General features: G+C 41.0%; 1 protein-coding gene and 1 long non-coding RNA gene across 4 annotated transcripts; one reads left to right on the top strand and one right to left on the bottom strand.

The window, feature by feature from the left end:
* Positions 1–60,166: 60,166 nt before the first annotated feature.
* LOC134360297 (uncharacterized) lies at positions 60,167–158,429 on the bottom strand. The gene is made up of 4 exons (XR_010021310.1): positions 158,209–158,429; positions 156,171–156,400; positions 73,423–73,523; positions 60,167–60,535 (listed from the first exon to the last, which is right to left on the bottom strand). It is a non-coding gene; the product is annotated as an uncharacterized LOC134360297 (long non-coding RNA).
* Positions 158,430–158,577: 148 nt separating this feature from the next.
* Positions 158,578–181,322, top strand: gata5 (GATA binding protein 5). 3 transcript variants are annotated; one of them, XM_063041235.1, is made up of 7 exons: positions 158,578–158,823; positions 159,570–160,296; positions 164,860–165,026; positions 166,065–166,190; positions 174,059–174,146; positions 178,660–178,784; positions 179,667–181,322. In XM_063041235.1, the coding sequence occupies exons 2-7, from the start codon at positions 159,774–159,776 to the stop codon at positions 179,673–179,675; spliced, it is 1,038 nt and encodes a 345-aa protein (XP_062897305.1). In that variant the 5' UTR covers positions 158,578–158,823; positions 159,570–159,773; the 3' UTR covers positions 179,676–181,322. The 3 variants fall into 3 exon arrangements, with proteins under 3 accessions (XP_062897305.1, XP_062897303.1, XP_062897304.1); XM_063041233.1 differs by having other exon boundaries at positions 179,576–181,322; XM_063041234.1 differs by lacking the exon at positions 158,578–158,823 and adding an exon at positions 159,097–159,477 and having other exon boundaries at positions 179,576–181,322.
* Positions 181,323–288,358: the final 107,036 nt, after the last annotated feature.

Raw genomic sequence — 288,358 nt, 5'->3', positions numbered from 1 at the left:
TCTCAGCCCCATCTTCTGCCTTCTCATTCCTTCATGCTATGTCCAATCAAGAATATATCAACCTCTGCCTTAAATATACATAAAGACTTGGCCTCCACAGCTGCCTGTGGCAACAAATTCCACAGACTCACCACTCTCTGGCTAAAGAAATTCCTCCTTATCTCCATTCTAAAAGGATGCCTCTCTATTCTGAGGCTGTGTTCTCTCGTCCTAGACACTCTCATCTTAGGAAATATCCTCTCCCACATCTACTCTATCAAGGCCTTTCACCATTCAATAGGTTTCAATGAGGTCGCCCCGCATTCTTCTGAATTCCAGTGAATACAGGCCCAGAGCTATCAAATGCTCTTCAGCTAATCAAAACTGGAATAATTTGATTCTAAATGATTGAAAGCTTCAAGTTCCCATGATTGTACATCATCAATATCTTGTCCTAGTCCAACTGTGTAGATGCCAAAGCCAAAAGAGCTCACCAACACCTCTGCTTCCTCAGGAGAATAATGAAATACGGCATGTCTTCTATGACCCTCACTATTTTTCATCAATACATAGAAAACATCCTATCCAAATGCATCATAACTTGGTATGGCAACTGCTTTGCCCATGAAACAGCAGAGAGTTGTGGACAAAGCTCAGCACATCACTAAAACTAACCTCTCCTCCATGGACTCTGGCTACACTTCTCGCTGCCTCAGTAGAGCAGCCAAAATAATCAAAAATCTCATCCACCCTAGACATTCTTTCTTCTCCTTCACTGGGCAATAGATACAAAAGGACAAACTACACACTCTAGGACAGCTTCTATCCCTCTGCTAAGGACTATTGAATGATTCCCTTGTATGATAAGATGGATTCCTGACCTCACGATCTACCTTGTTGTGACCTTGCACCTTATTGTCTATCTGCACTGTACTTTCTCTGAAATGGGGCTCACAGAGAGGAATGCAAAATTATACCTCCTGAGGTTTATTAGGCATTTGGAGAATTTTGAGGGAAAATAAAATAAATGTAAGAGGAACATCCTAAATATCTGAAGGTGAAAACACTTTCCAAAGACGTGCTTGGCTGTGTTATTGCATAACCTGTCTTGTGGTGTAGTCACAGAAGGATACTGTTATCTGATCTAGTCATGCTGGTTCATCACACCTCTGCTTTAATGGGTCAGCTTTGGTTAAAAGAACTGCCAATGTTTTGTACACTGCTTCTTTGAAGATTCCACCAGCAGTTCCCCAAATGCAAGACTTCAGTGAAAATGAGAAACGAGGATAAATGAAGGTTGAGATCACCACAGTCTAAGCAATTTGTTGAATGCAGTCAGTGAGTCAATTCTCACACTAATTAGTAGGAGTGGGTGTAGGTGGTGGAAGCAAACATATTTTGTAACTGGTAGCGCCATACAGGCGACTTCAATTACAACAGTTTCACCAAATGTTTGTAATTGCTAAAGTAAACAGTTTTGCTGTGACAGATCCACGATAACAGCTCTAAGAGATTGCAAAAGGTTAGAGCTTTATTATACATGTGAAAACCCCATTCAATTCCAGTTCAAAGTCTGAGAGTAATCAGGTTGTCTGGCGATGCTAACTGTCAGTTATTTTTCTGGAAACGGTAGCATGTGACATGGTCTAGTGTGGTTAAACCAGGTCTTTCTGTGAAATTTTCCATGAACGTTTGCTTAAGATTAAATGAATGTAGGTTTGGGGCATGGGTTATTTTCATGGTGACAGAACAGGGTCAATTTATCAACTGCTCTCTAGAGAGTGCACTTGGGTAAAGTGTCAATGAGCAGAAAGATTGAACAATAAGTACCCACAGACAGAGAACCCCAAATCCTTGAAATAAATATCAAAAGCACAATAGATTCTGCAACTGCTGGAAATCCAAAACAACACGCCCAAAATGCTGAAGGAACTCAGCAGGTCAGACAACATTTATGGAAATGCTTGAACAGTCAGCATTTCAGGCTGAGACCCTTCATTTGGACTAGAAAGGAAGAAAGAAGAAGCCAGAATAAGAAGGTGGAGGAAGGTGAATGATTGCAAGCTAGAAGGTGATAGGTGAAGCCGGGTGGGCGAGTGATGAAGTAAGAAGCTAGAAGGTGATAGGTGAAGCCGGGTGGGCGAGTGATGAAGTAAGAAGCTAGAAGGTGATAGGTGAAGCCGGGTGGGCGAGTGATGAAGTAAGAAGCTAGAAGGTGATAGGTGAAGCCGGGTGGGCGAGTGATGAAGTAAGAAGCTAGAAGGTGATAGGTGAAGCCGGGTGGGCGAGTGATGAAGTAAGAAGCTAGGAGGTGATAGGTGGAAAAGTTAAAGGGCTGGAGAAGAAAGAATCTGATAGGAGAGGTCAATGGAGAAAAGGAAGGAAGAGGAGCACCTATTCAAACCAAGTTTCAGATAAAAAGATTACTCACTCAAAGGCATCCATTTTTTTGTTTGTTTCGTAATCTCCATTCTTTAATGTACTTATAAACCATCCTACATAAAGATTAAAGATAAGCTTTTATTTCTCACCTGTATACCTAAACGTGCAGTGAAATGCATTATTTGCAGCAAATCAAATTGATAAGGATTGTGCTAACAGCCTGCAAATGTCACGATGCTTCCAGCATAGGATGCCCACAGCTAACCAGCCTTACCGTACTGTATGTCTTTGAAAGTTGGGAGGAAACCAGAGTACCCAAAGGTAACCCACGCAGTCACAGGAAGAAGAGACAAACTCCTTGCGGACCACAGCGGGTAAAGAACCCAGATCCTATACCTGGTGCTGCAAAGTGATCGCACCATTGATATTTGCAACACACACAAAATGCTGGAGGAACTCAGCAGGCCAGGCAGCATGTATGGAAGAAAGTACAGTCGGCGTTTCAGGCTGAAACCCTTCGGTAGGACTGGAAAAAAAAAGCTGAGGAATAGATTTGAAAGCTGGGGGGAGGGGAGAGAAAAACGCCAGGTGATAGATGAAGGGATGAAGCAAAGAGCCAGGAAGTTGATTGCTGAAAGAGACAGAAGGTCATGGAATAAAGGAAAAAAAGGGCGGGAGGAGCACCAGAGGGAGACGATAGGCGGGCAAGGAGATAACATGAGAGAGAGACAAAGGGATGGGAAATGGTAAAGGAGTGGGGGAGGCATGACTGGAAGTTTGAGAAATCGATGTTCATTCCATCAGGTTGGAGGCTACCCAAATGGAATATAAGGCTATTAGGCTCTCTGGTTTCTTGCTCTATTCCCCGCCTTTTTAACAAGTTTTGCCGCATGGCAGATTTGTTCATCCACAGATTTGGATCAATGGTGAGGTCCTACTTCAGCAAATGGGGAATTAATTCAATTAAATAATATGGATTACAAACCAAGTATCAATAAAAATGACCATGGTTGTTGTAGAAATCCATCTAGTTTATAAATGGTCATTAGGGAAGGAAATCGATCACTTTATTTATCCGATCCAAAGTTCAAGTTAAATTTATCATCAGAGTACATATATGTCACCATATACAACCCTGAGATTTGTTTTCTTGCGGGCATTCACAGTAAATCCAAGAAACATATCAGAATCAATGAAAGACTGCATTCAACAGGATGGACAAATAACGAATGTGCAAAAGACAACAGACTGTACAAAAACAAAAGAGAAAGAAGAAATAATAATAATAAATAATTCAGCATTAATTATCAGGAACGTAAGATGAAGAGTCCTTGAAAGTGAATCCATAGCTTGTGGGAACAGTTCAGTGATGGGGCAAGTGAAGTTATTCCCACTGATTGAGGGTTAATAACTGTTTCTGAACCTGGTGGTGTGGGTCCTGAGACTTCTGTACCTTCTTCCTGATGGCAGCAGCAAAAAGACAGCATGGCCTGGGTGGGGGGAGTTCCAGATGATGAATGCTACTTTCTTGCAACAATACTCACTGGTGGGGAGGGCTTTACCTGTGATGTACTCAGCGAACCCATTACATTATGTAAGGTTTTCTACTCAAGGGCATTGGTGTTTCTATACTAGGCTGTGATGTAACTAGCCAGTAATTCTGCACTGACTGAAAGAAAGGCATCTAAAAGAAGACATACAAAATGCTGGAAGAACTCAGCAGGTTAGGCAGCATCTAAGGAGAGGAATAAAGAGTCGATGTCTCTGGCCGAGATCCTTCATCAGCCTGAAATATTGACTCCTTATTCCTCTCCATAGATACTGCTTGACCAGCTGAGTTCCTCCAGCAGTGTTACTCTGGAGTTTCAGCATCTGCATAATCTCTTGTGTTCAAAAAAATCCTCTGTTAATTTTTTTTTAAATAGTGTATCCCTAGGCTAATTAACTACTTTGGCAACATTAAAAACATCTTCTGGTATTCTTATCATTGATCCAAAATGCCTTTAATACTTAATGAATTGCATTTTGTTAATTTTTATTCATTTAATGATTTGCCCTACTATTGCTTCCTTTTTAACTAATTTGTAAATCTATCTCAGACAATTCGGTACAGAGTAGATGGGCCGAAAGGCCTTTTTCTGGGCTGTACTTTTCTATGACTATGACTCAATGAAAATTCACATCCCATGCCTCAAAAATGGATTTTATTTAAGTTTAAAGCCATGGTTTGATACTATGTCAGAAATTCTAAAAGACATGATCACCCTGAATAACCGAAGTTATTCTCCCAATGCTGAATTAGGAATTAAATGTTCCTGAACTGGGTCCTCAAAATTATTACAAACTGCCTTAATTATATCCTATGGTTATCTTCATCAAGCATTGCATAATCTATTTAAGATTAAAATTCTTCATAAGTATTGCATTTCCCTTTTTAATTGCCCCTTTAATATCTTGATTTCACTCTATTCTATGCATTAATTACAGTCAGAGGGCCAATGCTTTCTACTACTTGGTATAGTATTTCTCATCTTGGCCCGTAATGAGTTCATATCATCACTTAGCTGGAGATTTGATCTTTCCCCTCTGCAGCCTTTATCTCATTCTTTATTATCAGGACCACCCCTGTTCCAAGACCATTTTTGCTTTCTTTATTCAGGACATGTAACCTGGAATATTCAGCTCACAGCTGTAGTCATCCTAGAGCCATGTGTCTTTAATAGCTATCTAATCAAACCCACTTATCTCTATTTTTGCAACTGTATCATCTATCTTATCAAACACCTTATTTTCCCACCAAGTGCTCTTAGCGGTTAATACCCCAATACTTTTGTTGGATTCTATCCAGTCACAATGACACAATCTTCATAATTTGACCTCTTTGGACTTCCTGAACCCCCTCTCTCTTTTAGCTTGAAGCCCCATCTACCACTCAGGAATTAAATTTGTTAGGATAATGGGACTAAGCCTTATTTAAATGATCCAGTATTTTGTGGCAGCAGCAACGTACTATACAGCTAAATAAAAATCCAAGTTAATACCCACAAGAAAGATGATTTGAAATGTGCATATCCATTTCTCCATTGTCCATAATTTATTGTGCACTATATTGCATGCAAGAATAGCTGTAGTCTACTAACTTTTGCCAGTCTGACCTATTCTAATATAGACTCTATTTTTCCCTGCAAATTCTTGTAATATAAAGGAAGTGGTTTATAACTCAGTCATGAAAAACATAAGACCTCATCCTTAACGAATGTCCATGTTACTATAACAATTCCTTGGTCTATGTGCATGCATTGCTCATTAAGTCACTGAGGTAACTTGTCAGGTGAACAGCCGTTTCAGATTTTAATATTCCTTTAACAATAACAATTAGTTTATTAATGTACTGCAACCATCCACTTTATCAGCAGCTCAAATTTGTGTGATGATTCATCAAATATCACAGGATTGATTTATCCTGTTTTAATTTTTATTCTGGAAGTCCAAAAGAACGTTCAGTGCTAATAGTGTTAAATCGGAATATTCCCAGCCAGAAAAACTTTGCTGAAGTCTTGATGTTCTGTGCCAACTGTTAGCCATAAATGGGCTTAAATATTAGAAATACCAATTGTTTTAAGTACCATTTTATGCAATATGTGTGTGTGTGTTTTTTAAGTGGACAGATAACCAAAGATAACCAAAGAACTGATTATTGACTACAGGAGGAAGAAGCTGGAGATCCATGAGCCAGTTCTCATTAGGGATCAGAGATGGAGAGGGTCAGTAACTATAAATACCTTGGCATTACCATATCAGAGGATCTGCCCTGGGACCAGCTCCTAAATGTCATTACAAAGATGGCAACTATCAGGCTCCTGAACCAGTGTGGATAACTTCACTACCGCAATGCCAAACTACCTCCACAACCTTCAGATTCACTTTCAAGGACTCTACAACTTATGCTCTCAGTATTATTTTTTAAATTATTTGCACATTGGTTGTTTGATAGTCTTTGATAAATTGTATTTATTTCTTTATTTTCATGTAAATGCCAGGAAGAAGATGAATCTCATACGTATCTTTATAATAAATTTACTTTGAATATTCTCTTTGAGGTAGTATTCAGACAAGATGGAATTAGTGAATTAATGTTGTCTTGTCAGATGCTATTGCAGCTTGAATGAAAGAAATAATTAATAAAGTAGTAAAATCCTTGCAAAAATGTGTAGAACAATTTATTATAAAAGTAATGTTGATTTTCTTAACAAGGTTAAAGAAATCATATGGAATAATATTAACTGAAACATACATTTTGAAATCACATTATTTAAGTTCAAGTTGTGCCTATTGCTTAATATATTATTAAGCAATAATAATATATTTGTCACACGTACATCAAAACATATAGTCAAATGCATTGTTGAGTGAACAACCAACACGGTCTGAAGATATGCTGGGGCAGCCCTCAAGTGTTGCCATGCTTCCGGCACCAACATAGTATTGCCATAACTTACTAACTCTTTGGAATGTGAGAGGAAATCAGAGCACCCAGAAGAAACCCACATGTTTACAGTGGAATAAATTCCAAGTGTCAAGTGCAATTTTCAAAAAGTCTTACAAGATATGAGTTCTTTCACCCCATCGTGCCATCAAATACTTGCACAACCCAGCTCTTCTCTTGCAATCTTGGTAATGTGTCCATTTCAGTTATATATCTGATTTCATTTTACATCTATTCTCATCATGCTAGTAATTGAAGAAAATTTTTCTTTATTTACTCTAGAAAGTTCCTTCCAAATTATTGACACCTCTATCAACTGTTGTCTTGGCATCTTTGATCCAAGAATAGTCTTTGCCATACAACTAATCTGAATATTTGCAACATACTTCTATATCAGAAAACCAAAATGACCTGCAATTCAACAATTTTCCTTTTGAAGAGGGAAATTCCTTCATGGAAGCCATTCTTTTCTAAAACCTTTGGAATTCTCTACTCTTGAGATCGCTGAATGATTAAATTGATGAGTATTCTCCAGATCAATAGATTCTTGGGCTCTCAACAAGTCAATGATATAGGGATAGACTGCTGTCAAATTTCACTCTGATGTTACTGATTATTTAAAGAAAAGATGACTAATTCTGCTCTGGGAAAATTTGTCCAAATATGGTACAAATGCATATTTCATCCCAAATCAATTAACTTTCTCCAGAAGCAAATTATCTACTATGTACGTGCATGAGTCATAGAAGCTAGAATGTAAAATACTGTTGCCGCAAGAAAAGAAAAGTAAAAGAATAAGCAGGTCAATGTGTCCACCAGTAAGGGGTGCTGTTTGTCTCTATTTCCACACAGGCTCTTCAAAACTCAGAAGGTAAATAAAGCAGTGAATGAATTGGTTGTGCAGTCCCTGAAGTCATGATTAGCTTTAAGCTTGTCTTGGTGATGATGTTTTATATAGCAGTGTGACCTGCTTACAAATTCCAATCATAAAGCTGTGTTATTTAGGGAATGGTTTGCACTAGCTCTTAAAGTGAGGGAGCAATAAAACCAGCCATGTATCAGAGGTCACAGTATATCAGAGATCTCTGTTGCTGCACATTATTCTACTTGCTGTTATTACTAGGTGACTTTAGATGACTATGTTTGACTTTGAAATTTTTTCTAAACTATTCGTGTCAAAAGTTTTGTGGTGTTATTCAAAAAAAAACTGGGTATTCAGTAAGTTGAAAAATTGATTGGCCTGGAAAATGTGGTTGTAATAGTGACATAACTATCAGCAGTCCTTGTCATTACCCTGTGAATTGCCGCGATTTCTGGCAACCACATGTGCAAGGTTAAATGCAAAAGTCATTGCCGGTAATCTCCTTCTGCTGCATACACTGTTGTAGTGTACTCCAAGAAAATCGTCATCAAGTCAATGGCTTGACATGAAATTTAATTTTTTTATGATGATTGATCTCTTTGGTTCAGAAAAGTTGTCTTGATAGAACAGAGTGCTATTGTGCTGGATATTCACTTTCTAGGGCCTGAAAGGTTTATTGCTAAACTCAGCTTTCTAGCACCAGCAGCATGATACTTCCAAAGGATCAGAGTTGTTTTTGACTAAGTTAAACTTCTAACTTGGGTGGCTTGGTGGAGATATGTCTCTACCAAAGGAGGTGCAAGGCACTCCTTCCTGTAGCACCTACTTAGCCCCCCGATCAATGTCACATGAAGCTATGGGAGCAACTGGTGCATATCGCAAATCCTAGTTATGCAACCACTGACGCCAAGCAGACATTCTCTGAAGTATATTAATAATGGCTGGGTTCACCCATCTTGTAAAGACACTGCTCAGAGGTGCCCAGAACAATGGCAAGCCACTTCTGTAGAAAAATTTGCCAAGAACAATAATGGTCATGGGTAGACCATGATCACTCACATCAATACAACATGGCACATGTTGATGATGAAACTTCTAACCAATATTTTTTGATCAGCTTCTTGTTGTAAACAAATATCAGTCTTTAGTTTTTAATGTAAATTGCAAGCAGCAATCAGTTTGAAATTAAAAGTGTAGCTTTGCAAATAACATTGCTTACAGAGCACCAGCTGCTTGTCCACAGCAGGGACTGGCTGCTCAAGATATGTGGTTTGCAAAGTGAAGTGACCATGAGGATTCCGGGCTGCATTTAGCCAAATGCAAGGCAATGGGATTATATCACTTAGCACATCAAACATGGTCACAGGCATAGTGGATCTATCAATGTTTGGGATATTTGTGTAGTGAGAGAGTCAGCCCTCAGCATTAATTTTAGGTGTCTGTGATCTCTGTCCCCAGAAGCTTTTAGACCATGTGTGTGAATTCCTTTGGCACAGCACAGGTATCTGAAAACATCACAGGCAAATAGTGTCAATGAGTTTTGGAGGAGAGGAGGTGGAGACAGAGAGAAGCGAGTGTCTGTGTGTGTGTGTGTGTGTGTGTGTGTGTGTGTGTGTGTGTTTGTGTGTGTGTGTGTGTGTGTGTGTGTGTGTGAGAGAGAGAGAGAGGAGAAATCTTTTGCTTGGTTTGTGTGGATTGAGGACAAGGGGTGTAGAAAGGACAAGGAAGAATATTTCCCAAGGAGGTGTTGGATTGCGTAGCAGGAGAAAGAGTTCAAAAGAAGCAAGCTTGGCAATCGGGACATTTTACGTGCCATAATCCCCAAGGAGACATTGGATTGTGCATAATTAGGCACTTGGCAAGGGCCAATAGAAAGAAGTTAGGTTTAAGCGAAGCAACCATTATGTGAGTGGCCATCAGGGGTTGGTTCATAGAGGCTTCAGTGAGGAGAGGCGAAGGCTGAAAGTAGATTTGTTGTTAATTTTGCTTTCTTTCGTTCTTGTTGTACAGTTAGAGCAGTCGGGATACCAGGTTGGATAGATGAATGCTCCTCTCATGGGATGTGGGAAGGCAGGAAGACCTCCAGTGTCTCTGACAACTACACCTGCAAGAAGTGCATCCAGCTGCAGCTTCTTTCAGACCACGTTAAGGAATCGAAGCTGGGACTGAATGAACTCCAGATCATTCAGCAGGCTGAGGGGTTGATTGACAGGACATACAGGGAGGCAGTTACATCCAAGGTGCAAAACACAGGTAACGGGGTGACCATCAGTAGGGAAAAAGGGGACAGGTAGACAGTGCAAAGTTCCCTGTGACCACTTCCCCCATCCCCCAACAACAGGTATACTATTTTGGATACTGTTGGGGGAAATGACCTAGCAGAGGAAAGCCATAGTGTTCTGGTGTCTGGCACTGAGTTCGGCTCTTTGACTCGGTTGGGGAGGAGGTAGAAGAGGATTGCAGAAGTGATGGGGGATTCCATAATTAAAGGAGCAGACAGGCAATTCTGTAGATGTGAAAGAGACATTCAGATGGTATATTGCCTCCCTGGTGCCAGGACCTTGGAGCAGGTCCAGAGCATTCTTAAAGAGGGAGAATGAGTAGCCAGAAGTCGTGGGACATATTGGTACCAATAACATAGATAGGAAAAGGGAGGAATTCCAGAAGAGAGAACATATGGAGGCATGTAGAAATCTGAAAAGCAGGAGCACCAGGGTAGTAATCTCTGCATTGCTGCCTGTGCCGTGTGCCAGTGAGAGTAAGAATAGGATGATCTGGCAGATAAATGCATGGATGAGGAATTGCTACAGGAACAAGGGTTTCAGATTTCTGGACCACTGGAATCTCTTCTGGGTAAGGTATGACCTGTACAAAAAGGAAGGATTACACCTGAACCTGAGAGGGAACAATATCCTTGTGGGCAGGTTTGCCAGAGTTGTTGGAGAGGCTTGAACTAATCTGGCAGGGGGATGGGAACCAGAATGAAAGGGCTGAGGATGGGGCTGTTGATATACAAGTAGATGCAGTGTGTATTGAGATTGTGAGGAAGGAAAGGCAGGTGATAGGGCAAAACTGCAATCAGTGGGATGTTGAAGTGTAACATGGGAGCAAAATCAAAAAGGGTGATGAATACAGGACTGAAGGTATTATATTTGAATGCAGGTAGTATACAGAACAAAGTAGATGACCTTGTAGCACAGTTAGAGATTCACAGGTATGACATTGTAGGCATTACTGAGTCATGGCTGAAAGAAAAACATAGTTGGGAGTTTATCATCCAAGGATACATATTGTATTGAAAGAACAGGCAGGTTGGCAGAGAGGGTGGAGTGACTCTATTGTTCAAAATTGAAATCAAATCTTTAGAAAGAGGTGACTTAGGATTGAAAGATTTAGAATCCTTGTGGATAGAGTTAAGAAACTGCAAAAATAAAAGACCTTGAATGGCCTTCAAACAATAGCCATAATGTGAGCTACAAATTACAATGGGAGAGAGAAATTCATGTACAAAGGGAAAGTCTTGGGGGACTTCAATATGCATCTAGATTTGGAAAATCAAGTTGGTGCAGGACCCCAAGAGGTGGAATTTGTAGGATGCCTACCAAACGTTTTTTCAGAGCAACTTGTGGTTGAGCACTCTAGGAAAAGGCAATTCTAGATTGGCTGTTGTGTAATGAACCAAATTTTGTCGGGGAGCTTAAGGTAAAGGAAACTTTAGAAGACGGTGATCATAATAAGATCGAATTCACACTGCAGATTTAGAGGGTGAAGCTAAAGTCAGATGTATCAATATTACAGTGGAGTGAAGGGAATTTCAGAGGCATGAGAATGGAGTTGGCCAACATTGACTATAAGAAGACACTAGCAGGGATGATGGAAAATAGCAATGGGCGAAGTTTCTGAGAGGAATTTGGAAGTAACAGGATAGATACATCCCCAAAAAGTATTCTAAAGGGTGGATGATGCAACAATGGCTGACAACAGAAGTCAAAGTCAGCATAAAAGCAAAGGAGAGAGCATATAATATAGCAAAAATTAGTGGGAAGTTAGAGGACTGGGAAGCTTTTAAACACCAATGGAAGGCAACTAAAAAAAGGCCATAAGGAGAGAAAAGATGAACTATGGAGATAAGCTAACCAATAATATAAAAGAGAATTCCAAAAGTGTTTTCAGATATATAAAGAGTAAAAGAAAGGTGAGAGTGGATAATAGATGGCTGGAAAATGACACTGAAGAGGTAGTAATGGGGGACAAAGAAATGGTAGAAGAACCCAATAAATATTTTGTGTCAGCCTTCACTGTGGAAGACACTAGCAGTATACCTGAAGTTCAAGAGTATCAGGGGTTAGAAGTGAGTGTAGTTGCTAATACTAAGGAGAAGGTGCTTGAGAAGCTGTAAAGTCTGAAGGTAAATAAGTCTCCTGGACCAGATGAACTACATCCCAGGGTTCTGAATGAGGTATCTGAAGTGATTGTGACAGTATTTGTGGTGATCTTTCAAGAATCACTGGATTTTAGAAAGGTTCCAGAGGACTGGAAGATTGCAAATGTCACTCCACTCTTTCAGAAGGGAAGGAAGCAAAAGAAAGGAAGTTATGGGCCATTTAGCCTGACTTCAATGGTTGGAAGAATTCTGGAGTCCGATATTAAGGGTGAGGTTTCGGAGTACTTGGAGGCACATGATTAAATAAGTCAAAGTCAGTTCAATTTTCTTCAGATGAAATCTTGCCCAAGAAATCTGTTGAAATTCTTTGAGGAAACAAAAAGCAGAATAGACAAAGGAGAGTTATTGGATGTTGTTTATTTGGATTTTCAGAAGGCCTTTGACAAGGTGGCGGACATGAGGCTGTTTAATAAGATAAGAGCCAGTGGTATTACAGGAAAGATTCTAGCATGGATAGAAATTGGCTGACATGCAGGAGACAAAATGTAGGAATAAAGGGGGCCTTTTCTATTTGGTTGCTGGTGCCTTGTGGTGTTCTGCAGTGGTCTGTGTTGGGACCACTTCCTTTCACGTTATATGTCAATGATTTGGACTGAATTAATGGCTTTGTGGGCGGGTTTGTGGATGATACAAAGATAAGTGCAGGTGCAGATAGTTTTGAGAAGCAGGGAGTATGCAGAAGGACATATATTGGGAGAATTCAAGAATTGGCAGATGGAGTATAGTGCAGGGAAGTATATAGTCATGAACTTTGATAGAAGTAATAAAGGTGTGGACAATTTTCTAAATGTGGAGTAAATTCAAAATTCAGGGGTGCAGGACGACTTGCAGGTTGAGACAGTGGTAAGGAAACAAAATGCAAAGTCAGCATTTGTTTTGAGAGGACTAGAATATAAAAGCACAGATGTAAATTCAAGCAAGGAAAAAAAGGCCCCTTACCTAAGAAAAGAGGGTTCAAACGAGGTTCATGAGGATGACTCTAGAAATGAAAGTGTTAATGTATGAGGAGCATTTGATGGCTGTGGGCCTGTACTTGCTTGAGTTTCGAGGAATGAGGGGGATCTCATAGAAATCTATCTAATATTGAAAGGTCTAGATAGAGTGGATGTGCAGAGATTGTTTCCTATAGTTGGGGAGCCTAGGACCAGAGGGCACAGCCTCAGAATAGAGTGATGTCTATTTAGAACAGGAATGATGCAGAGTTTCTTTAGCCAGAAGATAGTAATTTGGTGGAATTCATTGCCACAGGTGGTTGTAGAGTTCAGGTCACTGGGTATATTTATGATTTATAATTTAAATGTTTAATATTTACTAATCTTAACCATTGTTAATATCTTTAATATTTAATATTTGCAATCCAGGGAGTGTGAAACGCAGAATCAAATATCGCTGTGATGATTGTACGTTCTAATACCAATTGTTTGGCGACAATAAAGTATAAAGTATATTTAAAACAGAGGTTGATAGGTTCTTGGTTAGTCAGGGCATCAAAGATTATGGGGAGATGGGAGGAGAATGGGGTTGAGAGGGATAATAGATCAGCCGTGATGGAATTGTGCAGCCAATTTGATGGGCTGAATTACCTAATTCTGCTCCTGTGTCTTAAAACAATATAAATATTAGAAAGCATTGGAGATTGTTAGGAATTACAAGGAGAGTGACAGAAAGATAGGGTGATAGAAACAACTTCAAACCACTCCTCATCAGGGATCAGAGTTGGAGAGGGTCAGCAACTTCAAATTCCTTAGTGCTATCACCTCAGAGGATCAACATGTAAGGGTTCAACATGTAAGTACCATAATGAAGAAAGCATGGCAACTCATCTATGTCACCTAAAACATGCATGTCACCTATAACTTTGACAAATTTCTATAGATGTGTGATGGAATTTCTATCGACTGGTCACATCAAGACCTGGGACGCAAACACAATGCCTTTGAATGGAAAAGCGTACAAAATGTAAAGGATACAGTCCAGTCCATCACAGGTAAAGCTCTCTTCACCATACAGCACATCTAAATGGAGTGCTTTTATAGGAAAGTAGCATCCATCGTCAAGGACCCAACATCCAGGCCATGCTCTCTTCTCTTCTCACTGCTGCCATCAGGAAGAAGGTACAGGAGTCTCAGGTTCTGCGCCACCAGGTTCAGTAAAAGTTATTACCCCTCAATCATCATGTTCTTGAACCAAAGGATTCTAACTTCATTCAACATCACTTGCCCCATCACTGAACTGTTCCCACAACCTATGGACTCACTTTTAAGGACTCCTCATCTCATGTTCTTGATATTTATTGCTTAATTATGTATTATTATTTCTTCTTTTAATGTTGTATTTGTATAGTTGGTTGTCTTTTACACACTAGTTGCCTGTCTTGTTGGGTGCAGTCTCTCATTGCTTCCATTATGGTTATTGGATTTAATGAGTATATCCATAAGAAAACAAATCTCAGGTTTGTGTATGGTGACATATATGTACTTTAAAAATAAATTTACTTTGAACTCTGAACTATGGCAGTCTGTTCCAGGAGCCTACTGCATTCTGAATTAAAAAACACCCTTGTTCTACTCCTCCTCTTACCCTTGTTCTTTTTTCTGCCCTTTACACTCCCCCATCTCCTTCTCACCTCCCACTACTCCTTATGTGTTCTCTCTGCCCTTTCTCCCAGTCCATATTCCAATGAAAATGTCATCCAGTGTGTCAAAGGCCGGAAGAACTGGCTTGTGCAGAGAGCTTAAAATCAGATGATGGTCTTTCAGAATCTAACCCGCCAACCCCTTGAGATCTAAGTAATTTGGAACAATAGATTTTGCTGAATGACATTGACCTGAAACGTTTACTTTCTCCACAGATGTTCCTCGGCTGTGGACCATTTCCAACTTTTACATCAGATTAGTAGTCTAAACCACTAACCTGAAGTAAAAGTAGGAAATGGTCAACAGCAAAGAAACATTGGTGGAAAAAAAGCAAGTTTCAGGTCAATGTCCTTCAGCGCCAAGTCAAGAAAATTTGACAGAATTTAATTTCCATCTAGAAATCAACATGCACTTTTCAATCACGGCCACAGCTAAAATGAATTAACCAATTTCTAAATTGCAAGTAGCTAACGATCCCATTGACTATCACTGACTGCAATTTCTTTGAGTGTACCACAGTGCAAGGTTAACCAGGATTTCAGATGGAACGTACAGTAGATCTTAATGGCGTCAGGTTTGGTGCAAAATCTATATTGAATAGCATTCTGAATTGTTCATTCAGCCAACACCAGTACATAAGAGCTCAGATCCATCAGCAAGCTGGCATCTGAAGTGATTAAGACTAGGTGAAATGTGGACACCATTTTAGTGCAGAAGTAAAGCATCCAAGCAATGCACAGTAATAGTCTTAGTTTCTCACCTGTTGGCTTTTGTAGGGCATGAAAAATTGAGGCGACAAATTTACCAACTTCCTGATATTTGACACTTTCACTTCTCAGATTCTCATTCCTGAAATAATATTTAAAATAAAATAAGAGAGAGATGAATAAAACATCTTACTACAATTTTTTTCAGAATCTGAATCAGGCTTATTATCACTGACATACTGTATGTCATGTAACTTACTTTGGAGTAGCAGTACAGTGCAATTACCATAAATTACAATAAGAGAAGAGATTAATAATAAATAGAGAAATAGTGAGGTAGTATTCATGGATTCATGAAATCATTCAGAATTCTGATGGCGACAGGGAACATGCTATTCCTAAAATGCTGAGTGTGCTTCTTCAGGCTCCTGTATCTCCTCGCTGATGATAGTAATGAGAAGAGAACATGTCCTGGGTGGTGCAGGTCCTAAATGATGCATTCTGCCTTCTTGAGGCCGTGCATTTTGACAATGTCCAATGTGGTGGGGAGGTTAGTACCCGTGATGGAGCTGGCTGAGATTATACCCCTCTGCTGCATTTGTTGATCTTGTGCATTGATGCATCAATACCAGATGGTGATGTAACCGGGCAGAGGCACAGTACATCTGTAGAAATTTGCCAGAGTCTTTGGTGGTATGCCAAATCTCCTCAAACACCTAATGAAATATAATTGTGTAAAGCCTCAGTGAGGACACACGTGGTGTATTGTATTGAGCCTGACATCAATGGCAGGATAAGTTACTGGACAGGAGTCTAAGATAGTATCTATCTGCATTCAGAAAGGCAAGGACTGATTAGGGATAGTCAGTAGGCATTGTTCAAAACATTCAAAACTGAGACTGATAGGTTTCTAAATAAGAGAGGAATCAAGAGATTCTGGGGGCAGAACAGAGAAATGGTTTTGTGGTAGAAGATCAACAATGATTTTCTTGAAGGATGGAACAGGCTCAAAGGGCCACATACCATATTCCCTTCCTGACTTGATTTTCTTATGTTCTGCATTTTAGAGTGAAAAATATTAAATCCTTGCAAACTGGTCAGAGCACTCCTTACCTAACTAGTCAAGACCAACCTCGTGACATGGTTAATTTTTTCCCTTTAACTCTTCAGCCATTTATTATTTGGACCCAATTAGCTTGATAATGGCTGGGCTACTAATTAACATTTAAATATTTGAACTTCTCTGGGTGTCAAGCAACTCTTATCACATACATTCCAGTGATTGGTGTTTGCAGGCAGTACTTATCAGGAGAATGTCCATTGTGGCTGGCCCGTCTTACTTCAGCAGTCTGCAATTTCTGCAGGCTCAATGTTATGTAAAAGGGACAGACTGGAAAATCCACAGTGTATCAATGCAACAGAGATTTCTTTTAAAGCTAGACTTCAGTCAGAATAAGAATTATATAGTAGGCAGCCATTGATCCCAGGGGATAATGGGTATGTGCCTCTGACGGACTGTGTCCTCTCCAGGGCGCAAGCCTGGGCAGGAAGATTTGAAGAACCGGGTGTTGTCCAAGCAGTGGGTTCCCCCTCTCCACGTCACTGATGTAATCCAAGGGAAGGGCAAGTGCTGATACAGCTTGGCACCAGTGTCATCGCAGAGGCTGCCAAAGTAAAGTTGTAAGCAACATCAAACAGCCTTAGGGACCCCGGCTCTGGATTTCTTCCTCGGAGTTTACTGCCAAAACCTTTCCCATGGGTGGATATGGCCACAAGGCAGGGGAGGTTTAAAATCAGAGTTTTCCTTCTCTAGACAGGCTGCCATCCAAGGCTGACGAGCCCCACCTACTCGAAGCAATTGGTTTTGAGGTGCCAGTGGTCCGCCTCTGCCCCTTCCCTTGTCAGTAGAAACAGCTCCACTGGACCTAGTAGATAAGCCACACGTGAAGGTCAAGAGTTGGACTTGGTTGTCAGATGCTGTTAGTGACGCACAACATTTGGAGCACTTTATAGGTAGTGGGAGCTTATCCTCACTAACACCCCCATCTATGACAACCATAGGAACCAAAAGGAATATACAAAGGAAGAAATAGTGCAGAACACTTTTACATTCATGGTTGTTACATTCAATAATGTAAATTTTAAAATAAAACACACAAAAAAACATAGCATCATAGCCACTCACATGGCTCCCTGAGGTGATGCCCCTTTCATTGTGTGAAGGACTTTCCCACCCACCTCTGTGCATCCGTGTGCAGTAGTGGAAGGAACCCAGCATATGATCCTTCCCTACATAGCCTTAGCATTGGCTGCACTGAGCTTCCGTGCAGCCTGCAGCCTGGATTGTGCCAGTTGGCAACATTCCCTTATAGACATCTCACAGTGCTAGAAGACTAACAAGTTTTGTGAAGACCAAAGGGCCTCTCTCACCATGTTGATGACCTTCCAGCAGCCCTTGATATCTGCGTCCCTGGGAACAGCCTACAGAACAGAGAGTCCTCCGTTATATAGCTGCTGAGTATGGACCAGGCCACGGGCCTTTGCATTCCTCTCCACACCCTCTTAGCAAATACACAATCTACGAAGGGAGGGTGACCATCTCTTCCTCACTGCTGCCATCCCAAAGGCAACGTACATTGGTGGAGGTGATATGACACCTATAGAGGCCGGCTCTGTCTGAGAGGGTCCTTCCCAATGCCAGCTGTTACATACCCCATAACTGGGTTGCCAAACCAGCAGAAATGGACCACTCAGTTGGAGTCTGGATTACTGGAACTAAGAAAGTTTTATTAAAGAAATAAGCAACACAGTACTCTAATAGTAAGGATATAAATGCAACAGGTTAGCAATGAATAAACACACATGTACACAGAACTAGGATAATAGGGTCAATCAAGCCCTATCACAGTCAAGGGGTAAGATGATCAATCACAAGTGACAGAGTTCAGTTTAGTTCAGTTCGCAGTAATCGCCATCGTGCCATTGGAGAGAGAGAGAGAACGAATGAATATGCAAATCGGATTCCAAACAGACCTTCAATATTCCTCACAGTTAGCTTTCAGGCGAGCCCTTTGTAATGTCTTCTGATGTCACCGACTGTGACCCCTCGGTTCCAGACATGATCGTTCTTCAGCGGTGAACCCGGCACCCAGGCAAGGGCGGACACACACCAGGTTCCCGCCGACCGTATCTTTCCACCCTGTGCGTCTATGGTTGGTCCCGCGACCAGACCTCCAACCTCCCACCGACTTGTGGGGGAGCACCGCTTCCAGGGTCTCATTACCTCGTGGTGTCGTGTGTGGTGTCTGTTGACTTAGCGAACCTGTCCCTTTTTATCCCCCTGCTGGGGTATCGCCTGTCCATCACACTTCAAACAGTTCAGGGTTCAAAGCCCCGGTCTCTGACAATACTCGGAACTGTGTCACCTTTCCATTAATCCCTCTCGTCTCTCATTAACATCTCTGAAGGTTCCCCCATTGTCCTCTTATCGGCATCAATCTTCTGATAACTGGTTTCATCACACAGCCAAGCAAGGTCTTGGTGCTTGTTGGTCAGATCTGGTGATAAGGCATTCTGCCAAATGGTTTGGATTGTTTACTCAGGGAACAAACCTACAGAATCTATAGTGCCTCTGGTCCACGAAGTCTGCCGTATATTCCACACTAACTATTGCCTGATGGACATATGGTAAAAGGTGTCAATTTGGAGGACCTCAAGTGCATAATGGGCATCATTGGGCTGGGGTACTGAGGTCAACTGTGTCCCTGAATTTATGGCAACAATTAGAAGCAAATTGCTCAGAAGTTGTCTATATGGTCCATTTGGCTGCCAGGTATCCCAACAGCCAGCATCAGATAATGGATAGAAATCTTATTCCAGATAAATGTGCCAACTTAGAGTGTGTACTCTAAGCAGTACTCTGTCCAGTGTGAGACTGGGAGCACTAACTCTCTGATGGTTGAAACTGAGAACAACATAATCTCCAGTGGCCTGACTGGCAGCAGCACATTCTACCGTTACCATGACTGACAGAGGAGCATTCTTTAGCAGCCAAGGGAGACAAAGGAACATGCTAATGGTTGAGACGAGCATTGACTACCTTTCCAGTGGCTGAGACTGGGAGTACTATGTTGTCTCATAAACAAGCCTGGCAGCAGCAGCCTGCAAGAGTAAGGCAAATTTGAAGCATTTATCCATTCTTGCTAGGAGTGATAACACAGAACATGGAACATAGAAATCTACAGCACATTACATGACCTTTGGCCCACAACGTTGTGCCGACCATGTAACCTACTCTAGAAACTGCCCAGAATTTCCCTCCTGCATAGCCCTCTATTTTTCTAAGCTCCATATACCTACCTAAGAATCTCTTAAAAGACCCAATTGTATCTTCCTCTATCACTGTCATTGGCAGTGCACTCCACGTACCCACCACTCTGTGTAAAAAACTTATCCCTGACATTCCCTTTGTACCTATTTCCAAGCACCTTAAAACTATGCTTCCTCATGTTAGCCATTTCAACCCTGGGAAAAAAGCCTCTGGCTATCCACATGATCAATGCTTCTTATCATTTTATACACCTCTGTCAGGTCACCTCTCATCCTCCGTTGCTCCAAGGAGAAAAGGCCAAGTTCACTCAACCTATTCTCATAAGGCATGCTCTCCAATCCAGGCAACATCCTTGTAAATCTCCTCTGCACTCTCTCTGTAGTATCCACTGGCTACTTTTAAATTGTTAATCTTAAAACTTGTTGCCTGCTGAATGGGATGTTGCACAATACTGGGGCCAGGCCCATCTTCTGCAACAGTACAGACAGGTAGAATGTTAGCACGTAGTGACATTTGGTTCTCACTCCATCTGATACTGCCACACACAAATTTGGCCATCAAGATGACAGCAACATTGGGTATGTTTTTCCCTCATTCTCTGGGGACTTGTGCAACGTGACCGGATGGATGCACTCCATTTTGGACCCCCAGATTACCTGGAACTCATTCCATGTGATTACCAGGTTAGAGGAATGAGGAACAGACCACACCTGCGACAATATATGTAAGTAAATAGATAGATACTTTCATGATCCCAAGAGAAATTACAGTGTCACAGTAGCATTACAAGTGCACAAATATACAAATATTAGAAGTAAGAAAGAATAGAAATAAGTTACCTTAAAAATAAGATGTACCAGATTTGTAAATCAAAGATTACACAATCTCTTCCCTGGCTACAAGTTGACTCATTATAGAGCCTGATGGCTGAGGGTAAGAATGACCTCATACAACAGCCTTGAGAGCATATTGCAGCTGATAGCTATGTTGTTCCTAGATACTGACAGAGAACACTATTTCCACAGACCAAGTTTTTCTTTTATCTTCCCAATCTGTTCCAGCCAGTTTTTGTCACACATCTCACCCCCTCTTAATCAGATCCCCAGCACCTTCAGGTAGCTACACCTGACAGTGAAGGGAATGTTGGATTGACCTGATCAGTCGCTGAAGAACATGGTCTGCTCTTCCTACAGTTGACATTGGCTCCCAATGGAAGCTCAAACTGGTCACAGATACTGATCAATCTGCAAATTGACAATAGATCCAAGAAGAAGACAGCAAAAACATCCATATATAGAGAAGTTTAGACTTGTGTACCTTCACTGACTAGCAATGTCACCCCTCAAAAACTTATCCTTCAACAAAGAGTTCTACGCAACACACAAGACAAGGGAGAGTGGACAACTGTCTGACTCCAGACTTAATGGAGAAATCTATCTGTCTTCCACCTGCTAACATGGACAGCACTACAGATATCTGTGTATAGCAGCTGGATGCAAATTCTGATTCTGTCCACAAAACCCATTTTCGAAATCATGTCTATCATGTGTGATACCCTGTTGAGGGCCTTCTCTTGTTCCAAGTTGACCAGGGAGGCTTCAACCAGAGTGCAGAAGACAACAAACTGTGCAAATACAAACATAAATAAATAGTATTAAATAACAGAAACATGCGCTACCAAGATAGAGAGTCCTTAAAGTGAGATCATCAGCTGTGGGAACATCTCAATGGATGGGCAAGTGGGTGTAGTTATCCCCTTTGTTCAAGACCCTGATGGTTGTGGGGTAATAACTATTCTTGAACCCGCCATTATGAAACTTGAGGCTCTTGTACCTTCTACCTGATGGCAGCAGTTAGAAAAAGGCTTGGCCTGGGTGATGAGGACCTCTGGTGATGGATGCTGCTTTCCTACAACAGCATTACATGTAGATGTGCCCAATGGTTGGGAGGGCTTTACCCATGATGTACTGGGCCAAATCCACTACCTTCTGTAGGATTTTCCATTCAAAGGCATTGGTGTTTCCATACCAGGCTGTGATGCAGCCAGTCAATACATTCTCCACTACACATCAATTTGGTGTATGTTTTCTCTTTCTGAGGAGACATACCTTGAACAAGCTTTCTCCGTAATAAACCACAAGTACTATTTTGTTATACTGATACCTGTAAATGGAAGTCTTCAACTGTTGCACTCCAAAGCAACCAATATAGTCAAATGAGTGGGAGATCAATGGCTGCCATTTAGGGTAAAAATTTGTACGTATTTTTTATTATATGCATCTGACCTACAGACCGGAATGAGAATCTCTGACAAACGAGAATAGCAGAAGTTTGTCAGGTTCTTTTCTGGGCTTGTAATTTATTTAATACCTGTCAGTGGAAAAAGTGCCTTTGGGAAAATACTCCTTACAAATTCCCAGGCATCATTTTCAATTCAGGCCATTTCATTTCAAAGTCATAAAGCCCGAACATTACTGACAGAGAGAATAAAGTGCAGATCTAGACTCAGCAGGATTTGAGGAATCAAGTCTGGGATTCACAGTAACCACGTATGGGCTCATATAAAAGCCATTAGCCATTTGGATGTTGGTACCTATTAAGACAAATTCGGTTCCAAAATATTTTAAGCACTGAATGTATAATACAGTTGAAAAGATATAAGAAATTACTGATTTTCATATAAATGGTAATGTTACAGCAATTTAAATTTAAATTTCACACTGTCTCTGAATTTTAATGCAATACAAATAAATTTTCCATTGTGAAATCACCATTTTCAGCATTAAAGTTATTTTTTTCTAAACTAATAAATTAAATTATGCTATGCAGTGGTCTAACAAGTCAATTTTCTCAATGAATTCTCATGAAACAAGTCATAAGCATCTACAGCTTGCCAGACTGGTTAATATATACAGACACTCAGTAGCCACATTGTTTGATACTTCCTAGACCTAATAAAGCAGCCACTGAGTGCATGTTCCCTCCAAGAGGACCACAACCTTGTTGGGGTTTGGAGGCTTGCATGCTTCAATAACCTGGAGAGCTATGCTATGCTGGCTGGAATCAGGGCTTTATGTTGAAGCTCTTGCTAGGGTCACCCATGCCAAACAGGTCAAAGGGACAATGCCAGACTAAGAGTGGTCCTCCAGATTTAGGGGTTTCAGCTCAGATCTAACTGCCCTGACTGGCAAAACAAAATCGTTACAGAAACAGCAATGAAGAATCCTTCCTCATCTGAGTGCGACGGTATTCCTGAGTCTCCACCTGGGCATTGCATGATGATATCAGTGAAAACTGAGAGGAAGCTAGTGGCATGATGAAGGAAGCCACGAACACTGCCAGAGACGGAGGACCTTCATTGCTGCCCTAAATGCCAGTGCCATAACAGACAGTTAGTAAGTGAGTATATGTTCGTGATCTACTGCTGCTGTAGCACATCCACTTCAAGGTTCCACGTGTTGTGCATTCTGAGATGCTCTTCTGCACACCACTGTTGCAATGTGTGGTTATTTGAGCTACTGTCCTCTTAGAACATAAATGAGTACAGCACAAGAACTGGCCCGTAGGCCCCCAATAGTTTGCCAAGTCAATTAAATTAGTAATCAAATGGCTAACTAAATAAATCTCTTCTGCCTACATAATGTCCATATCCTTCCATTTCCCTCACATATAAACATCTCTTAAAAGGCTCTAATGTTTCTGCATCTACTACCATCCCAGGAAGAGCTTTCCTGCCACTCAGCACTTTCTGTATTAAAAAACTTACCCCATACATCTCCTTTGAAATTGCCTCCTCTTCCTCTAAATGCATCTCCTCTGGTTTTTAACATTTCAACCCTTGGAAAACGATATTTTTGTCTGTCTACTCTATCTATATCATTCATAGTCTTATAAACCTCGTGTGTTTCAAAATGTAACAGTGGAGATGAAAAAGTTATAAAATGAACCCAGGACGACTACCTACCTGTTGAAGCACAGCACAGTTTCCCCTGGAAGGGGGGCAGACAGTTGAGTTTTTAAAAAAGCCAGAAAATAAACAAAGTTAACAAGCAATAGGTTAACAGTACCGGTGATAATAATAGTACATCTTGAGAAAAGCAGAAATAGCTGGCTATATCGGAAAGATAGAGGCATTCAATTGCACAATAGATAGCTGGATGATGTATATTGAACAAATTGAGGCATATTTTAAGGTAAATGAAATAGAGAATGAAAAATAAGTGCCAATGTTGCTGGGTACAATGGGAGGAAAAGCATACAATTTGCTTGAAAGTTTAACTGCTCCAAACAAACCAGTCAAAACGAGCTTGCTGATATTGTGAACCTTATGCAGGAATATTTACAACCAAAACCACTGTTTATTGCAGAGCGCTTTAGGTTTCACAAGCGGAATGAAAAGGGAGTCCATTTCACCTTATGTAGTTGAATTGAAGAAATTATCTCAGCATTGTACGTTCAATGATGGGCTTAATGATGCACTGAGAGATCATTTGGTTTGTGGAATCTTACAAGAAAACATTCTAAAATGGCTCTTAACTGAAGCACAGCTCACAAAAAATGGAGCAGTTGAAATTGCTGCATCAATGGAAACAGCAATATGAGATGCAATTGAGTTGCAGTCAGGAATTAAATTGTTTGGCCAGCATTGTGGGGCCTTGATTGGCTGAGACAATTACAACTTGATTGGAGATCCATACACAATTTGCATGCCACATCTCCTGCAATAGTGTCAACTGAAAGCGAATTAAGAAAGGTACTAGATTATTCCACAGCAGTGTTCAAGAATGGCATTGGAGAGGAGAAATGAAAACTGAGAAAGAGAGACAAAGAGAGCGAGAGTAAAGATGAGCTGTCAATTTCAATGGAAATCCAAAACTGTTCTATTGGCATATGGAAAGGATGATGCTCAACGGGGTGGATTCTATCATAGAGAACATAGAATGTAGAAAACCTACAGCACAATACAGGCCCTTCAGCCCACAAAGCTGTGCCCAACATGCCCTTACCTTAGAACTACCTAGGCTTACCCGTAGCCCTCTATTTCTCTAAGCTCCATGTACCTATCCAGGAGTCTCTTAAAAGACCTTATCACTTCCACCTCCATCACTGCCGCCGCCGGCCCATTCCGTGCACTCACCACTCTCTGCATAAAAAACTTACCCCTGACATCTCCTCTGTTCCTATCAATCAGAATCATTATCGTTGACTTACAAGACATGAAATGTGTCGCTTTGCAGCAGCAGTACAGTGCAAATGAATAAAAATAATACTATAAATCAGAAGTAATAAATCAATAGTGCAAAATGAAAAAAATAACAAGGTAGTTTTAGTCGAACAAGGCAGGGGAAGAAGCTGAAGAAAACGAGAACTTGCACAGGGATGCTGAGGACAGTGAGAAAGGAATAGCAGGATGATGATGATGATGATGATGATGACAAAGGACATTTTCCAAAGTCAGTATGGTGGGCAGTTCGTGGCAAGGTCATGTGCTTTCTACCCGGTTCTGAATGGCTTGAATGGAAGGTAGCCAACACGGTTTCTAGAATGTTGTTAGAGCAGATCAGTAACTTCGATCACTTCAACATACTATTTTTATATCATTTAATCTATAGCGAACAAGGACTGAACCCCGTCCATTAAAATAACCAACATTGTGGTTCCCTTTGGGATGAAGGAAATGCACCATCAATGGTGGTCTCTAACAGACAGAAGTTTCATATTCTATGCATACAATGGGAGGCAAAGATCAGTCCACAAAGAGGAAACATTCTCTGTAAGGACACCATTCTTATTATAGTGATTCTGGGAAAACATCATAAACAACTCTTATACTGTATCTATTATAATAAAAACAAACTTGAAGATGAACAATAAAAAAATAGCCGGAGGAAGCATCTTCATTTAAGTGTCTGTATTCCACATTCACCAGTAAATTTATCACTCCTAAAAAGAATGGATACCAACTTCAAATTTTGTTTATTCTCTGGAGTCTGCTGCTGCCAGTCTTGTTTTTGAGACAGCATATCAATACCAGTCTCAGCCGCTGGGAGGGGAGTCACTACCAGTCTCAGCCAGTAGAACATATCTCTGTCTGCTTTAGTCTCTTCGGAGTTCCTCTGTCTGTCTTGGTGACTGTAGAATGTGCTGTGATCAGTCCAGACCACTGTTCTCAGTCTCAAACACTGGAGAGTCTGTGTTCCCAGTCTCACCACTAGACAGAGTAATGTTGCCAATCACACCCTCTAACACGTTGCATTTATCTGGAACAGGGTTTCTATACTTTCATGCTGGCTGCTGGGATATCTGGATGCCAAATGAACCACATAGACAACATCTAAGCCACTTGGGCCTGAAGGTTGCCATAGCTGCTGGGCACAGTTGGCCTCAGTGCCCCTGTCCATTATGCACTTGAACACCAAATAAAAAAACTGGATCTGGCTCAACTACCTTCCAAAGATAAATGGCACCTTACCATTCCGTGTCTTAAGCTCGACTGATAAATTGGTAATACGTATGCAGCCCCCGCCCCCCCCCCAGCACATTCAAGGAAGGAGAATGAGAAATAAACAAGAGACATGGTTATGTGTGCACAGGTGCTGAAAGGAAACAGCCACACTGATAACAGAAAGAAAGGAAAATATCGATTGCTATGCAGCTATGATGATTTATGAAAGATTACTGATTTGATGTTGTAGAACTGAAGCCTCTCTCATCCATCCATAATTTCATAGTCCAATCGCTCTGTGTGTTGGAATTTTATGTTCGTAGTAAATTCCTTGAATGCTACATGTTCCTGATATTATGTTTTGTAACTTCAAAACAATAAACTAATTCAAAGGAAAACAAGAGAGCCGGGAATGTGAGTCTGATGTTGTGTTTTACATTAAGCGAGGCGCACACATATCACGTGGTAGTGCAATTCATGTATTTTTACATATAACCCCCAAAGTGAATTATTTAAACAAGCAAGAATGCTTAATCAACCAATATATATATACAAGATTTCTCAACTATTACTGAAATAGTAAATACACAACACTTAACATTTCCTCCAAATTTTCTTCCAGTCTGAAATATTATGGAATGCAGTTAGCTCGGGTTGGCTGTTTGGAAGTTTGGTTGGTCGCTGAGCTTCACAAAATGCTTGCAGGCATTTTGATTCCAATTGAGAAGCCATCATCAGTGCACAGTTGAGGGTGTTGTCTCCTCAGAATGCGTGCTTATATACTCCTCCAATGTCTGAATCGATATTGATCAGAGTCGTGATCTGGTTGTCTGGCTCAAGACACAGTGAACAGTGTATCAGTAGAAGATTCTGATCGGCTAACTTTGAGGGAGGTCTGTTGGAAGTGTTTGCTTCACTGTCTAGATTACTGACTATTTGTTGACTGTTGACATCATTTTTCTCTTTTCTCAGTAAAAGGTTCATAGACCAGATCTAAGTAGACGTGTTGGTTGAGGGATCCTTCTGTAGGGAACCATACTTCAAGAAATTCTCATTTCTTTTCTTGTTCTTGCTTCAGTGAAGACTCTGGCTGTTGTCCAATTGAAAAGGTGTTCTTCTTCACTTTCATGAGCTGGTATTAGCAAGAGTGGGTTGTGCCTTCTGCTCACTAGCTGATGATCATGTAGTCTAATCAATAGTTTTCTTCCTGTTTGACCAATATAGTACTTGTTGTAGTCACAACACTGGATTTTGTAAATAATGTTTGCTCTATCAGTCACATTTTGCTGTGCTTTGAGTTTTGATTTGTTCCTCCTCAAAGTTGCAGTCGGTTTGTGAGCAGCGGTGATGTTGCGATGCTGAAGCATTCGTGCTGCTATTTCTAAGATGTTCTTTATGTATAGCAATACAATTTGCTTATTTGTCAATCATGTAGTTTGTATTTTCAGGTTTCTGACCTTGAGATACCTTCAGATGAAGCTTCTTGAATATCCATTCTGTTGAAAGGTCTGGAAGAGGTGCTTTACTTCTCCAGTTTTGTGTCAGTGGTGTTGCAATGGGACTCAATCCTCTTGAATAAGGTCTTCATACAGTGTTGTTTGTGACATGTCAGGTGATTGCTATTGAATTTATTTGGTGTCTGTTGCTTTCCTGTAGACTGACTTCTGCAATTGACCAATGGTCGTTCTCTTGATAAGAACATCCAAGAATGCGAGTTGCCTTTCCTTTTCAATTTCCATTGTGAACTTGATGTTAGTAAAGACATTATTTAGCAGTTGATGTGTTCTTTCTACATCATTTTCCTTTATAATCACAAAGGCTTCATCCACAAAGCACACCCAGATTCCAGATTGTGCTAACTACAACTAAGCCAGAGACAGGACCTCCCATTGGGGCACCTTATAGTTTTTTGACTACTTTACTAAACTACTTATTTAACTCTAACCCCTAGGATTACCTAATTAGTGTATGCAGTTCAAAATGTGTACACTAATTAGGAAAAAGTAGGGGTTTGAGATTTTCCCCCACCTGGATGAATAAAGACACCTATATTAGACTATCGTTTATTAATTACAACTCCATCCTCAATGTTATAATTCCAAGTAAACTCATCTCCAAACTCCTAAAACTGGGACTCAATATGTCCCTTTGCAACTGGATCCTTGATATCCTGACCAACAGACCACAATCAATAAGGATAGGCAGCAACAACCTCTGCTATAATTATTCTGAACACTGGTGCCCCACAGGGCTGTGACCTCAGCTCCCGACTATAATCAGCATCAGCCGGTATTGAACTCAATGTAGGACTGCCTTAGGAACTCCAGCTCTGGATTTTTCCCTTGGGATTTACTCCCGAAGCCTTCCCCATGAATAGGTATTGCCACAGGGCAGCGGAGGTTTGAGATCAGAGTTTGCTTGCTCCTAGGTGAGCTGCCAACCCCATCTGCCCGAAGTGATTGGTTTTAGGGCACCAGTAACCTGCCTTTTCCCCTTCCCCAGTCAGTAGAAATGGTTATGATGGGCTTAGCAGCTAAGCCACACGTGAAGGCCAGGAGCTGGACTTGGTTGTCAGATGGTAGCAATGAGAAGAGGGCATGTCCTGGGTGATGAGGGTCCTTAATGATGGATGCCACCTTCTTGAGGCATCGATTCTTGAAGATGTCCTGGATGCTGGAGAGGCTGACTGAGTTTACAACTTTCTGCAGCTTATTTTGATCCTGTGCAGTGTTCCCCCCCGCCCTGCCCACCGCCATTCCGGAAGGTGATGCAGGCAGTCAGAATGCTCTCCACAGTACATCTGTAGAAATTTTAGAGTGTCTTTGGTGACTTAACCAGATCTCCTCAATCTCCTAATGAAATATAGTTGCTGTTGTGTGGCCTTTGTAACTGCATCCATATGCAGGTCCCAGGATAGATCCTCAGAGATGTTGCCATCCAGGAACTTATGTAAAACTGCTCCCTATTGATCCATTGAAGAGGACTGGTGAGTGTGCCCTCGATATCCTCTCTATATACTCTCAACTGTGTGGCTAGATTCTGCTCCAATTCCATCTCTGGGCTTGCAGGTGATACAACCAGCGTGGGCCGTATCTCAAATAATGATAAGTCGGAGTACAGAAGGAGAGAGAGAATGTAGGGACATGGTGCCTCGACAACAAGCTTTCCCTTAATGTCAGTAAAACAAAAGAGTTGGTCATTAACTTCAGGAAGTGGGGGGGTTGCATATGCTCCTGTTTACATTAATGGTGCTGAGGGTGAGAAAATTAAGAGTTTCAAGTTCTTAGGACTGATCATCACCAATTGCCTTTTCTAGTTTCAACAGGTTGACACCACAAACCAATAAAGCTCATCACCACCTCTACATCCTCAGTCGGTTAAAGAAATTTGGCTTATCTCTTTTGGCACTCCCCAAATTTTATTGACGCAGCATCAAAGGCATCCTATCTAGATACATCACAGTTTGGTATGACAACCGCTTTGCCAGTGACCACAGGAAACCACAAAGGGTTGTGAACTTGGTTCAGCACATCACAGAAATCAGCCTCCCCTGGATGGAGTCTGTTTGCACTTCACAATGTTTTGGTAGAGTCAAAGATCCCACCCACCCCAGGCATTCTCTCTTCTGCCCTCTCCCATGTGGCAGATAAATGTCTGAAAGCAAGTACTATCAGGCTCAAGGACGGCTGTTATAAGACTATTGAATGGTTCCCTAGTATGATCATGTCGGTTTTCGCAAATGAAATAAAGTGAGGCATTTTATAGTTAATGAAACACATAACACATTTTACTGAACTCCAAAACCTAAACACAGAAGTGCGGTAAAAAATCTTTACATAAGAACATCATCACATCGCACCAACCTCTTAAAATTAAACCCCAACTCAATGTCGGTGGTCGTGAATGATGTACTTTCTCCCTATTATGTTACCCAACAACAAGATGGACTATTGAGCTGACCATCTACCTCATTGTGACATTGCACCTTGCTGTCTACCTGCACTACACAGTCTCTGCACTGTAACTCTTTATTCTGGACTGTTATTGTTTCACTTTGTTCCATCTCAATGTACTATTGTAATAAAATCATCTCTATTGACGGGTATGCAAGGCAAGCTTTTCACAGCCCCTTGGTGCATGTGACGATAATAAACAAATTTACTGATTTCACATCCCTTTGGTTATTGCACTAATATTGCCAAGAGTCACTTCCAGGCAATGATGATTGTACAAACAGAGCAATTGCTGTATCCAATAGCTAATGATTTACCAGAAAGAATGAACTCCATCCAGGATGTAATTGTCTCCCTCTGATATTTCCGTTTATATCTGCATAAAAGGTTAAGAGTTCAATTTAAACAAATTAAATAAAATAAACCTGTAAATCAATGGTAGATATAACATTTAAGAATTAAACTGTTTTAAATGCACAAGATCAAAACCAATCTTAAAATTCTCATGATCATTATTGTCATCTTATGAAAACCGTCAGCCAACATTACCAAAGCAATGCCATGGCAGTTAATTGAGTGTATTTAAACAAAAGTTAAACCTAAGAATTCATGCACTATTCAAAAAAAATAGATAAATTAATCCTTTAAACGTAAAAAGGGGGACTAATGATCTTTGTGTGGCATGTTGACCTGGGGGTCACAGAAAGGTCAGCTCACAAGCAGCGAAAGCAATAGAAGGCCTTTGTTACATTTATCTCCTGAAACCCTGGAGGATAGACGCTCTTCTGTGGTAGGGCAGTGAAGGTGTGTGTCAAGGACAGGCCTGGGGTCATTGTTAGGTCACAACTAAATGAGAAAAGCTCTCTCACAACAGTGGAGACAACACCTCCACTTTGATAATTCGGCATATTGCCAAAGTATACAACTTGGTCTGCAGCAGTTCGCTGCTCACACCTTTTCACCAAAGGTAGAACTTCCAACCAAATCTAGAAAGCATGGAAACCAATGGGACCAGACAACTCATATTATTAACCTTAAGAACCACAAGATTCAAGATTCAAGATTTTTTATTGTTATTCTTCTGTCAAGTCCCCATCGATGTGTGAGCTAAGTGGTGGAAAAAGCCTATGCGCAGACTGAAGCGTAAAAGAAGAAAGATGAGGCAGAGGTCCAGGTGAACTACTGCTGATGGTGCAGTTCTGAGCAGGTTTGTTGAATCTTGCATGACAAATGGACTCAGCTTCACAATTCAGAGGAAATGTATTATCGAAGTACATATATGTTATCATATACAGCCCTGAGATTCATTTTCTTGCAGGGGTACTCGGTAAATCCAAGAACCGTAAGCGAATCAATGAAAGGTGGCACCCAACAGGCCAGATTAAAAGCTAATGTGCAAAAGACAACAAAGTGTGCAAATACAAAAGAAAAAATAAATAATAATCATAAATAAATAAGCAATAAATATTGAGAATATGAGACCAAGAATCCTTGAAAGTGTGTCCATCGATTGTGGGTTAGTTCAGTGATGGGGCAAGTGAATCATGCTTCAAGCACCCCAGCCCTATCAAACTGTTGCAAAAAGACCAGCTGGTAGTGTTGTGCAGAGATTCTCAGTTAAAACTGAATACCCTTTCAGAGCTCCTCAATTGCTTTGGGTCTCACGTGCTGCATTTCACAACCTATTACTACCTGCCTCAGGTAACGTAACAAAAGTGTTAGAACATCTGTTGAAAATGATCCCATTTAACTTAAACAGTGACAACTAAGCTACAAAGTCTAGAGTCTCCAATTGGCCAGTGAACAATGCAATGTTATACTGAAAAGAACATGATTGAAAGTTGTCAGACTTAATAAATCACTTGATGATTAACAGTTGGGTTTAAACTATTCCAAAATATCGCATAATCCTTGCTGGTTTTAAAATGTTAATCGGAATTAAGTTAGGTGGGATCATTTTTGACAGAGATTCTAACACTGTGGTTACATCACCTGAGGCATATTGTGGCAGGAACTGAGTCTGACATCCAGAGTAATTGAGGAGGTTTAAAAATTGAGTACACTTGCAGAGCTCCACCAGCTAATCATTTTGTATTGGTTCAACTATTTTGATTCAATGTGAACTTCTCATCAATCAGTTTATTGTATGGAAAGAATGGTTCCCATTCCTTTTGTAGCAACACCACCACCAATAGAGTTAGGCAAAAACTCAGGTGAAAACTGATCCACTTATTTAATTGAATTATCCAAAAATGAGCCAAATTACCCTTCAAGTGCATCTTAAATCTAACGTGGATAAGGAGGGATGTAAATATGGTTAAACCTACATCGAGGGAGGAATAAGTGAAGCTGATGTGTAAGTGAGGAGGTTTAAATCAGTGCAAGAAAATGCTGAAAATAAGTATCGAGTAGCATTGAAAGAAAGAAGAAAAATTAGGTTATGGTCAAGATGGCACCAGCATACAATGCTCCCTCAGTCGATATCTTTCAGACAGCTAACAAAAATAGCTTTTTCACTTCTTTTATGTCTTTTTTTTACCTTAATTGTGTTTCTGGGACTGTTAGAACCTGCAATTTACAGTTTGGAGATCGTTTGAGTGATCCAGCGCTTTACTGACTCCGAGAAGATTCCGGAAAGCAAAGTGTACTTGGACAGCCTCGATGCAAAAAAACCTCAAGACGAGATGTGAGTCAATGTTTGACTCCTTTATGCTGTTTAAAGCATCCATTAATCGCTGATTAAAATGTCGAGGAAGACTGAGGCATCGAGGCAAATGCAAAAGGCAAGTGAGTGTTTCAGCACCGGCTGCCTGCCTTTTGATCACTGCCGGAGAAGGAATCTGTGAATGTCCTTTCACTGTATGGCTTGCTGTGGGAGGCCGGCAGGCCCCTTGCCTCGTATGGTGTCCATCTCTTTTGATGAATGTTGGTGGTATCAGAGGATGGTATCTTGGTTCTACGTTTATGAATTGGACTATTGTGTTTATGGACTGTGGACTTTTCCATATTCATGGTTTTTGTATTCTGTGGTTTTTCATCACCCGTTCCTTTTCCATTTTGTTATGCAAGGTGAGGGTGTTTGGGGGTTGATGTTCTGTTGGTATTTTATGCAGGGGAGGGTATTGTTTTTTTGGGGGCCGATATTCTTGGTCCGTTTTGTGCGAGTGGAGGGGAGGGTTTGGGAGGTTGATAATCAGGATGTTGTTCTTTTTTGTACCAGGGGAAGGTGGGTTTGATGTTTCTTTCTGAATAATTTTCATGTTCTTTCTTTGTTTTTGGCTATCTGGAAAGGACAAATTTCAGAGTTGTATATGGACACATGCTTTGATAATAAATAAACCTTTGAACTTTATTTACCACACGTATATTGAAACATATGGTGAAATGGGTCATTTGTGTCAACTACAGTCCAAATACATGCTGAAGGGCCGCCTCCAAGTGCCAACATCCTTCCAGTGCCAACATAGCACAAACACAACTTACTAACCCTAACCCATGCCTCTTTGGAATGTGGGAGGAAACTTGAGCACCTGGAGAAAACCTATGCGGTACCAGAGAGAATGTAAGACTCCTTACAGGCGGTGGCAGGAATTGAACCAAACCCCAATCCTGATCATTGCTGGTGCTGGAAAACATTACGCTAGCTGATATGCTATGTCATGCAGCCCAATTGCCAGGATAACCATTGTTAATAAAATTAGAAGCATTTACCACTCTTCATCAGAGAGACAGAAGAGTATTGAACGACAACAATCGGTGAGTTGGGAATTGAGATCTCCCATAGTAAGTTCCAATAGTACACCGCATCCGCAAAGCAAACAGCATTATGAAGGACCCCATGCACCCCTCACACAAACTCTTCTCTCTCCTGCCATCTGGCAAAAGGCACCGAAGCATTTGGGCTCTCACGACCAGACTATGTAACAGTTTCTTCCCCCAAGCCATCAGACTCCTCAATACCCAGAGCCTGGACTGACACCAACCTACTGCCCTCTACTGTGCATATTGTCTTGTTTATTATTTATTGTAATGCCTGCACTGTTTGTGCACTTTATGCAGTCCTGGGTAGGTCTGTAGTCTAGTGTAGTTTTTGTATTGTTTCATGTAGCACCATGGTCCTGAAAAACGTTGTCATGTTTTTACTGTGTACTGTACCAGTAGTTATGATCGAAATGACAATAAAAAGTGAGTTGACTTAACTTGACAATGAAGAATTAGCCTGCATGAAGTCTGAGTCCAGCCAAAAGGAGAGTAATCCAATACTCAGAATGGATTGAGAGAAAGAGTACTGCTACAGGTTTTGCCCTCATGGCAATTTCTGTCTGTGCCAGATTCTCAGAGTGTCACAAATTAAATGTAATGCACTACGAGTGCATTGTTAGCCACAGGTTGTTTATTATAAGAGCTATGTTCAATTTCCTCTATGCGTTCCATTGGCAAAATCATAGAGATTTTCTCATCTAGAGCCAGGAATTACTTGTCCATCAAAATAGAATCATATCTACTGCTCAGAAACCTTCACCAGTATATAGAAAATAAACCCATAATCTATCAATGTAGACCCAGTTCCTCAGTTTACAGTAATGTGAGCCTGCAGAGAGTGGCAAACACTGCCCAATCCATCACATGCTTCTTACTTCCATCTGCATCGGGACAGCTAAACGCATCATCAAGGATGCCTACCTGTCACCCTAGCAATTCCCTTTTCTCTCTTCGTTCTGAGAGAAAATACACAGCCTGAAACCCTGGATGTCCTGTCCTAAGAATAGCTTCTTCCCCGTTGCCATCAGACTCCTGAACTAATCAGCTCTTTCACATCCCCTTCCCAGCGGTGCTGCCATGTCTTGTGTTTTTAAATACTTCTTTCAGTTACTCTGCTATCACCACTTTAGTATTTCCTTATGCACTACTTCAAATTGGGAGAAAAATCAGAATCAAAATCAGGTTTAATATCATTGGGATAACGTGAAATTTGTTGTCTTTGTGGCAGCAGTACAATGCAATACATAATAATAGAGAAAAAATTGAATTACAGTAAGAATATATATATAAAGTAGTTAAATTAAATAATCATTACAAAAATAGAAATAAAAAAGTAGTGTGGCAGCGTTCATGAGCTCAGTGTTCATTCAGAAATTGGATGGCAGAGGGGAAGGAGCTGTTCCTGAAACACTGAGTGTGTGCCTTGAGGCTCCTGTACCTCCTTCCTGATGGAACAGGACATGTCCTGGCTTTTCACGTGCTGCCATTGTACCATTTACTTTGTGATCTTCATTACACCTTGGTGTATTGTATATGACAATAGACTAATCTGTATCTATGTTGTACACAGATGCTGTTAGTACACCTCAAACATTACAAAACTAGATGCCCATATATTCAGAAAGCAACTGATGAACACATTTGAAAAGTGCTATCCACGGGCAGGTTATTATAGTAGTAAATGATTCAGTAGGTCAACCTCATGCAAAAGTATGAGCTGTCACTCAGAAACACAAGAAATTCTGCAGGTGCTGTAAATCCAAAGCAACACACACAAAATGCTGGAGGAACTCAGCTGGTCAGGCAGCATCTATGGTAATGAATAAACAGTCGGCATTTCGGGCTGAGACCCTTCTTCAGGACTGAAAAGGAAGGGGGAAGATGCTAGAGTTAAAAGGTGAGGGGAGGAGAAGGGATCCAGCTTGAAGATGATAAGTGAAGCCAGGTGGGTAGAAAAGATAAAAGGCTTGAGAAGAAGGAATCTGATAGCACAGGAGAATGGACCGCAGGAGAACGGGAAGAAAGAGGAGACCCAGAGGGAAGTGATAGGCAGATGAAAAAAATTAAAAGGCCAGAGTGGGGAATAAAGGAAGAGGGGAGAGGGAGGGAAAAAATTTTACCAGAAGAAATCGACATTCATGCCATCAAGTTGGAGGCTACCGAGGTGGAATAGTTCTCCACGGCATAAAAGTGAAAACAATACTTATTTCTCTTCTTATCAGCTGGAAGCAAAAGTAAATGTCTGTGAAAGACGGTGGGTGGTCCTTCAACAGCAGCACATTCCCTGGGGGCGAGGAAAGACCAGACCATTCAGTGCTTTAAAGGGCTATTGCAATCCAACACAGGCTTATTAGGCATGCTTTCTGGGTAGCTGTCTAACAGACACTCAAATCATCAAATATAAAAAGGCTCGGTGGAGAAGGACAACAGTATGGTGTTCTTTTGCTGCTGGAGAGGGAGGGGCTAGGTTGGTGGAGGAAGCCTCTCAATTATTGTAGTAGGCAGCCACATACAGTAAGTGTTGTAATCTAATAGACAGTAGTGATAGCATTGACTTTGAATGCAAAGAATGAAAAGAAAATGCACCATTTACTCTTGTAAATATTTTTCTTATTATGAATAAAGTTTATTTTTTTTAAAAACAGACTTAGTCATGAGAGGCATCAGATCATTGACCTACAATTATTCAGAAGACTTGGGCACCATTCACCCTTGGCATTAAGGAACATCTTACATATTCCTAACAACATACACAAAATGCTGGATGATCTCAGGAGACCGGGCAGAATTGATGGAAAAAAGTACAGTCAACATTTCAGGCCGAGACCCTTCAGCAGGACTGCTGAGTTCCTCCAGCATTTTGTGTGTGTTGCTTGGATTTGCAGATTTCCTCTTGTATGTTCCTAACAATGAACAGTTCTGAGAGCAGTGATACAGTGAAATTCTGATGTTCAGTTGTTCAGAAATCCCAAATATACGACCTTTTACTCAAGGGGTGATGTTTCAGTGCTCTTCCAAACACACCTGGGCTTCCTCTATCTAAACACATCGTTGCTTGAAGAATTTATTCTACCACTTGTAACATCATAAAAGAAACTATTTTCTAGGGAGTTGGGGTATTAATAAAGAATAACATCCAAGAGTCCAAGTCCAGAAAACCTGCCAGTCCAGCATCAACAAATCCTGAGGGTGTCAGATTATTGGACTTTTACTGGATATCGTTTTTAATGCTCTCCCCTTAAAATTGAATTGGTGTAGGACAAAGGTTAACCTTAGCTAAAACCTGCCAGTTTTAAAATTGAAATATGAATTGAATTGGACGATTTCCCACTGGTGAGATTTTAAACTTTAATAAAATAACTAATGTCTGGGGCTTGGAAAGTAATTTCTGGATTTGTACCAAAGGAAATGATTTGACAAATTTGTAATGCATTCTGTCTAGTTTTACATTGGGATTTAGAATTCTGTAAAACTGACATGGAAAATGAAAGAAATATTTTGCATCTTGTGGCTTAGTCAATCTGATCATTTAATTCATACTTGAATTCAAACTGCAATATCAGATTGACCTATTATAAAAGTGCAATTACATTGCAGAAGAACAATGGTGTCTCCAAATAAAATATGCACACAGCTGTCTACTTGTTTAATGACAGATTAATATGTGAACAATTAGGAGACATGTGACTGGATAATTTATTTGTTTATGGATGTGGACTTTGCTGGCAAAGTATACATAGCTCATTAGTAATTGCCACCTGCACAGTTTGACTTACTGGGCCATTTCAGTGGATAACTAAGAATCAATGTAAAGGCCCACAGCAGGTAAGGACAGAAGACATCCGTCCCTTGAGAATTATGACTTTAGTGTTTAATGGCAACGCAATAGTTTCCACTCAGTGGCCAATTTATTAGGTATAGAAATGGAACCCAGTGTTGTCCATCCACTTCATGATTTGGTGTCTTTTGCATTCAGAAATGCTTTTTTGCACACCACATGTTTATGTGAGTTACTGTCGCTTTCCTATCAGGTTGAACGAATCTGGCCATTCTCCTCTGAACTCTCTCATTAACAAGGCTCTCTTGTCCACAGAACTGTCACTCACTGGACATTTTTTTGTTGATTCCACCATCCTCTGTAAACTCTAGAGACTGTTGTGTGTCAAAATCCCAACAGATCAGCAGTTTCTGAGATCATAAACCACCATGTCTGGCACCAACGATCATTCCACAGACAAAGTCACTTTGATTCCCCCACTCAGCTGTTTGGTATGACCAACGACTGAACTCCTTGACCACATCTTCATGCATTTATGCATTCAGTTGCTGCCACATGATCGTCTGATTGGATATTTGCATTAATGAGCAGGTGAACAAGTGTACCTAATAAATTGGTCACTGAGTGCATTGTATTACCAATTACAAATTAATTTAGCTGCTTGTATTTAGATTATCCAACTGGACAAGTAATTGAATTCAAGATTGTTAGATACTTGTCCAGTAAAACAGAAATCATTTGAAAAATAAACATTTCCTCCCACAAATACTATTGAATTATTATTTATTTCCTACTCATTTTTATCTAATTTTTGTGGCTGAAAAGTGATAAAAATCACAATTTCTGTTGACACCACAATTACATGAGAAGTTATTTATTTATTTGTACAATGCCATCTCAGCACACTACATTGTATACATGAAATTGATCTGTAGCTGAAGTCATCTCAAAGAACTATTGAAGCTTTCGACAGGGGCACATATGTAAAATAATATAACCACAAGAATTTCTGCAGATGCTGGAAATCCAGAGTGACACACATAGAACTCAGCAGATCAGGCCATATCGATGGAGAAGCTTCAAGGTTTCAGGCCGAGACCCTTCATCAGGATTGGAAAGGAAAGCAGGATAAACTGTAATTAGAAAGTGGGGGGATGGCCAGCTGGTGGTGAAATGACATCGGCGCCGGACCCGGGAGCGGAGGTTCCCGGGTTCGAAACCAGTTGGGTGCGCTCCCGAGTACGCTTTCCATCCGTGCCGGGTTGAGCGTCAAGGTCGCAACTCGACCTCGTAAAGTAAAGGGAAAAATACTGCAACAATGTCTGTGTAAGGAGTGGGTGTGCCACACAGTCTCTCTCTTGCTCCTCACCTTGTAAAAGCCATGAAAAAGACATCATCACGGGCGCACGCACGGACGCACAGACTCGCACGCATGCAGGCACGCCAAAAAGAAAGAAAATGGGGGGACTGGAAGAAGTACTTGCTGGCAAGTGATGGGTGAGGCCAGGAGAGGGGGAAGGTAGGTGGGTGCGGAAGGGGGAATGAAGTGAGAAGCTGGGAGCCAATAAGCAGAAAAGGTAAAAAGCTGAAGAACAATCTGATAAGAAAAGAGAGTGGACCATGGGGAAAAGGAAGGAGGAGGGATACCAGCAAGAGGTGATAGCCAGCTGAGCAGAAGAAAAGGTGTAAGAGGTGTATTCTAGGCAGTATCTACAGTAGCTTACATGGTCGGCACAACAGTGTGGGCTGAAGGGGCTGTAATGTGCTGTAGATGTCTATGTTCTATATTCTATGATCTAAGAGAGGAGCTAAAATGTGGAATGGAAATAGAGAGAAGGTGTGGGGGGTGGGGGTGGGAGAAATTACTGGAAGTTAGAGAAATCGATCACAAACAAGAGAAAATCTGCAGTTGCTGGAAATCCGTGCAACACACACAAACTGCTGGAGGAACTCAGCAGGCCAGGCAGCATCTATGGAAAAGAGTAAACAGTCGACATTTTGGGCCGAAACCCTTCGGCAGGACTCATCCATGTTCATTCCATAAGGTTGGAGGCTACCCAGATAGAAAATTAATTAATATGCAGTAACTGAATATGGAATTAGAACTTGTTGCGATAACAATGAACATAAAGGAGCCAGACTGTCAAAAAAACACAATCATTTGATTCACTGATATCATTCAGGGAAGGTAATCTACTATCTGTACCTGGTCAGACCAATGTGAGGCTTCATCCAGGTCAATGTGATTAACTCAGGACAATTAGAGAAGGACAGTAAACCTGGGTATTTTCTGAAAGGTTGTCATCCTATAAATGAATAAATATAAATGAGTATTGTGAGAATTCCTCTCATTCTTGTGGCCTTATCTGTAACTGTAGAATATCTATAATTTCACACTTGGAAGCTGTTTACCAGCCTCTTACTCACTGCTGCCAGAGGAAGGTCTCTGCGGTCAAATAGCCTCTCTCTCTTTTTCTCGATGCTGTTGGAGGATGGTGCCAAAGTTCTGGGTCTTGGGCAAAGTTTAATTGATGCGTTTGCAGATTGAACTCTGAAATTCATGTTATGATATGTTTCTGGTTTCCGGTCTCTTTTTTTTTTGTTGCTATTTTAAATCAAGGTGGCCTGCAGATAATGGACGCTAGATATGCCTGGACTATCTAGATTTTATGTTTTATATTCTGTATTTTCTGCTTGCTTTTTTTGTTGCAATTTGCACTATTTTTTTTTGTGCTGGGGGGGATTAATGTTTTTCTTTGAATGGGTTCCATGGTTTTCTTTGTTTTGTGGCTGTTTGTGGGGAAAACGCTCAGGGTTGTATACTGCATCTGTACTTCGATAATAAATGTTCTTTGAATCTTTGAAGCCAAATAATTGCATCTAGGGTGGCATAGTGTAATCACTTGAATAGATCATTCATGCTTATAGATTCCATTTGGATCATCATGTGCTCCATGTTTTAGAACATTGAACAGGACAACATGGTATGGGGCCTTTAGCCCATAATCTTATGCCACCCTATATAGAACTACTCCACGATTTAACCTTTCCCTCCTACACAGCCCATATCCCTATACTTTTCTTACGTTTATGTGCCCGTCTTAGAGTCCTTAAATGTCATTAATATATTTAAGCCTCTGCTACCACCCCTGGCAGTTTGTTCGAGTCACCTGCACACTCTCCGTGTAAAAAAAAAATCTACCTCTGACATCTCCCCTAAACTTTCCTCCACTGGCTCTTCGCTCAGTCTATACCCTTTATCATCCTGTACACAACCGTCAAGTTGCTTTTCACCCTCATTTCATCTAAAGAGGAAAACTCTCGCTCAGTCAACCTTTCTTCATAAGAAATTGTCTCTACTCCAGGAAGCATCCTGGTAAATCTTTTCTGGACCCTCTCTTAAAGCTTCCACATTCTTCCTATAGTGAGGGGACTGGAACTGAACACAACACTCTAAGAGTGATCTAACTAGAGCTGCAATATTACTTGGTGGTTCTTGAACTCAATCCCCCAACTAAAGAAGGCCAATACATCATACACCTTTTTAAACTGCCCTATCAACTTGCTCAGCTATGGGTTTGAATCCCAAGATCCTTATGTTCCTCATATGTTTAAGAATCCATCCATTAACCTTGTACTCTAACTTCAAGTTTGATTTTCCAAATCGTGTCATTAGTTCTTACTTTTTCAATTGAATTCCAACTGCCACTTTTCTACCCACTTTTGTTTCTAATCAGCACAGCTTCATATCATTGGTGGTTTGAAGTCAAACATGAAATTGAATTGACCACAATTTGTGCATTTATAATTTAAAAACAACCATTTTTATGAAGCAGTCATGATTTAAATTTTTCATGCTAATCCACTTCAGAGATGAGATTAGAATCAAACAAATTGCTGTGTTGTCCTGGCCAAGACCAGTAAGGATAAAAAGAAAACCTCATTTTCTGATGGATATTCATGAGACAGACAGATCTTAACCATATAACAATTACAGCACGGAAACAGGCCATCTCAACCCTTCTAGTCCGTGCCAAACTCTTACTCTCACCTAGTCCCACCGACCTGCACTCAGCCCATAATCCTCCATTCCTTTCCTGTCCATATATCTATCCAATTTAACTTTAAACAACAACATCGAACCTGCCTCAACCACTTCTGCTGGAAGCTCGTTCCACACAGCTACCACTCTCTGAGTAAAGAAGTTCCCCCTCATGTTACCCCTAAACTTTTGCCCTTTAACTCTCAACTCATGTCCTCTTGTTTGAATCTCCCCCATTCTCAATGGATAAAGCCTATCCACGTCAACTCTATCAATCCCCCTCACAATTTTAAACACCTCTATCAAGTCCCCCCTCAACCTTCTACGCTCCAAAGAATAAAGATCCAACTTGTTCAACCTTTCTCTGTAACTTAGGAGATGAAACTCAGGCAACATTTTAGTAAATCTCCTCTGTACTCTCTCAATTTTATTGACATCTTTCCTATAATTCAGTGAACAGAACTGTACACAGTACTCCAAATTTGGCCTTATCAATGCCTTATACAATTTCAACATTACATTTTGTTAGGAATAATCACAAAGACTATTTTTGTGTAATTCTAGGTTAGTTAATTAACTGAATTTAAATTCCACATCTGCCTTTACATGAGTTGTACAGAGCACTGTTTACTTAGGGAGCAATACAACACATGAGAATGACAAGTAAGAGAAAATCTGCAGATGCTGGGGATCCAAGGAACACACACAAAATGCTGGAGGAACACGAGAATGAAAGGTGGAAACTAAGCAAACTCATCTGATTCATTGTGAGTAAAATGATTCAAATAAGGAATGGCCAGTCCAATAATGCTCTATTTCAATACAACTCCAAACATGTTTGTATTCAGTTAATGCAGTAACACCTGGACTTTGGGTCAGTTTGAATTTGGCATCTATGCTAGCTTAACTGGGTTTCAAATTGGACTCATTTTCCTACTTCTAAAGGCAATATTTAAAAATCCCTAGCAGAAAATGAGTTACTTTTGAAAGTTCTTCACCACTTTAATGTAGTTGTTTTGAACAATAAATAGCAATGCAATAAATGACCAGGTAACTTGTGACTAGGTAATCTGCTTTGAGCAGACCTGGTCTGATTACGCTGAGCACTGGTCCACTAGGCTGTGTGCTCAGTCTGCTGCCTTTCACAAAACTGGTGCACGACTGTGTCGCAAGATCCAGCTCAAACCATGTCATCAAGTTTGCGGATGCCAAAACAGCAGCTGGCCTCATCAACAACGATGATGAGTTGGAGAATACAGCAGAAGTGGAGCGACTGGCGGACTGGTGTGAGAACAGCAGCTTAAGTCTGAATGTGGTGAAGAAGATGGAAATGGTTGTGGACTTTAAGAAGGTGCAGATGAACCATCTTCTCAGCACATACGTGGCACCCCCATAGAGAGCATTAAGTGCACCAAGTTCCAGTGAGTTCCTATCACAAACAACGTTACTGTGTCCCTGAATAAGAAGGCACAGCCGCACCTCCGCCTCCTGAGGAGATTGAGGTAAGGGAGGCTACCCCCCCCCCCACCCATCGTAACTGAATTTTACAGGAGCACCATTGAGAGTGTCCTGACAAGTTGCATCTCCATCTGGTATGGAAGCATCCCAAAAAAACTGTGAGAGTGGCCAAGAGGATCATAGGGGTCTCCCTACCATCTATCAGAGACATTTATCAGGAGCTCTGCATATGCAGGGCCCTTAGTATTATTAAGGATCCCACCCATCCATCCAGCATCCCCTTTTACTTTCTACCATCAGGCAGGAGACTACGATGAATAAAGACCAGAACAGTCAGGACAGGAAACAGCTTCTTCCCTCAGGCCATTGACCTTCTGAGCTCCCTGCCACATCTCATTCTGAGCATCACCAGATCGTTTGTACTGTACCTGACAATACTTAATTTATGCACATTACTTTGTTTATCTATGCGTAATTCATTTGTAGATTTAATTCTTACTTTCCCAAGTTATTATATGTGTTATGTGTACTACTGTGCATCCCATCCTAGTCTAGAGAAATGCTGTCTCATTTGGCGGTATACATATATATAGTTAAATGACAATAAACTTGACTTGGCTTAAATTCATGGCAAAGCACTGGGTAAACTAAGCCACCTATTATAATACCATACAATGGATCTGTCGTATTCATCTGTACAGATGAATGAAACTTTGGTTTTACATTGACATAGATCAGAATCAAGCCATCTACCTAGATCATGTGATCAATCATTACTGAGACTTGAACCCAATCAGCTCTTCAAAAGATAGTTGTTCAACTACAGAATCAACATAAATTGTTGTTGAATTGTCTGTAACTCGAATTCAGGCCATGCCAATGTAATAAATTGAAGCTGTCCAATATGAATTTAGATATCAAACTCCCTATCATACTCTTACAACTTCAGCATAAACACTTAGAGATGACAGATTCATTAAAAGTGAAATACTAATTTCCAATTATTTGATGCACACAGTGGATATTAAATGGGTTATAGATTTTAGTGTCCAGTCTAATTATTAATTATCTTAGCTTGAACTAGTGATTTAGTGATCAGACCATCAACTGCCTTCTCCACCATATTTCCGAAATGACTTAAAGCTCATTAATAATTCTAATTCTTGTCTGCTTTTCAAAGAGCCATTGTAACCTATGAATAGATGGTAGTTATATTGCTTCTGTGCCTGTGCTAGATCTTTTGAAGTCAGGCTGTGTTTTCCTCATACTTCTCCCTCCTGTTGGTAAAGTCATATGTAGGCCCTATTGGATCAGCAGAATCCCTTTATTAGAAACTCTCAACCAAAAGCAAAATATCAACAGTAATACCACACAGCATATTCAGTTCTTAAGGATATATTTACACTTTTTGTTTGCGAAGTGTACCTGGTTCTCACAGCAAAACAAAATGAAAGCATTCTTTAGAGGAGTTTGATCTGCTTGGAAAACTGAAACTTCATTACACACAATGGTATGTCTTCCCCTACCTGTAAGGTAAAAGATTAAGAACATTGTCAATAGTTGCTGGCAACAGTTCTTGCAGAGCTCAAATAACTAGTTATACAAAAACCAATAACGCATAGGCCATTCCATCAACTTGATTATTGGAAATTAAGGTTGATAATAGGATAGAGAAGAACCCTGGAATAATTAGCCAAGCATTTCTACCACATGGAATGATGCTGCTCCCTGTCTTTGAAGTAAACTATCTACTAGTTGTGTGTGTGTATGCAGGCTGTATCTCCAGTTTTCATCCAGCTCTATCGTTAAACCATAATTGCCTGGAAATAACACATCAACTGAAATGTATCATTTTAGAGTTCATAATTCATTTGCATGCCTTTCTTATTTTTAAGCTGCTATCATGTACCAACTAATCATTTTTAACTGCATATATCCCCTCTCCATTTATAATAATGCTTATAATAGCAGCCGTTTCTAAATATACATCCAGCCTTTCCTCACCATTGCCTCTATTGACCCCTTCGCTGTCTTTAAATAATGAGACTGCTTGTCTGACATCCTATATTCACAAAAATATTTTTACAGCCAACAACTAGGAAAAGCAAAGAAAATTCACCCTTGTAAACCTGACCAGAAAGTGTACCACAGCCACCAGCTGCATCCTTCCCCTTTGCAGTTGTTCAATTTACACCAGTCTTTGCAACCTTTGTGATATTTTTGACTCTGAACTGTACTTCCGATGGCATCACCACTGATGCCACAGGTTATCAGCTCCACCTTATTGCAAATACTGAAACCCTCCACCATACCTCTGTTACCTTTATAAAATTTCAAGACAGTTCCGGTTCTCTGTAACCTTGGGGAGATCCAGACTCTGGCATTATAGTATAATTAAAGAAATGCATTCTGATGATATAACAGAAGCTCACTTACTGTAAATCAAGCCATGAATATTCATGCAATGCCTTAAAACTCTGCATTGCACCACTGAATGCAATATTTCTTCAGTGGCATTTCAAATGATGACAAATCGAATTTTCCAATATTTAATTGTTAAAATGTACAGAAAAGGAATGATGATTATGTCTTCCCTTTGTGTTTTTAAAACACCCATGAAATTGTATTAGCATATAAAACAAGTGTGTCTGTATACAATTCAAAAAGCAGTGATTCACTATTTCCTCTGCTTATTTGAGGTCTTAAACTCCACTCTAATAACATTTGTATTCTTGATTTTATTAGTCAAGGCATTGAGTTCAAAAGTCAAGAGGTTATATTGCAAATTTATAAAACTCTGCTTAGTCCACATCTGGAGTTTGGCCCACTATAGGAAGGATGCTGAGGGGAGATCTGATAAAAAGATTGTGGGAGGCAGAGATAGAGTAGACAGGGAGTATCTGTTCCCTAGAGTTGAAATGTCTAATACCATTGAAGTTGAGAAGTGGCAGGTTCAAGGGGGATATCAGGGGTAACACTTCTACTCAGAGAGTGGTCGATGCCTGGAATGTGCTGCCTGGTGTGGTGGCAGAGGCAAATGCTTTAGAGGCTTTTAAGAGACATTTGGATAAGCACATGGATGTAAGGAAGGTGGAGGGATATGGACATGGTGTAGGTAGGAGGGATGAGTGTATGGTGCTTTTGATTTGTTTTTTAGCTGGTTCAGCATAAGACTGTGGGATGAATGGCCTGTCCCTGCACTGTACTGTTCAATATTCTATGTTCTATTCCAACAGCACCCCATCTTTTATACTCTTCCAAATGCAGGCTCTTGTTACAGGCAATGAATTAAGAGACTCGGGTCATTATTTGGAAATGTTTGCTCGAAATGTACAGTTTTAAATGTAATCATAATCAGAATTAGGTTTAATGTCACTGGCATACCTTGTGAAATTTGTTGTCTTTGCGGCAGCAGTACAATGCAATAAATAAAATAGAAAAGAAAATGTGGATTACAGTAAGTATCATCTATATTTAATAGTTAAATAAATAGTGAAAAAATAGAAATAAAAAAGTAGTGAGGTAGTGTTTATGGGTTCAATGTCCATTCTCAGATAATAATGAGGCAGCCTATAGGGAAGAAATCATCACCATGACAGTGGTGTCAAGAAAACAACATATCCCTCAATGTCGCAAAAACAAAGGAACTGGTTGTGGACTACAGGAGGAATGGAGACAGGCTAACCCCTATTGACGAAGGGTCTCGGCGTGAAACATCGACTGCGCCTCTTCCTATAGATGCTGCTTGGCCTGCTGCGTTCACCAGCAACTTTGATGTATGTTGCTTGACATCAATGAATCTGGGCTGAGAGAGTGAACAGCTTTAATTTCCTTGGCGTACACATCATCGAGGATCTCACATGGTCTGTACATACCGACTGTGTGGTGAAAAAAGCACAACAGCACTTCTTTTACCTCAGACAATTGAGGGAGTTTGGTATGGGCCCCCAAATCCTAAGAATTTTCTACAGGGGCACAATTGAGAACATCCTGACTAGCTGCATCACTGCCTGGTATGGGAACTGTACTTCCCTCAATCACAGGACTCTGCAGAGAGTGGTGCGGACAGCCCAGCACGTCTGTATTTGTGAGCCTCCCACTACTTAGGACATTTACAAAGACAGGTGTGTAAAAAGGGCCCGTAGGATCAATGGGGACCCGAGTTACCCCAACCACAAACTGTTCCAGCTGCTACCATCCAGGAAACAGTACCACAGCATAAAAGCCAGGACCAACAGGCTCCGGGACAGCTTCTTCCACCAGGCCATCAGACTGATTAATTCATGCTGATACAATTGTATTCCTATGTTATATTGACTGCCCTGTTGTAAATACCATTTGTTATAAATTACTATAATTTACACATCGCACATTTAGACAGACACATAACGTAAAGATTTTTACTCCTCATGTAAGTGAAGGATGTAAGTAACAAAGTCAATTCAATTCTTTCAGAAATTGGATAGCAGAGGGGAAGAAGCTGTTCTTGAATCATTGAGTGTGTACTTCTTTCCTACTTTAGTCATGTTAGAATCTTTCCTATAATACCATGGGCTCGTAGCTTGTTAAGCACCCTCATGTGGGGCACCTTGTCAAAGGCCTTCTGATAATCCAAATATGCAACATCAACTAATTCTCCTTTGTCTATCCTACTTAATATTTCCTCAAAGAATTCCAACAGATTTGTCAGGCAAGATTTTCTCGAGGAAACCATGGTGACTATGGTCTATTTTATCATGTGCCTCCAAGTACTCTGAAATAGCCTTAATAATTGACTCCAACATCTTCCCAACCATTCAGGTCAGACTAACTGGCCTATAGTTTCCTTTCTTCTGCCTCTCTCTCTTCTTGAAGAATGGAGTGATATTTGCAATTTTCCACTCTTCTGGAACCATTCCAGAATCTAGTGATTCTTGAAAAATCATTACTAATGGTGATCTCTTCAGCCACCTCTCTCAGAACTCTAGGGTATACACCATCTACAAATCTGTAGTGGTCAGGGATACTGGAAGTCTCCCTGCCATCCCACATCCCACAAGAGGAGCATTGTACTATCCTGCCTGAAACCTCCATTGTCCCATCTGAGCAGATGTACAAATGACAACGAAAACACTTGAGGTTTTCTTTCCTTTGATTTCTCTGAGTGAACCCTTTCTTTGCTGAAGCCTCGAAGATCTAAAGCCTCATGTATTCACATGCTATTTAAGGAGGTACATGGAGAGGAAAGGTTTAGAGAGATTTGGGCCAAGTGTGGACAAGTAGGACAAGTTTGAAGTGACATCTTGGTCAGCGTGGACAAGTTGGGCCAAAGGGCTTGTTTCCATACTGCATCACTCTTAAGAGCAAGAATAGGCCAATCAAGCATATTCCACCACTTAATAAGATCATGCTTAATATGATTGTAACCTCATTTACCCATTTCACTCCATTGCTTATCAGATACCTACCTCCCACTGCTACAGAAGTATTCAAAAACTTTGCTTCCATTGTCCTTTGAGGAAGAGTTCCAAATATTCACCCCCTCCACCAGAAAAAAATTTCATTTCACTTGTGTCTTAAGTGGGACACTGTCAGCTTGAACCAGGATGGTCATTTTCCTTTAACCTCTCTAGTTAACAAGGTGTTTTTGCTCACGGCACTGTCGCTCACTGTACTGTTCTCTGTAACCTCTGGAGACTATTGTGCATGAAAATCCTAAGAGATCAGCAGTTTCTGAGATATTCAAACCACCTCGTCTGGCAGCAGCAATCATTCCGCAGTCAGTTATTTAGATTACGTTCTGATGTTTAGTCGGAACAACAACTGAACCGCTTAACCATAACTGTATGCTTTTATGCATTGAGTTGCTGCCACATGATTGTCTGACTAGATATTTACCTTAGCGAACAGGTGAACAGGTGAACCTAATAAAGTAGCCACATAAGGATTAATTCTTCCCTTCTGTATTCAAATCCCCTGCAATAAGCAAGATTGTTGTCATTCATAATTACTTGCTGTACATGTAGACAAGTCTTTTGTAAATTGCACATAAGAACATCCATACCTCTTTGTATCTCAGAGCTCTACAATCTCTCTCTGTTCAAGATACACATTTATTTTCTTACCATAATGGACAATCCACATTTTTCCATATTATGGTCTTTTCCTGCTCAATTAACCTACCAATATTCATTTGTGGATTCCTGACTTCTTCCTCGTGCCATCACCATAAGTAACAAATCTCTGGCACCTTCTTCCAAATTATTTATATAATTCAAAAGAAGTTGAGGCTCCAGCACTGATCCCTGTGATACACTTCTCAAGACATCTTGCCAACCAGATAAAAATCCCATTTATATCCACCCTCTGTTCCACAGGAGCACAGTTGACACCTAGCTCTATACATTGCCACCAACTCTCTAGACCCTTCTGCTCTATTCTAATCATTAGTTTACACATCCAAAATCCTATAGTAATTCTTTCCATATAGGAAGGTAAAGACTAAAGCCATCCATCGAGACACACATCACAGATTTGTAGAACTAAAGGCGCAGTATCATCGGGCCTGTGCTCTGTACCCAACTCCACAAGTTTGGTCAGTGGAAACAGAGTGCATCCCTCATGCTACTTGGTGCTATTGGTTAATGAACAAACATTTTCCACATCTTCTCAGTCCCTGCCACAACTCCTTTTCCATCCCTTCCAACTGTCTGATGTTCAATCAAGCCATTCTCAGTCTTGATCTTTCTGACCACATAAAATCTTGATGGTTTTACATCAAGATAACTTGCATTCAGATCTATATTATATGATTAAACCCTCCACCCAGCTCATCTGTTGCTGAAATCCTCATCTGAGCTTCTAGTATGGCTATGCCAATGTTTCATTTTCAACCTCTCAACTTCCAAACTTCAGCTTATCTGGAACAACACACAAAAAATTCTGGAGGAACTCAGCAGGTCAGGCAGCATCTTTAGAAATGAATAAACAGACGATGTTTCTGGTCCAGACCCCATTTCTTTGATTTTTTTCTTCAAACTTCTCCATGACATTGCCTCTCGCTATCTATAATTCCCTCAGTCTTTTGTTCCTTTGTAATAGCTCTCCTCTTCCACCTCTTGGCTTCCTTCATACCAGTTTTCAATCACTCCTCCAGAGCCTCATCCCTATTCCCTTAGAGCAGTGTACAACTCTGTCACTTAGACCACTTGTGTTTTATGCCCTCCTGATTAAGATCCTTGAGATCTCTAACTACATCAAAAGCATTTTAAAGGTTTATGTTGTTTATTTATGTTATTGTTAATACAGTACTGTATTTGTCAATGTGAAGTGGAGAGCGAATTTGAAATCTGTCAGAGGAAAGAAGATTGGGAATGATGAGGGTTGAGCACTGCAGGAGTGGTGTGGGACAGTTGGCAGGAAAGGAGTGCCAGGGGCAGTGGGGTGGCACAAGTGCAGACACGCACATTCCTGAGACAGCAGGCAAGGTCATAGGATTCCAAATAATTGATTTATTGATCATTGCAGAATGTCTCTCACTCCCTCCCCTTTCCCTTCCCCTTTTCCCAACCATGATTCCCCGTTCACACTCTTGGTCCACAATAGAGACCCATAACAGAATCAAGTTTATCATCATTCACATGTGTCATGAAATTTGTTTATTTTTGCTGCAGCATTACATAAAATGACTATACTACTGTGCAAAAGTCTTGGGCACCTTCTTATTCTGTGTCTAAGACTTTTGCACAGTACCGTATATCACAAGTTTATGTACTGCAAAATTAAACATCAAAAATGAAAAAATATTTTTTATGATTTTTAATGCTTGTTATCTATAGATTTATAACACCTCCATTTACTTCTTTGAAAATTTAGATACTTTTAGTTTTCAGCTGAATGTACTTTATTCTAATTTCTTATCTCACAATGAAAATATAAGACCATAGGGGCAGAATTAGGCCATTCAGCCCATCGAGTGTGCCCTGTCGTTCCATCATGGCTGATTTATTATCTTTCTCAACCCCATTCTCCTACCTTCTTCCCATAAGCTTTAACGCCCAGATTAAATATCTGTTAAAATGACTGGAAATTTACATTGGCAAACACTTCAATTCCTAGTATTATGCATAAACCAATTTTATTGTTACAATGGGATGTTGGGGTGGACCCAAGTGCAGGACACAGCCACAGGGGTAGCATTAACAGAAGTGTGTTTATTAATAGTTGCCAGGGAGGCTGGAGAGTGAGGATTAGGTGCTTATGTGGACATGAACGATGGACAACGAACCGGAAGAGCTTGGACTCGGACACGAAACCTGGACTTGGACGCAGAACCTGGACTTGGACTCGGACACGGAGCCAGGACTCGGACTTGGACTTGGACACGGAGTCGGGACTCGAACTTGGACACATTTGACAAATCCAAACAAAGACAGATAATTCATACCTTGGCTCGGAGTAGCAGCAAACGGCCTGCAACACTCAGCTGGACACGAGACGACAAAACCCAATAACGACAGACAATTCGTATCTTGGCTCGGAGTAGTAGCAAACGGCCTGCAATTCTCAGCTGCCCATGAAAACGACAGAATTTATATCTTGACTCGGAGTAGTGGAAAATAGCTGGCTAAACTCAGCTGGACATGAAAACGACAGAATTCAGGAAGCAACCCCAGGCACCGAAGCAACTTAGAGTCCACTATTCTCGGTGGCCTGGAACGTGCATTGCCACACAGCTCAAGAGACAGACCAGCACTGAGTGGATGTAAGCTGGAGTGTTTATGCTGCTGGTTCAGATGAAAATCGAGTGCCCTAATCAAGGAGCCCCGTCGAACATGGGGAAAAGGAAATTAACTGAAATGAGGAGTCAACAGACCAGACCGTGACATTATCATTTTCAAATAACTTTCCACATGCTGCTATTTTGCTTCATCACAATAAGTTCCAGCCTGAATTCCACCTAAACTAATGCTTTGTTTTAACCCTGAATTCTCCATAGTAAGTCAATTCTGATTTTCTAATTTACTTTGCATTTCTCTCATATAAACCTTAAAGTCTGTTTCCTAAACAAGCAAAGAAGAGAATTATCAATGGCAACTTTAAGATTCAGAAAGTAGTTTATTGACATATCAATGAATCAGAATCAGGTTTAATATCATTGGCATATGTCATAAAATTTGATTCTGATTCTGATTCTGAATTTATTGCAATGGATAGAAGAACAATATATTTAATAAAAAGGAAAATAAAGAAGGACTTAACTTGAGACAAAGTAGTGTAACAATTCAGCTTTATACACTAACTGGTCTACTCATCTATCTCACTGTTACTTCATTTGGCAACTTTGCTGTCACATTGCTTGAAACATTCAGTGGATCATACAACTTTGTTGAAGAAACAATGATAACATATCAGATTTTGAAATTTATTTCAGATTTTCAGCATCTGGGGTGTATTGCCTTTGCCATGTTGCTTGCTAAATATCCAATATAAGCACAAATATCCATAAATAAACACTAAGAAGACTAAAATCATCTTCCTCAGCACCCTCAAATAAATCCTATCCTGTGCTACCATTTCTAGCCATCTCCTTGGTGAACATCTGACTATATAGAGTATGGAGCATTACAGCACAGTACAGGCCCTTTAACTCATGATGTTATGCCGACCTTTAAACTTGCTCTAGGATCAATCAACGTCTTCCTTCACACCTAGACTATCATTTAGACTAGATTTTACTATCATCCAAGTCTGTCCCTTCATTGACGTTGTGCAACCCCAAATCCTCATCCATGCTTTTTTATCTCTCTAGACTCACATGGCTGCCTGCCCACTGCTTCCCCTCATGTCCCCATTATAACTCAAGTAGAAGTCGTCCACTACCCCTTGGACCAGCTTCACCATTCAAAATGATCGGACGATCCTGGCCGCAACACCATTTTGATGCCAGATCCTCATAACCTTTAACATAATCATGGCCCAAATATCTGTCCAGCTCAACCTCATTCAGAATATCCTGCATCCACAAGAGTTAATTTTGTATTATGACAAAATGAGCTGATGTCATTCTGGCTGGCAATGTGCTTTCAATTGATTTGCACTAATGTACAAGGTTATGATCTACCTCATCACTTTCTCAGCCTTATTTGGTAAGAAGCACAATTAATGGTGGTCCATCATTGTCAATGCTTGGAATGTGCTCCACGCATAGAACTCCGTAAATTATTTAGAACTCTGCAGAAGCTTGCATTCCATTTAATCAAAATGGACCAAACTGGCAGTATTTATAAATGTGGCTAGAATCAGCAGGTATTATTATAATTACTTCAGCTGCAGTTTTGTAAGGGAATACAAGACATTAGAATCTTCATTACATTTCACAAATGATCATTTGTCCTTCACGGGGATCTTGAGGACTGCATTCTGTCAACACAGCAAATGTATGAATCCATTACCGAACGTTGAAGCAAGTTCTCCCTAAAAAAAAGGTCAAACTTTAAATTTGCTGAATCATGATCAATTTAAATTGTTTTAAATTTCTACTCTGTACTGCATTAAAGATCAATAGCAGGAAAGAGTATATCAAAATGCTGACATTGCTACAAACAAATCATTAACATGCTGTCATGTCATTTTTCTGACATCAGCTGTATAGGCCGCATTAAAATACAGTACAAAGTCATTTAAGAAGTTCCAGATGCAACTTCGTGGCTCCCAAGATGTAAAGGGCTTGAGAGGCAATGCCTATGGAACCAATATAAGTGATGCAGTTGTTTAAATGATGAAATATTTATTTGAAGTAATTAATTATCTTTTATTGGCAAACTATTCTTGTAAGTAAAGCATATTAAATGTGGTACTTTGTCTTTTCTCAGAGTAAATTTCAGACGTTGATCATTTACAAGTGACAGTTAAACATCATATTTTGAAGCAAATATGAGGACCCCATAGCAAAATAAACTCCTTATCCATAAATGTCATGAAAATTCCTTGTGAAGTTTATTAGTGATGAAATAAATCAAATGGTGTATTTATGAGAGCTTGGAACATTTTTTGAAAATGGCACTTCTCAAATTTGAACACAAAAACCTTGTCTGCATCAAACAAATACTTAGAGCAGTCATAAATCAGCAACGATCTCCTTGATCAGTAACAAGCTTTAAGGACTGAAGCTGTAATTTATTAACAAATTTGAAGTTAAGGACTGGAGATGTTGTTGAAGCCTGATTTGGAGTATTGTATGCCGTTTTGATTACCTACCTGCAGGCATGATGTCAATAAGGCTGAAAGAATGCAGAGAAAATTTACAAGGATGTTGCCAGGACTTGAGGACCAGAGTTATAGGGGAAGGTTGAATAGGTTAGGGCTTATTCCCTAGAGTGTAGGAGAATGAGGGGAGATTTGACAGAGGTATACAAAATTATGAGGTGTATAAGCAGGAAAAGTAAATGTTTTCCATAGGGTGGGTGAGACTCGAACTAGGGGCTATGGGTTAAAGTTAAAAGGCAAAATGTTTCTTTTTCCAATATTTTTATTGATTTATATATAAGAATACAGAGTACAGGAAAAAATATATATGTCAATACATTAAACTAAATCGCATATAAAGACTCCTTACTATATTCGTACAAATCAATTAGTTCATAACATTGAAAAATAATAATTTTTTATATTTAAAAAAATCTAACCCACTACCAAGACCAAAGCTGATTAATAGCAAAAAAAGAAAAAAGATTGTTAGTCATCATCTGTGCTTTAATAGCAAATCAAAGGTTTTGATGGAATATTCCCCAGGCTGCTCCATGAGGCAAAGGAAGAGATTGCTGAGCCTCTGGCTAGGATCTTTATGTCTTCGTTGTCCACGGGAATGGTACTGGAGGATTGGAGGGAGGCGAATGTTGTCCCCTTATTCAAGAAAGGTAGTAGGGATAGTCCGGGCAATTATAGACCAGTGAGCCTTACGTCTGTGATGGGAAAGCTGTTGGAAAAGATTCTTAGAGATAGGATCTATGGGCATGTAGAGAATCGTGGTCTGATCAGGAACAGTCGGCATGGCTTTGTGAAGGGCAGATCATGTCTAACAAGCCTTAATAGAGTCCTTTGAGGAGGTGACCAGGCATATAGATGAGGGTAGTACAGTGGATGTGATCTATATGGATTTTAGTAAGGTATTTGACAAGGTTCCACACGGTAGGCTTATTCAGAAAGTCAGAAGGCATGGGATCCAGGGAAGTTTGGCCAGGTGGATTCAGAATTGGCTTGCCTGCAGAAGGCAGATGGTTGTAGTGGAGGGAGGACATTCAGATTGGAGGATTGTGACTAGTGGTGTCCCACAAGGATCTGTTCTGGGACCTCTACTTTTTGTGATTTTTATTAATGACCTGGATGTGGGGGCAGAAGGGTGGGTTGGCAAGTTTGCAGATGACACAAAGGTCGGTAGTGTTGTAGATAGTGTAGAGGATTGTCAAAGATTGCAGAGAGACATTGATAGGATGCAGAAGTGGGCTGAGAAGTGGCAGATGGAGTTCAACCCAGAGAAGTGTGAGGTGGTACACTTTGGAAGAACAAACTCAAAGGCAGAGTACAAAGTAAATGGCAGGATACTTGGTAGTGTGGAGGAGCAGAGGGATCTGGGGGTACATGTCCACAGATCTCTGAAAGTTTCCTCATGGGTAGATAGGGTAGTTAAGAAAGCTTACACTAAAGGGTGTTAGCTTTCATAAATTGAGGGATAGACTTTAAGAGTCGCGATGTAATGATGCAGCTCTGTAAAACTCTGGTTAGGCCACACTTGGAGTACTGTGTCCAGTTCTGGTCACCTCACTATAGGAAGGATGTGGAAGCATTGGAAAGGGTACAGAGGAGATTTACCAGGATGCTGCCTGGTTTAGAGAGTATGGATTATGATCAGAGATTAAGGGAGCTAGGGCTTTACTCTCTGGAGTGAAGGAGGATGAGAGGAGACATGATAGAGGTGTACAAGTTAATAAGAGGAATAGATAGAGTGGATAGCCAGCGCCTCTTCCCCAGGGCAACACTGCTCAATACAAGGGGACATGGCTCTAAGGTAAAGGGTGGGAAGTTCAAGGGGGGGTATTAGAGGATGGTTTTTTTACTCAGAGAGTGGTCGGTGCATGGAATGCACTGCCTGAGTCAGTGGTGGAGGCAGATACACTAGTGAAGTTTAAGAGACTACTAGACGGGTATATGGAGGAATTTAAGGTGGGGGGAGGTTATATGGGAGGCAGGGCTTGAGGGTCGGCACAACATTGTGGGCCAAAGGGCCTGTAATGTGCTGTACTATTCTATGTTCTAAAATAACTCAGAAAGTGTTCCCACAATGTTTGAAACTCAATTAGATTCAAAGATTGAACATTGAATCTTCTCTAAATTTAAACATCACATCACATCACGTAACCATTGGATATGAATAGGAGGGGCCACATCTTTCCATTTAAGCAAAAGCGTCCTTCTGGCCATAAGAGGCATCAAAGCCAAAATGTGCAAATCAGATGGCTCCAAAATAATATCCTTTCCTCCAACAATATCAAATAAAGCAGTCAAAGGATTAGGCTTGAAATTTACTTTAAAAAGTATTGAAAAGGTTTGAAGTACTTCTTTCCAATATTTTCCAAGACTCGGACATGTCCAAAACATATGAATGAGTGAAGCTTCTCCCTGTGCCCGTCACTCTCTCCTTCAATTTAAAGTGGTCCATAGGGCCCATATGACTAAAGATAAGTTGTCTCGTTTTTATTTAGCTATATCTCCGTATTGGGATAAATGTAATATGGAGAAGCAAAATGTTGAAGTGGAACATGAGGGGAAACCTCTTCAGTTAGAGGGTGGTGAGAGTGTGGAATAAACTGCCAGACCAAGCGGTGGATGCAGGGTTGATTTCAACATGTAAGGAAAATTTAAATATGTACATGGATGGGAGGGGGTGGAAGGCAACAGTCCTGGTGCAGGTTGATGGGACTAGATTAATTGTCTAGCACAGACTAAGTGGGCCAAAGGGCCTGTTTCTGTGCTGTAGTTTTTTATGACTCTATGACTGCATGATTATCTCCATTTGAGTTTAACTATTAAATTCATCTTCTTAAACAGCAAACAACCCCGTTGACAATAAATCCAACAAGAATATTGTTATGTCACTGGGAGAATACTAGTCTGTGTTTTATTTGTAAACCATCTATGCATTGAGAACCTACAAATATATTGCCTGGACTGGAGGGCCCAGGTTAAAGACAGATAGGTTTGGTTGGGATGTTTTTTCCCTGAATCAAAGGAGACTGAATGATGCCCTCATGGAGGTTTATAAAATTAAGAGGCATCGACAAGGTAGTTACATCTCTATTAAGTAAATCTCACATTTTCCAGTGTATCCGTTTACCTATGGGAATTTTCTAATTGTGACCTCTACCTTCTGTCATCACAATGCCTGACAAGGCGCGAAACGAAGACTGTGTGGCGCACCACTCCTCACACAGACAGTAGGTGGCTGGTGACTCACAAAGAGTTCACCCGCCCTTTGCCAGATTTTGTTTTTAGTCCTGCTGGGTGCCTACACACCCTCCTCCCTGGTTAACTGAAGTGCACCAGGGGGTGTGCCAGTTGAGTCGCCGACAACCTGACCTGAGACAGGTAGAACTGGGCTACGTGGTACCAGTAGCAAGGCAAGGCCCTGACCTGACCCGATGCCGGCCCCCTACGCCTGACCTGACATCAAAACTCTATAACGGCCTGCAGATGCTCTCCACTAAAATCGAGGCGAGAAGACTGCAACTAGCGGGGCACTGTCTACACCACCCCGAGCTACCTGCCAGCCTAGTCATCAAATGGGAGCCCAAGCATGGGAGGATGAACCCTGGGTGCCCTCCCAAGACTATGGTCAACACACTCCTAGAAGACAGCGGCGCGGCTAATGTAGATGAACTGAACACACTGATGAGGAAGAGGGAGAAGTGCAGAGTCCGTCATCATGCCCAACGCCGGCCCCCTAGGCCTAAGTCAATGTAGTAGTATTAGTAGTAGACCTCTACCTTAACCTCCAGGAAAAAATCCAGTCATTCTGACCTCTAAATTCAGACATCACATTCCTCTATTAACAATGGATCCTACTTACATGGGACTGTCCTGTAATACTGTCAAGAAGCTCTTCACAAAATACTTACATTATTTAGTTCTCGAAACCCCCGGCCATTTTCTCTTTATGACAGATCGTTGCCTACATTAAATGGATCACAATGTTGTTTCTTCCATAGTTATGAAGCAAAGGGAAAACCTCTATCTTCAAACACAAGAAAATCTGCTGATGCTGGAAATCCAAAGCAGTTCACACGAAATGCTGGAGGAACTCAACAGACCAGGCAGCATCTATAGAAAAGAGTAAATAGTCGATGTTTTGGGCTGAGACCCTTCATCATACCCATTTCTTCCATTGGTCACTTAATCTTATTTTTCACTGGAGTCTGACTTTGTTCCTTTCACCAAGTGATCCATCCTCTCTATTCAGCCAGATCATTCAAAAAGAAAGATTCCACAATAACTTAAGAATGTTTACTACCAGTCGGCGATCTTAACATTAAGAGTTCAAGAATGGTGAACAATTTCCATTCAAATTTCAAATTTATTGTTTAGAGATAGAGAAAGCAAGCTTATACTGTATATTCCCAAACTACCTAAGATAAATCATGCTACCATGCACTCATCGTTGGGAACAACATAATCAAATGAATGAGGAAACATTATTAGAAAGGCCATAAATGCAAGAGATTCTGCAGATGTTGGGAATGCAAAGTAACACACACAAAATGCTGGAGGAACTCAGCAGGTCAGGCAGCATATATGGAAAGGAATAATGAGTCAACATTTTGGGCTGAGACCCTTTCATCAGTCCTGATTGTCGTCTAATTATCGTGACTACCAGACACCAAATGGAAACTCTCTCTTCCAGCCGTTAGAGATATTTATCTGTCTGGAGTGCTGCATAAGCAGGGATCTTAGCATTGTCAGTAGTCCCTCCCATCCATCCAACAATCTCTTTGACCTACTACCATCAGGCAGGAGGTACCATAAAATTAGGACAAGAACTGTTAAGATGGGAAACAACTTCTTCTCCAGGCCATAACACTACTGAACTCCCTGCCACCCATGTATGAATATCATCATATGGTCTCATCAAGTACGATGCGCCAGTAGCATTATATGGTTTACTTTTTAACTTGTATTTTACCTCATAATTTGTTGATTTATTTGTGGTAAATATTACTTTTTGTGTTAAGTATGAGTTATATGTACTGTGTTGTGCACCTTTGTCTGGAGGAACATTTTTTTCATTTGGCAGTATACATATGTACCATTGAATGGCAATAAACTGAACTTGAACTTGAATCCATTTTACTCTCAAAGAGCAAAATCCCTCAAAAATATTGGAACGTGGTTTGGCCTGGTAGCGTAGCACCAACAAAATTCTTTACTGTACCAGCTTTCAGGGTTCAATCCCCACTGCTATTTGTAAGATATTTCTACTTTCTCTTCATATCCACATGGATTTCCTTTGCGTGCTCCAGTTTCCTCCTACATTCCAAAAACATATGGTTAGGGGTATAAGACCATAGAGCAGAATTAGGTCCTTTGGCCCATCAAGTCTGCTCCAACATTTCATAATGGCTGATCTATTTTTCCTTTAAGCTCCAGTCTCCTGTTTGTCCCCTTATCTCTTCATGCCCCGATCAGTCAAGAATCTGTAAACTTCTGCTTTAAATATGCATAAAGACTTGGCCTCCACAGCTGCCTGTGGCAACAAATTCAACAGATTCACCATTCTCTGGCTAAAGAAATTCCTCCTCATATCCATTCTAAAAGGACGCCCCTCTAGACTGAGGTTGTGTTCTCTGGTCTTAGGCTCTCTCAGGGTTAGTAGTTGTGGGCATGTTTTGTTGGCACCAGAGGAGTGGCAACACTTGCAGGCTGCCTCCAGCACCATCTTTGGACTGTGTTGGCTATTGACGCAAAATTATGCTTTTCATTGTATGCTTTCATGTACACGTGACAAGTAAAGCTAAACTCCTTAAGTTCTTTTATTATCAATAAGTGTGTTGCTGATGTACAGAAAAATGGTTTGGTAAACTTTCAGACGTGGCTCATATGACTGTTAATGACAAAGAGTGAGAAGTCCATCTCCACATTCTCTTTTGAGTCTGGAGAACGTAGTCTTGTCTCTGGAGGCTAAGTGCACTTCTTTGTTGGGGAATGATGACAGTCACACAGCAGCACTTGTTCACGTGACATCTGTACAGAGAGACACAAGAGACTGCAGATCAAAAGCAGAATTAGATTCAGATTTGTTTATTAAGTTGAAGTTCAAGTTTAATTGTCATTCAAACATGCATGAATACAGCCAAATGAAACAGTGTTACTTCAGGGCCGAGGTGCAAAATACACTACCAATGGTCACAAGGCTCATACAGCACATCTAAGATAGCAAGCACATATACTATTAAACAGCAGCAAAACACAGTCGCACAAAAGAAGACAAAGTCCCTGAGTCGATGAATGTTGCAGCAGTCTGTAGTTGAACACAATAGAGCTAACCTTCTGCCAAATGAACACCGAAGGGCAGCACTAACTACAGTTGGATGTCCTGCCACACTGCCTCCAGCACACCATCTTCAATGCCTCTCTCCTGGGCGTCTGCAAATGGGCAATACTGTGGCTTGAGTTCTAGTGCTCGCCATGACTGAGGGCATGTAGCTTCCCCACCATTCACCAATAAACTTGTGAATCAGACTTGCAGCATTCTACCAATGTCCAACAGGGTCCTGTGATCACTCGCTGTTACACTGCATGCCATGTTCATGTGTTGATTCCAACACCTCTCTGAGGCAAGCAACAGCACAATCACACCCAATCCAACTCCTTCAGATTCTCCACCAACAAGCAACTCACTGATGAGGTAGAACTACAGTACTTTAAGCTCTTGGTGTCCAGCAGGGCACTGCAATCATAGAAATATTACTAAAAAAAAGGCAATAATACCTTTGGTTAGCCCATAGAAGCTGTTGCATCCAAACGTGCCACCATCTCATATTATCATATATACATTAGAAGCAGAAAGTGAAATACAGTCAACAATCAACACAATGCTCAGCAGAATAAAACAGAACACAACAAACACAACTAAACAACAACAAAACAAGCCCCTTTCCTCTCTCCCACCCACACACAAGGACAGTCCTCAAAATCCAGAACAGGCCTGGAAATCTGAAGGAACACACACAGAATGCTGGAGAAGCTCACCATGTCAAGCAGCATTTATGGAGAGGAATGAACAGTTGAGATTTAAGACTGCGACCCTTCATCACGACTGGAAAGGTAGGTGGAAAAAGCCAGAAGTCTATTACAGAAGCAGAGACAAAGGTAGTTTGCTCTGCACAGGAGACACAGAAATGTGAGGCATGAGCAGCTTGCCATTCAGGTGCGAGGATATTACAGGTGAGAAGCTTGCTGTCCTAAGCAAACAGTGAGATAAAGCCATCAGCAAGTTAAGGCACACCATGCAGACTTGGCTGCCTGCAGTGAGTTCTGATGCTTCCCATTCGGTGTTCAGAGTGCCCTTCAAATAACTGAAAAAGCCACAAAGCTGAGTGATGGACTTCTGCTTGTATTCTGACTATTTAATAAAGATCTTAGACTATCTCAAAGTTAGTTTGCAATCTTTATTAAATTATCAGAATACAATCAATTTGTGGCACAAAAGTGGAAATGAGAACATGAATTGTGTCAGTTAGTTCTGTAACTAATAACAGAAAACAGGAAATCTAGTCTGAGTTAAATTGATTCATGAATGAGTTGAGTTTGAAAAACAGGGATAACCAAATCCATTTGCTATCTATCTTCAGCTCCCCCATGTAATTCTTCATGTAGATTGTAAGTAGCTGAAGACCAAGCTCTAATTTTTGTGGTTTCATACTAGTAACAATGTGCCAATTGAAAAATTGTCCCATTTATTCCCAATCTCTTTTTCTGTTAATGAGCCAAACTTCAATTCCCCCACAGTACTTACCAACAAACTGGTCATTCTAATGTTGCTAAATAACTTCCAATGCTGCAGCCTCTCATTTATTTTGGAAAATCCAATTACATCACTCAGACACAGCAGCTTCTATGGAGTCAACTAAATGTGTTGCCTTTTTTGAACATTTTTTTATGATCGCAAAACCCTGCTGGATATTAAAGTACTGCAGGTCTAACCCATCGGTGAGTTGCTCATTGACTGAGAAACTGGAGAAGCCGGACTTGGTGTGGACTGTGATGCTGCCTGTGGCAGAGAGCTGTCGGTGGATGAAGGAGGTGTGCAGCTGCCAGTGAGTGACTGTCATAGTCGCTTTTCTTGTGATCGCAAGACAGGTGGACATTGGTGATGTGGAATGGTGCAAGTCCAGTTCACTGGTTTATTGACTGACGGCAGAGGAGCTGTGTAACCTTGGTCGTGGTGAGGACTAGGCTTTGAGCCGTGGTAAAGCCTATTTGCAGCCATCGGGGTGGAGCCGCCAAAGTTGGTGTGCTCCACCAGAGCGCTGGGGCAGTGTGGTGCAGTGCCCACGCTAGAGTTGGTGCAGTGCCCCCAGTGTCCACTTGCCAAAAGACAGGCTGTATTGTGTTTGACTGCAGACTGCTGTGGCACTCATGGACTCAGGGACTTGGACTATATTTTTTGTGTGGCTGTAATTTACTGATATCTTATGTATGCTTGCAATCTGCTATCTATATCTTGTGCTAATTATGACTGTTGGTACCGTGTTTTGCACCTTGGCCCTGGAGTAGCACTGTTTCATTTAGCTGTATTCACGTATAGTTAAGTAACAATTAAGCAAACTTGAACATTATTGCTTCTTCCCACTAATCTCATTCAAAAACTCAAGATCTTCATATTAATAGAGAGGATAAGGTTATTGTTGGCAAGGCAATGTGCATACTGAAGTGCCCTTGAAAAGTGTATGTTGAATCACCTTCTTGAACATTGCCTTGACTGCTATGTAAACAGGCTGCACAGAGGAAGGACCCTCCAGATTTAAGTTTAATAGTGAGGAAGGAGTGCTGATTACAAGTTAGAAAAGCATGGCTTTGATGTTTACCAACACACCTACTGTCTTGTCTTCTTGGTGGTAGCAACATGGCTTTTGAGTTGCTGTTGGAATAGCCTTGGAGGATAACTACACTGCACTTTTTTGGCCACGGTATAGCAGTAGAGGAAAGATGAAAGCAAGTTGTGGTGAATAGAGTACCAATCAACCAGGGAGCTTTGTCTGGGATAGTATTGAAATTCTTTTCAGGTATTGTTGTTGTTGTCCTCATCTAGGTAATGTGGGAAGTTTTCCATTTTACTCTTGCTTTGTACTAGAAGATGGTGGAAAGGCCTCGGGAAATTAGAATTCCCCAACATCCGACCTTTTCCTATAGTTTTAATATTTATGTTGCAGATCCAGTGAGAATTCTGATCAATAATATCCCTAAAATATTGAAGGTGGAGAACTCAGAAATAGTAGTGTCATTGAAGGTTTATTAAAACAAAAACTTCACACCATCTTAAAAGTTTCTTCCCACAAGCAGTTAATCTAATCAACCATTCAGTTAGCCCCCCCACCACTCTATCTATTACTTCAGTCACTACAATGCACTGTACATATTTGAAACAACCTTTTATAATATTGTTTACATTGTAAATCCCCCAAGAGGATCACAAACTTGCTATGGGGTTTGGAGACTTGCGTGCCTCAATGACCTGGAGAGATATGTTGGCTGGAGTCAGGGCTTTCTGCTTTGGCTCTTGGTAGGGTCACCCAGACCAAACAGGTAGAGGCCAGACTAAGAGTGGTCCACCAGTCCTCCAGGTTCAGGAATTCAGCTCAGGACCAACAACCCTGACTGGTAAAACAAAATTGTTATGGAAACGGCAATGAAATATCCTTCTATATCTGTCTGTGACAACATGGACAGGCTGAGATGGAGGACCTTCACTGCTGACCTGAACACCAGCTGCGTAACGGGCAGTAATTTACACTGTAAATACATACTGATTTTTATGTATTTGTGCACATTTTATTCCATGTCTGTACCTCTAATTTTATTTTTATATAATTCTTTATTCTTTATCATTGTTGAACTTTGTGATTTGTTGAAAGTAAAGTCAACACACCCCAGCAAATTCCTAATACATGTAAATGTATATGGTGAATAAAGTTGACCCCTTGATCCCTTGAACCTTGTAAGGGTAGATGGGTAAATCCTTCATGCTGGACATTGCCTGTCATTTATCAGCCTGTACGTGAATGTTGTCCTGATTATACTGCATGCAGTAAGGATTGATTTTGACAAATGTGATTTCCCTTAATTTCAGAAGTTCATCATCAAGTCAAAAGTAACAATCTTATCATATTAAAAAAACTCCTAAGTGCCCTGTTCCAAAGCCCATAATAATCAAATTCAGAATTTTCCTAACCTCTGATGTCTGGATAACTGGCCTATAATTCCCATTTTCCCTTTCATTCCTGTTAGGAACAGTGAGCTTTTGTTTATAGCATTTAAATCCACAAAATATTTCTGAAGACTTGAAAATTCTGTTAAGATAAACACCCAGCATTTGAATCTTCAGTCACCTCTTTTAAAACTTTGGAAAGTAAGCTTTCAGATGAAGGGAGTGTCTTAGACGTTTAACCCTATTTACTTCCACAGTGTTATTTCATGACTAATTATATTAAAGTCACTATATCCTTGGTTCCTCACTACATTTTTTTTCTCTCTAGTATGCTTGTACATCATTCAGAGAGTGATAATTTTAATTTCCCGGTCACCTTAATTCCCCAATATAATGCTTCCTGTTTAGGCATTGAACATATCTTTCTCCACTTTGCTATTGCCAAGTTCTTCATATCTTTTGTTAGTTTACTCCTTTGATCTATTGACTTGGATCAAAGGTGTAATACTGAGGCTTTATAAGGCTTTGGTTGGACTGCACTTGGAAAATTGTGAGCACTTTCCTTTTACCTGAGAAAGGATGATCGGGCATTGGAGAGAGTCCAGAGAAGGTTCATGAGAATTATCCCAGGAATGAAAGGGTTAACATATGAAGAGTACTTGATTGCTCTGGCCCTGTCCTCGTTGGACTTTAGATTGAAGCCTGTCGAATCTTGAAATGTTTCCTATAGTGGGTAGTCTAGAACCAGAGGTCGCAGCTTAAAATAGAAGGACATCCCTTTAGAACAGAGAAGAAGAGGGAGGAAATTCTTTAGCCAGAGGGTGGTGAATGTGTGGAATTCCATGCCACAGACATTTGTGGAGGCTAAGTCATTTGGATTTAAAGCAGAGGGTGATGGGTTCTTGATTAGTAAGGGCATCAGAGGTTATGGGGATAATAAATCAGCCATGAATGAATGCAGAAAAGACTTGATGGGCTGAATAGCCTAATTTTGCTCCTACGTCTTATGGACTATTAAATCAATTTCCTGTTCATGCTTTACTAAATTCAAAAATCTTTTCAGTTCTCATCTTTTCAAGCAGTTGGGACATCATTAATTCTGGATGAAAGCTATAAAATATGGGTGTTTTTAAACGACTGCAATAAAAACCACTGAAGTGCTTCAGGCTATAATTTAACTGTGACCATGGTGGTGATGGCAGTGACCGTATCTTCATCACATTCATAATTACATAAATATGATAAGCTTGTCTATGTGATCATTTTAATTGTTAAATCAACTTTATTAAATGCCAATAAAGTCTTATCAATGTTTCCCATAAGACAAATTCCATTTGTTCCTTTAATTAACACATATGAACTTTAGACATGTTAAGCTGGCATTATTCCTGAGTAATCAATTCCAAAGAGCAAGGACAAACAAAACAACAACTTGAATCACCCAGATTTGTGACCTGTGATTGTAATTGGTAATACAGAACTAAATATTTGAATAAATTGTACTGAAATGTCAATTAAGTCATAGTGGTTATCAACTTAATTGTCTATCTTCATATGCACAATTGGAAGTAAGAAGTAGTCTAAAAAAAATTATGTTTCACAGATACAATTAGTTACATTTTGGGCATTGTCTGACAGGGATTGCAATTGTAAATTGTAAATTGTAAATCACTAAATCATTCCTTGCATCGAGGACATCTTCAAAAAATAACGCCTCTCAAAGGCGGCATCCATCATTAAGGACCCCCATCACCCAGGGCAGGCCCCTTCTCATTGCTACCACCAAAGAGAAGGTACAGGAGCCTGAAGGCACACACTCAACATTTTAGGAACAGCTTCTTCCCTTGCACCATCAGATTTCTGAATGGACAATGAACCCATTTACACTGCCTCAAAAATTAATTTTATAAAATCATAAAAGATAGGAGAAGAATTAGGCCATTTGGTCCATCGAGTCCGCTCCGCCATTCAATCATGGCCGATCCTTTTTTCTCCTCCTCAGCATTACTCTCTGGACTTCTCCCCATGAACTTTGATGACATGTCCAATCAAGAACATATCAATCCCTGCCATCAATGCACTCAACGACCTCCACAGCTGCCTGTGGTGACAAATTCCACAAATTCACCACCTCTGGCTAAAGAAACTTCTCTATATCTCTACTTTAAATGATCACCACTCTATCCTGAGGCTGTGTCCTCTTGTCCTAGACTCCCCATGGAGTCCTTTCCACAGCTATTTTGTCTAGGGCTTTCAACATTCAAAAAGATTCAATGAGATCCCACCCCCATCCTTCTAAATTGTAGTGAGTACGGGCCCAGAGCCATCAAACATTCTGCATGTGATAACTCTTTCATTCCCAGAATCATTCTTGTGAATCACCCCTAGATCCTCTCCGACACCAGCACATCTTTTCTTAGATGAGGAGCCCAAAACTGTCCACAATACTCAAGGTGAGGCCTCCCCAGTGCCTTATAAAGCCTCAGCATCACATCCCTGATCTTGTATTCTGGACCTCTTGAAATGAGTGCTAACACTTCATTTGCCTTCATCACCACTGACTCAACCTGCAAGTTAACTTTTAGGGTGTCTGCACAAGGACTCCCAAGTCCATTTGCATCTCAGATTTTTGATTTTCTCCCCATTTGAAAATAGTCTATATATTTACTTCTACTACCAAAGTACATGACCATGCATTTTCCAATGTTGTATTTCATTTGCCACTTTCTTGCCCATTCTCCTAATCTGCCGCCCACTTGCTTTCTCAATATTACCTGCCCCTCCACCAATCTTCATATCATCTGCAAACTTGGCAACAAAGCCATCTATTCCACCATCTCAATCATTGATAAACAGCATAAAAAGATGCAGTCCCAATACCAACACCTGCAGAACACCAGTAGATATTGGCAGCCAACCAAAAAAAATCCTTTTATTCCTACTTGCTGCCTCTTATCAATCAGCCAATGCTCTAACTATGCCAGTAAATTTCCTGTAATACCATGGACTCTTAACTTGGTAATCGGCCTAACGTGTGGCACTTTGTCAAAGGCCTTCTGAAAGCCCAAATATACAACATCCACTGCATCCTTTTTATCTATCCTCAAAGAATTCCAACAAGTTCGTTAGACAAGATTTTCCCTCAGGGAAGTCACGCTGACTTTGTCTTGTCTTGTGTCACCAAGTACTCCATAACCTCATCCTTAACAATTGAATCCAACATCTTCCCAACCACTGAGGTCTGGCTAACTGATGCATAATTTCTTTTCTGCTGCCTTCCTCCTTTCTTACAGAGTAGAGTGACATTTGTAATTTTCCCATAATTTTCCCATAATAACAATCCCATGATTTTTATTACTAATGCCTCCACTACCTCTTTCACTACCTCTATCTCTTTCACTACCACTACCTCTTTCAGAACCTTGGGGTGCAGTTCATCTGGTCTGGGTGATTTACGTATCTTTAGGTCTTTCAGCTTTTTGAGCACCTTCTCCCTTTCAATAGTAACTCACTTAGCTTCCCTCACACCCTTCAACATCTGGCACACTGCTAGTGTCTTCCACAGTGAGGACAAATGCAAAATAATCATTTATTTCATCTGCCATCTCCTTTTCCCTGTAATTATTTCTCCGACTTCATTTTCTAGTGGTCCTATATCCACTCTGATTCCTAAGGTTGTCACTCTGGCAACCTCTGCGATGACACTGGTGCCAAGCTGTATCGGCGCTTGCCCTTCCCTTGGACTACATCAGTGACGTGGAGAGAGGGAACCCGCTGCATGGGCAACCGCTGGTTCTTCAAATCTTCCCGTCCTTGAGAGGACACAGTCCACCAGAAACGCAAACCCATGATCTCCTGGGATCAGCAGTTGCCTACAACTACTACCACTATATCCACTCTCATCTCTCTTTTATTTTTTACATACTTGAAAAAGATTTTGCAATCCATTTTGATATTGCTTGCTAGCTTACTTTTATATTTCACCTTTTCCATCCTAAAAATTCTTTTAGTTGCTCTTCTTGCTCATTTTCAGTATTCACCGGAGAAAACGACTTTGGTAATTGTGGGGATGACTTATGGTGGACTGAAACGGTTGAACATATAGACATTAAGAAAGAGAATGTGCTGGAGCTTTTGAAAATCATTAAGTTAAGTAAGTCACCAGGACCAGATGAGATATACCCCAGGCTACTGCGGGAAGTGAGGGAGGAGACTGCCAGGCCTCTGGTGATGATCTTTGCATCATCAATAGAGACAGGAGAAGGACTGGAGGAATGGAGGATTGCAAATGTTATTCCCTTGTTCAAGAAAGGAAGTAGGGATAACCCAGGAAATTATAGACCAGTGAGTCTTTCTTCAGTGGTGGGCAAGTTTTTTGGAGAAGATCCTGAGAGGCAGCATTTATGAGCACTTGGAGAGACATAATCTTGATTAGCGGTAGTCAGCATGGCTTTGTTAAGGGCAGATCATTCCTTACGAGCCTAATTGAATTCTTTGAGGATGTAACAAAACACATTGATGAAGGTAGAGCAGTGGATGTAGTGTATATGGCTTTCAGTAAAGCATTTGATAAGGTTCCCCGTGCAAGGCTCATTCAGAAAGTAAAGAGGCATGGGATTCAAGGAGACCTTGCTTTGTGGATCCCGAATTGGCTTGCTTACAGAAGGCAAAGGGTGGTTATAGATGGTTCGCATCATGGAGGTCGGTGTTCCACAGAGATCTGTTCTGGGACCCCTCCTCTTCGTGATTTTTATAAATGACCTGGATGAAGAAGTGGAGGGATGGGTTAGTAAGTTTGCTGATGACACAATGGTTGGGGGTGTTGTGGATAGTCTGGAGGGGTGTCAGAGGGTACAGCAGGACATCAATAGGATGCAGAACTGGGCTGAGAAGTGGCAGATGGAGTTCAACCCAGATAAATGTGAAGTGGTTCATTTTGGAAGGTCAAATTTGAAGGCAGAATATAATATTAATGGTAAGACTCTTGACAGTGTCAAGGATCAGAGAGATCTCGGGGTCCATGTCCATAGGAGACTCAAAGCTGCTGTGCAGGTTGACACTGTTGTTAAGAAGGCGTACTGTGTGTTGGCATTCATCAACCATGGGATTGAGTTTCAGAGCCGTGAGGTAATGTTACAGTTATTTAAGACCTTGGTTATACCTCACTTGGAATACTGTGCTCAGTTCTGGTCACCTCGCTACAGGAAGGATGTGGATACTATAGAAAGAGTGCAGAGGAGATTTACAAGGATGTTGCCTGGATTGGAAAGCATGCCTTACGACAATAGGTTGAGTGAACTTGGCCTTTTCTCCTTGGAGCACTGGAGGATGAGAGGTGACTTGATAGAGGTGTATAAGATGATGAGAGGCATTGATCGTGTGGATAGCCAGGGACTTTTTCCCAGGGCTGGAATGACTAACACAAGAAGGCTGTTCAAATGGATGATTCAGTTGCACTTCCAGTGCTGTGTTCAAGTTAGCAGATTTCTGTCAAAGCAAGTATTGGTCTCATTTGTTATGGCATTGGAATAAATCAAGAAAGAAAATGATGGACGTATCTTTCTTACGGCTTCTGATGACATAAATAAAAATGTTGAACCTTCTGTGGATCTTGAAGCTCTGTTTTGCCATGGGAGTGTGTTAGATCTGTTGTTGCTCTCCTGCACAACCCCTGACATAGTTTATGTAGTTGTGGGAAGGTACCGATTTGGCAAGTGGATAGCCAGTGCCTTTCTCCCAGGGCAGCAATGATTATTATAAAAAGGCATACTTTTAGGACAGTTGGAAGAAAATATAAGGGGGACATCAGAGGTAAGGTTTTACTTTTAACATCGAAGCTACCCAGATGGAATTCGAGGTATTACTCCTGAGCGTGGCCTCATCGTGGTGGTAGAGGAGGCCATCAGCCGACATGTTGGAATTGGAATTGGAAGTCACCTTGAAGTAGGTGGCCTTTCTTCCTGCCTTTCCTGAATTCCTGTCTTCCGTAGTGAATGGAGCAAAGATGCTCCACAAAGCAGTCCCCCAAAATGCATTGGGTCTAAATGTTTTAAATCAGCTTGTATAGCACCGAGGTATGATATTTACCCTTAACCAATTTTACATATTCAGATACATGCAAATCCAGGCTGTAATGGAACTATGGGTTCCAACTTGGAGAAGAGGAAGTTGATATTTGAATAATGAAAATTCACCAGATGTTGCTACCAAGGCATACATGATAATTAACATGTTATCGTTTAGTGCAAAGTCTTATTTGAAACTATCACTGCTGCATCCCCACAACTGTAAAGTACAACAATTAAATAGTGAAAATTCATAATGCGTCTGAATATATTTGCTTAGACTTAACTATATTCTTTGACAGTCAGAATGCAATGAGCAAATAATACCAAAGCTCTTACACATGCCTTCAAGTTGTTTTCTGTATGATTTTATTTATTGAAATATAACAATGAGCAGCCTCTTCAAGCCACACTACCCAACAACCCCCCAATTAAAGCCTAGCCTAATCACAGGACAATTTAAAATGAGAATTAATCTAGTAACTGGCAAATCTTTGGAATGTTGGAGGAAATCACAAACCCACACGATCCCAGGAAGAACGTGCAAACTCCTTATAAGCAGCAGTGGGAAGTGAACCCATCGCCTGTGCTGTAAAGCATTATGCTAACAACTACGCTACTGTGTCACCCCAGTTTTATGACAATACAAATCAGTGGTCTCACCCACCAAATACCACTGGTGCTTGCAACAGAAATTACTGACAGCTTTCAGAATTATTTTCTAGCTAGGCTACCCTAAATGTAGCTAAATCTCAAACTAGGCAATCCAGATGGCAAAACTAAAGTTAATAACCTGTGTGCCTTTGATCTCAACCTACCTGGATAAAGTTATACTTATTCATTTCCACAGAAGGGATATCAGGAAGGAGCAATAATGCCACTAAACACACCTTCGAGAGTTCATTCACCCACCCCGTGTGTTTCCAGGTATAACTGATTGCATGCAGTACTTTGGAAGCCACATTTTCAGAAATATAGTGTGCTTTCAAAGTGTGTTTCCTCCTCCTTTATGGTTAATATCTCATTGGTTCTAAACATGATTCTTTATCAGGGTTTATTGTTGTGTTAAACAACAAAACCTATTCAGGAGTTTTTTTTTTCCTTTCTTCTAATTTAGGTAAAGTTGGCAGGACTAAGAGTAAACTGTTGTAAACTTCTATGGAGTTCAAGTTATGTCATTCAAATGACTGGTACACAAATTGGAAAGTGGAAGAGTTAGGAGTGAGGAGTGAGGTCTGTGGAATTGATCCATAAGGCCAAAACTTGCAGCCAATACAACATCACCAGCATTGGTGCTCTTTAGGTGTTGTATATGTGATTCAAGATTCATTTATGATCAAAGAATGTATGAATTACACAACCTTGAGATTTGCTTGCTCACAGGTAGCTACAAAGCAAGATACCTGAAAGAACCCAATTAAAGAAAAAAAGAATAAAATAAAAATAAAAGACCAACACTCGATGTGAAAGAGAAAGGGAAAAAAAACATGCAAACAATTGAAGCAAACAACTGCATTCTGAAGCAAAAATGAGTCCTCAGATTTGAACCCCGGAACAGCATGGAGCAGGCCCAAAGCCTCATTTATCAGTTTGTCATATTAGCGGGCACAAACCACAGCAGCCAGGACAGTCCTCATAGCCTCAGTACCACAGAGATGACCATCGTGGAGAGTGAGCGAAATTGGCTCTCGTCCTGACTGACACTGTGTCTTTTCAGTCTATCTGGGCCAGCATTTAAACAACAGAACATATATGTGACATGCCTACCTAGTGTGAAAGAACATTTGTGTTTAAACCATTAAATTTATTTTCCATTTTAAGGTTAAACTGATACTTAATTGAGGATAATACCTAATAAAGTGGCAATTGAGTGTATATTCATGGTCTTCTGCTGCTGTAGTCCATCCACTTCAAGGATTGATGTGTTGTGTATTCTGAGATGCTTTTCTGCAAACTACTGTATTAACATGTGTTTATTTGAGTTACTGACACCTTCCTGTTAGCTTGAACCAGTTCAGCCATTCTTCACTGACCTCTCTCACTTTTGCCCACAGAATTGCCTCCTGCTGGATTTTTTTTTGTTTGTTTTTGCTCCATTTTCTATAAACTCTCAAGACTTCTCTACATGTGAAGCTCAGAAGATCAGCAGTTTCTGAGATACTCAAACCACCCCATCTGACACCAACTATTCCCAGTCAAAGTCCTTTAGATTACAATTCCTTCTCCATTTTGCTGTTTGGTCCGACTAACAACTGAATCTCTTGACCACATATGTATGCTTTTATGCATTGAGTTGCTGCCATATGATTGGCTGATTAGGTATTTACATTAATAAGCAGGTGTACACGTGTACCTAATAATGTGGTCTCTGAGCATATAAGCAGTAATTGGATATCGTTACAGTTCAAGAAATGTTTCAATGGTTTTTTTTTTACTTTGTTTCCATCATTATTAATGCAGTCTGCCAACTTGGAATTAGACTATTAGAAAGTAAATCCACCCCATAATTGTGCTGGCATTGGAAAAGATCCAGAGGTTTACATGATGTAAAGGTTAATGTATGAGGAGAGTTGATGGCTCTGAGCCTGTATTCATTGGAGTTGAAAAGAATCAGGGGGAATCGCATTGATACTTACCAAATGCTGAAAGGCGTTGATAGAGTCGTCATATAAAGGATGTTTCCAATAGTAGCAGAGTCTAGGACCAAAGGGCACAGGCTCAGAATGGAAAGATGACCCTTTAAAACAGAGATGAGGGGGATTTCTTTAGCCAGGGGATGGTAAATCTATGGAGTACATTGCCACAGAAGGCTATGGAGGCCAAGTCATTGCTATGTTTAAAGAAGATGGGTTCTTGATTAGTAAGGGCATCAAAGGTTATGGGCAGAATGCAGGAGGATGGAGTTGAGAGGGCTAATAAATCAGCCATGATCACATTACAGAGCTGACTCAATGGGCTGAATGGCCTAATTCTGCTCCTCTCCCTTATGTCTTATAATGCAGCATTCTCTATCAATTCCCTTCTAAATTAATTGGAAAAAATGAATTCTATCCCCACAGTATTCAACAATAGCATGCTGAACAGTTTTTTAAATTATTTATGTTAAATTATGCAACACAGACTAATATCTGTGTCCAAGCCCCAAAGTAGAGGAACGATGAGAAATGTATTTCTTCCCCATCGAAAGAAGCATGGAATAGACATCTGTCAAAAGAATGATGCTTGACTCTTTAAAGAAAAAGTGCTTGGTAAGCATAAATCTGAAGGTTGTAAAGAAGGCATAATGATTGCATGTTATGGATCACTCTTTGGTTCTAATACCACTGGGACCATGGCAATACCAGATGTAGAATACAGCCTAATTCCTGATTAAATAATGTGTGCTGTTATACTTGATTTATTTTTCACTGACTTACCTTTGAGACTCGAGACATTTCTCATGGTTTTGTATTCTTGATTTAGTTATTCCCGTTTGAACATCAATTTCGGATTTATCCAGTGGCTACAGATTAAATATATTCTATGAGGAACAACATAATGGGCAGAATAACCTTTCTCAATGTTTCCTTGTATTTACAACCTTAAAACGTTTGCAACATAAGTTGCTGAGTATAAAGATAAAATAGCAGAACAATTGATGGACAAAGATCTGACACTTTGTTTTTCTCAGGATATACCAAGGTCACATTTACTGCACACCTTTGTAATTTACTGATGACCTCGACAGACACAGATGGCCAAGAACATCTATAGCTCAAAAAAACCCAAAGGTCCACCTCACTATCAGTTAGTAAGAGAGCTGAAACTGCCAAGGATAGAGAAGCAGTCATCGCCCACTGAAAGGAAGACTTTGATACTCACCTCAATCACGCTTCTGCCCTTGGTGTGAACAACTTTGCCTCCACGACACAGCAAAGTATATAATCCTATCCTGCATTAGCCCTGAACAACAAGGGGTGATAATGGAATAACAACTGGGTCTTGGTATCAGACGGTATCCCTGTGAAAAGTCAAAAACATTACTGCTCAGATCAGAACCTTCCATTCTTCACAGTAATCTTTTTCACAATACCAGATAGTTGAATGTTGTCGCAGCAACAACCTTGCACTCAACTCCAGAAAGACCGAAGAAATGATTGTGGACTTCAGAAAGGGTAAGATGAGGGAGCACACACCAATCCTCATCGGGGGATCAGAAGTGGAGAGAGGGAGCAATTTCAAGTTCCTGGGTGTCAAAATCTCTGAGGACCTAATCTGGACCCAACATATTGATGCAGCTATAAAGAAGGCATGACAGCAGCTATATAGGATTAGGAGTGTGAGGATATTTGGTATATCACTATGAACATTCACAAATTTCTAGAGATGTACTGTGGAGAGTATTCTAGCTAGCTGCATCACCATCCGATATAGGGTGGGATACACTACACAGGATTGAAGTAAACTGAAGAGAATTGTAAAATTTGTCAGCTTCAGCATTGGCACTAGCCTCTGTGATATCCAGGACATCTTCAAGGAACAGCACCTCTGAAAGGCAACGTCCATCATTAAGGACCCTCACCACCCAGGACATGCCTTCTTCTCATTGCTACCATCAGGAAGGAGGCACAGTACCTGAAAACAAACACTCACACTCAATGTTCATTCTTTTTTCCATGGCGCCAAGGCTGTGAACTGAGCTGGCTGCTGTGCGTTCCTACCCTGCTGGTGTGAAATCTGGGTTCTACACTTGGCTTGGCCCACGCCGGCTGCTCCGGGAGTAGATCTGGGACTCAGTCTGGTTTGGGATACTGTTGGTTTGTTTCTATTGTTTGCACAATGTGTTTTTATCTCTCTCTCTTCCTCTGTGCAGTGGTTTTTGGTCTTTTTTTTCAATTGGGTTATTTAAGTTTCTTGATTTGTCGTTGCCTGTAAGCAGACAAATTTCAAGGTGTATAATTTATACATTCTTTGATAAAAAATGTGCTTTGAATCTGTGAATCAACAATTCAGAAAAAGCTTTTTCCCTTCTGCCATCCGATTCCTGAATGAAAATTGAACCCATGAACACTACCTCACAACTTGTATTATCTATTTTTTGTACTAAGTATTTAGTTTAACTATTACATATATATTTACTGTAATTCACATTTTTTTCTCTCTTTTATCATGTATTGCATTGCACTGCTGCTGCTAAGTTAACAAAGTTCACCACATATGCCAGTAATATTAAACCGGACCCTGAGTCTGATGCTGCATCTTTTCAAATGTTTTTTGGAGATCCAAGTATGGTACATGCATCAGTCCTCCTTTACCTACACAAAAGTTATTTCTTCAAAGTACTTCAAAATAACTTGGTCAGGATTAATTTACTTTGCATGAAACCATGTTGACTTTGATTACTTTGAATATTTTCTGTTCCTTGTTTCATTAATAGTTTCCATGATTTTTCCTATACAACTGTTGAGCTGGCAGACTTGCAGTTCTCTGCTTCCCATCTTTATCACATTTTGAATAAAGGAGTTAAATTTGCTTTTCTCCCCCAAATTAATGGAACATTCCCTTCAGCCAGATTACGACACCCTCATAATTGTATGCAAGCCATGATTTTAGCAAACACATCCATAACTACTTCTAATGTATATTGACTATTTCAGTGCAAGCAACATTTTCTGATCATTTGAAAGCTTTCCGCAATTTCTCACTATAACATCGTACAAGTTTCTGACTGGATTAGAACAAATCTCCTCAACCAATAAAAAACTAAAAAGTCAATGTTGCCTCCAGTCCAAAATCTGGGTCACCCCAGCTTCAGTAGCCCAAAGAAACTTTGGTTTGAGGTTCTTGGAGCCCAACCTCCAAGTTATCTTTGACTCCTTCCCTGAAGTAAATGAGCAAATGGGCTTTACTTTATACTTTATACTTTATTGTCGCCAAATAATTGATACTAGAACGTACAATCATCACAGCGATATTTGATTCTGTGTTTCCCGCTCCCTGGATTACAAATCGATAGTAAATATTAAAAATTTTTATTTATAAATCATAAATAGAAAATAGAAAAATGGAAAGTAAGGTAGTGCAAAAAAAAAATGAGAGGCAGGTCCAGATATTTGGAGGGTACGGCTCAGATCCGGGTCAGGATCCGTTCAGCAGTCTTATCACAGTTGGAAAGAAGCTGTTCTCAAATCCGGCCGTACGAGTCTTCAAGCTCCTGAGCCTTCTCCCGGAGGGAAGAGGGACGAAAAGTGTGTTGGCTGGGTGGGTCGTGTCCTTGATTATCCTGGCAGCACTGCTCTGACAGCGTGCGGTGTAAAGTGAGTCCAAGGACAGAAGATTGGTTTGTGTGATGTGCTGCGCCGTGTTCACGATCTTCTGCAGCTTCTTCCGTCTTTCCATTATGTGCCATATTGTGGTCTTTCCATGACCATGATTGTCCTTGGCAAATTTTTCTGCAGAAATGGAAATGCCTTTACAAGATGGTTGACACCAGCCATTATCAATACTCTTCATAGGTTGTCTGTGGTTGCATAACCAGTACTTGTGGTATGTATCAGCAGCTCATACAACCATGCACCACCTGGTCTCATGGCTTCATGTGACCCTGATCGAGTTGCTAAGCAAGTGCTACCCTTTGCCCAAGGGTGACCTGCAGGCTAGCGGAGGGAAGAAGCACCATATGCTTCCTTTGAATAGAGATGTATCTTCACCCCACCATGACATGTAACATTCTTAGAACAAAGGGCCTCTATTGTAACACAATCCCCACTGGCAATAAGGGCCCTTTATCAGGAAAACAACAATTTAGATTGATTGCATCTTCCAAAGACTTTAAATTACTTAGAGGATTGATAGAATAGGGGAATCAAAAACAAGAGGGCCATAGATTTAAGACGAGGGGAAGAGTTTTAGAGACGATCTGTGATGTGAGTGCTTTCCACAGAAAGTGGTTGATATCTGGACAATACTGCCATAAGGGGTAGTGGAATCAAATACAATCTCGGTGTTTATGAGGCATTTTAGGCATCCATCTGAATAGACATGGCATAAAAGGATACAGCCCTAGTTCAGGTAATGGTCAGCAAGGAACAAAATTGGTCAAAGGCCCGGTTTCTGTTCTGTATCACAATATGATTATGATCTGAGCCTCCAATATGACTTAATAACTTGGTTGATATTGTAAGAGAGACTCTGCAGTCTCATCTACATTGGTGATAGAAGAGGAATGTCCTGGTGGCCAAACATTTTAATCTTGATTCATATTCCCGTCGCAACATGTCGATCTATGGCCTCTTTTTGTGCCAAGATGATGCCACCGTTAGCACAAAGTGCAACACCTTATATTCCATTTGGGTAGCCTCCAACCTGATAGCATCAATATTGATTTCTCCTTCCAGTAAACAAATTCCCCACTCTGACCTTTTACTTCTTCTCACCCACCTATTACTTCCCCTTAAATCCCCTCCTCCTTCCCCTTCTCCAATTGTCCACTCTCCTTTCCTGTCAGATTCCTTCTTCTCCAGTTCTTGACCTTTCCCACCATCCTGGCTTCACCTTTCACCTTCCAGCTAGCCTCTTTCCCCTCCCCCCACCTTATCATTCTGGCATCATCCCACTTCCTTCTCAGTCCTGATGAAGGGTCTCAGCCCGAAACTTCAGCTGTTTATTCATTCCCATAGATGCTGCCTGACCTACTGAGTTCCTCCAGCATTTTGTGTGTGTTGTTGTTCTTTAACATACACCCATAACCACAAGAAAAATTCTGAACTCACTCCTGGGAGTTTGTGCAGCTTCTTGCACTCAATGACAAACTACATTAATAAGGTAACACCGGGCTGCTCCAGTAATGATCATCACTTTGGCTGGAATTTGATGGGATTTTATTTTTCTATGTGTGAAATCTGATAAAGCTTGAAGAATTATTGTGCATTATTTTCAATATTTACTAATTTATGAGATACAGACATTGCCAGTATTTATTGATCAACTCTAACTGCTCTTGAGAAGGTGATGGTGAGTCACCATAGTGAACTTTGGCAAGTCATCATATTGAGCGCTTGTGGTGTCTGTAGTGATATTGCTCCTTCAGTGCTCTTGGATGGAGATCTGGATAGGTTTTCTAATTTACCGAAATATTGTTTGATCACATGCAAAGACAACTTGAATTTATATCAATACAGCGAGATTTCATAAAATGTTTCACTGAACATTGAATTAGCATCAGCTTCCCCATTCCTGTTTATCTCTCTCACCTTATCCCCTCACCTGCCCATCACCTCCCTCTGGTGCTCCTCCCCGTTCCCTTTCTTCCATGGTCTTCTGTCCTCTCCGATCGGATTCCCCCTTCTCCAGCCCTTTATCTCTTTCACCAATCAACTTCTCACCTTCCCCTTTCCTGGTTTCACCTATCATCTGCCACCTTGTACTTCTTCCTCCCCTCACCCACCTTCTTACTCTGACTTCCCCCCTTCCTTTCCAGTCCTGATGAAGCGTCTCGGCCCAAAACATTGACTGTTTATTCATTTCCATAAATGCTGTCTGACCTGCTCTGTTCCTTCAGCATTGTGTGTGTGTGGCTTTGGATTTTCAGCATCTGCAGGTCTTCTTGTGTTTCAGATTTAATATTGCTGACATATGTACATATGTTGTGAAATTTATTGCTTTGCAGCAGCAGTAGAGTGCAGAACATGAAAACCCTATAAATTAGAATATATATATATATCATCATCATCATCATCATGTGCCATGTCATATGACATGGGCAATCATGGTCTATGACCATGACTGTTCTTGGGAAATTTTTCTACAGGAGTGGTTTGCCATTGCCTTCTTCTGGGCAGTGTCTTTCCAAGATGGGTGACCCCAGCAATTATCAATTACTCTTCAGAGACTGTCTGCCTGGTGTCAGTGGTCGCATAACCAGGATGTGATAGTTGCTCATATGACCATACACCACCTGCTCCCAAGGCTTCACATGACCCTGCTCAGGGGGCTAAGCAGGTGCTACACCTTACCCAGGAGTGACCCGCAGTTTAGAGGAGTGGAGGAATGCCTTAAAGCTTCTTTGGTAGAGACATATCTCCACCCCTTTAAATGAAGTAACTAGTACAAAAAGAGCAAAAATAATGAGGTAGTAGTCATGGGTTGTTGGTTCACTGTCTATTCGAGTAATCTGATGGTGGAGGAGAATAAGCTGTTCTCCTCTGCAGAAGAAGCTATTTCATGCTGAGACATAGGTTGAGGAGGGATGTGTAAAAATCTGGAGAAAGGGGTGGGTTTTAGCCATGATCTTAGAGAGGGAGGGATAGAAAGGGGGTCTATGTATGTCCTAGGCTGTTGCAGGAACACCCCCCAATGATGAAGAGATGAAAATCAAGGATGTTGAAGTGTTAAATTTGGGAGGCACGAGATAAAAATAAGTTGCAAAATCAGCTGCTGACTCACTATCTCACAAAGACCTAACATGACTGACCTGAAGAACAGCGTTATTGCTGGCATTCACTTCTCAGTCATTTTAATTATTAGGTTTTGTTTGCAATCTGTGGCAGTGGGAGGAGAGGAAGACTGCATCCAGAAAGCTCTTGTCCTAGGTAGACGCAGTTCAAGGGCAGGTTTAAGCATCCCTAACTGATCTGTGCCAGTGATTCATCACACAGTCTCTCATTAGTGTCAATCTGTTTTATCACACAGTAACAGAGCACGAGGGGTTGTTGCACCATAGCTCACTGATGTAGAAATAATTTGCAGCTATTAGATGCTAGCAAATGTTCTAACCATAATTCATATAACCATTTAATTGGCAATTCTATATAATTTTGACATCTTGTTCCAAATTCAAAACAAAATGGTCTCACGCCAGCTGTTGTGATCATTCCTGATTTTCAGAGATCTAATATACCAACTGCTGCAGTTTTGACAGACTACTTAAAACTTTTCCAGATTAAAGCAAATCTAGCGTCTGATCACGCTCACTGTGTCAGATGGATGGCACCACTGTATATTGTTGTTGTTGTTGTTGTTCCTTTTTGCACCTTGTGGCCCATCAGGTGGCATTTTTGCTGTTTCTGTAGCATTTGATTTTTTTTTTACAAGGCCCAGTTGCTAGCTTGACGCTCAACCCAACAGACAGAAAGCGTGCAGGAAGCCAGCCAGGTTCGAACTTGGGATCATTTGCCTCGAAGTCCAGTGCTGATGCCACTACACCACCAGCCAGCTCCACTGTACATTGCCCCCAGTGTATAGATGGGCCATAGAATCCAAGGGTAGTTGATGAGACTGTGAGATTAGTGTAAATGGGTGATCAATGGGCAGTATAGACTTGATGGGCCAAAGAGCCTGTTTCTGTTTTATCTCTCCCTACAACTGTTTGCTGCTGCTTTTTTCTGATCATGTTTAATCAAATAAAAGCATTGGACCAAAAGTAGGTTTGTCATCAGTGTGAAGGAAGAGTGTAAATTGTGCAGAATATCCCTGTGGCTAGAGATATGCACTAATACAAACAACAGAACTGGGACTCAGAAGCTTAATAGCTATTGTTAAAATTAATGCATGAATGCAGAATGTATATACACAACATACAGTACACGATTTCATAGGATTTAATGTCTGGTGTGCAAGAATTTAAGTTGAAGCAGTCAGTCGTGATTATTGAAAAGGAATGAGTCTTGATGTGGTCAATATGTGGGTCCTTGCTTGCACACTTGCTTGGACACATATGTTCCTGGAGGCAAAATTAAATAAGTCATAGGAAATTGATTTAGAGAATCTGGGCTAAACTGTCTACATATTTCTGCAACTTGCTTATATCTGAAATCTGTGCATTAAAATATGATTTATATGAAAATATTTTAAAGTTTCTATTTAGAGATATAGCATAGTATCTCTAAACCTTCCAGCCCATGAGCTCGTGCCACCCAATTACACCCATGTGACCAATTATCTCATACTGTATGTTATTGGAATGTGGGAGGAAAGCAGAGCACCCAGTGGAAACCCACCCAGTCACGGGGAGAACATGCAAACTCTTCGCAGACAGCGGCAAGAATTGAACACAGGTTTCTAGCACTGTAATAGTATTATGCTAACTGTTATGTTACTGTATCACCCCAAGTATTTATTCTGTTACTCAGTTTCATGCTTTATGTAACAGTGTATTTAAAACTTTATTGATAATAATTTTCAGTCACAGGATTTTATAGCTGGTTTCTCAATTGTTTGGTTACCCTTCTGTTTGGTCAATTTACAAAATCAAACTTTAACGGTATCGTAATATACTTATGATGCTTCTTCAAGCAAAACTCCTTGCCTGATAACTGTTTGTAGCAATGAAGCTCTAATCTCTGGAATTCAATGAGCTACGCAGATTTTCAAAACGCTGCATCTGCAGAGAAGTTCTGCATTCCATAACATACTTTTGTACTTGTCACTGTACATTTGCATTCTTCTTTGTTAAAGACTACTGCAGAACTGGACAATTACAAATCTCATCTCTGCTTCATCCCTGTCCCTCACTCTTCCATGATTCACACTTACTCAGGATCTGTACTGCACAAGTCTGACATCAGCAACCGATTTGCCGCAGACATTTACAGCACTAACTTCATGCAGTCACTTCTGCTGCAAACCAAATTATATGTGTTTTTTCTCTTGTTAAAGAGATGAAAGGATTCTTCACCAAACTTCCACTGAGTAAGCAACTGAAACATTTGAAGCAGAGACAAATAGTTGAGCAACTAGAAATTACACAAAGAGGAAAAAGACAAACATAAATGCAGAAAGCAGGATTTGTGCAGGATCCAAAAAAATACTATCAGGCAAAGTGATAATCTTTTTCTTCACTTCATCAAAAAAAAGTACACTGACCATGTAATAACCTTAAGTAACGACATAAAATAATTAAGTAATTGAAGAGAAAAAGGATTAAGGTTTCAATTTCACTAGAGATCCTGCAGATGTTGGAAATCCAAAGCAACACACACAAAATACTGGAGGAACGCAGCAGATCAGGCAGCATCTATGGAAATGAATAAACAGCCAACACCTTCAAGGTGAGATCTTTCATTAGTCCTGATGTAGGGTCTCGGCCTGAAATGTCGACAGTTTATTCATTTTCTAAGATGCTGCCTGACCTGCTGAGTTCCTTCAGCATCTTGTGTTCATTGCTAAGGTTTCCATTTAATAATTTTGCATTAGTTCTGATAAAATGTTGTGAACCTGAAATATTAGTGCTATTCTTCTCTTTGTAGATGCTATCTGACCAGTTGAGCATTCCACCAATTATTTTTATTTCCAATTTTCAGGATTGTGCTTTTAAATTATAATAACCTTCTTCTCCTAAAACAGGATGGAAGTGAGCCATCAGCTATAAAATATCTGAATTATTGCAATCAGATGAGAATAATTATTGTCTATTATTTCTGCTTCCTTAAGCCAATGTGATCTCAATATGCTTCTACATCAGCATTCAGTAGCATGTATAAATCTATGACACAGCGCTCAATAATTGTCACTAGAGTGAGTCATTCCTCATCCCTGCAATCAGCTCCACAAGTAGCACTTGGAGCCCCATTCTTGGAAAACGCTACGTTGTAGGTTGAAGATCTCTAATTTTGCAGAGTGCATGCATTTTGATTGCATTAGGAAAACAGGCAGAGAGGTCAATAGCTGATATGGATGTCAGATATTTGTCTAGATGATGTTTTGCTGATAGGGATAGGTTCTGGCACCAAACCCCAAACAATCCAGAGTTTGAGTGATAAAACAACATAATATACATCAAATTCCAGTCAGTTAGAAATGTGCTTTCTTTGGCAACTAATTTACAAATTTAGTAAATGAATGTAAGCAAGTGAAGTGGAACTTGAATAAGTAAACCCAAACATGACCAAACAATTGTCAAGAGTGCAACAACAGACAAGACTAAAGTGGAGCAGAGGGTGTCATTGTTTTGGAGATGATAGTAAACAGTCGTGGAGTAGATTTGGAGTCAGAAATTCATCTTTTATTTACTATAAATATACATAAGTACATATAAACTTATCAGGAAAAGGACAATCAGCCCATTAAAACTGCTCTGCCATTCCACAACACAATACTATGGCTGATCTGACTGTTAACCCAAGGTTTGCATTCTTGCCTCCTTTCTCTCTATGTAACCTTTCACCAGCGTCCTTATATAGAAACTCTAGTTCTGCCTTGAAAATATTCATGAACACTGCTTTCACTTCCCTTGAGGGAACAGTGTTCCAAACATTCATGAACCTCAGGGGAAAAAAATCATAAAGGGTCGTAAGCTGTTGACCCCTAGTTCTAGATTCACCCACAAGATCAGATGTTCTCTCAAAATTCACCCTGTCAACATCCCTCAGGAACTTAAGATTTTTTCATTTACTAATTTACATATACTGTATATCCTTGATAATAAGTAGGCTTGTGCTGGTGATATGGTGGGCCATTTGAAACTACCCGTTGTAGAGCCTTCCCATCCACTGCAGTACAGTTTCCAGGCCAAGCAATGAGGCAGCATGTTGGGATACTCTTTACTGTGCTTCTGTAGAAAGACATAAGTATAGATGTGCTAAGTCCAAGTCTCTTCAGCATCCTCAGAAAGGTGTTCATTGTGTCGGACGTGTTCTGGGACCATGAGAAGTTGTGCGAGATATGCCCTTCCAAGCGTTTGAAACTGTTCACAGTTTCTGCTGCTGTGCTACTGTTGTATAGAGGGGTGTGAGAGTGGTGAAAGTTCTCCTGAAGTCGATAACCATCTCCTCTGGGAAAGTAACTGTTTTTGAACTTAGTGGTCCTGTGGTGGATGCGACATAGCCTCCTCCCTGATGGGAATGGGACAAACAGTCCATGAGCAGGACGAGTGTGATCCATCATGATATTACTGGCTCTTCTATGGCATCTTTCTGTATGTCTGTCCTTGATGGTGTGTTGGCAGTTTTAACTGCCCATTCTGGAGCCTTCTGTCCACTGCTGTGTAGTTTCTGTGCCATGCAGTTATATAGCTTGTTTGGATGCTCTCTACTGCTCATCTGTAGAATGATGTGAGTCTAGATGTGCATAGTTCAGCTCTCTAAAGCCTCCTCAAAAATTTGAGGTGTTGGTTGGTGAGCTTTCCTGATTGTGAAGAATGTGTTCTGGACCATGAGAAGTTGTATAAGATGTGAAGTCCCAGGAATTTGAAATTGCTTGCAGTTTTCAATGCTATATCACGAATGCAAAGAAGGGTGAAAGTTAGTGTGAGTTCTCTCGATGACAATACCCACCTCCTTTGTCTTGTTGACATTGAGGAAGAGGTTATTTGCCTGGCACCAGGCCTCGAGCTGTTTCACCTCCTCGCTGTAGGCCATCTTATCACTTTTGGTGATGAGCCCCTGTTGTGTCATCGGCGAACTCGACAATGTAATTTCTCGGGAGTTTATTTGTGCAGTCACGTGTGAGCAGAGTGTACAGCAATGGATCAACACAAAGCCCTGCGGGCACCGATGTTCAGAATGATAGAGAGGGAGAAGTGGTTGTGCATCCTGAACTATCTGAGGTCTGTTGGGTAGGAAGACCAACACGCAGTTACACAGTGGTGTATTTGGTGCAAGGACTAGGAGTTTCATCTGCAAAGCAGCAACAAGTTGTTCACCACTCTCTCATCATCTCTGTTCATGGTGGTTGGCATTGTCTCCATTATGGTAGAGCTTCCATTCCTAGTCTCACCTCTGTAAACTGTAATCCTGATGTTTTTTAGGTGGATACACTATCTTGAAGAAATATTATCCCTATGCCCTGACTAATGTGTACCCCACAATCAATATTTCTGGAAGTGATTTTGTGTAAGTCTGTTTTCTATATTAACAACCACACTTCATGCTATGTAAGACTGTGATTTACTGTGAAGTGCTTTGGGGTGTTCTGAAAGGCATTATATAAATACAAGCCATGTATTGGCGAGGTTTGACATTTTCCTGTTCTGCATTATAAGGTGTATTTTGACATTTCTGTATTGATTCATCGCTCCCTGAGGTTCAAAATCAGAATCAGGTTTAATATCATCGGCACATGTTATGAAATTTGTTGACTTTTCAGCAGCAGTACAATGCAAAAATAGAAAGTAAAAGAAAACTGAATTACAGTAAGTATATATACAGGTATATATAAAATAGTTAAATAGGTAGTAGTGCAAAAAAAATAGTGAGATAGTGTTCAATGTCCGTTCAGAAATCAGATGGCAGAGGGGAAAAAGCTGTTCCTGAATTATTAAGTGTGTGCTTTCACGAGTTTTTGGAACAGTTTTCCCTAAATGGTAATGGTTTGGGATACAGACAGTGGAGTTAGGAAACTGATTGGATGTGGGAGAGTTATAAGTCAGCTGAGGATTTAAGGATAGCAATGTAGAGGAGTAAGAGACCAGGCTGGAGTCTAGGCCTTTGCTCTATGTTGCTCTTTTGAAGGCCACTGACGTGAATGGGTGACAAAGAAAATTTGGAGTATAGGCCAAAGCCCCACATTCGAAAGGCCTGCAATGTAGATATGGGATGAAGGATATTCAGTATTCTGGTCTCCTCCCCATGCTCAAGGGCCAGCAACATGGCTGTGCAATAAAGAACATCTATATACCATCACACTGTCACAGATCAGTAGGCCCCAGGATCAGAAGTCTGTGTGAGCAAGAGGCACGAGGGTCAGTGAATCAGAGTTTGGGGACCCGTCATCAACTAGTCTGGGGATTGATACCACAGAATGAAGCACGAAGGTCAATCAGAAGTCCAGAGGTCAAAGCCCAATGGATACTGTGGACTGGAGGCCCAGAAGCCTGTCCAGGGTGTGATGGACTGTCTGTGTGAGTGGGTGAATGGGGGGGAGGAAGAGTGCTTATTTGTTGTTTTGATGCATGGAGTATTCTGTGTTGATCTGCTGAGTATTGTGGGCATGTTTTGTTGGTGCTGGATTATGTGGCGGCAATTACAAGCTGCCTCCAGCACATCCTTTGGTTGTGTTGGTTGTTAACACAAATGACATATTTCACTACATTTCAATGTACATGATAAATAAATGAATAGATTAATAAATTAATGAAATGATAAATATAAATGAAAAGCTAGATCACATTTGAGTTACAGGTAAAGCAGTGGAAGGCATTGTTTCCACGGTATAATTCTATATTCAACGTGTCCATGTCTCAAATTAAAGTGTCAGATTATGATACTGAACATTAACAGTTTGAGGGAAATGCTGGTGCTTCTGGATTAGATCCACAAACACATAGAGGTATTAGGCAACCATTCAGTGAGTGCCTTTAACATAGTAACACTTCCCAAGTCATGTTGCAGTAACGTAATCAGATAAAAATGGATAGCAATCCTAAAGGAGGAGACATTACAGCAAATGGTCAGACAGTTGGTCAAAACTGCTTGCTTCATGCAAAACCTTAAAAGGAGAAACGAGAAGCTGAGATCACAAGGGAGTTTGGGCATGGAAAATTGAAAGAATGGCTATCTGAAGTGATCAAAGTAATGGAAAAGCCAGAGCTGGAGGGATATCGAGTTCTCTGCAAGCTTTAAAACTGCGGGATGTGGCAGAGAGAGGCTGTGGCTCCGTATCCTTTATGCCCAAAAATCTATCACCAGCTGAAAACCTTCATTCAAACTGCACAGAGTGGAGGAGTCTTTGACCTGAAATATTAACGATTTCCACAGGTGCTACCTAATCTGCTCTGTATTTCCAGATTTTTTCTTTTTGTTTCTGATTTCACAGTAAACAGGATGCTCTAGAACAGAAGGACCTAGGGGTGCATGTATATACATGGTTCCCTGAAAGTGGTGTCATGGGTGGACAGGCTGGTGAAGGCGGCTGTTGGCACACTGGCCTTTGTCAGTCAGAGAACAGGCTATACAAGTTTAGATATCATATCATATGTTGCGGAGGTCACGCTTGGAAAATTATTTTCAGTTTTGATCACCCTGCTATAGGAATGATGCAATTAAACTGAAAAAAGTGCAGAGTTGCTGGGACTGGAGTGACTGAGTCATGCAGAGAGGTAGAGTGGGCTGGGAATTTATTCATTGGAGCATAAGAGGATGCACAGTGATATGGGGGGGCACAAAAAGTCATGAGGGGCTTAGATAGGATGAATGTGTGCAGTCTTTGTTGCAGGCTTGGGGAACCAAGAAATAGAGGACATAGGCTAAGGGAGAGAGGGGAGAGGTTTAATAGGAACCAGACCATGGTGAGTATATAGAATGAGCTGCAAGCAGAAGAGGTTGAGTCAGGTACCTTAACATTTAAAGGCACTTAGATAGGTACATGGAAAGAAAAGGTTTGAGTGATCAGCATGAACCAGATGGGCTGAAGGGCCTGTTTTAATGTTGCATAACTAATCACACCATATTCATTTGTCTTTATTTCCCTTCCCCTGAGTCTCCTCTCTCTTGTTTTAGATAAAGAGAACAACCTCTCTTGATATGATTTGTTGGAATACTAATATGCCCTATCATAATATTTTCATGGTATACCTTTAATTCCGCTCAGGAAACAAGCTTCACAACTTACACATAATAAATTTTGATTAAGACATCTTAATCAACTTCCAGAATGTATCATTATCAAAGCATTCTTATCTATGTTTATTTTGCTTGAAATGCATGTGTCCTTTTATTATATTTAAATTACATTTCTAGTTATTCACTGCAGTTAATATCCATGCTGATCATTTTGAAAACTAATTAATGCTTATTTTTATCTTTTTGCTGATTGATGAGCTCTGCTTCCTGACTGGTTCCTTTGAGTGGGCTATTTTTGTTCAGCGTTCGTTTACGAGTGAAAACTTAGACTTTGCACTGGTTTTGCATGATGTATTTGCGTTTAATTCCTGTTCCAAATGCTTCAGGGATCAGTTGTTTCCACCTCTTCTGATACTGATGTTATTGATCCTCTTTTCCAGAACTGAGCTTTCTTATTGGGAGAGCTGCTGTCTCCTAGCTCCAGCATTTTGGTTTCAATTCAGAATTTGGGAGTTTGCATGTCCTCCCTACAACTGCATGAGTATCCTTCAAGGTGCTCCGGTTTCATCTCACATCCCAAATCAGATCGGGCGAGCACTTGGCTACCATAAACTGTCCCTAGTGTGTAGAATATAAGAGGAATTGATGAGGATGAGGAAGAAAATGAAATGGAATTAGTAACACAGGAGATTCTGAAGATTCTGGAATCCACAGGCAGCATCTATGGAGAGGAATAAAGGGTCATCTGCAGGTACTGGCCTGATGTCCCGATGAAGGTTCTCAGGCCTAAACATCATCTATTTATTCCCCTCCATTGATGCTGCCCGACCTGCATTTTGAATATGTTGCAAATGGAATTAGAGAAGGATTCATGTAAACTGATGTTTGTTGGTCCCCATGGGGTGATGGACTGAGGACCAGTATGACTATAATTAAGCCACACTTAGTTTCCTTGAGGTTCAGGTTTTGCCCAATTGTAAGTGCTAAGATTATGCACAAGTATACTGAATGCATTAAATCACCTTATGTAAATGTATATATTCCACTCCAGTTGTAATGATGAGCCCTCACTCAGTTCATCAGCATTTCAATAAATCGTTGTATCGTTTGACTGGGGATAAGAAGTCCTTTCATCATGATGCCATTCTGTCTATTCATGGTTGGAGATGGGCTTACAAATGTTATCATACTGGACCCTCTTACTTATTTAATCAAATGAATTAAACATCAGGATATCATTAGCAACACAACAGATGTAATTTCTTCTGAGTACAAGACAAAGTTGAAGCCCTTTTTCTCGCCCCTTCTTAATTGTTTCATTCCCTAAGCATAACCATATAAACTGCCTTTAGAGAGAGAGAAACAGAGTTAACTGATTCTCGTACAACAGATTCTGACATTTCTAGTTTTAGTTTTGTTTAATTTCCTGTTTAATGTCTGTGAAGAGTACAAATTTCAGATTGTATACTGTATACATTCTCTAATATTAAATGGAACCATTGAACCATTGACTCGTCCCAAATATTTTCTGGATACATTTTCAGTTGGCTGAAAGATTATGAAATATCAAAGAGAACATCATTTACTTTAAAATATGTAAGCCTCTATATTGTTACATCTCTATATCGTTAAATTAAGCTTCTCAAGTTTAATTTACTATTTTAAATAAAAAATAGGGTATTTTATAGCAACACCCAAAACGCTGGAGGAACTCAGCAGGTCAGGCAGTATCTAGGAAAATGAATTAATAGTCAACATTTCGGACTGAGACCGTTCTTCAGGACTGAGAAGGAAGGGAGATGATGTCAGAATAAAAAGATGGGGGAGGAGAAGGAGGCCAGCTAGAGGGCAATAAGTGAAGCCACATGGGTGGGGAAGGTCACGGGCTGGAGATGAAGGAATCTGACAGGAGAGGAGAGTGGCCCACAGCAGAAAGGGAAGGAGGAGAGAATCCAGGGGGAAGTAATAGGCAGATGAGAAGAGGTAAAAAGTCAAAGGGGGGTTGGGGGAAATTTGTTTTCCAGAGGGAGAAATCGATATTTATTTTGTTTTTATTCACTTGTAAGGACTGTTTTCCCCCTGGTGTATTTGAAATACTTGCATTGTTTATGTGACCAGTCAGAAACTGAAAATGTCTGAGGTAAGTAGGATTTTGCCTGCATATTCAATCATGAGTTGAACAGTAAATCAGTAATTTATGTCCAACTTAATCATGGGCTGCTTGTATGTGATCACTTGACTTTAATTGTTTGCTGTCATTATAATAGGTTTACATGAGACTCCAAAAGAACAGCCCATAAGGAGTCTAACCATATGGAGTTTTACTGTGTTTTACACAAATTGCACATACTTGGTTCCTGATTATATTTAGAGCTTTTGTCAATTGGGAACATTGTATGTCATCTGTGAGTTCTAACAGTTAAGGTTAGTCTGTGGGTCCATTAAACACAATGTATTTTATGCTATGGAAATATTTCACTTCAAAAAACTTCCTAATCATTGGGGAGGCCCATAATGAGAAAAAAATATCGTGCAAAACTGTGCCTTCACCTGCCCCATGAGATATGGGAGGGTTTCAGTCAGAGCACTCTGACAGCCTGCATCACTGTCTGGAGTTGGTGATGGGGGGTGGGGGGGGGTGGGGAAGGCTACTGCAAAGGACCTAAAGAAGCTACAGAAAATGGTAAAATTAATCAGCTCCATCGTGGGCACTGGCCTCTGTAGTACCCAAGATATCTTCCAGGAGCAGTGCCTCAGGAAGGCAATGTCCATTATTAAGAACCCCCATCACCCAGGACATGCCCCCTTCTCATTGTTGTCATCAGATAGGAGGTACAGAAGCCTAAAGGCACACACTCAGCGAATCCGGAACAGCTTCTTCCCCTCTGCCATATGATTCCTAAATGGACATTGAACCCATGAACACTAGCTCACTTTGTTTTTATATATATTAGTTTTGTTTTGCACGATTTGTAATCTATACTTACTGTAATGAATGTACAATTTTTTTCTTTCTATATTATCCTGTATTGCATTGTACAGCTGTTGCTAAGTTAACAAATTTCACGACACATGCCAGAGATAATAAACCTGAGTCTGATTCTAACTACACAATGCATCTACCATCAATTTCAATGGAAAAGACATTTGCAGATTTGGAGTATAAATATACAGAGTGAATTTTTTCTCAGTGGCGAGAGTCAATATATTTTTGTTTGATCGGGGCACGATGGCACAAGCATGTGGGCGTCAGCCAGTGAGTACAGCCAGAAGAGATTGAAAGGAGACGGTTATTTCTTCAGCTGTTTGATCAAGGTATGACTGCGCAAGCGCGTAGACGTCAGCCAGTGACCACAGCGAGAAGAGTTTAAAAGGGGACAGCTTTTCGAGCGGGTGTGGGAGGAGTGGGCAATGGAGTCGAGGGAGACAAACTAAGAATGCTTTGGCTCAATGGGGTTTCGGCGATAACGGGTCGAGGCAAGCTAGCTTGCATGTGTAAAATACAGGAAGAATGTGTGTGGGGCTGGTGTCTGTGCACAGTGTCAGATGTGGGAAATCCGGGAGACTCCCAGCCTCCCGGACGGCCACATCTGCGGTAAGTGCATCGAGCTACAGCTCCTTAGGGACCATGTTAGGGAACTGGAGATGCAGCTCGATGACCTTCGTCAGGTCAGGGAAAGTGAGGAGATGATAGAGAGGAGCTATAGGCGGGTAGTCACACCAGGGCCTCGGGAGACAGGTAAGTGGGTAACAGTCAGAAGAGGGAAGGGCAGGAGTCAGACGCTAGAGAACACCCGGTGGTTGTACCCCTTGGCAATAAGTACTCCTGCTTGAGTACTGTTGAGGGTGGACAGCCTACCTGGGGAAAGCAACAATGGTCATGCCTCTGGCACAGTGGCTCAGAAGGGTAGGGGGAGGAAGAGGATGGCAGTAGTGATGGGGGACTCTACAGATAGGGGGTCAGACAGGCGATTCTGTGGATGCAGGAAAGATGCACGGAGAGTAGTTTGCCTTCCAGGTGCCAGGGTCTGGGATGTTTCTGATCACGTCCATGATATCCTGAAGTGGGAAGGAGAACAGCTAGTCGTCATAGTACATATTGGTACCAACAACATAGGCAGGAAAAGGGAGGAAGTCCTGAAAGCAGACTACAGGAAGTTAGGAAGGAAGCTGAGAAGCAGGACCACAAAGGTAGTAATCATGGGATTACGGCCTGCGCCACATGTCAGTGAGTATGGAATAGAGTGAAGTGAAGGATAAATATGTGGCTGAGGGATTGGAGCAGGGGGCAGGAATTCAGATTTATGGACTATTGGATCCTATTTTGGGGCAGGAATGAACTGTACAAAAAGGAGAGGTTGCACTTGAATCCCAGGACCACCAATATCCTAGCGGGGAGGTTTGCTAAGGCTATTAGGGAGAGTTTAAACTAGGATTGCTGGGATGTGGGAACCAACTGAGGAGACGGAGGAAGAAGTGGTTGGCTCACAAATAGTGAAAGCTTGGAGACAGTGCAAGAGGGAGGATAGGCAGGTGATAGAGAAGGGACGCGCTCAGACCGATGGTTTGAGATGCAGCTATTTTAATGCAAGATATGTTATGAACAAAGCAAATGAGCTTAGAGAGTGGATCAGTACTTGGAGCTGTGATGTTGTGGCAATTATAGAGGCTTGGATGGCTCAGGGGCAGGAATGGTTACTTCAAGTCCCAGGCCTTAGATGTTTCAGAAAGGACAGAGAGGGAGGCAAAAGAGGTGGGGGCGTAGCACTGTTGATCAGAGTCACAACTGCAGTAAAGGAGGAAGTCATGGAGGGATTGTTTACTGAGTCTCTGTGGGTAGAAGTTAGGAACAGGAAGGGGTCAATAACTCTACTGGGTGTTTTTTATAGACCACCCAATAGCAAAAGGGACATCGAGGAGCAGATAGGGAGACAGATTCTGGAAAGGTACAATAATAACAGGGTTGTTGTGGTTGGAGATTTAATTCCCAAATATCGATTGGCATAAGCAACGGGTTTAGATGGAGTGGAGTTTGATAGGTGTGCTCAGGAAGGTTTCTTGACACAATATGTAGATAAGCCAACACGAGGAGAGGCTGTACTTGATCTGGTATTGGAAATGAACCTGGTCAGGAGTCAGATCTCTCAGTGGGAGAGTATTTTGGAGATAGTGATCACAACGCTATCTCCTTTACCATAGCATTGGAGAGGGATAGGAACAGACAATTTAGGAAAGCATTTAATTGGAGTAAGGGGACATATGAGGCTATCAGGCAGGAACTTGGAAGCATAAATTGGGAGCAGATGTTCTCAGGGAAATGTACGAAGAAAAGTGGCAAATGTTCAAGGGATATTTGCGTGGAGTTCTGCATAGGTATGTTCCAATGAGACAGGGAAATGATGGTAGGGTACAGGAACCATGGTGTACAAAGGCTGTTGAAAATCTAATCAAGAAGAAAAGAAAAGGTTACGAAAGGTTCAAAAAACTAGGTAATGACAGAGATCTAGAAAATTATAAGGCTAGCAGGAAGAAGCTTAAGAAAGAAATTAGGAGAGCCAGAAGGGATCATGAGAAGGCCTTGTCAGACAGGATTAAGAAAAACCCCAAGGCATTCTACAAATATGTGAAGAGCAAGAGGATAAGGCTTCAGAGAATAGGACCAATCAAGTGTGACAGTGGAAGAGTGTGTATGGAACCGGAGGAGATAGCAGAGGTACTTACTGAGTACTTTGCTTCAGTATTCACTACGGAAAAGGATCTTGGCAATTGTAGGGATGACTTACAGCAGACTGAAAAGCTTGAGCATGTAAATATAAAGAAAGAGGATATGCTGGAGCTTTTGGAAAGCATCAAGTTGGATAAGTCACCGGGACCGGACGGGATGTACCCCAGGCTACTGTGGGAGGCGAGGGGGGAGATTGCTGAGCCTCTGGTGATGATCTTTGCATCATCAATGCGGACAGGCAAGGTTCCGGAGGATTGGAAGGTTGCAGATGTTGTTCCATTATTCAAGAAAGGGAGTAGCGATAGCCCAGGAAATTATAGACCAGTGAGTCTTACTTCAGTGATTGGTAAGTTGATGGAGAAGATCCAGACAGGCAGAATTTATGAACATTTGGAGAGGCTTAATATGATTAGGAATAGTCAGCATGGCTTTGTGAAAGGCAGGTCATGCCTTACGAGCCTGATTGAATTTTTTGAGGATGTGACTAAACACATTGATGGAGGTAGAGCAGTCGATGTAGTGTATATGGATTTCAGCAAGGCATTTGACAAGGTACCCCATGAAAGGCTTATTGAGAAAGTAAGGAGGCATGGGATCCAAGTGGACATTGCTTTGTAGATCCAGAACTGGCTTGCCCACAGAAGGCAAAGAGTGGTTGTGGATGGGTCATATTCTGCATGGAGGTCGGTGACCAGTGGTGTGTCTCAGGGATCTGTTCTGGGACCCCAATTCTTCGTGATTTTTATAAATGATCTGGTTGAGGAAATGGAGGGATGGATTAGTAAATTTGCTGATGAAACCAAGGTTGGGGGTGTTGTGGATAGTGTGGAGGGCTATCAGAGGTTACAACGGGACACTGAAAGGATGCAAAACTGGGCTGAGAAGTGGCAGATCGAGTTCAGCCCAGATAAGTGTGAGGTGGTTCATTTTGGTAGGTCAAATATGATGGCAGAATATAATATTAATGGTAAGACTCTTGGCAGTGTGGAGGATCAGAGGGATCTTGGGGTCCGAATCCACAGGACATTCACAGCTGCTGCGCAGGTTGACTCTGTGGTTAAGAAAACTTCTGGTGTATTGGCCTTCATCAATCATGGGATTAAGTTTAGGAACTGAGAGGTAATGTTGCAGCTATGTAGGACCCTGGTCAGACCCCACTTTGAGTACTGTACTCAGTTCTGGTTGCCTCACTATAGGAAGGATGTGGAAACCATAGAAAGTGTGCAGAGGAGATTACAAGGATGTTGCCTGGATTGAGGAGCATGTCTTATGAGAATAGGTTGAGTGAACTCGGCCTTTTTTCCTTGGAACGACGGAGGATGAGAGGTGACCTGATAGAGGTATGTGAGATGATGAGAGGCATTGATCATATGGGTAGTCAGAGGCTTTTTCCCAGGGCTGAAATGGCTAACACGAGAGGACACAGTTTTAAGGTGCTTGAAGTAGATACAGAGGAGAAGTCAGGGGTAAGTTTTTACGCAGAGAGTGGTGAGTGCGTGGAATGGGCTGCCGGCGATGGTGGTGGAGGCGGATACGATAGGGTATTTTAAGAGACTCCTGGATAGGTACATGTAGCTCAGAAAAATAGAGGGCTATGGGTAACCCGAGGTAATTTCTAAGGTAAGGATATGTTTGGCACAGCTTTGTGGGCCGAAGGGCCTGTATTGTGCTGTAAGTTTTCTATGTTTCTTTGTTTTTTTCTCTCCCCCACCTCCTCCTCACCCTCCACCCCCCCCCACCCCCGTCACTAAAGAGTTCATTAGCTCATCAACCAAATTCAAGGACAAGAGAATCTTGGGACTTTGCACTGAAACTGAGAACATTGCAACCCAAATGAAAACTTCAAGATTATACAGAATTTTTAAATTTAAATTTTATTTTAGTGATATAGCGTGGAGTCGGCCCTTCTGGCTTTTCAAGCTACACCGCTACAGCAACCCCCGCAACAAACCCGATTAACCGTAACAAGAGAAAATCTGCAAATGCTGGAAATCTGAGCAACACACACAAAATGCTGCAGGAACTCAGCAGGTCGGGCAGCATCTTTGGAAAAGAGTGAAGATGCTGCCTGATCTTCTGAATTTCTCGAAAATTTTGTGTGTGTTGCTAATCCTAACCTAATCACGGGACAATTTACAACGGCCAATTAACCTCCCCAGTACATCGTCATACTGTAGGAGGAAACCACAGGACCCACACATTCCACAGGGAGGACATTCAGACAGTGCCGGAATTGAACTCCAAACTCCGGAACACCTCGAGCTAAAATAACATCACACTAAGCACCACGCTACCGTGACATCCAAGAATATTAATAGAGTAAATAGTGAAGTTGCTCCCACTAATTGATAAGATAATAATGATTATATAATAATAATAATAATAATAATAAACATTTAAGATATCAATAGAATTAAGGGACAGGACTTGTAAGAAAACTATTTAAAAACTAGCAGCAAAGAGAAATTCTCTGCTCACTACTTTAGCTTTAACACCCTCAATTATTTCAAAAGAGATTCTTAAAAACGTGGGAATTAGTAAAGACTGTAGACTGGGTTTTGACTGGACAACTCATGTGAAAAATGGTATCATCAAAACATATGATAGTGTGTCAGGCTGGAGGAACTCAGCAGGTTGAGGTGTGTGTATGTGTGTGTGTGTGTGTGTGTGTGTGTGTGTGCGCGTGTGTGTGTGTGTGTGTGTGTGTGTGTGTGTGTGTGTGTGTGTGTGTGTGTGTGCGTGTGTGTGTGTGTGTGTGTGTGTGTATGTGTGTGTAAGATGCAGCTCCCTTCTCCCCACAGATGCTGAGTTCCTCCAGTAGGTTGTTTCTTGCTCCACATTCCAGCATCTGAGGTCATTTGTGTCTCAATGGTTCAACCCTGCATCAGTCTCTACCTTCCTAAAGGCTGACACCAAATCTTCAAAATCAGACAGCATCACATTTGTTTGATAAAACATTCAAAACATATAGTTGCAAGCAAGAAGAGGACAGAGCTTAGTCATGATGGCGCTAAACAGCAGCTCCTTTGCTTGCATCTTCGGAAACAGCTCTAATTCCATCTTTAGTATCTCTATTTTTCCCTTTCAGTGTTCTTTTGAAGACCCTGACCTGGAGTTACACACTGAATATGGTTCTTTGTGGGACTGGGACCCTCTCTCAGGGTTTCACAACTAGCTGTTTTTCAACGTGTCAAGGATGCAGCCTAAGAGCATAGTTTGCCTTCGAAGGGCCAGGACCTCGTGGCTCTGGAGATGGGCGGATCAAAGGTCGCTGTCCCGGCAGGAAATCAGTGTGTCATAGAGTCAGAAAATCTCTGGCTTTGTGCCCAGACACGCGAGACCTTTGGGCACAGAGCTCGGAAAAAGCGACGCAACTGACTTTTAACATCATCAATCAGTGAGTTGTTTGCTATGTCTCTCCTCTCACTGTGAAACGGAGAGAGAGCCTGTGGTATGTCGAATACCGGGTGAACAAGTAGTCTTTAGGGTACTGCAGGTCTATGTCTTTGCTGTTGCTTTGCTGCACGCTTGAGTGCTCAGTGGTGGGTGCTGATGCTTTTCTTGCTGGTGGGGGGGAGGGGGGATCATTGCCTTGCTCCTGCTTGTGCGTGGGAGGGGGAGCTAGGAGGCACTTTGGTGTTCTAACATTTAACTGTCATTCATTCTTTGGGGACACTCCACTGTTTTCGTGAATGGTTGTGAAGAAAAAACATTTTAGGATGTATATTGTATACCTTTCTCGAACATTAAGTGCACCTTTGAAACCTTTGAAGGGTAAAGATGAAATAAGACTAACAGAGTCAGAGGACATTCAGCCCTTCAGGTACATGGCGGTGCTGGAATAGTCGTGCAGTTTACTGTATATCCTCATTTAGTTTTATTGCCTTCATCTTATAGAAATTAATTTTCTTTGTATACTGTGGAGAACTTCATATGATTACTGTTCATAGCTTCAGTGATCTTTGCTATGAAAATAATTTTGTTGTGACCCACAGCTCATTAAGTAATCATATCTCACAAGATCTTAGAAAATCCTATGAAATCAGTTACTTTCTTTGCCAATTAGGAGATTTATATTTATTTCTAAATAAAAGTGTTTTGTAAGTAACTGCAAAATCATCATCACCATTATTTACCATGTCATATGATATGGGTGATCATGGTCTCCATCTGTCTTTAATCTGAGAAGTTCTAATAAGTTCTTTGAAACTTTTGCCTGTCCGTCCCTTGATGTAACTCATGAATGTCATGCGTTGTAAACCACAACTTTTTCTTCCATCAGTTTTCCCTGTCACTGCAAGATTTTCAAGCTTCTCTTTCCTTCACTACACTGAACTCCTGCCTCAGCAAGGACCTAGACCGGATGCAATTTATAAATCTATAAATTTGCTGATGATAGAAATTGTTGATAGAATCTCAGGTGGTGACGAGAGGGCATACAGGAGTGAGATATGCCAACTAGTGGAGTGGTGCCGCAGCAACAACCTGGCACTCAATGTCAGTAAGACGAAAGAGCTAATTGTAGACTTCAGGAAGGGTAAGACAAAGGAACACATACCAATCCTCATAGAGGGATCAGAAGTGGAGAGAGTGAGCAGTTTTAAGTTCCTGGGTGTCAAGATCTCTGAGGATCTAACCTGATCCCAACATTTCGATGCAGTTATAAAGAAGGCAAGACAGTGGCTATACTTCATTAGGAGTTTGAAGAGATATGATATGTCAACAAATACACTCAAAAACTTCTATAGATGTACCGTGGAGAGCATTCTGACAGGCTGCATCACTGGGGGAGGAGGGGGCTACTGCACAGGATCGAAAGAAACTGCAGAGGGTTGTAAATTTAGTCAGCTCCATCTTGGATACTAGCCTACAAAGTACCCAGGACATCTTCAGAGAGTGGTGTCTCAGAAAGGCAGCATCCATTATTAAGGACCTCTAGCACCCTAGGCATGCCCTTTTCTCACTGTTACCAACAGGTAGGAGGTACAGAAGCCTAAAGGCACATACTCAGTGATTCAGGAACAGCTTCTTCCCCTCTGCCACTCGATTCCTAAATAGACATTGAACCCTTGGACACTAACTCACTTTTTCTTTAATATGCAGTGTTTCTGTCTTTTGCATGATTTTTAATCTATTCAATACACGTATACTGTATAAAGCATACTCAGTAAAATAAATTTATTTATTTATTATTACTATTATTATTATTTTATTTTTTTCTTCTATATTATGTATTACATTGAGCTGCTGCTGCTAAGTTAACAAATTTCATGTCACATGTCGGTGATAATAAACCCGATTCTGATTCTGATTCTGATTTTCAGAACATTTCCTCATTTGTTACGCTGTCTTTCCACGACATCTTCGTTATTCTTCTCAAAATCATCATTCCTCTGCAAAAAACACACACAAAATGCTGGAGGAACTCAGCAGGCCAGGCAGCATCTGTGGAAGGGAGTAAACAGTTTGCTCTTTTTCATAGATGCTGTCTGGCCTGCTGAGTTTCTCCAGCATTTTTCGTGTGTTGCATGGATTTCCAGCTTCTGCAGATTTTCTCTTGTTTGTGATTCTTCTGCAGAATATAGAATTTAAAAAGCCATTGAGAGCATTCTAATAAGGCACAGGTTATAAATTTTCAACACTTGTGTGAACATCTTATTTTTTCATGGGATAACTGCCATAAAACATGCGTTGAAATAAGCCATTCAGTCCATCCAGTCTGCTCTGCTAATCAATATGACTGATTTGTTTTCCCTCTGAACCCCATTCTCATGCCTTCTCCCTGAAACCACTGATGCTCTCACTAATTAAGAGCCTGTCAACCTCTGCTTTAAATATACTCTATGACTTGGCCTCCACAGCCATCTGTGGCAATTAATTCTACAGATTCACCACTCTCTGGCTAATGAAGTTCTTCCTCATCTCTGTTCTAAACAGACATTCTTCTATTCTGAAGCTTTGCTCTCTGGTCCTAGACTCCTCCACTATTTGAAACATCCTCTCTACGTCCACTCCCTGTTGACTTTTCAATATTCAATAGGTTTCTATGAGATACCCCCTCATTCTTCTGAACTTCAACGAGTACAGATCTAGAGCCATCAAACGCTTCTCATTTGTTAACCCTTACATTCCCTGGATCATTCTTATAAACCTCATCTGGACCTTCTCAAATGCCAGCAGATCCACAGTGTGTTTGTCTTCATTTGGTGATGGCTTGATGTAATGCTTCATTTTCATCTAGACAAGTTATGCATAACGACTATTAAATATGAGTACAGTTTGACCATAAGGTTAATGCGACATTGTGTAGTTTACCCTCAATTCATGTGTGTTTCCTGTAGTGCAATTAGAAATAAGCATTAAATTTGAAGCACTGAAACTGTAATGTTACTGATTTTCTAGGAACATAACAAATCTGGACAAGAGTGGGACATCCAGTCCTCTACGCTTTCTCCACCATTCATCGAGGTCACATCTGATCATCCACTAAACACTATCCCATAATCCTTAATACCACAGACACTAATATTTTGAATGATTGAGCCTTCACTGTCACTGCATTGGAAGATTCTGGTTTATCACCTTTTGAGTGATGATCTTTTTTCACCTCAGCTGTGAAGGGCTTCCTCCAATCTCCAAAACGATCCTAGACTCTTCAGTCAAGCCCCTTAGAATTTGTCAAGTTTTGATGAGACTTCATCCAGTTCGTGTAAACTCTAGAAAACACAGTCCAGACTACTCAATTTCTCATCGTAAGTCAAACCTATCACCCTGGAACGGCCCTGTGACTGTTATATGCAAAGGCCAATCCCTTCTTTCTGAAGTTGGAAGTCTAAAACACCACACACAAAGGGTTCCATATAATAGCAGTAATACTTCTTTACCTTTATAATCACAGCAAAACAAAAGCTAGCCTAACATTTGCTCTTCTAATTATTGTAGCATCTGCATGTAGGCCTTTAATAGCTTGTGCAAATCCTTAGGCATACAGTATAAGGACAGGATTGCCTGCTCCTTGTGTACTTCCTGGTCCCTCTGACAAGTAACACTCCCACTCTCTCACCATTTAACAAATGCTTGTTTTTTCTATAACATTGACCAAAGCAGGTGACCTTACATTATATTCCATCTACACTGAACTTTTCAATATTACACCAAAGACCCTTTACATCTTCCATACTTCCCATCCCACCTAATTTGGTTCCCTCAAAAACAAAAAGATGTCAAAGTCAAGCTTCATACCATATGCACAACTACATGTGTGCACAGGTGCAATGAAAACCTTACTTGTAGCAGCATCACAGGTATAGAGCGTCAGATAAACTGCATTCACAAGGAAAACAAATTCAGCAAATCATGCACAATTTTTTACAAGGAAGAGCACATTTAGAACAAAGAAAAAACAAAATTCCACTTTCAAGCTAAGAATGTGGACATTGTGTTGCTAAACTGATTAGAATTGCGTTAGTTGGTTCAAGTGCTGAATGGTAGAAGGGAAGTAACTGTTTTTAAACATGCTGATGTGGGACATCAGCCTTTTTAATGTACCTTTTGTGTGTGCTGGTAGCTGCAACATGGCACGGGCCGGATGGTAGGGATCTTTAATGACGAGTGCTTCTTTCCTGAGGCAGCGCCCCCTGCGGATAGTACCAGTGACGGGGAGGGATATGCCCATGATGTTATGGGCACAGTGCACTGCTCTCTGTTGCATGTTACATTCCTGCACATTCAAATTGGTGTACCAGACCCTGATATAACCAGTCAATTGGTCCCCTAATTTTTGATATACATTCTGAACAGCTGGGATTCTGCAGCACGGCAATATCCTGCAAACCCGTAAAAGACCAGTTTAGCACCAAACATTGTTTCCTGTCTGATAACCAATTCAGACACAACAATTCAGGAAGAGCATCTTCTCTCCATCATCTGATTTCTCAATGGTCAATGAACCGATGAACACTGCATTATTATTCCTTTAATTTATTTATTTTGTAATTTGTAGTAATTTTATGTCTTTACACTGTACTGCTGCTGAAAAACAAGTTTCACATCGTGTAAAACAGTGATAATAATTCTGATTCTAATTCTATGTCGGTTCATTGTCTGAGAGTTCATGCGTTTCAACCTCGTTGACCGACTTCCTGCATGGGTGCTACCTCGCTGGTTGTGCATTTATTTTTAATGCGGATTTCCAGCAGTCGCAGTACTTTGCAGTTGTTTAGCTTTAAGGCTGGTCTCATTGAGAGTGCAAAAATGTCTCATTGTGGCCAGATCTGGAGTTGTGTTAACAGACAGTGGGGCTATCAATAGCCTGTTGTCCTGGATGTTGGAGTAAGAGATGCCCATTAACTCCACTTAGTCGCTTTAATAGAACTCAAAAGACAGCAACAATAGTAAAACTATTGAAGCAGGTAAGAAAGTTGAGCAAACACGCCAAACTTGACAAAACGTAAACGTGCAACAGCGTGCTCAAGTTTACAGGAAATATATCAATAATTGAATTGAATTGAATTGAATTGACTTTATTCCTTACATCTTTCACAGACATGAGGATTAAAAATCTTTACATTACGTCTCCGTCTAAATATACGATGCGCAATCATAGTAATTTATAATAATTTATAAAAATAGAACAGTCAATGAAACATTGAGTACACTCAGCCCAACGTGAGTTAATCAGTGCAATGGCCTGGTGGAAGAAGCTGTCCCGGAGTCTGTTGGTCCTGGCTTTTATGCTGCATACCATTTCCCAGATGGTAGCAGCTGGAATAGACCATGGTGGGGTGACTCAGGTCCACAATGATCCTACGGGACCTTTTTACACACCTGTCTTTGTAAATGTCCTGAACCATGGGAACTAGCTGGGACAGCTGGGCTGTCCGTACCACTCTCTGCAGAGTCCTGCAATTAAGAGGGGTACAGTTCCCATACCAGGCAGTGATGCAGTCAGTCAGGATGCTCTCAATTGTGCCCCTGTAGAAAGTTCTTAGGATTTGGGGGCCCATAACAAACTTCCTCAACTGTCTGAGGTGAAAGAGGCGCTGTTGTGCCTTTTTCGCCACACAGCTGATGTGTACAGGTCACTTGAGATCCTCAGTGATGTGGATGCCGAGGAATTTAAAGCTGTTTACCCTCCCAACCCCAGATCCATTGATGTCAATAGGGGTTAGCCCGTCTCCATTCCTCCTGTAATCCACAACCAGCTCCTTTGTTTTTGCGACATTGAGGGAGAGGTTGTTTCCTTGACACCACCGTGTAAGAGGGATGACTTCTTCCCTGTAGGCCAACTTGTTATTGTTTGAGATAAGACCAATCAATGTAGTGCTGTCGGCAAATTTAGATTAGAGCTGTGGGTGCCAACACAGTCATGGGTAATCAGGGAGTAAAGGAGGGGACTCAGTACACAGCCGTGAGGGGCTCCTGTATTGAGAGTCAGAGGGGTGGAGGTGAGAGAGCCCACTCTTACAACCTGCTGGCAATCTGACAGGAAGTTCAGGATCCAGCTGCATAAGGCAGGGTCAAGGCTGAGGTCTCTGAGCTTCTTGTCGAGCCTGGATGGAACTATGGTGTTTAATGCATCCAAGAACAGCATTCTCACATAAGCATCCTTTTTCTCCAGATGTGTAAGGATTGTGTGTAGAGCAGTGGCTGTTGCATCATCTGTCGATCGGTTGTGTTGGTAGGCAAATTGTAAGGGGTCCAGTTTTGGGTGGTAGTAAGCTGCAGATGTAATCCTTGACCAGCCTCTCAAATCATATGCTGATTATTGAGGTGAGTGCGAGAGGATGTCAGCTGTTCAGGCACATTTCCTTGGTTTTTTTTGGTACAGGGACAAAGGTGGATAACTTGAAGCAGGAGGGCACTCTACACTGGGAGAGGGAGAGATTAAATATGTCAGTAAACACACCTGCCAGTTGTGCTGCGTGCATCCTGAGTACTCACCCTGGAATGCCGTCTGGTCCCGCAGCCTTGCAACTGTTCACTCCTTGGAAACGTAAGACAAGACCATAAGACAAAGGAGCAGAAGTCGGCCATTCGGCCCATCAAGTCTGCTCCGCCATTTTATCATGAGCTGATCCATTCTCCCATTTAGTCCCACTCCCCTGCCTTCTCACCATAACCTTTGATACCCTGGCCACTCAGATACCTATCAATCTCTGCCTTAAATATACCCAATGACTTGGCCTCCACTGCTGCCCGTGGCAACAAAACAAATATCTGCGTACCTCAGCCTCAGAGGTGACCAGGTTGCAGGTTGTAGCAGTGGCTTTCCTCGGAGGCTCCGAGTTAGCAACATTGAACCGAGTGATCTGGGAAAGAGGCTGCAATGTTGGCACCACAACGTTTGGCTGTGAAGTCTGCAATGGTATACAACCCTCGCCATAAGTCATGTGTGCTATTCATTGTGAATCTTCACTCAATCTTGTCCCTGTACTGTTGTTTCACAGCCTTGATAGCTTAGTGCAGATCACAGCTGCTTTTTTTGAGCTCGAGCAGAATGCCAGCAATGTAAGCTCGATGTCGCGCTGTTAAGTGCTGCTCGTGTGGAACTATTGATCCAGGGTTTCTGGTTTGGGAAGACCCTGATGACTTCTGGGGGATAACATCATCGATGCACTTCGGGGCAAAGCACCCTCAGTGAATTCTGAGACATCCTGATCATGAAAGACATTCCAGTCAATGTCATGGAAGCAGTCCTGTAGCATAGAGGCCGATTGGTTGGACCAGCAGTGGACGGTTTTAACTATGGCTGTCTTGTTTCAGCTTCTGCCTGTACGTTGGCAGAGTGATCCAATTTTCCAAAAGCTGGGCGAAGAGTGAAGGAGAGCTTTGTAAGCATTGCAGAAGGGCGTGTAACAGTGGTCAAGCATCTTATGTCCATGAGTGCTCACTTGGACGCCCCGACAAAACTTCGGACAGACTTTCGTCAGTGACGCTCGATAAAAGTCACCGCTGATGATGAAGGCAGCCTCTGGGTGTGCAGTCTCCAGCATGTTGATGGTCTCGTACAGTTCCTTGACAGCCAGGTCAGTATCAGCCTGTGGCAGAATGTATACCGCTGTGATGATAACAGCCGTGAACTCCCCAGACAGCCAGTAGGGTCTGCGCAGCTGCACTGCAATCCTTTTGTCTGGGGAACAAAAGGATTTGAGTGCATGCACATTCTGGGGGTTGCACCAAGCATTGCTGGCCATGACGCATACCCCTCCTCCTTTACTCTTCCCATTGAGATTTTTCTACCTGTCCACCTGGAACAGGGAGAACCCAGAGGGCTCGATGGCATGATCCGGTATCTCCTCTGTCAGCCAGGTCTCCACGAAGCACAAAATGTTGCATTCCTTTGTTTCCTGCTGATAGAAGATTCTGGCTCTCAGTTCACAAAGCTTGACGTACAACATGCTGGAGGAACTCAGCAGGTTGAGCAGCATCCATGGAAACGAACAGTCAACGTTTCGGGCTGAGACCCTTCGCCAGTCCTCACCAAGGGGCTCAACCCAAAACATTGACTGTTGGTTTCCACGGATGCTGCCCGACCTGCTGAGTTCCTCCAGCGTGTTGTGTGTGTTGCTTTGATCCCAGCATCTGCACAGTATTTTGAGTTCACAAAGCTTGTTGTACAGGGACTGAACATTAGCCAGGATTTGCGCACCATCTCAGCCTCACCAGGACGCCAACCCTTCTACCCTGCCTTGGCGCTTCCTCCGAGATAGTGGCAGAGTAAGAGATGAGTCTCCCATGGATTGCGCAAGCAAGGGTTCCCAGTGTAGGAAAGGCGGCACATCGTGGGTAAATGCCATCTTTCCGATGTTCAGAAGGGTCAGTCTATTGTATCTGAAGTGACTATCAACTACTTGAACAGAAAATGCTAAGAAAATTATGGAAATTAGAAGTATACTGTAGATTTGGAACGGAGCTTGCAACACAGCTGCCGTATGTGGCGCCATCTTGTTAGAACTCTGAAAATTTCATTCTTTCAATAAGATTGAAAGAGTGTAGACAAAATTTACAAGGATGTTGCCAGGACTTCAGGTCCTCAGGTATAGAGAAAAGTTGAATAGGTTAGGAATTTAATGCCTCGAACATAAGAGCATGAGGGGAGATTTGATGGAGGTATACAAAATTGCAAGGAATATAGAGAGGGTAAATGCAGGCAGGCTTTTTCCACTAAGGTTGGGGGATATCAGAAGTAGAGGTCATGAGTTAAGGGTGAGAGGTGAAATGTTTTAGCGGAACATGGGAGTTCTGATTTGTAGCTGCAAAACATAAAACTAATTGAAAGAAAATTACGAAGCCAGGGATAAAAGTGTCTACTTCATTTTTACTTGAAGAGGTGCACAGTTATGATGTGATGGCATGGTGACAATAAGACCATAAGACATAGGAGCAGAATTATGCCACTCAGTCCATCGAGTTTGCTCCGCTATCCCATCATGGCTGATCCCCGATCCCACTCAACCCCATACACCTACCCTCTTGCCATATCCTTTGATGCCCTGACCAATCAGGAAACTATCAACTTCTGTCTTAAATATACTCATGGACCTGGCCTCCACTGCAATCTGTGGCACAGAATTCCACAGATTTGCTACATCAAGCTTAGTAAAATAGAGAGCTATAGGTAAGCCTAGTAATTTCTAAGGTAGGGACATGTTCGGCACAACTCTGTGTTTTCTATGTTTCTATGTTTCTTTATTTCTCTGGCTAAAAATTTCCTTCTGACCTTCAATTTTGAGGCTGTGCCCTCTAGTTCTGGATACCCCCACCAAAGGAAACACCCTCTCCACATCCATAGGGGCAATGCCATACTAGATCTAGTACTAGGTAACGAACTGGGTCAGGTCACAGATCTCTCAGTAGGTGAGCGTCTGGGGGACAGTGACCACCACTCCCTGGCCTTTAGCATTATCATGAAAAAGGATAGAATCAGAGAGGACAGGAAAACTTTTAATTGGGGAAGGGTAAATTATGAGGCTATAAGGCTAGAACTTGAGGGTGTGAATTGGGATGATGTTTTTGCAGGGAAATGTACTATAAACATGTGGTCAATGTTTAGAGATCTCTTGCAGGATGTTAGGGATAAATTTATCCTGGTGAAGAAGATAAAGAATGGTAGGATGAAGGAACCATGGGTGACAAATGAGGTGGAAAATCTAGTCAGGTGGAAGAAGACAGCATACGGGAGGTTTAGGAAGCAAGGATCAGATGGGTCTATTGAAGAATATAGGGAAGCAAGAAGGGAGCTTAAGAAGGGGCTGAAGAGAGCAAGAAGGGGGCATGAGAAGGCCTTGGCAAGTAGGGTAAAGGAAAACTCCAAGGCATTCTTCAATTATGTGAAGAACAAAAGGATGACAGGAGTGAAGGTAGAACCGATTAGAGATGAAGGTGGGAAGATATGCCTGGAGGCTGTGCAAGTGAGTAAGGTCCTCAATGAATACTTCTCTTCGGTATTCCCAAATGAGAGGGAACTTGATGACAGTGAGGATAGTATGAGTAAGGTTGATGTTCTTGAGCATGTTGATATTAAGGGAGAGGAGGTGTTGGAGTTGTTAAAATACATTAGGATGGATAAGTCCCGGGGCCTGATGGAATATTCCCCAGGCTGCTCCATGAGGCGAGGGAAGAGATTGCTGAGCCTCTGGCTAGGATCTTTATGTCCTCGTTATCCACGGGAATGGTACTGGAGGATTGGAGGGAGGCGAATGTTGTCCCCTTGTTCAAAAAGGGTAGTAGGGATAGTCCGGGAAATTATAGACCAGTGAACCTTACATCTGTGGTGGGAAAGCTGTTGGAAAAGATTCATAGTGATAGGATCTATGGGCATTTAGAGAATCATGATCTGACTGGGGACAGTCAGCATGGCTTTGTGACGGGCAGATTGTGTCTAACAAGCCTGATAGAGTTCTTTGAGGAGGTGACCAGGCATATAGATGAGGGTAGTGCAGTGAATGTGATCTACATGGATTTTAGTAAGGCAGTTGACAAGGTTCCACACGGTAGGCTTATTCAGAAAGTCAGAAGTCATGGGATCCAGGGAGGTTTGGCCAGGTGTATTCAGAATTGGCTTGCCTGCAGAAGGCAGAGGGTCGTGGTGGAGGGAGTACATTCAGATTGGAGGGTTGTGACTCGTGGTGTCCCACAAGGATCTGTTCTGGGACCTCTACTTTTCATGATTTTTATTAACGACCTGCATGTGGGGGTAGAGGGGTGGGTTGGCAAGTTTGCAGATGCCACAAAGGTTGGTGGTGTTGTAGGTAGTGTAGAGGATTGTCAAAGATTGCAGAGAGACATTGATAGGATGCAGAAGTGGGCTGAGAAGTGGCAGATGGAGTTCAACCCGGAGAAGTGTGAGGTGGTACACTTTGGAAGGACAAACTCCAAGGCAGAGTACAAAGTAAATGGCAGGATACTTGGTAGTGTGGAGGAGCAGAGGGATCTGGGGGAACATGTCCACTGATCGTTGAAAGTTGCCTCACAGGTAGATCGGGTAGTTAAGAAAGCTTATGGGGTGTTAGCTTTCATAAGTTGAGGGACAGAGTTTAAGAGTCGTGATGTAATGATGCAGCTCTATAAAACTCTGGTTAGGCCACACTTGGAGTACTGTGTCCAGTTCTGGTTGCCTCACTATAGGAAGGATGTGGAAGCATTGGAAAGGATACAGAGGAGATTTATTAAGGGGGCTAGGGGTTTACTCTCTGGAGAGAAGGAGGATGAGAGGAGACATGATAGAGGTGTACAAGATAATAAGAGGAATAGATAGAGTGGATAGCCAGCGTCTCTTCCCCATGGCACCACTGCTCAATACAAGAGGGCATGGCTTAAAGGTAAGCGATGGGAAGTTCAAGAGGGATATTAGAGGAAGGTTTTTTACTCAGAGAGTGATTGGTGCATGGAATGTACTGCCTGAGTCAGTGGTGGAGGCAGATACACTCGTGAAGTTTAAAAGAAGACTAGACAGGTATATGGAGGAATTTAATGTGGGGGGTTATATGGGAGGCAGGATTTGAGGGTCGGCACAACATTGTGGGCCGAAGGGCCTGTAATGTGCTGTACTATTCTATGTTCTATGTTCTATACTATCTAGTCCTTTCAACATTTGGTGGGTTTCAATGAAATCCCGAAGCATTATTCTAAGTTCCAGTGAATACAGGCTCAAAGCTGCCAAATGCTTCTCATATGTTAACCCTTTCATTCCCAGAAACATCTCCGTGAACCTCCTCTGGGCTCTCGCCAATGGTAATACATTCTTTCTGAGATAAGGAGCCCAAAACTGTTGACAATACTCCAAATGCTGCCTGACTAGTGTCTTACAAAGTATCAACATCATCTCATTTTTACATTCTATTCCCCTTGAAATACTGTAAATGCTAACATTACATTTATCTTCTTTGCCACAGACTCAATCTGTAAATTAACCTTCTGGAAGTCTTGTACGAGGACTCCTATGTCCTCTGCACCTCTGATATTTGAACCTCCTCCCCATTTAGATAATAGTCTTCACTATTGTTCTTTTTACCTAAATGCATTTTCGTACATTTCCCAGCACTGTATTCCATATGCCACTTTTTTGCCCTTTCCTCCAATTTGTCTAAGTCCTGCTGCAATCACGTTGCTTCCTCAGCACTACCTACCCCTCCACCTATCTTCATATCATGAGCAAACTTTGCCACAAAGCCCTCAATTCCATTACCTAAATCATTGGCAAACAATGTGAAAAACTGCGATCCCAATACTGACCCCTGAGGAACACCACTAGTCACTAGCAGCCAACCAGAAAAGGCCCCTTTTATTCTCACTCACTGCCTCCTGGCTGTCAGCCATTTCCTTATTCATGCCAGCATCTTTTTTTGTAATGTCATAGGATTTTATCCTGTTAAGAAGCCTTATGTAGATAGATAGATAGACAGATAGATAGATAAATACACTTTATTAATCCTGAGGGAAATTTGGTTTTGTTACAGTCGCACCAACCAAGAATAGAGCGTAAATATAGCAATACAAAACCCCCCAACAATCAAACAACAAAATGCAAACTATGCCAGACGGAAAATAAGTCCAGGACCAAGCTATTGGCTCAGGGTGTCTGACGCTCCATGGGAGGAGCTGCACGTTCGATGGCCACAGACAGGAACGACCTCCCGTGCTGCCAAGTGTTGTATCACAGTGGAATGTGGCCGAAGTCCAACAGTAAAAAGTTCAATATCCAGTCTGTAAACACGTTCCTCGATCGTAATATGCCCCGAATTGCACCATCCGTTGTTAACCAGATCAGTAAGCACTCAACCCCTTTACGCTTACCACTCTCAGTGCACTTCCGGTCAGCCGGAACGGTATTACCCACCGAACTCCTCTTCTCCAAAAGTCTCTGTTGTCTCGACCCGGTCCTCCTTCCTTGTCTTTGTGATCCCCCTGTGTGTTTTCCTCCGGATTTCAGCAGGGGTGTCCGCTGCTCTGTTCGCTAAACCGGCCAGTATTTGCTGTTCCATGGAATACACAATGCGACCTTGCTTCTGTCCCGCGTGTCGGGATGTAACCATTTCTAGTGCTTAAGAAAACCCAAATAAAACTCTCTACCAGCATGTTAGAGAGGGTGCAGCTTCGATGTGTTACCGTGAGAAAAAAATACAAAAAATAATGTAAATTAAAAAGTAAGAAGAAGAAAGTAAGAATTGATCGGAACGGCTGTACCAGGCTGCATGCATGTCCGGCGCATGCGCACTGTGTAGGACATTATCAAATGCCTTCTAAAAATCCAAGTAAATGACATCCACTACTTCTCCTTTGTTCACCCTGCTTGTTACTTAGAAAAGAAACATAGAAACATAGAAAACCTACAGCACAATACAGGCCCTTCGGCCCACAAAGTTGTGCTGAACATGTCCCTACCTTAGAAATTACTAGGGTTACCCATAGCCCTCTATTTTTCTAAGCTCCATGTACCTATCCAAAAGTCTCTTAAAAGACCCAATCGTATCCCCCTCCACCACTGTCTGCGGCAGCACATTCCATGCACGGAGAAGTGTTCTTCCTCAAAGAACTCTAACAGATTTCTCAGGCAAGATTTCCCTTTACAGAAACCATGCTGGCTTTGACTTATTTTATCATTAGTCTCCAAGTACCCCCTAAATCTCATCCTTAATAGTAGACTCCAACACTTTCCCAACCACTGAGATTAGGCTAACTGGCCTATAATTTCCTTTCCTTTGCCTTCCTCCCTTCTTAAAGAGTAAAGTGACATTTTCAATCTTCCAATCCCCTGGGACCTTGTCAGAATCAAATGATTCTTGAAAGATCATGACCAATGCATCCAATATCTCTTCAGCAAGCTCTCGCGGGACTCTGGGATTTAGTACATCTGGTCCAGGTGATTTAACCACTTTAAGGCCTTTGAGTTTGCCTAGCACTCTTTTCCGTTGTAATAGCAACGGCACTCACTCCTGCTCCTTGACACCCATGGACCTCTATCATACTGATGATATGTGTATTCCATTCATGTACTTGGTATGTATAACTCATAATGAATTATGTAAACAATAAAGAATCCTTAATCAAACAATATATTTACAATATTACTCAAATATTACTGAAATATTAAATACACAACACTCCTCCCTGCTTAGTTATAAACTCCAACTCTATGGAATGCATCTCAATAGTTCAATAGTTCCATTTAATATTAGAGAATGTATATATTATACAACCTGAAATTCTTGTTCTTTGCAGACATCCATTGCATCTCTGTCTGCTGTTTCTATTGATGTAGCAATTTCAACTGCTGTTTTAAATGTGAGATGTGCTTCAGTTAGGAGCCATTTATGAATGCTTTCTTGCAAAATTCTCAGACAATCTCTTCAATTCAGCCACATACACTGAAATGGACTCCCCTTCCTTTGATTCGGGTTACGAGGCTTAAAGCAGTCTGCTATCAACAATATTTTTAGATCTAAATTTTCCGTATTAAGTTCACAATATCAGCATAGCTGATTTCAGCTGGTTCAGTTGGAGGAGTCAAACTTCGAAGCAAACTGTATGGTCTTCCATCTCTTGCACTCAGCAAAACTGGCACTCGTTTCTCATTGGCTATTTCACTTGCTGCAAAATACTGCTCTATTCACTCAATATATATCAGCCAGTTATCTGTAGTGCAAACGAACAAGTCTCTCTTTCTGACGTAGCCAGCTACTGCATTTCTGGACTTTTTATTTATTTATGATTATTATCATCTGTAGCAATCTCAGAGCTCACAGTGCCCTGGGAAGATGCAGTGTGCAAGGCGTATGAGTGGAAACATGTAAGATACGCTGAGCTGGCCACGGATGCTAAGCAGTGTGGATGGAAGGTGAAGATTTTCCTGGTAGAGGCTGCGGAGGATTTGTGGCTACTTCCATAGTCAGATTGCTGAAGAGATTGGGAGTCTGAGACCAGAGCCAGCAGAAAGCTATAAAAGAACTCTTGAAGGCAGCCGAGTGAAACAGCCACTGGTTATGGATGAAGAGGAGTGACGGCAGCTGGACCTTAAAATGAACCATAGATGGCTAGATGTAGAGGGGGGTGCACCTAGGATGTCCAGTCACACTGTTGAGCCCTCTGGAGATGTAGTGGGTTTAAATTGATGAAACATCTAAGAAGCGGGTGCCCCACCTGATGACGTCTGAGAAGCATCTGCAAGCCACCAAGTCCCACCTCAAGATTTCTATACTAAGACCCAAGTTAGGACCTGCTTATCAAAAGGATTGAAACACCTAGTCCTATGAGCTTTAACTATGATTATTAACACCTAGTGTGCAGCACGTGACCAAGTGGTTAAGGCATTGGACTAGCGACCTGAAGGTCGTGAGTTCGAGCCCCAGCCGAGTGAACGTGTTGTGTCCTTGAGCAAGGCACTTAATCACACATTGCTCTGCGATGACATTGGTGCCAAGCTGTATGGGTCCTAATGCCCTTCCCTTGGACAACATTGGCGTCATGGAGAAGCGAGACTTGCAGCATGGGCAGCTGCTGGTCTTCCATACAACCTTGCCCAGGCCTGCGCCCTGGAGAGTGAAGACTTTCCAGGCACAGATCCATGGTCTTGCAAGACTAATGGATGGCTTTATATTAACACCTAGTGGATGGTTGGTTGGCATCCGTCTGCCTCAAAGGACAATGGGTGATGGGTGAAGACCCTAATGGGAGTTATCTACAGGCCCCCAAACAGTACTCTGGATGTAGGGTGCAAGTTGAATCAAGAGTTAAAATTGGCATGTCGCAAAGGTAATGCTACAGTTGTTATGGGGAATTTCAACATGCAGGTAGACTGGAGGAATCAGGTTGGTACTGTACCCCAAGAAAGGGAGTTTGTGAAGTCCCTCCGAGATGGATTCTTAGAACAGCTTGTACTGGAGCCTACCCGAGAGAACGCAATTCTAGATTTAGTGTTGTGCAATGAACCAGATTTGATCAGGGACCTCGAGGTAAAGGAGCCATTAGGAGGTAGTGACCATAATATGATAAGTTTTAATCTACAATTTGAGAGGAAGAAGGGAAATTTGGAAGTGTCAGTATTACAGTTGAACAAAGGGAACTATGGTGCTATGAGGGAGGAGCTGGCCAAAGTTCAATTGAACAATACCGTAGCAGGGATGACAGTGGAACAGCAGTGGCAAGCGTTTCCAGGAATAATGCGGAAGGTGCAGGATCAGTTCATTCCAAAGAGGAAGAAAGATCCTAAGGGAAGTAAGGGGAGGCCGTGGCTGACAGGGGAAGTAATGCACAGTATAAAAATAAAAGAGAATAAGTATAACATAGCAAAGACAAGTGGGAAGCCAGAGGATTGGGAAACTTTTAAAGAGCAACAGAAGGTAACTAAAAAGGCAATATGCGGAGAAAAAATGAGGTACGAGGGTAAACTAGCCAAGAATATAAAGGAGGTTAGTAAAAGCTTCTTTAGGTATGTGAAAAGGAAAAAAATAGTTAAGACCAAAATTGGGCCCTTGAAGACAGAAACGGGTGAATTTATTATGGGGAACAAGGAAATGACAGACAAGTTGAACAGGTACTTTGGATCTGTCTTCACTAGGGAAGACACAAACAATCTCCCAGATGTAATAGTGGCCAAAGGACCTAGGGTAATGGATGAACTGAAGGAAATTTATATTAGGCAGGAAATGGTGTTGGATAGACTGTTGGGTCTGAAGGCTGATAAGTCTCCGGGACCTGATGGTCGGCATCCCAAGGAGGTGGCTTTAGAAATCGTGGACGCATTGGTAATAATTTTCCAATGTTCTATAGAATCAGGATCAGTTCCTGTGGATTGGAGGGTGGCTAATGTTGTCCCTGTCTTCAAGAAGGGAGGAAGAAAGAAAACAGGGAATTATAGACCGGTTAGCCTGACGTCGGTGGTGGGAAAGATGCTGGAGTCAATTATAAAAGATGAAATTACGACACATCTGGATAGCAGTAACAGGATCGGTCTGAGTCAGCATGCATTTACGAGGGGGACTAATCTTCTGGAATTTTTTGAGGATGTAACTATGAAAATGGACAAGGGAGAGCCAGTGGATGTAGTGTACCTGGACTTTCAGAAAGCCTTTGATAAAGTCCCACATAGGAGATTAGTGGGCAAAATTAGGGGACATGGTATTGGGGGCAGAGTACGGACATGGATTGAAAATTGGCTGGCTGACAGAAAACAAAGAGTAGCGATTAATGGGTCCCTTTCAGAATGGCAGGCAGTGACCAGTGGGGTACCGCAGGGTTCAGTGCTGGGACCACAGCTGTTTACAATATATATTAATGATTTAGATGAGGGAATTAAAAATAACATTAGCAAATTTGCTGATGACACAAAGCTGGGTGGCAGTGTGAAATGTGAGGAGGATGTTATGAGAATGAAGGGTGACTTGGACAGGCTGGGTGAGTGGGCAGATGCATGGCAGATGCAGTTTAATGTGGATAAATGTGAGGTTATCCATTTTGGTGGTAAGAACAGGAAGGCAGATTATTATCTAAATGGAGTCAAGTTAGGAAAAGAGGAAGTACAATGAGATCTAGGTGTTCTTGTACATCAGTCACTGAAAGTAAGCATGCAAGTACAGCAGGCTGTGAAGAAAGCTAATGACATGCTGGCCTTCATAACAAGGGGAATTGAGTGTAAGAGCAAAGAGGTCCTTCTGCAGCTGTACAGGGCCCTGGTGAGACCACACCTGGAGTACTGTGTGCAGTTTTGGTCTCCAAATTTGAGGAAGGACATTCTTGCTATTGAGGGAGTGCAGCGTAGGTTCACAAGGTTAATTCCCAGGATGGCGGAACTGTCATATGTCGATTGATTGGAGCAACTGGGCTTGTATACTCTGGAATTTAGAATGCTGAGAGGGGATCTTATTGAAACATATAAGATTATTAAGGAATTGGACATGCTGGAGGCAGGAAGCATGTTCCCGCTGATGGGTGAGTCCAGAACCAGAGGCCACAGTTTAAGAATAAGGGGTAGGGCATTTAGAATGGAGCTGAGAAAAAACTTTTTCACCCAGAGAGTGGTGGATGTATGGAATGCTCTGCCCCAGAAGGCTGTGGAGGCCAAGTCTTTGGATGCTTTCAAAAAAGAGATGGATAGAGCTCTTAAAGATAGTGGAATCAAAGGTTATGGGGATAAGGCAGGAACTGGATACTGATTGTGGATGATCAGCCATGATCACAGTGAATGACGGTGCTGGGTCAAAGGGCCGAATGGCCTACTCCTGCACCTATTGTCTATTGTCTATTGTCTATGATGGTCATCACCACAATCCTGGGCGGAAGATATGGAGATCCTGAGATACACAGTCATCAAGATCCCCCTCTCGGCCTCACCCTTGGAGTCCAAAAGAAAGCTTATGAAGCAACACATTTAGCACCAGCTTGGCTGCATGAGCTGCTGGAAGGATGTTGAATGACAGCCAGTCACCTTAGGCACTCCACTCCAGAATTGTTGCCTAGGTTTATTCCCATAGCCTTAATCTCTCCCGAGGCTGCCCACAAAGCAGTGGGGCTACTTACCCATAGGTGGGGATCTGGTTCATGAGCACTGGGGTGTGCTGAAAACAAGAGCAACAAGCCATACACTACCATACTAGACACATCACAGCAACAATTTTGACACCCATCACCTATCAACTGGTACTCACTATTTGTCCATTTTCTGCTTTTTAAAAAAAACTCAACTATCTCTGTCCCTTTGCAAAGAATAAAAATCGTGCTGCATTTTTTTAAACCTTGAACGTCTTACTGCGCTTCCACAGGTAGGTAGTCAGCTCGGGTTTGTTTTAAAACGTCCTCATCACCACTGTTATGTTTTATAACTCCAAAGCATTAAACTGATTGAAAGAAAAACACAGAGTTGAAGATAAACATGTCTATTTCGATTTTACTTCTAGTGAGACAGGCACTTATGACGGGAATGGCGTGATACCGTATGACGTACGCATGCCATTCAAGTACTTTGAACATATAACCCATAATGAATTATGTAAACAACAAAGAATACTTAATCAAACAATATATTTACAATATTACTCAAATATTAAATGCACAGCAATAAGAAAGAACTTCTTCACTCAGAATGAGGAACAAGCTTCCAGCAGGAGTGGTGGATGCAGGTTCAGTTTCAACATTTAAGAGGAATTTGGATAGGAACACGGATGGAGGGCTATGGTCCAGGTGCAGGTCGATGGAACTAGGCAGATTAATAGTTTAGTAATGTCTAGTTGGCCCAAAAAGCCTGTTTGTGTGCTCTTCTGTTCTAAGACTCCGTGATTTTAAGTGTACGACATTGTAGAATGTGGATCAGATAGCTTCAGAGCTTAATACTGAATTTCAACATAATAGTGATTTTTCTCAGTGAAGTGTATTGGCCATGAATGCCTTGTCCAGAGGACTGCAGATGGCCCTCACTGTCCTCCTGAAATCCCGTAACTCTTTTTCCAGGCATGATAATCACTTGAGCTCTGAATGAGTCGAAGGCAAAAAGTTTCCATTACACTTACACAAATATTAGCAGCAATTCACAGTTTGAATGGGCCATTACTGAAGGATATTTTCATAGGACTTGCTGGGCATTTGTTCTTACTTCTCCAGCCAATTTGTCTCATTTAGAGAACCAAGGTCCACTGGGATACAGAAGCTCAACCCAAAATCAGAGATAGGCGTCTGACAAGGTAAAACAAAGCACTGAGATTAAAAACATGCTCTGGGCAGACAGGAGCCTAACTCTCCCTCTTAAAGATTACTCAGACTCCTTCCCTGGAAACCTCCACATTCTCTGAAATCCTGGCAGCAAACCAGTAGTCTAGCAATCTTGTGTAAATTATTTGAATTAACCCTTTACATGCAAATTGCTTAAAGCACGATTCGATTGAGTAACCTTTATTATGAAACCCTCTTGAACTATTAACCTAAGTCATGCATTATGTAATAGTTTGTTGAGTCCCATTTGGAACATATTTTCCCTCAAAAAATTTAAACTTCTTTTCAGACATTCATATACAGCTGCCTCCATGTAATTTCCCTTCTGCCAGAACAACAGACCACTGTGATGTAAACTATTCTCTAGTTTACAATGTCAGTCTTTTTTTTTGGCTCCCCAGCTTTTCAAACAGTGTGCATGAGAAAATGTTCTGTGTTTTTGTGTATGGTGGATGGACACTAAGGAGTTAAGTTTCAGTACCAGTATAGGGTGACTCGGGGGATACTGAAAGTCGTATGCGAAGCATGAATGATTTAAACATTGCTCATAAGGTGAATTAATGCATCCAGTATATCTGTGTGTAATCAATCTGATTGTATTTGTACAGCTTGTAATTTGCTCAGCTTACATACATGGTTACTGACATTTTATTGCAAGCTCTACTGTGAAATTGGTATCTAATTACCAAAACACTTTCACTTGCACATGTATCTTCCTGCCATTTTTATCAACTGACTTGATGTGGAAGCATGAAGTGGATTCTAGTGCACAGTAATATATCAACAATAAAGTAAAGTTTGCCTCTCCACTGGGTAATGGATAAAAACACGCATGGAGGAAAATGGAATTTTGAGCTTCTGTTTAGTCAGGGCTTCCTCTGAGTGGAATTTATACATAATATTGAAAATTTTCAGATATATTTCCTTTGAAATGTTTAACAGTTTACATTAAATAAAGCAGCTTTTGTAAACATAGTAAATGTTTGTCATTTCTAACTTTTAAGATCCAGATTCAGAATTGAACATTCTCAGTTAACAAAGAAAACTAAAGAAACATGAAACAGAAACGGTCATTCTAACCAACAAGCTTATAATGAACTGTGGGGAAAGATGTTGTGTTATAACTATTAGACTTTTACTTGCTTTACACACACACACACACACACACACACACACACACACGCACGCACGCACAATTAAAGATATATTCTTCAGGTGCTTGTTAATGATCTAAAAATATGTCAGTGTGATTTTCTAGCCTTTGGTTTAGTTATTATTTAGAGATTCCAGCTAGAAATGTATTCAATGAAGATTTGGATTGCAGAAGTTTTCACTCCCTCCAGTAAGTAGATCAAATTGGAAAAGTCAAATCTAGCCACATCACGAAATGGAATACATGATACACCTTCTAACAAAAAGATTCTTGCAACCATAAATACATGATAATTTGCCTACACAAAAAAATGCAAAAAAGTTACTCTAAAACACACATTTATTTTTAACATTTCACGGTAAATGTTAATATTCCTTGTCCTTATAACAAGGATTGTTAACGACTATCAATATAATTTGCAAGTCCAAATTACAATTATCAGATTATTTAATTTTAAATTTGAATTCAATATTCTTATCAATTAAAAATAACAGAACTCTTTGCATTTTGAAAAGCTTTGCATACCACCTGTCCAGTTGTGCTGTACAGAATATTAAGCCTTATTTTCATAATGGTAAAATATAGTTCAACTAGTGAAGCAGGGGCCCCCATTGTTGTCAGTGGTGACTCTGCAGCTGATAGCGCTGTGTTAACTCAGTGACCTCATACGTGTATCCATGCTGTTAACTTCATGTGCTCTATTTGTAAACCCAATCCCCATTCAATTTGTCTCAGCATTCGATTGTGTTACTAAGTAATTGCCAAGTTTATCAGTGGGAGTTTCTCAAGACTACCAGCAGACTGACAGAATGCACACCTTAAATAAACTTTGAGATTTTACGTCAAATGATAAAGCTATGAGAATCAAAAATGTTAGAAATTGCTGAGTAAATAGCAAAATAAAATGTTCTATGAAGGAAAAGGGCAGGTTACACATACACAACACTCAAAATTATTATCACAAATGATTGACCCAAAACACTAAAATAAAAGTATATTAGTGTGAAAATATTTGATGTACATAGTATATTGTGAGTAACTTGTTACAGTAAAATGATTTGTCGCGATATCCAAAGAGACTTGACATTTCAGATGTTAGAGCATTTCATAACAATTTGACAACCCTTTTAAAATCCATGAAAGAAGAATTAGGGCAGCAAATAATGCAAATTTATTCATTTTGTTCTGCAAAAAACTGTGCCTTTTCATTTTAAAATGGACATACTCATAATATTTTAAGATGTGTTCATTTGAATGTATTGAGATGAATTAACGCAAGGTGATAGCAATCTTTGCAGAGCTAATGAAATATAAACCATTGAATGGTATGGTGCAGCACTAACACTAATCAAACTGCCCTATGTGCTGTAATGCAGTGGAGCAAGTAGTTGCATTCTAACCTCAAACCCAATGCAAAAGAATCATTTTTAGGAGTTAATCAACACACTAATTCCAAAATGTGTGAGTTACATGCAATAATTTAGCATCCAGCTCCGTGGCACTGTTTTTATACTCTGCTTAATTTCAAAGGTTGTGATGTTTAGAATTAACATGCCTTTATTATTCAACGAAATGAAAAGGATCTACTAAAATACTTCCCACTGTGCATTGTTATATGTGATCTCCTGTTTGTTTTATGTATATAACTGAAACCACATTTTATATACATGGTATATCAAACATTTTAATGTATTTTAAGATGTATACTTATGTAAAAATCATAAGTATTGAAACTATTCAATATTCATTACCATAAACAATAATATTTAATTCTAAAAAGTGAAATCCAAATGGTCAATAATTCAATGGAAACATATGTTTTTACCTCACGTGTCCTTAGAAATGATATGAGCAAGAAAAATATTAACAAGTGGACTGAGGGCTGCTTTTTCAAGAAATATTTTTACTGGGATGAGTTAAGGAGTTGAATAAGGGAAGTTTTATTTTCCACATAACTGACACCCCTTTCCTTGCTGTGATCATCAGCTATTCTCAATATATATCAATTATTTGGATGCCAGAATGAAGTTTCCCAATGGCATTAAAAACTAGGTGAGACTGTGAATTGCCAATTGTTGGGAAAATGCCAAAAAACCCAAGGTGACAGACAGATTAGACAAGTGAGCAAAAACTTGGAGGATGCAATATAATGTAGATAAATGTAAAGTTTTCTACTTTGGTAGGGGCAGTAAGGAGTCATAGTATTTAACGGGAATATTGTTATACAAAGAGATTCAGCACAATGGTCACTCAGTTGATAGGTGGAAGTGCAGCAAAAAGCAGGTTGTCCTTCAATAACAGAAAGATGTTAAGTACAGGAGTAAAGATGCCTTACTACTAAAATATAAGGCCTTAGTGACACTGCTCCTGAAGTACAGTACCGTAGTGTCTGCTGTTTTAGTCTCCTTATTGAAGAAAGGATACATGCACCATAAAGCAAATACAGCAAATGTTCACCGCACCTGGAATGGCAGAAGTACATATGGAGAGATTAGGTTGACAAACTTTGTATTCCTTGGAAGAGAGAGGAATGACAGGGATCTGCTTGAAATTTACAAAATACTGAAATTGCAAAGCAGCAGAGGATGTTTGTGCTGCATGATTGCAGGGACACGTAGGGTCCAGAGGATGTTTGTGCCGCATGATTGCAGGGACACACAGGGTCCAGAGGATGTTTGTGCTGCATGATTGCAGGGACACGTAGGGTCCAGAGGATGTTTGTGCTGCATGATTGCAGGGACACACAGGGTCCAGAGGATGTTTGTGCCGCATGATTGCAGGGACACACAGGGTCCAGAGAATGTTTGTGCCGCATGATTGCAGGGACACACAGGGTCCAGAGGATGTTTGTGCTGCATGATTGCAGGGACACGTAGGGTCCAGAGGATGTTTGTGCCGCATGATTGCAGGGACACACAGGGTCCAGAGGATGTTTGTGCTGCATGATTGCAGGGACACGTAGGGTCCAGAGGATGTTTGTGCTGCATGATTGCAGGGACACACAGGGTCCAGAGGATGTTTGTGCCGCATGATTGCAGGGACACACAGGGTCCAGAGAATGTTTGTGCCGCATGATTGCAGGGACACACAGGGTCCAGAGGATGTTTGTGCTGCATGATTGCAGGGACACGTAGGGTCCAGAGGATGTTTGTGCCGCATGATTGCAGGGACACGTAGGGTCCAGAGTAAGACATTCAGGACTAAAATGAGGAGAAACTTCTTCACTCTGTGGATGATGAACATGTGGAATTCTCCAGAGACTCTAAAGGCAGACTACCTCCTTTATATATATACAAACACACGAACACACACACACACACACACACACACACACACACACACACACACACACCTATATATATATCTTCTTTAAGGATATATATTTAAGGAGATAAATACAAATGTAAATTTCTAGACGTAAAAACATCTAGGAGTCTGAAGAGAGCATGGGACTATGATCCTGACATGAATGATGCTGAATGAGAGGAGAGGATCAATGAATTGAATGGCCTATCCTACTCTTAATTTTATGTGTCTATATCCATAGTTCCAAAGATAAAAAAACACTTTAGAAGACTTGAGTCCTACACAAACAGATAGGCATAGTCAGAATAGAAAGTTTCTTTAGAATCAGATTCTAAAGCACATATGGGCACATCAAAAGTACCAATAGACTTTCTGAGTTGTACCCTCCTTATTTGAATTTCTGATAAGGGATTTCTGTAACAAAAGAAACTTTACATCTCTAAACTATCTGACCACTTCAAAGTAGCTGTTATTTTCTGCAGTATTTACATAATAGAACAAGCTGAAATACTTCATAATACTACATGACCAAGAGGCCAGATTGTTAGAATATTTAACTGAGGAGCTGTTGGTTCCCCAACATTATGATACGTCCATCCATATCCTCTAGTCTAGTGGAATGTTCAGATTTTATTGAGGAGCATACCTTGATGAATAACACATTAGTATCATAAAGTCAAACAAATTGTACACAAACTAACATATACTTTGGTCAATAAAAGTTCAGGGACTTTTCTGATCAACTAAACTATTCCAATGATGACATCTGAAGTCATTGAGAATATTTCAATAGCCCTTTACTTCAAATTCACATGAAATTTGTAGAGATATTAGGCCAGCTGCAAAGTCCACTAAATGTATTGAAATTCCAAAAAAAGGTTTCAGTTCCAGAGGTTCAGACTATATAACTACCCAAATATATTTAGATAAACTCAAAAATCTAATTTAAAAGTTTTCATTATACAAATAATGGTTCTAGATTAGGATATTTTTGTAAAAACACTAAGACTATTTGACCCCTTACCCACTTCAATCTTTTAATGATTGACAGGTAGTATCAGTGGAGAAATATTTCAGGGCAATGGCGTTTCACCAGTTTTGATTAACTTTTGTTCCTGCCTGATCTGCTGACTATTTTCAGCATTTCTGGTTTTATATCAGGTTTCCAATATTGCCAATTGAATGCTTTAAGTAATTATGTTAAATCACAGGTAATTACATGTTGAAGCCATTTAACTACCCCTGGAATTATAATCTGATAAATATTACTCAGTCTTGATAGCTTCAATATCTCTACCCCTGAAATTATAAGGTCTGATACATATTACTCAGTCTTGATAGCTGCAATAGGCTCAGCATCCAAAGGCTTTGGTGCAGATTAGTTCTAGGTATCCACTATCCTTAAGGTACCAAAGATCTCTGGAGTTCATTGCTAATTGCTCTTCTCCCTAACCAAGGTTCTTTGGCTTGAAATGCCCACTCAGTTCCTCTCTTACTAGTGCTCACAGGCCTGTTGAATGTTTTCAGCATTTTCTGTTTAGTTCTCAGATTTGCCGGGACAGTCTTATTAAATTGTCTATAATAGATATGAGGTGAAATTTATATAATGAATGTATATTAGGGGTCTGAAGCTTGTATGCCACACCACAGTGCCGACATGAAAGGCTGCAAAATAAGCTTTTTTAATCATTTCAGTGAAGCAAATAAGATAATTTAGTAACACATAGAAGTCTGCAAATTCACAAGCCCTGTAGGTCCCTGGCATTTTAAACTGTGACGCACTGCAACAGTTGTCAAACTGCAGTTGACACAAACTCCAGCTAACTTTTTGTAATGGGCACAAGCGTGAGTTTTATTTGCAAAGGAAAATGTACAATTTAAATAAATTCATTTTTTTCTGCAAACTCTTAATTCATTTGGGATCAATTAGGTACCCGGTTTATACCGCAGCTTTGGTACCGAAGGTCAAGCAAAATAAGATTGATTGGATTTTAGCATTACAATTACGAACCATTTTAAGTGCATGGGTATATATATATCTAGTGCCTCTGGGTACATCATTTGAAGGACGTCATGCGGACATGTACAATGTAGAATGTTTGGGAAATTCTATCATTTTGTTATTGTTTGGCGCTGTACTCGCTCACAACCTCGCACAAGTAATATCAAAATTAGTTCGTATGATTCTTCTCAATACTCGGTATTTATTGTCTTGAACTTTTTAATCTTTTTAAATCTTCCCAACAGGAAAATGCTCTGTCTCGAAACCGAACAAAAAAAACCGACATCAAAAAACTAAATTTAGTTTGTGATTTCTGTTTCGCTAATAGGTTTGTGATAGCCGTGCCTAAGGCGCCGGTTTTAGCACTATGAGTGGAAAGTCGAAACGAAAAGATATTCCTTGTAACTCCCTTATAACGAATGTTCACAAATGAGATTTCAAATGTGTTTGCTTTCGGTACTGGTGTCCTCGTGTCCTACTAGCAGATTAGCAAAGGCTTTACAATGGTAGCCTGAATGTGTCCTATGAATACACAGGAGTGGTTTTCTCTATCGACGCTGTATACAGTGTCCAAGAACCTGAAATTTCAACTAATTCCAAAGATTGAGTAGTATCATCATACAAGAATATCTGAATATTACGGGGTGGGGGAGGGCGGGGAAATTTGCTACGCTCTTAGCCCCATAGCAACTGGGGAATGTACATTCATTCTTTAAGTGAACTCGAGTCGAGTCTGTCTTAAACACTCCAAGCCAAGATAACATATCCATCGCTTAAGCGCATCCCAACCCATTTACCTTCTTACAACGAGGAAATATAACTACGTTTGTAGTCTCCCTCTGCTTAAAATGAACTGAGTCTAAGATAAAATGCCACAGCAAGGAATTTCACTTTTACTTATGGATAGTTTTAAGGAGCCAGTCTGTACGTGCGGATGGCATGAAGTTATACTTTTCAATTTTTAACCGAGCGTTAGGCGTCCTTCAAAATGCATTAATGTTCCACTTGCATACTTGAAACTTCACGGTTTTGTTACGAGAATTCCGACAATTGTCGCTTTTTCATCAAACTTCTGTGAAGTCAGAACTGATTTTTTTTAAATTTTGTTTTGGGATTCAAAATTTTGCCGGAGTGGGGGTAAATGTTATAGAGTCTCAATGTATATTGGGATTCATTGGATATGTATCCAGTCTTAATACGCATAATTTTGGATAGTTATTTGACCACACAGCTTCACAATATAAACGAATCGGGTGGTAAGTTTGAAAGTGATTAGATCTCACAATCGATTTCGTTTAATCTTCTAACATAAAGTACAAGTAATTTCCGTGAAACTTTCCGCTACTTTCAGCGCAGTCAGAAATTATTATTTTGATTTTTGGGGTAATGTTTGGTGACTCATTTGATTTCTCATTGCTACCATCATGGGAGGAGATGCAAGAGTATGAAGACACACAATGATTCAGGAACAGCTTCTTTCCTTCCGCCATCAGATTTCTGAATGGACAATGAATTAGTACATGAACACTTCCTCAGTAAAAATTGCTCACCTTTTGCACTGTGCGCGCATGTGTGTGTGTGTGTGTGTGTGTGTGTGTGTGTGTGTGTTTTGTGTGTGTGTGTGTGTGTGTGTGTGTGTGTGTTTTATAGTTTGATGTTTATGTATGCCACTGCACTGCTGCCGCAAAACAACAAATTTCACGACACAGTACTGTATATACCAAAAATATTAAATCTGATTCCTGTGGACATTTCTATCGATTTCAAAATGAAATTATTTGCAGAGATGTCACACTGTGTTGAATATCGACTATGAGCGCCATTGAAAATCAATTCATGCATTTCCATGAAAAGGTATGTCCAATATACGTAATTAAACCACACGTAACAACGCTCCAGGCTGCAATTTTCGTTCGACATCCCGTCTTGGTGTCAAAAAGCACAGCGGCACTTCACATTTTCGAGAGATTAATTTAAGCGAGAAACTGATAAACTATATACTATACACGTGAATAAATGCCCGCGGAAAATACTAATTTTCAACTTCTGGTAAAAGTCATTGTCGGTTTTACATCGTAGCAATATGGTTAACTGTCTACTCAAATGGCCTGGCAAGCTAATCAGTTCAAGAACAATTATGGATGGACAAATGTTAGCCATACCAGGGCCACTAAAGAAAGGTTAATAAATCAACCGGTGGCCGAATTTTTCGGTAACTTCAACACTTGAAGAAAATTAAAATAGGTGGCTTTCAATTGGTTATAATTGATAGTACAATTAATCAAACGTTCTGAATTAAAGGGACGCCCGCCAGTGAAATTCAAGCTAGCAGTTTATCTAATTTATATCTTGTTGTTGATTATCCATGTAAAAGATACCCCGAGAACTGGTTGTTGGGCGAGATCCAGTATTGATACCAATCTGTGATATCTTCGCGATAAAGCGTCTAGAAATGTAATTGTCTGACATCCCTGTGGGAGTCGTAGAGATGGAGCTATCCTGGGATAACGCCGCTTTATCGAACCTGAGTCCTATACCGCTGGAGGCATGGTCAGTGTATTGGAGCTTTCGCTGCTAAACGTCTTATTCTTCCGAGAGACTCACTCCGGACTGTTCAACGTAACCGCGGATTTTATCATTCATCGGATTGTCTTTCCGTTTGACATTGAAACGACAGGAGAGCAATGTAATAAAGATCTGTCGCATTCATGCAAATTATTTATTGACCAGTTAAAATATTATTTTTCTAAATCTTTCGCCTTTTTCATCGTATATATACTGTTATTGGTGGAGGTGCTTCCTGGAACTGTGAGGAGAAAGAAATCCGTTTTTGTAACTTCACAGGAAGATCACTTCGATAAATAAAGAATCTGTTCCTCTGGCACCGATTTCACTAACACTTGGGTAATCCTTGGTACGTTGTCCATGCATTTTTTTCGTAGAATTATTTCATGTTACTGTTTTTAAAACTGGAAATTCGTATTTTAAACCAGAGAAAATCCACTTATTCGTATTTTAAATGTGCATATTAATTTTAATTGGCTATTTTTTATTCAGAAAGCCAGAATTTCCACAATTGCTCTGAGTAATGGAAAGTGGAGGAGATGTGCTGCATTTCACTGAAACTTGCAGATTTCTTTTACCCTGGAATTTAAAGGCATTTTTATCCGCATTATATTCAATGTTGTTTAATGCCATTTATACAGAGGCAGTTTAAATGTATTGGTACATCTTCTGCCAAAACGTAATTGTCGCTCATTCAGAATATATTGCACGGCGATTAGTGAATGGTGCATCCCCCTTTTTCCACGGAGGGATGTTCCTGTCACTGGCGAGCTGCTGTGTCAAACTCAAAAGTCTCAGCCCCCACGCGTTCTTAGTTCTTTATTAGTCAATATCTGGACTAATCAAAGGAGGTGGGGGAGAATGGTACAAGACTGGGACGTGGGGGCGCCACTAAGTCTGTAACTAGGATTAAAAAATGCAGGGGAAATATACTTTTAATTTAAGATGAAGATCGTTAGTACTGGTCTCTTCGTGAGGTGATTTATCTTCTGAGGCCGGGTTTTTAACCGAATACAATGAATTCGTGCGTAACCTATACCTTTGAGAAGGGGGATAACTGAAACAACGAACTTTGAAAGAACGAGCTGCCCTAGTGGAGAAGTTCATTTGTAAAAAAATGTAAAGAGTGTTTTGAATATGGAGAAACCACGATAATTTTACACTGTTTGTTTCAGGTGCCTCTTTTAATTCAAAATGTCACAGATTCGTCTTAACAGTTGGGACAATAATTTATATACACGATGATATTTGGACAGCTTACTTTTTTAAAATCCAATCAGTTTTATTTACCAGCGGTCTCAAGCTGGTAACCAGGTGGTTTTGGTCACATGTTCCTCGCCTCCCCCCCCCCCATGTTAAATACCTACAAACACAAAAACCTTTGTGGTTTCAATTGTGAACACATTTATGAAAAGGAACTGAGCAAATTAAAAGTAAAGCCAAACGAAAAAAAAATTATAGGGCAGCGGAAAATCTTTCAGAATCAAACATTTTCCGTAAGCTACCTTTTACGAAAAATGTAACGAGGTTACGCAAGCATAAAAGATCGCCCCGCAGCAGGAGCTGCATATAAAATCAGTAGGCGGTATTGGAAAATTGCATGCCTTTAAAGAGCACATTTCTACTACTGATCATTCGTAATCTACTGTCAATCATTCCTTCTGAATGTGTCTTCGCCTTTATACCCGGTCACTATTTCACCCATAAAACGCCTTTGCAAAGGACTTCAAGTAGCATTTTTATTGGATTCCAGAAGGATCAACTTTATTCGCCATACACAGTCACACGTACAAAGAATTTGCTATGGTGTGTTAGTCTGAGCGCGAAGTGCAACAAAAACATCTAGCAATTATAAAGAATAAATAAAAATAATAAATAAAAATAAAGGTAGCGATTAAAGTACGGATATGGAATAAAATGTGCATAAATACGTAAAAATCAGCATATAAATACAATATCTGCATTTATCTGTTCCAATTAAGACTACGTTTAAAATCGACATATAAGGCGCTTAATGCATGGCAATTCCTTGCATTTCAACTATCTGTGAGGGTACGATGCACTACGATTGTTCAACCAACAAAACTATCGCTTAATACACTCGCCAAATAAATTTACACTTCACGTACTAATAAAAATGATCGTGCGATTTTAGTAAAGGTTCGTCTAAGGTCAAACAAAAATAAAATCACCTAGCAACATATGTATTGCGTAATTCATTTCGCTTAACTTTTCGCAATTTCCAGAGTGGTAGCTGTATTCAAATCTCCCGATTGCTGATGGATTCTTTAATTAGAAATCGTGTGTTTATATATATATATAAGAACCGGTTTGTTAACAGTCCGAATTCACCAACGTCGGAGATTAATCAGTCACTTCTTTATCTTAAAATGAAAACACGGCCAGAAAATTGAGTTTGTTCTCAGCCAGAAGCAAGCATTAACTCCGGAGACAGAGCCTGGTAATTCACGTTAAAAGTTTGAGTAAACTGGGCAGCTTTACAGAGATGATCATTGTCCGTAAGAGCTGGATAGATGAACTCACCAAGATTTAAATAGAAATGCTATGCGAATTGTACCGGCTCAGTAAACGCGCAAGTTGTGAGTTTCCATACGTGCTTTGTAGAATGCAACAGGCTTTTAAGGATAAACCAACTGAACATCTGCAGGGACTGGCCGGGATCGATACAAACGACTGTTAAACACATACAATCTGTGTGCTCACAGAGATAAATTAATGATTTCTCTCACGTCGCCAGCGAGGTAGAACATTCAATAGTCCCTTCAATCTGAATTGATTGAAAAGTTCGGAATTCAAAAAATATTGCCCGCCGACCAGCCCTTCGTTTTTACCAAGCGCACTATTTAAAATATTAGTTCTGTTCATTTGATTTAAATGACTTTGTTTATTTAATATAGATCAACGCAAAGATTAGGAGGAAGTTGTAGAAGTCTAGAAGCATACAGCGCAAAAACGGAACGACCTTTTCGCCCACCTAGTCTACACCAAATGTTTTGCACCTTTCGTATCCAAGTACCTGCCTCTTAAACGTAGTAATTGTCTCGACTCCACCGCCGCCATCGGCGATCCCTTCCAGATATTCACCACCCTCTCTGTGGGAAAACTGACCCACAGATCTCCTTTAAGTATGCAGTGTTAAGATAAATAAACACCATCATCTGTTTTTAAAGAAATAGAAAGGCTTCGTGAAGAAACGATGTACGCATGGGTCAAGACAGAGAAGGAAGCTGAAAAGAACTCTGTTAATAAAACTATTGGATCTTCATGATATTGCCTCGAAGAATTGTGTAGAATGGAAGTATGCTGTTAAATTGATTAATAATCCAAAACGCTTATTTTTTGTATGGCTGGTGCATGCAACCGCTGAAAAAAATTTGATAGCTTGGTCATAACATACTCCCGTCCGCTCCATGCTCTCTCCTCACTACTACCATGGGAGAGTAGGCTAAGGAAGCTTAGGTTCCACACCACCAGGTTATTACCTTACAACCATCAGGATCCTGAACCAGCTCAATGTCACAGGTAACTTCACTCATCACAACTCTGAACTCATTCCACAACCTAGAGACTCACTTTCCAGAAATCGCCAACTCACGTTCGCAGTATTATTTATTTTTTATTTACACAATGGCTTCTTTTGCACATGATGTTTATCAGTCTTGTTTATGTATAGTTTTTCATAAATTACATTGTATTTCTTTATTTTCTGATAAATCCTTGCAAGAAAATGAAACTCAAGGTAGAACATAGGAGGGGTGATTGATAAGTTCGTGTCCTAAGGTAGAAGGATTCAATTTTAGAAAACCTAGCACATTTATTTTTCAACATAGTCTCCTCCTACATGTACACGCTTAGTCCAGCCGTCGAGGAGCATACGGATCCCTTCTTTGCAGAAGTGGTCCACATCAGGGGTGATTGATAAGTTTGTGGCCTAAGGTAGAAGGAGATGAGCTATTATCTTCAAACTTTCAACATAATCACTCAGAGTTGAACTGCACGTGCATGTAACAAGAGCATCTTGGATGTCCAGGTGGTCCATAGCAGGGGTGATTGATATGTTCATGGCCTGAGGTAGAAGGAGATAAGTTATACTGCAGTCGTTGCATGCACGTGCAGTTCAACAATTTGAGTGAAAACGCAGAAAGTTTGAAGTTAATAACTCATCTCTTTCTACCTTAGGCAACAAACTTATCAATCACCCGTGCTGTGGACCACTTTCTGGAGGTCCAAGTCACCAATTTCTGCAAAGAAGGGATCTGCATGCTCCACGACCACTGGAGTAAGTGTGTAAATGTAGGAAAAATAAATGTGCTAGGTTTTCTAAAATTGACTCCTTCTACCTTCGGCCACAAATTTATCAATCACCCCTCGTACATAGTACAATAATATATTTGCTTTGACTTTAGCTAAACAGATTGGTTCAGCCAAAGATAAGAATTCGCAATTCAGATTATTATGCATGTCATTACACACCTAGATACCTGATGCTCTGCTTATAAACACAACTTTATTTTCCTCACAGATGTAGTTCTGAGCACTGCATTGCACACGGACATCAATAGCAGGATATTTTGTAAAATCCTTATTGGACACTATCGCAATGTTCCAGTATTTGCATCAATGACTCTCAGTGGCCAGGTTATTCAATGGAAATTGTATTGCATGTGACCAAATGCAAATTGTTTTTACAGCTTGGTAGCTGAGCAGTATTTCCATACACTGTAAGGTTCAGAGTTAGTCATTATCCTTTCATACCATAGCCAAATCCCATGCAAGTGATATTGATAACAACTGCCATGACAGCTTGGTGGCTGACCAATATTTTCATACACTGGGAGGTTCAGGGCTAGTCATTATCTTTTCATACTATAGCCAAATCCCATGCAAGTGATATTGATAACAACAACAGCCATGACATAGATTTTAGAGTACCACTTACTACACACATGACAACATTTATCAGTGTCAACACTGTGTGAAGGGTCAGGTTTGAGCTACAGCAAGTACCAGAAGCTAAGTGAATCTATGAGGGTATTCTTGATCTGAGAACTCCACCCACATTACAAGAGTTTATGATAGCACAGCCTGTATAATGATTTTCATCACTGATTCTTGGATTGTAGGCTGTGATAGTGATGACATCATTTAATACCTGTTCTTATTATCCTTGAGAGTGGGCCACTTTCTTGAACAGTGTGGCCAAAGGTGTTCAATAGGGTGCTCTAGGATTTGACTGAGTTTCAGTGAAGGATTAGCAATATATGTCCAATTCAAGAAAGTTTGTGAGGGGAAGCAGGTGAAAAGGGTGAGCAGCTTCAAGTTCCTGTGTGTCAACATCTCTGAAGATCTAACCTGGGCTCAACATATTGATACAATTTCAATGAAGCTATACTTCATTAAAAGTTCAAGGTGATCTGATATATCACCAAAGACTTGAAAATTTCTACAGCCGTTCCATGGAGAGCATTCTGATTGCTTGTATCACCACTTGGTGTGGAGGTTCCAATGAACAAAATGAAAAGAGGCTGCAGAGAGTTATACTCAGCCAGCTCCATCAGAGGCACAAGCCTCTCCCGCATCAAGGACATCTTCAAAAGGAGATGTCACAAGAAGGTGGCATCCATCACTGAGGGCCCTCATCACACTACTACAGATTGCCAGGTATGATGCTGTGGCCATCACTGAATCGTGGCTGAAGGATGCTTGTAGTCAGGAGCTGAATGCACAAGGTTACATGTAGTATTGGAGGGATAGGAAGGTAGGTCGAGGGGGTGGTGTGGCTCTACTGGTAAAGAATGATCTTTCTAAAATTATTGGGCTCTTGAGGACTGGAAAATTGCAAATATCACTCCACTCTTTAAGAAAGGAGGTAGGCAGCAGAGAAGAAATTGTAGACCGGTTAGCCTGAGCTCAGTGGTTGGGAGGATATTGGAGTGAATTGTTAAGGATGAGGTTATGGAGTACTTGATGATACAAGACAAGATAGGACAAAGACACCATGGTTTTCCTAAGGGAAAATTTTGCCTGACAAGCCTATTGGAATTCTTTGAGGAGATTACAAGTAGGATAGATAAAGAATATGCAGTGGATGTTGTACATTTGGACTTTCAGAAGGCCTTTGACAAGGTGCCACGTATAAGGCTGCTTACCAAGTTAAGAGCCTGTGCTATTACAGGAAAGTTACTGGCATGCTTAGACTATTGGCTGATCAGTAGGTGGCAGTGAGTGGGAATAAAAGGATCCTTTTCAGGTTGGCTGCCAGTGACAAGTGGTGTTCCGCAGGGGTCGGTGTTGGAACCACTTCTTTTTATGCTGTACATAAATGGTTTAGATGATGGAACAGATGGCTTTGTTGCCAAGTTGCAGATGATACAAAAATTGGTGGAGGGGCAGGTAGTGTTGAGGAGATGGGTAGGATACAGAAGGACTTAGACAGATTAGGAGAATAGGCAAGAAAGTGGCAAATGAAATACAGTGTTGGAAAATGCACGGTCATGCACTTTGGTAGTAGAAATAAATGTGCGGACTATTTTCTTAACGGGGAGAAAATCCAGGAATCTGAGACGCAGAGATACTTGGGAGTCCTTGTCCAAAACATCCTGAAGATTAACTTGCAGGTTGAGTTGGTGGTGAGGAAGGCAAATGCCATGTTAGCATTAATTTCAATAGGTCTAGAATACAAGAGCAAGAATGTGATGCTGAGGATTTATAAAGCACTAATGAGGCCTCACCTTGAGTATTATGAACAGTCTTGGGCCGCTCATCTTAGAAAAGATGTGCTGGCACTGGAGAGGGTCCAGAGGAGGTTCATAAGAATGATTCCAGGAATGAAAGGGTTATCATTCGAGGAACGTTTAATGGCTCCAGGTCTGTACTTGCTGGAATTCAGAAGGATGAGGGGAGATCTCATTGAAACCTTTTGTATGTCGAAAGGCCTAGACACAGTAGATATGGAAAGGATGTTTCCCATGGTGGGAGAGTCCAGGACAAGAGGGCACAGCCTCAGGATAGAGTGGGCACCTATTCAAAACAGAGATGTAGAGAAATTTCTGCAGCCAAAGGGTGGTGAATTTGTGGAATTTGTTGCCACATGCAGCTGTGGAGGCCAGGTCATTGGGTGTATTTAAAGCAGAAATTGATAGGTTCTTGATTGGATATGGCATCAAAGCTTACAGGGAGAAGACTAGGAACTGGGATTGAGGAGGAGAAAAATGAATCAGCCATGATTGAATGGTGGAGCAGACTCAATGGGCCAGATGTCCTAATTCTGCTGCTATGTCTTTTGGTCTTCTGGTCACCATTGGGTACATGCCCTCTTCTTATTTCTACCATCAGGGAGGAGGTACAGGAGCCTGATGACACATACTTAATGTTTTCTTCCCCTTCACCATTAGATTTTGAATGGTCCATGAACTCAATATTCCTCTTTTAAACAATTTATTTTATTTTTATTGTAACATTAATTTTAAAGCCTTGCACTGTACTGCTGCCTTAAAACAACAAATTTCACAACATGACAGTGATAGCAAACCTGATTTTGATTCTCAACTTGTCCTCTTTACTTTCCAGACGGTAGCAGATGTAGGTTTGAGGGGTACCATTGCAGAAGACATGAGTGATTGAATAGTGCCTTGAAAATGGGACGCAGTGCAGCTTCGTTCAACTGTTGTGGACATTTAAGCTGGTGGATGGGGTACTGATTATACAACAACTTGGGTCCAAATAGAATTGAGGATTTTATGTTTTTGAATGGCCCCCTTATAGACAAATGAGAAAGCCCTACCTTTGTTGGTTCTGTGATGTTCTGAGTGAATCAGCCACTTTCCATGACATTCCATCCTAGTAACTCCACCTTTAATCATTATCTAAAGATCAAAGAACCTACACAACATTCCTAGTAGAAATCATTGCATAATATAGAGCTGGAGGTGTAACCTTTATTTACTATAGTTGCCTATGAGGGTTTTGAAATTTGGGAATTAAGAATTAGGAATGTACCAACACAAAGATCTAACACCATTACATGGTGCAACAAAAACAAAATTCTTTCTTAATGTAGCTGGATGGAAATTTACAAATTGTCTGAATTATGAGAGATCCTGCAGAAGAATTGGGAAACTAAGACTTCAGGGAAGCTTCCCGGAATGGTTAATACAGACTGAGAAAGATACTGACACTTGTACGGAGAGAGTAAAACCCTTTACAGACTTTACTTCAAACACTTCCTAAAAATAATGAATACACACAGTATCACTACATAGAATTACCAACAAAATAAGGCTCCATTTATTCATAAGTACAATAGGCATCCGTTAGTCTCATGAGACCATGGATTTGCGCCTTGGAAGGTTTCCAGGGCGCAGGCCTGGACAAGGTTGTGTGGAAGACCGGCAGTTGCCCATGCTGCAAGTCTCCCCTCTCCACACCACCGATGTTGTCCAAGGGAAGGGCACTAGGGCCGATACAGCTTTACTTTGTACTTCATTGTCGCCAAACAATTGATACTAGAACATACAATCATCACAGTGATATTTGATTCTGCGCTTCCCACTCCCTGGATTACAAATATTAAATATTAAAAATATTAGAAATGCTAAAAATTAGTAAATATTAAAAATTTAAATTATAAATCATAAGTAGAAAATAGAAAAATGGAAAGTAAGGTAGTGCAAAAAAACCGAGAGGCAGGTCCGGTTATTTGGAGGGTACGGCCCAGATCCGGGTCAGGATCCGTCCAGCAGTCTTATCACAGTTGGAAAGAAGCTGCTCCCAAATCTGGCCATACGAGTCTTCAAGCTCCTGAGCCTTCTCCCAGAGGGAAGTGGGACGAAAAGTGTGTTGGCTGGGTGGGTCATGTCCTTGATTATCCTGGCAGCACTGCTCCGACAGCGTGCGGTGTAAAGTGAGTCCAAGGACGGAGATTGGTTTGTGTGATGTACTTGGCACCAATATCGTCGCAGAGCAATGTGTGGTTAAGTGCCTTGCTCAAGGACACAACACGCTGCCTCAGCTGAGGCTCAAACTAGCAACCTTTAGATCACTAGACCGACGCCTTAACCACTTGGCCATACGCCAACACATAAGTATAAAGAATTGATGAATAAATGAAGACTCATTTTCTACACTACATACAGTGAGTGCAACTCCATACTACAGTCAGTAGAGAGAATAAATTATATTCCCTCCCTACTTTTAGTGTCTACTTTTGGTGGCCTATATATCTATTTCCGTGTGGCAGGGTGGAGATACTTCTCTACCAAAGGAGGTGTAGGGCATTCCTTCCCTCCACTAGCCTGCAGGTCATCCTTGGGCAAGGTGTAGCACCTGCTTAGCCACCACCCCCCCCTCCCCCGATCAGGGTCACGTAAAGCCATGGGAGAAGGTGGTGGATTGTCGTATGAGCAGCTGGTGTATATCATAAGTCCTGGCTATGCCACCTGTGACTACAGGCAGACAATCTCTGAAGAGTATTGATAATGGCTGGGGTCACCCGAGTTGTAAAGCCACTGCCCAGAAGAAGGCAATGGCAAACCACTTTTGCAGAAAAATTTGCCAAGAACAATCATGGTCATGGATAACATATGATATGCACATATGACACTCAAAAACTCTATAGATGTACAGTGGAGAGCATTCTGACAGGCTGCATCACTCTCTGGTATGGGAGAGGGGCTACTGCACAGGACCGAAAGAAGCTGCAGAGGGTCGTAAATTTAGTCGGCTCCATCTTGGGTACTAGCCTACAAAGTACCCAGTACATCTTCGAGGAGCAGTGTCTCAGAAAGGCTGCATCCATTATTAAGGACACCTAGCATACAGGGCATGCCCTTTTGTCATTATTACCATCAGGTAGGAGGTACAGAAGCCTGGAGGCACACACTCAGCAATTCAGGAACAGCTTCTTCCCCTCTGCCATCCGATTTCTAAATGGACATTGAACCCTACCACACTTTCTTAATATTTACTATTTTCATTTTAGCACGATTTTTAATCTATTCAATATACATGTACTGTAATTAATTAACTTACTTTTTTTCCTTCTATATTATGTATTGTATTGAACTGCTGCTGCTAAGTTAACAAATTTCACAACACATGCCGGTGATAAGCTGATTCCAATTCTGGTTCTGATATAATGACGATGATGATGATCTCTATTTCATTCTTTGATTTATTGACATTTGACTGATTACACCTTAATGAGACTGATCCATGTGGGTGCAGTAGCTTCAAAGGGGAATAAGGACATACACTAAAATAAAGAGCAGATTACGAATTTACACCAAAACTATGAGAGCCTCCATACACACACCACAGGAGGCTGATTGACTATCAATGCAGAAAGAGATATCACATAATGACCAAATTAAACAGAGATGTGACTCTCTGGATTTGCCAAAGACCAGAGACATACATATACCAAAACACACTGAGACATGAAACATGCAACAAAACTCCATCTTGACATAAGTGTGTGGAGAGTTAAATGAAACTACACAATGTAGAACAACTCCAGAACAACAGAAGCTCAGAAAGTGGGATCAACCCCATTACATGAGAGACTTATTCATAATAAAAGTATAGAAGCGATATCCTATTCACATGCAGAAAGACTCTATACAATGGCCACTTGACTGCAAGGACACAAGGATAACAAATAAAACTCTACTCAGATACTTACCATAAGAGAGAGCAGAAAAACTCCTAAAATAGAAAGTACGAACCCATGCAGGTAAAATTCCAAACACAATGAGAACCCATACCTACCAGCAAGTATTGGTTGGGTTCTCCTTCCACTCACAGCTTGGCCATGAAGAAAGAGAGGTGTATGGATAATAGATTTATAGTTGTACAGGATTTGAACTTCCTCCAATATTAATTGGGATTGCCTTAGTGCAAAAGGTGCCGAGGGGGTGAACTTTTTCAAGTGCATCCAGGAAAGATTTTTGAATGAGTACATACATAATTCTGCACCTAATATTAGGGAATGTAATCAGATTAGTGGATTGAGTGTCGGGGAGAGCATTTTGGAGATAAGCAACTTTAACACTAAATTTCAATGTAGTTACATAAAAACCGCAGGATATTCATTTAAGGTAGAAACAGGAGATTCAGAGAGAATCTGAGAAAGAGCTTTTTGGCCAGATTGTGCTTGGAATTTGGAATGCACTGACAGAAAGCGTGATAATGGAGATACTCTCACAAATTCTAGAAAAGCACTTGATTCACCAAGGCATGGAAGGTTATAGTTCAGGTACAGGAAAAATAGGATAATATAATCACAAGAGATTCTGCGGATGCTGGAAATCCAAACAAAATGCTGGAAGAATACAGCAGGTCAGGCCACATCTATAGAGAGGAAGAAAGAGTCAACATTTTGGGCCAAGACCCTTCATCAAGACTGAGAAGGAAGGGGGAAGATGCCAGAATAAGAGGGTGAATGGGGGAGAAGGAGTACAAGCTGGGAGGTGATAGATGAAATCAGGTGAGGAGGAAGGTATTTAGGTGGGGGAGGGGATGAAATGACAACGGGGGTGGGGTGTTATAGGTGGAAAAGCTAAGGGGCTGAAGAAGAAAGAATTTTATAGGAGAAGTGTGGACCATAAACGAAAGGAGAGGAGGGGGCCAGAGGCGGGGTGATAGACAGATGAGGAGAAGAGAAGGAGTGAGAGGGGAGCCAGAACGATGAGTGAAAAAAGAAAGGAGTGGGAGAGGAGAGAATGATATGGTTTATGTGCTTAGTATAACTAGGTACATAATGATCAGCACTGATATTGTGGGCATGTTTCTGTGTCATTCCAAACAGACAACAGTGTTCATATCACTGGTGCAGAATATAAAACCTGCAGCTTAAAACAACAAAAATCAGTCGTAGTAATAATGACCACAATTCAATGCAGCTGATTCACTAATGTTACAAAGGAAGAAATCTGCCAACCTTGCCCAGTCCGAACTAAAGGTGACTCCACACCCACCCTATGCAGTTGACCTCTGAAATGGCCTAGCAAGCCAGCAGGTGACAAACGTTTCACCAATATCTTCACATGGAGGGGCCCGTGATGGAATGCTGTTGGCTGGCTCTTTTCCAGCCTGCATGAGTACATACCGAGGAGCTCACAGAAGCTTGGTGCAGCCACCGCAAAGGCTCGGTGGTGAAGGACAACAGCAGAGGGTTCTTCTGCCACTGAGAGGGAAGCGTCAGGTTGGAGGAGGAAGCACCACAATTATTGTAGCTGTATATGAGTGTATATGCAAACTCACTTATGCAAAGAGAAACTTGTGAAAGCACTTGACTGCTATCTTAACACATAATTACTCTGTTAATCCACAGTGCAAACCACAAGGTTTTCTGCAAGTATTCAAGGCACCTTATTTAAAACAGCAATGCCTCATGGATGCACAACTTAGTTGAGGAAGTATTTTTGTCACTTACTCATTTGTGGGCATTTTTAAAATCTCCCTTTAATGAAGAAAGTTGGAAAAATAAGCAATGTCAGAGAAATGGAATCAGAAATGCAGATTCGTAAAAGTCCTGAGTTCCTCTGAACAGCGTTTGCTGCAAATCACAGGAACAGTCAGGAAAGTCTTTGGAAGGTAGTGAGATTACTGGAGACCGCAGTTTGTCACAAATAGTCCTGATGAGATTAGTTGGAAGTTCATACAAACTGGAAAGTGATCCTTATTTTCTGTCCTTACTCAATAATTTGCACTGTCTTATCATTAAACAGCATTGCTATCTTTATATTTAATATATTTTATATCTTTGCCTGGACTGTTGCCACAGAGCAACAAATTTCACATTATGTAAGTCAGCAAAAATAAATGTGATTCAGGTATTTGGAGTAAATAGTAGTGTGGGCACAGCTATGTGGACTGTTCTGTGATTCATATCATTGGGAATGCTGTATGGAGGAGACCAGCCGCTCCAGTGACTAATAAGAAACATCCAGAACGAGATTTACTGGAATAGCTAACATTTCAATAACATACTTTATCACCACCTTCGCCACAAAAATTATCATTCTAAATGAAGTAATTAGGGAACCAAGAGTTGTGTAGAATGAATAAGCTTGAGGATAAGACCATAAGACCATAACATACAGGAGCAGAATTAGGCCATTTGGCTGATTGAGTCTGCTTCGCCATTTCATTATGACTGATCCAATTTTCCTCTCAGCCCCAATCTCTTGCCTTCCCCCTACATCCCCTCATGTCCCGACCAGTCAAGAATCTATCAACCTCTGCCTTCCATATACATAAAGACTTGGCCTCCACAGGTGCCTGTGGCAACAAATTTCACAGATTCACCACTCTCTGGCTCTCTGATCTAGAAGCTCAAGAGGAAATCGAGGTTAAGTATCCTGTCTCAGATGGGAAACGGAGGTGGGGGAGTGGGCACAGAATCCAAGTTTCAAGACAGCTTATTAATTAAGAAGTAGTAATCTCTGATAGAAATGGTAAAGGATTGATAGAAACATGGTTGAATAATGGAGTTTACTACTTGTATCAGCAGGACTCTTGCGATACGTACGCTGACCTTAGAGGTGTAACAGCTCAGGTAACTGCTGCAGTAACAAGGCCTCAGGGAGTTGTAGTGAACGGGTGGCACAGTGATTAGCTCAGCTGCTTCACAGCTCCAGAGACCCGAGTTCAATCCTGACCATGGATGAACGTGCTCTCTCTGCAACCACATGATCTTCTCAAGTACCCCCAATTCCTCTCACAAGCTGAAGATGGTTAATTGGAGACTGTAAGTTGTTTCTTGTGTGGGTGAGTGATGTAGTAATGCTGTCTTGTTTGGCTGAATTCATGAGAATTCAGATTTGGCTAAATGACAATAAAACATGGATTGCATTGAGTTGAAAATGCGGAGGCAGCTGAATGAGAAGCAGGAGGAAAAATGCGATCAATGAGGTGGGGTCAGCACAGTGGGCCTAATGTCTGTAGCTCTACTGTATGGCTCCATAACGATAATGGCTTCTGCGTCCAAGGACCAATCTGAATCTAATGAGAATACTGAGCTTCCGCAGTTTGAATGAGATAATTCTGTCTGCGATTACATTCCTCAATTGCATTTCTGACTCTCTGCCAGCATCAATGAGCCGTAAGGATTTCCTGCAGATACGATCCTCTCAGAGGGTGACATTAAATCTACTTCCTTACTCAACTTGCACAGTGCCTCGAACCTGGCAAAGTGTTCCAAGCTCTCCTGGCATCGGACACCAGAGAAGTTAACCTAGCCAACCAACACTCAAGTCAAATCTCACTCAGTCTCAATCAGTGGACTTTGGGCTTAATCATGCAAATTAGATGACAAAATGACTATTATTGTTAAGAAAATATAAACTTCTACTTGTGTTTTGAGTTGCTATCTATGTATGACTGGAATATAAGAATAAAAATGATCTCATTGGTTTGTTTTAACTCTGTATGAACAAATGTAAGAAATTTTGGAGTCTTCTGGAGTGCCTGTTTTGCCTTTAAATAAAATTGTGACTAACTATGACTAACCATATTGCAACCTCAACTCTGCGTACCTTTCTACCTATGGTAGCCCTTGCTTACTAAGAATCTATCTACCTCGGCCTTATACATAGTTCCAAGAAGCTGTTTACGCCACCTTTTAAAGGAAAGTGCTCCAAAAACCCATTATATTCTAAGGGAAGAAAGATAGAGGAGTGGCTCCCTATTTTTGAACTGCAAACCCTGTTTTAAATACTCTGGTTTTGTCATGAAGGACATGCCCAGAATGCTTTGGCATCATTCAAGAAATAACAGGAGAAGCTTAGTGCCTTTACTTGGCACATCAGCATTCATTTATTAAAAAGACTGCTTTGGGAAGGCCAAAAAAATGCAGACTCCACAATGTAGATAAAGGCTAATAAAAACTCCTACCTAACAAGTCAAAGATACCATACAATGAGATCTATTACACATACTAGTACACATACTATTACACATACCAGTAAAGAGTGGTAACTTCACAATATGAAATCACATACTGTAGATACAAGATTCAGATTCAAGATTGTTTAATGTCATTTCCTGTATACAAGTGTAAGGAAGAAGGAAATAATCATTCCTCTGGAGCCAATGCAGCACAAAACAAACAAAAAAGATCTAAAGAACACAACAATAATAATAATGATAATAATAATAATAATTATTATTATTATTATTATCATCATCATCATCAGGCATTTTTTCTTTAAAATCCTGAAAAACTGCAAAAATTTTTGACAGAAGGTAAAAAATATCTTTTGCCTTAAGGAGAAATCACAAAAGATCCATCAAAATATCGTCCTATTTTTTGTTTACAAACTTTATATAAAATTGTAACATCATGTATCTTGCAACTAATCTCCACTCACTTACAAGCGTTTGTAGATAACCACGATATACTAAACCAGTTAACCAATTTCCCCCGGGATCAATAAAGTATGACTATGACTATGACTATGACTATATTTACAGAACAGAAAGGCTGCCGAAAGCTTATGAAAGGATGTAAAGAACAACTGATAATAGACTCCGTAATTCTAAATCAAGCCCAGAAGAAAAGTAAAAATCATTCATGTTGCTATATTGACTACCAAAAGGCATTTGACTCTGCCCCACACTTATGGTTAATAGAAGTTCTTTATATATATATGAACTACACCCAGTACTATGGATTCCTGCAACATCTGATGAAACATTGATGTACTGTAATCAACCTGTCTATTAACAGCCACCGTTATCAAAATCAGCCAAAGCATTTTCCAAGGTAACTCTTTAAGTCCACTATGGTTCTGTCTAGTTTTAAACCTGCTCTCTAATTTACTGAACTGGATGAAAATTGGATATCAAATCAGAACGAAATGGACTGTACCTCAACACACCTTTTATACATGGATGATTTGAAATTATATGCTCTTTCATCAGTTAAGCTAAAGCAATTAATTCAAATAGTAGAACTATTTTCGAAAGATATAGGCATGAACTTTGGACTGGATAAGAAAGATGGAACAGAGCTAGTAGAATACAAAGCAGAGCAGCAGGATACAATACAACAGATGGAATGATATGAAACAGATAAGTATCTGGGATATCAACAAAGAAAGAAAATAGACCATAGCGTGACAAAAGAAAAAATTTTGACAGAATTTATTTCAAGGCTTAAGAAAATCTGCCTAACAGAGCTCAACAGTAAAAATATAACAAAGGTAATAAACACTTTTGCTATACCTACATTAATGTATTCTTTTAGCATAATATCTTGGTCTGAAGTCAATCTGAAAAATTTACAAATAAAAAATATGAACTGAAATTTCAGAAAACATCATGTACATTCGAATGCATTCAGATTAATACTACCTAGGACAGAAGGGGAAAGAAAAATAGCAGACATTAAAAATCTACACAACCATCAGATAAAACTTCGAAGGATATACTTTCAACAACAAACACAGGATTCAGCACTCCATGCAAGCATATGCAGTTCTGAAAAGCAATATACACCACTAAGCTTAAATGAGAGCACAACCCAGAAAAATGAAGACATTATAGCTATTGAAGTAAAAGTTAACCAATAGAAGAGCATGACTCTCCATAGAAGACATCCCCATGAGTTGAACAGACTAGATATTAACAAGGTAGCACCAAACATCTTAACTCAAGCATTGGAGACCTCTTTCCAGAAACAGGAGGTTTCTGTGTGGCAATACAGGACCAGGTGGTTAACACAAAAAAAAAGATCAAAAATACATATTAAAAGTCCAACAAATTCAAGATGATGAATGTAGAAAATGTCAAGAAAAACCAGAAACAACTCAACACAAAACAGGATCCTGTAGCACTTTAACACAATCTGATTACTTACACAGGCACAATCAAGTGGTAGGTATCATTCATCAAAATCTTGACTTAAAATATAAATTCATAAATGAAATCACACTTTACTATAAATACAAGCCTGATCCAGTTTTAGAGTCAGAATCCCACAAATTATATTATGATTGATCAGTTATTAGATATAACTGATCAGTTATAATAACCATCCAGATATAATAATACAGGATAAACAAGCAAGAACAACTTATTTAATAGATACAGTGTAGTCACACCCGTACTGTAACATACAGAAACCAGTACGTGAAAATCACCAGAAATATGCTTAAATAAAAGTGGAAATTGAAAGACCTTAGAACATTAACAAGGTATACATTGTCCCATTAGTAATATCTACAACTGGCGTCATCCCAAAGGCATGACACTATAGCATTAAACAATTAGGGCTACATATCTTCAGAAAACCACAATACTAAACACCACTAGAATAGTCTTAAAGTTCCTAACAACTGATAAGTGAGTGTGCTTGGTTATGCCCGTACTTCAGGTTTTAACTGCTTGAACTGAGAAAAAAATTAAAAATAATAATAAACACAATAAATATAAATACATATAGCCTATATAGCTTATATAAATAGATTGATTGTATGTCCATAAAGTAATGCCTGGTTGTGTGAAGGGGTGGGTTAGTGGGTGGGGGTGTTGATCAGCCTCACTGCTTGGGAAAAGTCTCTGTTTTTGAGTCTGGTGGTCCTGCCAAGTGGCTTTCTCCCTGATGGGAATTGGACAAGCAGTCCATGAGCAGGTGTGTGGGATCCTTCATGATGCTACTGGCCCTTTTCCTGCACCTTTCTGTATATATGCCCTTGCCTGGTGCCAGTGATGCAATGGGCAGTTTTGACTACCCATTACAGATCTTTCATGTCTAGCACAGTGTGGCAGCTTGCTAGGATGCTCTCTACTGTGTACCTGTAGAGTAACGTCGGTATGCACGTGCATAGTTCAGCTCTCTTCAGCCTCCTCAGAAGGTGGAAGCATTGGTGAGCTTGCCTGATTGTGTAGGATGTACTCTGGGACCATGAGAGGTGGTGTGAGATATGCACTCCGAGGACTTTGAAACCTCTTACAGTTTCCACTGCTGTGCCGCTGGTGTAGAGAGGTGTGTGAGTAGTGTGAGTTCTCCTGAAGTCGATAACCATCTCCTGTGTCTTGTTAACACTAAGGAAGAGGTTATTTGCTTGGTACGGGGCTACAAACTCTTCCACCTCCATTCTGTAGGCTGCCTCATGTTGGAATATAATTGAAAGTGGTGCATACAAATGTATAGGTAAAGCCATGCAAGAGAGACTCCGGTCAGATCTCAGTAGGTTCCACTTTTTTTTTTGCATTGTTACCTCTTGGAGAAAACCCACAGAGATACCAATAATGAGAGCAGATATTGATCTTATTCAAGAATGAAACAGTACCAATGAAATAAGAAACCATTTTAAGGTCAGCACTGAAAGATAGATACAAAATATAAAACACGAGTGCATTGATCTTCTCTAGGCATACAAATAATAAACAGATAGGAAGAGAAGGGAACAGCTGTTTAGAGATATAATTCATGAAAGCAGAAAGCACGTCTGAGTTACTGAGTACTCTGTAATTATGTGGCAAGGAAGTTGATGCAGGCAGCTCAAATTGATAAAGATATTCCATTAGAATGAATCACAACCAGGTTTAATATCACTGATATATGTTGTGACATTTGTAGTTTTGTGACAGCAGTACAGGGCAATACATAATAAAATACTATAAATTATAGTAAGTATATACAAAAGAATAAGTTAAATTAGTGCAAAAAGAGAGGAAAAAGTAGTGAGGTAGTGTTCATGTGTTGACTCATTGTCTATTCAGAGGGGAAGAAGCTGTTCCTCAAATGTTAAATTGCATCTTCAGGTTACTGTACTCTTCTCTGACGGTTGCATTAAGAACAGAGCATGTCCTGGGCAATGATGGGGCGGGGGGGGGAAATTCCTTAATAATGGCTTGCTGTACCTGAAGTCAGCAAGTCTCAAGGACCACATGAAACGCATCCCGTGTTGATGAGAGAAGCAAGTGTGGGCATTATATGGGCCTAGTGACAGAGGAATGGGAAAATGCAGATGTTACCTACAGTTTTTACGCAAAATAGAAAGAGCAGATATAATCCTAGCAACAGTAAACCAGTTTGTGATATAGGAATTTTTAGAAGCAATAATCCAGGCAAAATTAGCAGAGTGAAGATTAATTCATTCATGTTGGCATAGATCTGTGAAAATAAAGTTGCTTACCGAAATTATTGAATTTTTAGTTAAACTAGAGTGTTGGTTAGGGTGACATGGTTAAGTGTATGATCATTCAAAAGGAATTTGGAAAAACATCACAGGTGGTGCGCAATCCAGCAGACTGTGGAGTAATTATCTTGGATGCTTATGTTGCGATCGCAAGACCCTGTTGGACGTTGGTAATGCAGAACACTGCGATTCTGATTCACCGGTTCATTGGTGAGACTGATGGCGGGGGAGCTGCATGACCTCCGTTGTGGCACGGATAAGGCCCTCATTCATGCCTCTGGGTTGCCTGTTGCAGCTGCCAAAGAAGGCCACGCTGGAGCTGGCAGCGTGCTGTTGGAACCCATGCTGAGTTGGCGGCTAGCCCTTCCCATCATTGCTGCCCTCCAATGTTCACTCAATGAGAGTCAAGTTGGATTGCGTTTGTCAGCAGCTGCATTATGTGATATGAGGAACTGCTATGGTTTTGTTCCACAGAAACATGGCTCCAGGACAATATCTATGCCCCATCAATCTATAGAACATGACACTCAGGGTCTTGCACTATATATATTTTGTAATTGTATGTTATTCTGCTATCATAATTAGATGTGCCTCATGTGCTTTGTTCTGTGTGTATCTGTTGATTCTATGTTTTGCACCTTGCGCCCAGAGGAACACTGTTTCATTTGGCAACATTCACATGTATGGTTGAATGATAATTAAACTTGAACTTGAGACAAAGTTCAAACTCGTGGAATAAGAAGTGCAAAGGCAGCATGAATAAGAAACTAGCTTGGAGAAGTACAGCAGTTATATAAATTTTCTTTTGTGCGGGGATGCACTGACTTAAGAAAGACAACAGTAGCACTCACCAGAAGTCAAAGCAGTGCATCAATCACTTCCAGTCAAAGTAAATTGATTATCAAAGTGATATACAGTATGATGGTGTAATCCGGGTCATATTACGATCGAGGAACGTGTTTGTAGATATTGAAATTTTTATGCTCCGGCCATATTCCACCGAGATACAACACTGGGCATCACGGGAGGTTGTTCCTGCCTGTGGCCATCGAACTTTGCAGCTCCTCCAATAGGCTGGTCCTGGACTTATTTCCATCTGGCATAGTTTGCATTTTGTTGTTTGATTGTTTGTGGTTTTTATATTGCTACATTTATGCTCTATTCGTGGTTGGCGTGGCTGTAATGAAACCCAATTTCCCTTGGGATCAATAAATTATATCTATCTATCTATCTAAGTTTCCTATAGTGATGAAGTATAGCACCAAGGGGTGCAGCCTCAGAATAGGACATTCCTTTAGAGCAGAAATGAGGAGGAAACCTTTTAGCCAAAGGGTGGTGAATCTGTGGAATTCATTGTTACAGATGGCTGTCGAAGCCAAGTCATTAGGTATATTTAAAGTGAAGATTGATGCGTTCTTTACTGAAGTAACACACACAAAATGCTGGAGGAGCTAGCAGGCTAGGCAGCAACTATGGAAAAGGAGTACACTTAATTTTTCAGGCCGAGACTCTTCAGCAAGACAGGGAAAAAAAGATGAGGAGTCAGAGTAAAAGGGTGGGGGGCAGGGGAGGGAGAAACACAAGGTGATAGGTGAAACTGAGATTTGGAGGGAGTGGTGAAGTAAACATCTGGGAAGTTGATTGGTTACAGAGATACAGGGCTGGAGAAGGGGGAATCTAATAGGAGAGGACAGAAGGCCATGTAAGAAAGAAAAAGGGGGAAGGAGCACCAGAGGGAGGCAATAGGCAGGCAAGGAGATAAAGTGAGAGAGGGAAAGGGGAATGGGATTTGAGGGGGGCATTGCTGGAAGGTTGAGAAACCATTGTTCATGCCATCTGGTTGGAGGCTACCCAGACGGTATATAAGGTGTTGCTCCTCCAACCTGAGTGTGGCCTCATTGTGACATCAGAGGAGGCCACAGCTAGACATGTTGGGATGGGAATAGGAAATAGAATTAAAATTGATGGCCACTGGGAGATCCTTCTTTCTCTGGTGATGGAGCGTAGATGCTCGGCGAAGCAGCCTCCCAATCCTCATTGTGTCTCATCAATATACAAGATGCCACACTCGGAGCACCAGATACAAAAGATAAGCCCAACAGACTCACTGGTGAAGTGTTGCCTCACCTCGAAAGCCTTGAATAGTAGTAAGGGAGGAGGTGTAGGGGCAGGTGTAGCAATTGTTCTACTTGCAAGGATAAGTGCCAGGAGGGAGATCAGTGGGGAGAGATGAATGGACAAGGGAAAGCAGAAAGAGGGGAGGAGGGAAAGATCTGTTTGGTGGTGGGATCCCATTGGAGATAGCATAAGTTATGGAGAATTATGTGCTGGATGCGGAGGCTGAGGGGGTGGTAGTAAGGGCAAGAGGATCCCTATCCCTGGTGAGGTGGCAGGAGGATGGGTAGGATGGGGTGAGGGCAGATGTGAGAAAAATGGAAGAGATGCAGTTGAGGGCATCATTGATGATGGAGGAAGGGAAGACACTTTTTCTGAAGAAGGAGGACATCTCCTTTGTTCTGGAATGAAAAGCCTCATCCTGAAGGCAGATGAGGCAGGGAAGGAGAAATTGAGAGAAGGGGATGGCATTTTACAAGTAAGAGGGTGGGAAGAGGTATCGTCCAGGTAGTTCTGAGAGTCAGTGGGTTTGTAATAGACATCAGTGGATAAAGTGTTTCTAGAGACAGAGACAGAGAGATCAAGAAAGGGGAGGAAAGTGCTGGAAATGGACCAGGTAAATTACGTTCTTTATTACTAAGGTTACAGGGAGAAGACAGCAGAGTAGTTATGGGGGTGTGGTCCTTCATTGATTCTATTCTGGTTAATATTCTGCTGTGGATTTATTGAATATGCCCACAGAAAATGAATCTCAAGGATTGTATATGGTGGTGTTTATGTACATTAATAATAAGATTACTTTGAACTTTGAGAAGGATAATAAATCTCCATAACTCAATGGGCCAAATAGCTTAATTCTGCTCCTCTGTCTGATTTTCTTATACTACCCTGAGAGTCATTTACTTGCAGGCATTTACAGGACAATAAAGAAATACAATAGAATTTATGAAAAACCTTATATAAGCAAAGACTGACAAACAACTGACGTGCAAAAGAAGACAAACTCTGCAAATAAATAAATAAATAATACTGAGAACATGAGTTGTAGACTCCTTGAAAGTGAGTCTACATGTTGCAGAGCTAGTTTACCATTGAAGGGATGTTTCAGATGTGATAGAGGCAGAGGAATGAAAGGTGGTGGGGTGGGGGGTAGCGTTGCTTGTCAGGGGAAATGTTACAGCAGTGCTCAGGCAGGACAGATTAGAGGGCTTGTCTACTGAGTCCTTATGGGTGGAACTGAGAAACAGGAAAGGTATGGCCACATTAGTGGAGTTGTATTATAGACCACCCAATAGTCAGCGAGAATTGGAGGAGCAAATCTGCAGAGAGATAGCAGGCAACTACAGGAAACATTAAAGTTGTGGTGGAAGGGGATTTTAATTTTCCATATATTGATTGGGATTCCCATACTGTTAGGTGTCTAGATGGGTTAGAGTTTGTAAAATGTGTTCAGGAAAGTTTTCTAAATCAATATATAGAGGTACCAACTAGAGGGGATGCAATATTAGATCTCCTATTAGGAAACGAGTTCGGACAAGTGACGGAAGTGTGTGTAGGGGAACACTTTGGTTCCAGTGATCATAACACCATTAGTTTCACCTTGATCATGGATAAAGATAGATCTGGTTCTAGGGTTGAGGTTCTAAACTGGAAGAAGGTCAAATTTGAAGAAATGAGAAAGGATCTAAAAAGCATGGATTGGGACAGGTTGTTCTCTGCAAGGATGTGATTGGTAAGTGGGAAGTCTTCAAAGGAGAAATTTTGAGAGTGCAGAGCTTGTATGTTACCGTTAGGATTAAAGGCAAAGTGAATAGGAATAAGGAACCTTGGTTCTCAAGGGATATTGCAACTCTGATAAAGAAGAATAGAGAGTTGTATGACATGTATAGGAAACAGGGAGTAAATAAGGTGCTTGAGGAGTATAAAAAGTGCAAGAAAATACTTAAGAAGGAAATCTGGAAGTCTAAAAGAAGACATGAGGTTGTCTTGGCAGTCAAAGTGAAGGATAATCCAAAGAGCTTTTACAGGTATATTAAGAGTAAAAGGATTGTAAGGGATAAAATTTGTCCTCTTGAAGATCAGAGTGGTCGGCTATGTGTGGAACCAAAAGAAATGGGGGAGATCTTAAATGGGTTTTTTGCATCTGTATTTACTAAAGAAACTGGCATGAGGTCTATGGAATTAAGGGAAACAAGTAGTGAGGTCATGGAAACTGTACAGATTGAAAAGGAGGAGGTGCTTGCTATCTTGAGGCAAATTAAAGTGGATAAATCCTCAGGACCTGACAGGGAATTCCCTCGGACTTTGAAGGAAACTAGTGCTGAAATTGCAGGGGCCCTGGCAGATATATTTAAAATGACGGTGTCTAAGGGTGAGGTGCTGGAGGATTGGACAATGGCTCATGTTGTTCCGTTGTTTAAAAAAGGATGAAAAGTAATCCAGGAAATTATAGACCGGTAAGTTTGACGTCGGTAGCGGGTAAGTTATTGGAGGGAGTAGTAAGAGACAGAATCTACAAGCATTTGGATAGACAGGGACTTATTAGAGAGAGTCAACATGGCTTTGTGCGTGGTAGGTCATGTTTGACCAATCTATTGGAGTTTTTCGAGGAGGTTACCAGGAAAGTGGATGAAGGGAAGGCAGTGAATGTTGTCTACATGGACTTCAGTAAGGCCTTTGAAAAGGTCCCACATGGGAGGTTAGTTAGGAAAATTCAGTCGCTAGGTATACATGGAGAGGTGGTAAATTGGATTAGACATTGGCTCAATGGAAGAAGCCAAAGAGTGGTAGTAGAGGATTGCTTCTCCAAGTGGAGGCCTGTGACTAGTGGTGTGCCACAGGGATCAGTGCTGGGTCCATTGTTATTTGTCATCTATATCTATGATCTGAATGATAATGTGGTAAATTGGATCAGCAAATTTGCTGATGATACAAAGATCGGAGGAGTAGTGGACAGTGAGGAAGGTTTTCAAAGCTTGCAGAGGGATTTGGACCAGCTGGAAAAATGGGCTGAAAAATGGCAGATGGAGTTTAATACAGACACTTTGGAAGGATGAACCAAGGTAGAACATACAGGGTAAACGGTAAGGTACTGAGGAGTGCAGTAGAACAGAGGGATCTGGGAATACAGATGCAAAATTCCCTAAAAGTGGAGTCACAGGTAGATATGGTCGTAAAGAGAGCTTTTGGTACATTGGCCTTTATTAATCAAAGTATTGAGTATAAGAGCTGGAATGTTATGATGAGGTTGTATAAGGCATTGGTGAGGCCGAATCTGGAGTATTGTGTTCAGTTTTGGTCACCAAATTACAGGAAGAATATTAATAAGGTTGAAAGAGTGCAGAGAAGGTTTACAAGGATGTTGCTGGGACTTGAGAAACTCAGTTACAGAGAAAGGTTGAATAGGTTAGGACTTTATTCCCTGGAGCATAGAAGAATGAGGGGAGATTTGATAGAGGTATATAAAATTATGATGGATATAGATAGAGTGAATGCAAGCAGGCTTTTTCCACTGAGGCAAGGGGAGAAAAAAAACAGAGGATATGGGTTCAGGGTGAAGGGGGAAAACTTTAAAGGGAACATTATTGGGGGCTTCTTCACACAGAGAGTGGTGGGAGTGTGGAATGAGCTGCCAGACGAGATGGTAAATGAGGGTTCTTTTTTAACATTTAAGAATAAATTGGACAGATACACGGATGAGAGGTGTATGGAGGGATATGGTCCATGTGCAGGTCAGTGGGACTAGGCAGAAAATGGTTCGGCACAGCCAAGAAGGGCCAAAAGGCCTGTTTCTGTGCTGTAGTTTTTCTATGGTTTCTATGGGAGTGAAGTTATCCCTGCTGGTTCAGAAGCTTGATGGTTGTAGGGTAATAACTGTTCCTGAACCTGGTGGTGTGTGACCTAAGACTCCTGTACCGCCTACCTGATAGTAATATTGAGAAGAGAGCATGGCCTGGATGGTAGAGGTGCTTGATGGTGGATGCTGCTTTCTTGTGCCAGTGCTCCTTATAAGAGTTTGCAGATCACAGAAAACTTGGAAATATGGCAAGCAGTAATGGAGACAATAATATTTGAAGAGGACATAATCAAGCTGGTGGAATGAGAGGGCAAATGGCAGATGAAACTTAATACGGAAGGATCCCAAATGGTACAAATGGACATGGAGAGAATGTTTCTGATAGTGAGGGAAATTGGGACCAGAAGGCACAATCTCAGAATACAAGGATATCACTTTATAAAAGAATCAAGGTGAAATCTCTTCAGTTAGATGGTGGTGATTCTGCAGAGTTCATTGCCACAGATGGCAATGGAGGCCAAGTTGTTGGGTATATTTAAAGTGGAGTTGGTAAGTTCTTGATTAATCAGGGTGTCAAAGGCTATGGGGAGAAGGCAGAAGAATGGGGTTAAGAGGGATGCTAAATCAGCTGTAATAAAATGGTGGAGTGGACTTGATAGGCCAAATGGCCTTATTCTGCTCCTATGCTTTATGGTCTTGGTAGGAAGAACAAAGAGAGACAATATAACAATCACAATCCTAGAGGGTGCGCAGGAGCAGAAAGACCTTGACGCATGAACATAGCTTTGAAAATGCCACGGCAGATTGAAAATGCAATTAACAGGGCCTCAAAATAGATTTTATAAATAGAATGCAAAAGTGAGCAAAAGTTGATTAAAATGCTCATTTAGCCTCAAATAGAATGTGGCATTCAATATTGGAGACTGCACTTGGGAAGTACCGGAAGTTTTGGAAAGGGTCCAAATAAGTCCAGGGGCAAGGAACATGCGGCAGGTGTAGCTACCACAGCTGGGGCCATTCTGCATACAACAGAGAATATGGAAAGTGTTAGAGGGCTTTGAATTTAGGAGATGCCCGGACTCCAGGTAGAATATACACAGTGTGAAGTTATTCCCTTTGATGAAATAGGCAAGAACAAAAGTAAATAGGTTTAAATCAACAAAGCTATTAGGAGAAAAACATATGATTGACTATTGCAGAAACCTTTACAGTATGACACTGCCAAAGTCATTGAGTCTATTTTAAGTGGAGGCTGATAGTTCTTGATTATTAAAGGCGTCAAAGGTCACGGGAAGAATGCAGGACAATATGGTTGAGAAGGAAAATAAATCAGCCAATATTAAATGGCGGAGCAGAAACATTGGGCTGAAGGTCTAACTGTGTTCAATGTTTTATGTATTATGTATCTTCAAGCCTATTGCCTGACTAGATTCAGGAATAAAAAATAGATTCAATCTATCTATCAAGATATAAGAGTTAACACTAAAAAATAACAAATTTGTAGGATTACTGAAAAGAAAACTCCACAGGGACTGGAAACAGGTGAGCTGTAAACATATTATGATACGATCGAGGCGGAGAGTGTGAACTCCCAGGTATCAGGTCAGAGAGTGGGTGTGTGCCTGAGACCCTGACGGGAGTGGTCAGTCAGTTCAAAGTCGGAGTCGGCCTTGCACGGACTCCGAGGCAAAGAGCGGGACCCCAAGTAGCCCAGTATTACCGAGAGCTGGCAGATAAGAGGAAGGTGGTGGTTAAAAGCTCACGGCGGCCGGAGAGGACTGGCCATCGTGCTTTTGCGAAGTGTTCGGAATATCCTGTGAATGGGTCGACAGGTCCCACAATACCCGCGCCCCCCATCCCCTTCCCCCCTCCCCAAAGAATCTAACGCATTGCGAAACGAACAGAGTGAAGGACCACCTACGAAGATGTGTATGGTCAGCCTAGATCTCCACTGACACCAGCAGCAACAACAACACGGAATCCAACAGGAAAGACGCCATATAGACTATACAGAGAAGACACTGATAAAAGGTACCCAGAGCGTGAACCAGCTTTCAAGCCTTCCACGTAAACAATGGGCAGATACTTGTAAATGTCCTGGTCCAATAATGTACTGAGGCCAATAGAACAACTACAGATCCTGAAAGAGGCCGGGGCATGATGGAGTAACATTGCGATCACCACAACAACCTGAACAGCCACGCGGAAACCTGGACACATCCTTAACCGCACAGACTGAAACAACGCCCGTTCTCTGGAACTTGACGAGATAGCAAGGCGCAATTCCGTTTACATGGGCAGGTCTCAATAGTATAATTGAGCGATTTCACGGGTAGATGCTAGAAAATTATCCTTTAGTTGAAGAGCCGCCCTCCAACCTAGTTGAGCGGGACCTCTCTGAACTGCTGGTGCCGTGGTGGGCATAAGCAAAAAATTCGCGCGGTGTGGTATGAATGGTCTAGACAATCTTCTTACTTTAACGGAAATAACTCGTTCCAACTTTTTATTTTTACGTTATTACTAATGTTAACATGTACTGTTAAACACAAGATAGTCATGTAGTTTGTATCGTTCCACTCAGTATGTACATTCGCGATTTGCTTCGGACAGTAATTTTATTTAAAGTGGGTAGCTTGCACATTGACCAGACTCAACACACCAGTTATTTAAAACCGTTCTGTTGAAATAATAAAGAAATATTGAGTTGGCTTCGGTCATAATAGACAGAAAGAAACACTGGAAAAGTTAAATATTTAAGATAACATATCATTCTCCAGAACATTTTTTCTACTCACAGCATAAACACATTTTCGATTATGACGCTGCTGCACAGTATCGACTACTATTTATATTTGAAGTTTATAACACACATTAAACATACAGTCACAATCATTCGCTGCTGGTAAACGGTCAGTTACAAAATGACAACAGGCTGACCACAATTACTGTGATAGTCGAAATAAAAACAGAAACAGCCGAACATACTAGGGACGTCTAGCTGCATATGTGGACAGGCAGAATCAACATCTTATCATGATAGTTATGTCTAGCATCTGAGACTGTTTTCACACAGGTGTTGCCTGACCTGTTGGGTACAGCATTTACAATTATAAGCGACATCTACACAGTGCTAGCAACACACACAAAATGCTGGAGGAACTCACAGGCCAGGCAACATCCGTGGGAAAGAGTACAGTCGACGTTACGGGCCGAGACCTCAGCAAAATGCTGAAGGAACTCAGCTTGTCCGGCCGCGAATAAACAAACAATTGATGTTTCAGGCCAAGACTCTTCATCAGGATGGATCCTGAACGGGTCTCGGCACGAAACTTCGACTCTTTATTCATTTCCATAGATGTTGTTTGACCTGCTGAGTTCTTCCCGCATTTTTGCGTGCATTGTTTCGGAATTCTCGCATCTGCAGAATCTCTTGTCTTGTTTTTACTTTATATAGCGGCTGTTCATATCAGTTTATACTCAATTGTCTGTAATCCCTTAAGAATGTTCATTAACTTTTGGAAAGTGAACTTTGCTTTAGCAAGTACAAATGAGCCATTCTAAAACGCTTAAAATCATTATGCATTTTAAAGACCGGCACTGCGCGTTATTGGAGTAAGAAAATTAGGTTAAGTCTGTTAAGAATAAACACGTTAATTCTTAAAGATGTGCGCTTAAGTTTCAGTGTGCAAACTGGGATTTGTAGCTGAGATAAATAAAATCGCATTAAGCTAAAATCGATCATATGATCGAGGTATTAAAGTAATATGATTGTAAAATCATAGCATCGAAGCCACTGATTTAATGTAAATAGTAAAGCGATTAGAAGGTGTTGGGGATTTTCGCTCCTCAGGAAATAGCAGGGGTTTAAACTCGCTGTCTGAAAGGGCATTGAATGCAAGAACCATTTACGAATTGAAATCTCGGATTAGTCTATATCGCTCTATTTTTTCTGTGGGGATAAATAGGATGGAGCGAATGGATCTCTGGATAGAATTAATCAGTATGATTTTATGATTATTAATCTGTTTACCTCATACTTCGAAGTGAATATATTAATAACTTTTATAGTCCGTTTCCAGTTGAATTTAGTTCACAATCTACAAAACAATTCTAATAAAATGGTTTTGGGCTGTACACTGAGAATACAATGCATTTTATAATATTAAACATAAATGTGGCATTTTGCTTCCAGTAACAAGAAATTCTGAACGCAGAAATGTCTCTTTCCAACACACGCTTACTTACTTACAAGCACACACACACACACACACACACACACACACACACACAGTTTCGCTGTCTCCCTTAATTAAGTAGTTATTTACATTATCAGTGGAAGACAAACAGTACAGGCTGACATTTTCTTTTCACTTGATTGCCCCTCCCTACAAACCTCCCCCTCACGTCTCAAGTCGGCAAACTCCATAGGTCATTGTGTTGGCCTGAAACCGAGCAGACGCGACTAATGCAATCATCAAGCTGATCTAAACTATATTAAAATAATCTAGTAAAGGGGGATCTTACTGTTTACCGTTTAGATATAATTAAATTTAAGTCGCTGTCAGGAGCCAGTTATGACCAACTAAGAGACAACAAACACCACAATTGCTCGCAGTACAATCAGCTCATTTACTGCTCATCCTTGAGATAATTATATCTTCACAGTTTTGATATCCTCATCTATTAATCAAATTCGTTGCGGCCTTTCACAACATCAACTGAACGACTTACTTCGAAAATAGTGTATGACAATTTTTGTTCATTTTTAGACTAAGTAAAATTGTGATTTCCCCGGCTCGTTTGTTTTTACTTGAAATTTTCACTGTTTTAAGACTTGAAAGAAATCAAGGCTGGTAGTCTGTTGCTTTTCCGAAACTCACCTGAAATTGCCGATATTATCGTTGGAAACGCAAAATTTCACGACGCGACATAAAGTTATTTGTCGGCAACAAATTAAAGATCACGATGCTGCTGCCAATCGAGATGTGAGCATGAAGACAGCCTCCGAGTAAAAGCCAAAATAACTCCCTGCGTAAGTGTTAAGATAACCGCTTGCACTGGCGGAGATACAATTATCTTCAGTTAAAAAAAAATTTTGAAATGGCCAAAACTGTAAATGAAAAGATTCATATTAGAGATTCTTTCTTGAAGAAAGAAATATAGTGCTGATATAAACCGCCCCCCCAACACTACCACCACCAAAATAAACAATCTTAATCAATTAAATAACACGGGCGAAGAATCATTCTGAATCTATGTTGTAAAATGTCTCCAGCGTGCTCATTATTGGGGAGCATTTGACAATGGCAACTGCTCAAGGTCGTTTTGTAAAAAATAAATGTGTAATAAATGCAATTTTAACGTATTTTTTTACAGAATTAAATAATGCATGGCCTTTTTAGATTGGGATATTGTTTGTAAAGTAATTTGCAGATTATTTTACATATTATTTTACATCAGAACCAGGTTGAATATCACCGGCAAATCCACAGTAACCTATCAATATTGTAATGTTTTATAAATTACAATTAAAAAGGAAAGAAATGGCCAGTTGAACTGGCTTGTAACGCGCTGTTGTCCGGTTCAGGGATGATGGAGGTAGAACAGCGACCGTCGTTCAACCTGACCCAAGTTACTCTAACTTGGTTGTAACTTGTATTTCTTTCCTGTAATGAAAATCCGTACTGATCTCGGACGAAATCTTTTAAAAAGGTTATGAATGTTACCAGGATTTGCTGTACAGTATGGAGATATTGCCCTAAAGGGAGAATGAGCAGAGAATGCAGGCTGAGGAAACACCAGCAAAAGCTTTTACTTAATTCAACTCGTTCTAAAAAATCATGCGCGTTTAATCCATGCCACGGATGCTAACAATCTCCCTAACTGGCTGGAATGGAGGCAAATGCTTTCGAATTATCCTTTGTGATTTAGAAACAGCAGGTCAGAAGGAATCCTCAATTGACTTTACAGCGGCACGGAGCTTCTTTCCTGAATCGGTCATATTCCCATAGTTAGGCCGGATTATCTATTCCAACAGCGAACTGTAGTATGGACAAGAAAAAAAGAACGATCTACCCCTCCCCCCCCTTTTATTCCCCATAAAATCAGAGACTTGGAACAACATATGTAGTCAAAAATTGACAACACTGGATTAGATGGAAATGATTATTTATCCCAGGCTCATAAGTAGAAGAATTATACCGTACTCTGTAAAATTCTTTAAATCAGAATATTAGTAGTGAAACACTTGCATTTATATGGCGCCTTTCATGCACGTCGTGCAATATCCTAGAGCGATTTGCTACCGGAAAACTTATACAGATGTGCTAACGATTTCTGTCATGTTTCACATATTGAAGCCATATCGAGTGTTATGTGCGGTGTACTTAGATGTAACTACATTTCTTATACTTTGTTTTTTACGAGAAAAGATTTTAATATATTCAAACTGTTTTAAGTAATCTCTCACTGCGGTGAAGTTAGCATGTAAATTCAGCACTTTGGAGCGGCAGCAGTAGATAGACTAACTGAAAATTTAAATTTAAACTCCAAGGACTGTGAAACGCGGCGTCCCGTCATTGTCGGTCACGGGGCGTGCTCGCTGTCTTTGTTAACGCACTTTCACAGTTTGCATAACTTGAGACTTAATATTCAAATCTGATGTGAGTTGGAATTGATTTCTATTAATATTAAACAAGGGCTCCTTTCAGACATGCGCATCACAAGGTTATAGATGGATTCCATACTTTGTCATGTTCTGCCCCATGAACATAGAAACAGCCTTCTTGACAACGTTCAGTAAGGAAGCAATGCCCACAAACATAAAGATGTCAAAACGGAGTCCCATAGAAATCAGAATTCTCTTATTAATGCTAAACTTGTCAATTATTTCCTTAATAGTTCATTTGTTAGAATTACCGTGTTTCCTTTTTGTATTTAGGCATTTCACCGTTCTATAGACCTCATGGAGTGAATCGAGAATACCTGACTCATGTCAGAAGCAGTTCTTTCACTTTACTATTGCTATTTTGTCATTTTGTTCCTTTTTTCAAAATCAAGTATTATGTTGATGCTTGAGTAGGAATCCGTGTAATCTGCTTTCACATTGTTAGCGCTCTTCAAATTGGATTATGACGCCAAACGAATCGGTTCCCTGTTTCTTTAAGAAGTGCTCTGCTATGTAAATACAGTGCTGGAGGAGGAGGAGGAGGAGGAGGAGGAGGAGGAGGAGGAGGGTCTGCGTCACGTGATCCCAGAGCTACAATTAGCTCAGTGAATTGGCAGGGTTGGAGCGGAGAAAAACACAGGCAGCTTTCTGAAACAAGTCACCAATCAAGATAGGAGACAGGTCAGTCGGTATCAGAAGCACCCCGCGCAACAGTTCCCTCGCCGCTCACGTCGTACTGACAAATTGCAATCTTCATCCCGCAATCTTGGATATTGGTACAACAACGATAAAGAAGGGAAGAAGAGGATTTTCGGTTATTTTAATTTTTCCACTCAGTCCAACGGCTGGCTGCTCTGGATTCGATCGTAAGTATTCTGTTAAAGGTAACCCCCCTAGCCAATGAATCTGCCGGCTGGAGGTTCCCCCCCCCCCCTTATCTGTCAGGTTACCTTATCGCATAGATAGAGGATGCCATGTAAACCTTAACTAAATTGCCATTACTTTAGAGTAGCGCAGTTATCGTTTTTTTTTCTCTGTGATTTGTGTGGTCATAGATAATAACAACTTAACCCCAAGCTAGAAAGTTTTATAGGGCGCCCCGGGATAAAGGTACAAGCATTCTATCAACTCTCCCGACTCCCTCTAGATATGTACTATTTAAGTATTTCCGCGACTGTGGCTGAAATTATACATAAGTGAGATTCTATTGATTGGATAATTCGAGAAATATCGAATGCGAGAAATTGCGTGAACCTCGTTTTGGCAGCTACGTTATGAAATGGCCAATCTTGATCAACTGGATTGAACTAAAGCATTTAGTCAGAACAGACCCTGAAATATTTTCTTATTGCACGAAATGCTTCATACGGAAGCGCAGAAGATACTCCACAACTCCGGAAGTCTAATTCAGATGAACGGCTGCGCTCATATATTTAGAGCAGATTATTAAATCTCGATGTCCCAGTTTGAAAATGTTAAAATAGTTGCTCACGTTATACGGAAGTTGTCACTTGGGGCAGGTACTTCACTTTATGGATTGCATGAAACTGGCTATGGGCATTAGATTGGAGATTGTTGGCTGGGTAATTTGTAACTGATCTATTTGTTTCAGGTGACGTACTTACTGAAAGACCAGAGCGAGGATAGAGGAGAATTAAAGGTTTCCCGCGGTCAACTTCGTTTTGAGGGGCTCCCCTTACGAAATTAGCAATGAACTGATTTCAAAGTGAAGGCAGTCTTAGTGTATTTGGAGCTCAAACGATTTCAAGTGAGCATTCGTTTCGGTGACGCATCAAGGCCTTAACTCGGTTAGAAGATGTACCAAAGTCTGGCGCTAGCTGCAAATCATGGACAGCCGACCTACCCCCACGAGGCTTCCGGCAATTTCATGCATTCTTCGGCGGGTTCACCCGTGTATGTGCCGACAACTCGGGTCCCGTCCATGTTACCCAGCATACCGTACCTCCAGAACTGTGAATCGGCCCACCAGAGTCATCACCTGAGCAACCACACGGGTTGGCCTCAACCGGCTACCGAAAGCTCTGGATTCAACCCCAGTAGCCCGCACCCTTCCACCACCTTCTCCTATTCTCACAGTCCCCCCATGAGCCACGGCGCAGGGAGAGACGCGGCGTACACTAATCCCCTGGTCATCAGCGGCAGGGAGCAGTACGGAAATGCCCTGGTCAGGTCGGTGAATGGAACGTATTCCAGCCCGTATCCTGCCTATGTGGGGCCGGAGATGACTTCTGCATGGCCACCTGGACCGTTCGAGAGTTCCATGATCCATAGCCTTCAGGCAAGACAAGTTTCCATGTCTGGAAGGAGATCCAGTCTGGGTAAGTCACTGAAATTCTTCTTCAAGTGCCACACAAGAACTTGGAGGGTACTGATCAACCACTCGAAAACAAGTATAAGTTTTGTACTCTTCCATCAGCAGTAAAGGCATATATTTCCAATACATCTTTGAGGGCCTTTTTTTAACTACTGAAATATTGGGACGAACATTCGGAGCTGATAGCCACTGGCCACTCCATAGCCCTTACCCACTAAAATAATAATAAATAATAATTTTCTTCCAATAGAAGTGGATTTTTCTAAATAATAATAGAAACGTGGTTTTCCGATTTGAACTGTCGCTGTTTGACATTTAATCCGCAAGTGAATAGTTACGAACGTTATTATTTACTAATATAATTTATAATAATAAAAACTAATAATCATCTTTCAATAAAAACCGATTTTTCTGAATAGTAACTGAAACGTAATATTCAGATTTCAACTGTTGCTGGTTGACGAGTGATGAGAAGTGGCGTTCAGTCCAAGCCTATGATGAATATGGTAAATATGGAGAACGGCGGAGGGTTAGAGCTCTCAGGATGACCTCGGGGCAACTGTGTACCTAATAGCTTGAAATTACAGTCAGTGTTTGATTTATCACACCCTTCGACTGTCATTTGTTTTAAAAATGGGGCCACCTTTTCACCCGTTTTAGGCAGAGTGTAGTCCCGAGTGTTGCGATGCGGGTAAGCAATTGCTTCCACACCGTATTATTCATCCGAAACTATAGCGCACTGACATCTGTAAATAAGTCATTCTAAATCTGTTCTCTGTGTAGGAGTTAATTTCACGTAGCCAAATCGGACCGACTTTCAGCGAATTGTTAGATCAAAAAAAGATATCTTGTATGCATAAAATTGGCAAAAATTAGTCAAAAACTTAAATCCTTGAAACGTAACTATCTTAGCTGAAATTAGCTTATGTATTACTCTCTTAGTTGATAAAATATCTGTAATAAAATAATAATATTATTTATTTTTAGGTTAATTACTGTTATACCTTTTAGGAAATTAGAATTATATGCAGCTGTTCTCTGTTACCTGCTGAAGTTAGTCCTTGAACAAGGCATGCGAATTAAATCACCGCCGAACATTCATGTTGTAATTGTATTAATATCAAATAATATCGAGTCACAGGGACGCTAAAATTTGGAACCAATTATTCGCTTTTAAAAATTGCGATGCTCACATTCAAATATAAATTGTAACAACAAAATACTCTGCTGGGCATTGAGACACAGCATAGAATCATAGCAATTGTCTGTCCATTTAGCGACAGTTTCTCTGATACTGTATATTTTTTTTTGAGTTCCATGAAATGTGTTCTTGTAGAATTTATTTTCATGTCTTGAGTTCAAGAAAGCGGATCTTAGAGTTATATAGCATGCCATCTATGCACTTTGATAAAAATTTACTTTCAACTTTAAATTTACTTTTACTTTGTTTACAAACGTAAACATCTGTTTGACTCCGGCCTTTTCAACATCTTTTGCGTCAGCCGACCTCTGCGTCTTCGTAAAGGAAAAGGTGTATGTTCTGTGTCTCTCCGGCGTTTAGGGCAACCCTCGGGGGAGGCAGTGGTCCAGTTCACTAGCGGCAGTTCGCTTAGAACCCCACAAGTTAGTTATACTCTATACTTACTCGATCGTATGTTTACAACTTTGATGAGCACGAACAAATCAAGATTATATAGTGAAAACAACGGGGGAAAAAACATTTTAAAAATCCACATCCTAATTCGTACCATCTCTTCCAACAGAAAACTGCAGATGCCATTTCTTTTAATTTTCCACTCGGCGAGATGTTGCTATGTGTGACACAATAAAATAAACCCGTGGCATTTAGTCCTAAGTAGTAAATATTGCAATCATCTTTCTGGAAACGCGAGGGTTTCGATGCTGTTTTTCTAACCAGTACATAGAAATGAATCGACACTAGACCCAGAGATGCCTTTATTATGGCCAAGTTAAACATGACAATACCTCATTTTATTCGGTGTCTGGAAATCCAGTTTTGAAACAAAAAAAATGGAGTTCTGAAGTAATAAAAATACCCAGGACTAGTTTGGTTTGATTGGCTGCCTACAAACCTATTACACTGAAGTGTGTTTATCTCTGCAAATATTCAGTCTAGCAAATGCAGGGCTGTAATTTATGTCATTGTCCGATAGCAGTAAGCAATGTAGATCGGCTGAATCTGGGTCTCGACAATACTCTTAGAGTCATTTTCTAACACTAACAGTTTTGAAGATGTTTAAAGTAACTTACGAAATTTATGGCTTGTAAGCCTATTAAGCACTTCAATGGATCACATTAGCTCAGTGCAGTCTCTTTAAAAAGTCTGTAAGTCCTCTGGTTCAATCTCCAAAACAATCTACAAATACGTCCCTATTTACCATAGATGAAGATAGAGAGACAGTGAAACTTGATCAACCACCCCAAGTATCAAACACACTTCATTACCTGTAATACTCAATGTCTACTTTTAAGTGTCATAGGTTGGAATTAATAGGAATGATGGCAAATGTATATTTTCTAAATTTTAACAGCCCGTGGAAAAGTGTTATCAAAATATACATTTTTTAAAATCTTACATTATTCGATATTAAATTAAGAGATAAATACACAATAATAAGATTTATCACAAGCATTTAGATTAAGCGCAGCGGCGTTTCACATCGAAAGAAAAAGCGCTACTTTCGCCGGTTTCACGAATCCAAGATATATTAACGAGAATGTTTTTAAAACATCAGCAGATTCAAATACGTTTTTCTTTATAAATACATTATGATATTAATTTCAATCTGCCCTCATACTTTTAAAATATTTCTTTCATAACAATTTTCGGACTTCCTATAAACTATTATTGCAACTATATATTAATTTTCAACATTTGCCGCCCCGAACTCAATTAAGTTCGCTGCCTACATAAGGTATTTTTTTCAGTTTTCTAAATCTACAGCTAAGTAGATCTCAATAGACTAGAATAGAGTCTGAAATCGCGTGCATAGTCACCATGGCAGAAACGTCGTGTAATACAGAACTGAAGTGTAGGATAGGAATTACTGGTTTCGTTTGAGTAGATAGTTTTCTCTCGACAACTAACGAATCTGGATTTTTAGGAGTATATTTAACTCCTTTATATAAGAAAGGTATTTGTTTACAGCACGTTTTGACATCTGCGGGAATAAACCCAGAATGTTGACCTGTTTTCCGTCCACGGGCTGTCATTTGTCAGCCGAGTGCAATAGGTGTGATTGATAAATCGAGTAGTGGATCACAGAGCGTTCTGTAACACAAATGAGCATTCCATCAGTCTTCGGAGCCAGTCTCCTTGTCGCCACTAGTCAACATCCAAAAACACTTTGATGAAAAACGGGAAAGTTTGGCAAGGCATTATGATTTCTATCACCAACCCTCATAAAAAAAAACCCTACAGTTTAATCGTCTTTTTCCCTCCTTTGAAATGATTTGTGCCTTCTATTGGAACATACTTTACAGAGCACAAATAACAGTACAGTCCCAAGCACGTTTGAGTGCCACTTTTTTATCACAATAAAATTTATTAGCTCCAGAGTTGCCCCTGCGACAGAGAAACAACTTGGATTGTCAGATCAGTTTAGGCTACACAACATCCATAATATTAGTGCCGCTATCAGATGCTCATCTTCCTTACAGTGATATTTTAAGTTATTTCTGAAGTACATGTACACTTTTAGAAATGTTGAGGATGATACGGACATTTATTTGAAAAATGGTCACTGACGACTATCATTACAGCTGCTAACTGCAAGGGAATACTGGACTCTGATCAAATGTTGATTGTTTTTTTCTGAATAAGGGAATAACTAGTTATTACTTTACACGATCTAAAATTTCCTGATTATATTCAGAAATTCACTTGCATTATTTTAATCTAGAAATCTCTAACTGGCTTCCATTTTAATATTAATGCAATGAAAAGTCAATGTTGCAAGGAATACTGATAGTTTGAATGAATATGTTGAAGGGCAACTTTTGCCTATGTGAACACACCCTATCCCAATTTTCTTGATCAACTGTAAATCTTCCTTATTGATGTTGAATTTGTTGAAACATTGGAAAAATTAATCAATTTTTGCAAAATATTTCCATCAATTATTTCCACTGTTACACCAAATGGACATGAATGGTGATAATTGAAATTTATAATTAGTATTAAAGTGGGAAATATTGCAACCCTTTTGTGAGCAAGTTGGTGCAATGTATCAATGATTGGAATTCAATAATACCCTAGAAACCAAGTGGGGTTGATTTAAATGTTTTTTTTTGCTAATATTGTGTAACTACACCCAGTTTGATACATGGGAAAGCACATTAGTTTAAGTGAATATAAGATAACATACTCCAGGACCAAGCAGGGTAATAAATAATATAATTTATTAGCTGTGGTGCCATTTTTTAAATTTTATTTCTTTTAGAACGCGTTTTTTAACAGGATGCACTTCTCTGACAGTCGCAAATCTCTGCATTATACAAACCAGATGTCACTGATTTCTCCTTTCCCTTTTATTTGATGAAATAGAAATGTTGGAAGAGTTCCCTGAGGGCCGGGAGTGTGTGAATTGCGGGTCCATGTCCACTCCACTCTGGAGACGGGATGGGACGGGCCATTATCTCTGCAATGCCTGTGGCTTGTATCACAAGATGAACGGGATGAACCGACCACTCATTAAACCACAGAGGAGATTGGTAAGCAGTTTGCTGATCCTGATTCATTTGTTAAAAAAAAAGTTACAACCAGTGCAGACCATCTTCGAAGACCTGCTCATACATCTCTCCTAAATCCTGCTGTTCTCTGTTGAATAACCTGTGGAACCACTTACAGTTCACAAAAGGACATCCTGCAAAAAAAAAGCACTGAATTTCTGTGATTGTTTCAACAGATCATCTTTCTGTTAAAAATAGACTTTCTCCTTCCTTTCACCATTGCAATGGATTTATTGGTGGGTCAGACTGCTGTAGATCAGAAGAAAGATCAGGGTTTCATTGATTTTAGTTGTGGAGTCTGACAAGAAATTGGTAACTAAAGACTGGAGTGGGGGCCAGTGTGGTGGGACCACTAAATTGTCCAAAACCAAGCAACCATAGGCACTGCAGCTTTAATTAGTTTCTTTTTAGATTCAGTGCAACCTAAGCTCTGCTACTTAAATTATATTTAACATTCTATCCTTAAACACCATTCAAGTTGCAAAGCCTGCAAAACAGACTCATAATTTTTATGTCTTAAATAACAACACTACATCACAATGTTGGGGGTCAACAACTTCCTTGACAAGGTCAGTGTTGTGAAGAGGCATCCTTCAGAGGCCCATTCCCCATTCTGAATAAACTACTTAGGCCTTGACGATATAAATTATTTTAGCCTTGTGCTTTTCAATAAGTATGAGAGGAACCTTGGTCCTTTATCTCGGTTTGAGAACAACACACACAGTTGTAACTAGGCTTCCCTTTCTTAGACCACTTAATTTAAGCTTGTGCTGTATTATGATACTTGATTCCTTCTTGTGTGCACAAGTACACTTCAGAAAATTATTTTCACAAAATGGAATAAAGGACAATAGCACAATGAGAAAAATAAAATTATAATCTTAGTACCAATCAATAAAATTCTTTCGTAAATTCCAGTTATGTTATCATTTCAAAAGTATAGATTTTAAGAAAGTGGATCAAAGTAACATTGTGGATTATTACATTATTGAAAACTGCTCCAAAAATTGTGTATTACAGTCTTCTTCCAGACGTGCTGGCTTGTGTTGCACCAACTGCCACACCTCTACCACCACCCTATGGAGAAGAAATGCCGAAGGAGAGCCAGTGTGTAATGCTTGTGGACTCTACATGAAACTTCATGGGGTAATACTTTTATTACTTCTGCAATTAAAATTTAATAGATCTGTGAACTATTCAATAAGGGCAAAATATAAGATTTATGATAGAATTTCTATGGTTTAAGTAATTACCAACTCTTAGTCAATAATAAAATGAGAGAGAATGCAGATTTTCAAATGAAACTTAAAATGGCTAGACTAATTCTTTTCCATAATTGAGAGAAATTATTACCAGAGCATAATTATGAGATTAACTATGAATTAAATCAATTGGCCACCTACCCTCAATGCCCTGATTGAAATAATCAATAAATAATTCTAATTCATAATTAAGCAATACAAAATATTACACAAGTAAATTCAAAACCATACACCTGCCCCTGAATCCATTTGATCATGTGGCAATTTAATAAATGAACTTTGTTCTTTAGGTTTGGTAGCTTTCAGGTACAAAGTTATCTAGGAGTTGTTTGCAACCCATAAGCAAATCTGCAGCATTAGAGAACCATTTAGACTCATGTTTAAAATCAACAAGTGTAAACCAGATTGTGAACTAACATTGTTTAGAACCATGTTTGATTCTGTGAAGGATACTTAAATTTTTGAATAAGGTGCTTTTCAGTCATAACAAGTCTTTTTAAGTTCAGTTTCAGTGAAATTTAATATTTTAAAGATATCATGCACTTTTCCACATTACAGACAGATTCATAGGCCTTGTATCATAGCAGAAGTGCAATAGTGTGGGTCAATGTGTGGTTAATAGTAGACAAAACAAAGCGAATCAGTACTGTGCAAAAGTCTCAGGTACATACATATAGCTAGGGTCTGTCAGACTTTTGCATAATACTGTGGTAATTTTATGTATTGCACTGTACTGTTGCCATAAAAAAATTCAAGCCACGTGTGAGTGATGATAAACCTGATTCTGATATACTGTAGGTCTCTTGTGGACTGAGAGTGGGAAGGGAGCAGAGCAAGGGGAATCATGGTTGGGAAAAGGGGAAGGGAGAAGGGAGAGAGTGCGAAGCACCAGAAAGACATTCTGTAATGTTCAATAAACCAATTATTTGGAATCAAGGGACCTTGCCCGGTGTTTCAGGGCAGGGTGTGTCTGTACCCATGCCACCCCTTGCCCCTGGCACTCCTTCTTTACCACCTATCCCACATTTCTCCTGCAGTATTCCCAACATCCTTAATTTCCTTCAGATTTACAAACTTGCTGTTTGCTCCACATTGACAAATAGAGTACTGTGCAAAAGTCTTAGGCACCCTAGCTATATATATATATATATATCTAAGACTTTTGCATTGTACTGTATGAGAATTGCAGAAGAACATGCTAGTTTTAATTTTCATTAATTAGAGAATTGCTATTGATTTGGAAAATAACAATTATAAGATACCCAAAATTTACAAATGATAAGCTGAATGGAATAACTAATAAAATGAACCAATGAGAGTTAATATCAAAAAATCCATGTTTGTCAGTGAACTGAGAGGTGATAAAGTGCAATTGAGACTAATTAGTTAGTTAATTAGCTACTGAAAATCCCTCCTTAGTGTGGTAAGTGACAAAAGAACAAAACTGCGCTTGTTGGGTATGGAAGGGTTAATAAGTTGCATGGCTACAGGCGAGCAGGATTGGCAGGATTGTTCTGTTGGGATCCAACATGGACCCAATAAAATGAATGGCCTTTATAACAGGAGATTAGGTGGAAAGCCATGGATTAGAATTAATCTGTTTTTTAATAACAGGGCAGCAAGAAGATTTGGGAAAATGGATTAATAAAAGTGTGGTTTCAGTGTTTGGAGATAATGAAGGTGAAAGAAAGGCCTCTGGCTTAAAAGCAAAATAAATGATACCACTGAACTACTGTAACACACACAAAATGCTGGAGGAACTCAGTGGGCGAGGCAGCATCTATGAAAAAGAGTAAACAATCAACATATCAGGCTGAGACCCTTCATCAGGATCTCAGACCAAAACTGATGAAAGGTTTTGGCTTGAAACGTCAACCGTGTACTCATTTCCATAGATGCTGCCTGGCCTCCAGTATTTTGTGTGTGTTGTTTTAGATTTCCAGCATCTGCAGATCTTCTCATGTTTGGGCTACAACTTAACTTACAACAGACAGGTTGACTTTTGACATTCATATTAAAAGAACAGTTAAAATAAAATTATTAAAATAATGTGGGAGAGCAAGAGGACGGAAAAGTGGACCCATAAACTCAGAAGGGGGAGTGTTTGTCTGCTGAACCTTCGGAGAGGAAATATGATGACAGGAAAGGCTTAGCAATTTTAATGGCTAGAGAAGGTTTGGACCCAGGGAACTACTTTAGTCAAGGAGACGCAAGAGACTGCAGATGCTGGAATCTGGAGCAACAAGGTCAAGGACAGGATTTAAGGATTATGGGATAGCTTTTTAAGTTAAGTGTGCCAAGTAAAATGGGAAGGTTAGTCAGACTGTTTTGAGAACTGTTCAAACAAACTCAGTAAGAATAGCAGAACAAGAATCCATGGGGAATTTTTGTTTAAATCATTTGCTAATAGGAAAAAGCAAAGCTATAACTTTAAAAAAAGTCATCGGGAGGAAATGGACAGATGATGTGGAAGTAAATATCAATAGTCTCCCCCTTCAATAATGCTACCATTGCCCAGGGAATACTGAGAATATCAGAATTTATTTAGTGCTTTTATATGGAATGTAGATTTCACTAGCAAGGTCAGGATTTATTTCCCATTTTTAACTGTACTTGAGAAGGTAACTAAGACGTCATACTGCATTCCTTGTGATGGTTCTTCCACATTATTGTTGGGTAGCGACTTAAACTCCAGTGATGATAGAGTCAGGGGCTAGTGTGTGACCCAGGTAGGAAATTTCCATGCACTGATTCCTTCATCTACTTGCAATCCTCCTCTCTCATCTGAATATGGTGGATTTGGAAAGTGCTGAAGAGTATTTTATTTTAATGTAAAAGGTGAACACTACTTCACAGTGCACCAGTGTAGAAGGGAATGAGTGGTCAGGGCTTGACATTTTCCAGAAAGCTGAAAAATGCAGCAAGACCACAAGAAGTCAATTCTCCTTGAAGGTTCAAAAGCAGAAACCAAAGAAATAAACATTATAACATAGCCCTTTAGAATGCATCAAGTAATAAATTATTTTGAATGTAAGGCACTGCTGTTAAGTAACACAGTCTGTAAAGCCCAATTTATGCCCAATGCATTTACCACAGAGAAAAATTGCGTATGAGCTTGACCCTCTTCACAAAGTGCCTTGGATTTATTGATAAAAGAGTGAGTAGGCAAGGTTTTGGTGCACCATACTAAAGATGCCCTGGACTTAATGCATTGGTAAAATTTAATGGTTAGAACTCCAGCAGTGTGAGTTGGGAGCCACAGTAGCATATTAGCTGGCATAATGCCTTACAGTGCCAGCGACCCGGGCTCAGTTCCACTGCTGCCTGTTAGCAGCTTGTACGTTCACCCCGTGATTCCGCTGGGTGCTCCAGTTTCTTCCCACAATCTAAAGATGTGAGGGTCAGCCGGTTATTTGCCTATGTGGATGTAGATCATCAGTGCAAGCTTGTTGGTGTGGAAGGGCTTATTACTGTGCTGTATCTGTATGTAAGTAGATAGATAGGTGACAAAATCTTTTTAACCAATGAACTTCCCATCCACCTCTAGCCAAAATGACTAAACTCCAACAGAAGTCTTTATTGCATCAGATCCACTTCAATATAGCTCTCATGATTGAAGCTACAGAAAAGTTTTGATGTAGATCTACTACACAATGTTGTCATTGGAGAAAGTCCAGAGGAAGTTCATGAGGTTGATTCTGGAAATGAAGGGGTAACATATGAGGAGCTTTTGGCAGCTTTGGGCCTATACTTACTGGAATTTAGAAGAATGTGGGAGTTCTCATTGAAACCTACCGAATGTTGAAAGGACTAAATAGGGTGGATATGGAGAGGATGTTTCCAGTGGAGGGGTATCCAGAACTAGAGGACACAGCCTCAGAATTGAGGAGTGACCTTTTAGAACAGGAGGAATTTTAATATCCAGAGAGTAGTGAATTTCTGGAATGCTTTGCCACAGATTGCGATGGAGGCCAAGTCTGTGGGTATATTTAAGGCGGAAGTTGATCATTTCTTGATCGCTCAGGGCATCAAAGGATATGGTGAGAAGGCTGGTGTACAGGGTTGAATGGGATATGGGATCAGTCATGATGAAATGGCAAAGCAGACTCGATGGGCTGAACTCAACTCCTAAGTCTTATGGCCTTATGGTCTAAGCCCTTTTTTATCTGAAGGTAATAATCTGTTTCAAATGTGGTCAAGTCCATGGAGTTGGAAGATGCTGGGAAATTCCAGTAGTTTTATTCTCAGCTGTTGGTATTTCTCAGTATTAAAGTGACAAAGCTCAGGGTTCTTACAGAAACACGGAACTTACTAACATGCTGTTTGTTCTTCAGTGATAGTTGAATGAATCGTAAGGTGACATATAAGATCTTTGATAATAAATTTACTTTGAAGTTGGGATTCTCTTTTTGGCCTTTGAAGTGAGACACTTAATGGAATTTAGCAGTGGAATGCAAACCTACTGCCATTTTTTCCCAATATATTAATTGGGAAATATGCCCACCAAATCTGTACCAGTTAGACCCTACAAAAATGTGAGTCTGCTGATTTCAATGTAAAGGAAATTCATTAGGTACATGCTGATTTACTATTTTAGTAGCTTGCATTTACAAAAATCTATATAGAAAAAATGTTTTTAAACTTTGTTACTTTTTTAATGCTTTTGAAGTTTAGTGATAGTCAAAAATATTTCACTTTTGTTGACAGCTGGCTAAGCCTTAGAGTGTGGGAGTTTATTTCTGCTCATTTTGGGTGACCATTATGTTATGCAAGTTCCTGCAGCCCTACAAGACCTGGCAATTTTTAATCAGAAAGGCTCTGTGCAGCATGACAAAGTATACAGACTCAGGGGAAATAAGTCTATACCCATACAGATCACCATGAGCATGGGCAGCTCACTTCAAAGAGCAAGCTTTCGCTCAATGTGTAATTATAATGTACACTCAGTGGACACTTTATTTGCTGTCTCAAATACATAATAAAACAGTCACTGAGTGTATGTTCATGGTCTTCTGCCGCTACAACCCATCCACTTCAAGGTTCAACATGTTGTGCGTTCAGAGACACTCTTCTGTAATCCACTGTCATAATATGTGGTTATTTGAGTTACTTTCACCTTCCTGTCAGCTTGAACCAGTCTTGCCATTCTCCTCCAACCTCTCTCATTAACAAGGCACTTTCCCCCATAGAACTGCCGCTCACTGCATTATTTTTTGTGTTCGCACCATTCTCTGAAATCTCTAGAGACTGTTGTGCATGAAAATCCCAGGAGATGAGCATTTTCTGATATAATCAAACCACCCTGTCTGGCTCCAACAATCATTCCACAGTCAAAGTCACTTAGCTCACATTTCTTCCCCATTCAGATGTTTGGTCTGAAGAATAACTGAAGTTCTTGACCATGTGTATATGCTTTTATACATTGAGTTGCTGCCTCATGACTGGCTGATTAGATAAATGGATTCCAGTTACCTGGGACACTTCTGGACCAGTACATTTTAGCCCAATTAAGTGGCTACATCAATTCATCAAAATTTTATTGAAATAGTGAAAAAGGTATCACAAAGACAAACTACCTGAGTAGTTTGTTTAACTAACTGAGTTTAAATGAAATGCAGAAAAAATTAGAACACTGCCAATGTTACTACAGTACTATAAAACTGTGTATTAGTTCCTATCAATGGAGGAATTAATCCAGTGTACACCATCGTGTTCTTTTAAATGAGCAAAATTAGTGCTAACACCTAGTGCGGACAGTGCACTGCCTTTGCAGTCGCTGAAAGCATAGCTTCCTTCAAGTCTTCAGTTTGATTGTCATATTCAAGACAATACTTACAAATTCTTCACAACTTCTAACTTGTTGAAGTTGTGAAATCATTCCATTTTCACTCCCTGATGTTTCTGGTATATCCAAGCCTGAATGCTTGAAACTACAGTAAACAGAACTGTTCTGAATTGTCTTACTGCTTCTTCTCACCAACTATCAGTGACAAATCACACTTCTTGAACACAAATGCATACAACCAATGCTATTTAAAAACTGCTCTAAGCACGGTGTAGTGTCTTAACAGCCACACAAGTGTACACGACTAACACTGGTTAGAGATTGTTCACAATCTCCTGTCCCAATTAAGCAGCATAGTGTCTCACATAAATGAAGGGAATCCTTGATACTTTCTCAATTAGGTTTTGTCCAATTAGAATTGTTCCCAACAACTGATGACCCAATTAACCAAAATCCACTGTATTTGCATTAACGAGCAAGTCTACTGGTGCACCTAATAATGTGGGCACTGAGTGTACTATTCCATTGAAAAATTAAATATTCTATTCATGGATGCATATTCGTGTCTGAGATAGAGACATGTTTTGGACAAGACAGCAATGAAAGTCATGATGATCAGGCAAGAAAATTGATTTGAGATCAAAGTTCAAATGAGAAATTACTGAACAGTACAACAGGGATGATTAATCTTTTTGTTCTTTTCCTTTTTCTTAATCAATTCATGAATTTATATAAATTTTTAAAGATTCTTAACTTTTAAAAATTTAATTTTTATGTATTTCAAGTCTTTAATGTTTCAAATCACTGGAGACTTTCAAATAGGATGGGAAAATGTTAAGTTTCAGGAGGGCACAGGAGGGTTCAGAGCTGTGCCTCAGGATTCACAGCTTGAGGGCTGTTCACTGCTCACAGACCACTCTTTTGCCGGGGGTCTGGGACAGCAGTGCTTCCAGGAGGTTGGCAGCAGTATGGGTGGTAAAGTTCAGTTTGATTGTTTGGGGTGAATCCCACAAGAGGCAAATGCAGGGTATGGGCTGTTTCCAACACAATCCAGCCAAATGAGGTAATTTTGTTCAAGTAAACATATTGAAAACTTAATCTTACTTTTACATAATCTTTTTAATTTATCAAAAAATAAATTCCTCAGCTTTACTAAAGAAAATATGATATTGAGCAATGTATAGAGAAGTTGAAGAAATTCAGGAGCTTAGACAGACAAGGGCAAGTGTAAATTTGAGAAGTACTTTGTCTCCAATCTGAGCACATTGCAGCCTTCCAAACTGAATATCAAATTCCACAACTTTGGTAACTCACTCTTTCTGTCTGTATCAGACTGATCATTTCCGCTCATCATTTTGGCTCAGTTTTCCTTATCATGTTCATTTAGTCTGGCCTGCTGAACGTATCTCACAACCCCCATCATTTATAACACATTACCCAGACAAGGAAGCATAATGTGTTTGTGTCTGCCCCAACATTGCATTTGAGTTCTCCCGACAAGAGATATTTACTTTGTTCTACCTATTCCTTCTCCACCTTCTCTCCTACTGAAAACTAATGGTTTTTTTTCTTCACCCATTCTGACTCAGGGTCCCAGACCTGAAACATTAAACGTTTCCCCTTGCTGCCTGACGCACGAACATTTCCAGTATTTTCAGAAAATATAAGAGTAATTTTCTTTTAAATTTTCAAAGCATTTTTCACTTTTTGATCTACCATTTTTGGAATTAAGTGTCTATAGAGTGTTCTGTGTTGATATAACTGGTATAGAAGAGAAAAACAAGTGTCTCCAGGATATGAAGGGGAACAACTGAGAAGGGGACATTGAATAGGTTCTACTGAACATCACCACAGATTTGGGGGTGATATTAGTTTAGTCTTGTTTCTGTACTGCATACAATGTAATATGTTATGATGTACTTGTGCGTAGAACAACATTCACCCTGTCATTGTGCTTTGTCCGGCAGGTACCACGCCCATTGGCGATGAAGAAGGAAAGCATCCAGACAAGGAAAAGGAAACCCAAGAATGTTAACAAATCCAAAGGTTCCTCAGGTGCTTGTATATTCCTGTTAACACTGTCAATAACTTGAACTGGTTTCCATTCTTCATGCTAACCTTCAGACATGTTCCTCAATAGTAACTGGGCAAATGGGTCATTGTCCATGTATTGCTTCTGGCCAGAAGAGGCAGCATACTATAGCAATGCCGTACCACCTGAAGGTAAAATCTAGATTGGTGCAGGCTGCATTGTAGCACCAGACGACTGTATAGATCTTTCTTACAGAATAACAGTGTCACAAAAGTTATCCAGCTTTACCAATTCCACTTTACCAGCAATTAGTGCTACAACTCATGGAATATTTAATCGTCAGTCTAGAATTAGTTACAGGGTTCCAGTAGTGCAAGGACTAATTGCTTAGATGAACCTACAAGTTAAGAGCAGGAGTAGGCCACCCAGGCTCTCAAGCCCCTCCTCCATGTCTGGCCTAATTGGAATAACCAAAGTGCTGAGCTGTCTCCTCCCCATAGCCTCCTGCCTTTCAAGGATCTCTCTTTTCCATAAAAATATGCAAGGATTCTGCTTCCCCCACTCTTGAACTAAATGTTCAGTAACATGAGAGGAAATAGTTTTCTCTCATCTCCACCTTAAATGGGTGACTCCTTATTTTTAAACTGTGCCCCTTAGTTCTAGACTCTCCTACAAGAGTAAATATCCTCATCACATCAACCCTGCTAGGATTCCTTAGGACCTTGTGCTTTTCAATCATAACTCCTTTCAGTCTTCTAAGCTCGGCTAGAAGCCCTTTCTGTCCAATTTTCTTTGTATGTCAACCCAGCCAGTCCAGTAAATCTTACTGAAACTGCTTCCAATATCTTTACCTCCTTCCTCTAATAAGGAGACCAATACTGCATAGAGAATATCATTTGTGGACTCACCAATATCACTGAAAACTTCTGTATTCACGTACCTGACAATAAATAAAGTTATCAGCTTAGGAGCAGGTAATATGATGCCCCTCTGCTCTACTAGGTCTGCACTTGACTTTGGATGCTGCCCAGGTAATACTTGCACATTCTCAGTGTGACGGTTTGAGGTTCCTCTCACATCCCAGAGTGTGCTGGAAGGTGAATTAGTAAGTGTAAATTGCTCTGTAGCATAGAAAAGCCACAAGAGGACTGAAAGGGAATTGATGAGCAGTTTGATGAACAGGATCAATGGATAAGAAACTGTGCAAATGCAAATATAAATAAATAGTAATAAATATCAAGCATGAAATAACAAGATAAAGGTTTTAAGAGTCTACTTTAGATTATTTTTCCTGCCAAAAAGGGTAACTTCACATTTTTCCACATCTTAGTGCATTTGCCTGGCTGCTGCCTGCACAATTAACTTACCTACAGATTCCCCCCAGTTGCAAACACCTGATATATAGACACCCAGTTTATATGAAAGAGCATTTGGGAGACTGGCACAATTGAGGGCGATGTATTTTGCAGACTGCTACAGCTTTAGGACAGAGCTGAGCAGGAATTTCTTTAGTCAGAGTGTGGTGAATCTGCAAAATGTATTGCCATAGATGCTTGTGCAGGCCACAGCATTGGATCTAGTTAAAGTGGAAGTTGATAGGTTCCTGATTAATAGGGGGTTCAAAGGTTATGGGGAGAGGACGGGAGAATAGGATTGAGAGGGATAATAAATCACCCATGATCAAATGGTGAAGCAGATGTGATGGGCCAAATGGCCAATTCTGCTCCTACAGTTTATCTTACAGTCTTAAAGTTTGGAGGCATCCTCTGTTAAGTGGGAATTGGGCAATTCTGTGTGTTTTCTTGCCTCAACCTCCTTGCCCACCTAAGCTGCAATCATCATGGGCTGGCTCATGCTGAACAGAATCACACTGAGGCTCAGTGAGCCTGGCTGACAGCCATTCTTCCCTTACTAGCTTACTCTCCCAACACAGCCACCTCTGTGATTCAGACCCATGCACCATTTTTGTTCAATTCTGACTGAAGAACAATTAACAGGAATGGAACTCCTTCGTAGCATGGCGACTGCCTGTATATCCTTTGTATTCTCTATGTCCTCTTTGCAACTTAATTTCCAATCTAGTTTTATGGTTTCAGCAGGGTGGCTGCCTTACCTTTAGTGCCTCATTTTTACAAATTGCAAAAACTAAACTTCAAGCACCAATCCTTATGGCGCACTATTCGTTACATTGTCCCAACCACAAAAAGACTTATTATTCCTGCTTTGTTTTCCAATAACCAACTAATCTGCATTATTGTTACATCTCCTTTTATTTTTCACAATAACCTTACCAAATACCTTCTGGAATCCAAGTTTAGTATATACACAGGTTCCCCTTTCTCTAGCACGTTCCTTCTTCAAGGAATTTCAATAAATTGGTGAAAAGTTTTTCCTTTCACAAAACAGTTTTGACTTTACCAGCAAACAACAGGAATTCTGCAGATGCTGGAAATTCAAGCAACATACATCAAAGTTGCTGGTGAACGCAGCAGGCCAAGCAGCATCTATAGGAAGAGGCGCAGTCGACGTTTCAGGCCGAGACCCTTCGTCAGGACGTTGACTTTACCAGACTACTTTAGATTATTTTGCCCAAATGCCCCAGTATAATATCTTTAATAATATCTTCCAATAACATTTTCCCTATGACAGATGTTAAGCAAACTGACCTGCAATTGTCTGCTTTCTATCTCCCCTTTTGAAAAAAGGACTTGGCTTTTTTTTGGCAACCTTCAAGTCCAAGCAAGTTTGGAAAATTAAAACCAATGCAACAAGTCTCTGATAAGCTACCTACTAAAGACAGTTGGATGAAGTCCATTAGAATCCAAAGACCTGTAAGCCGGCAGCCTCAGCAATTTGTCCTCCAGAGACTAATTTCCCCTACACTCTTGCCTCCAATTCAATACTCAGGGCATCTTTTCTACAATGTTACTTGTATCCTTTATAATCAAGACCAGTGGAAAGTACCTGAGATAAATATCACAGAAACTCTTGCTATCTACTTTTATAGTTCTAGCAAACATTGTCTGGGACATAAATATTTGCTTGCATCTCAACTGATAAACTCCTCAATATAATCTGCCCTTTCACCTTAGCTTGCCCTTAATACAAATTCTAGTTTTTCGGCCCATTTTCCTCTCCCTCAAGCTGAAATTGTTTCTCGGTAGCATTGATGATAACATGTCTTCACTAGGAATTCGTTAGTTAATCCTGCTTGACTGCATAATGCCAGGACTAACATTTATTCCCTCAGTGACTACAGAGTATGTTATCCTAAGAAACTATCCCAAAGTTTCTCTGATCTCTTCATTTTGCCTACATTTATCTATTGTGGATTAAAATCCCAAATAATTGCCATCATAAATTTCTGACAAACTTCTATTATTTCATACATTGTACTCTGTCCCACTAAGTGATTGCTGTCAGAGTGCTTGTACACAATTCCCACATATAATTCCGTGCCTTTGTTATTACTCATCAGCAAACAACCCAATATATGTCCCAATTTCTTGAATTTAAGGCATCCCTGTGTTGTACTAAAGTCTTCATTAACAGGTCCACTCCTCCACTTTTCCTAGCTTCCTAAAAGTAATACTTTCTTTAAACTTCTGGCCTCTTTGCCCTCTGGGTCATATTTTAATTTGCACTCTCTGTTCATCTGTTTTGGCAATCAGTTTGAGAACCTTTAGTTTTATTCGTATTATTTATATCTACCAACTATATCTGCTGAATAGCTGTTGGATTTGCACTCTTGATCCTCTCCCATTACAGACTGTTTATCATTTCCCGAGTTAATAGCTTTCCCTCTAGCCTTGTCTTTTTGATTTACCAATCTTCCTACCTTTGATCCCTTGCTCCCATTATTTAGTTTAAAATCCTTTAAACTTCCCCAGTCCAGCGAGCATTTTATTCTTACAGTTTAGTGGGTTAAAATAATTAAACAATTCTAATTGAATGTTATATTTCCAGATTGGTCTTGTCACCAGTACTTTGTCTTTCTGAGACAGAATGTTGCTAATCGAGGTTTTATGAATTGCTAGATCTTTGCTGCAGCTCAGTGAAGTACTGAAAAAGTGCTGTGTCACTGCGTTCACAGCCTGCTGAGGAGTCAGAATCAGAATCAGAATCAGGTTTAATATCACTGGCATATGTGGTGAAATTTGTTGCTTTGCAGTAGAGGTACAGTGCAATACATAAAAGAAGCTATAAATCAAAATAACATGTATAATATTAAATAAGTAGTGCAAAAAGAGAGCAAAAATAGATTCCTGCTTTAAACAACAAAAAAATTGTTTTGCTACTGATTCTGCTGTGTACAATATTGACAAGCATAAAAAGATCATTAACTGAGAAAAACACTTCCACTATTGGTAAGCAAAATGTACATCGGATGCACATCATGTCTTCTGTTAAGTTACCGTAGCGATGCCAGTCCCTTTCTTTCAATAACTTCAAATTCCAAGAATCAAGTGATATTATCTTAGACATCTGTCATATAGTTCAGAAGCTGATGGATTAACAAGTTCTATTCTCTTTCAGGTACAACTTCAGGAACTAATTCTCCATCTTCTATATCGAACTCCGAAACGGCATCAACTATCAAAACTGAATCTGATTTGGCCTCATCTCCATATGCCGGACAAACAGTGGTGTCTGTTTCTCAGGTAAAGTATCAAGGCCTTGTAACATCATTCATTTGCAACCAAACCATTGAATAACCCTAGAAAATTAAGACGAACAGCTGACATACTGGTTACAGCGAAGTTAAAATAAATTGGAAAATCTATTGGATGTAATTGGACAACTATTTTAAATATTAATTTAGTTTGATGATTTTGAGTTAATCTGTATGGAATAATGAACCATGAGTGACGAACTCAGGTCTTCCTGAATTTATGATATGATTCCATTCCTGTGAACTGTTCATAACCACAGAGTTCCCACACAACAGCCAGCAAATCCATACTTCAATCTCATAGCCACTCGTTTTTATGTGTGGGGTCTAATAATATGGACATTCATAAACCAGGAGGGACCTTCATCATCTGGGCCATGCCTTATGATTACTACCATCAGGGAGGAGGTACAGGAAACTGAAGACCCACACTCAATGTTTCAGGAACAGCTTCCCTCTGCCATTAGATCTCTGCCTAGTCCATAAAACCATAAACACTACCTCGCTGTTTCTCTTTTGCACTACAGTAAATACTACATTTTATTGCAACAGTACTTTTTTTATGTCTTGCACTGTCCTGCTGTGTCAGAGCAACATAATTCACAACATATGTCAGTGATGATAAACTTGATTCTGAAGAAATTTTTGTACAGTTATACTTTTTATTTTTACAGTATATTTTAAATGCTAGTTTTTATTCAGTGGATTAAAATACCAATATACTGTAAATAGTGTATTATTATACAATTGGAATAAGTTCAGTGATTCTTATTTCTGTAGGCACCGCCCACAGCAATGATAAGTCGTGAAGATTTGAATCCCGGTCCTTCACACTTGAAATATGTAACCGAAGATTATTCTTATACCTCAGCCACTGTGATCCCACAGACTGGAGTTAATGTTCCACTCAGACAAGACTCTTGGTGTGCTTTGGCGCTGGCATAGATTACAGTCGTTTTTGCAGCTTTTCTGCATCTATCATTGAGTGGATAATCCAAATACCCCAAGGAACTGAAAGAGATAACATGAACCCAGGTATTTGTATTGTGTTTTTCTGATTGGTGAAATGCTATCTGAATATCCCAGCACACACTTCTATTTCCATCTCTGGGAACAAGCCTTATTTGTAAATCAATTAATTCCAACATCTCCGGCAACAAGCGATCAAGTGAAAAGTATGCTGTTCATCTCAAAACTACAAATGATATTGAAACCATTATAAAGTGTCTTCTTGTAAACTACTTGTGAGTGCAATTAATTTCATTAGATCAGTAATAACAACTGATCCTGTTAGGCTAAATAACTTAATAATTTAAAGGGAAAGTGTGAACAGAAATTATTGTATGTTATGTTGAAATACTGGTTCTTTCAATGGACATATTTCACATTTGTTTTGAATATTTTAATGTTATACTAAGGCGCCGTCAGTTCCTTTTTAGAAGTTTTACAGTACTTTGCCTTTCAGATTAAAAAGATGAATTCATTTGTCTGTAATCTATAAATATATATAAACAAAATCAAGGCTTCCAATCTCTACATGGGAATATTCACAGATTGTTAATGGGAAAATAGGACTTGGCAGCATTTGGCATGTAAAATATGTTGTAGAAAGGTTATTATAACAATGCTAATGTTTTGCATATTCAAAAAATACTAAAGCTCTATTTACCTCTGAGACACTGTTGTAAATACAATATAATAACAGCACAGTTTTCATCAAATGTTATGCGAGAGCTAAACTGGGAAGCAAATTAGGAAAGATGTTTACTGTGGATTTGCTAACTTGCAAGCTGAACTCCAAGGTACAATGGAGAAATCACTCTAAACCGTAGAAAATTTATTGACAAATACACAAGATACCTCAAAAGAAATTGAGTCATTCTCCATATTGATTATTTGTATTAAAAAAATCACATTTTTTGATTCTTACTTCATGTCTAATGGTCTATTCAGAATATTTATTAGTTAAATGAAATTTGTGCAAACCAATTAAGCCATTAAATCAGTGGCAGACATTGCATTATCAGCTTGGATGTATTTCAAGCATCATTATATTACTGGTGCTAATAAAGAGAAACCTGAGAGATTGTTTTCCCTTCATTTTAATGGGCATGCAGAACTGTAGAAAGAAGTGGTTATCAATCTGAAAATTTAATGATAGCAGAATATTGAGTTAAAATAAGTGTTCTCTTAGGTTACAGATGAATGAAATGTATTTTTAGTTATGCAAAATATGGCACTTAATTGCTATATACCATTACAAATTGCCAACCACATGAACTGTAACTGCAAAGAACGAGATTAGCTTTAGAAAATACATTAATGAAGTGATTTGAACATCACAGTTTGACTCCTGTTATTGATCTTCAATTTACTGACTGTATCACGCATTTTTATACATTTATCTAGAGTATTGTGCACATTTCAGAAGTCTAATTAGTTTATGATTGATATGGACAAGAAAATGATTACTTTCAGTAATTTTGCTGTCAAATGTTTCATCCTTACAAGGTTGACAATAAATACAAATAATTTACTGAATTCTGTTTGGAGTTACAAATTAGACATTACTGTTACATTTGCCTTCTTTGCATTCCTTCTCCATTGGAGTTAAGTTTTAAAATTAATGATCAGACAATTGTCTGCATTAACGATTATCAGTTGAGACACTAAAGACTTATGTCAATTTGGTTCAGGGTTTTTAAAAGTCTGAATCCCTTTCTAATGTTTCCCAGTTTTCCCGGAATATATTGATACTTGATAGATTACAACATTTGCACCACCAAGCAGCAAACTGATTCTGTCTCAGAACAAAAAAATGCTTCAAATAGTTCAAGTGGCTCCATTTATTATCAGAGAAAGTATACAATATACGACCTGAAATACTTGTCTTCACAGACATCCATGAAAAACAGAAGAACCCCAAAAGAATGAATGACAGAGAACATCAGAACCCCGAAGCCTCCTCTCCCCCCTCCCTTGCGCAAGCAGCAGCAAGTATCAATGCATTAACCTCCCCACTACCCCCGCCCATTTCAACAAAAAGTCAGTGCCTACCACCCACACAGCAACAGCAAAGCACTCAAAGAGAGACAACAAAAATTATTGTTTACCCGACACTTCGACGTATCACAGGCTCTCTCTCTCTCACTATCATGGCACAAAGAGATATCAGCTATTTGCACAGCAAAAGGAGAGTCTGTTATGATATTACAATCTGCTGCTTCACTTTTCCATATATCCGCTGCAGCAAAATCCTGATGTTCCCTCTTCCATGACTCCTCAGTCAGCGACACTGGCCTGGAATCGGTCATCCATAGGGCCACACCTCAGAGGCGGCATCTTCCAAGCTGCGCCTGGAGAATGTCGGAAAACAGACGGCCGACGAGCTCCAGAATGGGAAGTCATCCGACATAAAAAAAACACAGTTTGAGTGCCACTTGCAGATCAGGACCTCGACATAACCCCATCCACCTTAAAAAAGAAACAAAAAGAGACATCAAAGAGAGGAATTACACTTTCTATACTACCCTGGTTTTTGCCAATGACATGGCCCTTGAGTACTTCTCCGAAGGGCATGTCCAAAACATCAAGGTCTGAGAGAGTTTTTGCAAGAAAACAATTTTGCAGCAATTGGAATAATAAACTCAACAGATGGTGCAGAAGTCTTCTTTGGGCAGGGCTAAAACCATCCTAAACAGTTGAGATTTTTAAAACTGACATCATCCCTTATTTTCATTATTCCCTGATTTTAAATGAATCCTCACAAAACGTTTTCGTTCAGCTTGACAAAATTTAATATTTAAGAGAATATAAGAGGAGATGGAAGAATCTGATCTCAAACTTCGGCTGCTTTGCGGCTGTACCTACTCATGGGGAAGTCTTTGGGAGTAAACCCTGAGGAAAAATCCAAAGCTGGAGTCCCTAAGTCATTTCTATATTGAATTCAATGCTGACTGGCAACTCCTGTGACACCACTGGTGCCAAACTGTATCGGTCTCTACCGTTCCTTTGGATTCCCCAACTGCATGGAGAGGGAGAGGCTGTTACATGGGCAACAGCTTGCTCTTCACATCATACTGCCCTAGCTTGCATATCATGTAACATCCATGGTCGAACTTGACACTCCGAGGGCCTCAAGAATTTGAGAGAAGCTTGGGTAAGTACATGGATGCCAGGGGTATGGAGTCCAATGGTCCAGATCTGGGTCAATGGGACTATTGACTAACAGTTTGGCTCAGACTTGACGTGCTGATGGGCCTGTTTTTCTGCTGTAGTGTTCTATGACTCTGACTTCATCAAGAAGTATCTATACTGCCTCAGCTGTGAGAAAAACACTACAGCACTAGAGGATTGAGGATGATCATGTGGATCACCAAAGTGAAAACTCAATCCCCCCCGTCTATCATTGGGAAACATGGTGATTTTTTAAAAAATCATCTGCCAGATTAGAGTTTCCAGTTTGTGGGTCTCAAAGTTGATAAGGTCTTTGAAAAATATAATAAGTTAGATTCTCTTAATGCCACATGTCATATAGAGAATGATGATAGGAATGAGGCCAGTAAGGTCAAGGTCATTGTGAGGAGGAACAATTGGAGGGATGTTGAGTTTGACTGTTACAGTGGACTAAGTAATCAAGGGATTGGAACTCAGTGTTACAAGAATGATCCCCAATCCAATCGGTGAATAAGGGATTTTATACCCTTTTAACAGTCTGAATATATTACAGCCCTGCTCCTACAGTCAAACTTATACCCAGTAAGGAATAAATTGGCCTTGGCCAGACCCAGTTTAGATAGGTCACATGGAAGATGTCGGTTAGCAAGATATTTACCTCAGTGAAAAAACAATGAATACTCAGATATAATATGGTTCCAGATATTTTATATACATGGGGTGGAGTGGCTGATTTTACTCTTTTTAAAGAACAATTTCTTTTAAACATCAAGCAGGATTTGCTTGGATCCCAGATGTCATTATTGTCAAAGACAGGTGTGGTGTTGGATGTCTCAATTCACTTTGAAAACAACTCTTTTTCTCTGGGCACTTTTTATCAGGAAATCTAATAAGTACGGACACTTGGAATCAATCATAGATGCCATTCTTGACATTACTTTTGTCTAATTCCTTGGTTTTATTGATGCAGTGGGCTATCATTTTCAGAAAACTTGAGAATATTAGATTCTTTAAGCATCTACGAAGGTACAAAACTTTATTTTATGGGCCACCACTACACTTACCGCTCTCTTTGGAATGAACGAACATTAAGTATTTAATGGACTGTTTTATATTTTTAGGTTATGCCACGTTAGTGTTTTATGCATTACTTTTAACTTTTATATCTTATTCTTGCAATTGTATTTTTCATTTTAAAGATAGGACATTGAAATCTACAGCAATTTACAGGCCCTTCAGCTCACAATATTGTGCTGACCAGTTAACCTACTCTAGAAACTGCCTAGAATTTCACTACCACATAGCCCATTTTTCTAAGCTCCTCTAAGAGCCTCTTAAAAGATCCTATTGTATCTGCCTCCACCACTGTCGCCATTTTAAATTTTAAATATTAAATTTTAAATATTAAATTTTAAATATGAGGAATTTTAGTCTGAACACATAAAATGATGTTAAAATGGCAACTGATACGTCAAATGGTTCGAAACCCTAGCTCTTTATTTTTGGGCAGCAATCTAACTGGTGTGACTCTTTATTAAGTTATCTCTTTGATGGTATGGTGGATATGTGAGCAAACCAATGCCACTGCTGGAGACCAAACAAGGGGAGATATCTTGTATGACATGGCCCCTGATCAGTCCAATAATAATGTTCAAAAAAGTTGAAGAAATGTATTCGATCCTTTATTAGCAACTAGCAAAACATGCAACTTTAAAGCAATGAAAGTTATTAAACAAAACTGGTGATATTAAATGTACTTAAGCAATTCCAAATGTAATTAACGTGGTCAACAAAAGATATGACCCCACCAATCCTCAGCTGTAAACTGAGAGCAAAGCATAAATATGTAACTAAACCCTTCACTTCTACCATGCCCCCACCCATATGACTAGCTACCATAGTAAACATAACTAATGCATAACACAGAATACAATGCAGTTAGAAAACTGATGCATGGCTCCTTCAGCTAGTTTAAATATCTCACTGGTAGGTCCTTTTATTTTAGAGAGCAGGCAACCTACTTAAAAAGTCAAAATAAGGTGAAGTAACCTTGTCCCAGATATTAGCAAAAGGCGTCTTCAAAATTCACAGTTCAAAGTAAATTTATTATCAAAGTACATAGATGTTACCTTGTACAACCCTCAGATTTATTTTCTTGCATGCAATCACAGTAAGTACAAGAAACAGAATAGAACCAATGAAAGACCACACCCAACAGGACTGATAAGCAACCAATATGCAAAGACAACACACTGTGCAAATCAAAAAGAAAAAAAATAATAATGATAAGCAATAAATATGGAGAACATGAAATGAAGAATCCTTGAAGTGAGTCCGTAGGTTGTGGGAACAGTTCAGTGATGGGGCAAGTGAAGTTGAGTGAAGTTGCCCTTCTGGTTCAAGAGCCTGCTGTTTGAGGAGTAACATCTATTCGTGAACCTGTTGATGTGAGTCTCCTATACCTCCTTCCTGATGGCAGCAGTGAGAAGAGAGCATGGCCAGGATGCTCTCCATCTAATAAGTGAATGGATGAACATGACTCCCAGTGTCCCTACCTCCCATCTAGTGAACAATATCCAAGGGAATGAGCTTGGCGGAATCAATGGGGAAAGGCAACCCTGTTGAGCTTGACTCTAGTCTGGCGTTGTGCAGGGACATGAAACCTGCAAAATCAGAGGCTCCCCTGGACTGTTGGTGAAATTGCACTACCTTGACTGTTTTCTCACTTACCCAGTGTGGCAGGTCTGAAAGACTCTCGCTTCTAGTCAGATTAGGTCCATAATTATAGATTGCTATCCATACCAGGATGGACTGTGAGATTAACAAGAGGATTTCTAAGAACAATGATTTTGTCATTACTTCGAAGTGTGTAGAATATTGCACAAGAATTGGCTGCCGGTCATATTCACCCCCTATAAATGTCAGTAGAGCCATAGAGTTACTCATTCCAGCTTGCTTTTGCTAACCAAGATGCTTATCCCAAACAAATTCCATTTGCTCATTTTGACCCATATCCCTATAAACCTTTCCTATTCACGTACCAGTCTAAATATCTTTTAAATATATTTTACCTGCCTCAATCACTTTCTCTGGCAGTTCATTCCATATACTGACCACCTTTAAAAGTTGTGAGAAATTTATGCCCTCCAGTTCTCAACTCCCCAACCCTGGGAAAAAGACCAAGTCCATTCACTCTATCTAGCCCAGCCCAGCAACCCACCTATTTATAGGCATCCATTAGTCTCATGAGACCACGGATTTGTGCCTTGGAAGGTTTCCAGGACACAGGCCTGGGCAAGGTTGTATGGAAGACCAGCAGTTGCCCATGCTGCAAGTCTCCCCTCTCCACGCCACTGAAGTTGTCCAAGGGAAGGGCACTAGGGCCGATACAGCTTGGCACCGGTGTTGTTGCAGAGCAATGTGTGTTTAAGTGCCTTGCTCAAGGACACACACGTTGCCTCAGCTGAGGCTCAGACGACACTAGACCGACGCGTTAACCACTTGGCCATGGGCCAACACAACCCACCTATTTAACACTAGCTAAATCACAGGATAATTCACAATGCTCAATTGTCCTACCAACCGGTACCTCTTTGGACTGTGGGAGGAAACCAGAGCACCCAGAGGAAATCCACAGTCACAGGGAGAACGTACAAACTCCTTACATTTGGAGTCAGAATTGAACTCCAGAATGTCTCAAGATGTAAAGGCATCACAATAACCGTTATGATTCTGTGGCGTAGAAAAGGTGTTATTTTACAGTGATTGGAAAATTATATCAAAGAACATTTAGATGAATGCCCCTGTAACACTGGAACACACAATTGCTTGGTATTTCTGAAAATCATAGTAGGTTCACATCGAGTTCAGGATGCAGTTATGAATCTTCACTTAGCTTGAAGTTTTCGGATGGATGGACTCAGGGTCAGCTGGGGTTGGCTGCTTCCAAGGTATCGGCAAGTTGACAATGCCTGGAGGTTTATGGCAGGGAGTTTCTCCCTTTTGCCGCCGCTATCGGGGACTCGGGAGTCAATCGACTCGGGGACTTCAAGACTTTTTTTACTGTGCCTATGGACTGTTCTTCATCAAACTATGGTATTGCTTTGCACTGCTGTAACTATATGTTATAATTATGTGGTTTTGTCAGTGTTAGTCTTTGGTCTGTCTTGTTTTCTGTGATATCACGCCGGAGAAACATGGTATCATTTCTTAATGCATGCATACATTTCTAAATGACAATAAAAGAGGACTGGGTGTTCTCATAATCTAATGGTGAATGAAATAAAACATAAAGCACTTCAACGTTGCTTTGCACCTAAAAATACGAAAGAAGAGTGTAGGAGATCGATTAAGTGTGCAATAAGGCTACTTGTGGAATGAATAAATATATAATTGGACTCAATACAGTAACAGAGCACAATGAGGCTCCCTGAAGGACTACGCCTCTCATTTACTTTGGAGTTATTTCAGGCATAACAACCAAATTTACACTTTTAGTACCCAACTCTAATCTCAATGGGTATATGGATAATAAATCATCCTAGTTGTAGGAATGCATACTAATCTTTCCAGACTTCCTAGGTAGCTTGTAGATCTTCCATTGTTTCTGTTTGTTTTAGCTTAACTTATTTAAAGTCTACAGGGAGCTCATGTGAAAATGAAAGCTCAGGAACTGGTACCTAGAGCCAACTATGTGAGAAGAATGAATTAATCACAAAGCTGAAATATCAAACACTAGAAATTTTACTGTGGTTCATTTTTCAACACATATCTTAGGCTGTTACAGCACATGCCCAAAGCAGGGAACCTGAGAATAGTCAAATATTGGACCTACCACCTCAATGCAACAAGAAAGGCTGGAACTTGACACCTCCAGAAACACATACAAAATGTTGGAGGAACTAAAGAGTTCAGGCAGCATCTATAGAAATGAATAACTTACCTACGGCCCGTTAAGCTGCTGGTGTTTGGGACAGCAATGAAGGTCCTCCATTTCTGTCTGTGTCTTCATTGCTGTTTCTGTAACAATATTTTTTGACTTGAACTGAACCCCTAAACCTGAAGGATGAGTGGACCACTCTTAGTCTGGCCTCTACCCTTTGACCTGTTTGGCATGGGCAACCCTACCAAGAGCCCAACCACAAGGCCCTGACTCTTGTCAACATAGCTCTCTGAGTTATTGAGGCATGCAAGCCTCCAAACCCTGAGACAAGGTTGTGGTCCTCTTGGAGGATGGAAATGAATTAAAGAGTTGACAGTTTGGGCTGAGAATCTTCATCAAAACTGGAAAGGAAGGGGGAAGAAGCCATAGTAAGAAGGTGGGTGAAAGGGAAGGAGCACAAGCTAGAAGGTGATAGATGAAGCCAGATGGAATGGGAAAGGGAGCATAGAGTAAGAAGCTGGGTGGTGATAGTTGGAAAAGGTAAAAGGCTGGAGAAGAAGGAATCTGATAGGAGAGGAGAGTGGACCAAGGGAAAAAGGAAAGGAGGAGGGGCACCATGGGGACTTGAGAAGAGAAGTGCTAAGAGGGTGCCAGATTCCCTGGAATCCTTGCTGAAAGTTGAAAACACTGAATGGAACAATTGCCTGCATTAAACAGACTAGGCTCAACAGGAAGGTCGGAAAGAAAAACAATTCATTTATTTGAGGACAAATTCTGCTGCAACCTTAGGAACGATTGGGGGAATACAAACACCAGTGGTGTGTAATGTCCTTTGAAACTAAATTATCCGGCAGTAGGCCTGGATTAAAATGTATTGTTCTCTAGCATGTTCTTGACACCATCTACAGTATGTCAATATACTGTTATTTTTAGCTGTCCTCTAAGTGGGGAAGACTTGATGTGCCAAATGACCTGACTCTATTCCTATGCCTAGTGGCCTCACGGCCCTGAGAATGAGGAGGGAATAACATGTCCCCGTCTCTTTTGCAATTCCGTTCTTTCACTGTTGGTGCAAGGTGTGCAATCAAAGAAATGTGGTCTTTAACTAAAACAAGAATCTGTTTATTTACTAATTTTTTATGTATTTGGAGATAGAGCATAGAATAGGCCCTTCCAGCCCTTTGACCCAACCATCCACAACAACCCCTGCATGCATCCTGTCTGCATTCATAGGGAATCCTGTAAACCCCAGTCGACCTGAATCTCAATGAATTCTTTAACCTGCGTAAACTGTGACTTGAGCTTCCTAATGGGTTTGTGAATAGTATTAATCTGGTATTTCTTCAGGATCCTGACAATCCTTCCAGAAAGCATGGAAATATAGGGAAGATGGGCCGTAGCGATGGCTTCCTCTGCATTGTTAGGTTTCCTGGTTTTTCTGTCAAACCTTTTAAAGGCCAATTTGATGATCCCGGATCAAAACTGGGAAGACATTGCACTTAGTAGATACATCTGGAGGAAATCTGTTCAAGAGGGAGCTGCGCTACATAAAACGACTAACACCATGCTCCAGAGAACAAGCGGCAGCTGCCAAAGGAGAGACTGAAAAACCGGAAGACCCAACCACTAACCACAGCTACCACTTTATCTTGCCCACACTGCACTAGAATGTAGATGACCTCTACCTGATGACCAGCAATAGACACCCCCTTAGGTCACCCGGGTTCTGGACTTTTTTATGCCATGGACCCCACCATTAACCAAGGGGTCTGTTGGCCCCAGCTTGGGAACGCCTGCCTCAGGAGAACATCATACTCGAGTTGAGTGATCGCACCATCCAGATTAGACACCCAGAAGGACTCTATTTCCACTGGAGTGTCTGCTGACATGAAGTATACATGTACAACTGCTATCAAACGACTTAGCAAGCCCTATTAACCTAATCCAGGTATCTGATGATTTTGTAAAAGAAAGATTTGTATTTATATAGTACCATTCATGTCCCAAAGAACACAAGGCCAACTGTGTGGTTTTGAAGGTGACTGTCGTGTCTGTGATCATCTGTTATTATAATGCTGATTGATTAAGGATAGCATAGGAGATCAGGTATACCTTTGTCCACTCTTCTTTAAGACTGAATTATTAAACATAAAAACACAGAAGAGGAGGAAAAGGCTCTTTGTGCCTGTTTTGCCATTCAGTATGACCTTGCCTGATTCCTGTCTTAAAACCATTTGCCAATTTCTTTCCCATACCTGTGGTGCCTTTTGTACTTAGAAATCCATCTCTTTTCAAAAGCTGTATTTAGTTGCCTGCCCTCTGTGGTTTCAAAGTTTCATCACACATTCACAAGGGGAGACACTTTTCTTTAACTCTTTCCAAATGCATACTCCAGGGCCATGAATTCCTTGAATCCTGAATCTCTCGTGAGGGAAACATCCATCCTAATGTCCATTCTCTTTGTCAGAATATTGTACATTTCAGTGAATTCTAGTCTCATTCATCTAAACCAGGGGTTCCAAACCTGGGCCCACGGACCCCTCAGTTCATGGTAGGGGGTCCAAGGCATAACCAAGGTTGGGAACTCCTGTTCTAAATTTTACTGAATACAGGCAGAGTCAATCCGATTTTTCCTTATACAACAGTCCTGTCACCTCAGAAGTCGATCTTGAGATGAATCTTCACTGCAGTCTCACAATGGAAAATCTCTTTTCATTAGGTAAGGAAAACAAAATTTTACTCATTACTCAAATTTTACCATACTGCCTAATTCTGGTAAGGCATCCTTGTTCCTGTACCGGTAACCTCCTGTAATTAAGGCCAACATTAAATTTGCCCCCTTAACTGGGCCTGCATGTTTGCTTTCAGAAACTGGTACACTCCTGGATCTCTTCATACATTAATATTTCCCTATCCATCACTATTTAAGTAATACTCTACTTTTGCATCTCCTACCAATGTGGAATACTTCACAGTCATACACATTATACTATTTCTGTCAATGGACTTCCTGAAAATCTATTGGTTCTCCTTTCTGTTCTATCAGCTACATCCCCAATAAAATTTAGACCTGGATTATCAAACAGAATTTCCCAGTCATTGCCCACATTGCAATAAATCTAACAATACCATAGTATCTTTTAAATCCATGTGTGGAGGTAGTCCAAAATCTCTGATTATACCTTGTCTGGAAGATGACATTTCTTCTAGTCCAAAAATCCTTCAGCTAAGATGGTTTTGCTCAAGTGAAGAGCTTTTCAAATATTTAAACTAAAAATGTACTTTCTATTCAGTGATCATTCTAATTTAAGTTCTCAGCTGTATTATTCACATCCTGGTACTTATTTTTTCTTCATTTCTCTTAAATTTCCTCAATGTTTTACCTTTTCATGGGTAATTTGCTTTGGTTACTTAACAAAGTGCACTTTAACTGTTATATTCTGTGATCTTCTGTTTCATTTTCCACCGAAGTTTCCATCATATCTGTTCGTGACTGTTGTATAGATCTTACGCCTCCTCTCCTGGTTAACATCAAATGGAGAAACAGCATGCATTGTTAGTATTTTTGTCTGTTGTTACTTTTTTTAAGTTAAAAATTTGTAAAGATCCTGTTGAGACACACCATATTTCATTATATTTTTTGAAATGTTCCCTGAGGAATGGTTATTTACAACTGCCGGGAAGTTGTCCAATAATAGTGTCTCAGTACAAAAGAACAGTGGCACTAGATTTCCTCAAATCGTTCTTCCCTTTATAACATGAGTGTTATAAAACCAATAAAGAACAAGATGCCTTTTTATAATTGAATAGGGCACAGTAGCATTATTCTTATTCCTCATGGTCTAGATGTCTTAACTTTGCTAATTTTGGGCAAAACAGATAAAAGAAAATGTCTTGGAATCAAACAAAATAAATTCTTTCTTATGTTTGGAACACAAAAAATGATGATGAATATTGCAGGAATAAGACCATAAGACATTGAAGCAGAATTAGTCCATTTGGCCCATCAAGTCTGTTCCACCATTTCTTCATGGCTAATTCATTTCCCTCTCAATCCGATTCTCCTGCTTTCTCTCCATAACCTTTCACACCCTGACTAATCAAAAAACTATCAACCTCCATTTTAAATATACTCAATAAATTGGCATCCACAGCCACATGTGACAATGAATTCCACAGATTCAACACCTTCTGGCTAAAGAAATCACTGCTCATCTCCAATCTAAATGGATGTCCCTCTATTCTGAGGTTGTGCCCTCTGGTCCTAGACTCATCAACTATAGAAAACATCCTCTCCACATCCGCTCTGTCTAGGCCTTTCAACATTCAATAGGTTTCAATGAGATCCCATTTCATTCTTCTAAGTTCCAGTGAGTGCAGGCCCAGAGAATATTTTATTGGAGAAACCAAAGACAAATTACCTTTAGACAAAATAACAAGTATGGCTGATGCCTCCAAAAACCCTTTAGTTGAATATTGTGTAATGCAATATGCGGCAGCTGGTGAACTACTGGAAAAAGACACGTCATTTACCTGGAACGTGCCGATGCAGAATTTACCACAGATCTTGAGCAATTTTCTTCAGTGAAATTCTACAACATGATGTCTCTGCCCCAACCAGTCACAAGCCAGGAATTTTTTTTTTACTCAATTTCAAAAGGTAACACTGGACGTCAATTGTGTTTTGATTTTGCTCCATTTCAAAGACAAAGTCAGAATCAAAGTTAATTTATGATCAAAGTACAGTACATATACTGTATGTCACCATATCCTACCTTGAGATTAATTTTCTTGTAGGCATTTATAGGAAAATAAAGAGATAAAAAAAACACCAGATAAGAATTCCAGAGAAACAGACAAAATGCTGAAAGAACTCAGCAGGTCAGGCAGCATCTATGGAGAGTGTCATGTATTTAATAATTAAGTAATATTTGTGTAATCTTGTGTATGTATATGTGTGTGCGTGTGTGTGTGTGTGTGTGTGTGTGTGCGCGCGTGTGTGTGTGTGTATATATATATATACACTCATATACATACATATACACACACTCCTGTATGTATATACGTGGGGTGATTGATAAGTCTGTGGCTCTAAGGTAGAAGGAGATGAGTTATACAGTTCACTTTACATGCACATGGAGTTCAACTCTGAGTGATTATGCAGAAAGTTTGTGCATATATATATATATACACACACCTGTATATGCATGTGTGTATATATATATATAGATTGTATGCTTATTTGTTCAAATAATTAATTATGGATTATATGTAAAATTACATGAATTGCATATGTCATCTCACTAACACATGATATGTGCATGCTTCACTTAAAGTAAAGACAAAGTTACATCTGCAGTTCGGACTCCCATGTCTTGCTTTGAATTAATTTTGAATGTTTGGAAGTTACATAACAGAGAGGAATAAACAGCCAATATTTTGGGCCAAGACCCTTCATTAAGTCTCCTAAAAAATGCAATATAATTTATGAAAACCATACGCGAAGAATGACAAACAACCAATGTGCAAAAGAAGAAAAATTGTGTAAATAGAAGAACAAATCATGGACACACGAGGAAATCTGCAGATGCTGGAATTTCAAGCAACACACATCAAAGTTGCTGGTGAACGCAGCAGGCCAGGCAGCATCTCTAGGAAGAAGTACAGTCGACGTTTCAGGCCGAGACCCTTCGCCAGGACTAACTGAAAGAAGAACTAGTAAGAGATTTGTAAGTGGGAGGGGGAGGGGGAGATCCAAAATGATAGGAGAAGACAGGAGGGGGAGGGATGGAGCTAAGAGCTGGACAGGTGATAGGCAAAGGGATATGAGAGGATCATGGGACAGGAGGCCTAGGGAGAAAGAAAAGGGGGAGGGGGGAAGCCCAGAGGATGGGCAAGGGGTACAGTGAGAGGGACAGAGGGAGAAAAAGGAGAGAGAGAATAAGAATGTGTGTGTATATAAATAAGTAACAGATGGGGTACGAGGGGGAGGTGGGGCATTAGCGGAAGTTAGAGAAGTCGATGTTCATGCCATCAGGTTGGAGGCTACCCAGACGGAATATAAGGTGTTGTTCTTCCAACCTGAGTGTGGCTTCATCTTTACAGTAGAGGAGGCCGTGGATAGACATGCCAGAATGGGAATGGGACATGGAATTAAAATGTGTGGCCACTGGGAAATCCTGCTTTCTCTGGCGGACAGTGCATAGGTGTTCAGCGAAACAGTCACGCAGTCTGCGTCAGGTCTCACCAATATATAGGAGACCACATCGGGAGCACCGGACGCAGTATATCACCCCAGCCAACTCAAAGGTAAACTGTCGCCTCACCTGGAAGGACTGTCTGGGGCCCTGAATGGTGGTGAGGGAGGAAGTGTAAGGGCATGTGTAGCACTTGTTCTGTTTACATGGATAAGTTCCAGGAGGGAGATCGGTGGGGAGGGATGGGGGGGACGAATGGACAAGGGAGTCACATAGGGAGCAATCCCTGTGGAAAGCAGAGAGGGGGGGAAGGGAAAGATGTACTTAGTGGTGGGATCCCGTTGGAGGTGGCGGAAGTTACGGAGAATTATATGTTGGACCCGAAGGCTGGTGGAGTGGTAGGTGAGGACAAGGGGAACCCTATTCCTAGTGGAGTGGCGGGAGGATGGAGTGAGAGCAGATGTGTGTGAAATGGGGGAGATGCGTTTGAGAGCAGAGTTGATGGTGGAGGAAGGGAAGCCCCTTTCTTTAAAAAAGGAGGACATCTCCTTCGACCTGGAATGAAATGCCTTATCCTGAGAGCGGATGCAGCGGAGACAGAGGAATTGCAAGAAGGGGATGGCGTTTTTGCAAGAGATAGTGTGAGAAGAGGAATAGTCCAGATAGCTGTGAAAGTCAGTAGGCTTATAGTAGATATCAGTAGACAAGCTGTCTCCGGAGATAGAGACAGAAAGAGCTAGAAAGGGGAGGGAGGTGTCGGAAATGGACCAGGTAAACTTGAGGGCAGGGTGAAAGTTGGAGGCAAAGTTAATGAAGACAACCAGCTCAGCATGCGTGCAGGAAGAAGCGCCAATGCAGTCATCAATGTAGCGAAGGAAAAGTGGGGGACAGATACCAGAATAGATTTGGAACATAGATTCATGGGTTAGTTTAACAGAAAGGAACGCTTTAAAGTGAGTTACACAGGGTCCAGAAATCACCTACAACTTAGTCTATTGCCTAAATTGAACATAGCTCATAAACTCTGGAGTGGGATGAAATGAGGATGACAAACAATAAATATGGAATTTAAGCAAATTAGTGCATTTCCTTCTCAAAAAAATTGCAGATTTGGAGATTCTACGATGGTTTAAAAAATATTGATTTACATCCTCAAGTGGTTTGTTGGTATGCCAATGTTGATTTTGATTTTTTTTATTTGACTAGCTTTTTTAGAGAAAATGGAAAATACATTTTATTAAGACAATCGATTCATTTTCGTAAAAGGTGTTTGCCTGTGCAATCAGCATTAATTATCAATCTTAATTGCTGTTAAACTGAGGCATTTATTTGCTTACTTATTTGCTGAGCTACAGTGTGAAACAAACCCTTCCAGTCCTTTGAGCCGTGCCGCCCCCAACCCACCTACTTACTTCCAACCTAAACACGGGACAATTTACAATGAGCAATTAACCTTCCAACCGGTACATCTTTGGACTGTAGGAGGAAACCAGAGCACCTGGAGGAAACCCACACAGTCACGGGAAGAATGTATAAACTCCTTACAGACAGCTGTGGGAAGAAACCTTAGAGCAAGAATTTATTTTCTTGGAAGTACTTTACTGAGCTATTTTTATGATTAATAGTTTTAGGGTCACCGACATAGGTACCCCAGAATTTAATTAACTAACTTTAACTTTGAACCAGGAAAATCAGTCCAACCCTCTAAAATACTAGCTCTGTATGAGTATATGAAATTACTGCTATATGCCTTCAATTCCACAATCTAATATCACTGTCAGTCAAAATATTCCCTGAAGGCTCTTTAATCTGAAACATAGACTTTTTATTTCATGGGTGCGGTCTGATCTGCTGACGGCTTCTAACATTTTCTGTTTCTATTTCAAATTTCCAGTATTTGTACTCCTCTGATTTTCAATAATATGCTCACAACTGTGTCACGAATTTGCAGATCTCGTTCCAGGGACTCAAACCCAAAAGCTAGACTGATGCTCCACTACGATATTAAAAGGATTCTACATTGACAATGAGCCATCGAATTAAGTCCTCTGTCTGCTCTTCCAGAGCAAAATATCTTGATCTCCTTCCTGTAATGGGGTGACTGGAATTGCACACAATATTCCAAGAGCAGCCTAGTGAAAGTTTTATAGAGAAACAACAAGATCTCCTTGCTCTTGTACAATGCCTTAATCAATGGAGGCCAGCATATCATACACCTTCTTTATCCCCCTATCTTCTTGCGTGGTTACTTTCAGACAGTTATGGACTTGGATCCCAAGAGCCTCTGCATGTCAGGGGGATTGAGGGAGATGGGTGGGCTAAGCCTTTTCAGCACAGGGTGAGTGGCACGTACCTGTAATGAGCTGCCAGAGGTAACATTTCTACTCTGATTCATCATTCTTATAATTTTATGAACTTCCATCAGGTTTTCCCCCAGCTTCTCATGCTCCGGAGTAAAGAACATATAGGCAGAAGACATTAAACATAACTTTGCATTCTGTCCAGCAGCGCAGACCTTGCGATCAAAGCACCTGTCTCTGTGCTGTATTTGTCTATGTACAGTACATGAAAGTTGCTACAAGAAGGAAGGATGGGAGTTTTGTTCAATTTTGAATGACTAATGTCGTACTTTTCAGTGACCATTCAAAAATCTGATGGCAGAGGGGAAAGGTTCAAAGGTTCAATTCAATGTCAGAGAAATGTATACAATATACATCCTGAAATGCTTTTTCTTCGCAAAACAGCCACGAAAACAGAGAAGTGCCCCAAAGAATGAATGACAGTTAAACGTGAGAACGCCAAAGATTTCCACCACCCCCCCCCCAGCTCCTCCCTCCCACGTGTAAGCAGCAGCGAGCAATAATCTCTTTCTGGAGGGAAGAAGCTGTTTCTGAAACATTGATCATCTTTGAGCCCCTCTACCACCTCCTTGATGGTAGTAGTGAGAAGAAAACATTTCCTGGGTGGTGAGAATCTTCACCTATGGTTGCTGCCTTTTTGAGGCATCACCTTTCAATAGCAGGGAGGTTAACTCCTATGATGAAGGTTGTCTGTGCTTACAACCCTCTGTAGTTTTTTCAGTCCTGTGTAATAGAGCCTCCATACAAGGTAGAATACTCTCCACAGTGCATCTGGAGAAATTTGCTGGAATCTTTGGTGACATGCAAAATCTCCTTGTGATGAGAGTCCTTGATGAGGATGGTTTGGACCCAAATGCTGGAGTATCAGAAGAAAGGATCAAGACACGGTATCAAACTGGATGGAGAACTGAGCACCAAACAAACACCAGATGATATCACTAGCAGGCTTACTATTGAGCACCAAACCTCAGTTCAGGTGCTCTTTAAGTACTCAATTCTTGGCCCCAAAACCTGATTGCCAATTAGTGGGACCATCATGAACCCTTAAAGGGGCCGTGCCAACTAGCTATACTCCGGAGAGCTAGAGTGCCTAAGTCCGAGAAGCTGGCGCAGTTGGGAAGGTTTCATAACAGGAAATATTGACAGACCTCCCTCGACATTCCAGGCCACCGATATCTTCTCTTAATGAACTCGAGGGTCCTGGCAATCACTGAGTGAGAAGTCAATCTCGATGCACGTCCCCAATGAAGAACGTGAGAGCAGACAGGACTGGGAATGAACAGCTGACCCGGAGGGCTATTCTGAGGAATCTCCCCTTGTGCCCGGGCCTTGCAAACAAGTGTGTCGATTCCCCAGTGATTTGGCACTATCACCTTGACTTGGGGCAAAATGGTGGTAGGCTGCTCTTCTCTTTCAGGTTCATCAAAATGACAGGAAAAGGCATCTAGCTTCCAATTCTTTGACCCTGGTCGATAGGTCAGGACAAAATTAAAGCGGTTAAGGAAAGCAGACCATCTGACCTGTGTGGATTTCAGTCTCTTGGCCTCCTGAGTATAAGCCAGGTTCTTGTGGTCTGCCCATATACTAAGGTGTTCTTCACTCCCTCAAGCCAGTGATGCCATTTCTCCAGAGCCAACTTGACTGCGAGCAGCTCTCTAGTTCCAATGCCGTAGTTCACCTCTGTCAGAAAGAATACACACAGGTGCAGTTTATTGTCCAAGGGTGTCCGTTGAGACAGTCCGACGTCCAAGGCATCCACCTCCACGATGAACCGAAGGTCCAGGTTAGGTGCAACCAAAACAGGAGCTGTCATGCAAAAGCAGCCTCAGCTTCAGTAGTCCAAACAAAAGGGTCTATGGATCTCTTGGTTAGTGCTGTCAGCTGAGCTGAAGTTTCTGATGAACTTTCGGTAAAAGCTGTCAAATCCCAGGAATTGTTGGACTTGATTCACACTGGAGGTTGTGGCCAATCTCTGACTGCCTATGTCTTACTAGGGTCCATCTTGAGATTGACACTAGAGATGATGAAACCCAAAAACAAAAAGGTGGTTATGTGAAATTCAGATTTCTCAAGCTTAACGTAAAGTCCATAATCAAGAAACCTCTTTAGGATATCTCTATGTGAGTGACATATGGATTTCAAGTAAATAGAATGTCGTCCAAGTAGACGAAGTCTTACTTATGGAGAGCATCTTGGACACAACATTTATACAGGCCTTGAAAATGGTTGGCGTGTTCACAAGGCTAAAAGGCATGACCAGGTACTCATAGTGTCCTGTTTGTGTGTTGAATGCTTTCTTCCACTCATCACCCTGCTTTAATGCTAACCAGGTTGTACGCACTCTGCTAGCCTAGCGTTAAATACTCTTGCCCCTTGGACAATCTCAAAGGCAGTGTTAATGGGTGGAAGAGGGTAATGATTCATGACTGTTATGTGATTCAGCCCTCTATAATCAATGCATGGTTGCAGGCTCCTGTCCTTTTTCTATACGAAGAAGAGACCAGCTCCAGCTGGAAAGGCGAAGGGCTGAATGAATCCCAGGGCAAGAGCCTCCTTTATATACTCCTCCACAGCACTTCACTCCGGGCCTGAGAGTAGGTATAATTGACCCCGTGGAGGACAAGTACTAGGCAGTAGATCTATAGCACAGTTGTAGGGTCTGTGTGGTGGAAAGGTCATGGCCTCTCCCTTGCTGAAGACCTCTTCCAAATCCTCATAGATGGCTTGGGTGCTGAAATTACACCTGAACCTTCCTCCAAAAATGACTCTTGAGGCTCCTTAGGTAGTGGAGTTGATTTGGCAGATCCCAAAGTCTCCTCCACAGATTCACAAGACTCTTTAGTGAAAACAGACGCCAACTCACAGTCCAAATCCTCTTCCATATCTTCAGACTTCAGCAAAGAGATGAAACAAATGTTTCTTGGGCTCTTGGGACTAGGCTGCAAGGGTCTCCATTTTGGAGTCTTCCCCTTAGGCGGGGCCTGGCAACTGGAGCCCTTTGGCTTAGCTGCTAGAATTCCAGACTGCTTAGGCACCTCCTTGATTTACTCCTGAACTAGAGATCTATTTTCAGCACACCTCTGACTGGACAGGGTTGGGATGCACACGGGCCTGTTGGCTGGAGCCAGCTTGTCTCCCCTTGAAGACAGAACTGTGTTCCTTGAAGGCTCCCGGTTACCCCAAACAGAAGTGTGCCCTCTCATTAACCATTGGTCTTAAGAGAGTCTGGGAATCAGAACACCAAGCCGAAAACATACCTTCTTGCAGCGTCTGGACCATGCAATGATCTCCCTTCCTTCCAGTTCATGGAAGGGTTATTGCTGGGACAGCCAAGGGTGCCCTAGGATCAGAGGTATGTGAGGAGACTGAATTATATAGAGACTAATGTCCTCTGCATGATCCTCTATCCTCATCTGCTAGACCGATGTCTGTTGCTGGATCTGCCCAGAACCAAGTGGACAGCTGTCCAAGACAGTTACGGGCATGGAGTGGCTCAACTCATGCAGTGGGATGTTGAACCTACCAGCGGTTCCCAAGTCCAGGAAATTTCCCATTGCACCAGAGTCCAAAAAGGCATTCACCTGTTGTCAGTTCATACCCCAGGAGATCTCCGTCCCAGGCGTTGCTCCAAAATCCGTGAGGTTGGAGTAATAGCTGCTACCATCACAGTCCTCTTGACACTGGACAGTCTTAACAGTTCTCCCAACGGCTGCAGCTTCAGGCATTTAGCCCACAAATTACCTGCTTCCCCTCAGTAATAGAGGCAACCTCAACTCTGTCGCCAGAACTACTCATTGGCAGAGATTCTTATGCTGCCGATTTGCATGGGTTCAACAAAATCCTGAGCAGGAGGTGGGCTGGTCATGGTCCGAGATCGGGGATTGAAACTACGATGTGTTGAGGCTGGGCTCAAGCTAAATATCTTCGACAGCTTGATGTAGTCCTACTTACACTCTGCCAGACAATTATCGAGCCAAATAGATTGGTTGATCAGACACCTCTAAGTCCATCACAGGCTTTCCTAAAGAGAGGGCATCCTTCAGTTCATCTCGGAGTCTGTGGTGGTATTGAGTGGCCACGACCTCCCCATTCCAGCCACTCTCTTGGGCTAATGTCCGAAATTTGATTGTGTAGTTGGCTGCTGGCCGTCCACCTTGTCGAATCTTCATCAGGTAGTCCAAGACTTGGCTGGCTCCAGCGGAGTGATGGAACACCTTCCGCATGGAAGCAACGAATTCCTCCAAATCTGAGCAAATCTCTGACATGCATTCACAATGCACAGTGACCCAGGGCAGGGCTCTTCCGGTCAGAAGAGAGTTAATGAAGGCCACCTTTCTATGCTCTGAAGGGAACCAGGATGGCTGGAGCTCGAACACTAATGAGCATTGGATGAGGAAGCTATGGAAAGAACCCTGGTCTCCTCCGAATCTATCCGGGGAGAACTGGCTCCACAGAGTGACCGACGGGTTCTCCCAAGCAACTCTGACTTCCTTCTTGCGGAAGTTGACAAATGGCTACCTGGAAGTCATGTGTCTCCAGGCTCTGCAGTTGGCCACAGTGGACGAAAGACTCTGATACTCCATTGAGTCCATGCTGGTTCAATCGCATTGTGACGAGAGTCCTTGACGAGGATGGTTTGGACCCAAATGCTGGACTATCCAAAGCAAGGATCGAGACATGGTATCAAACTGGATTGAGAACTGAGCACAAAACAAATGCTAGACGATATCACTAGTAGGGCTAACATCAATCTTTTTGGCCCAGGACAGATCTCCTGAAACGTTGACATTCCAGAACTTAAAACTGCTCACCCTTTCCAAACTGCTGAAGAGTCAAAGAGCCTATGAATATTACCTCATTCTTTTGTTCTCATTTTCCTCTACTTAATTTGCTTATTTACTGTATATAAGTAACATGCTGTAAGGTTTCACTGCTAATGTAATGGCCTCTCTGTAATGTTTCACTGCTAAGGCTAAGGTAATGGTTTCTCTGTAGGAGCAATGTTTGGGTTATGACTGGAGATAATGGGGCATGTTAGCCAATGAGCAGGATGTTGTCCTTTCTTGTGTGTCTGGGAGCAGATTTCATGGTCTTTTGTCGGGGAGAGATGAAGAGAGAGGACATGAATGGAGAGAGTTGGTAGACCACCAGACAGTGTGGACTGAGCAGCGAGGGTCCGAGGGTCGGCTACGCTCAGAGGTGGACGACGGGAACAAATGGACGACACCGTAAACTCCAACGTTTGCGCATTAGGCTGTTTCATGAGAATGGGCCCTTTTCTTTTTTCTGTTTCTTTACTAACCATATAGTCAAATTAAGAATTATAAAGCTCAATCGTTTAATCGCATATTGTGTACTGTTCGTTATTTCGTGGTACTGATTTGTAACAGGGGACACATCATGCAGCATCCACCCAAACAAGGTTTCTTAAGTTTGGCTGGGCCGGGGGCTATCATCCCCTGGATTAAGCCACCAGCCGAACCAAGGGTTACATATATATTTCTTATTGTTATTTATAGTATATCTCGAGTATTGCACTGTATTAATTAATTTATTGAGATACAATGCAGAACAGGCCCTTCCATCCCTTTGAACTACACCACCCACCAATCTCCCAATTTAACCCTAGCCTCATCAATTTACAATGTACAATGGGCAGTTAACCTACCAGCCAGTATGTCTTTGGACTGTGGGAAGAAACCAAAGCACCCGTAGGAAACTCACATGGTCTTGCGGAGAATGAACTAACTACTTACAGGCAGCAGATGGAATTGAACTCGGGTCACTGGTACTATAAAGCATTGTGCTAACCACTTCACCACTGCAAAACAACATACTTCACAACATATGTCCGTGATAATAAACCTGAATCTGATTCTGCTTACTTAACTGCAACATTACTTTTTGCAGGAAAATGCCAGGGCCTTCTTAATTCTGGGTGATCGACACTGTCTTTCATACATAAATAATATGTGGAACGATGTAGCTGAATTTATTGAATGTGTCTGGTTTGTTTGACAGTGTGCTTTGCTGAGTACTTTTCAGGTACCTTTCATGAGATAGATTCCCAAACCTAGAAGATGGAAGATTAGTCAGATCTGTAGCTAATCATGATAGATACACATGATACAGCTAGGATTACAACTGAAATTAGTGTGGATTCCTTCTATTCCGTAAGTAGCAGCTGCCCTCAATTCTGGATGGATCTATGATGACAGAACTCTAAGGGGGCATATTTTTGTTGATTTGCGGGGGTTTATCTTGCAGGGAAAATCTGGAGGAAGCCAGCAAGCACACACAAAATGTTGGAGGAGCTCAGCAGGCCAGGCTGCGTCTATGGAAAACAGTACTGTCGACATTTCAGGCCGAGACAGTTCATCAGGACTGCAAGAAGCCAGCAAGTGTGTTTATTTTTGCTTTCAACGAAGTGCAGCAAATACGGTGACATTCTAATTTTTTTGTGCACGAGGTTAGAAGTAATGTTAGCAAGTAGAAAGTATAAAGGATCAACGAACAAGTCATCATTAAGGTGGCAAGTATAGCTAGTTGATTACCACAAAGATCAGTGCCAATTTGCCTTGCTCAATGTCCAAATATAATGTCCAAATTCACCTGAATACCAAATTTAATTTCTTTCTCTCCTTCATAAGAAAATAAATTAACCTTCTCAGTTCTTCCAACTAAAGTGGATAATTTCAAATTTTCCAGCAGAAAAGGAAGGTGGAGCATAGGATCAAATAAAAGAAGTGGGATGGATAATCTCCCCTCTTTTTCTGTCCATATGAAGGCTCTTGACCCAAAATGCTGACTGAATATTTTCTTCCACAGATGTTGACAGACCCATTGAGTTCGTTCAGCATTTAGAGTTGTACAGCACAGAAACAGGCCCTTTGGCCCATCTACTCCATGTTGAATTGTTATTTTGCCTAGTCCCATCGTCCTACCTCAGGACCATAGCCCACCAAACCCCTCCCATCCATGTGCTTATCCAACCTTCTCTTCAGAAGTTTTTGTTTCTTTATCCAGATTTCAGCATCTGCAGTCTCTTGTGTCTTCAGCTCACTGTTCTTTCTCACTTTTCCTGAATGCCTGGAGAACAATCATTATATTCCAATTTACAGGGACCAATCCAAAATCTAAATAAAATAAAGAAGACAAACCTACTATATCCAATATCTCAACAATTTCATCCTGTCAAGACAGAGTAAACCATGAGGCATAGAGAATTTACCAGCTGTTGGTCCCATTATTTCCTCCACTACCTATCCTTCCCTCATACTAATTAACTTAAATTGCTCTTCTCATTTCCCCATAATTTCAAACACATTCCTCTGGGCTTTTACTCTGAGGCCAAGTGCAAAATGGTTGTTTAATAACTTTGCTATTTCTTTATCATAATGTTTTCTTGTCCCTTCTCTAAGGGACAGAAAGGCTTAGCTAACTTCTTTCTTCTTATGCGTTTGTAAAACATACAGTCTGATTTTATTGCTAGTTTCCCTCTTATTAATACCTTGATTGGCTTTGTTGTCTTTTAGATTAGTTATAAGTTCCTTGTCTTTCTGACAACACTTTTAGCATGTTTACAGATCGTTAGCAATGTTGTACAATATTGCTAATGGAGCTATTTCTAAAAGGACTATGGAGAATTATAAATTAAGGTATTTATTAAGTTTTATAGCCAATGTCAATGGATTACTATGAGAGAAATAATGTTTCTTCCAAGCTGACAGTTGGAATGATTGGCCAAACATTTCCTTTGCAATTACTCATAAAGGTTCCCAGAAAAGTTGGAGATGAAGATAAATGGTTGTTACATCAATTTATGGGGACACTCTACTATCCTTCTCTATACTTAACATTAGTGTTTTATTACAAATAGCTATGGTATTTCTCAGCTTCTGAAGGCCACCCTTCTTCCACAGTATTGATCACCTTGTACATCCAAGCATTTTCCTGCCACTCATTACCCCATCAAAATTCAAAGTTCGAAGTAAATTTGTTACCAAAGTACATATACCAGGGGTGATTGAGAAGTTCGTGGCCTAAAATAAAAGGAGTCAGTTTTAGAAAACCTAGCACATTTATTTTTCAACATTGTCCCCTCCTACATGTACACACTTAGTCCAGTGGTCGTGGACCATACGGATCCCTTCTTTGTAGAAGTGGTCCACAGCAGGGGTGATTGATAAGTTTGTGGCCTAAGGTAGAAGGAGATGAGTTATTAACTTCAAACTTTCTGCATTTTCACTCAAAGAGTTGAACTGCACGGATATGTAACAAGAGCGTCTTGGACCTCCAGGTGGTCAACAGCAGGGGTGATTGATAAGCTTGTGGCCTAAGGTAGAAGGAGATGAGTTATACAGCTCTCGTTACATGCACATGCAGTTCAACTCTTTAGTTAATAACTCATCTCCTTCTACCTTAGGCCACGAACTTATCAATCACCCCTGCTGTGGACCACTTCTGGAGGTCCAGGACTTCGACTTCTACAAAGAAGGGATCCTTATGCTCCACGACCGCTGGACTAAGTGTGTAAATGCAGCAAAAAATAAATGTGCTAAGGTTTTCTAAAATTGACTCCTTCTACCTTGGGCCACGAACTTATCAATCACACCTCATATGTCACCATAGACAACCTTGAGATTCATTTTCTGCTGGGCATTCTCAAACAAATCTCTAGAATAATAATTATAACAGAATCAATGAAAGACCACCCATCTAGAACATTTAGCCAGAGTGCAGATGACACAAACTGTGAAAATGCAAAAAGAAGAAACAAAAATATAAATAAGCAATAACTATTGAAAACAGGAGATGGCCTGTCCCCTAAAACCCTCACTAATCTTTATAGATGCACCATAGAAAGCATTCTTCTAGGGTGCATCACAACCTGGTATGGAAGTTGTCCTGTCCAAGACCGAAAGAAGCTGCAGAAGATCATGAACACGGCGCAGCACATCACACAAACCAATCTTCTGTCCTTGGACTCACTTTACACCGCACGCTGTCGGAGCAGTGCTGCCAGGATAATTAAGGACACAACCCCCCCAGCCAACACACTTTTTGTCCCTCTTCCCTCCGGGAGAAGGCTCAGGAGCTTGAAGACTCGTACGGCCAGATTTGGGAACAGCTTCTTTCCAACTGTGATAAGTCTGCTGAACGGATCCTGACCCGGATCTGTGCCATACCCTCCAAATATCCAGACCGGCCTCTCGGTTTTTTTGCACTACCTTACTTTCCATTTTTCTATTTTCTATTTATGATTTATGATTTATTTTTTTATATTTACTAATTTTTACTATTTTTAATATTTAATATTTGTAATCCAGGGAGCGGGAAGCGCAGAATCAAATATCACTATGATGATTGTACATTCTAGTATCAATTGTCTGGCGACAATAAAGTATAAAGTATAAGAGTCCTTGAAATTGAGTCCATTGGTTGTAGGAACACATCAATGATGTGGCAAGTGAAGTTGAGTGAAGTTATCCCCACTGAATCACGAGCCTGATGGTTGAGGGGTAGTAACTGTTCCTGAACCTGGTGGTACTAGCCCCGAGGGTCTTGAACCTTCTTCCTGATAACAGCAGCGAGAAGAGAACATGTTCTGGGTGGTACGAGTCCAAGCATTTTCCTCCCACACATTACCCCATCATCCCCCAATGTTATACTCAAGCAATCAGATGAATACTCTATACTTTCCCATTTCAATATTCATCTAACCTTATCGCATCTACCTTAGTTTAGTTGGTGATTCATTACATTTAACCAAATGTAGATACTTATTCCAATCTACAGAAAACTAGAAATTTCTTGATTCTACTTTTGATTACATTATCATCTGCTGTCAAACATTTTGCTTTAATCTGTTGCAAAATGCTTTCAAGTGATGGTTGCTCTGGTTATCCAGTATTCTCATCACTGAATGTTTTAGGAGAAAAGCCGACAAGACTTTTCCAAGTCAGTTTAGAGATGATGATGATCTTTCTCAATAAAGTCACCGGCATTTTACAAGCATCTGTCTCGGCTGCTCGTACTTACTCCTCAAAACATTATTCACAGGAACTTGTTCATAGTTAAATACCCAGCATAATAACACAGCTCTATAAAGTTTTTTTCTACAATACGTAATAAAAATATTGGAAGTATTTAGCTTTGAATTGACACAGCTCTACTTCCAGAGTTTGTAAAATATAATGAAACCATCAAAAGAAATTACTTCAAAGGGAATACTCTTAAAGGGGCAAGCACATCCTGGAGTCTTATAATAGATCAGCTCACAATAAGAGTCTTTTTATCACCTTTAAGTAATAAGATATTGTCTAATTCTAATGCAATTCTGCAATAATTCTGAGATGGAGTTCTATCATGTTTATTTCAACTGTTCTTTTGGCACTTAATATTTTGTTATTAACGTATTGTTGCTTGGGATGTTCCTGGAATAACTGTTCTATTCTTATTTTTAAGGGGAAGCATGGTAGCATAGTGATTAGTACGATGGCTCTACAGAGCTGGTGATCACTGATTGACCTTCAATTTCCACTGCTGACTGTTAGGAGTTTATAGCTTCTCCCCGTGATTGCATGGCCTTCCTCTGGGTGCTGTGGTTTCCCCCCACATTCCAAAGACATACTGTTGAGGCTAGGTTTAGTAAGTTGTGAACATGCTACAGTGGTGCCAGAAGCATGGCGACAATGGCAGGCTGTCCCTAGCATGATCCTCGCTGATTTGATTTGATGCAAATGATGTATTTCAATGTACATGTGACAAATAAAAATAATTTTTATCTTGGTGTGCCAATGACCTTCTGGGCTATTTTAGGAACAGTTGAGTCATTACTGTAGATATATTTTAAGCCAGAATAGATGAGATTTCAGTAAAATACTTAGGTTTTCATAATGGTTCAATAACCTCCAAGCCACCATAGCAGATAATATTATTTTATTCCAAATTTATTTAACTTATTTTTTTACCAACTTAAGTTGGTATCATTGGTGTCACACACAAAATGCTGGAGGAATTCAGCAGGTCAGGCAGCATCTATCGAAAAGTGTAAAAAGTCAATGTTTTGGACTGAGACCCTTCATCGGGAGGTCCTAATGAAAGGTTTCAGCCCAAAATATCGTCTGTTTACTCTTTTCCATAGATGCTGCCTGGCCTGTTGAGTTCCTCCGGCAATTTGTGTGTGTTGCTTGGATTTCCAGCATCTGCAGATTTACTATTGTTTCCCATTGATATCATTACTATATTAACATATTACAATCAGTGAATATGCAACATTTATCATCAATATGCGCCCGTGTTACTACCTCTTATTTTGATGTGGTCCCAGTGGACCATTTGATGTGGTGGTTTGCCACATGCAGTTTAAAGATGAAATTAGGCAGGTGTGTTAGAAATATGGGAACATTGAATTTATGACATCAGACAATGCACTTGTTGTTTGTCTTTTATTTTTATATTATAAAGTGACAAATAGTCTTCCTTGTGCAGTAGATAATATTATTTCAGTAATTGGAAGAAGCATGAATACTAAAATAAAAGAAAATAAACAGTACTAAAAGAGTATATTTTGTTGAACTGCAGATGACTAAAAGCCAGATAAAAGTCGGCTTCAAAGTTGTTAAATGTCTATTTTGGCATAGAGTACTGTACAAAAGTCTTAGGCACACATATGTATATAGCTAGAATGCCTGAGACTTCTGCGTAGTACTGTATTTGTCAACGTGGAGAGCAAGTTTGCAAATCTGATAGGAGCAAACGATGTTGGGAGTGGTGAGGGTGGAGCACCGTGGGAAAAATTTCAGACAGGTGGCAGGGAAGTTGTGCCGGGGCAGAAGGTGGTGCGGGTGCAGACACGCCCAGCCCCGAGGCACCATTTATTCCAAATAACTGGTTTATTGATCATTACTGAATTTTTTTCTCGTGCTTCCCACTCCCTCCTTTCTCCCTTCCCTGACCCCTTACCACTCTCGGTCCAAAATAGAGATCCATATCAGAATCCGGTTTATCATCACTCACATCCATCATGAAATTTGTTTTTTTACAGCAGCTATAGGAAAATGCTATACATAAAATTACTACAGTATTGTGCAGAAGTCTTAGGCACCCTAGCTATATATTTGCATCTAAGCCTTCTGCATGGTACAGTATTTGTTGAAGCAGCTTGACCTAAGGCCTACCTTCAAAAAGCTATTAGATTGCTATCGTAAGTCATTCCCTTTGGTGGAGACACCCTACCATTCCAGTGAGTTAAAGAACCATTGTTCATTATAAATGGCAAAGAAAGAAAGAGGGTGGGGAGGATTTGAGGGAAGAAATGATTCAGTTTCTTTAAAAAAAACTAATACTATCAGAAAGCAAGCTGCCTGTTGAATTACTGAAAATTTTCCAAGTGTAATATAATATAAATATGAGTAAATATAACATAAATACAAATATAATATGGGTGGAGTTAAGATGGTGTTCTCCCAACCTATCAGCAAAACAGATTAAATTCTTTAAATTCTTCTTCTTATAATATCTCTATTTTCTTTTTCAAGGTGGCTGAAGTCCTGTTGGAGTCCATGATCAACAGCTGTACTCAAACTGCGGTTCTGCACGGCAGGGTTCCCATTCTTGGAGCTCGCTGATTGGTTACATTTTTGATATGAGCATATCTCTCTCTCTCTCTCTCTCTCTCTCTCTCTCTCTCTCTCTCTCTCTTCCTCCCTCCCTCCCTCCCTCCCTCCCTCTCTCTCTCTCCTTTGCTGTTGCTTGCATGGTGGGTGCTGAGAGTGCCGATATTTTCTGCTAGAATAAGTGGCAGGAGGGGGAGGGTTGATGCTGCTTGTTGCTATTTGTGTGTGGGAGGGGGCAGGGGGATTTGGGGATTTTTACGTTTTTATCTGTTATTCATTCCTTGGTGTTTCCTTCTGTATTGTCACCAAACAATTGATACTAGAACGTACAATCATCACAGCGATATTTGATTCTGTGCTTCCCGCTCCCTGGATTACAAATCGATAGCAAATATTAAAAATTTAAATTATAAATCATAAATAGAAAATAGAAAAATGGAAAGTAAGGTAATGCAAAAAAAAACCGAGAGGCAGGTCCGGATATTTGGAGAGTACGGCCCAGATCCGAGTCAGGATCCGTTCAGCAGTCTTACCACAGTTGGAAAGAAGCTGTTCCCAAATCTGAGATGTCTGCGGAGAGTATGGATTTCAGGTACTGTATACATCCTCTGATATTAAATTGAGTAATATAAATAGGTTTAGCCACTGATGGAGGCTGAATGATGACTAATGTTAAAGAAGGGCTGCAAAAGTAACCCAGTGAACTACAGGCTGGTGAGCCTAACATCAGTGTGGGAAAGTTATTGGGGGTAATTCTGAAAGACAGGATACATCTGCATTTGGAAAAACAAGGTCTAATTAGGGATAGTCAATACAACTTTGTGTGATGGGAAATCATGTCTCATGAATTTAATTAAATCTTTTGAGGTGGTGACCAAGAAAATTGAAGAAGGCCAGGCAGTAGATGTTGTTTGCAAGAACTTAAGCTAGGCTTTTGACAATATCCCAGCTCCTAGACAGATCTGGGCATAGGATCCAGGGTTAGCTAGCCAGTTGGATATCAGATTGTTTTGGTAGATGGAGTCTGAGGGTGTTTCTTGAGGGTTGTTTTTTAGGTCGGAGACATGATTCCAGTGATGTGCGGCAGGGATGGGTTTGGGTCCCCTGCTGTTTACCTTCAACATTAACAATTCGAATTAGCCATTTTGCAGATGTCACCAAAATTAGTAGTGTATTGGACAGTGAAGGAGATTATCTAGGGTTATAGCAAAACTTAGATCAATTCAGAAAGTGTACAAAGAAATAGCATTTGTAATTTAACTCAGAGAAGCGTGAAATGACAAACCATTTGGAAGTTAAACCAGGCATAGTAAACTTGCATAGTAAATGTTGCAGAACTTAGTTCCCCGTAAGTAGTGACAGATAGACAAAGTAGTGACGACGTCACAGTCCATGCTTGTCTATATCAGATGAAGCACTGAGTTCAGACATCATGCAGAACACTGATGAGACATCATGTGAATATTGTGTGCCAGTCTTGTCACCATGTTATAAGGAAAATAGGATTAAACTGGAAAGAGAGCAGAAAAGATTCACAGGGATACTGCTGGGACTGGAAGACTTGAGCAATGAGTCTGTGGCCATTTTATCTGGAGCATAGAAGCAGGAAAGGTAATCTCATAGAGGTTTATTTAACTATGGGAGTATAGATAAATAGGATGGTCACAGTTTTTTTGCCATGGTAGGGGTGTCTAAAAATAAAGGGATTAGATTTAAGAAAAGAGGGTAAAGATTTAAAGGGGACATGAAGACAGACACTACAAAACTGCAGACTTCCATAAACTAGTGCCTGAGAAGGACCCTAAAACATCAGATGGACTGACAAAGTAACCTACCAGACACGATGGGAAAACACCAGCAGAGAATCCATAGAGATACAAATATGCAAAGTGAAATAAAGGTGGATAGGCCTCACCTTGAGGAAGCCAAGCAACAACATCATTAGTCAAGCATTAAAATGGAATCCCCAAGGAACGAGGAAAAAAGGACATCCAAAGAACACATGGAGGAGAGATGCTGAGGCTGAAATTAGACAATAGGGATGTTCCTTGGTCCACTCTCAAAAAACTGACTCAGAACGGAGGACGAAGGAGACAGGAGTTCATCGATGGCCTAAGTTCCTCTGGGTGCTAAGGGGCCGAGAAGGCAGGTTCTCCATACGAGGTGGTGTGCATGTGGAATGAAAAGCCAGAGGAAGTTGTACCCCAGATGCAATTACAATGTTTAGAAGATGTTTCAACTGGTTCATGAATAGGAAATGTTTGGAGGGAATTGAGCCAGATGCAGGCAAATGGATTTAGATCTGGAAAATCGGTTGGCATGGATGAGTTAGGCTGAAGAACCTGTACCAGTACAGTAATAGTCTATGACTATGACTCCAAGTACTTGGCATCAAGGTACTGGAAAGCAGAGACCTTGTGAAAAAAATCTCAGTAGTCAATTCAACTTTGTAAAGGATTAGAGTTTCATCAAGGTACGATCTATAAGTTAATTCAGAGATTAAATAATATTATTGTGTACAGAGATAAAATAATACATTATTTCTAAATCTACACTCAGTGGCCACTTTATTAACTACATCTTACATCTACTACTCATTAATGCAAATATCGAATCAGTCAATCACGTGGCAGCAACTCAATGCATGAAAGCATGCAGACACGGTCAACAGGTTCAGCCGTTGTTCAGACCAAATGTCAGAATGGGGAACACCATAAGACCGTAAGATACAGGAGCAGATGCAGGCTATTCGGCCTATTGAGTCTACTCTGTCATTCAATCATGGGCTGATCCAATTCTTTCTGTCATCCCCACTCCCCTGCAACCTCCCCATACCCATTGATGCCCTGGCCAATCAAGAACCTATCTATCTCTGCCTTAACTGCACCCAATGACTTGGCCTCCATAGCCACTCGTGGCAACAAATTCCACAGATTTACTACCCTCTGACTGAAGTAATCTCTCCGCATCTAAAAGGACGTCCTTCAATCCTGAAGTTGTGCCCTTGTGTCCTAGATTCTCTTACCATGGGAAATAACTTTGCCATACCTAATCTGTTCATGCCTTTTAACATATGGAATGTTCTACGAGATCACCGATCATTCTCCTGAACTCCAGGGAATATAGCCCAAGGGCTGCCAGCCGTTCCTCATAACCCTTTCATTCCTGAAATCATTCTCGTGAATCTTTTCTGAACTATCTCCAATGTCAGTATATCCTTTCGAAAATAAGGAGCCCAAAACTGCACACAGTACTCCAAGTATGGTCTCACGAGTTCCTTATGGAGCCTCAACATCACATCCTTGCTCTTATATTCTATACCTCTAGAAATAAATGCCAACATTGCATTTGCCTACTTCACCACTAACTCAACCTAAAAGTTAACCTTTAGGGTATCCTGCACAAGGGCCTGTATTGTGCTGTAGGTTTTCCATGTTTCTATGTTTGTTAATGAGGGAGGTCAGAGGAGAATGGCCAGACTGGTTCAAGATGACAGGAAAGTTACAGTAACTCAAATAATGATGTGTTACAACAGTGGTGTGCAGAAGAGCAACTCTGAAAGCACAGCATCTGAACCTTGGAGACAAAGGGCTACAATAGCAGAAGCCCATGAACGTACACTCAGTGGCCATTTTATTGGGTACTGGTGGTATCTCATAAAGCGGCAACTGAGTGTATATCTAAACTAAATTCAGATCAGGTTAAATTTATATTAAATCAAACATGGCGGAGAGAAGTAATGCAGTAAATTGCAAATGTTGTTAAATTTAAAACAACTTACAAAAAAATCAAGTTTAGAAGAATCCAGATTTTAAAAAAGACTCCCATTTTTTAGATAAATTCAATTACTAATAAAAAAGGAATTCTTCATGACTAATCGACTAAGGGAGGAGCCAAAAGTCTGCTTTATCCAATTCTTCAGCCAAAAAATAACGAAGAATATTCTAAAGTTGGAAGAAATTTAAAACGGGTGTGAATTGGGATGATGTTTTTGCAGGGAAATGTACTATGGCCATGTGGTTGATGTTTTGGGATCTCTTGCAGGATGTTAGGGATAAATTTGTCCCGGTGAGGAAGATAAAAAATGGTAGGGTGAATGAACCATGGGTGACAAGTGAGGTGGAGAATCTAGTCAGGTGGAAGAAGGCAGCATACATGAGGTTTAGGAAGCAAGGATCAGATGGGTCTATTGAGGAATATAGGGTAGCAAGAAAGGAACTTAAAAAGGGACTGAGAAGAACAAGAAGGGGGCATGAGAAGGCCTTGATGAGGAAGGTAAAAGAAACCTCCAAGGCATTCTTCAATTATGTGAAGAACTAAAGGACAACAGGAGTGAAGATAGGACTGATTAGAGATAAAGATGGGAAGATGTGCCTGGAGGCTATGGAAGTGAGCGAGGTCCTCAATGAATGCTTCTCTTCGGTATTCATCAATGAGAGGGAACTTGATGACGGTGAGGACAATATGAGTGAGGTTGATGTTCTGGAGCATGTTGATATTAAGGGAGAGGAGGTGTTGGATTTGTTAAAATACATTAGGACGGATAAGTCCCTGGGGCCTGACAGAATATTCCCCAGGCTGCTCCATGAGGTGAGGGAAGAGATTGCTGAGCCTCTGGCTAGGATCTGTATGTCCTCATTGTCCACGGGAATGGTACTGGAGGATTGGAGGGAGGCAAATGTTCTTCCCTTGTTCAGAAAAGGTAGTAGGGATAGTCCGGGTAATTATAGACCAGTGAGCCTTACGTCTGTGGTGAGAAAGCTGTTGGAAAAGATTCTTAGAGATAGGGTCTATGGGCATTTAGAGAATCATGGTCTGATCAGAGACAGTCAGCATGGCTTTGTGAAGGGCAGATCGTGTCTAACAAGCCTGATAGAGTTCTTTGAGGAGGTGACCAGGCATATAGATGAGGGTAGTGCATTGGATGTGATCTATACGGATTATAGTAAGGCATTTGACAAGGTTCCACATGGTAGGCTGATACAGAAAGTCAGAAGGCATGGGATCCAGGGAAGTTTGGCCAGGTGGATTCAGAATTGGCTTGCCTACAGAAGGCAGAGGGTGGTGGTGGAGGGAGTACTTTCAGATTGGAAGGTTGTGACGAGTGGTGTCCCACAAGGATCAGTTCTGGAAACTCTACTTTTAAGATTTTTATTAACGATTTAGATGTGGGGGTAGAAGGGTGGGTTGGCAAGTTTGCAGATGACACAAAGGTTGGTGGTGTTGTGGATACTGTAGAGGATTGTCAAAGATTGCAGAAAGACATTGATAAGATGCAGAAGTGGGCTGAGAAGTGGCAGATGGAGTTCAACCCGGAGAAGTGTGAGGTGGTACACTTTGGAAGGACAAACTCCAAGGCAGAGTACAAAGTAAATGGCAGGATACTTGGAAGTGTGGAGGAGCAGAGGGATCTGGGGGTACATGTCCACAGATCCCTGAAAGTTGCCTCACAGGTAGATAGGGTAGTTAAGAAAGCTTATGGAGTGTTAGCTTTCATAAGTTGAGGGGATAGTGTTTAAGAGTCGCGGGGTAATGATGCAGCTCTATAAAACTCTGGTTAGGCCACACTTGGAGTATTGTGTCCAGTTCTGGTCGCCTCACTATAGGAAGGATGTGGAAGCATTGGAAAGGGTACAGAGGAGATTTACCAGGATGCTGCCAGGTTTAGAGAGTATGCATTATGATCAGAGATTAAGGGAGCTGGGGCTTTTCTCTCTGGAGAGAAGGAGGATGAGAGGAGACATCATAGAGGTGTACAAGATATTAAGAGGAATAGACAGAGTGAACAGCCAGCGCCTCTTCCCCAGGGCACCACTGCTCAATACAAGAGGACATGGCTTTAAGGTAAGGGATGGGAAGTTCAAGGGGGATATTAGAGGAAGGTCTTTTACTCAGAGAGTGGTTGGTGTGTGGAATGCACTGCCTGAGTCAGTGGTGGAGGCAGATACACTAGTGAAATTTAAGAGACTACTAGACAGGTATATGGAGGAATTTAAGGTGGGGGGTTATATGGGAGGCAGGGTTTGAGGGTCAGCACAACATTGTGGGCCGAAGGGCCTGTACTGTGCTGTACTGTTCTTTGTTCTATGTTCTAAATATCGGTACAAAGATCTTAACTTTGAGATGAAAGTTACAAAAGTAATGATCAGTATTTTTTGTATTACCATTGATGTCATGACAGGACTTCCATAACAGCTATTCACAAATTTGACCTTAATGCAATGATCCCAGAAAAGCTGAAAGCGTTGTATTTGAATGCACACAACATAAGAATTAATCTTGAAATTCAGCTGCAGATTGGCAAGTATGATGTTGTGGCCATCTCTGAAACATCCAAGGATATTCGGTGTATCAGAAAGATAGGTTAGTAGGCAGAGGGGGTGCTGTGGCTCTGTGTATAAGAAATAATATTAAATCATTAGAAAGGAATGACATAGGATCGGAAGCTGTAGAGTCTCTATGCATTGAGTTAAGAAATGACAAGGGTAAAAGGACCCTAATGGCAGCTGTATACAAGCCTCCAAACAGCAGCCGGGATGTGGATTACAAATTACAGCAGGGGATAGAAAAGGTGTGTCAGAAGGACAATGTCATGATAATCATTGGGGATTTTAACATGAAAGTGGATTTTGATAAACAGGTCAGTACTGGACCTCAAGGGAGAGAATTTCTGTAATGTCGAAGGGATGGCTTTTCAGAACAGCTTGTTGTTGAGCCCACTAGGAGATTGGCTGTTGTGCAATGATCTGGAAGTGATAAGAGAGCTTAAGGTTAAGCAATCCTTGGTGAACAGTGATCACAATGTGATCAACTTCACTTTGAAATTTGAGAAGGAGAAAGAAAATTCCAATCTGTCGGTATTTCAGTGAAATAAAGGAAATTACAATAACATGAGAGGGGAACTGGTGAAAGTTCACTGGAAAAGGATACTAGCAGGAAGGACAGCAGAGCAGCAATGGCTGGAGTTCCTGCAAAAAATGAGGGAAATGCAAGATGGATATACAGTATTCCAAATAGGAAGAAATTTTCAAATGGAAGAAGGACACTACTGTGGCTGACAAGTGAAGTCAGAGCCAAAGTAAAAGCAAAAGAGAGGGCATACAAAGAAGCCAAAGCTAGTGGGGAATATAGCATTCATTCTTTTCCCATCGTCCCTCACTTCGGGAACTCTGATCACCTAGCCGTACTTCTACTCCCTCAGTATAGGCGGAGACTGAAGACTGCAGCACCAGCCGTGAGGACCAAGAAGATATGGACAAGGGAAGCACAGGAGCACCTACAGGACTGCTTTGAATTGGTGGACTGGACTTTATTCAGGGAATTATCTTCGAACCTGGATGAGTATGCTGCAGTTGTTATCGACTTCATTAAAACCCTGAGGACGAGTGTGTGCCTACAAAGAATTACTGTGCATTCTCAAATCAAAAGCCATGGATGAACCAGGAGGTATGTCGTCTGCTGAAGGCTAGACCTGTGGCATTCAAGTCTGGAAACCCAGGCCTGTACCAGAAAACCAGGTATGATTGTGGAGGGCTATTTCGAGGGCGAAGAGACAATTTCGAACGAGGTTGGAGGTGACATAGGATGCAGGGCAACTCTGGCAGGGTCTGCAAGACATTACTTCCTGCAAAGTAAAACTTCATAGCATGAATGGCAGTGATACTTCACGACCAGATAAACTCAACACCTTCTATGCACGCTTTGAAAGGGAGAACACAACTACAGCTGTGAAGATCCCTGCTGCACCTGATGACCCTGTGATCTCTGTCTCAGAGGCTGTCTTTAAAGAGACAGAACCCTCGCAAGGTGGAAGGTCCCAATGGATTACCTGGTAAGGCACTGAAAACCTGTGTCAACCAACTAGCGGGAGTATTCAAGGACATTTTCAACCTCTCACTGCTACGGGCGGAAGTTCCCACTTGATTCATACCAGTGCCGAAAAAGAATAATGTGGGCTGCCTTAATGACTGTCGCCTGGTAGCACTCACATCGACAGTGATGAAATGCTTTGAGAGGTTGGTCATGAGTAGACTGAACAGATATGATTAAGCCCACCACCGAACAGAAGTGAGAGTCAGATTTCAATGAATACCATTTTAACCATTACTTAAAGTCTGAAGCACATGAATGAAATCTACTTACCAATCCACTACCTGTGTGGATTGGTGATAACATATCCTCCTCGCTGACCATCAACACTGGCGCACCTCAGTGCTGTGTGCTTAGCCCAGTGTTCTACTTTTTATATACATATGACTGTGTGGCTAGGCATAGCTCAAATACCATCTATAAATTTGCTGACAATACAACAATTGTTGGTAGAATCTCAGGTGGTGACGAGAGGGCGTACAGGAGTGAGATATGCCAACTAGTGGAGTGGTGCCACAGCAACAACCTGGCACTCAACGTCAGTAAGACAAAAGAGCTGATTGTGGACTTCAGGAAGGGTAAGATGAAGGAACACATACAAATTCTCATGGACGGATCAGAAGTGGAGAGAATGAGCAGCTTCAAGTTCCTGGGTGTCAAGATCTCTGAGGATCTAACCTGGTTCCAACACATCTATGTAGTTATAAAGAAGGAAAGACAGCGGCCATACTTTATTAGGAGTTTGAAGATGTTTGGCATGTCAACAAATACACTCAAAAACTTCTATAGTTGTACCGTGGAGAGCATTCTGACAGGCTGCATCACTGTCTGGTATGGAGGGGCTACTGTACAGGACCGAAAGAAGCTGCAGAAGGTTGTAAATCGAGTCAGCTCCATCTTGGGTATTAGCCTACAAAGTACCCAGGACATCTTCAGGGAGCAGTGTCTCAGAAAGGCAGCGTCCATTATTAAAGACCTCCAGCACCCAGGACATGCCCTTTTCTCACTGTTACCATCAGGTAGGAGGTACAGAAGCCTGAAGGCACACACTCAGCGATTCAGGAACAGCTTCTTCCTCTCTGCCATCTGATTCCTAAATGGACATTAAATCTTTGGATACTGCCTCACTTTTTTTGAATATACAGTATTTCTGTTTTTTCATGTTTTTTAATCTATTCAATATATGTAATTGATTTACTTGTTTATTTATTATTATTATTATTATTTTCTCTCGGCTAGATTATGTATTGCATTGAACTGCTGCTGCTAAGTTAACAAATTCTACGTCACATGCCGGTGATAATAAATCTGATTCTAATTCTGGTCGGGGAGTCGAGGGCACGACTTCAGGATTGAAGGACGTCCATTTAGAATGGAGATCCGGAGAAATTACTTTAGTCAGGGGGTGGTAAATCTGTGGAATTTGTTGCCACGAGCAGCTGTGGAGGCCAAGTCATTGGTGCATTTAAGGCAGAGACAAATAGGTTCTTGATTAGCCAGGGAATCAAAGGGTATGGGGAGAAGGCAGGGGAGTGGGGATGACTGGAAGAATTGGATCAGCCCAGAATTGAATGGCAGAGCAGACTCAATGGGCTGACTGACCTACTTTTCTCCTATACCTTATGGTCTTAAAAAATATAGAGAAAATTATAGTTTGATGCCAATGGGCATATCAGGGATCGTGCATGGTTTAATGATTGTTTCAATAGCTCTGGATCCACAAAAGTGTTTGAACTACTGTATAATGAAGTGACAGTTTTAAAAATAGATATTATTTGGCAGAAATATTGTGTATTAAACATGTGCTACTGGGTTCTTGTGCAGGTCTGTTTAGATTGAAACAGAACATTATGAATTGCGAGCCTGGAGTCCCATCATTGACTCAGCCAGAGGGTTAATGTTGAAGTTCAAATGTCAAACTGAAGTCCAGAAGTCGAATCCTGGAGACTGGAAGCCTGAAGGCCTGTCCTCTCCTGGGGTTGGAATAGTGTGTGTGTGTGTGGTAGGGGCTTGTTTTGCTCTTGATGTTTTATGCTTGTTGTATTATGTTTTGTTGTGTCCTTGTTTTTCTGCTGAGTGTTATAGGCATGCTATGTTGATGTGGTGACTCTTGTCAGTTGTTAATGCAAATGAAGCATTTCACTGTATTTTTTCCATGTATGTGTGATAACTAAATCTGAATCTGAAAGTTAAGCTAAAGCCATATGGCTCTTGTGTTTCTTGGCAAGCTTTCATGATCTGGAAGAGGGTATGATATTTTCTACCATTTTTTTTACATGCCTGGTATGCGGGCTACACAACTCTTCCCGGAAACATCAATTAGAAGTATTTTGGATTCCTCTGAACACTGATCTTTGATTATAATAACCCCATACAAGATGGATGCAAACATCACAGAACAGTTAATTTAATAGTGATATCTAAAATATCTTCTTATAGATCTTCACCAATCTGCCCCAGGAGCTGTACGAGATGTTTTTGTTCTGAGGCGACAGGACATCCAGTTAAAATGGAGATGTGGAGGAATTTCTTTAGCCAGAGGGTGGTGAATCTGTGGAATTCATTGCCACATGCAGCTATGGAGATCATGTTTGCTGTTGTGTGCTGCGGCAGCAGACTGAGGGTAACAGACACCAACAGAACCAACAAACTCATTCGTAAGGCCGGTGATGTTGTGGGGATGAACTGGACTCTCTGACGGTGGTGTCTGAAAAGAGGATGCTGTCCAAGTTGCATGCCATCTTGGGCAATGTCTCCCTTCCACTACATAATGTACTGGTTGGGCACAGGAGTACATTCAGCCAGAGACTCATTCCACTGAGATGCATCACAGAGCGTCATAGGAAGTCATTCCTGCCTGTGGCCATCAACCTTTACAACTAATTGCCGACGGGACATCAACCGTCTCGACTTCACCGCACCTTGTCCCCATTCCAACCTCACTCCTTCGGAACGCTCTGCTCTCCACTCCCTCCGCACTAATCCTAACCTTATTATTAAACCCGCCGATAAGGGGGGTGCTGTTGTAGTCTGGCGTACTGACCTCTACCTTGCCGAGGCACAGCCACAACTCGCGGATATCTCCTCTTATTTACCCCTCGATCGTGACCCCACTAAGGAGCACCAGGCCATTGTCTCCCACACCATCACCGACTTTATCCGCTCAGGGGATCTCCCATCCACTGCTACCAACCTTATAGTTCCCACACCTCGTACTTCCCGTTTCTACCTCCTACCCAAGATCCACAAACCTGCCTGTCCTGGCAGACCTATTGTCTCAGCTTGCTCCTGCCCCACCGAACTCGTTTCTGCATACCTCGACACGGTTTTATCCCCCCTTGTTCAATCCCTTCCGACCTATGTTCGTGACACTTCTCACGCTCTTAAACTTTTCGATGATTTTAAGTTCCCTGGCCCCCACCGCTTTATTTTCACCATGGATGTCCAGTCCTTATATACTTCCATCCCCCATCAGGAAGGTCTCAAAGCTCTACGCTTCTTTTTGGATTCCAGACCTAATCAGTTCACCTCTACCACCACTCTGCTCCACCTAGCGGAATTAGTCCTTACTCTTAATAATTTCTCCTTTGGCTCCTCCCACCTCCTCCAAACTAAAGGTGTAGCTATGGGCACCCGTATGGGTCCTAGCTATGCCTGCCTTTTTGTTGGCTTTGTGGAACAATCTATGTTCCGTGCCTATTCTGGTATCTATCCCCCACTTTTCCTTCGCTACATCGACGACTGCATTGGCGCTGCTTCCTGCACGCATGCAGAACTCGTTGACTTCATTAACTTTGCCTCCAACTTTCACCCTGCCCTCAAGTTTACCTGGTCCATTTCCGACACCTCCCTCCCCTTTCTAGATCTTTCTGTCTCTGTCTCTGGAGACAGCTTATCCACTGATGTCTACTATAAGCCTACTGACTCTCACAGCTATCTGGACTATTCCTCTTCTCACCCTGTCTCTTGTAAAAACGCCATCCCCTTCTCGCAATTCCTCCGTCTCTGCCGCATCTGCTCTCAGGATGAGGCTTTTCATTCTAGGACGAGGGAGATGTCTTCCTTTTTTAAAGAAAGGGGCTTCCCTTCCTCCACTATCAACACTGCTCTTAAACGCATCTCCCCCATTTCACGTACATCTGCTCTCATTCCATCCTCCCGCCACCCCACTAGGAATAGGGTTCCCCTGGTCCTCACCTACCACCCCACCAGCCTCCGGGTCCAACATATTATTCTCCATAACTTCCGCCACCTCCAACGGGATCCCACCACTAAGCACATCTTTCCCTCCCCCCTTCTCTCTGCATTCCGCAGGGATCGCTCCCTACGCAACTCCCTTGTCCATTCATCCCCCCCATCCCTCCCCACTGATCTCCCTCCTGGCACTTATCCGTGTAAGCGGAACAAGTGCTACACATGCCCTTACACTTCCTCCCTTACCACCATTCAGGGCCCCAAACAGTCCTTCCAGGTGAGGCAACACTTCACCTGAGAGTCGGCTGGGGTGATATACTGCGTCCGGTGCTCCCGATGTGGCCTTTTATATATTGGCAAGACCCGACGCAGACTGGGAGACCGCTTTGCTGAACATCTACGCTCTGTCCACCAGAGAAAGCAGGATCTCCCAGTGGCCACACATTTTAATTCCACATCCCATTCCCATTCTGACATGTCTATCCACGGCCTCCTCTACTGTAAAGATGAAGCCACACTCAGGTTGGAGGAACAACACCTTATATTCCGTCTGGGTAACCTCCAACCTGATGGCATGAACATCGACTTCTCTAACTTCCGCTAATGCCCCACCTCCTCCTTGTACCCCATCTGTTACTTATTTTTATACACTCATTCTTTCTCTCACTCTCCTTTTTCTCCCTCTGTCCCTCTGAATATACCCCTTGCCCATCCTCTGGGTCCCCCCCCCCTCACCTCCTTGTCTTTCTTCCCGGACCTCCTGTCCCATGATCCTCTCGTATCCCCTTTGCCAATCACCTGTCCAGCTCTGGGCTCCATCCCTCACCCTCCTGTCTTCTCCTATCATTTTGGATCTCCCCCTCCCCTTCCAACTTTCAAATCCCTTACTCACTCTTCCTTCGGTTAGTCCTGACGAAGGGTCTCGGCCTGAAACGTCGACTGCACCTCTTCCTAGAGATGCTGCCTGGCCTGCTGCGTTCACCAGCAACTTTTATGTGTGTTGTTTGAATTTCCAGCATCTGCAGAATTCCTGTTGTAAACTTTACAACTCCTCCCTTGGAGGGTCAGACACCCTGAGCCAATAGGCTGGTCCTGGACTTATTTCCTGGCATAATTTACATATTACTATTTAATTATTTATGGTTTTATTACTATTTAATTATTTATGGTGCAACTGTAATGAAAACCAATTTCCCCTGGGATCAATAAAGTATGTCTATGACTAAGACATTGAGTATATTTAAGGCAGAGGTGGATAGGTTCTTGATTAGTCAGGGCATGAAGGATTATGGGAGAAGGCAGGAGACTGAGGCTGAGAGGGAAACGGATTAGCTATGAAGAAATAGCAGAGCAGTCTCGATGGGCCAGATGGTCTAATTATGCTCCTGTAATTTATGGTCTTATGTTCTTAAAACAAACCAAACAGCAGAGGCTTATTAACTGAAGAGAGTTTGCCACCATTGGAAATTACTAGGTGATAACATAATTCTTCTACTCAGTTAATCTTCAATGCTCAGCAATACCCTATAAATTGCTAGAATACTGTATATATATTGCATAAAATATTGCCAGCAATGTATGTACATAAATATATAATATTAACCTTCCACCAATCAATTTCCCAGCTCATTACTTAACCCCCTCCTCCTCTCCTGGTTTCACTTATCACCTACAATCTTGTACTTCTTCCTCCCCTCCTTGCAGCTTCTTAGTCTGACCCCTTCCCCTTTCATTTCCAGGGTCTCAGTCTGAAACATCGGCTGTTTATTCCCATCTATAGATGCTGCCTGACCTGTTGAATTCCTCCAGCTTTTTATGTGTATTACTCTGGATTTCCAGCATCTGCAGATTTTCTCATGTTTGTAATGCTAATCAAGTTGCATTTACATCAACAGAGAATCTAGGAATAAAAACATCCAAATGACATTAAAGCCCAAGATGAATGCACTTTACAGTTTAAAGTATGCTTCAGGCTAGCCCTTAGCTACTGCTTATTGGTTGAGTACAAACATTATGTGCAACGCAGATGAGCAACATCAGACTTCCATACCTCACTCACATTGGCATCAATTTATGAAAACATAGCTCAATATCTCCATCTCTATTCATCCACATCCTCCAATGTCACTTAGGGAAAACAAATGGAAATTAAAAAGGACATTCAGTCAGCCAGTTCACATGGATGCCCTGGGATAGCAGCTGTAACCCACATCAAACAGAAAAAAATGACATCATAAGGGTCGAACTTTTGTGATCCACATTTCACTCAAGCAAAGAGAAAACCAATTGATTAAGAAGAACTGAATTTATTGATTTGCTCAAATTCACTCAGATCTGGAAGGGCTTAATCTATGAAAAAAATGACCTTAGAAATCTTTCCATTTCTTTTGTTGTGAAATCTAATGTTAATCATTATAATGAAATACATTTTCATTATCCTCCACAAGCTCACAACGTTATTATCTAAGTATGCCTTTCGCCTGATTCATTACAACCTACTTCAATGGGAATATTAAAACAAAAGCTGCAAGGCTTTTCTGTTTACCAATTCATTCTGAATTCTTGGACACAGGATGCTGGAGCATATGGCTTGCATTATGTATATTGTATAAATTCAAATTGACATATTGATGTTATGATATTGAAATCTACTGAATTTGACTGATGAGTAACGAGATCGCTGTTCCATTAGTCATCAAAACCACTGGTGTACCTCTTTAGCAGATGTTGCTACAAAGAATAACGAACCCATTTTAGATTTTATAGCATGTTTGATGATGTAGGAAATGATACCCATCAGTTCCTTTTATGTTTAATTTGGTGAACAAATGTGTTGAACATTTGAGCCGAGAAGAATTTTGCATCCTGTTATATCTGCTTAAAGCAAAGATACACAGAACATTTCTACGTTAATCTAGTAAAGGCATATTTCAAGAAAGGTACAGTAGTCAAGTACTGGACGTTGTGTCAAAAAATGTGCAACTTTGGGATCATTAGGGACAAAGTCCAACCATGGGACTGTTGCAAGAGAAAGCATGTCATTAAAAAATATCATAGCAATTGTTTTCTGTTACACACTTTCAAGATGAATTGGTCAAAGCCTTGATTCTCTGAATACTTCATGTGGTGCTGTTGTTTGACATAATGAATTGAAAATCAAAGAACTTTATTTGGAGAGCACTGCTGTTGAAGCTGATAACAGATTCATGCAAGTGGATTAAAAAAATAAATATATATACACACTCAGTGGCCACTTTATGAAATACACCTGCTTGTTAACACAAAACCTAATCAGCCAATCATGTGGCAGCAACTCAATGCATAAAGGCATGCAGACTTGGTCAAGTGGTTCAGTTGTTGTTCAGACCAAACATCAGAATGGGGAATAAATGTGATCTAAGTGAATTAGATCATGGAATGATTGTTGTTGCTATATGGGGTGGTTTGAGCATCTCAGAAACTGCTGATCCCTTGGGATTTTTACACTGAACGGTCTCTAGAGCTTATAGAAAAAAATGCAAAAGACAAAAATAAATCCAGGGAGGGGCACTTCTGTACATGAAAACATGTTGTTAATGAGACAGGTCAGAAAAGATTGGCCAGACTGGTTCAAGCTGACAGGAAGGCAACAGTAACTCAAGTAACCACAAGTTGCAACAGTGGTGTGAAGAGGAACATCTCTGAACATACAACACTGTCAAACCTTGAAGTGGATGGGCTACAGCAGCAGAAGACCGTGAACATACATTCATTGGCCACTTTATTAGATACCTAATTAAGGAGGTACCTAACATAATGGCCGTTGGGTGTATAATCTCACAGTAATGAATGTAAAACCCCAAAGTAACCTATAGCATTCAGTGTAGATATCCATAAGCATTCACCAAACAAGATCATCAGTTTTCTTGGCATGTACATTCACTATTTTTTTAACCATCCAGAAATGACTGTCATTAAGTTTACTGATCCTATTTCAAGGTATCTCTTAAAGAAATTGTATCTTGCTGTGATCTCTACTTCAGCTGTGAAGAAAGGAGACATCGGGACCATCATAGAGGTTGCTGAGCGAGCCTCAATATGGCTATGGATCAAGAGGTGTGACCCGTGGACCAATGCTGCTGGGACATGCTATCACGATCAACGCTGGCTGGGTCACCTGGCAGCACTATCTTGGCCCTTCCAATGACATAAAGAGGTTATTAATATCAATTCAGATTGAATATAATAAGCTACCTACATAAGACCTCATGTAATTTACAAATACTATGAACATTATGGATTCATCTATGCAATTAGCTGCATTATTTGACCTACTTTAGTCTCTGATGCATGCCAAGGTCTCTGACCTCAGCTCAGCTATTCCTTTGGTCACCTTTGGGGCAGTTTGTCTACGCGATCCCAGACTCAGATGCACCTACAGAAAGACTCCACCAAGTGCCGTATTGGACAATTGGAGAAATAATTTTCAGGACCTCAAGGATGTGTATTGAAAAGAAACAGTAGTCTTTAAGCTAAATAACTCCACAGAGAATGCTCCAATATTATGATTTAAATGTTATTTTTTAGTATAAAATGTATTAAGAAGTTTAACCTAGAATCCAGCATATTTTAAGAGGACTGGCTTTTGAGTAAAGCTCTGCCTATTCAGGTCATATTTTAGAAAGTATTTTGAAGGAACAGTCTGAGATTTATCTTTCATCCTTCAAAGCAAAAATGTCCAAAATCCAAACTCTTGATTGAAAATAAAGACAAATTCTTGGGATGGTGGCAACAATACTCATTTCCTGTGAGGTGATCCTTGCTTGCAGACATGTAAAAGGCATATTGTGCAGAATCTGAAGTTCAAGTTCAAGATTATCATCATTTCAAATGTATATATCTGGACCAAGGTGCACAACAGAATACGTGCAACTCACACAGAACTCGTAAAGTAATATTACCACAAATAAACTAACAAAGAATGAGGTGCATTTACAAATTGAAAAGTTAACAGTATAATGCTACTGGTGAGACCTGGGTAGTGGCAAAGAGCTCTGTAGTCTCGTGTCCTGAGGGTAGAAGCCATTTCCCATCCTAACTGTCCTTGTCCTAATGCTACAATACCTCCTAGCTGATGGTTAGTGGTCAAAGAGATTGTTGGATGGTTGGGAGGGATCATTGACATTGCATATGCAGTGCTCCTGTTAAGTATCTCGGATGAGTGGAAGAGAGACCCCATTCATCCTCTCAGCAATCATCACAATCTTTTCTAGGGCCTTGCAGTCAAATATTGTACACTGAAGCACAGGGCAAGGTATTGTAAAATATCTGGGCATGTGAGAGCAGGTTTTGGAATTCAATTCCAGGTAAAATAAATTCAAAAGGGAAGCTTGTCTGAAAAAAACTCTGCCTCAGAATCTACAGGTCAATGATTAAATAAAAACTTATTTTAATAGAATATTTTTCATATTATTTTAAAAAATGTCAATGTTCTTGATTTTGCACATGCAACACACATAAATTCCATTTAACAATCAAAAGACCAAAAGACATAGGAACAGAATTAGGCCATTTCAGCCCATCAAGTCTGCTCTGCCATTCCATCATGTCTGATTCATTTTCCCTCTCAACCCCATTCTCCTGCCTTCTCCCTGTAACCTTTGAAGTCCTTACTAATGATTGTATGTATTATAAACATAAGGCCTGCAATGGGACAATAAGGCTCTCTGTTGGTCAGGGTCTGTCTACATGGGATGTGAGCCAGGGCAGTACAATATGGAGGGCAAGCTGTTTTCCACGCAGCAGGCTCCTCTTCTCCATGCAGCTGATGAATTCAAAGGAATGGCAGAGACTGGTGCAGTTTGGAACCAACGGTGTCGCAGGAGTTACCAGTCAGCATTGAACTCAATGTAGATCTACATTAGGGAGTCTGGATTTTTCCTCAGGGGTTTACTGTCGAAGCTTTATCATGAGTGACTATAGCCGCAAGGCAATGGAGGTTTGAAATCAAAGTTTTCCTTCTCTGGGATAGACTGCTAACCACGGCTGCTGAGCCCTATCTGCCCAAAGCGACTGGTTTAAAGGAGCTACTAACCAGCCTTTGCCCCTACTCCTGACAGTAGGAAACCATTCCACCAGGCTTAGTTGCTAAGCCACACATGAAGGCCAGTAGCTGGACTAGGTTGTCAGAGACTATTTGTGATGCATGCCATTGGGAGCATTTAATGGGTGGTAGGATCTTATCCCCACTACCACCCCCGTAAGGAAACAACCATAAGGAAAAAGGTGAAGGTACAAAGAATATTCTTTTATTTTCCTCAGTCTTTGCCATTGTCATAACTAATGCTGATAAATGATATTTTCCTCTGTCCTTCTCTTGCGAGACAATCGGTAGCCAGTGAAATGGAAATGTTGCAAAATGAAACGTTGTTCACAATCCAATGTATCCTCCTGCGAACAAGACAGAGCTGCACCTCCGGAATTCTGTGCAAGACATGGAATCAGTTAATGTTAACCTAGTTATCAGCATTCAGCATTGATTCAGAAGGGTTTGATGCTACCTGACCAAACTCTTCAGTTTCTTTGCAAAACGATAACCAAAAGGACTGTATTAAATCTCAAACATTGAAAAGACTTCTGATAAAATTCTATACAAAAGGGAGTAAATAAATACAAAGCTTTAGCATAATCTATTGAAATGGATTGAATTTAGCATAATCTTTGAAATGGAAAAAAAAGCCAGTTTCTTATCACATGATTGAGATAACAATGTGTTTATAGATTTCCACATCTTGGACTCGGGTTACAGTGTCCGGTGTACAGTGTCATGTGAAACTCAACAATATGAACTGGGAAAGATCTTAGTAGCAGCATTTGACAATGCGCTCTGTTACTATAATCATAACTGGACTTGATCTGAATTTGTTTTGGTGTAAGAGGTGGCCATTTCTTTTGCACCCATCAGAATTGCTGAAATAAAAACAGAAAATTCTGAAAACACTCAACAGGGCAGCCGGCGTCTATGGAAAGAGAAACATTGAAAGGCGTGACAAAGAAGACAGTCAGTGATTTGCATCAAGGCTTGATCAATTATTGCTTCCAATTCACAAACATAATTCTGGACTCAGGAAGTGAATAAAATATAGTCACGCCACACTATAAGGAGAGTGGAAAATGGTAGCTCAGATATTATAGTCTTAAATGGATAGGAGGTGTAGCGGCTACTTGAACAAGCCAACACAGCTTGGAGACTAAGCACGTGGAAGGGTGGGGTGCATTAATCCTGTCTGACATGCTTTCCATTCAGTGACAACAAAGCTCCAAAGCTGAAGAATATATTCAATCCTTTATTAAGAGACACGCAAAACAAACAACCTCGAAATACTAAAAACTTATCAAACTAAAACTAGCGATATAACGAAATAAACAGGCTGAGTATTAAACATACTGAACAATTCAACCAAAATACTAGAGAAACTAAGCAGACCTGGCAGCATCTATGGAAAAGAGTACAGTTGATGTTTCGGTCCGAGACCCTTCAGCAGGACTGGAGAAAAAAGTCAGAGTTAGAAGGTGAGAGCAGGCGAGGGAGAAACACAAGGTGATAGGTGAAACTGGGAGAATGGGAGGGGTGAAGTAAGGAGTTGAGAAACTGATAGGTGAAAGAGATACAGAGCTGGCGAAGGGGGAATCTAAAAGGAGAGGACAGAAGGCCACGGAAGAAAGATAAATGGGGGGAACACCAGATGGAGGTGATGGGCAGGTAAGGAGATAAAGTGAGAGGGAGAAAGGGGGATGAGGAATAGTGAAGGGGTGGTGTTTATATTCCTTACTTCTTATATTCTGTCTGGGTAGCATCCAACCTGTTAGCATGAACATGAATTTTTCGTATTTTTGTTAATGCCCTGCCCCCACCATTCCCACCACTCCCCATCCCCTTTTCCCTCTCTCACCAGAGAAGGAAGCAGAGAGTAGGAATAGGATGCACATTTTCAAGTTGCAGCCTGTGACTGGTGGAGTACCACATGTATCAGCAGTAGCACTGTAGTTGTTTATTACGTATCAGTGTGTTGGGGGGGGGCGGTGGAAGCCAACTTTGTAGACAACACAAAAACAGGTGGGAAAGCAAGCTCTGAGGAGGATTAACAAAGCTGTTTCCAGAGAGATAGTGACAAGTTAAGTGAGCAGGCAAAACAGATAAAAGGTGTATAATGTCGGAAGATGGGAAGTTGTTCACATCAGAGGAAAGAACAAAAGAATATCATAGAGAAAAACTGCAGACATCTGCAGGACAATGGGAAGAGAAGATGCTTGTGTACAGAACACTGACAGTCAACACACAAGAACTGTAGGTAACTAGGAAGGCTAATGGAATGTAGGACCTTATTTCATAGTCATAGTCATACTTTATTGATCCTGGGGGAAATTGGTTTTCGTTACAGTTGCACCATAAATAATAAATAGTAATAAAACCATAAATAGTTAAATAGTAATATGTAAATTATGCCAGGAAATAAGTCCAGGACCAGCCTATTGGCTCAGGGTGTCCGACCCTCCAAAGGAGGAGTTGTAAAGTTTGATGGCCACAGGCAGGAATGACTTCCTATGACGCTCTGTGTTGCATCTCGGTGGAATGAGTCTCTGGCTGAATGTACTCCTGTGCCCAACCAGTACATTATGTAGTGGATGGGAGACATTGTCCAAGATGGCATGCAAATTGGACAGCATCCTCTTTCCAGACAACACCGTGAGAGAGTCCAGTTCCATCCCCACAACATCACTGGCCTTACGAATGAGTTTGTTGATTCTGTTGGTGTCTGCTACCCTCAGCCTGCTGCCCCAGCACACAACAGCAAACATGATAGCACTGGCCACCACAGACTCGTAGAACATCCTCAGCATCGTCCGGCAGATGTTAAATGACCTCAGTCTCCTCAGGAAATAGAGACAGCTCTGACCCTTCTTGTAGAAAGCCTCACTGTTCTTTGACCAGTTTATTGTCAATTCGTATCCCTAGGTATTTGTAATCCTTCACCATGTCCACGCTGACCCCCTGGATGGAAACAGGGGTCACCGGTGCCTTAGCTCTCCTCAGGTCTACCACCAGCTCCTTAGTCTTTTTCACATTAAGCTGTAGAAAATTCTGCTCACACCATGTGACAAAGTTTCCTACCGTAGCCCTATATTCAGCCTCATCTCCCTTGCTGATGCATCCAGCTATGGCAGAAAACTTCTGAAGATGACAAGACTCTGTGCAGTAATTGAAGGGAGAAGTCTTAATGCAACTGGTCAAGGTACTTGTGAACCCTGCAAACTGCAATGATTTGTGTCATCTTTTTAAAGAAAGGTATTATTTCATTGGAGGTGGTTCAGAGGAGGTTCATTAAGATGATCCTTGGCATTGAGGGAATCCTGTGAGAAAAATTTGGGACTCTATTCATTGGGGGTTAGACGAATGATTATGAATCCAATTGAATCATAAAAGATTCTGGGGGAGTAGACGGTAAATATTGAGAGTATTTTCTCTCATAGGAAATCCAGAACCTAAAGGAATGGTCTCAGAATATTGTGTGCCCAATTACAACTGAGGTAAGCAAAAATCTCGAAGGGGTTAGTGAGTCTTTGGAACTCCTTGGCATAGTGGGCTGAAAATGCAGAATACTTGCTTGTATTTATAGGTGACATAGAATTATAATCAGTAAGGAAACCAATGTTTATGGTGAAAGGGTAGAAAGTTAAATAAGAAATGTTGGATCAGTCACAATGATTTATTTATTTATATTTATATTTATTGGGATACAACACAGAATAGGCATTTCAGCCCATAAAAAAGGTTGGGAACTCTTGTTCTCATGATAAGGATGAAAAAGACAACAGAAAAGAGTAAAGAGGAACTTGATAAGTAAAAAGAAGTCAAAGTATGATTCTAAGTGGTTCATCAAGGGGGGACAGAAAATAGCAACAACCAAAGGGGATTCTCAATGTCCATTCAGAAATTTGATGGTAGAGGGGAAGAAGCTGTTCCTGAATCATTCAGTGTGTGCCTTCAGGCTTCTGTACCTCCTTCCTGATGCTAGCAATAAGAACAAGGTATGAGCTAGTTGAGGAGGTCCTTAATGATGGACACCTCCTTTTTGAGGCATCAATCCTTGAAGATGTGCTAGATACTAGAGGCTAGTAGAAATCAAAGGCTACTGCTCATGATGGAGCTGACTGAGTTTACAACTCTCTGCAGCTTACTTTGATCCAGTTCAGGAGCACCCCATACCAGACAGTGATGCAGCCAACTAAAATGCACTCCACGGTACAGCTGTAGAAATTTTTGAGTGTTTTGGGAGACATACCAAAACCTCTCAAACTCCGAGTGAAATATAGCCACTATTGTGCATTCTTTGTAGCTGCATCAATATGTTGGGACCAGGTTAGATCCTCAGATGTACTGACAACCAGGAACTAGAAATTGCTCACTCTTTCCAGTTCTGATCTCTCTATGAGGACTGGTGTGTGTTCCGTTGTCCTATCCTTTCTGATGCCCACAATCCACGTTAATAGTGTGGGACATTTCTGGTTCTGGAGATGTGAGCTTCTGTGGACCAGATCCTTGACTCAAATTCCTATAAGCAAAACAGAAAACCAGTTTGAAAATGCTTAAATGCATTGAAAATGCAACAAACTTCATGAAGAAAAAAAAGATTAAGTGTACCAGAATTCAAACACCTTTAATAATTTTGTGAAATTAATGAAAAGCTGGAGCATGTTGATATTAAAAAAGAGGATGCGCTGGAGCTTTTGGATAAGTCACCGGGACTGGACGAGATGTGCCCCAGGCTAATGTGGGAGGTGAGGGAGGAGATTGCTAAGCCTCTGGCAATGATCTTTGCATCATCAATGGGGACAGGAGAGGTTCCAGAGGATTGGAGGGTTGTGGATATTGTTCCATTATTCAAGAAAGGGAGTAGAGATAGCCCAGGAGATTATAGACCAGTGAGTTTTACTTCAGTGGTTGGTAAGTTGATGGAGAAGATCCTGAGAGTCAGGATTTATGAACATTTGGAGAGGCATAATATGATTGGGAATAGTCGGCATGACTTTCTCAAAGGCAAGTCATGACTTACGAGCCTGATTGAATTTTTTGAGGATGTGACTAAACACATTGTATATGAATTTCAGCAAGGCATTTGACAAGGTACCCCATGCAAGGTTTGTTGAGAAAGTAAAGAGGCATGGGATCCAAGGGGACATTGCTTTGTGGCTCCTGAACTGGCTTAACCACAGAAGGCAAAGAGTGGTTGTAGACAGGATATATATTCTGCATGGAGGTCGGTGACCAGTGGTGTGCCTCAGGGATCTGTTCTGGGACCCCTACTCTTTTTATAAATGACCTGGATGAGGAAGTGGAGGGATGGGTTAGTAAATCTGCTGATGACACAAAGGTTGGGGGTGTTGTGGATAGTGTGGAGGGCTGTCAGAGGTTACAGCGGGACATTGATAGGATACAAAACTGGGCTGAGAAGTGGCAGATGGAGATTAGCCCGAATAAGTGTGAGGTGGTTCATTTTGGTAGGTCAAATATGATGGCAGAATATAGTATTAATGGTAAGACTCTTGGCAGTGTGGAGGATCTGAGGGATCTTGGGGTCCGAGTCCATAGGACACTCAAAGCTGCTGCGCAGATTGACACTGTGGTTAAGAAGGTATACGGTGTATTTGCCTTCATCAGTTGTGGGATTGAGCTTAAGAGCCGAGAGGTAATGTTGCTGTCCCTGGTCAGACACCACTTTCACCTCACTACAAGAAGGATGTGGGAACCATAGAAAGGGTGCAGAGGAGATTTACAAGGATGTTGCCTGGATTAAGGAGCATGCCTTATGAGAATAGGTTGAGTGAACTTGGCTTTTTTTCCTTGGAGTGACGGAGGATGCGAGGTGACCTGATAGAGGTGTATAACATGATGAGAGGCATTGATCATGTGGATAATCAGAGGCTTTTTCCCAGGGCTGAAATGGCTAGCACGAGAGGGCACAGTTTTAAGGTGCTTGGAAGTACGTACAGAGGAGATGTCAGGGTAAGGTTTTTACTCAGAGAGCGGTGAGTGCAAGGAATTGGCTGCCAGTGATGGTGGTGGAGGCAGATACGATAGGGTCTATTAAGAAACTCCTGGACAGGTGCATGGAGTTCAGAAAAATAGAGGGCTATGTGTAACCCTAGGTAATTTCTAAGGTAAGGACATGTTCGGCACAGCTTTGTGGGCCAAAGGGCCTGTATTGTGCTGTAGGTTTTCTATGTTTCTATGAAAGGAATGTTGAACTGTTTCCAAGGAACGTGGATCCTTGAAATTTTGAACGTTACATTCTTCGTTAATTATGGACAAACCGTGAGGAATTCCAAAGGCGTGGAACTTCGACATTCTGCATATTTATAAGCTTTGCATTTGAAAAAAAAATCCTTTTACACAAAAAAAAGAAAGGCAACATTTAAATTAGGTTTATTTTCTGATTTAGGAGTGATAATCCCTCTGTTTTCCATTAGTAATGCAGCTCATTTATTAAACCAGTGATGTAATTCCATTTTACAACTGTTGTGTGCATTAGGTTCACCTTTGGAGCTATATTCTGCTTACAATGAAGGCATAGTTGGCAGGGACTTTCTGTGGATCGTGAATATATGCAAGGATGTGCAAGGTGAGGTTAACAATGCTAGGCATTACTGTAGCATTCTGTACAAGGCAACATTGGAATAGATTTACCATATAACCATATAACCATATAACAATTACAGCATGGAAACAGCCCATCTCAGCCCTTCTAGTCTGTGCTGAACGCTTACTCTCACCTTGTCATGGTCCAGACCGTGAAGTCCGTATTCCGGTTCACGGTCCGGTCCATCGACCCTTGCTCCAGGTTTTCCTGTCTACCCTGTTTCTGTTCTTGTTGAGCTCTAATTGAGGCAGCTGATGCTCGTTGGGGCTGGCTTCAGAGACCAGGGTGTGGCTGCTGGATTGTTCTTGTCCTTACTCCTTGTATCCCTTCCCCTGCCTTCTGTTTCCTGCCCTGAAGCCCTGCCTTGTCTTGTCAGTAACTCTCACCTCACCTGAAGTTCTGTCTTGCCTTGCATTGCCTGAAGCCTTGCCTTGTCTTGCTGTCTTGTCCTGGAGCCACACCGTACCTAGCTCCCTTCCTAACTCTTGCCTCCATCAGGTAAGACAGGCCATCTTGCCGTTACCCACGGTTGGTTCTATCCCTTCCTGTCCCTTGCCTCTGTCGGGTAAGCCAGGCCGTCTTGCCGTTACTTACGGTTGGTTCTGTCCCTTCCTGTCCCTTGCCTCCGTCGGGTAAGCCAGCCCGTATTGCCGTTACCTACAGTTGGTTCTGTCCCTTCCTGTCCCTTCCCTCCGTCGGGTAAGCCAGGCCGCCTTACCGTTACCTGCGGTTGGTTCTGTCCCTTCATGGCCCTTGCCTCCGTCGGGTGGAGAACCATGCCCTGCCCAGGAGTACCATGCACTGCCCAGAAGTACCACGCCCTGCCCAGGGGAACTGCGCCCTGCCCAGGAGGAGCCTCCTGCCTCCAGCCCCAAGCCTCACCTCAAGTCTCAGCCTCCTGCCTAGCCTCAAGACTGAAGACTCCAGCCTACTGCCTCCTGCCAAGCCTCGCCTCGAGTCTCTAGCCTCTAGCCTCAAGCCTGAAGACTCCAGCCTCCTGCCTCCTGCCAAGCCTCTCCTCCGGTCTCTAGCCTCTAGCCTCAAGCCTGAAGACTCCAGCCTTCTGCCTCCTGCCAAGCCTCGCCTCGAGTCTCTAGCCTCTAGCCTCAAGCCTTAAGACTCCAGCCTCGTCCTGCCTGCCAGCCAAGCCTCATCCTTGCCTAGTTCTGGGGTCCGAGCCAGAGGCAAGACACAGGTACTGGGTCCTTGTCCAGTCTCTGGCTCGGATACCAAGCCCGGGCTCCTAGCTCTCTTGTCCAGTCCTGTCCCAGGTTCCCGGTTTTCATGTCCATGTCCTTGCTCTCACCCTGTATCCTAGTCCTGTCCCTAGTATTTCAGTGTCTGTGTCTTGCACTTGGGTCCATTCCTAGCCACCGCCTTATGACACACCTAGCCCCACCGACCTGCACTCAGCCCATAACCCTCCATTCCTTTCCTGTCCATATACCTATCCAATTTTACTTTAAATGACAATATCAAACCTGCCTCTACCACTTCTGCTGGAAGCTCGTTCCATGCAGCTACCACTCTCTGAGTAAAGAAGTTCCCCCTCATGTTACCCCTAAACTTCTGCCCACTAACTCTCAACTCACGTCCTCTTGTTTGAATCTCCCCTACTCACAATGGAAAAAGCCTATCCACATCAACTCTATCTATCCCCCTCATAATTTTAAATACCTCTATTAAGTCCCCCCTCGACCTTCTACGCTCCAAAGAATAAAGACCCAACTTGTTCAACCTTTCTCTGTAACTTAGTTGCTGAAATCCAGGTAACATTCTAGTAAATCTTCTCTGTACTCTCTCAATTTTGTTGACATCTTTCCTATAATTCGGTGACCAGAACTGTACACAATACTCCAAATTTGGCCTTACCAATGCCTTGTACAATTTTACCATTACATCCCAACTCCTATACTCTATGCTCTGATTTATAAAGGCCAGCATACCAAAAGCTTTCTTCACCACCCTATCCACATGAGATTCCACCTTCAGGGAACTATGCACCATTATTCCTAGATCTCTCTGTTCGACTGCATTCTTCAATGCCCTACCATTTACCATGTATGTCCTATTTTGATTAGTCCTACCAAAATGTAACACCTCATATTTTTCAGCATTAAACTCCATCTGCCATCTTTCAACCCACTCTTCTAACTGGCCTAAATCTCTCTGCAAGCTTTGAAAACCTAGTTCATTATCCACAACGCCATTTATCTTAGTATCATCTGCATACTTACTAATCCAATTTACCACCCCATCATCCAGATCATTAATGTATATGACAAACAACATTGGACCCAGTACAGATCCCTGAGGCACACCACTGGTCACCGGCCTCCAATCTGACAAACTGTTATCCACCACTACTGTCTGGCGTCTCCCATCCAGCCACTGCTGAATCCATTTTACTACTTCAATATTAATACCTAACGATTGAACCTTCCTAACTAACCTTCCGTGTGGAACCTTGTCAAAGGCCTTACCGAAGTCTATATAGACAACATCCACCGCTTTACCCTCGTCAACTTTCCTAGTAACCTCTTCAAAAAATTCAATAAGATTTGTCAAACATGACCTTCCGCGCACAAATCCATGTTGACTATTCCTAATCAGACCCTGTCTATCCAGATAATTATATATACCATCTCTAAGGATACTTCCCATCAATTTACCCACCACTGACGACAAATTCACAGGCCAATAATTGCTTGGTTTACTCTTAGAACCCTTTTTAAACAATGGAACAACATGAGCAATACACCAATCCTCCAGCACCATCCCAGTTTCTAATGACATTTGAAATATTTCTGTCAGAGCCCTTGCTATTTCTACACTAACTTCCCTCAAGGTCCTTGGGAATATCCTGTCCGGACCCAGAGACTAATCCACTTTTATATTCCTTAAAAGTGCCAGTACTTCCTCTTCTTTAATCATCATAGTTTCCATAACTTCCCTACCTGTTTCCCTTACCTTACACAATTCAATATCCTTCTCCTTAGTGAATACCAAAGAAAAGAAATTGTTCAGAATCTCCCCATCTCTTTTGGCTCCACGCATAGCTGTCCACTCTGATTCTCTAAGGGACCAATTTTATCCTTCACTATCCTTTTGCTATTAATATAACTGTAGAAACCCTTTGGATTTATTTTCACCTTACTTGCCAAAGCAACCTCATATCTTCTTTTAGCTTTTCTGATCTCTTTCTTAAGATTCTTTTTACATTCTTTATATTCCTCGAGCACCTCATTTACTCTATGCTTCCTATATTTATTGTAGATCTCTCTCTTTTTCCAAACCAAGTTTATAATATCCCTTGAAAACCATGGCTCTCTCAAACTTTTAACCTTTCCTTTCAACCTACCAGGAACATAAAGATTCTGTACCCTCAAATTTTCACCTTTAAATGACCTCCATTTCTCTATTACATCCTTCCCATAAAACAATTTGTCCCAATCCACTCCTTCTAAATCCTTTCACATCTCCTCAAAGTTAGCCTTTCTCCAACCAAAAATCTCAAACCTTGTATCTTCTTTGCTACAAGAGATGAAGTTAAAAAAAGGTAATCTTTAAAAAGAAAGCAGATCAATATCTGCACTATCTGCATAAGTATCTAGAGGTCATGGGCTGAGGGTGAAAGGTGAAATGTTTAAGAACAACATGAGGGGAAACTTCTTCACTCACAGGGTGGTGAGAGTGTGAAACGAGCTGACAGTGAAAGTGGTGAATGCAGGTTTGATTACAACATTTAAGAGAAATTTGTATAGATAATGAATAGGAGGGGTATGGTCTGGGTGCAGGTCAATGGCACTAGTTCAACACAGTCTAGATGGGCTGAAGGGCCTATTTCTGGGCTATGATGTTCAATGACTTTATAACACTACTTAATATTAGTACTCAGAAGTTTTCGTCAAGCATTACTCAAACCAAAGGCCTGAAATCAAGGTGCTCCTTAGCTGCAATAAAGTGTACGACAGGAAAACAATAAATAAGGGAGAGAACGTAATACTTAATAGTGGGGAAGAATATTAGAAAAGAAATAGAATGTCAGTTTGTGGGAAGTTTTAACTGGTTATCAGTTGTATTATACCACAAGCACAACTCTTTTTTTCCTGCAGTGCTATTTTAAGCTTTCTATTTCAAATTTCTATGGGAAAATGCTACCAAATGTTGCACGAAATTATACGATGTTAATTGTGCTTGAACAAAGGTTACACCCGTAAAATAGTCTTACAACATAAGGCTCTGTGCTGTATGTGAAATTTGGCCTTTACTCCCATGTTGAAACATTTTAATAATGTCAGCAACTGTACTTAATGATGTAAGTTCAACGGAAGCTAAATCCAGCCAGCCCCTGAATAGAGGCAAAGGACTTTGATACACTATTGGCTAGTACAACAGGAATCAAATATGGTAAGCGGCTGACAGTGATATTGCACTGATTAATATGGAATGAAAGAGTAGATTAGGAAGTTGGCCAGAATGTCTACATTCAGTGTTAAGGACAAAGAGAATATGCACCAACTTGGTCATTAAGATTTACGCAACAGTAAAATGGAGAGGTGAGGAAATTATGGGGTTCGTTGAGGTATCTCTGTTTTCTTGGTTCTGTACTATCTCATAGTTGTTATTGCAAACTTTTTTGCAGTATTAGTTGCCAGGCAGGTCTGAATTGGGTAGAGTTACTCAGAATGACTTTATAAGTCAATCTTCCGCCATGCAGACTCTACCTCAACAACCATGGCACCAGAGTCCAGCAGTCTGTCTTCAAGCAAGTTTCAAGGATTCATTGAGACATAAATAAAATGCAGATGGTGTGAAAGGGACAGTTGCTGCCCTCTCCAGAGCAACACACATAAAATGCTGGGGGAACTCAGCAGGTCAGGCAGTATCAATGGAGAGGAATAAACAGCCAATGTTTCAGACTGAGACCCTTCATGAGACTAACACATAGTAAATGCTGGAGAAACCTTGGATTTCCAGTACCTGCAGAATCCCTTGTGTTCATGATACTTGACTTGATACTGACTGACCTGCTGAGTTCCTCTAGCACTTTGTGTGTGTTGTTCTGGATTTCCAGCATCTGCAGATCTCTTGTGTTCATGATTTACTGCCCTGTCATTTTTTTTTTATTTTGCCTGCTGGCACCCGTTATCCACCTGCTTCTGACTCCCAGCTACAGTTATCTCCCTCCCCTACCTGCCTGCCTGTCTTTCTTCACCACTCTCCAGTCCACTAATCATCTCGTGCTCCTGTTTCACCACTCCCCCTCCCCTCTTTATACATTTCACCCCTCCTTCCCGATGCAGGGTTTCGATCCAAAATGTTGACAGTTCCTCTATCCCCACAGCTGCTTCCTGACTTACTGAAATACTCCAGCAGACTATTTGTTTCTCAAAGATTTCCTGGTGGGTCTTCGAATGCCCTGCCTTCCCACAGGAGAATCAGCATTCCAGAGACCTTACTGCCAAATCGGACGGCTACTGCAAATCAGAGGTCCCATTGCCAAATCAGATAACAGGAAGTACAGGAGCCTTAGGTCCCATACCTTCAGGTTCAGGAGCAGTTATTACCCCTTCAACTTTACTCAGTTCAATACTCAGCTGACTCCACTACCTATTGATCCAAGTTCGAGGTCTCTGCAACTTATGTTCTCAGTATTTTATATACATTTATTGTTTATTATTGGCTTGATTTGTCCTCTTTCGCACATTGTATGTTTGCCCATCTATATTTCATATAGTTTTTCATAAACTCCATCGTAAATAAAGCATCTGCAAGAAAATGATTTTCCAGGTAGTACATGGTGACATATACATACATACTTCGATAATTAATTTACTTTGAAGTTTTTTTTGAACATTTATTCTCTCAGCCAGGTAATGTCTGCAGTGCATTAACAGCTCCCCAGTCTTCCCAGTTGAATGTCAGCCATCATCCACTAATCCGGCTGTAGCCACTGAGCTGGTGCCATACAGCAGCACCAAGCCAAAAAGTACGGGAATGCATGAGGCAGGTTACTTGACTGTTGCATGTAAAATACACATAGTATCCTCTTTATTAGGCACACCTGTACAACTGCTTATTAATGCAAACATCTAATCAGGCAATCACGTGGCAACAACTCAATGCACAAAAGCATGCAAACATGGTCAAGAGGTTCATCTGTTGTTCAGACCAAACATCAGAATGGGGAAGAAATGTGATCTAAGTGATTTTGTCTGTGGAATGATTGTTGGTGCCAGACAGGGTGATTTGAGTATCTCAAGAACGGTCAGTCTTCTGGAATCTTCACACACAACAATCTTCAGAGTTTATAGAGAATGGTGCAAAACGCAAACAAAAATCCAGTGAGTGGCAGTTCTGCGGGTGAAACTGCCCTGTTAATGAGAGAGGTCAGAGAAGAATGGCCAGTCTGGTTCAAGCTGACAGGAAAGCAACAGAAACTCAAATAACGACGCATTGCAACAGTGGTGTGCAGGAGAGCATATCTGAATGCACCAACACATCAAACCTTGAAGTGGATGGGTTACAGAAGAAGATCACGAACATACACCGAGTGACCACTTTATTAAGTACAGGAGGTACCTAATAAGATCGTAAGACATAGGAGCCGATTTAGTTCACTCAGCCCATCAAATCTACTCCAAATAGAGTGGCTGCTGAGTGTATAATGACTTCATTCCAAAATTTGTTTTGGAGTCTTTAATTTTTGGTGTCTTTCATTCTGATACTGAGGCCAAATGAACACTCTCCTGGTCAATGACAATGGGCACCTATTCATTGAGGTGTCATCTGAACTGGAAATTGAGGTGGCTCGTTGTGGTATAGGGTCCTTGAAGGAGAGCCCAGGCAAGAAAGGGTCTTTCTAGCTTGACTCCTCCCTCCTATTGCTCTCCCTCATGACTCCACACTAGAGCTACCTGCCTGGGAGATGATAGTTGGCGAAGTGGCAGACGACAGTTTGCCACGAGCTAGGCAATCTTTGTACTCTTAACCATTTGGCATAGGACAGAGTTAACACGTGGCAGCATGCTGTCCATGCCTGTGCAGTAACCTAACATCCTTACCAAATGACATCTGGTGTAGCTCTTCCCAGAAGTGTGAGCACGTACCATGGACATCACCATGGAGCTCCAAGGTTATTCTTGCCACTCAAAAAGCTGGCACTACCGAGCCCAGGGTTTGCCACCCGAGTGGGTTATCAGAATATTAATTCATATTCCTGTAAACCAGGGGTTCCGAGCCTGGGTCCATGCCATAAAAAAAGGTTGGGAACTTCTGCTGTAAACTGTTCTCCAGACAGAGCAACACATATTTTAGTAGGTTATTGTTTATCCTTCTTTGTTCAAAATGAAATTCTATTACTCATCTTGGACAAGAATAACATGGACCATGCATGCTAAGGTCTTTCCTTTTAAGAAATTATAGTCCAGAGTGCCTAGTGCAGGATTTTGTGTATTATAATAATTTAGTAAATCCCTATCTATTTTAAATCAATATAAGTCTACTTCTTACTTGCCATAACCAGTTCAGGCAATAATATATTTCAGTATTGTTTGTATCATTAGACTGAATACAAAATATGACATACAAACAGAATATATGTATTTCATCATATGCTCAAAGTTGTCAGAGGGCCCACTGACCCATTGCCACGTGTTTAATCAATGTGCATCAGTTCCCAGAACTAATTCCATTCTAAAATTCTCATTATTTTTATTTTAAACCAGCCTGCTTTTCTTTTTGGAAAAAAGCCTACTCACTTGTTCAAATTGAATAAACATGTTAAAATCAAGTAGTGTCTCAATAAATATCTGTTCCCAAAGCATGTTGCATTCATTTGAAGCAGATGTCAATAATTTTGTATTACAAATGTGATTTGATAAATACAAGCCCAAGTGTGATTGGTTCAAATACTTAAACTCACCAGACGCTAACTACTTTATCTATTCAGCATCACCCTGTGTTACCTCTGCTGTATGCTTTCCACACCTATAACTAATGTATGCTATTAAACAAAAATAGCATGTACAGGAAGTACTCAACAGGTCAGAGAGTATCTGTGGAAAGACAGTCTATGCCTCGTGTTATCAATCTTTCCTTGAGAATATTGGTTTTATTAGAGAGATACTGCGAAAATAAAAAGTGAAAATATTCAAGAGTTATTTGATTTTTTAAATCCTCAACCTTGATTTCAAAAGTCTTCATTGTTTCACCTCTCTTTCTGTTTATTATCACCTGCAGCCTGACAGCTCTGCCTTTATCTCTGAGCCTACTGATCATTAATATAATTAAATGCTTCATTATATATACCTATAACTTCAGCTGATAATGTTCTAACATTTGTAATGTCAACATTCAACATCTCCATGTCTTTACATATCTTCCTTCATTTAATAAGCTCCAAGAATTTTGGAAGTTAAACCAGCACAGCTCATGCACAATGAATGGCAAGTACATAGTTCCTCAAAGTGGCGACATACACTCAATGGGCACTTTATTATGTACACGTACTTCATACGTACATCTAATCAACCAATCATCTGGCAGCAACACGATGCATAAAAGCATGCAAACACAGTCAAGAAATCCAGTTGTTATTCGGACCAACGTCAGAATGGGTAAGAAATATAATCTAAGTGAATTTGACTGTGGAATGATTGTTGGTGCCAGATAGGGTTGTTTAAGTATCTCAGAAACTGTTGATCTCCTGGGAGATTAGCACAACACACACAACAGTTTTTAGAGTTTATAGAAAATGGTGCAAACAAACAAGAAAACATCTAGTAAGTAGCAGCTCTATGGGCAAAAATGTCTTGAGAAAGGTCAGAGGGGAATGGCTATACTAGTTCAACTGACAGGAAGGAGAGAACCACACATTACAACAGTGGTGTGTAGAAGAGCATCTCTGATGGCACAACCCATCGAGCTACAGTACAGAAGAGCATGAATATGCACTCAGAGGCCAGGGAGTGTATTTGAACTGGTGATGATAACGATGTATGGCAGGCCTGCTTTCATCACTGCGTACAAGAAATGGGACATCATTTTACAGATGTACAAGATGTTGGTGAAACCCTGCTTAGAGTACTGTGTACAATTCTAGTTGTCATGTTATGGGAAGGCTGTGTTTAAGCTAGAGAGGTACATAAAAGACTCCCAGGGATGTTGTTGGGACTGGAGAGTTTGAGCGTTAAACAGAGACTGGATGGGTTGGGACTGTTTTCCCTAGAGCAAAGGAGACTGAAGGGGTGACTTTATAAAGGCTTATGAAATCATGAGCAGCATTGATAAGATGCATGTTCAGTCCTTCTCCCAGCACGTGGAAGTCTAAAGCTAGAGAGCACAGGGTTTAGGTGAGACAGGAAAGATTTAAAGGGAACCTTAAGGCAACATTTTTACCCAGAGGGTGGTGGGTCGGTGGACATTTAGGCTGGTATATGGAAAGGAAAGGTTTAGAGGTTTATGGGCCAGATGCAGACAATATGTGTCCTCGGTTGTTATGAACAAGCAGGACTGAAGGGCCAGCATCCCTGCTGTATAACTGTGAATTTCTATAACTGGAACAATATCACTTCTGTCCTAAACTCTCCTTTGGAGGCTCAGCATCAAACTTTGCTCACTAACACTAGCTTTACATTACATTAAAGGTGTTATATAATGATCTTGTTCTCATTTGAGATGATGGTTTCATTCTGATGTATGCCAAGAACCCTGATCCCACTGCAGTATAATAGTCAAGTCAAGTTTATTGTCATTTTGACCATAAGCTGCTGGTACAGTACACAGTAAAAACGAAACAACGTTCCTCCAGGACCATGGTGCTACATGAAACAACACGAAACTACACTAGACTACGTGAGAAGCTACACGAGACTACAAGGCTACACGAGACTACATTAAACAATACATAAACTACACTAGACTACAGACCTGCACAGGACTACATAAAGTGCACAAAACAGTGCAGGGCAGTACAATAATTAACAAACAAGACAATAGGCACAGTAGAGGACAAATTACAATATAATAAAAAATAACGTAGACGTCAGTCTACATCACAATATGCACAATGATCACTATTCCCTCTCAGCTGAGTGAACTGGAAGTGGGAAACTTCATAGAATTACACAATCAGGAATTAAGCATTCCACTCACCTTTCCCATGACTTCTCTTTGAAAGATTTATCAATTTAATTAATAATCCACTAGATTCTGTAATTGTTCTGGATAACTGGAAGTTCACAAATGTCACTACACTGTTTAAGAAGGGAGGGAGGCAGAAGACAAGAAATTGTAGGAGAGCAAATCATAAACACAGAGGAATCTGGAGATGCTGGACCAGTACTAATCGAGGGTCTCGGCCCAAATTGTTGACTTGTTTATCCCCCCCTCTATAGATGCTGCCTAGCTTGCTGAGTTCCTCCACCATTCTGGGTGTGTTGCTCAAATTATAGGCCAGTTTCCCTGACTTCAGAGGTTGTCAAGATGTTAGAGTCTATTACTAAGGATGAGATTTTGGGGTACTTGGAGACACATGATAAAATAGGCCAAAGTCAAAATGGTTTCCTGAAGAGGAAATCTTGCCTGATAAATCTGTTAAAATTCTTTGAGGAAGTAACAGGCAGGATAGACAAAGGAGAGTCAGTGAATATTGTTTACTTGGTTTTTCAGAAGGTTCTTGACAGGGTACCGCACATGAAGTTGCTAAAACAAGGTAACAGCCCACTGGAAGGTAACAAAGAATGGAAATAAAGTGGGCATTTTCAGGCTAGCTGCCAGTGACTAGTGGTGTTCCACAAGGATTGGTGTTGTGCCTGCTATTTTTCATGTTACCTGTTAATGTCCTGGATGACAGAACTGATAGCTTTGTAGTCAAGATTGTGAATGATACAAAGATAGGAGGCAGGCAGTGCTGAAGAAGCACGGAATACAGAACTTGGAAAAATTAGGAGAATGGGCAAAGAAGTGGCAGATGGAGTATAATGCAGGGAAGTGTATGATCATATGGTTTGGTAGAAGAAATAAAGGCATAGACTATTTTCTAAAAGGGAGCAATTTCAGAAATCGGAACTGCAAAGGGACTTGGGAGTTAATTCAGGAATAGGTTAACTTGCAGATGGAGTTGATGATCAGGAAGGATGGAATGATGCAGCAGGCTCTATGGGTCGAATTGATCTTCAACAGGCGATGCCACAAAAAGGTGGCATTCATCATTAGGGACCCCCATCATCTGGTACGTCCTCTTTTCCCATTGCTACCAACAGGGAGGAGGTACAGGAGCCTAAAGACACACACTCAGCGTTTCAGGAACAGCTTCTACCCCTCGGCCATTAGATTTTTGCACTACTTATTTAATTTTTTATATATGCTTATTATAATTTATTTTGTTTATTATTAAGCATTGACTGTACTGCTGCCACAAAACAAAAAAGTTCACAATGTATTCCAGTGATATTAAACCTGATTCTGATTCTGAAAAGATTGTTCCTTTTTCTCTATTGCCTAAGAAAATACCTTAAGTTAAAATGGTTGAAACTATTCACATACTGCTGGCTTTGTTTTTAACTATTTGAAAGCAATTTTCGTTTTCACATGTAATATTATCAACAGTATGTCTAATGAAAACAGCAGAACACAATCAAACACAGGTCCACAAGCTTTGAAATGATAAAATGTAAGGATTAGACCTTCCTTCTCATCAGCCCTCCTCTGATATTAGACAAAGATACATCATATGCTCTTCTGGAGCTGAAGTGCCTGTAATCAACTCAGTTCTGCCAAATATTTAAACTTCACATTGTATGGAAATAGGAGTTTGTTGGAACAGTTAATCAGTATTGTTTACATGAAGGCATCATAACAATGACTTCACTCCAAACATTAGATTCTTATTGTGTTCTATGATCATCTATTTACAGTAGGATTCCTAATGAATTTCAAAAAGCAGTGAAATTAGTGGCCTTGCAAGTATTGAAAATGTACAAATCTATCTTACTGATCTTAAAGTCAGTGAATATCAATGGACAATAGATCAGTTAGTATCAAAAGTAAATTTTCATCTCAACAGAGTTTTTTACTTTAATCATTAAGCTTCTTATTTTCTGTAATGTTCCTTTCAAGCAGTAATAGATTCTTATAAAAGTTATTCAAATTTATTGTAAGCTTGATTTTTTTCTCCATTTGTGATTAATTTCATAGCTGTTCATTTCATTTATGTCTGATATTACTGATTCTATTCTCATTTGAACGGGTTAAAATGTGTCCATGTCAACAAGCGATGCACATTGTAATCTTATCATAAACCAGATACATAAGGAGACAGAATTTCATGAAAAAATCTGACATCTATGATAAATATCACCTAACAGGTTTTTATGATATTGGGTGCATTGGATCACCTTTCCATACCTTCCCCAAAACAGTTCAAAGTTAATTAAAACAATTTTGCCTTCAAGATTGTTTTTTAAGCAAATGTAAAACAGTGCTCTCAGATTTATTAGTAAATGATTCAGGATCACAATAAGAATATTATTTGATATATAGGAACACACATAAAATGCTGGAGGAGCTCAGCAGGTCAGGTAGCCTCAATGGAGATGAATAAACTGTCGATGTTTTGGGCCAAGATCCTTCATCAGGATCAAAACATCCTGAAGAAGGGTCTCGGCTCGAACTGTCATACATTTCCATGGATGCTGCCTGACCTGCTGAGTTCCTCCAGAATTTTGTGTGTGTTGTTTTGGATTTCCAGCATCTGTAGAATCTCTTGTGTTTAATATTTAATAAATAGGTATTTTGACTATTTTCTAAAGTGAGGAAACAGGCCTGCTAGCCACAGAGATTGTGCTGCCATATGCAACTAAACAATGCACAATGAATTTCATTTTATAATAATTTTAAGGTTATGATGAGCACTAAAAATTCCTTGAAGATACCATTTCACTTTTGCTAGTTCAAGAAAATAAAATCTTTCATAAATGCTTGCTCTTCCAAAGAACTTGCATTCAGTGAGGTAAACTTGAAATGTAGTTTCTATCCTATTGGAGAATATGTGACAGTTGTGTTTTTTCCCCAAAGAAAGCTCTCACAAAGAAATAACAATGATCAGATAGTCTGTTTTCCTCTGATCAACACACATCAAAGTTGCTGGTGAACGCAGCAGGCCAGGACTGACGAAGGGTCTCAGCCTGAAACGTCGACTGTACCTCTTCCTAGAGATGCTGCCTGGCCTGCTGCGTTCACCAGCAACTTTGATGTGTGTTGCTTGAATTTCCAGTATCTGCAGAATTCCTGTTGTTTGTGTTTTCCTCTGATGTTGACTGAAGGATAAATATTGACCAGGACACTAGGACTTCTTAGATAAAGTGCAGTGGGTTCTGGTACATTACCTGAGGGAACAGAGTGCCCTTTTGCTGAAAGGGATTAATCTGTAATAGTGGAGAGCCATGGTGGCAGTCCTGATGGAGGGTCAGTGGTTGGGAAGGTGTTGGAGTCCATTATTAAGGACGAGGTTTTGGGGTATTCGGACACTAATGATGAAATAAGTCAAAGTCAGCATGGTTTCTGCAAAGGGAAATGTTGCTTGACAAATCTGCTAGAATTCTTCGAGAAAGTAACGAGCAGGGTGGACGAAGGAGAGGCAGTCGATGTCACTTACTTAGATTTTCAGAAAGCATTTGATAAGGTGCCTCACATGAGGCAGCTGAACGAGATAAAATCCTGTGGTGTTACAGGAAATATACTGGCATGGATAAAGGAATGTCTGACAGGCAAGAGGCAGTGAGTAGGAATAAAGGGGGCCTTTTCTGGTTGGCTGCCAGAGACTTATGGTGTTTCCCAGGGGTCAGTACTGGGACCACTACTTTTCACATTGTCTGTCAGGGATTTAGATCATAGAATTGATGGCTTTGTGGCAAAATTTGCAAACGATACAAAGATAGGTGGAAGAATAGGTAGTATTGAGGAAGCAGTGTGATTGCAGCAGGACTTAGACAAACTGGAAGAATGGCAAAAAAGTGGCAGATAGAATACAGTGCTGGGAAATGCATGATAATGTACTTTGATAAAAGGAACAATAATGTGAACTATTACCTAAATGGGGAGAAAATTCAAACATCAGAGATGCAAAGGGACTCAGGACTCCTCATGCAGGACTCCCAGAAGGTTAATTTACAGGTTGAGTCTGTGGTAAAGAAGGTAAATGCAATGTTGTCATTTATTTCAAGAGTATAGAATATAAAAACAAGGAGATAATGCTGAAGCTTTATAAGACACTGGTCAGGCTGCACTTGGAGTATTATCAACAGTTTTGGGCTCCTTATCTCAGAAAGGACGTATTATCATTGGAGAGAGTCCAGAGGAGGTTCAAGAGGATGATTCCAGGAATGAATGAATTAACATAGGAGAAGCATTTGGCAGTTTTGGGTCTGTACTCACTGAATTTAGAATAATGTATGGGGATCTCATTGAAAGGACTAGATAAGGTTGATGTGGGGAGGATGTTTCATTTGGTGGGGGTATCCAGCACAGTTTCAAAATTGAGAGTCAACATTTTAGAACAGAAGTAAGGAGGAAGTTTTTTAGAGTGGTGAATTTGTGGAATGCTGTGCACAAACTGTGGTGGAGGTCAAATCCATGCGTATATTCAAAGTGGAAGTTGATAGATTCCAGATTAATCTGGGCATCAAAGGATATGGTGAGAGGACAGGTGTACAGTGTTGAATGGGATCCGGGATCAGCCATGATTAAATCGTAGAGCAGATTCAATGGGCCGAATTTCGCTCCGACATATTATGGCCTTATGGTCTCAGCTCAAAACATCAACAGTCTATTCCTTACCGTAGATGCTGCATGACCTGCTGAATTCCTTCAGCATCTTGTGTTAGTGAAATTACAAGTTGTGAGAAGCTGATGACCATTGCTGTTTTTCCCCTCTATTGCAAAAACATTTAATCCAGCCCAAAGTACTTCAGACTGTGTACCAGCCTTAGTGAGAAACCCGGATCCAATTAAAAATTATGGCCAATGCTGAAAAGCCTCCGAAATGTCCACAGTTTCCATCTTTTCCATGTGGAAAAATAACCACTGATACAGTGCTATACTCTTCCAGTTCTACCGCCGTCCAAGAAATTGGTGTTCTACAGCTCTCGCCTCCCCCCCACCTCCTCCTCCCTCCACCCCAATTCAGATCTCTTCATTACTTCCAACTTAATTGCACCACGGAAGCCTTTATTTGCTGCCGGCTCCCAGTGCCCTGGAGATCTTTCCACAAGCCATTTCCCGTTTTTATCTCTATTTCCTCTTTTACAATGCTCCTTCAAATCTGATTCTCTGATCAAATGTTTTATCATTGCGAGAGAAAAAAATCGCCATCTGTACTGTCTAGTATTCAAATATTCTGCACTGTGTTACTTATGCAACATTCTGTAATATTACTTACACTACATACTACAACTATACTACATTGTAGTGTAAACTTTGTGTAGAAAGCACAAGATTGTATCTCTTGTTAGCATGTGGCTATAGTCTGAAAATAAACAAGGTACAGATTTAAATCTTGACAAGTAATAATGAAAGAGTTCTGAAAACAAAATGTGACCCTACACTTTATCCTAACATCAGCACTAACATTTTCTTTTGTGGTTTGACTTAAATTTTCGTGGTTACTTATGTTCTATAAAGTGCCTTTCGCTGAGAGCACCATATTGTTGTCCCACTCGTACATGTTCAGTGTAGGTGTCCTGCTTTGGGAGATGGGCTTGCTTTCAATATGGCACTAACCATTTCCACTCAGTGACATGTGGCACAGCAATTGGTGCTGTGACCTCAGGACCCCAGAGACCCAGTTTCGAACCAGTGCTGTCCGTATGGTGTTTGCTTGTTCTGTTCGTGAGTTTCACCAGGGTGCTTCAGCTTCATCCCAATGATGCCAATGTTACCTTTCTCCACTTCTCATCTCCTAACCTGCTCATCACCTTCCTCTCTTTCCCCTCCTCCTTCCCTTTCTCTCCTGTTAGATTCCTTCTTCATCATCCCTTTACTTCTTCCACCTATCACCTCCCAGCTTTTTACTTCAACACTCCTTCATCCACCTATCCACCTTCTTCCTCAATGGTCTCACCAATCACAGGCCAGATTGTGCTCCTTCCCCTCCCCCCACCATCTTATTTTTGTGCCCGCTCCCTTCCCAGTCCTAATGAAGGTTCTAGACCTTGGTGCACAAACATATCAGTGCTGTCCCAATTCTGCTCACCGGACCTGGAATATCTAGCAGTAAAGTGCTGTCCTTTTTACCTACCACGGGAGTTCTCTAGGGTCATTTTGGTATTAGTTTGCATTCCATCTCAGGCCAATGTCAAGCAGGCTTTAGAGGATCTGAGTAATGGGATCAACATATATGAAACAGCACACCCTAGCGCCTTCACCATCATTTTGGGAGATTTTAACCAGGCTAATTGGAAAAAATCACTAAGCAATTACCATCAACAGATCACTTGCAATACCAGAGGAAACAACACACTGGACCATTGCTACACCACTATCAAGAATGCCTACTGTGTTATTCCACGCCTTCACTTCGGGAAGTCTGATCACATGGCTGTACTTCTACTCTCTGAGTATAGGCAGAGACTGAAGTCTGCAGCACCAGTAGTAAGGACCAAGAAGGTATAGACAAGGGAAGCACAGGAGCGCCTACAGGACCGCTTTGAATCGGAGGAATGGACTGTATTCAGGGATTCATCTTCAAACCTGGATGAGTATGCTGCAGTTGTTACTGACTTCATTAAAACCTGTGTGGATGAGTGTGTGCCTACAAAGACTTGCTGTACCTTCCCAAACCAAAAGCCATGTATGAACCAGGAGTTACGTCGTCTGCTGAAGGCTAGATCTGTGGCATTCAAATTTGGCAACCCTGATCTGTACCAGAAAACCAGGTTTGATTGTGGAAGGCTATTTCAAGGGTGAAGGGACAATCTCAAATGAGGTCGGAATTGACATCGGATTCATGGCAACTCTGGCAGAATCTGCAAGACATTACTTCCTACAAAGCAAAACCCAATAGCATGAATAACAGCGATGCTTCACTACCGGATGAACTCAACAACTTCTATGCCCGCTTTGAAAAGGAGAACACAACTACAGCTGTGAAGATCCCTGCTGCACCTGAGGAGCCTGTGATCTCCGTCTTAGAGGCCGATGTTAGGCCTCGTAAGGCGAAAGGTCCCGATAGAGTACCTGGAAAGACGCTGAAAACCTGTGCCAACCAGCTAGTGGAAGTGTTCAATGACATTTTCAACCTCTCACTGCTACGTGCGGGAGTTTCCACTTGCTTCAAAAAGGCAACAATTATACCAGTGCCTAAGAAGAATAATGTGGGCTACCACCTGGTAGCACTCACATCAACAGTGATAAAATGCATTGAGAAGTTGGTCATGACTAGACTGAACTCTTGCCTCTGCTAAGACCTGGACCCATTGCACTTTGTGTAGGTTGGTGATAACATATCCTCCTCACTGACGATCAACACTGGTGCACCTCAGGGGTGTGTACTTAGCCCTCTGCTTTACTCTCAATATACACATGACTGTGTGGCCAGGCATAGCCCAAATACCATCTATAAATTTGCTGACAATACAACCATTAATGGTATAATCTCAGGTGGTGACAAGAGGGCGTACAGGAGTGAGATATGCCAACTAGTGGAGTGGTGCTGCAGCAACAACCTGGCACTCAGTGACAGTAAGACGAAAGAGCTAATTGTAGACTCCAGGAAAGGTAAGATGAAGGAACACATACCAATCCTCATAGAGGGATCAGAAGTGGAGAGAGTGAGCAGCTTCAAGTTCCTGGGTGTTAAGATCTCTGAGGATCTAACCTGGTCCCAACATATCGATGTAGTTATAAAGAAGGCAAGACAGCTTTATTAGGAGTTTAAAGAGATTTGTCATGTCAACAAATACACTCAAAAACTTCTATGCTGTACCATGGAGAGCATTCTAACAAGCTGTATCACTGTCTGGTATGGAGGGGCTACTGCACAGGACCGAAAAAAGTTGCAGAAGGTTGTAAATCTCATCAGCTCCATCTTGGGTTCTAGCCTACAAAGTACCCAGGACTGCTTTAGGGAGCGGTATCTCAGAAAGGCAGCATCTATTATTAAGGACCTCCAGCACCCAGGGCATGCCCTTTTCTCACTGTTACCATCAGGTAGGAAGTACAGAAGCCTGAAGGCACACACTCAGTGATTCAGGAACAGCTTCTTCCCATCTGCAATCCGATTCCTAAATGGACATTGAATCTTTGGATACTACCTCACTATTTTTTTAACATACAGTATTTCTGCTTTTGCACATTTTTTAATCTATTGAATATACATAATTGAATTACTTGTTTATTTGTTATTATTTTTTTCTCTACTAGATTATGTATTGCATTGAACTGCTGCTGCTAAGTTAACAAATTTCACGTCACATGCTGGTGATAATAAACCTGATTCTGATTCTGAATATCAACTGTGTATTCCCCTCCATCGATGCTGCCTGCTTTGCTGAGTACCTGCTGCACTTTATGTGTACCGCTCTAGAAGCAGAAATGTACTTTCCTCTCTTTCCACTGACGCTGTTCAACCTGCTGAGTGTTTCAAGCACTTTCTGCACTTGTGTACTTGTTGACTTGGGTCTGACTCGTGCGAGCTTGATGATTTGAGCTAGTAGTTAGAACGAGCAGGAATGCAGCATTGCTTAATCCATTAATCTTTAAAAGTCAGAGTCTTGTTGTACTGCGTAAATGCAAATATTGCCCCTTGTGTAAACTAATAGCGCTGCTTGATACAACATCACCTGTGTGTACCCAGTGGTAAACAATTGAACTGGAGTGTTCTTAGCAACACACACAAAATGCTGGAGGAACTCAGCAGGCCAGGCAGCATCTATGGAAAAGAGTGCAGTCAACATCTCAGCCTGAAACGTTGACTGTACTCTTTTCCATAGATGCTGCTTGGCCTGCTGAGTTCCTCCAGCGTTTTGTGTGTGGTGCTCAGATTTCAAACATCTGCAGATTTTCTCTTGTTCGCACATGAAGAAAACGATACTTTTGATTTTCTATGGTGTTTTATACAACTCCTTCAGAATTTCCTAAAATACTCAGCTGATGATGAAGTACTTTCAGCATGTTCTTCCTATTGCAATGCAGGAAGTATTGCTCCCACATAACTGTTGTTGGCAGAATTTCAGTTGGTAATGAAAATACGTACAGGAGGGAGGGAGATCATCTGGTTGAGTGGTGTCGCAACAACCTCACACTCGGTGTCAGTAAGACCAAAGAACTGATTGCAGACCTGACCTCAGAAAGGGTAAGACGAGGGAAAACACTCCAGTCCTTATTGAGGGGTCATAAGTGGAAAGGGAGAGCAGGTTCGAGTTCTTGGGTGTTAACATCTCTGAAGATCCAACGTATCAATGCAGTTACAAAGAAGGCACGACACCAACTACATTTCATTAGGGGTTTGAAGAGATTTGGTAAGTCACCAAAGACACTCACAACTTTCTACAGAAGTACAGGGGAGAACGTTCTAACTGGCTGCATCACCATCTGGTATGGTGGGGGGGGGGGCGCTAACACTGCACAGGATCAAAATAAGCTGCAAAAAGTTGTGAGCTCTGCCATCAGATCTCTGAACGGACATTGAATTCAAGAATACTACCTCACACTTTAACTTCTTTTAAACTACTTATTTAATTTAACTTTTTAAATATATATCTGTATATATGTAGTGTCAAATGGTTGTTGTGACACATCTAGTGTGGTAGTGTAGTGGGTTGTGCTTTCACCACTGGCTAGAGGTCTTGGGGTATATGGGGTGTCAGGGAGGGGTAGCACCTCTGGTGGGGGAAGATGTCGCGTCCTTTTCAAGGCAGTTTGTCCACCTTTGGTCCCCACCTGGCACTCAGCTCTCACCTGTGGCTCACCATAGCTGTTTGCATCCGACAGCGGCCACACCCCGGGCAATGGCTTTGACACGCCGACTAAACCAGGTGAGGGTAGCTGACGGGTCTCAAACCCTCAGTGAGATAGGCAGTTGTCTATCCCAGCATGTGAAGACAAACTCCGGCGGATTGAGTGGACAAGACCAATGGAAGGTCCAATGGTCAAGAAGGCAGTCTCTGCAAGCATGGTAGAACGTGTAGAGCACGACAAGTCAGAGAAGATGTCCTGGTCATCCACTGCGCCTAGTCCCATCTCCAGCCATCTCGACTCTTGTCTTGCCACTGGATCCAGATGGGAATTGGGAAGAGAGAGTGAGGCTGATGCTGCGCAACTCTCCCTCACTTAAATCCAAATCATGCGCTAGTCTCGACACCATCAATGGTGTCGAGGTCTTCATCGACGATGACGATGGAGGAACATGGAGTAGTGTTATGAAAATGAGAGCTGATTGAGTAAGTGTCTCCCTGACAGTACATAGACTCTCCAACAGCAAGCCTCATGTAGTGCCTCCTCGCTGGTGACTCGTGGAAACTGAACTCCTTTTGCACTCGGGCTGAACTACAGAGGACGGGGAAGAGGTCTGGCCCCTGCACATGTAGCACACAGGCCCGCTGGTGTGTGGACGTGCCTGGGTGCTCATGAACCAGATTCCCAGCTGTTGGTAAATAGACCCACTGCCTTGTGGGCAGCCTCAGGAGGGACAAAGGCTACTGGAGTAAACCCAGACAGCAAATCCGAAGTGAAGCCCCTAAGGAGGCTGGACATCACTAAATATCTTTCCGGCAGCTCCAAGCTGGTGCTAAACGTATTACATCGCTTTCCTTTGGACTACACCAGCGAAGGCGAGAGTGGGATTTTGATGACTGGGCATCCCAGGCTTGACCCATAGCACATACCAACTGCCCTTTGAGACAGATGGATACCATCATATGTAGGTATGTACCTTTTACTGTAATTTACTGTTTTATTGCTATGTACTTCAATGTTCTACTGCTGCACAACATCAAACTTCATGACATATGCCGGTGATATTTAACCTGATATGATTATTAAACAAGCAGCAATGGGATAATCATAGATAAGTGTGTATTAGAAACCTTTATTAATGATCACTGGGGATAATAGACCAGTTCTTCTTCAACACAATACATAAGGATAGTTCAGAATAGAATACATCTTCACTTTATGTTTTTTTCTCTGCCAAGGGGCACTTCTGAACATGAAGAATCAGCCTGGATATTGTGGACTATATATGAGGAACCAGAGAAGGTGGCAAGTGTCAGTCAGGGAGAACAAATGGAAGTGATCATAATTTATTTAGATCAGCAATAATTATCGACAGAAACGTTGCGGGCTTGCTACGTTGGCGGCGGAAAGCGTGGCGACACTTGAGGGCTGTCTCCAACAGTGTGATGGTTGCTAACACAGATGATGTATTTCACTATATGTTTCATAGATCAGAGAACATAGAAACCTACAGCATATTACAGGCCCTTCGGCCCACAATGTTTTGCCGACCATGTAACCTACTGTAGAAACTGCCTAGAATTTCCCTACCACATAGCCCTCTATTTTTCTAAGCTCCATCTCCCTACCTAAGGGTCTCTTAAAAGACCCTATTGTATCTGCCTCCACCACCATTGCCGGCAGTGCATTCCACGCACCCACCACTCTCTGTATGAAAAACTCACCCCTGACATCCCCTCTGTACCTACTTCCAAGCACCTTAAAACTATGCCCTCTCATGTTAGCCATTTCAGCCCTGGGAAAAAGCCTCTGGCTATCCACACAATCAATGCCTCTCATCATCTTATACACCTTTATCACATCACCTCTCAACTTCCATCACTCCAAAGAGAAAAGGCCAAGTTCACTCAACCTATTCTAATAAGTCACGCTCTCCAATCCAGGCAAGTTCTTTGTAAATCACCTCTGCATTCTTTCTATGGTATCCACATCCTCCCTGTAGTGAGATGTCCAGAAATGAATGCAGTACTCCAAGTGGGTGTGACCAAAGTCTTATATAACTGTAACATTACCTCACGGCTCTTAAACTCAATCCCACAATTGATGAATGCCAACACACCATATGCCTTCTTAACCACAGAGCCAACCTGTGCAGCTGCGTTGAGTGTCCTATGGACCCGGACCCAAGATCCCTCTAATCCTCCACACTGCCAAGAGTCTTACCATTAATACACTATTCTGTCTAAAAATTGACATGCCAAAATGAACCACTTCACACTTATCTGGGTTGAACTCCATCTTCCACTTCTCAGCCCAGTTCTGCACTCTATTAATGTCCTGCTGTAACCTCTGGCAACCCTGCAGACTATCCACAACACATTCAACCTTGTTGTCATCAGCAAACTTACTAACCCACCCTTCCTTCTTCATCCAGGTCACTTATAAACATCACAAAGTGGAGGTGTCCCAGAACAGATCCCTGCAGAACACCACTGGTCACCGACATCCATGCAGAATATAAATCATCTACAACCACCCTTTGCCTTCTGTGAGCAAGCCAATTCTGGATCCACAAAGCAAGGTCTGTTTGGATCCTGTGCCTCCCTACTTTCTGAATGAGCCTTGCATGGGCAACCTTATCAAATGCCTTACTAAAATTCGTATTCACTACATTCACTGCTGCATCTTCATCAATGTGTTTTGTTACATCCTCAAAGAATTCAATCAGGCTCGTAAAGAACGACCCGCCCTTGACAAAGCCATGTTGACTATCCCTAATCAGATTATGTCTCTCCAAATGCTCATAAATCCTGCCTCTCAGGATCTTTTCCAACAATTTCAACACCACTGAAGTTATACTCACCAGTCTATAATTTCCTCAGTTACCTCTTGAACAAGGGAACAACATTTGCAACCTTCCAATCCTTCAGTACTTCTCCCGTCCCTATTGATGATGTAAAGATCATCTCCAGAGCCACAGCAATCTCCTACCTACTTCCCACTGTAGTCTGAGGTATATCTCATCTGGTCCTGGTGACTTATTTAACTTAATGCTTTTCAAAAGCTCCAGCACATCCTCTTTCTTAATGTCTACAGTATATGCTCAAATGTTTCAGTCTGCTGTAAATCATCTCCACAATTGCCAAAGTCCTTTTCCCTGGTGAATACTGAAGCAAATTATTCATTATGTACCTCCACTACCTCCTCCAATACCATGCACACATTTGTACTATCGCACCTGATTGATTCTATTCTCACATGACTCATCTTCTTGCTTTTCACATACTTGTAGATTGCCTTGGAGTTTTTCTTAATCCTGCTCACCAAGGCCTTCTCATGGCCCCTTCTAGCTCTCCTAATATCATTCTTCAGTTCCTTCCTGGCAACCTTGTAATTTTCTAGAACTTTAACAGTACTTAGTTTCCTGAACCTTTTGTAAGTTTTTCTTTTCCTCTCAACTAGATTTTCCACATCCTTTGTATACCATAGATTCTGGACTAGTTCCTGAGGATTGGAGGGTGGCTAATGTAACTCCACTTTTTAAAAAAGGAGGGAGAGAGAAACCGGGGAATTATAGACCGGTTAGCCTAACGTCGGTGGTGGGGAAACTGCTGGAGTCAGTTATCAAGGATGTGATAACAGCACAACTGGAAAGCGGTGAAATGATCGGACAAAGTCAGCATGGATTTGTGAAAGGAAAATCATGTCTGACGAATCTCATAGAATTTTTTGAGGATGTAACTAGTAGAGCGGATAGGGGAGAACCAGTGGATGTGGTATATTTGGATTTTCAAAAGGCTTTTGACAAGGTCCCACACAGGAGATCAGTGTGCAAACTTAAGGCACACGGTATTGGGGGTAAGGTATTGGTGTGGGTGGAGAATTGGTTAGCAGACAGGAAGCAAAGAGTGGGAATAAACGGGACCTTTTCAGAATGGCAGGCGGTGACTAGTGGGGTACCGCAAGGCTCAGTGCTGGGACCCCAGTTGTTTACAATATATATTAATGACTTGGATGAGGGAATTAAATGCAACATCTCCAAGTTTGTGGATGACACGAAGCTGGGTGGCAGTGTTAGCTGTGAGGAGGATGCTAAGAGGATGCAGGGTGACTTGGATAGGTTGGGTGAGTGGGCAAATTCATGGCAGATGCAATTTAATGTGGATAAATGTGAAGTTATCCACTTTGGTGGCAAAAATAGGAAAACAGATTATTATCTGAATGGTGGCCTATTAGGAAAAGGGGAGGTGCAACGAGACCTGGGTGTCATTATACACCAGTCATTGAAAGTGGGCATGCAGGTACAGCAGGCGGTGAAAAAGGCGAATGGTATGCTGGCATTTATAGCGAGAGGATTCGAGTACAGGAGCAGGGAGGTACTACTGCAGTTGTACAAGGTCTTGGTGAGACCACACCTGGAGTATTGTGTGCAGTTTTGGTCCCCTAATCTGAGGAACGACATCCTTGCCTTAGAGGGAGTACAAAGAAGGTTCACCAGATTGATTCTTGGGATGGCAGGACTTTCATATGAAGAAAGACTGGATGAACTGGGCTTGTACTCGTTGGAATTTAGAAGATTGAGGGGGGATCTGATTGAAACATATAAGATCCTAAAGGGATTGGACAGGCTAGATGCAGGAAGATTGGTCCCGATGTTGGGGAAGTCCAGAACGAGGGGCCACAGTTTGAGGATAGAGGGGAAGCCTTTTAGGACCGAGATTAGGAAAAACTTCTTCACACAGAGAGTGGTGAATCTGTGGAATTCTCTGCCACAGGAAACAGTTGAGGCCAGTTCATTGGCTATATTTAAGAGGGAGTTAGATATGGCCCTTGTGGCTACGGGGGTCAGGGGGTATGGAGGGAAGGCTGAGGCAAGGTTCTGAGTTGGATGATCAGCCATGATCATAATAAATGGCGGTGCAGGCTCGAAGGGCCGAATGGCCTACTCCTGCACTTATTTTCTATGTTTCTATGTTTCTATAGTTCTGTTACCCTACCATCCTTTCCCTAACTCAATGGGATATACCCATGCAGAACGCCATGCAAATGTTCCCTGAACATTTGACACATTTATGCCGTGCATTTCCCTGAGAACATCTGCTCCCAAGTTCGTGCCTAATAGCATCATATTTTCCCCTACCACAATTACATGTTTTCCCAAATTGTCTGTTCCTATCCCTCTCCAGCACTATGGTAAAGGAGATAGATTTGTGATCACTACCTCCAAAATGCTCTCCCACCGAGAGATCTGACATCTGGCCAGGTTCATTTCCCAATACCAGATAAAGTACAGCCTCTCCTCTAGTTAGCTTATCTACATATTGCATCAGGAAACCTTCCTGAGCACACCTAACAAACTCCACCCCATCTAAACCCCTTGCTCTAAGGAGATGCCAGTCAATATTAAGAAAGTTAAAATCTCCCATCACAACAACCCTATTATTCTTGCACAGTTCCAGAATCTGCCTCCCTATCTGCTCTTCGATGTCCCCATTACTATTAGGGGGTCTATAAAAACACACAGCAGAGTTATCGCTCCCTTCTTCCTGTTTCTGACTTCCACCCGCACTGATTTAGTAGATATTCCCTCCATAACTCTTCCTTTTTTGCAGCCGTGAGACTATCCCTGATGGGGACAATATCATGCCCCCACTTTTGCCTCCATCCCTGTCATTTTTAAAACATCCAAAGTCTGGCACAGTCAGCAGCCTTCCTGCCCCTGAGACATACAAGTTTCTGCAAAGGCCACAACGTCACTTCCTCTGCCTCTTCACTTCAGTTCCCATCCCCCTGCAGATTTAGTTTAGCCCTCTTCAATAACATTAGCAAACTTCCCCACCAGGATATTGGTTCCCCTCGGATTCAAGTGCAACCCGTCCTTTTTGTACAGATCACACCTGCCTAATGTTTCAATGTACACATGATAAATTAACTTCAATCTTGAACAAGAGCTCACAAGTAGTAAATGTCTGTAATTGAGAAAGTCCCAATTTTACTAAACTGAGCTGTAATGGTTGTACTTCATAATGATACTATGACACCGTAGGTTACCACTTGACCCATGAGTTAACAAATTTCACATCACATGCAGGTGACAATAAACCTGATTCTGAGTCATTGCACTTTTGCAGAGTTGCCATCCCATTTCCCTTCCTTATTCCCCTGTAATCTCTTTTCTCTCAAATCCCAATGAAACGCTGCTGATTTTCTTACCATTCACCTGCATTACAAAGCATTTACAACAGACAACATCTGCTTGGGAATTGGGAAGAAACCAGAGCACCCAGGGAAAACCAAATTGCTCTACTGTAATTGAGAAAACTACTTGAAAGTAACTCAGTATTGGCACAGCGAGGGCTTAGAGTAAAAGATGTTCCTACAGAAATTAAAGACATGGCAACGAGACGCATGACAGGATAATGCTCCTGCACCCCCTTGAAACTGATTTGGATGCCAGTTCTGAGCTCCTTGTCATCGCATTGACCCTGTTACCATTTAAAATCACTGTGGAAAAGGTTCCCATTCTCCCTTTAAACATTCCAGGTTCACAGCATCTGAAAAGATGAATTGAAGGTGACATATTAACGGGAATAATATCCAATAATCTGGGAAATTGGTCAGTCCTGACTGTGAAAGATCTCAGAATTTTACTCAGGGGTTCTTAATCTTTTTTATGCCATTGACCCCTTTTCAGAATATTGTGTTTAAATATATAAATACCTGGATTACAAGAGAAACCATTTACTGTATATTGAAAACGAGAGAAAATCTGCAGATGCTGGAAATCCAAGCAACACACACAAAATGCTGGAGGAACTCAGCAGGCCAGGCAGCATCTATGAAAAAGAGTACAGACGACGTTTTGGGCCGAGACCGTTCAGCAGGACTGGAGAAAAAAAAGGCTGAGAAGTAGATTTAGAAGGTGGGGGAGGGGAGGGAGAAACGCAAGGTGGTAGGTGAAACCGGGAGGGAGAGGGGTGAAGTAAAGAGCTGGGAAGCTGATTGGTGAAAGAGATACAGGACTGGAGAAGGGAGAATCTAACAGGAGAGGACAGAAAGCCATGGAAGAAAGAAGAGGGGGGAGAAGCAACAGAGGGAGGCAGTGGGCAGGTAAGGAGATAAGTTGAGAGAGAGAAAATAGGATGGGGAGTGATGAAGGAGTCTGGGGGGGGGGAATGGGGGGGTGTTGGTGATGGTGGGGGGCGGTGATGGTGGGCAGCGCATTACCGGAAGTTCGAGAAATCGATTTTCGTGTCATCCGGTTGGAGGTTACCCAGACGGAATATAAGATGTTGTTCCTCCAACCTGTGTGTGGCCTCATCTCAATAGTAGAGGAGGCCATGGACTGACATATTCGAATGGGAATAGGAAGTGGAATTAAAATGGGTGGCCTCTGGGAGATCCCGCTTCTTCTGACAGACGGAGTGTAGGTGCTCAGCGAAGCGGTCTCCCAATCTACATTGGGTCTCACCAATATACAGGAGGCCACACTGGGAGCACTGGACACAGTATATGGCCACAACAGACTCACAGGTGAAGTGTCACCTCACCCAGAAGGACTGTTTAGGGCTCTGAGTGGTAGTGAGGGAGGAGGTGTAGAGGCAGTTGTAGCACTTGTTATTTTGAAATACATTTATCAAAATATAAAAAAATACAAACTTGTGATATAGTAATATATGTGCTTCTTTAATAGTGCACTAAATAACAAGACTATACATTTAAATATAGGCAAGTTAAATTAAAGTTTATTTTTAAAGTAGTATCAGTGTGAAGGCTGTTGTTGCTTAGCTTGAATAAGAACATTAAACTTCTAACACTACTGCGGCTTGTTGCCTGCATTCATAATTGAAGGAAATGCTGAATTTCAGTTAGAGGTTTGTGAAAATAAAGTTGTAAATTTTTCCCGTCCAAGTTCACAGACCCACCCTGGAATTTATCTACGAACCCCTGAGTGGTCCATCCTCCCCAGGTTAAGAACTTTCACTGTACTTTGTACCTGGCTTCACAAAATAGAGGGATAATGCAGGCACTGTAGCTGAGAAGGAGAAGTGTGAATCAGAGTGAGAGAGGAAATAAGAAGAGGTTCAAAATCTTTGCAAGTCCAGAAAACATTGAATCAAGTGTATTCTACAGTGATAAGAGAAATAACGGAGGAAATATCAAAAGATCCTATGATTATTTTTTGATCCTCCTTGGCTGTCTGGTGCCTTACCAGAAAACTCTGAGAAACAAAATAGTCTGTCATTAAGATTAGTGGCAAGAAATATTTCTTGAAAAAAACTTCATATTTTATTAACTTGTTCAATTATCATGAGGATTGCCAAGGAATGGATGAAGAGAGTGTATGGTCTTTATTCATGTAGGTTGCATGAACTTTACCAAGATTTTTGACAGGATCACACATATAGACAAGTTGGAAAATTAATGGCTCATGTGATGTAAAGGAAAGTGCTAAGTTAGGTTAAAAATTGTCTCAGTAGCTTGAAGCCAAGTGTGGTAGTTAATTGAAGTCTTAGTGACTAGAAGATTGTATGCACAAATCTCAGTAACAGATCCCTTGATTTTTATGATGGACAATTAAATGTTGGGCCAGCATTTAATCCCATTGAATGAATCTAATATGAAATGTTCTGATGATTCTGGAAAGGCAGAGACAAGGGCATGCAGAAAACATACTTTGTCAGCTAATGTAAAAAGAATATAAAAGCAGGGAGCATATGCTAAGCTGCACAACATCCTAGTTAGGCCATAACTCAAGTCCTGTATTCAGTTCTGGCCACCACAATAAGGAGGGATCTGTAATCATAAGCTATGGAACAGAAATTTCTCAAGATAATGCAAGGTCAGAGAAGTTCAACTCCTAGGAAAGTTTGGACAGTTTAGGAATGGTTATAATGGATAAAAGGAGGTTATAAGGATTGTTAACTGAGATGTTTGGAACTTTGAGAGGAAGTACCATGCTCCATTAACTTGGATGGCAATAATTTAAGGGAAGAGTTTTAATTCTAGAGAATTGGGTTGGTAAAGGGTTAGGTGGGGGCTGGTGTCAAAATAAAGTCTTTTCACCCAGTAGATGGAAAAGATTCAAAAGGTTAGGCTTGAAGGAATTTTGGAGACAAAAATACCCACAGCAATTAAAGTACTTGGATGAGAACTTGTTCTGCTATACAGAAGCTACAAATCAAGAGCTGGAAAGTGGGATTAGATCATTTTATGGGCTCATATGGACATGGTATATTAAATTGCCTTCTTCATTTTTTGAGTGTCTTGATTCCATGATCCACTTAAAATAGTTAAGGCTGACATGTGTGTTCTTGTACAGGGGAATCAATATTCCTGAAGAATAGGTGGGTAACAGAGTTAAGATGAAGTTCAAGTTCAAGTTTAATTGCTTTTCACCCATACGCATATATACAGAGTTCCTCTGAGACCAAGGTGCAAAACACAGTGCATGTAATCACATACAGCACACAACATATATAGTTATGACCATATATACAGTCACGGAAATGTGAGCACAAGTCCCTGAATGGCATGGTTTGAAGATTGATATTGCATGGGATAATGTCCAGGAGCCATGTTTCTGCAAGAACAACCACGCAGCAGTTCTTCATCTCGCCCTGGGTCAGCTCAAATGCAGATGCTTGTCTTTCAGGGAGCAGCAGAAGAGCCAGCATGCAGGGTCCAGCCCCCAACCCAACATGGATTTCAACGGGAACACTGCACCTCTGTTCTCTCCCACACTTCCTCTGGCACCTCCTCCCCTGGGTGGCTGTAACAGGCAATACTGTGGCATGAGGGCCTGGCCTGCGCATCTTATTGAATGGGAAAACAGGGACATATGACCTACCTTTTTCTTACGTCTTGCAATCCATTCAGCTGTGATTCTTTATTACAACATCAAAATAGTCATCTTCTTTGCTAACTTTATTTCAGACAGCAGTAAAGTGTAAGTAGCAATAAAATTCAGAGGAGTTCAAACTTGAAAGCACTACTTCTGATTCCTTGGGGAAATAGCAGTAATGCAAAGGTAAGAGGATAATATTGCTGAGTGCCATGAATTTTGCAGTATTTATGAGTGTATTTATGACCTTTTAATGGTCCTCTCTGCATCATTGTTTATTTTGTTAATCAGCCGTGTCAAGTATTCTCTCAGAGCTAAGCTGCAATTATTAAAACAATTGAGAGGAAATAACACAAGCATGAATCCCAACCTGCACTCACACAACAGAAAGGCTTAGCAGGCAGAGGCCACAGAGAACCAACCTGATCACAACTGTTCATTTAAGGAATTGATTTACCCCAGGACACCTCCAATGCTGCAGCCTTGTTCAGTCCAATTTCAAGGCACCTTTGTACATTGTTCAAAGAATTTGAAAATTCCTTTAAGTTTTCTTTGTGACAGGGTACTGGGTGGATTTCAATAAATTAGTCTATTTTTCATTGGCATCTCTCCTGTAGTTTTTTAAGAATCATTGTATAAAGCAATCCCCATGGGCATCACTGCCAGGCGGAGCTGCTAATTGGGAAAATTTGAGCACAAAGTTTTGTTGCTGGCAAAATACCCCTGAGTAGTTTTTGGACAGAGTTTGAGGGAGTGAAATAGAACTTCCCTGAGAAGGTGGAGTCAGTACCTCTCCCGCAGCTGGCATTGTAAACCCAACAGGGGCTTGGCTTGCCGGATTGTAACAGAATCGAGACTTTTTAATTATTTTAGCACTATCATTATTTATATAACCTTTTGAATAAAACATTGCATGCACTTATTTATTTATTCAGAATTATTTATATCACAGTCATTCAAAGCTAACAATACATTCAATAAACCAAGAAAGCAAGTTCCTTTCTTATTGTATGTATTTGTGGCTTTGTCTAAAATTGTTCATTGGAGAATTTGCATTTAAGACAGGAATTGAATCCATGTGATACTTGCATGAGGAACTTCACTTGGTGTATGGAATGAGTCTCTGAGGTAGAGACCACACTGGCCAAAATAAAACGCCATGGACATCCAAGTTTCCCCAGAAATGACTCCATAATGAGCACTGCTCCTCCCAACCCACCCCTTACAGTCTACCTGTCTTTTTCCCTCAAGAATTTCATGGAATCCCACAGTATTTCAGGGAAGAAATCCTCTGCTGCAGTATTTCCTACATTATTACATTGACTACGCTCCATGCTGGGAAAATTTGAGGTTTCAAAGTGGAAAGTATAAATACAATTTTATTCTTTCCAGTACACAGACTTATTCCTTCTCAATGGACCCTTAGGAAGAGTTGCCACGTCTACTAGCGCATGGAAAGAATTAACTTTTAGATCGGTATGTTACACTGCAATTTCTGTGTTATTGAATATCATACTAGGAATCCCAGTACCTCTCCTGACGAAGGGTCTCGGCCTGAAACGTCGACTGCACCTCTTCCTACAGATGCTGCCTGGCCTGCTGCGTTCACCAACAACTTTGATGTGTGTTGCTTGAATTTCCAGCATCTGCAGAATTCCTGTTGTTTACCTCTCCAATTTTGTTCACTTGTGTATTCCAGAATTAAATAAATAAACAAAAAAATAAATAAAAATTAATTTAATTTTCTACTCTTCTCAGATTTAATTGGAATATCAGTGACTGAGCTTCCATCTGCCTAAATTTGGAATTCCCACCTGAAAACTTCACCTCTTTTTAACTTAGCCCAGGTTTCTGACATCTGCCTAACCTTCCCTATTGTAACTCAGTCACATTTTGTTTGATAGTTCTTCAGTAAGTGAATCTCACGGTGTATATGATGACATATATGTACTTTGATAATAAATTTACTTTAAACTTTGAAATGCTTTGTGTCGTGTGTAAAAGTTACATCAATGTCTTTCACTTAATTAACATATTGTTGCTGTAATTTTTAAAAATTTTACCTAATTTTAATTTAAAGTATCGTTTTTTTTCAGGTGAATATTTCCATACAACATTCTATGTTCCTCACTTAGATGTCCTAACGTTATTGCTTTAAGGTCCCATGAGTGCCATCTGCATCTCTGTCCGAGCGTCATCATAAGCCTGTGATAATTTGTTTAATAATTGATATTACTTTGTTTATTTTAGTTATGAGGTAGCATTGAGTTAATTTTGTTTGAAATATAATCACGCAGCCTGCATTGTCGGAAACACAATGAAATGAGAAGATACACTGGTTCCATCTGACCCTCAGCTGAATATAAAGGATCCTATGGACTATGTTGAAGAAAATAGGAAATATCCCTGGTGACCTGGCTAACGTCTGGTCATTATCATTTTCTTTCATCGGCCTTTGCACCCTCAGCGGGCCATATGACCTTCTTCTGTATTGTACTTGAGTAATATAACATAGATAACATAGTACGATGTTGCAGCAGTTAACATTACTGCCTCACAGCCCCAGAGATAGGGCTCAGTTTTAGCTACTGGTGTGGTATGTGCAGAATTTGCAAGTTCTTACTTCGACATGTCAGGTTAGATCATAGAACAGTACAACACAGGGACAGGCCCTTTGGCACACAATGTCTGCACCAAACACTGTTCTGTATTAAATAAAACCTTCTCTGCCAGTGTTTAATCCACATCCCTCCATTCCCTGTACACTCATGCGTCTATCTGAGAGCCTCTTAAGCACGATTATCATATCTCCTTCCGCTCTCTAAATTTCCACCTTTTGGATTTCTTCTGGATGCTTCCCATTCCTCCCACACCCCAAGGATCTGGTGGTAAATTAATTGACTATTGAATGTTACCCTTTAACATAGGTCGCTGAATAGCAGCATTCAAAGGAGAGTTGCTGGGAATTTGTGAGAGACAGAAAGTTTCAGGGGTACAGAGAGAACTGAGAGGGGAAATAGGCCTAAAAGGATTGCTCCTCTGAGAGCTGATAAGTACTTGATGCTTTGAATGCCCTCCATCATTCTCTCCTCATGTTCTTGATATTTATTGCTTATTTAATTATTATTATTCTATCTCTTTTTGTACTTGCACAGATTGTTGATTTCTGCACTCTAGTTGAACACCCAAGTTGGGTGGTCTTTCATTGATTCTGCTATGCTTGCTGTTCAAAAGATTCATTGAGTACACACACAAAAAAAGAATCTCAGACTCATATAAAGTGACATCAATTTACTTTGAAATTTGAAAGTAAGTGCACTAACTGGCTGCTGCCTGTTCTATGTTGCAGCAGTGAATCTATTTTAAACAGGTTTAATTGCCTATAATGAGATTTGGAATGGCCTGAAGCTGAGAAAAGCAGCATACAATGTAACCTCTAATTTTATTAATAGTCTAAGACCTTTGGATATGCCATACCAGGAGACACTCGTTTACTGACACAAACTGCTTGACTTTCCAATCCCACAGTCATTGGGGGAGTGGAGTCAGTCGCTCTAATTTTTTTTTAAATCATTGCAATACGTTTAATGATGCGAGAACATATCTACCACCCTGCCCTTTACACAGTTAAGATATAATGTAGTACATAGTTGTTAAAATCAATGTAATACCTCAAACCGTTCCCCACCCAAACCTAGACTTATTTCCACAGCCGCATATCTTTTTCAGTAAATGTGCTCACCGCCATATTGTCTCACATGGTTTCCAGCTACCAATCTCCATCTCAATCCCTCTTCACAACTTGGTTCCATTTGTTTTGTTATGACCGTGATCTAATTCACCAGAGCGATACAGGAGCTGGTGATATTTGTATCTTGATTCATCACAACAAGTAAGCATTCTCATGGAGACCCTCTTGGTAGAGTCTCACAAACCCAAAAGCTCGTCACATTTTTACATTCTTAAGATTAATGATAACAGAAGGTAATTCAATAAAATTTCAATAGTAACAATAACATTGTTTACTTGCATATTTTGGATTGGCAATACCTACTTTGAATTACATTTCTATAGTGGGAGGCATCTCTGAATTTTCAAGCATCCAAATGGAAAAACCAATTGACACAAATATTCTAAAAACCTCTGAACTCAGAAAGACAGGTGCTCAAGTTTGGTATGGGCCCCCAAATCCTATGAACTTTATACAGGGGCACAATTGAGAGCATCCTGACTGGCTGCATCACTGTAGGAACTGTACTTCCCTCAATCACAGGGCTCTGCAGAGAGTGGTGTGGACAGCCCAGCACATCTGTGGTTGTGAACTTCCCACTATTCAGGACATTTACAAAGACAGATGTGTAAAAAGGGCCCAAAGGATCATTGGGGACCCAAATCACTCCAACCACGAACCGTTCCAGCTGCTACCATCCAGGAAAAGGTGCTGCAGCATAGAAGCCAGGACCAACAGGCTCCAGGACAGCTTCTTCCACCAGGCCATCAGACTGCTTAACTCATGTTGACACAATTGTATTTCTCTGTTATATTGTTGTACATACTATTTATTATAAATTACTATAAATTGCACATTTCACATTTAGATGGAGATATAACGTAAAGATTTTTACTCCTCATGCGTATGAAGGACATAAGTAATAATGTCAATTCAATTCAAGATTACTGTCTGTGTGAGCTGACTCTCTGAGTAGATAATAAATCAACTGCAGCCATACCTGTGACCGTGTGCTAAGTGACAACATCAGCCTGACCTGCCAACTTGAACTCAAGTCAGAATGGTGCAAATAATGTGTCCATGTTGCCTGGTTTAATGCAAGCCAGTTAACGTAACCTCATTGTCTTAACGTTTGGCTGATGCATATTTCTCCTGGTCTCCTGGTCATCATTTTGTAAACCATATATCTTATTCTGTGGGCCAGACTGTGCTTCACAGATAGTACAAATGTGTGTTTTTAACTTCAATTTACTACTTGCAATTTACAATCCACATTAAGAAATGAAGACTGGTTCTTGTTTGAATTATTATCTGCTATATTCCTATAACTCCAGAATACTCCCTAACATGCCTGTCATTCCCTCTCCATCTGGCTCCAGTTACCACCAACAAGCCTCTGTCCAAACTCCCTAACCAAGCTGCTTTCATCTGCCCATCATCTTACCATATCAGAATCCAGCTATCACCTTTCAGCTTCTACCTCAGCCTCCTTTGTACCGATAAATGCTGGCAAAAATTCCTGTTCCTTCTGAGTCCTGATACAGGGTCTCAATCCATCATGTTGACTTACAACTTTTGGCTCCACAGATGCTGATGACCCTTCTTCCAGCGCTCTGTTTTTGTTAAGTCATGGGGGCCAGTATCTAGAGGCTTTGACTTTCACACTGGAGGCATGAGTTCAATCTGCCCAAAACAACAATGGAATTAAAATTCAGGTGAATAGATGAATTTCCATAAAGCTGCAGTAAAAAAAAACACAAACACAAGAGATTCTGCAGAGGTTGGAAATCCAGAGCACAAAATACTGGAGGAACACAGCTGATCAGGCAGCATTTATGGAAAGGAATCAACAGTCAACGTTTCAGATTGTGATTCTTCATCAGGACTAGAAAGGAAGGGGAAAGAAGCCAGAATAAGAAGGTAGGTGGAAGGGAAGAGCACAAACTGGAAGGTGATAGCTGAAGCCAAGTGGTTGGCGAGGCGGGGGGTGAAGTGAGAAGCTGGGAGGTGATAGGTAGAAAAGGTAAAGAGCTAGAGAAGAAGGAATCTGATAGGAAAGGAGAGTGGACCATGGGGGGAAAGAGAAGGAGAAGCAACACCAGGGGGATGTGATAGGCAGGAGAAGAGAAGCGAAAATGTAAGAGGGGAGCCAGGGTGGGGAATGGAAGAAGAGGGAAAGGGGATGGGGATAATTACTAGAAGTTGGAGAAATCGATGTCCATGCCATCAGGTTGGAGGCTACATAGACAGAATATGAGGTGTTGTTCCTCCAGACTGAGAGTGGCCTCATTAAGGAGGCCATGTACTTATGTGTCAGATTGAGGATTGTGATTAAAATGGTTGGCCACTAAGAAATCCTGCTTGTTGAGGACGGAGCAAGGAATGCTGTTTATTGACTGCAGCTCGACATTCAATACTATCATCTCTTCAAAACTAATCACTGAGTTTCAAACTCGTGGCCTCAATACCTCCTTGTACAATTGGATCCTCAGTTTCCTTCACTTGCAAATATGAGTCCATTCAGGTGGTAACAACATCTCCTTCAAGGTCTCTATCAGTACAGGTCCACCACAAGGCTGTCTACTTAGCTCTCTGCTCTACTCGCTTCATACTTATGACTGTGAGGCTAAGCACAGCTCAAACGCCATACTTAAGTTTGCTGACAACATCGCTGTTGTTGGCAGAATCAAAGGTGGTGATGAATCAGCGCATAGGAGGGCAATTGAAAAACTGGCTAAGTGTGGCCACAACAACAAACTCTCACTCAATGTCAGCAAGACCAAACAGCTGATTATTGACTTCAGGTTGAGGAACCCCAAGGTTCACAAGCCAGTCCTCACCAGGAGATCAGAGGTGGAGAGGGTCAGAAACTTTAAATTCCTCTGTGTTTTCATTTCAGAGGATTTGTTCTGGGCCCAGCACTGAAGTGCAATTACAAAGAAAACACAGCAGCGCCTCTGCTTCCACAGATGTTAGTGAAGATTTGGCATGGCATCCAAAACTTTGATGAACTTCTATAAATATGTGATGGAGAGTATATTGATGGCCTGGTATGGAAACAACAATGCTCTTGAACTGAAATTCCGGCAAAAAGTAGTGGATACAGCCCAGCCCATCATGGTAAAGCCCTCCTCGCCACTGAGTACATCTGCAGGGAGTGTTGTTACAGGAAAACAGCATCCATCATCAGGAACCCCCACCAACCAGGATATGCTCTCTTCTCAGCACTGGCATCAGGAAGAAGGTACAAAATCCTCGGGACTCACACCCCGAGGAGAGGTTGACCCCCTGACATAGTGGTACCAAGATAACAACCGCTCGCTCAATGTCCAAAAAACAAAAGAGCTGATAACGGATTACAGAATGAATGGAGACAGGCTCGCCCCATCAACTTCGATGGGACTGCAGTTGAGAGGGGGAGTAATTTCAAGTTCCTCAGTATACACATCACCGAAGATCTCACCTGGACTGTACACACCAGCTGTGTGGTAAAAAAGTCACAACAGTGTTTCTTCCACCTCAGAGGACTGAAGAAGTTCAGCATGAGCCCCCAAATCCCCAAGACCTTCTACTGGGGCACTATTGAGAGCATCCTGACTGGCTGTATCACCACCTGGTATGGGAGGTGCACCAATCTTGATCGCATGGCACTGCAGAGAGTGGTATGGACAGCCCAGTACATCTGTGGATATGAACTTCCCTCCACTGAGGACACTTTCAGCAGCAGGTGCATAAGGAAGGCCTGGAAAATCATCGGGGACACCGGTCACCCCGACCATAAAGTGTTTCAGCTGCTTCCACCTGGCAAACTGTACCGCAGCATTAAAGCCAGGACCAACAAGCTACAGGACAGCTTCTTTCTACAAGCCATTAGACTTACAAATTCACATGTCTGATCATTGTGACGGAGTCATAACGCAAAGATGTTTACTCCCTCATGTTGTGGGACGGATGTAAGATTTAAATAAATTCAAATTCAAATTCACCAGTTTCAGGAACGGTTATTACCCCCAACCAGCAGGTTCTTGATAAGTGGGGATGACTTTACTCAGGATTGAATCTCAACATATATGTACTTTGATGATACTTTACTTTGAACTTTGAAGGCAGTTCCCCAATCTACATCGGGTCTCACTGAAGTCAGGGAGGCCATATCGGAGCACCAGATATATGTAGTAAACGACCCCCAACACCTTGTATACAACAGTAAAAAAACACATCAGTAAATAAATGTGCCTTTCTTAAACACTGTGGCCTAGTTATGATTTCGGAGCAAGAACTGGGAGCTTTATCTTCCTTACCCTCTGAAATGACTTAATAGCTACACAGAGCAAGAAACCTATTATATGGGAAGTAAATCCCCATTCATCCTATGGTGCTGATAAATGAATTTTAAAAATCTCCAAAAAGTAATGGTTATGCATAAATTCCTAATGAACTCTGCTTGCCTCAAAGGAATCCCTATTTGGTAAAGTCATTTCTATCAACAAAAAGTCTCCAATTATCTCTTCTGAGATAAGAACATATCATAATGGAAGCAGATTCACACAATGAATGCTTCTTAAAGTGTGATGACTTATGTACAGGGAGAAATCTCTTGATAAACTGATTTTCAGTGGCAATAACAGATTGTCAATACAATGTCATAAATAATACAACTTGTCCAAACCAATAACCAAATCTTGCCCGTTTGTAAAACCAATAACTAAATCTTGCTATGATATTAAAATAGACCATGATGAGAGAGTGGAGTATTTAGTTTCTCATTTTGCAGCCTCATGAAATATTAGCTTGCAATTGGTGCCATTTCAATTTGAGGTGAGGCAAAAATGAAGTAAATTTTGGGCAAAATTCATATTCAAAATCCTTTGTTAGATCCCACCTGTCTGAAATGATTGATTGTCTCCTTCCTTTGAGCTTGTGGGAATCTTTCCAAGTCACCTAAAATTGTCTCCACTCCTGGACTTTTCTGCTTCCTGAAGATTCTGCTGCTGATTAGTCATTTTAAATCAATGGGAAAATTGTAATGTCAGTGACGGAAATTAGTGAGCTTCAACATTTCCTGAAGTTGGATTATTTAAATGGCCTCCTTTCCAATATCAGTAGTTTCTTTGTCAATTTAACAGCTGTTAGTCTTTGAAAAATTGGCCTATATTATTATTACATGTAGATGCAAACAGCAAAATAAATAGTTGAATGCTCCTCCTGCCTCTAGGCTCAGGATCCTTTACCCATTTGTACTATACACTCAGTAATCACTCCTGTACCTACTGAAATGCCACTGAGTGTTTATTCGTGGTCTTCTGCTTAAGGTTCAATGTGTTGTGCATTCAGAGATGCTCTTCTGCACACCACTGTTCTAACATGTGGTTATTTGAGTTACTGTCACCTTCCTGTCAGCTTCAACCAGTCTGGCCATTTTCCTCTGACCTCTCTCAGTAACAAGGCATTTTCTCCCACAGAACTGCTGCTGATTGGATGTTTTTTTTTATTTTCCATTTTTCTCTGCAAACTCTAAAGACTGTTGTGCATGAAAATCCCAGGAGATCAGCAGTTTCTGAGATGCTCAAGACCATCCCATCTGGCACCAATAAACATTCCACAGTCAAAGTCACTTAGATCACATTTCTTTCTCTGTTCTAAACGTATGCCCCTCTATTCTGAGGCAGTGTCCTCTGGTCCTAGAGTCTCCCACCAGAGGAAACATCCTGCCATATCTTCTCTATAAAGGCCTTTTACCATTTGATAGGGTTCAATTAGGCCACCGCTCATTCTTCTGAACTCTAGTGAGTACAAGCCTGGAGCCATCAAATACTATCCGTATGACAAGCTACTCAATCCTGGAATCATTTTCGTGAATCTTCTTTGAACACTCTCCAGTGTGAACACATCCGTTCTAAGATAAGGGGCCCAAAACTGCTCACAATACCCCAAGTGAAGTCTCACCAGTGGTTCATGAAGCCTCAACATTACATCCTTGCTGTTATATTCAAGTCCTTTTGAAATAAAAACTAATATTGCATTTGGCTTCCTCACCACAGACTCAGCCTGCAAATTAACCTTTAGAGAATAGTCAAGCAACACACATCAAAGTTGCTGGTGAATGCAACAGGCCAGGCAGCATCTCACCATCCTGACAAAGGGTCTCGGCCCGAAACGTCGACTGTACCTCTTCCTAGATATGCTGCCTGGCCTGCTGTGTTCACCAGCAACTTTGATGTGTGTTGCTTGAATTTCCAGCATCTGCAGAATTCCTCGTGCTTGCGTTTAGAGAATAGTCAACCCTTTCATTTCTTCTACTGAAGCGCATGACGATACACTTCCCGACACTGTATTCCATCTGCCATTTCTTTGTCCATTCTCCTAATCTGTCAAAGTCCTTCTGTAGTCTCTCTATTTCCTCAAAACTACCTGCCTCTCCACCTATCTTTGTGTCGTCTGTAAATGTTGCAACAAACCCATCAATTCCGTCATCCAAGTCATTGATAAATAACGTGAAAAGAAGCTGTCCCAAAACAGACCCCTGTGAAGCACCAATAGTCACTGGTGGCGAGTCAGAAAGGCTTCCGTCTTTCCCACTCTTCGCCTCCTGCCAATCAGCCACTGCTTTATCCGTGCTGGAACCTTTCCTGTAATACCATGGGCTCTTAACTTGTTAAGCAGCCTCATGTGTGGCACCTTGTCAAAGGCTTTCTGAAAATCCAAGTACACATCAACTGTTTCTCCTTGGACTATCCCACTTGTTATTTCTTCAAAGAGTTCCAACAGATTTGTCAGGAAAGATTTTCCCTTGAATACTATTTATCATATACCCCCAAGTACCCCGAAACCACATACTTAACAATCAGATCCAACATCTTCCCAACCACTGAAGTCAGACTAACTGACCTATAATTTCCTTACTTCTGTTTCTCTCCCATCTTGAAGAGAGGAGTGACACTTGCAATTTGTGACGATGCCAGTCAGGCTTTAGATAATCTGAGCAATGGGATCAACATGCACGAAACAACGCACCCTAATGCCTTCACCATCATTTTGGGAGATTTTAACCAGGCCAGTCTAAAAAAAATCACTAAGCAATTACCATCAACAGATCACTTGCAGTACCAGAGGAAACAACACACTTGGACCATTGCTATACCACCATCAAGAATGCCTACCATGCTATATCACACCCCCACTTCGGGAAGTCTGATCACCTGGTTGTACTTCTACTCTCTGAGTATAGGCAGAGACTGAAGACTGCAGCACCACTAGTGAGGACTCAGAAGGTATGGACAAGGGAAGTAAAGGAGCGCCTACAGGACTGCTTTGAATCGGTGGACAGGGCTGTATTCAGGGATTCATCTTCAAATCTGGATGAGTATTCTACAGTTGTTACCAACTTCATTAAAACCTGTGTGGATGAGTGTCTGCCTACAAAGACTTACTGTACATTCCCAAACCAAAAGCCATGGATGAACCAAGATGTACGTTGTCAGATGAAGGCTAGATCTGTGGCATTCAAATCTATGGTAAACAAATGAATAAAATTCTGAAGAAGCAACTCTTCTGGAAAAATTCTTATCCTGTGTAATTGGGGACAAGGAGAACACAAAGGATTTGAAGGAAATTAGAGTGATTAGTGAGGTGAGTCTAAAGAGATTGCTGGATTAAGAGTCAGTATAAGAATGATTGGTAAGAGTCATGATCTGAATTGGAATATGTGTAACAAACATTTTTGCATAGTTTACTGGCAACTACGATGTCGTGTTAATGTCACAGCAGAACGGAAACAGTCAGTTAATTTCCTTGGTTATCAAACACTGAAAATGATTCAACACATAACCTTTAAAGTGTATTCACTATTCATTCCCTGTGGTTGGAGGATGGATCCTACTGTAATTTGAAGATTCTGATGATGTTCATGGCTTACTCACAAAAAAAATGTAAATTAAAATTAGACGTCTCTCCTTGACTCCAGCTCAGTTACAGACACTGTTATGTTCACATTTTTAAATGTACTGTATACTTCCCAGTTTTTCCCATCCAAAAAACTGGGAAGACATTGCACTCAATAGGTACAACTGGAGGAAATCTCTTCAAGAGGGAGCTGTGCTACATGAGAGCAACCTCGGTTGTGTCAACAGCTATGAAAGGAGAGACTAAAGAAACAAAAGCCCTGAAGACTAACCACTTACTCATGCCCACATTGCACAAGAATATGTGGATCCTGAATCAGCCACCTGAGGTCCCACTGATAGACAACCCCTTAGGAGAACATCATACTCAACTTGATGTAGGTATTCTTCATATTTCCCTGAACAAAGAATACAATTTCTTTAATTGCAGCTGAACCAAATCAGTAGAATGTTAATCTGATGAATCAATTTTCATTTTTAGACTCTACCATGACCACATTACTGTTGACCAATGAGATTCCTAGTGCTGCCCTAAACATCTTTGGCTGTGTTGATCTAGTGAATGATCGATGCTTTTAGCATTATTGAGATCGAGGGTTTGATGGTTCCCAGTAACAAACTAGACCACCTTCATTTACACAGAAAATAACTTGATCCAAAAAAACAGGAGGTTCACTGGCTGATAAACTCAATTCGCTCTTAAAACATTACATCAATCAACAGAGACACAATAGAATGCAGATGCTCGAATCAGGAGCAACAAACAATCTGCAGGGGGAAAATCAGCAGGTCAAAACCCTGCACAGGACCTGGAATGTCAACAATTCCTTTCCTCCCACAGATGCACCTCAACCTGCAATGTTTCCTCAGCAGATTATCTATCAATATATTTCTATATAAGAATCAATGATAACAACATTTAAATGTGAAGAGGATGTTTCCTTTGGATGGGGAAGACTAGGACCAGAGGGCACAGCCTCAAAATAGAGGGACATCCATCCAGAACGGAGGTGAGGAGGAATTTCTTTAGCCAGTGAGTGAGGTGAATCAGTGGAATTTGTTGCCATGGGTGCGTTTAAGGTGGAGGCTGATCGGTTCTTGATTAGTCAAGACGTGAAAGTTTATGGGGAGATGGCAGGAGATTGGGCTTGAGAGGGAAAATGGATCAGCCATGATGAAATGGTGGAGCAGACTTGATGGGCCAAATGGTCTAATTCTGCTCCTCTGTCTTATGGTCTAAATCTTACAGCCTGCATTAGATTATTATTGTGTTGACAGTAACTTATAAGGATCATTTTAAATTCCAAGTTGTTCTTCCATTTCTAAGCATATGAAGATGACATTATAGCTGGATTTCGTGGATAAAATGGCGCCAAACCTGCTAACTTTCATGGTTATTTCACCATGAATTTGCTAGCTGAAGCTTTTCTCTGAGGAGTAAACTTCAGCTCTAAAAAATAATTTTACAAATATGGCATTTATAAATTTCTCCTCAGGTATTTTGCAGGCTGCAACAAGCTCAAAATAGTAAACAATTATTGCATTTCTTTTACTCTCTAGGGTGGTACATTCTGAATGATTTAATGCAAACACATCACATTTGGTAGAGTTGGAATGGAAATGCTTTAGGTCACAGAGTCATCGAGACAGGCAGCATGAAAATAGGCCCTTCAGCCCACAGAATCGATTCTGTCCATCACCAACTCACATCCGCTAATCCTACATTAACCTCATTTTTATCTCTTTTTACATGATTCATTGGCTTCAGTGTGGTGTTGTCCTTATATCATTGGGAACTAACTCAGTGTGCCTGCCAATTTTCCTGACCATGTTTATGTCAACAATGTGCATGGTTTATTTTAATTATTTAATGACAAAAACTGGTTCAAGAGGTAAAGAGCAAAGATCTTCAAAATTAATTGACATGAGAGTGAGTGATGCACAGAGGTGTCCAGTTCAGATTCTTAACAGCTGATGGAAATAAGTACAAATTCTTCAAGGTACATTTTGCTATTTTTTTTCATGACTAATGCATTGAAACACAACTAAACACAACTTCCAGCTAATACAACTTACAGACTTTTTCTACTTGGTACAAGAGAGGTCATTCTTGGGTCTCATTTGCAAAGTTTCTTCTTTGCTGAACTTTGATGAACTTTACCACCACGGTAGTGAACAGTGAAGGGGCAGAAAAATTCCACTGCTTCAATTAGGTTCTTATTTGGTTACATTGGACAAACAGAATTTGAAATACTTGGCTTATTTTTACCTTTTATTATTAGCAGTATTTTAAATCTTGAATACTTTTTTCCTTGTTATGTTTAAGTTCTGGAGTATCAATGTAGAATTGCTGAGGCAAACTTGGTCCATCCCAGAGGGTGTTAGTAATTATTCTCCATTATCTAATCCTGTACATCTAATCTGTATGTATATCTAATAATCTACACTATATTTACCTTTCTTTCATCCACATTTCTAACCATCTTTTTAGTGGTCACCCATTCTCAATTTCAGTTTGTAACTCCTGTCAGTACAGCTACAGCCATATTTTTCTATATGCAAGTATGATTATTTCATAAATTGATATAATTTCATAAGATAAACACTTAGAAACTTAATGGCTTGAATTTCACCTCCTTGTCACTTTTCAGAACCTATTGAATAAGGTTGTGCAAAAACTAAACGTCCAATTCCAATCAAAGCTTCCAACTAGTGCAGCTAAAGTGAATATAATTAAAAATGGTAGGCACATGTCAAAAATATTAAACAAATCACCCTGAGCTGGATAACATACTAAATTGGACTGACCTGACCCAGCCCAAATGCTTAATCAGAATATACACTGGAGGTGACCTCACCATTTGTAACGATGATCTGGCAGGTTAGGGTCAGGTTCTATGCTAGAATAATATCCTGGATCTTTTATCTTAACATGAGAGGGAAGATGGAGAACTGGTTTAACATCTTACCTAGAGGGTGATAACACTGGGAGCATACCACTACGTTCCCTTGGTATCTCACTGCACAAATCGATTTTAAAGTGTAATCTAGTTTCTGCGATTAAACTTGAAACTACAACCTTCAAACACTGGGTGCAAATGTTATCCACTAAGCCAAGCTATAAACACGTATTTAGTCGAAATAATTTTGCAGAAGAGATAACTTCATGAAATTACAACCCATTTAGAAATCTTACCCACCTACCCTTTAGGGAACCTATTCCTTCATGCCATGTTTCCCATCTGGGGATGGAATAATGTACAAGTTCCACCTTTTTGGCTTCACTGCCCATTTGCAATGAGTTCGTAAATCTTACTACTATCCAATGCAGGTTACTGTTGGGAACTGTTTGTGAGGTAATTGTGCTCAAGCTGCATCATGGCAGGCTATGGAAACTGCACTGTGGCGGACAGGAGGACTCCACAGCGGGTAGTTAAAACTTCTCCCCGCCACCAAGGAACTGGAAAAAGGCTAGCAATATCATGAAGGGTCCTACCCACCCTGCTTATGGACTCTTTGTCCCACTTCCATCAGGGAAGTGACTATACAACATCAACACCAGGACCACTAGACTCAAAAACAATTACTTCTCCAAGCTGTCAGGCTCACTAACACCTCCATTAATTAACCCACCTCATCACCATCCCCCCACCACCACCACTACTTTATCATTTCCTGTCATTCACCTTATGTACAGATACACCTGTACCTAGTGTCACTTTATGTACATACAGTCCATGCTATTACAATTAGTCCATGTATATAAGCTAATCATATATATTCATACAGCACGGTGCAAAAGTCCTAGCTATATAAATGTGCCTAAGACTTCTGCACAGTGCTGTATTTATTGTGATTTTTAATTGTGCTCTTTATGCTTTTTGTGTTATCTTAGTTGCATCAGAACCAAACTAACAATCATTTCACACATCAAAGTTGCTGGTGAACACATATTGCCTGAGTTTTAAAACTCCATGTACTACAAACACAAAAAGTTGCGTTCACCAGCAACTTTGATGTGTGTTGCTTGAATTTCCAGCATCTGCAGAATTCCTGTTGTTAACAATCATTTCAATCTTGTTTACACTTGAGTACTGAAGAATGCCGTAAAACAATCGTGAATCTTGAATCAGCTTGGAAATTAACAGCAGATACACATTTTTGATTATATTACTGTAACTTGAAGGGCTAACTTACCTGCCGGTCGAAAGCCGCTTCCACCCTGCCAGTCACTGAATGGCCCGTTCGAAGGATACAGCAGCTTTCTCCCATTGGCTGGCTTTCATGCCACATGCCAGTTTCCGATTTTGGGCACCCCAAGAGTATAAGAATAGCACATGTGAGACACTCTGACTCTTTTTGCTAGGGGCTCCCCTTCAGATTGGGTTGCATGCAGGTCCGAAGAACGACTGGGAAAGTGCACTGGAGAAAGAAGGGTCTGTGTGCACACTTCAATAAGTACCTGTTTGTTGAATACTTAGTATCATAGTTTTGTAACTCGGGGGCTTACATAAGCACTTGCTTGACATAAATGCTTGGCTGAGTGTTTCACTGTTTGTAAATTCATCGTTAATGAGCTTACTTGCAATCAGTGTCTTCTGTCCCACCTACATAATCTGTGACCCTGCTTCTGTGTAACAATTAGAAAAGTGTAAGAACATGCTTTCCTTATACTTGTGAGTATATCAATCCATGAATGTAACAAGGGAGTTTTAACCTTATCTATTACATTATTTGATGAATTAATCTTAAAACTGTCATTTAGATTCTGATCAATGTACTCTGCTTTCCCGCATCATTTTTTTCTCTGAAAAATGTCATAAAGTTCAGGAGAGATACTTGACACAGGGAGTCCTTAGTTCTAAAGTTCTAAAATAGCATCTGAAATAATTTGAGTACACTAATGGAATTTAGAATATAGCAAATGGCAGCAAATGCTTTTGATGAACCAATACATCAAGCAGACTTTAATAAATCTGTTTGTGGGAATTTATTTACCAAGGGATGTTAAAGCATACCTTCCGTCCACACTGTACGTGAAGCTGTTTGTAGTACGTGAGTTTTAAAACTCAGACAATATTTTTGTGCATCCATTTAATAACTGAACCAGTTGTCAGCAATCTAGGTCGTTGATCCAGAGCGTTGAGTTTGAATCCATCCTGGCAGCTTGGGAACTTTAAGTTCTAGTAAAGCCATTAAAACCAAGGAGAGGAAATGAATTGAGGGATAAAGAAGACTGAGGCAGGTACTAGGGATGCGGGAGAGAAATAGGGGGTAGGAATAAAGGGAGGAGGGGATCACAGTGAGATGGTGAAAGGGATGGGAACAAAAGAAGGAGTTGTGGGAAAGATATCTACTGATGTGGTCAGGCTGCAGGTTCAGCAGGAACATCTTCCTGTTTACGTACCTATTTCTAGGTCTGTCAGGCAGAGCTTGGTCTCCAATCATCATGAATCTCCATGTTATTGGAACATGATCCCGTCTGCAAGATATCAATGGGGGTTACTTGTACAGCAGCCAGTCCATATTAAAAAAACCTGCATTGAATCATCTTTCATTCCTCAAAACTGGAGTCGAAGCCAATCAGAATCAGCCATCGGGTTTAATATCAGTGACATATCTCATGAAATTTGTTGCTTTGCAGCAGCAGTAGAATGCAATACATTAAAAAAACAAATACAATATGAAATATATATTTTTAAATTAAATAATTAGTGCAAAAAGAGAGCAAAAATAGTGAAGTTGTGTTCATGTTTTGCTTCATTGTCCATTCAGAAATCTGATGGTGGAGGGGAAGACGCTGCTCCTAAAACATTGCGTGTGTATCTTCAGGCTCTTGTACCTCCTCCCTAATGATAGCAATGAGAAGAGAGCGTATTCTGGGTGACAGGGGTCCTTACTGACAAATGCCACCTTTTTAAGGCATCATCTTTTGAGGATTTCCTCAGTGCTGGGGAGGCTAGTGCCCATGATAGAACTAACTGAGTTTACAACTTTCTGCAGCTTTTTCCAATCCTGTGCAGTTGCCCCTCCATACCAGAAGTGATGCAACCAGTTGGAATGCTCTCCATGGTACATCTTTAGAAGCTTGCTAAAATCTTGGGTGACGTACCAAATCTCCTCAAACTCCAAATGAAACATAGCTGCTGAAGCACAGCCTCAGGGGACTGCGTAAGATTAGGGACCACGTTATTGCCAGAACAAATTATCACTACACGTGAGAAATTCTGTCGATGCTGGAAATCCAAAGCAACACACACGAAAACCTGGAGGAACTCAGCAGGTCAGGCAGCATCCGTGGAAATGAACGTTTTGGGCTGAGACCCTTCTTAAGGACTGGAAAGGAAGGGGGAATAAAGGGGTGGGGGGGGAGGAGGATGGTATAAGGTGATAGGGGAAGGAAGGTAAAAGGCTGGAGAGGAAGGAGAGGAAAGTGGACCATAGGAGAGAGTGAAGGAGAAGGGGCACCAGGTAGAAGGTGATAGGCTGCCGGGAAGAGGTAATAGGCCAGAGTGGGGAATAGAAGAAGAGGGGAGGAGGAGGGAATTTTTTTTTACTGGAAGGTGAAATTGCTATTCATGCTACCAGGTTGGAGGCTACCCAGACAGAATATTAGTTGTTGCTCCTCCATCCTAAGCGAGGCCTCAGTGTGGCACTATAGGAGGCCATGGACCAACATGTCAGAACGGGAATGGGAATCAGAATTAAAATATTTGGCCAAGGAGAAGTTCTGCTTTTGGCGGATGTAGCGGAGGTACTTGATGAAGTGGCCCCCAATATAACTTCTGTGGAGCAACACACATAAAAGTTGCTGCTGAACGCAACAGGCCAGGCAGCATCTACTGGAAGAGGTACAGTCAACGTTTCGGGCTGAGACCCTTCATCAGGACTAACTGAAAGAAAAGCTAGTAAGAGATTTGAAAGTGGGAGGGGGAGGGAAAATCCAAAATGATAGGAGAAGACAGGAGGGGGAGGGATGGAGCCAAGAGCTGGACAGGTGATTGGCAAAAGGGATATGAGAGGATCATGGGACAGGAGGCCCAGGGAGAAAGAAAGCGGGGAAGGGGGGAGAAAAGCTCAAACGATGGGCAAGGGGTATAGTGAGAGGTGAGAGGGACAGAGGGAGAAAAAGGAGAGAGAGAAAAAGAATGTGTGTATATAAATAAATAACAGATGGGGTACGAGGGGGAGGTGGGGTATTAGCGGAAGTTTGAGAAGTCAATGTTCATGCCATCAGGTTGGAGGCTACCCAGATGCAGTAAAGGTGTTGTTCCTCCAACATGAGTGTGGCTTCATCTTTACAGTAGAGGAGGCCATGGATAGACATATCAGAATGGGAATGGGACGTGGAATTAAAATGTGTGGCCACTGGGAGATCCTGCTTTCTCTGGTGGACAGAGTGTAGGTGTTCAGCAAAATGATCTCCCAGTCTGCCTCGGGTCTCGCCAATATATAGGAGGTCACATCGGGAGCACCAGACGCAGTATATCACCCCAGCTGACTCACAGGTGAAGTGTCGCCTCATCTGGAAGGACTGTTTGGGGCCCTGAATGATGGTGAGGGAGGAAGTGTAAGGACATGTGTAGCACTTGTTCTGCTTACAAGGATAAGTGCCAGGAGGGAGATCAGTGGGGAGGGATGGTGGGGGACAAATGGACAAGGGAGTCACGTAGGGAGCAATACCTGCGGAAAGCAGAGAGAGGGGGGAAGGGAAAGATGTGCTTAGTAGTAGGATCCCATTGGAGGTGGCGGAAGTTAAGGAACGAAACGTCGACTGTACCTCTTCCAATAGATGCTGCCTGGCCTGCTGCATTCACCAGCAACTTTTATGTGTGTTGCTTGAAATTCCAGCATCTGCAGATTTCCTTGTGTTTGCGTTTTTAACTTCTATGGCACTGGTTTGGTTCTGTCAGTGACAACAGGACAGAAAATCTTGACCTTATTATCATTTGGATATCAAAACAAATGTAGCTGGATCATTAAGATTGAAAATTAACTGGACCAGGAAATATCCTCTTAGAACAAATGGTTTTATAACAATATAGTTTGGTAAATACTAATCCGTACCTTTCAATGACTCCTATGAAATATATCTATATAGACAAAAACAGCTCCTGTATGAAAAGCTATGATTTAGTGAGTTGAAAACATCCTAAGAATAATTAATTTTCACAAGTGTTGTTAAGAAACTTTAGCTAACAATAGACAATAAGTACTAAAAATATCTTCTTAAACATACAGGATTTTAACAGTTGTAGATGAGCACTGCTGGAAACAGGGAAATGAGGTTATTAATAGTGGAGGAAGTACAGAGTGACACGGTATAGATTTATTATAAACACCAATGTAGTAGATTTCCTCAGTAAAACAGATCTACTGTGTTTATGTTTCTATTAGTCATTAAGATATTATTTGATATACTTTAAATACACATTAAATAATAATCATATAAACAATGTAATGCCTGAAACTAGCAGGTAATTTTCATGACCATTGATGTCTTATCTGACTCGATCAATGTAAGATGCTCTCAAAGATTTCATTTCACAGAAATATAATGATCAAAGAATGATATCAATTACTGTAAATGTCTGTACAATAGCTTTTCTCAGCAAAACAGAGATGTTGGTATTATTAATTAAAAAGATATCTGGATATATGTAAAATATTGTTAAAGTAATATGCGCTGGCTATCAGTAGATTACTTCTGGATGAAATGATTCCCGAAAATAAAAGGTAACCATTTTCTGCATACTAAACTCTCACAAATGTCTCAAGCACAAGTGATTTGTTTATTTTTTGTGACCTAATTAATGTAAATACTCTGAAAGTAATTTCACAGCAACTTATAGAATTAGTTTGAAAGAGATACAATGTCAAAAGAAAATGTATTGTAAATAATATTCATTTAACCATGCAGTGACACACACAGTTCAAGGTCTGATCATCAATTATGAAGCAACAGAATCCAAAGAAAAGACCCAGAATTTGGGCGGAAAGTGCTGGAAAGGCCTACAAAAAGTCATGGATACAGTCTAGTCCACCATCAGAAAAGCCCTTCCCACCACTTAGCACATCTACAAGGAGCACTGCCACAAGAAAGCAGCATCCATCATCTAGGACCCCCACCATCCAGGCCATGCTTTCTTCTTGCTGCTGCCATTGGGAAGAAAGTGCAGGACTTTTAGGTCCCTCACCACAAAGTTCAGGATCAGCTATGACCGGTCAACCATCAGGCTCCTGAATCAGCATGGGTAACTCCACTCACCTCAGCACTGAATTGATTCCACGATCTATGGACTCATTTTCAAGGACTCAACAATTCATGTTCTCAAGATTATTTATTTATTAATTATTATTATTATTAGATTTTTATTTTCACAGACTTTTTTTGCACATTGGTTGTTTGTAAGTCTTCGTTTGAAACAGATATTTATTGATTTTATAATGTTTCTTTGTTCTATTGAGTTCTTCTTCTTTTGCCCATTAAGCCATTGGTGTTTGGGGCAGCAATGAAGGTCCTTCTTCTCTGGTGGTGTTCACTGCTTCCTGTCAGTAGCTTCCTCTTGTTTTACAGTCATGCAAGCCCCGGGTGGGGACACAGGAAATCATTGTAGGAGGATTCTTCATTGCTGTTTTCCCTAACAGTTTTGTTTAACCAGTCAGGGTTGTTAGCCCTGAGCTGAACCCCCGAACCTGGAGGATTGGTGGACCACTCTTTGTCTGGCCTCTATCCTTTGAGTTCTGGCGTGGGTGACCCTACCAAGAGCCAAAGCATAAAGCCCTGACTTCAGCCAGCATCACTCTCCAGGTCACTGAGGCATGCAAGCCTCCAAACCACAGCATGTTTGTGGTCCTCTTGAAGGACTACTGTGAATGCCTGCAAGAAAATTAATTTCAGTGTACTTCATGGTGACATATACATTTATAAAAAAAAATACTTTAACATTAAAAAGGGCTACAGAGCTAAGGAGAGGAAAGCCATGAAGATATTTAAAGGGATTAGCTATATTTGCCAAAAGACACAGTGAAAGGTTTCCCTTGTGTTGGTAATGTGCTGGGGGCAGCCCACAAGAGTTGCCATGCTTCCAATGCCAACGTAGCATGCCCACAACTTACTAACCGTAACCTATACGTTTTTGGAATGTGTGTGGAAACTGGACCACCTTAAGGAAACCCACCTGGTCACAGAGAGAACTCACAAATTTCTTACAGACAGCGGGGAGAATCGAACACCAATCAATGATCGCTGACACTGTAAAGTGATTACACTAACCACTACACTACTGTGCCACCCCCAAAGACTCAAAGGCAGATTCAGGAGCAAGGTCCCAATCTAACTGGCTTTCATCAGCAGGCCTAATCACCAATCATGAAGCATATCAAATCCAAAGAAAAGACTGGAATTTGGGTGGAGAGGGCTGGTAGTGTTACAGAGCTAGGGAGGGGAAAACAATGGAGGTATTTGAAAACAGGGATGAAAATGAGAAATGTTCAAAGTTCCGATGTAACCTGTAAAATATTGAAAGACATAAAGGCATCCCAAAGTATTTTTTACCCAACACAGTACTTTTGGAGAGACTCCTAAATAGCCCATTTATCTTGAGGAATATCCTACAGTTGTGCTCAGCTTCTCTCTTTTCTGGTGATGTTAATTGAGAAGCATCTAGCTCATCCCAATCAACATAGTGTAGAATTGTTCAGCCAAGAGCAGGCAGACAGAAAGCTTTTAAGTATCAGGGTTCAAATTTAGCTGGAGCAGAAGACATTAGGTGGCCAGGGCACATCAAAGGCAGACTCGGGGAATTACAGTGGTGATTCAACCTCCGCAGCTATAACTGACCAAGGCCAGCCCATCAATCAACAATTGGTCAGAGGTCAACATAAAGCTTTAGAGAAAAATGAGCTTGATAACAAATACTACCTCCAACATTCCCCAAGCCCTGTTCCACCCAAATCTTTAAACTAATAACAAAAGTCTACCTGGTTAACATATGTTTTGTGAATAATGCAACAGCTAGGAGATAGTGTGGATGGTGCTAAATGGAGTAGGAATCTGAAGAGCAGAAAAAACTGCAAAAGTGTAAAACTTGACTGGAGTTTATTTATATCAAAGGCCAGGTCTGGTCTGGCTTCTTCCCTTCCCCCATCAACCCCTAAATAATTCCAGATAAAAAATAGTTAAAACTAATTCACTGAAGCCATTAAAATGATGTGGAAAAAATCAATCATCTCTCCTTAAAGTTAATTTCAGCCCAATATGGTGTTTTTAAATCGTTTGATCTCGTTTTAAACAATACATTGAATGTAACTGCTTAAGCATCAAACCTAAGGATTCATGTGACTTAACTGCACATTTATTGGATAGTGTCATTTGTCAACAGTGTATTGCAAGAATTCGGTCAATAAGATACCTCATCCCAATCATAGCCTGAAGAACCTCAACAGATAAAAATGCCCTGTTCTGACTTCCTGAATTCTCAGTATTCATTGAAGGAAGAGGGAAAGCTCATAAAGTTCTTTATATTGTGTCATCTCTTTAAAGATCAGTCAATATTATTGTTACACTGCCATGCTAGCAATTAAGAACCATCAACATTTGTTGATGTTGCAGTATTTTCATCAGAGTGACTCATGCAGCTGGAGAAGAGGACAGATGAGCAGAGATTGGGTGGATTAGAAAGGTGGCTGAGGTAAAAAGGGTCCAGTGTAAACTGAACAGCTAACCTTGGCATCTCAGCTGATGTTAATCTTCAAACAAGATCACTAAAACTAATAACTTTCACATCACTGTGCCAGGGAAGGCAGCAGTACACAAATTTACTTCCTATATTACAGCAATACTTCAGCTGCATTGGTTGTATGGCACCCTGAACAGGACGTGAAAGATGCTGTACGAAAAAGCAGACATACTGTGGACCATGTTCAGTTCCAACTGCAGCATTTCACTGCTCCAAAGTCAAAGTCAAATTTATTATCAAAGTATGTATATGTTACTATCTACCACCTTGCAATTCACTTTCTTGCAGACATTCACTAAAAACTATACATAAACAAAGCCTGGCCAGCAACCCATGTACAAAAGAAGGCAAACTGTGCAAATAATAAAAAATAACTTGAGTTGTAAAGATTCGTTGAAAATGAATCTGTAGCTTGTGGAATCAGTTTAGAGTTGTGGTGAGTACAGTTACGCTCACAGATTCAGGAGGATGAGAGTAATAAGTGTTCCTGAACCTGGTAGTATGTGACCGAAGGCTTCTGTACTTCCTGCCCGATGGTGGTAGTGAGAAGAGACCTTGGCCTGGATGGTGGGGGACCTTGGTGGTGGATGCTGCTTTCTTGTGCTAGGGTAAATGTGCTCAGTAGTGGGGAGGGTTTTGCTTATGATTCTCTGAGCTATGTCCATAAGACCATAAGACCATAAGACAAAGGAGCAGGTCAGCCATTCGGCCCATCAAGTCTGCTCTGCCATGTTATCATGAGCTGATCCATTCTCCCATTTAGTCCCACTCCCCTGCCTTCTCACCATAACCTTTGATGCCCTGGCTACTCAGATACCTATCAATCTCTGCCTTAAATACACCCAATGACTTGGCCTCCACTGTCACCTGTGGCAACAAATTCCATAGATTCACCACCCTCTGACTAAAACAATTTCTTCGCATTTCTGTTCTGAAAGGGCGCCCTTCAATCCTGAAGTCATGCCCGCCCATACTTGACTCCCCCATCATGGGAAACAACTTTGCCACGTCCACTCTGTCCATGCCTTTCAACATTCGAAAAGTTTCTTTGAGGTCCCCCCTCAATAAGTGTCCACCCATTTATTGTCAAATGACAACATTTATTGTGAAATGCAGTGAGGTACAGTGGAAAACTTTGTTTCATGACATTCGTACCTCGAGGTAGTACAAGGGAAAAGCAGCAACAGAGTGCAGAATGGAGTGTTACACTTACAGGGGAAGTGCAGTGCAGGTCGACAGTAAGGTGCAACACTATGACAAGGTAGATTATGAGGTCAAGTTTCCATCATGTTGTATAAGGGGACTATTCAATGGTCTTCTAACAATGGGCTAGAAGCTGCCCTTGAGCGAGCTTGTGCATAACTTCAGGCCTTTGTATCTTCAGCCAGATGGGATGGGAGTGGTTGAGGAAGGGCG

Source organism: Mobula hypostoma, chromosome 2, assembly GCF_963921235.1.
Source record: "Mobula hypostoma chromosome 2, sMobHyp1.1, whole genome shotgun sequence".
Classification (NCBI taxonomy): domain Eukaryota; kingdom Metazoa; phylum Chordata; class Chondrichthyes; order Myliobatiformes; family Myliobatidae; genus Mobula; species Mobula hypostoma.
Note: the sequence above shows the minus strand (reverse complement) of the source record. Positions and strands in the feature narration are given on the sequence as shown.

Excerpts from the sequence above, each read along its gene's own strand:
- gata5 (XM_063041233.1), top strand. The coding sequence starts at position 159,774 with ATGTACCAAAGTCTGGCGCTAGCTGCAAATCATGGACAGCCGACCTAC. Across the intron at positions 160,297-164,859 it reads TGGAAGGAGATCCAGTCTGG|AAATGTTGGAAGAGTTCCCT; the intron begins GTAAGTCACTGA and ends TTGATGAAATAG. Across the intron at positions 165,027-166,064 it reads TTAAACCACAGAGGAGATTG|TCTTCTTCCAGACGTGCTGG; the intron begins GTAAGCAGTTTG and ends TGTGTATTACAG.